The 288,358-nt window shown below is 39.6% G+C and overlaps 10 protein-coding genes and 1 pseudogene across 13 annotated transcripts in view; 3 read left to right on the top strand and 8 right to left on the bottom strand.

Moving 5' to 3' along the window:
• The window catches only part of LOC127444189 (adhesion G protein-coupled receptor E3-like), a 12,127-nt gene extending 8,834 nt beyond the window's left edge, over nucleotides 1–3,293 (top strand). The window contains exons 7-12 of the mRNA XM_051703435.1: nucleotides 196–402; nucleotides 495–727; nucleotides 844–910; nucleotides 991–1,082; nucleotides 1,177–1,339; nucleotides 2,883–3,293. Coding sequence (XP_051559395.1) covers nucleotides 196–402; nucleotides 495–727; nucleotides 844–910; nucleotides 991–1,082; nucleotides 1,177–1,339; nucleotides 2,883–2,999 — 879 coding nt within the window. The 3' untranslated portion in view covers nucleotides 3,000–3,293. The remainder of the gene's footprint in view (nucleotides 1–195; nucleotides 403–494; nucleotides 728–843; nucleotides 911–990; nucleotides 1,083–1,176; nucleotides 1,340–2,882) is intronic.
• Nucleotides 3,294–46,577: 43,284 nt separating this feature from the next.
• On the top strand, nucleotides 46,578–66,502 carry LOC127444186 (uncharacterized). Its single transcript, XM_051703431.1, has 11 exons — nucleotides 46,578–46,596; nucleotides 48,283–48,364; nucleotides 48,761–48,802; nucleotides 48,970–52,368; nucleotides 52,477–52,508; nucleotides 61,272–61,466; nucleotides 61,559–61,791; nucleotides 63,375–63,441; nucleotides 63,524–63,606; nucleotides 63,700–63,862; nucleotides 65,569–66,502. Exons 2-11 carry the CDS (start codon nucleotides 48,343–48,345, stop codon nucleotides 65,656–65,658), a joined length of 4,326 nt encoding a protein of 1,441 aa, XP_051559391.1. The 5' UTR covers nucleotides 46,578–46,596; nucleotides 48,283–48,342; the 3' UTR covers nucleotides 65,659–66,502.
• A 39,586-nt stretch (nucleotides 66,503–106,088) lies between these two features.
• On the bottom strand, nucleotides 106,089–110,639 carry LOC127443825 (dnaJ homolog subfamily B member 1-like). The gene is made up of 3 exons (XM_051702772.1): nucleotides 110,231–110,639; nucleotides 107,596–108,164; nucleotides 106,089–107,507 (listed from the first exon to the last, which is right to left on the bottom strand). The coding sequence occupies exons 1-3, from the start codon at nucleotides 110,448–110,450 to the stop codon at nucleotides 107,274–107,276; spliced, it is 1,023 nt and encodes a 340-aa protein (XP_051558732.1). The 5' UTR covers nucleotides 110,451–110,639; the 3' UTR covers nucleotides 106,089–107,273.
• A 2,279-nt stretch (nucleotides 110,640–112,918) lies between these two features.
• LOC127443824 (very-long-chain enoyl-CoA reductase-like) lies at nucleotides 112,919–136,579 on the top strand. 2 transcript variants are annotated; one of them, XM_051702771.1, is made up of 12 exons: nucleotides 112,919–113,027; nucleotides 117,419–117,469; nucleotides 120,211–120,262; nucleotides 120,492–120,536; nucleotides 121,280–121,383; nucleotides 123,622–123,737; nucleotides 124,115–124,220; nucleotides 128,856–128,928; nucleotides 129,253–129,296; nucleotides 129,391–129,448; nucleotides 132,631–132,719; nucleotides 136,330–136,579. In XM_051702771.1, exons 1-12 carry the CDS (start codon nucleotides 113,013–113,015, stop codon nucleotides 136,501–136,503), a joined length of 927 nt encoding a protein of 308 aa, XP_051558731.1. In that variant the 5' UTR covers nucleotides 112,919–113,012; the 3' UTR covers nucleotides 136,504–136,579. The 2 variants fall into 2 exon arrangements, with proteins under 2 accessions (XP_051558731.1, XP_051558730.1); XM_051702770.1 differs by lacking the exon at nucleotides 112,919–113,027 and having other exon boundaries at nucleotides 117,097–117,469.
• Nucleotides 136,580–138,967: 2,388 nt separating this feature from the next.
• On the bottom strand, nucleotides 138,968–147,575 carry LOC127443826 (NADH dehydrogenase [ubiquinone] 1 beta subcomplex subunit 7-like). Its single transcript, XM_051702773.1, has 3 exons — nucleotides 147,339–147,575; nucleotides 139,273–139,441; nucleotides 138,968–139,143 (listed from the first exon to the last, which is right to left on the bottom strand). Exons 1-3 carry the CDS (start codon nucleotides 147,448–147,450, stop codon nucleotides 139,062–139,064), a joined length of 363 nt encoding a protein of 120 aa, XP_051558733.1. The 5' UTR covers nucleotides 147,451–147,575; the 3' UTR covers nucleotides 138,968–139,061.
• Nucleotides 147,576–148,901: 1,326 nt separating this feature from the next.
• LOC127444267 (transitional endoplasmic reticulum ATPase-like) lies at nucleotides 148,902–163,122 on the bottom strand. 2 transcript variants are annotated; one of them, XM_051703546.1, is made up of 20 exons: nucleotides 159,800–163,122; nucleotides 158,451–158,562; nucleotides 157,262–157,434; nucleotides 156,215–156,357; nucleotides 155,458–155,588; nucleotides 155,211–155,342; nucleotides 154,985–155,087; nucleotides 154,535–154,668; nucleotides 154,318–154,453; nucleotides 153,476–153,588; nucleotides 153,238–153,402; nucleotides 152,333–152,455; nucleotides 152,102–152,249; nucleotides 151,941–152,005; nucleotides 150,952–151,130; nucleotides 150,739–150,868; nucleotides 149,738–149,896; nucleotides 149,393–149,544; nucleotides 149,185–149,286; nucleotides 148,907–149,051 (listed from the first exon to the last, which is right to left on the bottom strand). In XM_051703546.1, the coding sequence occupies exons 1-19, from the start codon at nucleotides 159,820–159,822 to the stop codon at nucleotides 149,190–149,192; spliced, it is 2,418 nt and encodes an 805-aa protein (XP_051559506.1). In that variant the 5' UTR covers nucleotides 159,823–163,122; the 3' UTR covers nucleotides 148,907–149,051; nucleotides 149,185–149,189. The 2 variants fall into 2 exon arrangements, with proteins under 2 accessions (XP_051559504.1, XP_051559506.1); XM_051703544.1 differs by having other exon boundaries at nucleotides 148,902–149,286.
• Nucleotides 163,123–164,644: 1,522 nt separating this feature from the next.
• On the bottom strand, nucleotides 164,645–177,077 carry LOC127443980 (sterile alpha motif domain-containing protein 1-like). 2 transcript variants are annotated; one of them, XM_051703074.1, is made up of 7 exons: nucleotides 176,150–177,077; nucleotides 172,924–173,200; nucleotides 170,908–170,990; nucleotides 169,728–169,788; nucleotides 168,769–168,862; nucleotides 168,393–168,513; nucleotides 164,645–166,428 (listed from the first exon to the last, which is right to left on the bottom strand). In XM_051703074.1, exons 1-7 carry the CDS (start codon nucleotides 177,041–177,043, stop codon nucleotides 166,279–166,281), a joined length of 1,680 nt encoding a protein of 559 aa, XP_051559034.1. In that variant the 5' UTR covers nucleotides 177,044–177,077; the 3' UTR covers nucleotides 164,645–166,278. The 2 variants fall into 2 exon arrangements, with proteins under 2 accessions (XP_051559034.1, XP_051559035.1); XM_051703075.1 differs by having other exon boundaries at nucleotides 168,769–168,859.
• A 2,797-nt stretch (nucleotides 177,078–179,874) lies between these two features.
• LOC127444193 (cAMP-dependent protein kinase catalytic subunit alpha-like) lies at nucleotides 179,875–199,542 on the bottom strand (annotated as a pseudogene).
• Nucleotides 199,543–202,097: 2,555 nt separating this feature from the next.
• Nucleotides 202,098–209,296, bottom strand: LOC127443596 (histone chaperone asf1b-B). Its single transcript, XM_051702268.1, has 4 exons — nucleotides 209,155–209,296; nucleotides 207,113–207,228; nucleotides 206,644–206,820; nucleotides 202,098–203,374 (listed from the first exon to the last, which is right to left on the bottom strand). Exons 1-4 carry the CDS (start codon nucleotides 209,261–209,263, stop codon nucleotides 203,183–203,185), a joined length of 594 nt encoding a protein of 197 aa, XP_051558228.1. The 5' UTR covers nucleotides 209,264–209,296; the 3' UTR covers nucleotides 202,098–203,182.
• Nucleotides 209,297–209,567: 271 nt separating this feature from the next.
• Nucleotides 209,568–223,869, bottom strand: LOC127444262 (CD209 antigen-like protein 2). Its single transcript, XM_051703538.1, has 10 exons — nucleotides 222,270–223,869; nucleotides 221,692–221,976; nucleotides 221,489–221,592; nucleotides 221,308–221,408; nucleotides 221,076–221,200; nucleotides 214,968–215,084; nucleotides 214,774–214,856; nucleotides 214,598–214,701; nucleotides 209,940–210,040; nucleotides 209,568–209,707 (listed from the first exon to the last, which is right to left on the bottom strand). Exons 1-10 carry the CDS (start codon nucleotides 222,406–222,408, stop codon nucleotides 209,649–209,651), a joined length of 1,218 nt encoding a protein of 405 aa, XP_051559498.1. The 5' UTR covers nucleotides 222,409–223,869; the 3' UTR covers nucleotides 209,568–209,648.
• Nucleotides 223,870–227,622: 3,753 nt separating this feature from the next.
• Nucleotides 227,623–286,359, bottom strand: LOC127443595 (complement C3-like). Its single transcript, XM_051702267.1, has 41 exons — nucleotides 286,257–286,359; nucleotides 280,029–280,227; nucleotides 279,653–279,821; nucleotides 279,463–279,533; nucleotides 278,707–278,795; nucleotides 276,442–276,524; nucleotides 276,256–276,343; nucleotides 276,044–276,146; nucleotides 275,848–275,968; nucleotides 275,016–275,131; nucleotides 274,451–274,603; nucleotides 273,365–273,571; nucleotides 272,238–272,429; nucleotides 271,118–271,273; nucleotides 270,365–270,494; nucleotides 269,828–269,899; nucleotides 269,523–269,720; nucleotides 269,199–269,310; nucleotides 267,817–267,905; nucleotides 267,609–267,748; nucleotides 263,418–263,645; nucleotides 257,868–257,928; nucleotides 257,373–257,459; nucleotides 256,023–256,226; nucleotides 254,079–254,154; nucleotides 252,762–252,891; nucleotides 249,802–249,885; nucleotides 246,541–246,697; nucleotides 245,413–245,576; nucleotides 245,050–245,208; nucleotides 244,900–244,959; nucleotides 241,523–241,613; nucleotides 241,340–241,388; nucleotides 241,004–241,094; nucleotides 238,636–238,725; nucleotides 233,972–234,077; nucleotides 233,781–233,870; nucleotides 233,024–233,101; nucleotides 231,648–231,731; nucleotides 228,197–228,329; nucleotides 227,623–227,933 (listed from the first exon to the last, which is right to left on the bottom strand). Exons 1-41 carry the CDS (start codon nucleotides 286,325–286,327, stop codon nucleotides 227,783–227,785), a joined length of 4,932 nt encoding a protein of 1,643 aa, XP_051558227.1. The 5' UTR covers nucleotides 286,328–286,359; the 3' UTR covers nucleotides 227,623–227,782.
• Between the last annotated feature and the right edge of the window lie 1,999 nt (nucleotides 286,360–288,358).

Raw genomic sequence — 288,358 nt, 5'->3', positions numbered from 1 at the left:
CGCCAATTTTCATTGGCCTTTTTTCAAAGACCAGAGGTGTTTCGGGCTCCCAAGAGTGACCCCTAGTGTCACTACATCGACACAACATCTCGTTCCCTCCATCAGGGAATGGAGGTTATGCAATTTACCAGGACGTTTTTATCTGGAGCAGAAAATTATGCTGAGTTTCCTGTTAGATGTGACATATTTTCTCAGGATGATCCACTTATGGAAATATTGAATTTGGTGGCTGTGATCGTGGGGCTGGTGTACCTCAGTTTGGCCCTGTTGACTTTTGCTTTTTGTCGGTGGAATCCTGGAGTGAACAATGTGGCTCGAATCAACATCTGCTTGAGTCTACTGTTGGCTCATCTTCTGTTCTTACTCACACAACAGTTCCTGAACTACATACACCCTAATCAGGTAAGAATTACTGCAACAACTCCAGATGAAAGCTATTGTTCTTTATAGAATTACAATAACTACAATCTCTTTCTGTCTCTCATTGTCTCCAGGTGTTGTGTGCTGTGATATCAGGTGTTCTGCACTTCTTCTTTCTCTCCTCCTTTGTGTGGATGCTCATTGAAGGTGTGCTGCTTTTCATCTGTGTGAAGAACCTATCACAGATCAGCTCCAAACAGAGGGAGGTGCTTAGCAGCGGATTCATGATTGTTATTGGATATGTGATTGCTCTGGTTGTGGTGGGCGTGTCTGCTGGGCTGGTTCCTGAAGGCTATGGCAGTGAAAAGTGAGTTTGGACATTTTTTAAATTAAAATGTAGGTGTAATATTTTTTAATAATTCATTTCACTATAATCTATTGATATTTTTCTACTATATATTTTGAGTATTTCCCCATAAACAGATGTTGGATAAGAAGGGAAAATGGCTTTATCTGGAGTTTTCTGGGACCTGTTTGTTTCATTCTAGCAGTAAGTTTTACATATTTTAACAAGAACTGTTATACCAAATGGAAAAGAAAGTGATGGTGACTTGTCTTTGTTTTCTGCAGATAAACACGATTCTCTTCATCAGCATTATTGTCAGTGTGAACTCAACTCTCAAAAGGCTGAACGCCAAAGTCTCACAGATTAAACAGATCAAGTAACAAACACTGTGTTTTAAACATTCTTAAGAGATCATTTAAAGACATCCATTCAGTGTGTTTTATTCTCTTGCTTATAATTTCTGTCTGCAGAATTATGGTATTTAAAACAGTGGCTCAGTTTGTGGTACTTGGTTGCCCCTGGATTCTGGGTTTCTTCACTAATAGCAGTAAAATTGTGGAGATTGTCTTCTTGAGCTTGAACTCTCAGCAAGGAACCTTTATCTTCCTGATCCACTGTGTGTTTAATGATGAGGTCTGTCGTCTTATACTTAACTAGTAGGATAACAGTACTGAAGGATGTTTTATATTTTTCCTTTATACTTAATTTTATACATAAATTAATTCTATATATTCAGGTTCGATAACAAAACAAAAATGTTATCCAAATGCTTCTGTATAATTTTCATTACCTGTATTTTTATATATATATATATATATATATATATATATATATATATATATATAATATACAGTGGCAATAAAAAGTATGTGAACCCTTTGGAATTTCCAGCATTTGTTTAAATTAGTCTTAATATCTGGTTTGATCTTCAGATCACCCTTGGAAAATGGTTACAAAGTTATCTCGAAGAGCTTAGATATTCATCTGTCCACAGTTAGACAAATTGTCTATAAATGGAGATGATTTAGTACTGTGGGTACTCTCACTAGAAGTGGCCGTCCAGCCAAGATGACTCAAAGGGCACACCGCAGAATGCTCAGTGAGGTAAAAAAGAACCCTATAGTGACCACTTAAAACTTGAAGGAATCATTGGAACTGGTTAACATCTCTGTTCATGAGTCAACTATATGGAAAACATTAAACAGGCATGTTGTCCATGGCAGGACACCACGAAGGAATCTGCTGCTTTCCAACAAAAACATTGCTCCGTGCCAAAGACCACCTTGGCACTTCACTACGCTACTAAGAAATTTTTTTGTGAACTGATGAAACTAAGGTTGGATTGTTTGGGAAGAACAAGCAGCACTACATGTGGTGTAAAAGGGGCACCACATACCAACTTGAAAACATCATCCCAACAGTGAAGTACAGTGGAGGCAGCATCATGATTTGGGGCTGCTTTGCTGCATGGACTGCTTGCCAACATCGAGGGAAGAATTAATTCCCAAATTTAACAAGATATCCTACAGGCAAGGGCGTAGATTTGGATTAAACGTCATATTTCTATCGAACATGGTGTAAATATTGGGGGGGGGGTTGTACTTGCTTGTCTTGATTATTGGGGGGGTCCTTCCCCCCCCCCCATAATGTCAGGGTGGCTGTTCGCCAGCTGAAGCTCAATTGAAGTTGTGTGATGCAGCAGGACAATGACCTTAAAACATTGAAGTAAATCCACTACAGAATGGCTTCAGAAAAAGAAAATCCACAGTGGCCCAGTAAGAGCCCAGACCTTAACCCAACAGAGATGCTGTGGAATGACCTCAAGAGAGCTGTTAACACCATAGATCCTAAGAATTTGTCTGAGCTGAAACAGTTCTGTAAGGAAGAATGGTCCAAAATTCCTTCTGAACATTGTGCAGGTCAAATCCGCAGCTACAAGAAACACTTGGTTGAGGTTATTGCTGCCAAAGGATGATCAACCAGTTATTAAATCCAAGGGTTCACTTAATTCTTTCCACAGCACTGTGAATCTTTAATGGGATGTGTTCAATAAAGACATGAAAGATTATAATATTTTCTTTATGCAATACCAAGTATAATTTTAAAGTTCCTGAATTTCAGAGGTTAAACTGAACACTTAAACTCACTCAGCTCCTCTCATCTCATTGACTTCCAGGTCAGGCAGCAGTATGTGAAGCTGCTGAGTGCTATTTTGCCTGGACTGCAACCCAGAACCATCAAAAATGCCCCACAAAATTCATCAAAAACTTCAGTGTCCATGTTCAGCGGATGAGAAGCACTACAGAAGTGCTGTTAAAAAGTGATTGTCATTATTTGTGTAATGTTTAGTGTGTGTTCATGTTTTTGATGTCTTTTATTTTGAAAGTTATTTCCTGTTTCATGTCATGTGTTCCCTTGTCATGTGATTTCATGTTTTCCCTCCATGTTCATGTGTCTTGTTTTCATTGGTTTATTGTTTAATTATCCTGTTTAGAGTTCTGTTGTTCATTGGTTTGTTCTCCCATGTCCATGTATTTAAACCCTCATGTTTTCCATTGTCAAGTATTGAGTGTGAATGTAACTCTGTTGCCAAGCCAAGCGTCAAGTTTATGTCATAGTCAAGTTCATGTTTATATTTTATTTACATTTGGATTTACTGTTTGGGATTTCACGTTTGGATTAAATTGCACTTGAGTTCCTAATTTCTTCGTCATTGTCTTCGTTATTGCCAGCAGCAGCGCAACATTACAATTTGGATGTTACTATTTACATGCTATAGTCTCAGATAAGTACTTGTGTATATACAAATAGTTAAGTTACAGTATACCCTGATGAGCCAAAACATTATGACCACCTGCCTAATATGATGTTGGTCCTCCGTGTGCCGCCAAAACTGCACCGACCCGCCGAGGCATGGACTCTACATGACCCCTGAATGTGTCCTGTGGTATCTTACACCAAGACATTAGCAGCAGATCCTTCAAGTCCTGTAAGTTGTGAGGTGGAGCCGCTGTGGATCAGACTTGTTGGTCCAGCACATCCCACAGATGCTCAATCGGATTGAGATCTGGGGAATTTGAAAGCCAGGGCAACACCTTGAACTCTTTATCATATTCCTCAAACCATTCCAGAACAATGTGTGCAGTGTGGCAGGGTGCATTATCCTGCTAAAAAGAGGCCACTGCCATCAGGGAATACCATTGCCTGCAACGATGTTTAGGTAGGTGGCACATGTCAAATTGACCAGGGTTTCCCAGCAGAACATTGCCCGAGCTTCACACTCCCTCCACTGGCTTGTCGTCTTCCCACAGTGTATCCTGGTGCCATCACTTCCCCAGGTAAACGGCGTATACCTACGCAGCCGTCCATGAGATGTAACGGAAAACGAGACTCATCGGACCAGGCGACCTTCTTCCACTGCTCCAAGGTCCAGTTCTGATACTTAGTGCCCATTGTAGCCACATTCGACGGTGGACATGGGTCATCATGGGCACTCTGACCAGTCTGTGGCTACGCAGTCCAATACGCAGCAGGGTGCGATGCACTGTGAGTTGTGACACATTCCTCCCATAACCATCATTAAAATTTTCAGTGACTTGTGCCACAGTAGTCCTTCTGACGGTTCAGACCAGATGGGATAGCCTTCGTTGCCCTCACGCATCGATGAGCCTTGGGCGCCCAACACCTTTTTGCCGGTTTGTGGTTTGTCCCTCCTCGGACCACTGTCTGTAGGTACTCGCCACTGCTGCCGAGAGCACCCCACAAGCCTTGCCATTTCAGAGATGCTCTGACCCAGTCGTTCGGCCATAACATTTTGGCGCTTGTCAAAGTCACTCAGGTCTTTACTCCTGCCCATTTCTTCTGCATTCAACACGTTAACTACGAGAACTGATTGTTTGCTTACCATCTAATCTACCCAGATCTTGACATGCGGCCTTGTTAGGAGATGATCATAATTATTTGCTTCACCTGTGAGTGGTCATTATGTTTTGGCACATCAGTGTATACAATGAACATGAAAGTTTTATTTGTTCGGCTGTCAATACTTTTGAAATTAACCTAATTAATATCAAATGTAATTAATTAACTTTATATTAATACTTACTGTTTTTTTTATTATTATTTAATTTTTATTAGCATTTTTTTTTTTTTTGGTGAAGGGATTGCCATAATCATTTAGACCCAAGTTTTTTTATTATTATTATATAGTAGCAACCTTTCTTATTGATGTCAATTGGTAAATTATATAGCTTAGTATTTTCTTAATTATTATACATTATTGAAATATTTCTTTATTTAACTGCTGCATGCTAATAAACATAAATAACATCCGGTATGATTTTATTACTTTATTTATTTTTAATCACCAAGACAAAAGCAGACAATTTTATTTATATAATTCCGCACCTACATTCAAATTTACATCTTGATGTAATCCTTCTCATGATCCTATGATCATCCTCAATGTTAATCAATGGAGATCTAGAGAACGTCATGCACATATGCAACGAGTGTTCAACGATGGCCTGAGGGGCTAGTTTGCCTTTGCCCCTGAGCCAATCAAAAGCTTCGATCATATTTATTTCAAGCTGTTGACATGAGCATCGGAGTTACTGGGTGCAGAGTAGACCTGCGTAGTGAACTTCATTGGTAAGTTTTAAAAGCTTTTTTTTTCCAATGTGCTGCTGGTTGGATCAGTTAAATTGCAATGTTCATAATTTCAATAAATTGTGGTGCCATTGCGTTGAGCTGTTGTGTTGTTGATGCACTGGTTTGTATTAGATCACAATAACTGATAAATATTGGAAGTCTGTCATCATTTTGATTAGTTTTGTTATGCTGTTCATTTGCGTAACAAATCCTTTTGTTATCCTTTGACGGTTTGCCTATTTGTGGTTTACTTTAATGTTTACTTGAGCTTTTTGACGTGGATGTGCACGTCTTAGTGGTGTTTTGTGCTGAGATTAAATCAGTTATAAAAAAGATGTAAATTACAACTTGTTTAGTGACCTACACCATACATGTTCTTTCTCCTTCAGTTTTTGTAAGATAACTATGACAGAAGTTTACTGCAATTTGTAGGCATTAACAATTGATGACTTGGCATTGGCCTGTCTTAGGTCTGGTTCATTAATAGGTGTTTCTGCATTTGTCTATTGTAATGAATGATAATCCAGGTTGTCAGATGTAGCATGAGGAACTCTTCTTTTTGAGGGTGAAAAGGATCACATGGTTCCCTCAACATCACAGTGTCTGCTGGATAGTGACTTCTTTGTGGTGGCAGGCCATATGATTGGGCACTCATTCCAAGTTTAAGGCCAGCAATAGTGCATGTGCTTGTTGGTGGATCCCCTGAAACTGCCAAAATAGATATTCTGGACTGTGCTGACATTGATGTCTGTCAAGTAATAAAGATGGTTAGATAATGTTTACTCTGATTTTTTTTTTTTTTGTTTGTTTTTTTTTTTAAATTATTTTGCTAGTGAACAAAAATTTATATATACTGTGTGTGTGTGTGTGTGTGTGTGTGTGTGTGTGTGTGTGTGTGTATAATATTTGTATTATTATTTTATGACCAGTTGGAAGGCACAGGTGAATTATCATTAGAAGAAATGAGTGCTATTACAGACCTTGCGGTGTCTTGGTATTTGACTGGAGTTACATCAGAAAACAGAAGATGGCTGCTTGACAAACTACTTATACATGCTGTGAGTATGCGCTATTGGTTGGATTACTCGTACAATTTATAAGACTGTTTTCATATGTTTCCCTTTCAAATGGCTTCATGAATGTCCTCGAAAGAACCTCCAAGCAGGTAAAACAGCTACAGCGGGGTTTGAAGGAGACATTGATCTGGCCTTTGCTGACTGAAAGGAAAGACACAATTCCTCTTCTCTTTCCTAGGACTAGTGATACACTGCACACACCACTTGTGAGATATGAGACCATTTATGTAATACTGTTCTGTTCTACAACTCTTCAGTAATAATAATCTTGTCAATCTGCCAGATGATCTTGGAGAGGATACACTGGCCAACACAAGATGAAGACAGCGAGGTCTCTCTTGAAGACACATGTAGGCTCAGGATTCCTTTGCACATTCATTGAGAATGGGAAGTATATGAGAATCAGCTGACTGACTTTTTTTTATGATGATGATAATGATGCTACTAATGCCTTTTTTCAAATGTAGCTTCTCCTAATATCTTGCGGTATCTGCTCAAGTTCTGGACTGGATGGGATGTGCTGCCCTTGACCCTAGATTCTTCATTGCAGGTGCACAAATCCTATTCTACGAATGACAAATTAAGAAACTCATACGCTCACATTTTTGCTACAATTGCTGCAGTGAATATGGTGCAAAACACATTTGTCACGGACAAATTTTTGCTCATCTGCAAATCAGTATGTGAATTCATCCAATGAGTTGCACACTTGTAGAATATTTTCTCACAAATAATTGTTTTTCTTGGCTATTTTTCTAGCACAAACATAAGTATATAACTACAACTGCTTGAATCTGCTGCTACGAGTCTCAAACACTGTTTTTCACTTGCAAATGACAAGTTTCGCGCGCTCTCCCTTTTGCACCATATATCTATGTAAAATATGGAGCAAAAGTGATTTGTGCATCTGTCAGAGTTTGCACTACAGTAGGCTCACATTTTTTGATGCGGGTGTGTGAATGTGTTTTGCACCATATTCACTGCAGCAATTGTAGCAAAAATGTGAGCGTATGATTTTCTTAATTTGTCATTCGTAGAATAGGATTTGTGCACCTGCAATGAAGAATCTGAGAAGGTGTAACTTGTGTTGTGTTTGTGGGAGAGAAAAAAAAATCTACAAGTTTGCAACTCTTAAAATATTTTTCTCTGTGACTTTAAATTTACTGGTACACATGTGTGGCTAATCTCTACAACTACAAACTCCACTGTCACAGGCGCACAGTTGTTTTGCTCCAAAAATACCTTCATCCATGCCCCCTCAATGTATATTGTGGTTATAGACCTGTGTCAACATCAAAATTTGTATTTCAATACATAAAGTCTATATATTCAGGTATAATGATAAAAACAAACATTTTAAGCATTTTATTGAAGTTTAGTGTTGACATGCACCTGTGTTTTTTGTTTCGTTTTGTTTTTATGAAAGAAAAAAGCCAAACAATTTTGCTGAATTTCAAACATCAGAAAATTAGGAACATACAATTCTCGAAAAATAATTGAAATGTTAACATAATTTTAAAATATATATTTTCGATTTATAAGTCACTAATTGTTTTCAAGCGTGATTAATCGCATAATTTTTCATAGTTAATCACGATTAATCACAGATTTGAAAAGTGTTTAAATTTTGCTCTATACAGTGCCGATATACTGAGCCATTTTCAGCATGTGTCCAATCTGTGTCGAACAAAATGTTACGATAACATGTTGTGGTGCCCTCCACGAAACCTATAGACTGTGTACAGAATGCCTTACCACCATATTACTCTTATTGTTTCTGTCATATTTGTGTTTGGCAAAAACAGTGAGAGTAGTATGGATAGGATGCCATTGTGAACACGGCCATAGTTCGGAGCAATACCCAATGCATAAAATCACTCGAGTCAGTTCTTCTCAATTTTTCTAATGTGTGGGCTGAATCGTCTGAAGCTCTTTGTCACGCAGTAAAACAGTAATGGGATGTTTTAGAAGACAGAGAACAAAAACAACGCTGAATGAAGTGAATATTTACTTACAATTCATTAAAACAAAACCTGCAACTGCATTTAATTATTTGCCAGTGATGAAGATGATCATGTGCATGTGCAGCCTGTGAGTGATTGTCTACAACAGGTAAAGATATTTTCTAAATAAGTGTATCAAAATATTAACATTACATGAAAGCACTTAAACGTACCAAAAATAACCAAGCCACCATGTTTATTAGACATGTTCCTTAGAGTAGCCTACCATGTAAATACCATGATATATTATAAAATTACCAAGTTTTACCATGTTGTACCATCACTAAACCATGATACCGTCACAGCAGGCTTTTGAGAAAGATAACTTTGAACTTCATCTTGTGCTGTTTAACGTGAAAAGGTGTGAATATGTGTTTGGTCCATAGTTTCATTAATGCTACATAATATAGGTAGGCTACTAAAGAAAATGTTCAAATGAAGAGTACTTGTAGATTGTGGACTTGATGGCCCCCAGACTCCCCAATAATGATGAAATGGGACTTGCCTAGAGTACCAAATTGAGTAGGACCGGCACTGGCTCTATATATAATTATTTTCCTGTCAAAAATGCATTTATTTCCTTTTTAAGAAAGAAACCAACAATCTGTAACAATTATGCTTTATTAAAGCTACACTAGGTATGATTTTTGTGTTAGAAATGAACAAAATAGGCACAAAAAGGCAACCCTTTGGGGAATCACCCATTGTAAAACTAATGAAACCTCAAACTGAGAAGAATTTGCAAGCAAAAAGGGAAAGCAACAGAGCCCGTAATAAAACACAAATCAACATCGGCTTGACTTTTCAGAGGTGGTGACAACTCAGAGAAAGGACTTAAAACAGACCCAGAGATTGCTTTTCTCTTGCTCGACAGGGAAGACATTTGCTCTGATAAGAGGATCACCTGTAACCATGGATACACCGGTACTCAAATCATCAGATTTATCTGCGCAGAAGAGCCAAAGCCCAATGCACGTAATTACCAAAATAATATTCCTCTGCAAGTAACTTTCAGTCCTATGCTTCAACCGCTAGAGGTCCAAAGTTACATAGTGTAGCTTTAACATTTTCCAAACAAAGACGTCCACAGTATAAAGACAGAAATGCACTAAAATAGCACCAACTCAAGTAACATTAAACGGGAGTGGGAGGTTGACTAATTGAAAGAACTAGTCCCATTAGGTCGTGAGCAGTGCTGTTGTGTATTCATTGCAATGCACATTCAATCTCACAAACTCTCATCCTCCAAAATATGAATCAGCTGGCAGACTGTAGCTATCCCAAGTACAAAAACTGCTTGATGCTGACTTAATTGAGCCTAGCCACAGCCCACTGTCATCCCCAATGATACTTGTGCATAAGAAGGATGGTTCTTACAGATTTTGCCTGGATTATAGGCATCTAAATTCTATCATCATCAAAGACGCTCATCCATTGCCACGTGTGGATGCTTCACGTAGTGGTTTCAACTTTGTTTGTCTTTGTGTATATAATGCCCTCATGTTTTCTGTGTCTTTGTCAGTTCTTGTCCTGGTAAGGCTGCTATGCTGGAGTGTTCTCTAGTGTGTTTTCTAGTTTCTTGTGTTTAGTTTGCCTTTCTAAAGCTGCACTTGGATTGGCATCTCGCTTCTCAAAGCTCCATTATTACAGGTGATAGTTAAGACTTGACATGCTTCTGTGGTAATTTGAGGCTGCAAAGTACTTGATTTCTGTCACAATTCCCATCTGGGCTTCTTTTGTGCAAAAAATAGCGTTAAGAAGTCCTTACCCCATCACTTGATCACTGACACAGAATCGCTATTGTGTGTGCTCTAATATTATATTCTGATTTTGATTGTTTTTGAAATATGACTGATGTCCAACCTGTTTTAATTGTCTCTTAACATACAACATATGTTCTTGCCTGTCTGGGTAAGGAAGGAGGCAGTTTCATTACAGTCCCAGGATTTTAGAGGTTAAATTGAACATAAACTCACTCATCTCCTCTCATCTCATTGTCTTTCAGATCAGGCAGCAGTATGTGGAGTGGTTGAGCACTATTTTCCCTGGAATTAAACCCAAAACCATCCAATACCAGGAACATACGAACTCATAAATTATGCTCGACTTTTCATGAGATCGGGTTGAAAGTGCCCAAAATCCATTGAAAACTTCCAAGTTCAGAGAATTAGATGCACTATAGAAGTGCCATTTATTATAAAAATGATTTAATCATAATTGGCATGTTACATTCAATCTCAGTGATTTTCTGTTAATGTTAGCAATTAACATGTAATGCAAGTCTTTTACAGTTGTCAATATATTTTTATGTAAATCTACTTTCAATTACACTTTAAAAAAAAAAAAAAATCTTAAATATTTATTATTTCATTGTTTTTGTTTTTTCTTGGTGGAGGTCCATGATGTTTAAGACCCTGTTGTATTTGATTTATGCTTTTTTTTTCTTAAATTGCTTCTATTATACGAGAATATTCAGTGTGAAGTATCATTAGTGTGAAGAATATAAGTGTGAAATATTAATCAATAAAAGATATATAACATTTCCTTAAAAGATATTTATCATTATTGATAATTACTGCATTATTGAACTACTGCATATCAAACATGAAGAACATCTGGTCAAATTTCATTACAGTTTTCTCATTAGCAAAGACAAAAATGTATGTAACAATCAACAATATTTTCCCCCAAACTATAAACACAATCTTAAAACTACAAACCAGATTAAACTTCAAACTTACATGTCAAACCCAAACGTTTCACTTACAAACATATTCTCTTCAATCAAAACAAATGATACACAGAACTAAGCAAAAAAACTGTTACTGCAGGGAATAATTTTACAGCTCAACCTGTATTTTGATTGTAAACTACATCATATCACATAAAATATGCAAGTGTGCAGGATCAGGGAAACAATAAGACAAAAACGTTTATTTGTAGAGAGTGGCCTAGTTAGTATATCATAGATCTCACTACAGTAAAGTGTGGAATGCACCAAAACATCACAATACATCTCAGTATAGACCATTAATAAAGATCACGAGAATTTGTGTGTTACATTTGAATCAAAATTTGAATATAAGCAGGAAAAGGAGAGACAGATCAAAAAATAACAAATAAAATAATAATATTTCCTTATCATCCTTAAGCACAGTTTAGTGCACAATAACACACACAAACTCTAGTGAAATGCCAATACATCACACACTGAGTACATCATTGCCTCGACACTGTAAACAATAGTGTACTGTTAATGCAGTATTACGCAAAGTTCCTCTGACTTAGTTTGTTTTGATTTATTGACTACCAATTTTGATTGAAATCATTCTAGTTTACATGTTAAATAAGTTGTCTGAATTGGTCATTTGTGTGTCTGAGAAGCAGTTGAAAATGAGGCTCTTGTCCGTTTGAGTATGCAAAAGTGTATTGATTTACTGTTATGGTGATTAGTGTTCTCTCCCAGTTCGTGCAACAGTGTTACAAAAGAACACATTTGTTTGCACATTGACAAGATAGAGAATAAACAATGGGGAGTTTGGTTAAACTGAGCCACTTTTTGATATTGAGATGGATGCCAAAAAGTGGCTGAAATTGTCAAAATGTATTATAAGTTTAATAACAGACTCTAAGACAGATCATATTCATGAGACAGATTATGCAAAGTTAGATTACAATATGGCAGAAACAATTTCATGACAATTTTGAATATTATATACTGTACAATTAAGATGTTTTGAAGGGACAGACATCAACGCTCGGCATACAAAACCCAACCATTGGTAATGATCAACAAACACAGTTCTAAACACATTCTGATTTAAACACACTATAGAAAAGAGCATGCAGGCAATAAAGACAAATGAAATATTGTTCTTTTTCTCTCTAGGATTATGGGATTTAAAACATTTCTTGGTTGCTCCTTTGGCTTTCTTCATTAGGAGCAATACGGTAGTGGAGATTCAAAGTCAGTATAAGTAAAGGCAAAGTATATATAGCTCAAAGTGGCAGCTTCCTGTTCTGTATGAAGAGGCAGATCTACACATAATCAAACAGAATTCATCAACATAATTGTTCATTTCCGTAAACGTTGAGTTTCAGCAAATCAGAGACTGAATACTTTGGCAAATACTGTATACTTCATATACATTCTGTATTTCTAATTTTTAATGTTTTTTTTTTCTTTAGCACAGTGTTGCTCTTTTCCTCCTCAGTGCTGTTTGTCATGTTGGGGCTGCCTGTTTGATGGGTTTGACTTGACTTTCTCCATAACGCTTTAAACTACAAAAGTCTCACTAGAATTGAAATGGGTCTCATCAGTTTTGAGATCTGCGCAGTGTGCACCACAATATCAAGGGAAGCCAGGTTGTTGAGCTCGTTCACCAGTGAGCAGAGCAGATAATGAGTGCGAGCTGGTTCCATTACACTCGTGTGAAAGCTTTAATCGGACCTTGAAAAATATTGCAGTGCGGCTGAGAAGCCTTTAGCTGAATACGAGATTTTCATAAAATTTGCCTCGGCAGTCCTAAATGGGCTATCACTTGGACAGTCGCCCTAAAAATCTTCAATGGAAGAACCATGGCATTGTTCTTTCCCTGCTGTCCACGACCCAGTCCGAACAGACAACCCACCAGTTGAGAAACACTGATCTAAGCCATGTCATGCAAGTGCAGTTCCATCCCCTGAACATCACTCCAATTATCATCGCAGATCACCCTCACAAGGACAAGCCAGAAGTGACCACCACCCTACATACTCTGACTATCGGTATTCCCCCACCGCTGACGAACCTTACAGCAGAGGAAGATCCCCTTGTGGCAAGGAGGAGGGCGGGGCCGGGCCGTGATGATGCACGCCCAGTCCCACCCTCCTCCTTGCAACACCCCTGTTCGCTCTACGGACAGACATCGTGGACCATACTGGAGTCCCAGTCCAAGTCACCATCGACAAAGTCATAAACGACATCTAATGTACGACTATGCAGCTCGTCACTTCAGCCCTCAGGGCTTATATGATCCATATTCTTGTAGGGCTGTCATCTTAACAGCCCTACAAGCATTGTTCAATTAAGTACAGGAGTCCAGGTGCTGAAAGAGCTAAGCAGAGAGGTGTGCAACACTATAGAAATCAGTCCTTGAGTCCACGGAGACCTGATTCCCATCATGTTAATTTTGTTTAATGTCGGCATTCGGGAAATGAATGGTAGCAGGAGATGAGGGCCAATCTGCAGCTAGCCCAGCAATGGCCCATGACCGTGCCACAGTGTCTTCAGTAGACACCATGTCATGTACGCCATACATAAAAGGTATAATTGAAGACCAGGAAGTGAGTATTTTCTTAGACACTGGCTCTGGTTTGTCACTCATCAGTGAGAAGTTGCGCCAGCACATTCCTGCCCTGAAACAACGCCCACTGCTAAAGAACTTTCAGGTTGCGCACACACTCACAGGCCAATAACTAGACATTCTAGGGTCATTGACTGTTGCATTACGTATTAGATCACACATTTTCAGTATAGACATGAATGTTGTCAGGGACTCTAGACAGGAAGCCCTTCTTGGGTGGGACTTTTTCAAGACACATGGTGCATTAATTGACACTGCTTTTGGTGTTTTCTTGCTTAAGAATGACAAAATACCTCTTCTCAGTTCCTCCCAGGCATTGCCATTTTGCTGTAATGTGTCTTTGCTCTCACCAATCTCCATTCCTCCCCTGACCGAGATCGTCGTGCCTGCTTTAGTCACATGTGCCACAGAAATGGGAAGTCAACTTCATGGATTCCAAGGTATTCTTGAACCAAACATGCTAATGGACAAAGACTTAGCGGTTGCACGTAGCTTCTCTAATGTAGAGAATGGTCTTACTGTTGTGCATTTACTCAATCCTACTCATCAAGACATTGAGTTGCCTAAACAAACCCATCTAGGTCAATTCTACTCAGTACGTAACATGCCTTCTGACTTCTATGTACTAGTGGAATGCTCTGTTGCTCAGTTCAGCTTATATGACCAGCAAGGCAACTTACCTGATGTCCACGTTGGTCAAGAGACTCTTGCTCCTGCTGAAATTGACAAAGTCACTCCTACAAGAAAACAGAGACATTTTCAGTACAAGCTCTATTGACTTAGGAAGAACCAATTAAATCAAACATACCATACACACATCTGACACTCTTCCAGTTCGTCAAAGGGCATACCGTACCTCACCTCTACTTTGAAACAAAATTCACAAACAAGTACAAAAACTGCTTGATGCTGACTTAATTGAGCCTAGCCACAACCCACTGTCATCCCCAATGATACTTGTGCATAAGAAGGATGGTTCTTACAGATTTTGCCTGGATTATAGGCATCTAAATTCTATCATCATCAAAGACGCTCATCCATTGCCACGTGTGGATGACAGTCTGAATGCACTTTCTGGTGCCACCATGTTTAGCACCTTAGACTTGTCAAGTGGCTATTGGCAAATCCAAACGTATGAAAATATTAACGAGAAAACAGCCTGGGAGGTCACGTGACGCCATGCGAGGAGCAGATGTGTAAATGGCAAGCTCTGTACACTTTGCTAGTTTTTAAATTATTTTCATGTTATAATCCGGTGAAATTCAATACACCCAGTTACACATTTACTCTTTGAGGTAAACATGGCAAAGAAGTCAAAATCTTCGGGCTCTCAACTGGGGACTCAATTTGGATGGTGCGGCCAGGGAAATTCAGCGTCAACTGTCCAACATGTCGGTGATGCTGACATCTTTTCGATTATCTGGAGTCATCGGAAAGGGAATTATCCGCTAATCCACTCGTGACCAAAATAGACCTGGAAGGCATTTTGGAAAAACTGGAAGATATCGAAAATAGGAGCCGAAGGAACAACGTACAGATTGTTGGAATTCCTGAGAATGAAGAAGGCAGAGTTATGGTGAAATTCCTGGACGAGCTCTTCCCGAGTCTGCTAGACATAACAGGCCATAAGCTGGAAATCGAGCAAGCTCACAGAGTCCCGGCTCGCAGATCTTCTGAGGGAGACAGGCCCCGATCAATTCTGGCCAAATTTCTGAGATCATCCGATGAAGAGACGACCAGACCATAATCAAGTTCAATCTTGACCTGAGTCTGACCAAAAATACCAATCAGAAACACAGTCTCCTTTTACTATCATTCCTGCTACTGTTCATGTTGTTCTGGATCTGTCACATTGTCCGTAGACATCCAACATTGTCAAAAATGCCACACTGAGGACAGTGCGAGAATGGTTAGAGGATGAAAAGGGACCTCCAGTGTGGGCTCTAAATAAATTTTCCTCAGAGCTCAAAGTGTATTGACGACAATTTGAAAGACTACAATTGCATGATGATAAAATCTATCGTCTGTCCTGCAACAAACCTAATGAGGCACCTACACTTCATGTTGTCATCCCAAGTAAAGCTGTCCCTCAAGTGTTACAGTTCTTACATGGACATTCTACAGTTTACCTCTTTGGTCACAAAAAGACTCTTTGCAGAGCAAAAGAACATCTCTATTGGCCATTCATGGCCAGAGACATTGAGAACTACTGTTGAGAATGCATTGCATGTCAATCCAGGTCAATGCCCGTTCCACAAAACTAGCTCCCCTGCAGACTATTCATCATTTTGAAAAAGTTGCAGCAGACATCACAGAGCTAAATGTAACGCCATCAGGGCATAGATATGTCTTAGTTCTGCAAGACTGCTTTACCAAATATGTGAACTTGTACCCCATGAAGGAACAAAGAGCTATCACAGTCGCACACTGTATTTTTGAACAGTACGTTACTGAGCATGGTGTCCCTGAGTATCTTCACACAGATCAAGGGCGACAGTTTGAAGAAGACTTGATCAAAGAACTGTGTTTGAAATTGGGTGTGACCAAAACAATGACTTCTCCTTACCATCCTGAAGGAGATGGTTTAATTGAAAGATTCAATCAGACTTTAAAGGATCAGTTGAGGAATGCTTGTATCAACAAACGGATCCATGGGATACAATGTTGAGGTCAATTCATCTTTCATATAACACCAGTGTACATAGTAGCACAGGGTACACTCGCTTCTTCCTTGTACATGGTCGAGAGGCCCGCTTGCCTATACACCTGCTCTTTTCCACTCCAAGTGAACCTTCATGTGCATTGCCTGGTACCCAGCAGAGTACGCCAGGTCTGTATGCAGAAAGTTACAGTTTGCATACCAATCAAGTCAAAAACAGCATCAACATGCACAGACCCAGAAAATAGCTCAGTATGACCAGAACGTTTGTACAATCCTTACAATGCAGGTGATTTAGTTTGGTTGAATGATCCTGCACATTCCAGATGTAAACTTGCTCCTCGCTGGAAAGGACCTTATGTTGTCAAGCAACCCATCCATCCTGCTGATGGTCCTGTTGTATTGTATGCTATACAAAGAAAAGACTGTCCTGAACAAACAATACAAATTGTTCACTACAACCAACTAAAGCCTTTCCTGACACCGACATTCCTGACAACCCAGACTGTTTCTGACCCCTGTTCTGTCCATCCACGCCAAGCTGTATGGGAAGTACCAAAAATTCATTAGCATCAAATGTTACAGAGGACTTACCTTCAGTTGATTTTACTGGCCGTGGACATTGTCAGAGACCAGCCGTGGACGTTGTGGAGGAACGTTGTGGAGGACAAATGCAAAATGTCACACAGCATAGTGACACGGACACAAGTTCACCTCCTGTGAACCCCACACTCAGTTCCTCTCAGAACATTGTTTCAGACTCTAAATTACCTTGTTAAATTACCTGCAAGTTTCAAAGATTTGATGGTGAAGTGAACAGTCCAAAAAAAAAAAAAAAAAAACATTAAAAAAAAGTAACTAATGCCAAAAATGTTAGTTTACTGTTAATAAGAAATGTTTGTTTTATAATTATTGTCATTAACTTGTGGTTTTTGCATTGATATGCAATGTTTTGGTTACTTAATGTTGAAAATGTTTTGTACTTATAAATATTTTGTCTTTTCCTAGTAGATGGAAACGGGGACGTTTCTTTTCCCACGGTGTGACTATTGTGAGGACTTTTATTTTGATACTCCGCAGTGGATAATTTTTGGGTAATCGTGGGTTATCGAAAGAGGGGCAGAAGAGAGGAAGAGTGGGAACCGCGTGCATCTCCTCTCTGAGTGTCCCAGTTTTATTTTATGAGACCCATTAAAGTTGTTGATCTTAAGGAATCCTGAGTCCATCGTCTTCACTCACTGATCATTTCTACCACTCTGGGTCACTACAAAACCCCACGCCTTACAGTAGTAATGATTAATTTACTTATAATATTAATGGTAAGTGATTAACATTTCCAAATGAACATTAATCACCATTCAGTCAGTATTCATCAACATTATTCAAGATATAATTTTTCATGAGACAAATGTAGAATACGCTATATAAACTTTATACAGTACTAAACTAAAAAATAAATAAATAAATAAACTCATATTGATGTTAAAATTCTCTCATCATTTACTCACCCTCATGCCATCCCAAATGTGTATGACTTTCTTTCTTCTGCTGAACACAAATGAAGATTTCCTGTCCTGTAGGGATTCACTGTACATTTTGACAGCAGTTTCCTTGATGATCAAGTGCAGGCGTCAAGATTGCATGAAAAAAGGAGTTACATTTTGGTCTGTTCTCACCCAAAACCATCTGGATCACTTCAGAAGACATTTATTAAACCACTGGAGCCTTATGAATTACCTTTATGCTGACTTTATCTCCTTTTTGGAGCTTCAAAGACCTGTTCACCATTCACTTGCATTGTATGGACCTACAGAGCTGAAATATACTTCTAAATATCTTAATTTGTGTTCAGCAGAAGAAAGAAAGTCATACACATCTGGGATTGCATGAGATTGAGTAAATGATGAGAGAATTTTCAAGTTGCTTAAAATAGTTTTATTACACACAATTAAAATTCATTGTAGGATTTGTATGCTAGTGAAATGAGAGCAATGTATATGTATTTAGAGTGTGCATATGTGCATGAATTTGAATTCAGTTTTGAACCTGAGCAAGAATTTTCATTCATTTTAAAATGTCGAAGTTTAGTCTTGGTAAAAGTAATGCAATACTTTGAAAAAAGTTGAATTTAGCAGCAGAATGACACCATTATATTGTCCAATTAGGTACATTTGTTAACTGCATTAAATAAATGTAATAGCATGAATAGAATAAAATCAACCTATTCTATGAATTTAATATAAGGATCCATAAACATTTGTGAATGTCTAAACTTATCCTTTTTTTAAACATTTTGCTAAAATAATGTTAATAATGTTATAATGGTTTCTCTTAAAAGTAAATATTATTTTCTTGTCATGATTTGCATGAAGTAGTATTCCCTTGATTTGTATTTTAAAGGGCAGAGGGTAGATAAACTTAATTTACAACATATGTAATTTACATGGTAACAGGAAATCTTGTATTATTTTCATTTGATTCTATTCTTATCTCTATCAACCTCAAAATTGCAATTATAAAAATTGATTTCAAATAATGGATTTAATAATCCATTAATATTAATCTACATTTGATATAATGAAATTAATATTCATTAAAAAAATATATGTTCTATTTATATAAATAACTTAATATAATTAATATAGGTTATTTTTATATTTAAAATATATATTTTTTTTCTATTTGTTATTCTTCATATATATGACAGGTTTTAAGGACACTTGTTGACTACTATCTCTGTTTTCCTGTTAAGTGTAAGCCAGTGATGTTTGCTTGTTTCTTGTTTATTTGTTGTAATTGAATATAACAGACTGGTACATGTATATTGACACTCACTGAACTGTTGTAGATAGTATCTGGGTTGCAAGTTAGAATTGACATCTGGCCACAGTGCAAGTGCACATGATTTTTATTATAAAACATATCATCATGTTATATAGCCTATTATCATAATCATCATATTAATTATTTTTAATTAAGTTGGCTTTAATTATGTTGGTTTTTCTACAGACTTTAAATTTTGGTTTCTCCAAAATCCCAAAATGTATCTGTCTGTCTGACAGTTTATCTGACTGTCTATATGATAGACTGTCTGACTATCCATCTATATCGATTTAGCTTGTTGTTTGTCTTACTGAAATATCTGTGTAACCATTCAATTTTAAAACTAGTTTAAACTTTCAGACAAGGCTTTTCAAGCCAACACAAAGGTTTGTTTATTTATCTATTATTATTATTATTATTATTATTATTAGAGGTTATCACAGCTTGCTTAATGTACAGTAACTATGATCAACACACACTGAAACAATATGTTGGATTTACTTAAAATATATACGTATGTAGCATTTTTGCATCACGCTTTTTAGGTGAAATTCAGCTTATAGTCATTTTATGTGAGCATAATTAAAATCTTTTTTTTACTTAAAAATAACTTTATTTACTTAAAAAGTTTTGTCACACAAGTCAGATTGAACTACTAATAGTATATTGTTTCAAATTAACTTACTAACTAACTTTACTACCTTATTCAATTGGCAAAAGAAAAAAAAGTGTGAGGTCAGTCGTTAAACAATTAATTCCCCAAAAAAAGTGCAGATAAAGCTGCACTTCAGCTACACATTTTCAAAAATTACATGGACTGAACAGGCTCAAACGTCAGCAAAGGGAACACTAATAACCCTAATGGTGACTTTATGCGAAACAACTATTTGTAGTAAAACAATATTACTAATACTAAAAAGAGCTCAAATCTATATGAATTCTTAATAATAACTATTAAATGCCCCAATAAATTCATTTTGACCAATCAAACATGCCTAAATAATTCAAGCAAGTGCTTGATTGTTTGAGTTAGTAGGACTTTAAATCTTAATTTTATGGATTTGTAAGAAATTCACAATTATTCTTTTACTTTATGTATTACTCTAAGTTCACCTTATAATTAATATTTTGTGTTGTACATATTAATGCAAATTAAGTAAAGCTAAACATTTTATAAATATGTGCATTTCTGAGCAGAAGCAATTTATGTTCTTACGTTATGATCTTTTTTTTTTCAGTGCAGTCTCATAACAATACATCATTAAACCAACTTTTTGCCTGCACTTCTAAACTGTTACTAGGTAACATAAACTTGTAAGGTTACATATAAGGAAAATAAGGAAAATAAACAATAATTCAGGGTAAAAACATAACATACTTGTAAAAGCAAATAAAAGCATGATTCTTGCATCTATCTAATCTTCTCCAACAATATATACACCGATGAGCCACAACATAATGACCACTCACAGGTGAAGCGAATAACATTGATCATCTCCTAACAAGGCCACATGTCAAAGTCTGGGTAGATTAGATGGTAAGCAAACAATCAGTTCTCGTAGTCAGTGTGTTGAATGCATGAAAAATAGACAGGAGAAAAGACCTGAGCAACTTTGACAAGCGCCAAATATTTATGGCCTGATGACTGGGTCAGAGTATCTCTGAAATGGCAAGGTTTGTGAGGTGCTCCCAGTTAGCAGTGGTAAGTATCTACCGAGAGTGGTCAGAGAAGGGACAAACCACAAACCAGTGACAGGGTGTTGGGTGCCCAAGGCTCATCAATGCGCAAGAGCAATGAAGGCTATCCCATCTGGTCTGAACTGACAGAAGGTCTACTGTCTACCATTTTTTTTTACATCACGTGGACGGCCGTGTACATGTGCACCGTTCACCTGGGGAAGTGATGGCACCAGGATGCACTGTGGGAAGACAAAAAGCCAGTGGATGGAGTGGGATGCTCTGGGCAATGTTCTGCTGGGAAACCCTGGGACTACCATTCATGTGGATGTCAATTGCAGAGGAGGTACACCCCTTCATGGCAATGGTATTCCCTGATGGCAGTGGCCTCTTTCAGCAGGATAATGTGCCCTGCCACACTGCACACATTGTTAGGTTGTAATGGTTTGAGTTCAAGGTGTTGCCCTGGCATCCAAATTCCACAGATCTCAATCCGATTGAGCATCACACCCAACAACAACTGCCTGAGTTACACCAGGATTGCACAATCCCTCCATCAGTGCTCAGACTGTCCGCAATAGGCTGAGAGAGGCTGGACTGAGGGTTTGTAGGCTTGTTGTAAGGCAGGTCCTTACCAGACATCACCGGCAACAACGTCGCCTATGGGCACAAACCCGCCTTCACTGGACCAGACAGGACTGGCAAAAAGTGCTCTTCACTGACGAGTCGCGGTTTTGTCTCACCAGGGGTGATGGTTGGACTTGCGTTTATCGTCGAAGGAATGAGCGTTACACCGAGGCCTGTACTCTGGAGCGGGATCCATTTGAAGGTGGAGGGTCTGTCATGGTCTGGGGCGGTGTGTAACAGCATCATCGGACTGAGCTTGTTGTCATTGCAGGCAATCTCAATGCTGTGCGTTACAGGGAAGACATCCTCCTCCCTCATGTGGTACCCTTTCTGCAGACTCATCCTGATATGACCCTCCAGCATGACAATGCCACCAGCCATACTGCTCGTTCTGTGCGTGATTTCCTGCAAGACAGGAATGTCAGTGTTCTGCCATGGCCAGCAAAGGGCCCCAGAAATGTCCGGGAACTTGCAAGTGCCTTGGTGGAAGAGTGGGGTAACATCTCACAGCAAGAACTGGCAAATCTGGTACAGTCCATGAGGAGGAGATGCACTGCAGTACTTAATGCAGCTGGTGGTCACACCAGATACAGACTGTTACTTTTGATTTTTCCAAAATGCAAAATGATCTAGAAATATCTATGTATTTAAAATTCTCTTTTGTTAGCCTATAATTTGCCTAGGTAGAAGCTAAATTGAAATGAGAGGGATGGTGTGACACTAGTATGATATTAAAATTAACTTATTTTTAAAACAGATGCAATAAGATCGGATGTCAGAAAGCTAAAATCAAAGTGATTTAAACTTAAATCTCAAATATCATATATGGTCTAAAGAAACTGAGAGTTCCTCTTCTGAAGCTGGCAACCCTACACATAACTGCTCAACAACGTTTACTCTCCTTTTCTGTCTGTATCTCACATTATGGAAAATAATCCTCAGGCCACACCAAAAGCAACACCAACATTGCTGCTCTCTGTGTGTAGCATCAATGTCTCTGTGTTAGTTGATATTCATGACCTTGCCATGTAAAAAGCTCTTCTGAATATACTAAGAGTTTGTTTTTTGTTGTTGTATAATTTAGCATTGCATGAGATGCATATGAGGTTATTTGAGGTGACCCAGATGAAATGTTTATATGAAATATTTAGCAAAGGTGTATATAAACTTCTGACGTCGACTGTATGTGTGTGTGTGTGTGTGTGTGTGTGTGTGTGAGTATATATATATATATATACATATATATATATACTCACACACACACACATAGTGATAGATATATAATTTAGCATTGCATGAGATGCACATGAGGTTTTCTGAGCTGAGCCAGACAAAATGCAGATTCAAAATAAATGTGATTTAGCTTTCTTTATACATAAATGTAATGCTGTTTGCTTTTTCTCTTACTATATCTGGTTTAATATTTGGGAAATATGCTGTATGTTTCACAGTACTTTAGAATTTTGTGCTTCGACTTTGCCATTCAAATTATTGTACAGTACTGAGCATTGTGGGAAATATTTGTCATTTGATGTTGTGATTATTCACATGCAAATGTGTACTTTTTCCAAATAGAAAAGTAACTTTCCTCGAGTTATAGTTATAATACAGAAACCACAAAACCAAAGCTTTGTGTAATTGTTAAAATTTTGATAGTATTCTTTTTACCAGCATTGTTACTGTAATGTATGACATTAGTGTCATTTTGCAAAGATATTTACAGGTTTGAAGTCAGGGGTCCTGATCATATTGTTTAATTATATATTAATTTGAATATGAATTTGAATTTGAGCTGGATGGGGAAAAGAGGGAATTTTTATTTCCTCATCACGTTGATAAACAGATAACTAAGTTATACATGTCCTTAACACAAATATTTATTTGTAGTTTATTTGTATTATACTAAAATTATAATAAAAAAAATTACAGTTCTTACTGACATCAGCCAATAAATCTACAAAATTCCTTAAATAATTCCTTTAAAATTCTTAAACATAATTAAATTAGCATTTCAAACTACTGCATGCTAGAATTGATTAGCTTTTTTATTAACACCTAAGACAAATCAATTACCAATTTTCTCAAAATTATAAACCCCCCAAGAAATGGTAAATGGTACAGTAAATATAAATATAAAGACATTCATTACGCTTTCAGTACATTTCTTGTGCATGCCAATGTTGCACTTTTTTCCACTGCATTTTTTGCTATATTACATTTTCTAAAAATGCAAAGCACTGAAAATTGCTTGTGAGTGTTCATCTTGAAATATTTGTGTATTTAAAATTCTCTTTTGTTAGCCTATAATTTGCCTAGGTAGAAGCTAAATTGATATGAGAGGGATGGTGTGACACTAGTATGATATTAACATTTTATTAAACTTATTTTTATAACAGATGCAATGAGATCGGATGTCAGAAAGCTAAAAATCGAAGTGATTGAAACTTAAATATCAAATACCATATATGGTATACAGAAACTGAGAGTTCCTCTTCTGAAGCTGACAACAATGTTTACTCTCCTCTCTGTCACTCACATTATGGAAAATAATCCTCAGGCCACACCAAAAGCAACATCAACATTGCTGCTCTCTGTGTGTAGCATCAATGTCTCTGTGTTAGTTGATATTCGTGACCTTGACGTGTAAAAAGCTCTTTTGAATATACTTTATTTTTTGTATTATTATTATCATTTTTTTTGTTGTTGTATAATTTAGCATTGCATGAGATGCATATAAGGTTGTTTGAGCTGACCCAGATGAAATGTTGATTCAAAATAAATGTGATTTAGCTTTCTTTATACATAAATGTAATGATATTTGCTTTTTCTCTTACTATATCTGGTTTAATATTTGGGAAATATGCTGTATGTTTCACAGTACTTTAGAATTTTGTGCTTCGACTTTGCCATTCAAATTATTGTACAGTACTGAGCATTGTGGGAAATATTTGACATTGGATGTTGTGCTTATTCACATGCAAATGTGTACTTTTTCCAAATAGAAATGACTTTTAGCATCAGTGTCTCTCTGTGTGTTGATTTTCGTGACCTTGCCATGTAAACAGTTTTTTTGAATATACTAAGAGGGTTTATATATATATATATATATATATATATATATATATATATATATGTATATGTATATGTATATATACAGAGTTGAAGTCAGAAGTTTACATACACTTAGGTTGAAGTCATTAAAACTCATTTTTTTTTTTTTTTTTAACCACTCCACAGATTTCATATTAGCAAACTATAGTTTTGGCAAGTTGTTTAGGACATCTACTTTGTGCATGACAGGAGTAATTTTTCCAACCATTGTTTACAGACAGATTGTTTCACTTTTGATTGACTATATCACAATTCCAGTGGGTCAGAAGTTTACATACACTAAGTTAATTGTGCCTTTAAGCAGCTTGGAAAATTCCAGAAAATGATGTCTAGCCTTTAGACAATTAGCCAATTAGATTGTGATTGGAGGTGTACTGAATTGGAGGTGTACCAGTGGATGACTCAGTGCCTCTTTGCTTGACATCATGGGAAAATCAAAAGAAATCTGCCAAGACCTCAGAAATAAAATTGTGGACCTCCACAAGTCTGGTTCATCCTTGGGAGCAATTTCCAAATGCCTGAAGGCAAGTATAAACACCATGGAACCACACAGCCATCATACCGCTCAGGAAGGAGACGCATTATGTCTCATAGAGATGAACGTAGTTTGGTGTGAAAAGTGCAAATCAATCCCAGAACAACAGCAAAGGACCTTGTGAAGATGCTGAAGGAAAAAGGTGGGCAAGTATCTATATCCACAGTAAAACGAGTCCTACATCAACATACCTGAAAGGTTGCTCAGCAAGGAGGACGCCACTGCTCCAGAACTGCCATAAAAAAGCAAGACTACAGTTTGCAACTGTACTGAACAAATTTAACTGTTTGACCATAATGACCATCGTTATGTTTGGAGGAAAAAGGGTGAAGCTTGCAAGCTGAAGAACACCATCCCAACCATGAAGCATAAGGGTGGCAGCATAATGTTGTGGGGGTGCTTTGCTGCAGGAGGGACTGGTGCACTTCACAAAATAGATGGCATCATAAGGAAGGAAAATTATGTGGATATATTGAAGCAACATTTCAAGACATCAGCCAGGAAGTTAAAGCTTGGTCGCAAATGGGTCTTCCAAATGGACAGTTACCCTAAGCATACCTCCAAAGTTGTGGCAAAATGGGTTAAGGACAACAAAGTCAAGGTATTGGAGTGGCCATCACAAAGCCCTGACCTCAATCCGATATAAAATGTGTGGGCAGAACTGAAAAAGCGTGTGCGAGCAAGGAGGCCTACAAACCTGACTCAGTTACACCAGAATGGGCCAAAATTCCAGCAACTTATTGTGAGAAGCTTGTGGAAGGCTATCCAAAATGTTTGACCCAAGATAAACAATTTAAAGGCAATGCTACCAAATACTAACCAATTGTATGTAAACTTCTGACCCACTGGGAATGTGATGAAAGAAATAAAAGCTGAAATAAATAATTCTCTCTACTATTATTCTGACATTTCACATTCTTAAAATAGTGATCCTAACTGACCTAAGACAGGGAATGTTTTCTATGATTAAATGTCAGAAATTGTGAAAAACTGAGTTTAAATGTATTTAGCAAAGGTGTATATAAACTTCTGACGTCGACTGTATGTGTGTGTGTGTGTGTGTGTGTATGTATATATATATATATATATATATATATATTTATATATATTCACACACACACACACACACACACACACACACATATAGTGATAGATATATAATTTAGCATTGCATGAGATGCACATGAGGTTTTCTGAGCTGAGCCAGACAAAATGCAGATTCAAAATAAATGTGATTTAGCTTTCTTTATACATAAATCTAATGATAATTGCTTTTTCTCTTACTATATATGGTTTAATATTTGGGAAATATGCTGTATGTTTCACAGTACTTTAGAATTTTGTGCTTCAACTTTGCCATTCAAATTACTGTACAGTACTTTGCATTCAGGGAAATATTTGACATTTGATGGTGTGGTTGTTTACAAAAGAGAAAATACACTTTTCCTTGAGTTACAGTTATAATACAGAAACCACAAAACCAAAGCTTTGTGTAATTGTTAAAATTTTGATAGTATTCTTTTTACCAGCATTGTTACTGTAATGTATGACATTAGTGTCATTTTGCAAAGATATTTACAGGTTTGAAGTCAGGGGTCCTGATCATATTGTTTAATTATATATTAATTTGAATATGAATTTGAATTTGAGCTGGATGGGGAAAAGAGGGAATTTTTATTTTCTCATCACGTTGATAAACAGATAACTAAGTTATACATGTCCTTAACATAAATATTTATTTGTAGTTTATTTGTATTATACCAAAATTATGCTAAAAAAATAAAAAACAGATGTTCGTATTTGGATCAAAAGGAGGACGCGGAAGATAGCTTCAGCGAACCATGTGAGTTTATTTACACACTCTGAATGCAACTCAAACAAAAATAATGCTTTTCAGTGGCCAATGTAAAACTGCTGCTTTTCAGCCAGACAGTGAAGCTTCCAAAACACACACACTTTTATCTCCCCCGACTCTCACTGTGAGCATAGAAATGGTAATTAGCCACAGTTCATCTCACGTGGATGTCCTTACTGCTTTCTCTCTCCCCAGAAGTGCGCTCGACCATGCCCTCACCTCCACATACCCAAACCGCCCAACTCAGGCCGGGGGAACCGTCCAGACTGCCCACTTCCCCCCTTTTCTGGAGAGAAAGTCCGCGACAGCCATCTGTACCCCCGGTCTGTGGACCACCTCAAATGTAAATGGCTGGAGTGTCAGATACCACGAGCATTGGCATCCTTCATGCGGTGGAGCCATTGGAGCAGAGCGTGGTCCAAACAGAGGGTGAATGCTCATCCCAGCAAATAGTAGCAGAGGGTGAGGACCAGCCACTTGCTGGCCAGACAGTCCTTCTCTAAGTTGCTGTACTTCGTCTCTCTCATAGAGCACCCAGCCCCCTGTCCAATGCGTCCGTCTGCAAAACAAAAGGGTGAGAGAAATCAGGGGAATGCAGAAGTGGCCCTCCACAAAGTGCAGCTTTTAACTGTGTGAAAGCCCGTTGGCATGGCTTCATCCACTGGACCAGGTCTGGAGCTCCCTTTTTAGTGTGCGGGCTGTTGACGTCCGAATAATTAGGCACAAACCTTCGATAATAGCCAGCCAGCCCCAAAAACTGTCTCACCTCCTTTTTGGTCTTAGGTCTTGTGCAGGTCGCAATCGCTGCGGTTTAATTAATTTGTGGTCGCACCTGCCAATGCCCCAAGTGGAACCCCAGATACCGTACCTCCACCCGTCCAATTGCACAATTCTTCGGGTTTGCTGTGAGCCCAGCTCGTCGCAGCGACCTCAGAACAGCCCCCAGATGCTGCATGTGCCGCTGCCAGTCATTACTGTAAATAATGATATCATCCAAATAAGCAGCGGCATATGCAGTGTGTGGTCTGAGGACTCTCTTCATCAGTTGAAACAAGGCCCCAAACAAACTGAACGGTAGGGTCACAAATTAGTGTAATACAAATGGTGTGGAGAAGGCCATTTTCTCTCGGGACATCGGCATTAAGGGGATCTGCCAATAACCCTTTGTTAAGTCCAGTGTCAAGTAAAAGCGAACTGTGCCCAACCAGTCAAGAAGTTCGTCAATACAAGGCATTGGATACACGTCAAATTTCAACACGCATTGACTTTTCTATAATCCACACAGAATTGGACCGAGCCATCGCTCTTAGTTACCAGAACCACCAGGCTGGACCATTCACTGTGGGATTCTTTTATTACCCCATATTGAGCATCACCTTTAATTCTTCCCATACTACCTGTTTCTTGTGTTCGGTCAAGCAGTAGGGATGACTACATACCACTACCCTGGGGGTTGTTTCAGTGAGGTGTTCTATGAGGTTAGTGTGGCAGGGGAGAGGTGAGAACATGTCAGAGAAACTTTTTTGCAATCTGGCAACCTCCGTACATTGTGACGGCGAGAGGTGGTCTCCACAAGGGACCGGAGTGAACTGATCTAACCTCCAGACCGAGCTCCTCCCTCTCCGGAACTACCGTCGCCAAGGATATGGGGACCGCCTCCCTCCATGGTTTTAGTAGGTTGAGGTGGTAAATTTGACGAGCCCCGCCCCTATCCGCATGCACTACCTCATAGTCAACTTCCCCAAATCGCCGTGTGACCTCAAAGGGCCCTTTGAGCTCAATGTGGGCAGCAATACAAGTTCTTTATCTCACTGTGCAAACTCCCATAGCAGAGCTTCCCTGTTATACAGCCACGCACTGCAAATAACAGGGGTTTGAGCCACTTATTCCAATTCCGAGCATCTTTGTGTACGAACTTACAAATTATTTTAAGGTTTTATTAAATCATTTGACCAAGCCATCCGTTTGTGGATGGTACACGTTTTTCCGTATCAACTTAATAGCTAATAATTCGTACAGCTCGCGTAGTGTACGTGACATGTAAGTAGTGCCCTGATCAGTGAGGATTTCTTTTGGAATCCCCACTTGGGAGATTATATTGTAGAGTGCCTCCGCAACACTATGTGCTGAGATGTAGCGAAGAGGCACTGCTTCCAGGTATCACGTTGCGTAGCTCCTCAGAACCAACACAAAGTGATGCCAGCATGCTGACCATTCTAATGGCCCAAAGAGGTCCATGCCAACTCTATCACAGAAAAAGAGAGAGCAGGACATGCCATTTAACAGGTACGCTGTTAAATGGTCCACCGCCAACTGCACTGCTTCATCCAATGACGTCGGGTGATGGCACTGGATCCACTCCTCCGATCCTTTCAGTAGCTGGAAGAAGAATTGCTCCAACACCATGAGATCGATGACATGCCCGACGTCGCTGGGCTCCTCAGCCAGCACCCACCGCCGGCAGGCGTCACGGAGCTGTTGAGCGAAGACAAATGGGTGGCCAACTTCGCTCAGCATCACGGAACGGGACCACTGGCGGTGCTCCTCTGGACTGCAGCCGACCCACTGCAGGATGGCTTACTTCAGCTGGGGGTACCTCAGGAGGTTGTCGACCGGGAGCTGTTGGGCTGCAAGTTTGGCCTCTCCGGTCAGCAGCAGTAAGAGGTGGACTGGCCATTGCGTCCGCGGCCATTCCAGGGCTTGGGCCGTGCACTTGAAGAGCTCCAGAGAGACCTCCAGATTGTCTTGCACCCCTATCTTCACGAGCAACACATGGGTGTTTGCTGCTGCCGGGGTCGCGGCGTATATATATATATATATATATATATATATATATATATATATATATATATATATATAATTTAGCATTGCATGAGATGCATTTGAGGCTATTTGAGCTGACCCAGATGAAATGTTGATTCAAAATAAATGTGATTTAGCTTTCTTTATACATAAATGTAATGCTGTTTGCTTTTTCTCTTACTATATCTGGTTTAATATTTGGGAAATATGCTGTATGTTTCACAGTACTTTAGAATTTTGTGCTTCAACTTTGCCATTTAAATTATTGTACAGTACTGAGCATTCTGGGAAATATTTGACATTGGATGTTGTGCTTATTCACATGCAAATGTTTATTATTCCCAAATAGAACATACACTTTTCAAAGTGATACAGTTGTAATACAGTAGCCACCAAACCAAAGCTTTATGTAATTATAAAAATTTTGATAGTGTTATTTTTACCTGCATTCTAACTGAAATTTGGTAGTGTCATGAAATTTGGTAGTATCATGTTGCAAAGATATTTACAGGTTGCTCTGAAAATTGAAGTCAGGGGTCCTGATCATATTGTTATATTATAAATTTGACTATGAATTTGAATTTGAGCTGGATGGAAAAAGAGGGGATATTTATTTCCTTACCACACAAATGAACAGATAACTAAGCTATACAAGTCACTGACACACAAATATTTATTTGTAGTCAGCTAATATCAGATGTCATTCTTGTCAAATTCATGTATTCATCCTGTAACCACAGTTGGCTGTTTTGGCGTGGTCTAATTAGTCACCTTTTCGCGGTGGGCTGGTTGATATGCTGAAGTGTTCCATCTGTGACTAGACTTGCAGAATTCACCCTCTGCCCCCCCACCCACCTACCTACCTACCTTTGGCTTTCCCACACATGGAGGACCCATTTCACTGCCCTGTTGTTTGGTACTGCCATTTTTCAGGAGCGTTTTGGGCCTGGGGTTCCCCAGCGACACTTAAGGTTTATGTTGCCACTATAGTGGCTGAATTACGCATGTGAGCGGAGTATGGGTTAACAGGTTTACTTGTCTCCTGTTTTATGCATGGGGTGTTGAGGTAGAGGCCTTTTCAACTCGTCTTTATTCCTTCATGGGATCTGCATGTTTCTATGCCCAAATGGACAGCATGTTCTTATTTCAAATTCTGAAGAACCTACTTGGGCGAAGCATACACCCCATGCAACGGCAACCAGAGACTTGAACTAGCTGAGTGGCATGTTGGGAACACTGAGGATCCTACTGGGGGAAGTATACGCCAAATGCGGCAGCAGAGACATACACTAGCTAAAAGCACAGCATGTGCCTTATTAGATGTGGGCCTAGCATGTCTTCAAAGGCTACTCATCCAAATGCTGGCCCCTTTAGCAGCATGAAACTGTAATTCAAAATTTGATCACATTGTACACAGAATAAGCGACGGACAAGTATGCGATTGCAGTGGCTAGGAATGTAGCAGGAAGGACAGCTGATCATCCTCGCAGTGGCAGACCATGTGAAATAACACCTGCACAGGATCAGTGCATCCAAATATCACACCTACAGTACAGGATGGCAACAACAACTGCCCAAGTGCAGTTTATTCATTAACATGAATGAGAAAAAAACATAAACATGAAAACGACTAGACTTTACTTGACATGACTTAACATGACTTGACATGGAATGACGTTACACCAACGTTCAATTCATTCACATTCAGTACACTGACATTCAATACCTGACCAAGACACAAAGGAAACATGAGACTTAAATACATGGACATGGGAAACATAAATCAATGAACAAACAGAACCTAAACCTGATAACAAGACAATGAGCATAAACCAATGACATGATATAACCAATAACAAGACTATGAACCAGTGGGAAACAGACACAATGAACATGAGGGAAACAGGATGATCACATGACTTGACATGGAAACATGAAATAACAAAACATGACATGGAAACATGAAGATGAACACCTCTAGACATGACATATCCCCCCCACTAGGGGCGGCTCCCGACGCCCCAAAACATAAACACCAAGTTCAATAGGAAGCTGGGGGGGGAGATGGCAATGGCGACTTGATGTGGCTACATGGCATGACATGGTAATGTGGTAAGACAGGGTCACTGACTTGGCCATGGTAGGCGTGGGTGCTGGCTCATTGGCCATGGCAGGTGTAGGTGCTGGCTCATTGGCCGTGGCATGTGTGGGTGCTGGCTCGTTAAGCAGAGGCGGGCCTGGACCGCGGAGAAGTGGCGGGCCTGGACTGTGGAGAAGAGTCTGGCCTGGACCATGGAACAAAGGCTTGCTTGTGACATGACATGGAGCAGGCTGAGGCGTTGCTGTGACATGGCGTGGAGCAGGCTGAGGCATTGCTGTGACATGGCGTGGAGCAGGCTGAGGCATTGCTGTGACATGGCATGGAGCAGGCTGAGGCATTGCTGTGACATGGCATGGAGCAGGCTCAGGATCTGGGGTAGAAGATGGCGCAAGCTTTGCGACCATGACGTGGGACCCTGGCTCGGCGACCATGACGTGGGACCCTGGCTCGGCGACCATGACGTGGCACTCTGGCTTGGCGACCATGACCTGGCACTCTGGCTTGGCGACCATGACAAGGCACTCTGGCTCGGCGACCATGAGGTGTTTGAGGGCGATATTATTAAATTTCACCTCGTATGCCAGGATGCAGAAGTCCTCTACGTAGTCTTCTATGGAATGCTTTCCTTGACGTAGCCATATTAGAAGATCTGCTGGGTTCATTTTGGGGGTTAGGCATTGCTGGCATGCAATGACAGGCAGACGATGACAATGAAGTGTAGAACCCAAGTGCAGTTTATTCATTAATGAGAACAAAACATAAACATGAACTGGACTAGACTTGACTTGACTTGACATGACATGGAACGACGTTACACCAACATTCAATACATTCAGTACATTGACATTCAATACTTGATTAAGACACAAAGGAAACATGAGACTTAAATACATGGACATGGGAAACATAAACCAATGAACAAACAGAATTCTAACCAAGATAACAAGACAATGAGCATAAACCAGTGACATGATAGAACCAATAACAAGACTATGAATCAATGGGAAACAGACACAATGAACATGAGGGAAACAGGATGATCACATGACTTGACATGGAAACAGGGAATCACATGACATGGCAAGCATTCAGGAAATAACATGGCATGGCATGGAAACATGAAATAACAAAACATGACATGGAAACATGAACATGAACACCTTTAGACGTGACACTAGTAGTACCTCAAAAGTAACTGGAATAAAAGCTATTGACCATGCCAAAAGAGTTGAAAAGTAAAGTTTTCAGTGAGGAAAAGAAGGATTTAATTCTGGCTTTACTGGCAGTGAGTGTCAGTTTGCTTACATCTTTAAAATTTCAAAGACAAAAAACAAAGATACAGACAGGCAGAGGGCGAAATCGACTCTCCACTTACCGGGATGACCGCCAACTCATTCGAATATCACTCAACAACCGTAGGATGATATCAAGTGACCTACAAAAAGAATGGCAAATGGCAGCTGGGGTGAAGTGCATGGTGAGGAAGGTACAAAACAGGCCCCTAGGGGCAGGGCTGAAGTCGTGCAAAGCAAGAAAAAAGCCCTTCATCAATGAGAAGCAAAGAAGAGCCAGGCTGAGGTTTGTGAAAGACCAGAAGGATTGGACCGTAAAGGACTGGGGTAAGGTCATCTTCTCTGATGAGTTCAATTATCAGCTTTGCCCAACACCTGATCATCTAATGGTTCGACAGAGACCTGGAAAGGCCTACAAGCCACAGTGTCTCGCACACACTGTGAAATCTGGTGGAAGATCGGTGATAATCTGGGGGAGCTTCAGCAAGGCTAGAATCAGGCAGATTAGTCTTTGTGAAGGACGCATGAATCATGATCCATGCCACACGCCGGGTCAGTCAAGGTGTGGATGGAGGAGTACTAGATCAAGACCCTGTCATGGCCAGCCCAGTCTCCAAACCTGAACCCCATTGAAAACCTCTGGAATGTGATCAATAAGAAGATGGATGGTCACAAGCCATCAAACAAATTCAAGCTTCTTGAATTTTTGCACCAGGAGTGGCATAAAGTCACCCAATAGCAATGTGAAAGACTGGTGGAGAGCATACCAAGACACATGAAAGATGTGATTGAAAATCAGGGTTATTCCACCAAAATATTGATTTCTGTTTAAACATTAATATTGTGTTGTTTTTAAATGAATATTAACTTGTTTTCTTTGCATTAGTTGAGGTCTGAAAACACTGCATCTTTTTTGTTATTTTAACCAGTTGTCATTTTCTGCAAATAAATGCTCTAAATGACAATATTTTTATTTGGAATTTGGGAGAAATTTTGTCAGTAGTTTATAGAATTAAATAAAAATGTTCATTTTACTCAAACACATACAGTACCTATAAATAGTAACTTCAAAGAAACTGATAATTTTGCAGTGGTCTCTTATTATTTTCCAGAGCTGTAAGTGACAACGCATAATAAACTGCACATAGGGCCTACTATTAAAATTACAGCGAACACAAAATGTGAAATAGAGCAAAGTGGAGCTGAGAAAATTTAAAATTTCCAAGGAGATTTAGCTAGGGTCGCTGCAATGGACCCTTTTTGCTAATCCGGATTGAATTTAGGGAGCAGCAGTAATGACAAATTAAGTGCAAAGACACAACTTGTTCATTACAAAAGGAAATGCTATATTATCCACACATGTATCAAAGTGCAGTTTGAATATGCAGCCTGAATCTGAATTTAATTTAAAATCTGTGGCTACTAAATAGAAGATAAAAAAGAAAGAAAAAAATAGATATAGCAAAGTCCAGTTAATTATCCTAAATAAGACATGGCATCTCTTATCCGAATAAATTCTGATGCCATCCACTTTACCTGCCGATGGAGCCTGAGGAAATGGCATGTGAAAAAGATGCACACAGAGAGCAGCACCAGCGTTGTGAACAGAACTGAAGCTCTAATGCCAGATCAACACAATCGACCCTTTAAATATATGAATATACATGTTGCTTTTCCAGAAACACATATAGTCATAAAGCACGCTGCTGTAGATCATGGATAACATGTACAATATAACAGGGCTCTTGAATTATTCTTTTGATCTGCTAAAGCCCATATCTGGACAGCATTAAGAAACGGACAGAAGAAACTGATTTGCTGATATTCTGTATTGTGAATGCTCACACACATCTTTATATAGAACCAAACATAGTCAAGAGATATGCATGTACGCAGGTTCAGTGGCACTGCACATTATCACTTTTTATGAGCACTTCAGACCCTAAACAGATGAGACATGCCAGTTTAACATGTGAAGCATGTAGAATAAAAGCAACTTTTCTGTGCATTTTCATTTCACTTCATCAATTTATCTTTGTTGAATAAGATGTACATATGAGCAGATACCACTTCTGTAACAACCTCTGTGATACTATTATTTAAGTCAATAGATTTGACTGCACTTCATGCCAAAGCTTAATACATTGACTGAATAAGACACTAACTGTTTTGGTTTATGTTTTGGAATGCAGTGTGACTGAGCTATGCCATAAAATGTAGACGTGCATTCTGTTCCAGATCTGTTTGCCGACTGGTGACAGCTGAATGCTGTTGCACGCATTTCTGAGTGTTGTTAAACTCACTGCTGCAGTTAATCAGATGAAGAGCCAAATAAAAATTATTAACAGGCTGGATTTGGCACAAGAGCAGCAAATTGAATAGCCTTGATGTACGTAAAATGTCCCTATAAACGGCAAAGCAAGCCATATAGAGCACAGCATTATAACGACGTTACCCAGGAAGAGATGCACCTCATTTAAATCCAGCGTGACTCGTGTGAGTGATGAAAATAATGTGCTAAAGCGGTGTTTTTTGGACTCAAGATGGCGCCGAGTATGGCTGCTGCGTTGCGAGCTCCGACACAACATAGTAGTGTTTTGTTTGTTTTGTTCACAATTCTTATGTTTTTTGTCTTGGATGTTGTCTGCCTTATTGTCTACGACAGACAAACACTTTTGGACATTGGTTCAGCAATTTCACACCGTAAACCGGACTTCAAATTCCTCAATGCCGACCCGCTGTTTACAAACATGCAAGCGGAGCCCTTTGTCTGGGCAGCACGGCCGCGGAAACGCAAAAGGAAAAGGGGAAACAGAGCCGGCGTTCTCATCAGAGTAAGACGCCACGCAAATAGACCCCCGCTACCCACTATTCTACTGGCAAATGTTCAGTCTCTGGATAACAAGCTCTGCAAGCTGAAAGCACGGATCTCTTTCCAACGAGAGACGAGGGACTGCTGCATTATCTGCCTTACGGAAACTTGGATGTCTGCGGAGATTCCAGACTCAGCCATCAAACCCACGGGGATCTCTGTGCACCGAGTGGACAGAGCGAAAGACCTCTCAGGTAAAAGCAGAGGTGGTGGAGTATGTTTTATGATCAACAAATCCTGGTGTGATCAGAGGAACGTACATTCTATCAAGTCTTTCTGCTCTCCTGATCTGGAATTTCTCATGCTTCTGTGTCGACCATTCTGGCTACCGAGGGAATTCACAGCGGTCATTATCACTGCTGTGTACATCCCGCCACAAGCCGACACAGACCGGGCACTCAAGGATCTGTATGGGATTATAAGTGAGCAGGAAACCGCGCACCCTGAGGCCGCATTCATTGTGACCGGGGACTTTAATAAAGCCAGTTTAAAATCAGTCGCACCAAAATACCACCAGCACATTAGTTTCAACACACGAGGGGACCGGGTTTTGGACCATTGCTACTCTCCCTTCCGGGATGGCTACAAAGCCCTCCCCCGCCCACCATTTGCCAAATCGGACCACTCTTCCATTCTGCTTCTGCCCGCTTACTGGCAGAAACTGAAACAGGAAGCACCCACCCTCAGAACAATCCAGTGCTGGTTGGACCAATCAGATTCTACACTACAAGACTGTTTTGATCACACAGACTGGGAGATGTTCTGGCCCGCCTCTGATGACAACATCGAGCTTTACGCTGATAGCATAATGTGTTTCATCAAAAAGTGCATGGAGGACATGGTTCCGACCAGAACAATACGGATCTATCCGAATCAGAAACCATGGATAAATAACAATGTTCACGCGGCACTTAATGTGCGGACCTCTGCTTTTAATTCCGGGAACGCGGAGGAGCATAAACAAGCCAGTTATGCCCTCCAAAAAACTATCAGAACCGCAAAACGCCAGTACAGGAGCAAGATTGAAGGACAGTTTAACACCACCAACTCTAGAAGCATGTGGCAGGGAATTAACATCATCACGGACTTTAAAGGGAATAAAAACTCTGCCATGAACACCGCTGCCTCTCTTCCGGATGAGCTAAATACTTTTTATGCTCGTTTTGAGGGAACTAACACCGCCCTCGCGGAGAGAGCTCTCATGGCTGAAGCTACAGAGGTTAGTTCACTCTCCGTCTTTGTAGCGGATGTAACCCGATCCTTCTGACGGGTGAATATCCGCAAAGCCGCGGGCCCAGACGGCATTCTGGGCCGCGTCATAAGAGCGTGCACGAACCAGCTGGCTGGTGTTTTTACAGACATTTTCGACCTTTCCCTCTCTTTGTCTGTAGTCCCCACATGCTTTAAAACATCCACCATTGTGCCTGTTCCAAAGCCATCAAAAATAACTTGCTTAAATGACTGGCATCCTGTTGCTCTGACCCCCATCATCAGCAAATGCTTTGAGAGACTAATCAGAGATTACATCTGCTCTGTGCTGCCTCTCTCTCTTGACCCGTTGCAGTTTGCTTACCACAACAACCGCTCCACTGATGATGCCATTGCATCTGCAATACACACTGCTCTCTCCCACCTGGAAAAAAAGAACACTTATGTGAGAATGCTGTTTGTAGACTACAGCTCAGCATTCAACACCATAGTGCCCTCCAAGCTAGATGAGAAACTCAGGGCTCTGGGCTTAAACAGCTCACTGTGCAGCTGGATCCTGGACTTCCTGTCAAGCAGACGCCAGGTGGTTAGAATAGGCAGCAACATCTCCTCATCACTAACCCTCAACACTGGAGCCCCACAGGGCTGTGTTCTCAGCCCACTACTGTATTCCTTGTACACACATGACTGTGTGGCAACACATAGCTCCAATGCCATCATTAAGTTTGCTGATGACACGACGGTGGTAGGTCTGATCACTGACAATGATGAAACAGCCTACAGAGAGGAGGTGCACACTCTGACACACTGATGTCAGGAGCACAACCTCTCCCTCAACGTCAGTAAGACAAAGGAGCTTGTGGTGGACTTCAGAAGAAAAGACAGAGAACACAGTCCCATCACCATCAATGGAGCACCAGTGGAAAGAGTCAGCAGCTTCAAGTTCTTGGGTGTCCACATCACTGAGGAACTCACATGGTCCATCCACACTGAAGTCGTTGTGAAGAAGGCTCATCAGCGCCTCTTCTTCCTGAGACGGCTGAGGAAGTTTGGAATGAACCGCCACATCCTCACACGGTTCTACACCTGCACTGTAGAGAGCATCCTGACTGGCTGCATCTCTGCCTGGTACGGTAATAGCACCGCCCACAACCGCAAAGCACTGCAAAGGGTAGTGCGAACTGCCAGACACATCATCGGAGGTGAGCTTCCCTCCCTCCAGAAAATATATACAAGGCGGTGTGTGAAAAAAGCTTGGAGGATCATCAGAGACTCCAGCCACCCGAGCCATGGGCTGTTCTCACTGCTACCATCAGGCAGGCGGTATCGCAGCATCAGGACCCGCACCAGCCGACTCCATGACAGCTTCTTCCCCCAAGCAATCAGACTTCTGAACTCTTGATCTCCCACGATCAAAATACATCAGCACTGCACTTTATTACTCTTATATCTCACACCGGACTGTCATAAATTATATTATTATTATATTATATTCTCTCTTAACAACTGAATATCAACTGACAGCCTGAATGTCAATACAGTACAATACTGTACATTCTATATATACACTACTATATATACTTTTTATATATTTTTATTTTTTATTTTTATTGAATAATGTGTATCTATATAGTGCGTATTATATACTGTACAGTGTATGTTATTATTTGTATATTGTTGTGTGTAATTATGTGTATAACAGATGTTTAAATTGTGTTGTGTTAATTTGATGTTATTGTAAATTGGTATATGTCTCATCACTGTCACGACTGCTATGTTGATCGGAACTGCACCCAAGAATTTCACACACCATTGCACTTGTGTATATGGCTGTGTGACAATAAAGTGATTTGATTTGATTTGATTTGATTTGATTTGATATTCTTATGCCAGTTAACATAAGTGTGGTGTTTTAAGCAGCTTTCCATATGGAAATTAGTTCACAGCCTAAGTGTAGCTTGCTTTTATTAAATGAAAAGATGGCTAAAACAATGAATAAATGGAGAACTTAAATAGAACCGCTTTGATAAGCATCGGAATGTATTGGTAGATGTCATGACCAGCTGAGCATCAGCTGTTTGCAACTTGACTAAGGTGACCTGCTTGAACTGACATTACACTTGATTTAACTAAGGTTGTTACTACTCCATTTCATTAGCAGGTCATTACTTTGCAGTCCTTCTTTCCTTCCCCTTTCGAGTGAGAGCCTACAAATGCTGTGCCTTTACACTGAACACACCAGCTGTTCATCCATTCGTTTCAGTGGCCGCAACAGAGGATTTTAGGTCACTAGCAGAGGCTGTCCCATTGGATTGTGGATGTAATTTTGCCTATGAGTACTCATGCCCATTCTACAAGGAGCATGGCGTCCTCATGGGCTTTGGCCTTGGAGGACATCTGTATGGCAGGCTGGTCCTCTCAGCATATTTTTGTCAGTTTCTTTAATATGGATGAGGAATAAGGCACGCACGTCAACAAAAACCCTATGCACACAAACAGCAACACTGCTGCCCTATTAGCTAAATTGGCAGCCACAAAAGTTGACAACTGTCCGGTTTTGTATGTGCTCTGTGTGTGTGTGAGGAATTATGTTGTATGACGTTGACACATTTCCCAGAGACCATATCTGATCACCAACAGTATTGCATTTTAATGGTCCCTCTAAACTATCACAATATTTACGGAATTATTTCTGCCACACTAAGATCTAATTTAGCATCATCTGTCTCATGATAATGATCTGTCTTAGGGTGTTGATCTGTTATTAAATGTATGTTACATTTTGACAATTTCAGCCACTTTTGGCATCTATCTCAATGGTTAATTTTGGCCAACTTGACAAACTCAGCATACTTTATTCTGTTCCTTTGTCACTGTGCAAGCAATTGTGATCTTTTGTAACACTGTTGCACTTACAGGGAGAGTCATATAGTTAAACAAGGTCCAAGTTCCCAACCAAAGAGAGCACTAATCACCATTACAGTAAATCAACACTCTTGTGCACACTCAAATGGACACAAGCCTAATTTTCAACTGTTGCTTTCTCAGGAACTCAAATGACAAAGATTAGTCAATTTATTTGAAATGCAAAGTATATTTAAATTTAATCAAAAAGGGTAATGTCAGTAGAGCAGACCAAACTAAGTCAGAGGAACTTATTACCTAACAGTGGCATGCACAGACCTCAGCAGGGGCGGAAGGAGAAATATACTCAACAAAAAAAGAAACGTCCCTTTTTTAGAACAGTTTATTTTAAAGATAATTTTGTAAAAATCCAAATAACTTTACAGATCTTTATTGTAAAGGGTATAAACAATGTTTTCCATGCTTACAGACGGTAGGCAATTAAGGTCACAGTTATAAAAACTTAGGACACTAAAGAGTCCTTTCTCCTGACTCTGAAAAACACCAAAAGAAAGATGCCCAGGGTCCCAGCTCATCTGTGTGAATGTGCCTTTGGCATGCTGCATGGAGGCATGAGGACTGCAGATGTGGCCTGGGCAATAAATTGCAATGTCAGTACTGTGAGACGCCTAAGACAGTGCTACAGGGAGATAGGAAGGACAGCTGATCATCTTCGCAGTGGCAGACCATGTGAAATAACACCTGCACAGGATTGGTACATCCAAATATCACACCTGCAGGACAGGTACAGGATGGCAACAACAACTGCCCGAGTTACACCAGGAACGCACAATCCCTCCATCAGTGCTCAGACTGTCCGCAGTAGGCTGAGAGATGCTGGACTGAGGGCTGTAGGCCTGTTGTAAGGTCCTTCCCAGACATAACTGGCAACAACATTGCCTATGGGCACAAACCACCTTCGCTGGACCAGACAGGACTGGCAAAAAGTGTTCTTCACTGACGAGTCGCGGTTTTGTCTCACCAGGGGTAATTGTTGGACTTGCGTTTATCGTCGAAGGAATGAGCGTATACACCGAGACCTGTCCTCAGGAGTGGGATTGATTTGGAGGTGGAGGGTCCATCATGGTCTGGGGCGGTGAGTCACAGCATCATCGGACTGAGCTTGTTGTCATTACAGGCAATTTCGACACTGTGTGTTACAAGGAAGACATCCTCCTCCCTCATGTGGTACCCTTCCTGCAGGCTCATTCCGACATGACCCTCCAGCTTGACAATGCCACCAGCCATACTTCTCGTTCTGTGCATGATTTCCTGCAAGACAGGTAGGTCAGTGTTCTGCCATGGCCAGCAAAGAGCCCGGATCTCAATCCCATTGAGCACATTTGGTACCTGCTGGATCGGAGGGTGAGGGCTAGGGCCATTCCCCCCAGAAATGTCCAGGAACTTGCAAGTACCTTGGTGGAAGATTGGGGTAACATCTCACAGCAAGAACTGCCAAATCTGGTACAGTCCATGTGGAGGAGTTGCACTGCAGTACTTAATGCAGCTGGTGGCCACACCAGATACTGACTGTTACTTTTGATTTTGAACCCCCCCCCCCCCCCCCCCAAATATATATATATATATATTTGTAATTTTTTAATGAGTATTACTTACACATACTTATTTCTTTACTTTTACAGTATTTAAGCATTTCCCTTTGCTATGACACTTGAAATTTTGCTCAGGTGCATACCATTTCTCTGGATCATCTTTGAGATGTTTCTACACTTTGATTGGAGTCAACCTCTGGCTGCTTCTTCTCTGCGATTCCATCTGTTTTCTGCATCGGGGAAATCATAGGGCCCTCCAAGTCCATTTTTTAAAGAACTTCAGAGTGGAAAAAAACTCCTCTCACATGACAATAAGGTAACTGGAGGAACTTGTAGGCAAGCCCAGTGACATTGCAAATTTCACCACATCTAGCTGCAATATTCCTTCAATAGGAATTCTCTGCACTGACATTTGGGGAAGTTCTAGTGTAATTGGCTATTTTTTAATGTACTTTTTTTATTTTTAGATCATAATGTGCATCAGAATAGTGGCCCACTAGCCCATCGGCCTTGCTTGCACCATGAAAACATCACTCTTGTAATATTCTCACATCAGTTAGGAGCATTTCATTAAAGGCTTTGCAATCCTTGGATATTATCATGTGTGGGTTTTATATATACAGTATACACCGATCAGCCACACCATTAAAATCACCTGCCTGATATTGTGTAGGTCCCCTCTTGCTACCTAAACAGCGCCAACAAGCATCTTAGAGTGGTTATCTGATTTACCGTAGACTTTGTAAGTTCGAACCAGTCTGGCCATTCTCTGTTGACCTCTCTCATCAATAAGGTGTGTTTGTCCACAGAACTGTATATTTTAGAGACTGTTGTGTGTGAAAATCCGAGGAGATCAGCAGTTACCGAAATACTCAAACCAACCTGTCTGGCACCAACAATCATCCATGCAATTATCTAATCAGCCAATCGTGTGGCAGCAGTGCATAAAATCATTCAGTTAATGTTCACTTCAACCATCAGAATGGGGAAAAATATGATCTCAGTGATTTGGAGCGTGACATTATTATTGGTTTCAGATGGGTTAGTTTGAGTACACAACAGTCTCTAGAATTTACTCTGAATTCCAAAAACAAAAAACATCCAGTGAGCGGCAGTTCTGTGGACAGAAATATCTTGTTGATGAGAGAGGTCAACAGAGAATAGCCAGACTGGTTTGAACTGACAAAGTCTACGGTAACTCCGATAACTGCTCTGTACAATTGTGAGAAGAATATAATCTCTGAATGTTATTCTAAGATGCGGGTTGGCGCTGTTTTGGTGGCACAAGGGGGATCTACACAATATTAGGCAGGTGGTTTTAATGTTGTGGCTGACCACTGTATATATATATATATATCGGTGTATATATACAGTATATGTTGTATTCAGAAAGTATTCAGACCCCTTCATTTTTTTCACATTTTTTTATGTTGCAGCCTTAAGCTAAAATGCTTTAAATTACTTTCTTCACATCAATCTACATTCCATACCCTATAATGACAAAGAAAAAAACAAATTTTTGATAACTGTTTTGATAAAAACAGAAAAAACTGAAATATCACAATGACATAAGTCTTCAGACCCTTTGCTATGACACTTGAAATTTAGCTCAGGTGCATCCCATTTCTCCAGATCATCTTTGAGATGTTTCTACACTTTGATTGGAGTCCTCCTGTGGCAAATTCAATTGACTGGACATGATTTGGAAAGGTCTCACAGCTGAAAATACATACCAGAGCAAAAACCAAGCCATGAGGTCAAAGAAACTGCCAGCAGATCTCAGAGACAGAATTGTGTCGAGGCAAAGATCTGCGGAAGGCTACAAAACAATTTCAGCTTCACTGAAGGTTCCCAAGAGCACAGTGGCCTCCATAATTCTTGATATGAAATGAAAGAAGTTTGGAACAACCAGGACTTGTCCTAGAGCTGGCTGCCCAGTCAAACTGAGTAATCAGGGGAGAAGAGCCTTGGTAAGAGAGGTGACCAAGAACTCGATGGTCACTCTGGTTGAGCTCCAGAGATCATGTGTGGAGATGGGAGAAACTTGCAGAAGGACAACCATCACTGCAACACTCCACCGATCTGTGCTTTATGGCAGAGTGGCCAGACAGAAGCCACTCCTCAGTGCAAAAAAGCACCTAAAGACTCTCCGACTGTGAGAAACAAGATTATCTGGTCTGATGAAACGAATATTCCAAGCGTCATGTCTGGAGGAAACCAGGTACTGCTCATCACCTGCGCAATACCATCCCAGTGATGAAGCATGGTTGTTGTAGCATCATGCTGTGGGGGTGTTTTTCAGTGACAGGAACTGGGGGACTGGTCAGGGTTGAAGGAAAGCTGAATGCAGCAAAATACAGAGATATCCTTAATGAAAACCTGGTCCAGAGTGCTCAGGACCTCAGACTGTGCCGAAGGTTCACCTTCCAACAGGTCAGTGACCCTAAGCACACAGCCAAGACAACGCAACAGTGGCTTAGGGACAACTCTGTGAATGTCCTTGAGTTGCCCAGCCAGAGCCCGGACTTGAACCCAATTGAACATCTCTGGAGAGACCTAAAAATGGCTGTCCACAAATGGTCCCCATTAAACTGACAGAGCTTGAGAGGATCTGCAAAGAAGAAAAGCAGAAAATACCCAAATCCAGGTGTGCAAAGCTTTTCACATCATACCCCAAAAGACTTGAGGATGTAATTGCTGCCAATGTTGCTTCAATTAAGTAATGAGATAAGGGTATGAATACTTATGTCAATGTGATATTTCTGTTTATTTATTTATTTGCTGTTGCTGTTGGTCCTCCGCATGCTGCCAAAACAGCGCCGACCCGCCTAGGCATGGTCTCTACAAGACCCCTGAAAGTGTCCTGTGGTTTCTGGCACCAGTACATTATCAGATTGAGATATGGGGAACTTGAAGGCCAGGGCAACACCTTGAACCATGTTCCTCAAACCATTCCCGAACAATGTGTGAAGTGAGGCGGGGCACATTATCCTGCTGAAAGAGGCACTGCCATCAGGGAATCAAATCAAATCACTTTTATTGTCACACAACCATATACACAAGTGCAATAGTGTGTGAAATTCTTGGGTGCAGTTCCGAGCAACATAGCAGTCGTGACAGTGATGAGACATATACCAATTTACAATAAACATCAGATTAACACAACACAATTTAAAATCTAATGTACACATAATTACACACAACACAATATACAAATAATAACATACAATGAACATTATACAATACACACAATATAGAATACACATTATACAATAAAAAAAATAGTATATATAGTATATATAAAGTGTACAGTATGTTGTGTTGTATTGTACTGTACCACGATACCACTGACATGAAGGAGTGTACCTGGTCTGCATTAGGTAGGTGGCACATTTCAAATTGACATCCACATGAATGTCTGGACCCAGGGTTTCCCAGCAGGACATTACCTAAAGCATCACACTCCCTCCACTGGCTTGTCGTCTTCCCACAGTGCATCCTGGTGCCCTTACTTCCCAAGGTAAATGGCGCACACATACACGGCTGTCCACATGATGTAAAAGAAAGCAGGACTCATCAGACCAGGCAACCTTCTTCCACTGCTCCAAGGTCCAATTCAGATGCTCGCATGGACAGGGGTCATCATGGGCACTCTGACCGGTCTGCGGCTAAGCAGTCAAATACACAGCAGGGTATTCCTATTACCATCATTAAAAAATGTTGTGAATTGTGCCACAGTAGACCTTCTGTCGGTTTGGACCAGACGGGATAGCCTTTGTTGCCTTCGCGCACAATGAGCCTTGGGCACCCAACACCCTGTCACCGGTTTTTGATTTATCCTTCCTTTGACCACTGTCAGTAGGTACTCACCACTGCTGACCGGGAGCACCTACAAGCCTTGCCATTTCAGAGATGCTCTGACCCAGTCACCTGGCCATAACATGTTGGCCCTTGTCAAAGTCGCTCAGGTCTTTACTCCTGCCCATTTCTCCTGCATTCAACACATTGACTACAGTAACTAATTGTTTGCTTACCATCTAATCAACCCAGACCTTGATGTGTGGCCTTGTTAGGAGAAGATCAACATTATTCGCTTCACCTGTGAGTGGTCTTAATGTTTTTGCTCACCAGTGTATAGCTTCAGAAGACTTGGAATACTGCGCACAAATATAATTGATTACTTTTATGATCATATTTAGTATGCTTTTGTCATTTTTTGCAAAAGCATTTAGCATGCTTTTGTCATCATCTCAAACATTCAAAAAAATAAAAATAAATTGTGTCCTACAGCAAAAATAAAAAATGAAATCATAAAGCAAAAGTAAATTTTGATAGAATTGTAATTTCATTAAGTTCAGCCTTTTGCGTGAAAGTGGCCATAAATCATACATTTCCTAAAAAAAATCTAACAAATGTCCTTCTAACATCTGTCAAGAATTGGTTTTAGAGGCGCACTGCCGATGAGCAAAAACTCAAAAAATGTTGCACGCATCAGATAGACATCTGGGCGACATGTGTGTGCTATCAGGGGTATGTGTGTATGAGTGCACTTTTTTTTAATACTGATTCATTTGAATTGTATTTGAACAGATTCAGGAGGGAAAATAGATGAGCCAAAACATTATGATCACCTGCCTAATTTGCTGTTGGTCCTCGGTATGCTGCCAAAACATGTGGTAAAATTTCCCCATCATGAAGATGATCAGATAACAGCTCTATAAAAACTCTTGACACAGATAAACATGAACATATAGTGATCCTGATTGAACATAAGACTACATGTAAACTCATATCAGGTAAGACTATTTGTACATACATATTTCCCATGAAAGATAAGAAAAATCATACTGTCAATCTATCAACACTTGCATTTTGCTGTTAGCTGTGTGTGATGCATGTCCTAAATTGCTATTTTAACATGTTTTGATGGAGAAATCACATATAAATCTATCATTTAACAAATTATCTAATCTCTGCAGATAATAATATTGATGAAAAACTAGCCTCTTCAAAACAAACATATTGCAGCATATCTTGACGTGTCAATGCCAGTCTTATTGTAATTTTATCCTTGTAGTGAAAGAAAGAAAATTACATTTAATTTCCAAGGAAACTTTGCTGTAAAAATTAACCATACATTAAAATGCAATAGCCAGGGTTGGGAGTGTTACTTTTGAAATGTATTCCACTACAGATTACAGAATACATGTTGTAAAATGTAATTTGTAATGTATTCCGTTAGATTACTCAAGGTCAGTAATGTAATCTAAATACTTTGGATTACTTCTTCAGCACTGGTAGATTTTTTCACTTGTTTTGACTATAAAAACTCTGCCAGTACAGTAAGACAAAATACACATGTTAAAAATACATTCTCTGAAAAACCTAAATATCTTATGCAGTGTTGTTTCTGAAACAAGATAAATCAAACTGATCTTGTTTTAAGGATTTGTAGATATTTTTACAGGAAAACAATACATAAATTATTATCAAGAATATGATTTTTGCCCTAAAATCAAAGGTCTTACTAGAAAAAAAGAAATTATGATCTAAAGTGAATTTTCTTGATAAAAAAATATGATTGTGTCTGGTAACGTGCATGTAAAATGGCTAGAAATAGCATTTTAACTTAGCGTAAAGCTGACAACTTACACAAGGTTTATTTCTATTTCTTCTGCTCCAAACTTACTTCAAACTTACTTCTCTGTCTGCTCGTATGAATGTAACCCATCATAAGAAAGTGTTTCACCAATGTTCAAATGCACTTTGGATTGCATCATTTATATGTATAATTGTTTTCCATCTGAAAGGACTAAATATTAAATGAAACAAATGACAATAAAATGCAAAGTAATCTCTTCAGTAATCCAAATACTTTTTGAATGTAACTGTATTCTAATTACCAATGATTTAAATTGTAACTGTAGTGGAATACAGTTACTTATATTATGTATTTTAAATACGTAATCCTGTTACATGTATTCCGTTACTCCCCAACCCTGGCAATAGCAATATATGACGCACAAAACAATAAATAAACGTTATTGGGACTCTGAATATAGACCATACAGACAATGATTGAACAAGTGAGCATAAATCAGCTGGTGCAATAATCTGTAACATTAAGGAGAAATGTTTAAAGTTCATGACAGTTCATATAGTATAGCAAGATAAAGATTGTTGAAGGTGCAAAATACAAGAAGTATGGTATGATATATTATGGTATTATTTATTTATTTATACATAATGATGAGCTTGCTTTGTGATGAAAAAAAAAATCAAGAACAAGTCATTCATTTCTTATTCTGAACAAATTCTGCTTTAAATTATTAACTGAATGTCTCCTTGATTTAAACTCCTGAAACATGTCAATTCATAAATGCTTTGTAAAATGTAATTATTCCAGATAAAAGCTGTTAGAAATTAAAAACTTTTGTGAAGGCATACAACAGCTAATTTGTTTTATCTCTAAATGTATTTAGGAACCTCAAAATCTGATCTGGTTTTGTGGATACAATAACAGTGAAATTTCTAATTTCACGATGGTTTCCATCATCGTTAAAGGTATTTTGAGTATTTTTCATTAAAAGTGTATATTGCAAGTTACATATATTGTGTAAAATGAATCTAGAAACAAAACATTTTAAGGAAGAAAACACTCTACATTCATGTTGTAAAAATCCCAGAAGTTCAGCAGTTTCTGAGTTTACACCTCCTTTTAACATTGCATGCTCAATGTACAAAACATCTTATACAGTACATAAATTACAGATATATATCTTAAATCATATACTACAATACATTAAAGAAAATACTTAATTGTGGAGAAATTAACCACTATATAACTCACAAACATATAAACAAAAAAATTATTCTTGATTTAGTTTAAAAATTAATATTTATTCATTTATTTTCTCATTTTAGTTTTTATATATTATTTATTTATTTATTTTATGACAGGTTTCTCACCGGAACTGTTGACATCCATCTCTGTTTTGTTTTGTAAGTGTAAGACAGTTGCACATGCTTTGAATTAGTTAACTATTTAATATTCATAAATTGCAACTTGAGAGAAGGAAACTTGTTTAAATTTGTTTGAAATGCAGAGTGTCTCTTAGTTGGAATCTGTCTGCTCTCATTCATTGATCATTATTTTTTCCAATCCTCAGGTTTAATATTCATCACTGAATCCAAAGCAGCAGTTAGTCCGGTCTATGAGTGTCAGCTTTTTAATGACACATTCATCTGCACTGGTGCTCAGTACCACATGTACTGCAACACAAGTACACACTCTTTTCATTACTCGCGATATTACCACCAGTGCACTAATTATAATGACTGTGACTGTCGTGGTAATGGGAACACCTGTAGATGTTATGGTGCCAATACTTCCTCTTCCTGCTTTTGCCAGAATTATGATAATAACTCCATTATCAGTGCTGCAGTTAGTCCAGTCTATAAATGTGGACTTTACAATGACATGTACATCTGCAACGGCGATCAGTACCGCATGTACTGCAGTGCAAATGCATCTGATGTTTATTACACAAAAGATTATCAATACTGCTGGAATTCTGACAGCTGGTGCTATGGTGATAAATACACCTGTGAATGCTCCGGTCTCACTTCCTCTTCCTGCTCATGTGATAATTACAGCAGTAACATCACTATCACTACAGCAGTTAGTCCAGTCTATGAGTGTCAGCTTTTTAATGACACGTACATCTGCACTGGTGCTCAGTATCGCATGTACTGCAACACAAGTACACATTCTTTTCATGACGAACGATTTTACCACCAGTGCATTAATTATAATGACTGTGACTGTCGTGGTAATGGGAACACCTGTAGATGTTATGGTGCCAATACTTCCTCTTCCTGCTTTTGCCAGAATAATGATAATACCAACATTATTACTACTGCAATTAATTCAGTCTATAAATGTGGACTTTATAATGACATCTACATCTGCACCGGTGCTCAGTACCGCATGTACTGCAGTGCAAATGCATATGATTTTTATTACACAAAAGATTTTCAATACTGCTGGAATTCTGACAGCTGGTGCTATGGTGATAAGTACACCTGTGCATGCTTAGGTCCCACTTCCTCTTCCTTCTCCTGTGATAATAACAGCAGTAACATCACTATCACTACAGCAGTTAGTCCGGTCTATGAGTGTCAGCTTTTTAATGACACATACATCTGCACTGGTGCTAAGTATCGCATGTACTGCAACATCAGAACACACTCTTTTCATGATGCACGATTTTACCACCAGTGCACTAATTATAATGACTGTGACTGTCGTGGTAATGGGAACACCTGTAGATGTTATGGTGTCAGTACTTCCTCTTCCTGCTTTTGCCAGAATTATTACAATAACTCCATTATCAGTGCTGCAGTTAGTCCAGTCTATAAATGTGGACTTTACAATGACATCTACATCTGCACCGGTGCTCAGTACCGCATGTACTGCAGTGCAAATTCATCTTTTTTTTACTACACAAGAGATTATCAATACTGCTGGAATTCTGGCAGCTGGTGCTATGGTGATAAGTACACCTGTGAATGCTCCGGTCTCACTTCCTCTTCCTGCTCATGTGATAATTACAGCAGTAACATCACTATCACTACAGCAGTTAGTCCGGTCTATGAGTGTCAGCATTTTAATGACACGTTCATCTGCACTGGTGCTAAGTATCGCATGTACTGCAACATAAGAACACACTCTTTTCATGATGCACGATTTTACCACCAGTGCAGTAATCATGGCTGTGACTGTCGTGGTAATGGGAACACCTGTAGATGTTATGGTGTCAGTACTTCCTCTTCTTGCTTTTGCCAGAATTATGAAAATAACTCAGTTATGACTGCTGTTGTTAGTCCAGTCTATAAATGTGGACTTTACAATGACATCTACATCTGCACCGGTGCTCAGTACCGCATGTACTGCAGTGCAAATGCGTCAGCTTTTTACTACACAAGATATTATCAATACTGCTGGAATTCTGACAGCTGGTGCTATGGTGATAAGTACACCTGTGAATGCTCCGGTCTCACTTCCTCTTCCTGCTCATGTGATAATTACAGCAATAACATCACTATCACTACAGCAGTTAGTCCAGTCTATGAGTGTCAGCTTTTTAATAACACGTTCATCTGCACTGGTGCTAAGTATCGCATGTACTGCAACAGAAGTACACACTCTTTTCATTACTCGCGATATTACCACCGGTGCACTAATTATAATGACTGTGACTGTCGTGGTAATGGGAACACCTGTAGATGTTATGGTGTCAGTACTTCCTCTTCCTGCTTTTGCCAGAATTATGACAACAACTCCATTATCAGTGCTGCAGTTAGTCCAGTCTATAAATGTGGACTTTATAACAACATCTACATCTGCACCGGTGCTCAGTACCGCATGTACTGCAGTGCAAATTCATCTGATGTTTATTACACAAAAGATTATCAATACTGCTGGAATTCTGACTGTGAGTGCTATGGTGATAAGTACACCTGTGAATGCTCCGGTCCCACTTCCTCTTCCTGCTCATGTGATAATTACAGCAATAACATCACTATCACTACAGCAGTTAGTCCGGTCTATGAGTGTCAGCTTTTTAATGACACATACATCTGCACTGGTGCTAAGTATCGCATGTACTGCAACATAAGAACACACTCTTTTCATGACACACGATTTTACCACCAGTGCATTAATTATAATGACTGTGACTGTCGTGGTAATGGGAACACCTGTAGATGTTATGGTGCCAGGACTTCATCTTCCTGCTTTTGCCAGAATTATGACAATAACAACATTATGACTGCTGCAGTTAGTCCAGTCTATAAATGTGGACTTTACAATGACATCTACATCTGCACCGGTGCTCAGTACCGCATGTACTGCAGTGCAAATGCATCTTTTTTTTATTACACAAAAGATTATCAATACTGCAGGAATTCTGACAGCTGGTGCTATGGTTATAAATACACCTGTAGATGCTCCGGTCCCACTTCCTCTTCCTGCTCATGTGATAATTACAGCAGTAACATCACTATCACTACAGCAGTTAGTCCGGTCTATGAGTGTCAGCTTTTTAATGACACGTTCATCTGCACTGGTGCTCAGTACCGCATGTACTGCAACACAAGTACACACTCTTTTCATGACGAACGATTTTACCACCAGTGCATTAATTATAATGGCTGTGACTGTCGTGGTAATGGGAACACCTGTAGATGTTATGGTGCCAATACTTCCTCTTCCTGCTTTTGCCAGAATTATGACAATACCAACATTATCACTGATGCAGTTAGTCCAGTCTATAAATGTGGACTTTACAATGACATGTACATCTGCAACGGCGATCAGTACCGCATGTACTGCAGTGCAAATGCAACATATTTTTCCTACACAAGAGATGATCAGTTCTGCTGGAACTCTGACAGCTGGTGCTATGGTGATAAATACACCTGTAGATGCTACAGTCCCACATCCCTGTGCTTCTGCACGACTGACAACAATGAAATCACAGTATATCCCAGTCCCCTTACAACAGGTGAGCATGTTATTGCACTGGAATAACAAGATTTTTTTGTTTTTTGTTTTTTGTTTTTTAATTTGACCTTTATTAATGGCATGTCTGTGATGCATTTTGTCATTCTAGGCTTAAATATGACTCTGCTGGAAGAATACAGGGTAAGTAGACATGAGTTACTAAAATTGAGAAAACCAGATCCTATCAATAACTCTCCAAACAATAGCGCAATAAATAAAGATTCATTGATGATGGACAGTTGAAATATTGAAAATTAAATTAATATTAGGTAGTGATGATGCCAAAACATGACTTGTGGAGTGCTTTCATTTTCAACATTTCAGTGGTCTAGAGTCAGTTATTTTGCCTAGTATCACTGGTAACACATGTACTGTAGACCTACACTTGCAGGAAATGTGAGGCCTTAAATTTACCATAGATTTCTACATAAATTGGTTATTGTTTATCCTGGGTTTCTGAAACTGAAATTGAAGACTGTATTAAGACCTTTTTAAGACCAACTATGAAAATGTAAGGAATCAACTGAAGGGAACACAATACGTTAATATGTTCTCTAAATGAAAATGTCTAGGGAGCACATCAAGAGACATATTTATAGCAGCATTTTTTAAATGAGGGATCATAAAAACTGCATTTTGTTTTTATTTAGTACTGCCCTGAAGAAGCTTTTTGACATAACAGATCCTCACAAATATTCCACAAGACAAAATAGTAACTGAATTTACACACATGATCCTGTTCAGAGTTTACATTTATTTGGTTTTTAATATGGTGTGTTGCTTTCTCGATGATCATTGACTGTTTGTGTAATAATTGTTCATGAGTCCCTGCTTTGTACTGAGCAGTGATGCCCACTTTAAAAATTCAGCTGGGCAGAATTATTAATATTTCTATTCTGGTATCACCATTGCCCTCTGCTGGGCTGATTTTTGTCCCACACCATCTCTGATGAATCATTTTACTCTTTAATAAACAGCACTTTTTAAGCTTTATAAGTAAAGGTAAGGAACTGTTTTGCATATGTCCTGAAAGTAATAATAATAAAAATCATACATAACTATTCAGGCGTTGTTCAGAATTTAGTGAGAGTATAGAATTGTTCAGTACAGTACACCAAACCAAATCCTTACGCCCTATATCAGTTCTGTTTCTTAAAAAATAACATTTTAATAAAATACAGGAAATTTATTAATTTATCTGAATAATCTAAGATGAATCGATTATCAAAATAATTGTTGCAGCCCTAGTGTCTAGTGCTTAAGGCACCTACATACTAGAGTTACAGGAAATTTCGTTATTTATCAGATTAATTGATTCATCAAAGAAATAATCGCCGATTAATCGATTATCAAAATAATTGTTCGTTACAGCCCTAGTGTCTAGTGCTTAAGGCACCTACACACTAGAGTTACGCGATGTCAGAGAGTGCTGAAAATGTTTTCCTTTCAGTGGGGATGGTGCGTCGGAAGAACAGAGAGGGAAAACGCAAGGGTTTGAGAAACTGACAATCCGTCATATGATCAAAAGTTGATGAGAACATTTCAACTTTTGCTGCAACATACCCTAACTTAGGCATCTGATGAACAATGAAAATTTCAGAGAAGCATTTAGTTTCATGAAATCTAATTCGCTGTATGCCCGCTTGATTACAAACTGACATGGTTCTTTCCATATCCTCCACATGAAGCTTACGCATTCCCATCCGTCAAATGCTCCTTCGGAAATTTCCCTTGTGTGAATCTCACGCCAAAAAACAACACAATTCAGACCCATATACGAGGTCCTACTTTATTTAGCCCATATGAATCACAAAGGCTAATTATGGGTTCGTCCTTGGATATTGGATTGGCACCTGCATTGATTGTATCTGAATACTGATAAGGATTTAAAGATGCATCCCACTTGGACAGAATATTTTTTCTAGTGTTTTTACAATCAATTCCAATCTAACTGTGATGATCATAGTCTGCTAAGAAGTTGTCCAAAGGCATCAGTATGTCACAGTTTTATTGCTACTAGTAAGTTTATTACTACCCCATTGCCATTACAGTGTGAATATTGATTGCCTTTAGGATAAAACATGTTAAACTTGAACTTACAACTTATGGCACAGTAAATAGAGCAATTATTAGCATTTTTAACTGACTCTTAAGATGTTATACAGGAAAGTGGGAACCTGCAATAATTACTTCAAGGATCTATTGAAATAACCCTTAAAATTGCTTTTGTTAGTTCAACCCAATTTGTCAGGTTGGTTTAGTTATACCAAATAATATTTTTGACTTGAATACAACCAGTTAATTTAGTTGTTACCACATATGATTACATAAAAAAAAAATTATAATACATTTACCGAAACTAACATTTTTGCAGGGTGCACTGTGGTAACATTTAAAATACAGTGTAACTGGTATTATTCAAGTCAAAAATTACTGTTTAACATGTCTGAATAGTCTAAACCTGAATGCATTAGGTACCAACAACGAAAAACGTTTGGTACAGGTTATCATCAGGTAGAAATAGCCTAGCCTCTTAAGGTAACAAATGGAGTTTTATAAACAAGGTTCGGTAGGAGCAAGTTCATTTAATCTGACCAATCACATCGCTAGAATAAGCGTATATAAACAGCTGCTTACCTTACATGCCACTGAGTCTTCCGGCATCCCTCCACCTCCCCTTTCTCCTCCTATATATTTATTAATAACTAATCTAAGGTCAAGCCTCGAGCCCCGAGCCCTTTGCCCAGGACAGTGAGCCACAAATGTTTACACTATCCTCTAAGCAGGATAATATTAACTTGCAAACTACTAAATTACAAGTTATCACTTTTTACAGTATAATTAAATACCAGCTGGAGATGTCAGACATTAATTTGTATGTTTAATATCTCATCATTGTTGGACTACTGTAATGGTGTAGACTTTAAACAGGCACGTTAACAGACGTTACCAATACACTGTCATGTTTTAAAGTTAGGGGGTAAAAAACTTCAAGTTGACCATTGACAAAATGTGGCAATAAATCAGAATCAGAATGAGCTTTATTGCCAAGTTTGCTTACACATACAATGAATTTGTCTTGGTGACAGAAGCTTTCAGTGCACAAACAATACAACAACAAGACAGAGATGATAATAATAATAATAATAAATAGAATAAAAATAAAAAGTGAATAGAAAATACAAGAATATATAGAAATACATGATAAGACAATATATATATATATATATATATATATATATATATATATATATATATATATACACACACACACACACACACACACACACACACACACACAAATACAAATCTGTTATATGCAAGGGAATGTATGTCAGAAGAGGTAGGGTACGTTGGATAAATATAAATAGACTAAACTGTGTATTGCACATAATTATTGCTTAATGGGGCAGTTTTAACTGTTCATGAGATGGATAGCCTGAGGAAAAAAGCTGTTCCTGTGCCTGACGGTTCTGGTTCTCAGTGCTCTGTAGCGCCGTCTAGAAGGCAATAGTTCAAAAAATTTAATGGGTGGGGTGAGTGGGGTCCAGAGTGATTTTTCCAGCCATTTTCCTCACTCTGGAACTGTACAGTTCTTGAAGGGAAGGCAGGGGGCGACCAATAATCCGCTCAGCAGTCCGTACTGTCCTTTGTAGTCTTCAGATGTCCGATTCATAGCTGAACCAAACCAGACAGTTATAGAAGTGCAGAGGACATACTCAGTGACTGCTGAGTAGAACTGTATCAGCAGCGCCTGTGGCAGGTTGAACTCAGCTGGGGAAGGAAGTACAACCCCTGCTGTGCCTTTTTCACAATATGGGTCTCCCACTTCAGGTCCTGTGAGATGGTAGAGCCCAGGAACCTGAATGACTCCACTGCTGCCAAAGTGCTGTTCAGAATGGTGAGTGGGGTTGATGCTAAGGTGTTCCTCCTAAAGTCCACTATCATCATCACTTTTGTGAGCGTGTTCAGCTCCAGGCTGTTTTGACTGCACTAGTGAGCCAGCCATTCAACCTCCCTTTTGTATGCAGGCTCATCATTATCTTGGATGTGGCAGATGACAGTAGTGTCATCTGCAAACCTCAGGAGCTTGACAGAGGGGTCCTTGGTGGTGCAGTCATTGGTATACAAGGAGAAGAGTAGTGGGGAGAGCACACATCCCTGGGGGACACCAGTGCTGATCGTACAGCTGCTGGGAGTGAATTCCCCCAGTCTCATTTGCTGCTGCCAGTCCATCAGAAAGCTGGTGATCCACTGAGAGATAGACATGGCAACAGAGAGTTAATGTAATTTAGTCCGGAGAATAGCTGGGATGATGGTGTTGAAAGCCAAACTGAAGTCCATAAAAAGGATCCTTGCATATGTTCCTGGTCTGTCCAGATGTTGCAGGATATGATGCAATCCCATGTTGACTGCATCATCCACAGACCTGTTTGCTCGATAAGCTGATTGATAAGGATCTAGAAAGGGTCCAGTATTGTCTTTCAGGTGGGCCAACACCAGTCTCTCAAATGACTTTATGACCACAGTTGTCAGAGCGATGGGTCTGTTGTTATTAAGGCCTGTGATTTTGGGTTACTAAATGAATGATGGTGGAGTATTTGAAGCAGCAGGGAACTTCACACTGCTCCAGTGATCTGTTGAAGATCTGTCTGAAGATGGGGAACAGCTGGTCAGCACAGGATTTAAGACAAGTGGGTGAAACACCATCTGGGCCCTGTGATTTCCTTGTCTTTTGTTTCTGGAAGACACGGCACACCTCCTCTTCACAGATGTTAAGTGCAGATTGAGTAGCAGGAGGGGGAGGAGGGGGGTTGCAGGAGGTGTTGATGTTTGTGTGAAGTGAAGGTCAGAGCGGGTGTGGGGTGTGAGTCTGGGCCTTTCAAATCTACAGTAAAACACATTCATGTCGTCAGCCAGTTGTTGGTTCCATACAATGTTGGGGGATGGTGTCTTGTAGTTAGTAATATCTTTCAGGCCACTGCACACTAATTCAGGGTCATTAGCTGAAAACTGTTTTTTTCAGCTAATCAGAATAGCTTCTTTTAGCCACTCTGATTTCCTTATTCAGTGTGTTCCTGGGCTGATTGTTCAATATTTTATCCCCACTTCTGTAAGCATCCTCTTTGGCCTGACGAAGCTCCTTAATTTCTGCTGTAAACCATGGTTTGTGGGTTGCATGTTAAATACAGTAAGTCCTAGTAGGAATGCACATATCCTCACAGAAACTGATATATGATGTCACTGTATCTGTGAGCTCATCCAGATTGGTGTCTGCAGCCTCACAAACACACTCCAATCAGTGCAGTCAATGCAGGCTTGTAGTTCCAGCTCTGCTTCATTGGTCCATCCCTTTACAGTCTTTAATACAGGTTTAGCTGTTTTTAATTTCTGCCTGTAGGTTGGAAGAAGATGAACCAGACAGTTATCAGAGAGTCCCAAAGCTGCTCTAGGGACAGAGCGATATGCATCCTTTGTTGTGTAGCAATGATCCAGTGTATTTCTGTCTCTGGTGGGGCATGTAACATGCTGTCTGTATTATGTATCAGTTCATGGGTGAGATTGGCTCTGTTAAAATCACAGAGAATAATAATAAGTGAGTCCGGGTATTATTGTTTCATATCTGTGATCTGATCAGCCAGCTGTTGCAGCGCTGCATTCATGAATGCATGTGGAGGAATATAAACACTCACCAGAACAAACTAGGAAAACTCCCATCGTGAGTAGAAAGGCTTGCAGTTGATAAAGAGTGCTTCCAAATTAGGATAGCACATCTTCTTTAACGTTGTTACATCTGTACACCAGCTTTCATTGATGTAAAAGCATGTTCCACCGCCTCTCGTTTTCTCCGTTAACTCCGCGATGCGATCCGCTCCGAACAGCTGAAAGCCCGGCAGATGTAACGCGCTGTCCGGAATGGATTCACTCAGCCAGGTTTCTATGAAGCACAAGGCAGCAGAGTTTGAAAAGTCCATGTTTGTATGGGTGAGGAGATGTAATTTGTCTGTTTTGTTAGGGAGAGAGCGGAGATTCGCTGATGAATACTCTGCTGTGCTGTTCGAAAGCAACGCTGTCGGAGTTTGAACAGCACGCCGGCTCACTTCCCTCGCCTGCGTCTCATAGTGTGCTTAAACAACATAGCTGCACCTGACTAAAATGTCCAGCAAAACGTTCAAATAGTCCAAATACAAATACAAAACAATAATGACATGTGCATGTGTACAATTGTATTTTTTACTCTGTGCTTGTGCATTGTGGGATTTAAATGTATCCAAGTGGCTTGAGTGTTCAAATCCATTTAATGATTCAGTGACCATTTCTGGTGATGCCAGAAGGTGGTGACAAATACAAATCTGTCATTTCCCTACAGTTTGTGAGCTGCTGAGCATGACTTTTATCAAAAGTCAACAATAATAGTCTTATAATAATTATGAGTTTCAATAACGCCCATAAGTTTTCATGTATAAAATGCGTGTCTACATATCACTTCACTTCAGTAAAATGCACAAGTGTTCTAAGAACAAAGCAGATCTATCTTTTTTCCTACAGTTTGTCAACTGCACACTAATATAGAGGTAAAAAACAGGAGCTGATATTAAAAAAAATTAACACATATTTTATACAGATCTAGTAATCTGCTTAAATTGAAAAAAGAACCGATCAAACTTTTACCTCACAGTCGTAAAAAGCATAACTTATTGAAGACTCTATATGCGCTGATATAAACTTCACTTACAATATGTGCTTAAAAGAAGGATTGTCCTTTGTTTGTTTTCTGCAGTGCATTTCGCATGATGCTGCCAATCAAGAATGATATGCCGATAAATAACTCTCATTTGTGTGTTCCTCATCTCTAGATTATTCATTTAGATCAACATCAATGCCAATAAAACACATGGATAAATGAGCATTGTTAAAAGCAACTTTAGAAATTAACGGAGCCATGTTGATTAGACTGTCTGATAAAACTCACCTGTGATTGGCTGGATGGTCGCTCAGTCAGCCCAAAGTAACACAACTTAAAGAACACTGTTTACAAATCCACCATTATGCAAGATGCTATATTGGGGATTAAAATGATACAAAGTTTGCCTCGTTTTAAATAAAAAATGGCGTTCCTCATATGTGCAAGGTGGAGTTTCTGGTGCCATCATAGGGTAAGATGCATATAGGGAGCGGCAATACTGGTCAGTAATACTACATTGAAGATGAATTATACCAATAAATATATTCAGATGGCCCCTTACCACATCCTTCAATGTTTTAGCAATAAATACTTTTTCAGTTATTAATAATAAAAAGTGTATTTCCTGACCCATGACTTATAAAAAATATCTAATTATTTTTATTTTTTCTATTTTTTTACTTATTTATCTTATTTATGTATACATCTGTGTTGGTTTAAATGTATTTTAAAGTTTTTTTATTTACTTTATGTATTTTTCCCTTCACCTGTATTTCTTGCTTTTATGACTCAGTGATTGTGTTCATAAATTATTGGATCTGTGTAATTTTGTACATCTTATTGAACCTACTGTTTTTAGTATTGTAAAAAATTCATACGGTCCCTTACCAACCGTATGAAAAATTTCCAGAACTATCTGGAACAATTTCGCCGTGACGTCATCTGACCAATTTACGGAACAAATCGTGTCCCGTATTGATTAGATACGGGACACATAATTTCATATTTAAATATGGGAGGATCCCGTATTTTACGGGACGGGTGGTAGGTCTATACATTCTCATAAGCAAAGTGTGGATGCAGAAATCATGAGTTTATCAGGAGAAATTGAAAATGTGAGTACAGCAAGAGAAGGGGTGGAAAAATGGGAGAAACCCGGTAAAATCGGGAGGTTTGGCAGGTATGGTTTAAACCATGTGTTACACCTTGCCTTGCGTTAGTTTGTGCCCCACTCTCCCCTACATAAAATGACAACTATGTCCAGTAGATGCTTCAGTGCTCCATACATTAGCTGATCTCTGTAAGCCAATGCTGAAACAACCTTAATTTCTAGATATTATCACAAGTTATGCATTGCATATCTACACTGCCTGGCCAAAAAATAAAAAAAATAAAAATGCCATTTGGATATAAATAAGCAGATACTTAAGAGCCTATGATTGGATCATTATTGCAGTGATTAATATGTTTCAGCTGGCAACAATTCTTTTAACTGATGCAGTGTGTAGCTTCTCATTTCTTAATCATGTTGTTAGACGCGTCACGTGGTCGTGGAAAAGATGTTACTGTGTTTCAGAAGGAGAAATTATTGGCCTGCATCAAGCAAAGTCAGACAGTGAAAGCAGATAATAGGAATCAATGGAGCGAAAGGGGGAATCGATTTTTACAGATAATTATTAATATTTAAAGACAGACCTACCATGAGCTCTGAAGCTGTTAATCGATGATAAATAGTTCTGTTGAAGCCACCAGTCTTTGTTTTTTCAGTATCATAAAAAAAAGAAAAAACTGCACCTCTATCAGAAAGACTCACAGACTTAAGTGAAATCGACATGACATGTATTTGATGAAATAATGATGAAACACATGTATTTAATGTCTCTTTGGCATAAGGCTTGTCTGATGGTTCATACTCGAACCCTCAGATCCTGCCAGAGATAGGAGGCAGGGGGTGAGGAGCCTGCCCCCGAGCAGGATGGGACTCAACTTGTGGTGGTGGGGAGGTGGCGGCTGCTGCGTTGGCACACTGAAACAGCGAAGTGATAGCTTGTTTGCAGACTTTTAAATCGAGGGCTAGTATATGATTGGTTAAGGAGCAAGCTAGACAATGGTGTGATAATGTACAGCTGCGAGTCTTCCTGCTAGAACTATGCTTACATTCCCTATGAATCCTGAAGAGAAATATCCACCCATTTATATTTTCTCATTATAATCTGCAGATGGAAATACTGAATTTGGTGGCTGTGATCGTGGGGCTGGTGTTTCTCACTTTGGCCCTGTTGACTTTTGCTTTTTGTCGGTGGAGTCCTGGAGTGAACAATGTGGCTCGAATCAACATCTGCTTGAGTCTGCTGTTGGCTCATCTTCTGTTCTTACTCACACAACAGTCCCTGAACTACATACACCCTAACCAGGTGAGAATTACTGCAACAACTCCAGATGAAAGCTATTGTTCTTTATAGAATTACAATAACTACAATCTCTTTCTGTCTCTCATTGTCTCCAGGTGTTGTGTGCATTGATATCATGGATTCTGCACTTCTTCTTTCTCTCCTCCTTTTTGTGGATGCTCATTGAAGCTGTGCTGCTTTTCATCTGTGTGAAGAACCTATCACAGATCAGCTCCAAACAGAGGGAGGTGCTTAGCAGCAGATTAATGATTGTGATTGGATATGTGATTGCTCTGGTTGTGGTGGTCATGTCTGTTGGGCTGGTTCCTGAAGGCTATGGCAGTGAAAAGTGAGTTTGTACAAATATTTAATGTGTAATATCATCAAGAATCGAATTGCTCTTGATTATTTGAAATCAAAGAGCTCAGCATACTAGAGTTCAGAACTCACGACTTCCTCCCCACCTCACTCACTGATGTCAAAAAAGAACTTCGATTCTCAAACTCTCAAATGCTTTTTGAGACACCTGCGTTCTGTTCTGTTCGTTGCACTGCTTCTAGCTTCTTCTTTCTTTTTTCTTTTTTTTTTTTTTGCACAAGAACGTGTTTGAATGGCCGTTAGCAGCTTATTTTGAAAATCATACTGGTTTGGAACAGAGTGTACTGTCCCTTTAACTGTTTAAACTGCTATACATTGCAGTGTGGATTTTTCTGATCCTGCCACCATGAGCCCATGTATGCCAAACCAAAACCCCTTGGACTCAACAGCAAACTGAAGTCGCTGTGTGAGCAAATGCAGAGTTATGAGGCACTTTCATGAACAATTGTGTCCCCCCACAGAATCCAATCTCCCTTGAACACTAATTTGCATAGCTGTTTTTAATGCCTGCCCAAAAACCTATTACTATATTGTGATTTCTTGTCCTATGTAATCAAAATGGCCTTATCCATTTGCAGTAGTGATACAAAGTATACAAATATATAATGAAAGTGTATTCACTTGCATAGATTATACAATAATCTAAAAGGATAATCAATCAGTAAGCAGTATACTAAGCTGGTTGGCTAACCTCTTAGCTTTTGAGCTAACTGAAAAAGCGAACGTGTAATTTGACCATTTATAGCTTAAGTTATGTATTATGTTACATAACACATTTAAAAGATGTGAATTGTCATATTAGATGACATACATCAGTAGTCGCTCTGAGGTCCAAGGAGGAAAGGATCTTGCATGACACGGGAGCAAAGTGCTGTTTCTCAATACACATGTGAAGAGGGAATTTAGAAACAAAGTCTTAAAGGTATAGCACCAAAAATAAAAAACTATTTTGTTAGACTATAATGGTCATAGAGAAGGTGAGAAGCAGTCATGACAACTCTCAGATTAAAATTAAGGTGTTATAATGATTATAACAAGCTGGTAGGTTTGGTCTTGGCATAATAAATCTGCTTACATTGCTGCTGTTGCACAATTAGACATTAATACAATCCCTTTGAAGCAGATCTAGACAATTGGTGCTGGGGAGGAGGAGGGGTTCAGAGAGAAAACTCTCACAGTGTGCTGCTGTGAAACCAGTTTACCTGCAAACAACTGAGGCAATTTAAATGATAGACAGAGAATGCAATTTAATTGGCTAACAGATTACATGTTCAAAGGACCTATCAGCTTGTGCCATATAGAAATTAACTATGAAAATGTATGAAAACCCCTTTGAAAAATATTTTATGAAGAAAAATGACTTAAGTTCATGGCTGACAGCTCATAGTGCTTTTATCACAATGCTGCCATCTGATAAATATGTTATTTCTGTATCGTTGTAAATGTAATCAAGTCAAAATCAGCCATAAGATTAAAATACTGGTATAATTGTTAATCACACATTTTATAGTATTCTATTGATTAGTTATATTTTGAGTATTTCCTCATGAACAGATGTTGGATTAAAAGAGAAAAAGGATTTATCTGGAGTTTTCTGGGACCCGTTTGCATCATTATAGCAGTAAGTTATAAATATATTCACATGAACTGTTGTACCAACGGGAAATTAAAGTGATATTGACTTGCCTGTTTTTTTTCTGCAGTTAAACACGATTCTCTTCATCATCATCATTGTCTGTCTGAACAAAAACCTGATTGCTGAAGTTTCACAGAGGAAACAAATCAAGTAACAAAGACTGACATTAATCATTCTTAAGAGATCCTCAAGAGACATCAATTGAATGTTTTATTCTGTTCTTCACAATCTCTTTCTCCTCAGGATTATGGTATTTAAAACAGTGGCCCAATTTTTGGTACTTGCTTGCCCCTGGATTCTGGGTTTCTTCACTAATACCAGTACAGTGCTGGAGATTTTCTTCCTGATCTTGAACTCTCAGCAAGGAACCTTCATCTTCCTGATCCACTGTGTCCTCAATAATGAGGTCAGCCACAAAGTTCATATTGGCCATTGCTAGCAAGGCCCAAAGAGAACAAAAAAATTATGAAAATACCATAAAATAGTCCATACAAGCTGCAGTCTTGCCCCAGAAAATTTGAAAAATAGTGCACAAGTTACATGGACTACTTTTATTTTAGTTTTATTATATTTTATCTCTAAGGGGGTTGCACACTGGCCATGGAGAGTAACTTTCATACTTTTCCATTAAATTCAACCCAAAGCAATATCAAAGAACATAGATTTAATCTCACCATCACTGGATGATATATTGTGTATATGTGTCTTTCATATAACCTGCTAAATGTATTTTCAGTTATAAGTATGTCTTTAGTGGTTTGACAGATTGAAAGAAGCCCATTCAATTCTACAGATAGTGAAATTGCATAATTAACGTAGCCATTTCTAATCATTCAGTTTGTGCAGTTACACCAGTTTCATACACTAACCTGCAAACTCATCAACGTCACTTAATTCTTCTTGAAGAGGGAACAAATGTTGGTATTTTGTGTGTACTGTCTGCCACTTGGACTGCATTGCCATGCACGGTTTTTGATACCTGTGCCATGTCCTACACGCGACACAGCGTGCCGCTTCTCATCCGGAGTGTGACCGCCTTTATACTTCACCTTTACCGGTGCTTTATATTTGTCCTTTTTGAAGCTTTACAGCTTTATAGTATTTATGGAATATAGTTAATATAGTTAACACCTTATAGTTATTCTTTGGAATAGAGCATGCCTAACTCTTGCAAAAACCTAAAAACACAATGGAAGCCACACATCTTAACATGTTTAAGTTCTAACAGTGGCGGTTCTGGCTTACTTGGTGCCCTAGGCTAGATCCAACATGGCGTCCCCCTTAACTTCCCAGTTTTCACTGATGCAAAATAATCAATGTCTTTGCCAAATCTGCTCAGCAATCACATGGTTGATACTTATTTTCTCAAGACCACTGAGTCGATCCTGTGTCACGGTGTACCTGTACTGTTGATCGTGGTGTCTTATGTTTGTTCAGAATGTAAGAATGCATTATGAACATCTATAATCCTAACCATTTAGAGCCTTTTGGGCTGAGTAGCCTCTCAGGAAAAACTCTGGGAACCTTTCCCCCATCGCGATCTTGCAAGCTCGGGGCGGGGTGGCACGATTTGGGGCACCTTTCACACATCGCGAGACAGGGCGGGATGGCACAATTCAGAGCACCTTTCATCCATCGCGATCTTGCGAGCTCTGTGCAGGGGCGATCGATCAGGTACCCTGTCGTGCCACCCCACAGAACGTTGCCTCCCTAGGCACCTGCCTATATCGCCTATGCCAGGCTCTGCTACTGAGTTCTAATATGAATATAATAAGAATATAGTAGATGATAACGCTCATACTTTGTGTTTTATGGAATCTAAACATTTTTTTACTTCAATACATAAATGAAATCTATATATTCAGGTATGATAATAGAAACAAACATTTTAAGCAAGTTTAGTGTTGACATGCACCTGTTTATTTTTTCATTGTTTTGTTTTTTTATTTATTTTTTTTATTTTATGATCATTTGTTTACCCTGTTTTAAACATCTCCTATATTTTCTTGTCTGTCTTGGTAAGGAAGGAGGCAGTTCCATACCAGTTTCTGGATTTTAGAGGTTAAATTGAACATAAACTCACTCATCTCCTCTCATCTCATTGTCTTTCAGATCAGGCAGCAGTATGTGGAGTTGTTGAGCACTATTTTCCCTGGAATTAAACCCAAAATCATCCAATACCAGGAACATGCGAACTCGTAAATTATGTTCGACTTTTCATGAGATTGGGTTGAAAGTGCCCAAAATCCATTGAAAACTTCAGTGTCCATGTTCAGAGAATGAGAATGCGTTATTATCATTATTGGCATATTACAGTTCATTTCAGTCTCAGTGATTTTCTGTTAAAGTTAGCAATTAACATGCAATACAAGACTTATTTTCTTTTGATGTATATCTGCTTTCTTTTCTTCTTTTTTTTTTTTTTTACTTTTATTGTTAAATACTTTAATGTTTATTATTATTTCATTGTTTTAGTTTTTTCTTGGTGGAGGTCCATGATGTTTAAGACCGTGTTGTATTTGATTTATGCTTTTTCTTAAATTGCTTCTATTATACGAGAATATTTAGTGTAAAATAGACTGTAGACTTGTCTTTCAGATCAGGCAGCAGTATGTGGAGTGGTTGAGCACTATTTTCCTTGGAATTGAACCAGAAACCATCAAAAGTGACTGAAATCCATTGAAAACTTCAGTGTCCAAGTTCAGAGAATTAGATGCACTATAGAAGTGCCATTATTATAAAAATGATTTAATCATAATTGGCATGTTACATTCATTCTCAGTGATTTTCTGTTAATGTTAGCAATTAACATGTAATGCAAGTCTTCTTTTACAGTTGTCAATATATTTTTATGTAAATCTACTTTCAATTACACTTTAAAAAAAAGAAAATCTTAAATATTTATTATTTCATTGTTTTTGTTTTTTCTTGGTGGAGGTCCATGATGTTTAAGACCCTGTTGTATTTGATTTATGCTTTTTTCTTAAATTGCTTCTATTATACGAGAATATTCAGTGTGAAGTATCATTAGTGTGAAGAATATAAGTGTGAAATATTAATCAATAAAAGATATATAACATTTCCTTAAAAGATATTTATCATTATTGATAATTACTGCATTATTGAACTACTGCATATGAAGAACATCTGGTCAAATTTCATTACAGTTTTCTCATTAGCAAAGACAAAAATGTATGTAACAATCAACAATATTTTCCCCTAAACTATAAACACAATCTTAAAACTACAAACCAGATTAAACTTCAAACTTACATGTCAAACCCAAACGTTTCACTTACAAACATATTCTCTTCAATCAAAACAAATGATACACAGAACTAAGCAAAAAAACTGTTACTGCAGGGAATAATTTTACAGCTCAACCTGTATTTTGATTGTAAACTACATCATATCACATAAAATATGCAAGTGTGCAGGATCAGGGAAACAATAAGACAAAAACATTTATTTGTAGAGAGTGGCCTAGTTAGTATATCGTAGATCTCACTACAGTAAAGTGTGGAATGCACCAAAACATCACAATACATCACAGTATAGACCATTAATAAAGATCACGAGAATTTGTGTGTTACATTTGAATCAAAATTTGAATATAAGCAGGAAAAGTAGAGACAGATCAAAAAATAACAAATAAAATAAAAATTATTAATTTTCAACAAAGACATGGTCATTTGATACTGTTTAAATCATTAAGGTGAAATATATCAAATTTTAAGAGGAAAAAATATAATTTGCTGATAAAAGAGTCATTTAACCGTTACAGTGACTGTTTAAATCATATAAGTGATATGTATGTCCATTATTATCTAGTGGACTACTTATTCCTGTTGCTGCTGGCACATAGCTCGAGTCTGTGGTTGCATCTAAATCAGCTCCCTAGTTCAGTAGTCAGGGCACTGATCAGTGAGTTTTACATTTTTAGGGCTGTCTCATTCGCAAAATTGTTCCAGTGCACTGAAACGTTCGCTCCCTAAAAAAATCCCACAATACACCATTAAAACCAGGGAGCATCGATGCTCACTATGTTCCCTTACTGGAAACATTGTCATGTCTTCTGAAGTCTATCAAGTCATTAGAAGATGAGCACAAGTGTAAAACTATGAAGTCCAAGCCTTATTTTCTCTTTAAAAGAGATGTTATTTGTAATGTCTTTCATTCATAAATACTATGACAACTCAATATTTGAGTTGTTAAAAGAAGGTTTAAAATACACACCACTATATTTTTATTTCTTTATTTATGTCATTTATCTGTTATAATAACACTGTCCTTTGAATATCTTAACAAAAAAGGAATGATAGTGTCATTTATACAGAGTTGTTTATTAATAACAGCTGCACTTGAATGTGCAAGCTCGTTAATGTGTCGCAGGTGATTGAGTCATAAGTGTCTCAATGTTCAGTGGATCAGTACCCTTACCAGTGCCTGAATTTGTGTTCACGATATACTGATTCAAGACAAAGTGAGCCAGGGAGCTGATTGAGACACAGGTTATTTTTGTAGCCTGCTAGCCTGCTTAGCATTACCCATTACCTACAAACACCACATTGCCTATTTTTCTATTTTCAGTGTTTATTCATTCATTTTTACAATTTTCCCACTTGCATAATTTTTTCTGCTTTTCTACTTTTTCAACTCTGTGCATTTTGCCATGCACACCTGTTCTTCTCTGTGTTTTACACAGATTATTGCATCAGTCTCAAACCCCTGCTGATCAGGAATCACCACAACAACAGACAATTACGTGAGAGATTAACATCGATCTCAAACGCCTCCTGCCCTGGAATCACCACAAGAACAAACAAACAATTGCGGTAAGTCATGGCATCAGCACGTTATCAGTACTTGTACTGCACGCCACTTGTTTATGGTAGATTCATCTGTCAACTGTGAGGGATTTATATATGTGATGAATGTAAGGAATTAGTCAGGTTGATGGAGAAGATAAATTAGTTAGATACATGCATCCGAACACTAGTAGAGGTCAGTAAAAAAGAGAAGCCAGTAGATATTGTTTCAGATGCAGATAGTACAGTGAGCAACACACACACTTCGGTTCTGGCAGTAGAGCCCCCGCAGCAGGGCATTTGTGTGATGTCTCGGCGGCATACTCGTAGGGCAATGCGACACCACTCTTCTTTTCCTGTTAGGATTTCCAATAGATTCTACCCATTCAGTGATGTACCCACTGAGAAGCCTGTTATAGGTGATTCTGTTGTAAGCAATGTGTGAATAGAGACTCAAGCCACCGTTGTTAATTGCATTTCTGGGGCCAGAGCATCTGACATCAGATAACATTTACTAAAGTGCTGGCTAATGCTAAACATCGATTTTCTAAGATTGTTATTCTTGTTGACACTAACAATGTCCGGCTTCGCCAGTCGGAGATCACTAAAGATAATGTTAAAGAGGTGTGTAAACTTGCAAACATTATGTCAGACACTGTAATATGCTCTGGTCCCCTCCCTGCTCATCATAGTGACAAATTTTACAGTAGATTAGTGTTACAGAATGGCTGGATGTCTGAGTGTTGTCCAAAGAATAACATAGGATTTAAAAACAATTGGAAGAGTTTTTGGGGTAGACCTGAACTGCTAAAGAGAGACAGACTCTTTCCCTCAAGGGAAGGTGCAACTCTCTTGTCTAGTAATTTGGCTCATAGTCTTAATAGTGATAGTGTTTGACTAACTGGTTCCTCAAGTCAGTAAGCAGACAAACTGGCAAAACCGAATGTCTGCTAGCTGCCTTGAGACATCGCACAGGTCACATAAACTACATCAGTGTGTCTGTATCACCTAGATATCATACAAAGACTGTGTCTGTTCTAGAAGTCTGCAGGGGCCTTAATATGAAACACGATACATACCCGAGACAGTGTGGCCCGACCCTACCTGGCCCAAACCCAAAATCTCTCACTATCTTTATCATTTCTTCTCCTAGCAAGGACTGTTGCAATAGGCTATATTTTATGTAAGTATATAGGCAACATTCATAACAGCAGGGCCAGCCCATCCTACAGGCGAAACAGAAAGCCGCCTTGAGCCCTGACGTGCCTGGGGGGCCCCGTGAACACGTGCAATGTAAATGAACAAGTCATAAGATTAATACATTTTGATTACTTTTATTTGAAATTCTCCGCAGTCCAGTGGTTTCTATCGCGCACACACTCAGGAGGGGTTTGATCAACATGCGTGGACCTGATCATTTATCATACAATCACAATGATGGTGAAAACTAAAAACAACATATTAAGTATAACATGAGCTCTGAATAATCACATAAATATAAAATAAAATAACAGCAGTGTATCAATTGGCAAGAAGCTAAGCAGTACACATTAATCTGCATAATTTATTCTTAAAGCAAAGCATTGCTGGGTACTTGAGTGCCACTTCTTATAACAGTATTTTTAGACACAGATCGCACATTTTGCAGACTAATGCGCATGCACGCCTGATAGAAATGCAGGAAATAAGTTATGAAATATATTGCTTTGTGGCTATTTGAGTCTCTGAGGCTTATTTGTGTAAAGGATAGCAGAAACAGCACTTGACAAATCATTAGGGCTTTTCTCGTTTCTCAAGAATAATCTGCTGGGGAAGAAATTTAGACACTGCTGATATAAAGACACACACGCACACACACACACACACACACACACACACACACACACACACAAAAAATAACTAATATAGAGTGAAAATATGAGCAATTATTCTGGAAAATAACCACACTATCTGCAAAGATCTCTGCTCTCTAGGTATGTGTTTATTCTTAACATTTGTTTTACAAATAAATATTTAGAGGTGTTGTGTTTATAGGCCCTATTTAAAATATGTAATGTTATTTTTACATAATACTGTTACCCAGTAATGATCATACTTGCTGTTTCCATGACCTCATATTAATTGAGACACTGGTTTATTTGAACTTCTAGAAAAAAAGTTGAAAGGTGATCAACATAAGGCAATAAAATTGTGACTTGTCGCAGCACCTAAAACACACATATTCCCTATGCATACATGTAAATTTTAACCCAGCATCTTCATTTTGGAAAAAAAAAAAAAAGCTTTTGGACACATTATTTGCCATCTACTGAGCTATACAGTATAGTGCAACTTTTTAGTGCTTTCTATTAAAAAAAAATCTGCTCATCATGTTTTCAGTGGTTCTAGGATGTTTTAAAGTTATGACAATTTGGGGGGCCCATTTTTATGATCTCACCTTGGGCCCCACAAACCCATGAGCCGGCCCTGCATAACAGTATTGAAACAGTAAACATACAGTTTTAACATGGCATGGCAGCCCCTTAGTACACTGGAGCAGAACAGAAAAAAGAATTGACTTACCATTTATATGCTGAAACTTTGCTTGGTGCAGAACAATCTGGAATAATATGGAACAATGCCCTTCCGTTTGTGTGTTATTCCTGGTTTCGGTCGTTATCTCTTGCCTTCTGACGGTCACGATCGCTGTCTTTCATGTCTGGGCACTACCCATGCGGAGACAGCGTTCGTGGATGGGTCATGTACTCATTGCGAGAACATGACCATGGCAACATTGCGGTCACGGCTTGCCTTCGTAAGAAAGCAAGCCACCCCAGCGGCTCTCCGCCTCAGTCCTTCTACCTACAGCTAGCACTGGAGGCGATTTGGGGACCTCAATGGGACCACCTCCACTGGGTATCCCCCCACGGACCTCCCATTCCCCAGCACGCTCGTCTGCCCCGATCGGGCTTCCGGATGAGTCTGTCGGCTCGTCTCACGGTGAGTTCGACCTCTTGTTCAGCGCAGCATCAAGGCCCCACCCGCCAGTACGTCCGACGAGATTGTCCCCTTGGTCCCCCTCACCCAGAGCTTGGATGCGTGGCTTGCGCTTTCCAACCCGTCGCGATGGCTGGTCCAGACCATCTGACTCGGTTACGCGATTCAGTTCGCCAGGTGTCTGCCCATGTTCAGCAGAGTCCACTTCACCTCGGTGAAGGGCGAGAACACCGGTACCTTGCGCGCGGAAATCGCTACCCTCCTACAGAAGGGTGCGATAGATCCTATCCCTCCAGCCGAGATGAAGAAGGGGTTCTACAGCCCCTACTTCATTGTATCGAAGAAAGGCGGTGGGTTGCGGCCAATCTTGGACCTGCGAGTACTGAACTGGGCTTTATACAGACTCCCATTCAAGATGCTGATGCAAAAACGCATTCTAGCGAGTGTCCGCCATCAAGACTGGTTCGCGGCAGTAGACCTGAAGGACGTGTACTTCCACGTCTCGATTCTACCTCGACACAGACCCTTCCTGCGGTTTGCATTTGAGGGTCGGGCGTATCAGTACAAGGTCCTCCCTTTCGGCATGTCCTTGTCCCCTCGCATCTTCACGAAGGTCACAGAGGCAGCCCTTGCACCGTTAAGGGAAGTGGGCATTCGCATCCTCAACTATCTCGATGACTGGCTAATCCTAGCTCACTCTCGGGATGCGGTGTGTACGCACAGGGACCTGGTGCTCTCGCATCTCAGCCAACTAGGGCTTCGGGTCAACTGGGAAAAGAGCAAGCTCCTCCCGGTTCAGCGCATCTCTTTTCTCAGCTTGGAGTTGGACTCAGTCTCGATGATGGTGCGCCTCACGAACGAGCGAGCGCAGTCAGTGCTGATCTGTTTGAAGGCATTCAGACAGAAGACAGTGGTTCCACTGAAACTGTTTCAGAGGCTCCTGGGGCATATGGCATCTTCAGCGGTGGCCACTCCGCTCAGGTTGATGCATATGAGACCACTTCAGCACTGGCTCCAGACTCGAGTTCCGAGATGGGCAGGGCGCCGCGGGACACATCGCGTGGCCATCACGCCAGTCTGTCGCCGCCTCTTTAGCCCTTGGACCAACCTCACATTTCTACAGGCAGGCGTTTCCCTAGAGCAGTTCTCCAGGTGCGTCATGGTTACGACAGACGCCTCCAAAACGGGCTGGGGCGCTGTATGCAATGGGCACGCAGCCGCCGGCTCCAGGAGGGGCCCGCGGTTACTTTGGCACATCAGCTGCCTCGAGTTGTTGGCAATTCTGCTCACCCTGCGGAGGTTTCGGCCATTGATCCAGGGCAAGCATGTGTTAGTTCAGACAGACAACACAGCAATGGTGGCATACATCAACCATCAAGGTGGTTTACTCTCCCATTGTATGTCACAACTAGCCCGCCGTCTCCTCCTCTGGAGTCAGCAGCACCTCAAGTCACTGCGAGCCACTCACATCCCAGGCGACTTCAACACTGCAGCGGACACGCTGTCACGACAGGTTACCCTCAGGGGAGAGTGGAGACTCCACCCTCAGGTGGTCCAGCTGATTTGGAGTTGATTCGGGCAGGCACAGGTAGACCTGTTCACTTCCCGAGAATCCTCCCACTGCCCGCTCTGGTACGCGCTGACCGAGGCACCTCTCAGTATAGACGCACTGGCACACAGCTGGCCCCCTGGACTACGCAAATATAAGCCTACTTGCACAGACCCTGCGCAAGGTCAGGGAGGACGAGGAGCAGGTTGTCCTAGTAGCACCCTACTGGCCCACCCAGATGTGGTTCTCAGACCTCACGCTCCTCGTGTCACTACATCGACACTACGTCCAGTGAGTGACAGATAGGGAACGTCCTGGTTACTTTCGTAACCTCCGTTCCCTGATGGAGGGAACGAGACGTTGTGTCCCTCCTGCCACAATACTGGACTACCTGCTGAAATGGCCGGGACCTTGTCTCGGCTCCTCAGCACAAAACCTGAATGAGTGGTTGCATACCAGCTCCTTTTATACCCATATGTTTGGGGGAGTATGCAAATACCTCTCGAAAAATTCCCATTGGCCTTTTTTCAAAGACCAGAGGTGTTTCGGGCTCCCAAGAGTGACCCCTAGTGTCACTACATCGACACAATGTCTCGTTCCCTCCATCAGGGAATGGAGGTTACGAAAGTAACCAGGACGATCTTAGTGCTGCCTTCAACACCATAGATCACAACATTCCCTTGAATAGGCTGGAGAATTATGTTGGCATTTGTAGACTTGCATTAGCATGGTTTAGGTCCTAATTATTTGAATGCTACCACTTTGTCTGTGTAAACAAGGAATTGTCAGATCAAACTAAATTTAAGTATTGAGTGCCACAGGGATCAGTTTAGGGCCTCTGCTTTTCTCCTTACATATGCTTCCCCTGGGAGACATTATCAGGAATCATGGAATTAGTTTTTACTTTTATGCCGATGGTATCCAACTTTATCTTCGAAACCGAATGAAATTTCACAATTCTCCAAGTTAGCAGAGTGTATTAATGAAATCAAAGTTTGGATGGCAAGAAATGTCCTTCTGCTCAATTCAGACAAAACAGAGGTACTAATTATTGGACCAAAAACCTCTAAAAATAAGCCGCTTAAATATAATTTGACTCTCGATGGATGTACTGTTACGTTGTCTTCTACAGTGAAGAATTTAGGTGTTATATTTGATACCAATCTGTCCTTTGAAAATCACATTTCCAGTGTTTGTAAAACAGCATTCTTCCACCTCAGAAATATTGCTAAAATATGACACATGCTCTCTGTTCTGCAGAAAAACTAATTCGTTCATGACCTCAAGACTGGATTATTGTAATGCATTACTGGGAGGATGGCCAGCAAGATCAATAAATAAACTTCAATTGGTTCAAAATGCAGCAGCTAGATTGCTGTCTAGAACCAATAAAAATGATCATATCAGCCCAATTTTATTGTCGCTACCTGTTAAATTTAATATTAATTTTAGACTACTTTCAATGCTTTGAATGGACTAGCTCCACAGTACTTAAGTAACCTTCTTTCATGCTATATTCCATCATGTTCGCTACAATCGCAAATATCTGGCCTGTTAATAATGCCTCGAATATCAAAATCCACAAAAGGAGGTTGATAATTTTCCTATTTGGCTCCTAAATTATGAAATAGTCTTCCTAACTGTTACAGAAACCCAGACTCATTGATGGTGTTGAACTCAAAGGCAGGTATTTATTGACACACAACATAAACAGTGAAAACAGGTGAGTGGTGAATAAGCAGATCTGTGCAGATGTGATGATCTGAAACCTGATGATGGTTCGTGTTGATGCAGGTAGTGATAATCCTTGGGGTGACAAACACACAGTGGAAGGTAGACATAGGAGTGGAGGCTTGGCGAGATCGTTGGAGTTATGGTGGAGAGAAATCGAGGAGAGATCGCAGGTAAGTTGCAGGTAAGTGAGTCTGTATTCTGAGTTGAGACCAGACAATGAGTGAAGGGAGAATGGGGTTTAAGTAGAGGAGCTGATTGACGCGGTGATGAGAGGCAGGTGCAGGTGATCAGTATTCAGGAGAGAGGGAGGGTTGTATGAGGCAGGAGGGACAGGTGGATCCGTGACATTACCCCCCCTCCATGTACCGCTCCAGAGCGATGTGCTTCCCGATGCCATGGCCGACCCTGTCCACGTGGTGCTTGACAGTATGGGTGAGTGTCGTGGAAGTTGGAGAGTAGGGTGGGGTCCAGGATGTCATCTCGAGGTATCAATGATCTTTCCTCGGGACTGTAGCCTTCCCAATCTACGAGGTACTCGAGACGACCCATGCGGTGCCGGGAGTCCAGGATGTCTCGGACTGCATAGACCGGTCCATCTTCCAGGATTAGTGGCTGGGGGGGTTTGTTGGCCGGATCAGGTACTGAGGAGTAAGGAGAGAGAGACGGGTGGTAAGGTTTCAAAAGGGAGACATGGAAGGTAGGGTGAATGTGATATACAGGGGGGAGTTGGAGTTGGTATGTGACAGGGTTAATTTGTCTGGTGATAGTGAAGGGACCAATGTAACAGGGACTTAGCTTTTTGCAAGGGAGGCACAACCTGATGTCCCTCGTGGAGAGCCACACCTTCTGCCCGGGCTGGTAAATAGGAGTTGAAGATCTCCGGGCATCGGCATGGCTCTTCTGGCAGCGCACTGCCAGTTGCAGGTGGTGGTGAGCCAAGTCCCAGACCCTCTCGCTCTCTCTAAACCAATGGTTGACCACTGGGATGTCTGATGGTTCTCTGGACCAGGGGAAAAGAGGAGGTTGGTAGCTGAGTACGTGCTGGAAGGGTGTGAGGTTGGTGTAAGGCTGACGTAGGGAGTTCTGTGCGTACTCGGCCCAGGACAGGAAACGACTCCAACGGTTCTGGCGGCAATGACAGAAGGTTCTGAGGAAATGACTTATCTCCTGAATCTCCCTTTCTGTCTTCCCGTTACTCTGCGGATAGTTGATGGTCATTCCCATAATAGTAAAGAAGGCCCTCCAGACTCTAGAGATGAACTGGGGGCCTCTGTTGGAGACAATGTCCTCAGGGATCCCATAATTTCAGAACACGTGGTTAAAGAGGGTTTCTGCGGTTTCTAAGGCGCTGGGAAGACCCTTGAGGGGAATCAACTTGCAGGCTTTGGAGAAACGGTCCACGGCCACCAATATGCAGGTGAATCCCTCAGAGGATGGCAGATCCATGATAAAATCGATCCCAGGGTCAACGCCGGACAGGCAGCGGTAAGAGTTTGCCCGCTGGTAGTTGTTGCGGGGTTCGAGATATAGCACAATCCGGACATCCCTTGATGAACCTTCTGACATCTCTGTCCATGTGTGGCCACCAGAACCGGTCCTGGATGAGCGAGAGGGTCCTATTGGTCCTGGGGTGGCCAGTGCCCAAGGAGGAGTGTACGGAGTCAATGAGTGTCGGATGTTGGGAAGAGAGTACAGATTCCTCAGGGTTTTCCTCGGGAGCGTAGAGATGGGAAAGGGCATCCGCCTTGATGTTCTTGTCACCTGGACAATAGGAGATGGTGAAGCTGAAGTGTGTGAAGAAGAGGGCCCATCGTGCCTGGCAAGGATTGAGACAATGAGCTTCCCGAAGTTACTCGAGATTTTTGTGGTCCGTCAGCACCAGGAAGGGATGTTGGGCCCCCTCTAGCCAATGCTGCCACTCCAATTTGATAGTCCAATTTGATAGTCAAAAGCTCCCGGTTTCCGATGTCATAATTTTGCTCTGCCGGGGAGAGCTTTCTGGAGAAAAAGGCGCATGGATGGAGTCTAGATGGTTTCCCCTGCTGCTGAGAAAGGACGGCTCCTACGCAGTTAGTGGAGGCATCTACCTCCACCACAAAAGGTCTGCTTGGGTCAGGATGGACGAGGAGTGGAGCAATGGTGAAAGTGTCCTTGAGATGTTGGAAGGCATAGGAGGTCTCGGGGGTCCAGGGCAGAGACTTGGGCTTGGACTTGAGGAGGGAGGTTAACGGTGCAGTTAGGGAGCTGTAGTTCCTGATGATACGACGGTAGAAGTTGGTGAATCCCAAGAAGTGCTGGAGTTCCTTGATGGTGGTAAGAGTGGGCCAGGATCGCACAGTTTCTATCTTCCCCTCGTCCACCTGAATGCTTTCAGGGCTGGTGTTGTAACCTAGGAACTGGAGGGACATCTGATGAAAAGAACATTTCTCAGCCTTGAGGTACAGGTGGTATTCCCTCAGCTTTTCCAACACAAGCTCGACATGCTGACGATGGTCGGTCTCGTTCCAGGAGTACACCAGAATGTCGTAGATGTAGACGAGGACGAATCGATGGAGGTACTCTCGGAACGCCTCATTCATGAAGCCCTGGAACACGGAAGGGGTGTTGACCAGGCCATATGGCATCACCCGGTACTCGTAGTGGCCAGTAGGAGTCAAGATGGTGGTCTTCCATTCATCTCCTTTCTAGATCTGAATGAGGTTGTACGTGCTGCAAAGGTCCAGCTTGGTGAAAATTGTAGCTCCTCTGTCAACAGTTCCAAAGCTGCCAGGATGAGGGGAAGCGGATATTGGAACTTGACGGTGATCTTGTTGAGGGAGTAGTAATCAATGTAGGGCCACAGGCCTCCGTCCTTCTTCACCACAAAGAAACATTTTTGAAGCAGCAGGGGATGTGGATGGCCGGATGTAGCCCTGACTAAGGGCCTCCTCGATATACTCCTCCTTGGCCCTTTGCTCAGGGATGGAAAGAGGGTATATATCTTGCTGTGGGGCACTGGCTCACCGGGGAGAAGGTCTATTGCACAGTCCCATGGTCGATGAGGAGGTAGTTGTGAGGCGCATAGGGGGCAGAAGATGTCCTGAAATTGGGAGTAGCAGGAAAGGATCTCCACAGAGGTGGAACTAGTAGGGCTCTCGATGGGGGTAGTGTTGAGATGGAGCAGAGGAGATTTCTTGACTGATGCTGAGGGTTTTGGAGTGGGACGATTGGGGAAACAGGAAGGAAAGCACTGAGGTCCCCACCTCAGGATGTCACCGGTGGAGCAGGAGATGTCATATAAGCCATGGACATCCCAATATAATGTCTACAGTGGAGCTGTGCAAACATCCAACTTGAAGTTTCACTGGGCCCACACAGTGACGAATAATACCTCTGCCAAGGGGCTTGCCAATTATGGAGTGTATCTTGAGGTTGAGGTCACATGGTTATCTTTGGAACTGGAGCTGGTGGCAGAGTGCATCAGTGATGAAGTTGCCAGCTGACACAGAGTCAAGGATTGCGGGTGCTGTGAGAGATAAACCAGAAGCAGTAAGCATCACACTGGTTAACAATGGAGAGGAACAGACATTTGGAGTGTTGACGTGACTCACCAGTGGGCGTGGAGGACAAATGGGACATGCAGAGATGACGTGTCCCTTTCCCCCTCTGCACCTCCGATCTCGACCAGCACTTCCGCAATTTCTTCTTCACCGGTCTATTCTGCCAGTCCCGTGGTCAATCCAGCATCATACTCTGGATCGGCAGAGAACTGCGGTGGCTTCTTGCTCCAGTGTTCACTCGCCTTAGAGATGTAGCCGTATCGATTCCCACAGAGCGGGTAAAATCATCTCCCTGCTTGCTGGAAGAGCGCTGCAGTGGGCCCAATCACTCTGGGAGCAAAACAGCCCTGTAACTCAGTCACTAGAGAGCTTCACCCAACACTTCAGGGAAGTATTCGGATGCCCAGTGGGAGATTCATCCATTTGTGAACAACTCTATAATCTCTGTCAAGGCAAAAGTTTACACGATTACACTCTCAAGTTCCGCACTCTAGCTGGCTCCAGTGGATGGAATGAGCCCGCTCTCCTCACCACCTACCGTCTGAGGCTCAAACCGAGGCTGCGGCTGCATCTCTCTTCCTTCGACAACACCATGGGGCTACAGCGTTTCATTCAACTTTCCATCCACGTCGCTAACCAAATGAAGGCTTATAAAATGGCCATTTTTGAAGTCTGTTCCACTTTAATAAGTGGGCAAGGGAAGTTTCTGTTGACAGACCCTCAACACCTTGATTTTGTCAGAGGGAGCGAGCCTACTCAGATGTATGCTATGTATGCTATCTATGATGGCACCAGGATGCAATGTGGGAAGACGACAAGCCGGTGGAAGGAGTGTGATGCTCTGCGCAATGTTCTGCTGAGAAACCCTGGGTCCTGCCATTCATGTGGACGTCAATTTGACATGTGTCACCTATCTATACATCATTGTAGACCAGATACACCTCTTCATGGCACTGGGATTCCCTGATGGCAGTGGCCTCTTTCAGCAGGATAATGCGCCTTGCCACACTGCACACATTGTTCGGGAATGGTTTGAGGAACATGAAGAGTTCAAGGTGTTGCCTTGGCCTCCAAATTACCCAGACCTCAATCCAACTGAGCATCTGTGGGATGTGCTGGACCAACAAGTCCAATCCATGGTGGCTTCACCTTGCAACTTATAGTACTTGACAGGATCTGCTGCTAATGTCTTAGTGCCAGATACCTTATTTTTCTGACACACCCAATTCAGTCTTGAAGTCTCCACTAACAAGCTGATGAGTTGTATCAGGTGTGTTTGATTAGGGGTACCAAAATATGTAGTGTTTGGGGGCTTCCAGGAACAGGGATGAGAACCACTGGCATATTAGGCAGGTGGTCATAATGTTTTGGCTCATCAGTTTACATACACATACTTAAGATGAAAAGAGATTTGAGGAAAACAATCTACCATATCTACCACTGGAGAGTTATAAATTATGATTGTAATGGCAATTTAGAGCTCTTTCTAACTCTTTTCTTCCTATTTCCACAGGGAACATCATAAATAGACATGTGAAGCCATATATTTTCAGTGTAACATTTACAGACTTTACTTTCCATTTGTTAAAAATGCAATCTTCAAGAATTGTTTACATGTTAAAAGCTTCCAAAATAAATAAATAAATAAAATGATCAATCACAGCCAAAAGACTATAGATCTTACCTATTTTTCCCTGTTCAAAACAGATATGCAACATGATATTGTACATAATTTTATATGACGAATGCTTTATTGTACTAATTCACCATTGAAGAGCATCTCCTAACAGTTGCTGAATAATTTAATTGCAAACAAAAACAGTTCACAGATATCAAAGCATGGAGCCTGGAACTGATTGGACAATGGTGATCGACCTCATCAGCAGCTGAAGTTTTCTTCTGAAGTCACATTACCTCCTTGAGGGAGGAGGTAGTTTTATGATTGACATCAGCTTGAAAAATCATGATGATTGAGCTTACATCCCATGGGAAGAGGAACTGGAGACAGCCAATGAGAGGAATAAGTTAAAATATGCTGATCAAAGTGCAGGGGAAATAGATGGAGGACTGCCACCTACCCTGTGGAGGTCAGGTGTTGAGGATTCATGGGAACATCAGTGCAGCGCCTTTGGAAAGACATTGGTATCGGTGGATCAGTGTTAGAGAAATCTGTGAAGGAATAGCAGAGGAAGCTGAAAAAGGGAGCCTCTGGCTATGGTTAAGAAGGATAGAAAGGACAAAAAGTGGGTGTGCAGAAGTGAGAGAAGCAGTAGGGAAAGGGAACAGGTTGAATGTCATATGGAACAGGGGGGTACTGAATATGCATAAACGGTTTCAGTGGGGCTAGTAAAGTCTCAGCCATGGGTTGGTGCTGTAAGGCAGTGGGTTTTTCACTACAGTGGTTTGAGCTGTAGGATTGCCAAGAAGACTGAGAAATGTTAACAGCAAGATAATACAAAACCACGCATTTCTTGTCTATTACCACCTTCTGCTACTTATACAAATGACGGAAATAAGCACAGTTAAAATAGCTAATAATGTGGGAGAGCATTGTTTAGAACTGTACTATGACCTTATTGTAATGCAATATGTAGCACTTAAAAGTATATAGTTTACACAGTGAGAGAAGCTAGACGTGGATTAAAAAGAAATGTTTAATTACAGTTTAGCCTTACAATGGTACAGTAGATGGTTACAGTTTAGATATAATAGCTACAAGTTGGATGTATGAATTATGGATAAGAAACCAGTATGTATATGTAAGGGGGTTTAGTGGAAAGGAGGAGGCGAGAACCGGCTTGACAACTTAAATAATAATTTATTAACCAAAAACACACAACTAAAAACACAGCACAGCTGTCTGTAATTCTCTCTCTCTCGAACTGTCGTCCCCGGCCGCCTTTATCCCTCGCGCGCCCCATCAGGCTGATTGGGGACCGGGTGTGTCTCATTCCAGCCCGGCCCCGCCCTCCTCGGCTCTACACTCCTCCCGGCGTTGCCTCAGGCCGGGGAGCCCCCGGCATGACGTACATCCCCCCCACCCTTCCTCTCCGGGGGGGGGGCGTGCCTTATGCCCCGACTGCCGGCGGGTCCTCCCCGCCTTCCTCGACCTGGGAGGAGACAGGAGGGGAAAAACAACAACAACACAAAATGGCGAGGGAAAGGCCAACACGGAGCGACAGAGAGAGAGAGAGGAGAGAGAGAAAAAAAAACTCGCCAGTTCTCTGATGCGCTGTCGCGTGGTCCTCGATCACTACTCCACCCTCTCAGGCGGACTGCAGCCACTCCTCCCCGGGCAGACCGGAGTCAGACCTCCGACCCCCAGCAGACAGAACGCCCCTCCGCGTTCCCGGCGTCCCGTGGGGACTCTCCTCCGCCCCTGGCAGCGGCCCTACCACTCCAGGTGGTCGGGGAGTCGCTTCCCTCCTCCCCCCCACGGACGGCAGTCTTCTCTCGACCCCTCCGCGTTCCCGGGGGACGGCAGGGCACTCCTCCGCCCCCGGCAGCGGCTCCCTCGCTCCAGGCGGTCGGGGAGTCCCGTCCCCACTTGCCTCGTGGACGGCGGCCGTTCCCCGCGTCCGGGTGGTCGGGCTACTCCGTCCCCCGTCGGACGGCAGCGGCGCACCCCTGGGTGGACGGCAGTGTCGAGGATCCGGCGACGGGAATCCCTCCTCCTTCCCGGGTTTCGGCACCAGTGTAAGGGAGTTTCGAGGAAAGGAGGAGGCGAGAACCGGCTTGACAACTTAAATAATAATTTATTAACCAAAAACACACAACTAAAAACACAGCACAGCTGTCTGTAATTCTCTCTCCCTCTAACTGTCGTCCCCGGCCGCCTTTATCCCTCGCGCGCCCCATCAGGCTGATTGGGGACCGGGTGTGTCTCATTCCAGCCCGGCCCCGCCCTCCTCGGCTCTACAGTATACTAACTGAAAGAAAATGGAGGATAGAAAGAGTGAGAGAGGGAATCTGATTGTGACACACCCAATTAGAATTTGAATTCTAATTTGAATTTGACCAAGAGGGAAAAAGAGGGAATTTGTGGACTTTTTTTCCTCATCAGAATGTTGATCAAATAACAGCTCCATAAACACTGTTGACACAAATATTTATTTGTCAGTCCTGTCGGGTGTGGATCACTGTATGTAAACTCATAACAGGTAAGATTCTATGTACATATTTTAACTTGTGTAGTTTCTGTTGCATTAATCACTAAACGTTTTTTTGAGATGCATGTCAAAAGATGTTATTTAAACACATGTTTTGCTGTGTTGTTTCAAAATGTGACAGTTGTTAATCGTTTAAGCTTCATGTGTTTCTGTGCCTTGAGAACTTGATTATTGTAATGAACTGAATATTGTTGTAGCAAATACTGCTGATCTAAACTTCACAAGTTAAGGCAATCAAGCTAGCGAGCAAGATTTTGTTTAAATTGTGTACCCCAAAACATTACTAACTCATAGAAACTAACTCACTCTCGATATATTAAATATAGTAGTTGTTATTTTAATGCGTATTGATGCTTGATTCATGAGTACTGTGATATGATAGATGTCATTTATGTTGAGTTATTATTACAGGTTGTGAGAGATTGTTATCGGTTATAAGTATATATAAACCTTATTCTTTTATTCTGATTATACATTGACTACAAATTATTTAAAATAAATGTTCCTAATTTATAACTCTTGTAACATGTGCATTCTATGAACATTCCCATGTATCTTTACCAGTGCTAAGATGTTTTGTCTATAAATTATAAAGATCAATTTCTCAGACCTATGGCAAAAATAATTTCCACAGTGGACAGTCAAATTCTGTAATGGCTCCTCTTAAAGGTAAGTATTATTTTTTATTATTATTTGTATTGTCATGATTGGCTTCTAAGAGCATTCCCTTGGTTTGAATTCTAAAGGGCAGAGGGTAGATACACTTGTTAAATTGAGTGATGATGTGTTAGTAATTTATAATGGCAACAGGAAGTACTGTATTCATATTTTCATTTGATTCTATTCCTATTATTTCTATCAACCTGAATTTATTTCAGATTATACTCAATATATTTATTCAATTAATTCATTAATCATAAAATATTTGTATAGTTACAATATATGAAATGTATTAATTTATTTGTATTAATTTAGTATTCAATTCTTTACAGATTTTTTGAGGGGTCTGTTGAATACCATCTCTGTTATGCTGTGTAAGTGTAAGCCAGTGACGTTGGCTCGTTGTTTGTTTTTTGTTTGCTTGTTTTTATTCATTTATAACCAATTTGTTGACTGTAAATGAATATAACACACAGGTCTATTGACACTCAAACTGTACAAAGTGAATGGTACCTGGGTTGCATGTTTGGTTTGGCATTTGACCAAAGGACAAGTGCATATGATTTTTGCTATAAAATATATTCAGTCAGTCAGTCACTTTTATTTATAATAGCACATGTAAAAACAACAACAGTTGGCCAAAGTGCTGTACAAAATCAATATCAGCATATTATGTTATTATCATCATCACATTATTATTTTTATTATTATTATTAGGGGCCAAGCACCAAAGTGCTGTGGCACCTATTGTATCCGTTATTGTTATTATTATTATTATTATTATTATTCCTCCCCAGTGGGAGTTTATGAAAGCCCATAGAACCGTACATAGGAAAATGATGAAATTTGGCACACTGATATGGATGGGCATGAATAGCCCAATAGCCCATGAAATTTGGGGTCTCTAGGACACACTCTATAGCACCAACACCAGTTAAAAAAATGCACTTTTCTTTTGCACATATCTTTTGAGCCATTTGTCCTAGAATCTTTTTTTTTGTTTTGTTTTTTTTTTTTTTGCATCTGATTACTCTCCTCCTGATGATTCCAATCGACCCCTTACATTAAAACGCTGCCTATTACAGTGGCCGCCATCTTGGATTATGATGTTTACAGTTTAAAAGTTTCACATCCTTCAAACTTTGTCTGATTTGTTCAAACAATGTCTTGAAATATTGTCCAGACAGAGCCGCACAGAAATGATTTTATGAGGTCAATGTGAAAATGAATTTGAGCCTGTATCTTTGCAACACTTTGTCTTATCATAACTTTGTATGCTTCATGAGGACCATGGTCTGAGGTCACATACAGAGTTTAGAGACAGCGCAACATATGGGTCAAGAATTGTGAAAAATGTAATTTTTTTGACCGTAACTACTAACCATATCTTGTAAAATCATGGGGTTGATGTCTGTGGATTCCTTAGGTTATGCAGATTTCAGCAATATCAGATTTTCACATATCGGCCATTCTGCCTTTACACAATATTACATTTTATTAAAAAGTGATATATATTTTAAATGCATTGTTGGATTTAAAAGAAAATGTGTATGCATCATCGACAGTGGGACAGTCTGTAGGGTATTGGACTATAGTTTCAAGGGTTGTGGATTTGATCCCCACATTGACCAGTTGTATTGATACTTTTGAGGTTTTTGTATTGTACTTACTGAATAGTTGCAGGGCTTATCCCTAACAATTTCGGCTTGCAGGTATTGTTATTGTTCTATTTTTCTCCCCAATGGAAGTTAAAGGCACCACAATGAAGCATAACTTTTGAACCGGATGTCTTAAAATCATGACCTGTTTTGAAATCATATGCAGTCATATGTCTTTTGAACCCTCTGTTGAACTGGAATTAAAATGTGTATGGTTCATCCAGATCTTTTCCTGAAGGTGCATGAGTAGTTTGGAGCAAGCATCGCCTGTAGTTCAATAGAAAATCGTCTCTTTAGCATGGTTGTCATGCTGCAAGCTATGATAGCATAGCATTTTGATCAGTTAGCATGCTAACTGTAGGGTATCCTATCTTTATAGCTATTTGATCACTATGCTATCCGTAGGAAAATTAGCTTAGCATGCTAATTGGTTTGCATGTTATCCAATGCTCCTGTGTGTTCACTCTAAACTTATCATGTCTCTTTGGCAATGTTGGGATGTATCAACAGAGTAGCCCAGTGGTTAAAGCATTAGATTATGGTTCAAGCATTGAGAGTTTGAATCCAGCTAAGGATAATTGTAAACTTTGTACTTATGTTGACCTCTGAGTCATCATGTTGTGCATACTACTATATAGGATGTATTACATTGCACATTTCCTGCTAGAATTCAAAACCACATAGCTCTAACAATGAAATTTTCTCCGCGATTGTTTTGTATTCTCAGCTTGGAATGTCTCCTTGGCAGTGTTAAAAAGTCAACTGCATGGCCTAGTGGTTAATGTGTCAGGATATGGTTCAAAAGGCTGTGAGTTCATGTCCAGCTAAAAATTGTTGTTTTCGTTGGTTCTTGAGATTTTTGTAATGTGCTCACTGAACAGTTGGTGGGCTTTTCCCCAATTCAATATAGAATTAGATTTTTGTTGAAAAGTCACATGAATACGAAGTTTATAATGGTTACTGCTGTGCAAATTCTTAGCTTAGTATGTTCCTTTTGGTGGGTGTTAGCCGTGTAGCTGTGTGGAGCAGTGGTTACAGAAATATAAAATGGAGAGTTCCCAGTTCGATTCTTCCTTGAGACCACTTGCGATTTGGTGTTAGTTTGGTGTGCATGTCATATTCAATCAATGTGCACTTTGGCCCTGATTTACTAAGATGTCAAATAACTGGTGCTAATTTTCTTGTGCAATCTTTGAAATTGTGTGTGCACGTCATGGGACCCTCTAAACTTGTCATGAGAAAGAAAAGTTGCAAAAAAATTTATTGGATCAAGGTGGACCAACACAAACAAATGCAAAGCAGTCATCAGGTAAAGCTACTCGGACAACTGCAAGACAACACATACGGGGCAGGAAGGGAGACCCCGAATCCACCTCCACAATGAAGGGACTGCTCATTGGTCCATTGATGGTTTCTTGCCACCAAAATCCTTTAGCACATCCTAAATCCCATCCTAAGGTTTAAGCTAAGGTGGCCATATAAATTCCTGAGGACCTCCGGATGCAGCATGTTAATTAACTGCCCATGTGGCGGCAGTGGCTGAAACAAAGAAAGACAAAAACAAAGAAAGACAAATTCATCCATATAGACTCCTTAAAATGGACACCAATTGCAAAACATGCACCCACCTTATCAGAAAGGGATAAAAGTATCCCCCGGATGGACACACCTTGTATTGAGTGTCTGACCTGATGAGGAAAGAGACAGCAGCACAACTGAGGTTAAGCTCTTGTGAGTAAAACCTCACTTATACTTCTCCATCAGCTGCTAGTTTGCAAAGGACGCCAGCATAGACAGACATTGTCTGAACCTTCCGGCCCTTTCAGCAACAGCCATCCGCAAATGACCCCATCATTAGCAGGCATTGCCTGATCCTCACAGCCTGCAAAATAACCTGTGACAACTTCATGACCTGACCAGCTTCATGCCCAGATTCCATGGACCCTCTTGGTGCAACAGAAATTCAGTATCCTCCAGCACTTTGTGGTTACGACAGTTGGAGTACAAACATGCACCCTTCCCACTGCACGCAGTCTGCATAACCAGTAGAAGAGGTCTCTGCCGCCGGACTTATCACCTGAGTGTGAAATGTAAATATAACTTATACAAGCCTCTTCTAGAGACTTTGTCATTAGTTTATAAGTGCAGCTTATGATTTCTTAACACTTTATTAGGAACACTATGGTTCTAATAATGTGCCCGACATGGTCTACTGCTGTTGTAGCCCATCGGCCTCAAGGTTAGACGTGCATTCTGAGATCCTATTCTGCTCACTACAATTGTTAAGGGTGGGTAGCTGTGTTACCATAGCCTTTCTGTCAGCACGAACCAGTCTGGCCATTCTCCGTTGACCTCTGTCATCAACAAGGCGTTTCTGTCTGCAGAACTGCCGCTCACTGCATGTTTTTTGCACCATTCTGAGTAAACTCTAGAGACCCAGATTCCCAGGAGATCAGCAGTTACAGAAATACTCAAACCAGCCCATCTGGTGCCCTGAGATAAACAGAGGGAGGGGTCATTTGAGACTGACACACATACCTAAGTGACGTGTGATAAAAAAATCATCACATAATTGGGTGGCCGTGTGAAGATCACTACAATTCACACAGCGTGGAGTGAATTGTAGTGCCTCCCCAAATGTTACAGGCATTAATTTCCCCTCAACAACAGTCACACTAGTGTTAGCCACAGCTGGTAATGTATTGTGATGTGTCTTGTGCTGTAGGTTTAATGTTTGGGCTGAATATGAGTAGGCCTGTTACTGTAGCTTTGTGTTGGTGTGTGAGAGGATTTGTATGGAGGGGAAAAAAACATGGATAAAACAATGCAATTGCAGACATAATAAACACCAACAAACCTATACATTATAACTAAGCGAATCTGCACAGCTGTTTTCTGATTTAATTTATCCTCTGCTATTACTGCTGCTACTATTAATACTACTACTACTACTGCATTCATTACTTCATGGGGAAATTATTTACTTTACTAATCACATTATTGATTAGTTTATTTTTATGAAACTTTCTAAAACCCCTGCAGACATAAAAAAATTCAAATGTTCAATGCACTCTCATAAGGAAACGTGACTTTTATCCTGCACCAGCAAAATGTTATTCTCATGCTATATTCAAACAACATTCAAATGTCACTGTGGTCACATTCATATTTGGTTCAATATAAGCTTAGATCTGTGCTGTGTTTCCCAAAAGCATCGCAAGCTTAAATTGATCGTAGGGACCATTGGCACTAATGGTTTCTACAATCTACTTAGACTTACGATGCTTTTGGGAAATGCAGCCCTGAACCATTGAAGACTGTAAATGCGATTGCGTCTTTTAACAATGTTACAACAATGTTGTTCACCGAGTCCTTTCTTTTTTAGTTGTAACTGTGTAGCTGAAGGGAAAAATTAGGCTTTGAATTTCTGAAAAGTACTCGTAGAAAGTATATAATTTCCAAAATAAAGCCTAAACATAATAAAGTACAATTAATGAAGTACTGTACACCCCTGATTGTATGATGCGATTTCCATGAGTGCTTAAATAACTGATTCTGTTGTGGTAATGGACCCTTTTTTACATAACCAGGTTTGAAACACAGATGTAATCTACAGTGTGGTAAACATATATAGCAGTAAATAGGAGAACACAGCAAATAATATTCTTGGCACAAACATGTTCACAAAAGTGAACAGGTATCCAGCTAAGCCGTCTCTGTTGCGCTTCGCTACTCACAGATGGCCAGTGAAGTGCGAAAATATGCATTACCCCTATTAGTTTACTATATGAAGTATTGTGCAAGATACGGAAGACACGAAAACAGTGATACGAAAAGTGTCGACTTTTTGCTGTAAGGAGGAGGACCCAAAGCATTGCAGTGTGCAGACGATAACATATTATATACAAGAGTGGTTGGATAAAGGACTCTCTTCATCCATGCTTAAAGTATATGTTGCTGCCATACATATACCACTCATGACCTCTGCGGGCTTGTCTACAAGCAAGACTTCTGCGGGCTTGTCTATAAGCAAGACTTCTGCATGGTATGAATAGCTATGAGCCTTTCTCACCCCACTACCTTCCAAATCTGGGACTTAGCAATGTTGATATACATGCTTAAAGGTTCCATGTTTGAGCCACAAGAGGCAATAAGCTTACACATAATCTCTTTGGGGACTGTGCTGCTACTCACTGATATCTCCTGCTGTAGGTTGGGCTTCCTTTAACTTGCCTTACCTGGCATGAGTGATTGGTTAGTATTGGTGTTAGCAATTTGGTCTCTCGATTCACAGTGGTGTGAATAAGAGCATAGGTGCCAATGTTTCACAACCCTGTCAACTAGTCTCATTGTGTCAAAAGCCATTGGTTCATGTAAAGGGGTTAGAGGGAAAGGAGGAGGCGAGAACCAGCTTGACAATATAAATAATAGTTTAATAATAAACTTAAACAAAAACACACACATAAACACATACAGGGCAGCTGCCTCTAATTCTCTCTCTCTCTCTCTGGAACTGCCGTCTCCGGTCACCTTTATCCCTCGCTTGCCTCATCGGGGTGATTGGGGTCCTGGCGTGCGTCATTCCGGCCTGGCCCCGCCCTCCTCCATGCTATACTCCTCCCTGCGTTGCCTCAGCCCGGGGAGCCCCCGGCATGACGTACATCCCCCCTCCTCTCCAGGGGGGGGGCGTGCCTTGCGTGCCTCCCTCCCGGGTTTCGGCACCAGTGTAAAGGGGTTAGAGGGAAAGGAAGAAGCAAGAACCAGCTTGACAATATAAACAATAGTTTAATAATAAACTTAAACATAAACACACAAACATAAACACATACAGGGCAGCTGCCTGTACTTTTCTCTCTCTCTAGAACTGCTGTCTCTGGTCGCCTTTATCCCTCGCTCGCCTCATCAGGGCGATTGGGGTCTGGGCATGAGTCATTCCGGCCCGGCCCGGCCCGGCCCGACCCCGCCCTCCTCTGTGCTACAGTTCACTACCCTGTTGGCCAGTGTCATGGTAACAAACCCCATGGCCAGGCGTTGGCTCAGCTTCCCTCATTTACGCTGACCTAGAATAGGTGTTGAGACATTGACCCACTACCCAGAATGGCTAGTGCCTCTTGTCTTGACATCGAGCCATTGGTTTATTGTTTCCATCACCCTTCCTATTTTTCAATACGAAGGTGGGGCTCCAGCAATGCTTTTGACTACCCTGTAATGGCTAGTAGACATTGCAAATCAGCACTACAGTGTGATTGAATACGGCTTCCTTAGCATCAGCTTCTGATGCAATGTCGAAGTTACATTATTGAAAGGGCATGTAACCCTGGTTCCCTGTAAGAAACGAATGATACAGTCTGTAGCTCTGATATAGCTACTGATTTTTTGCTGTTAAGTGACTGAGAGATGTCTTCTTTCCTTCCTTCAGTCGGAAAATCCTGATGATGTGAAGCTGACTCTGGCTTTACACCAATCAGCCACAACATTAAAACCACCTGCCTAATATTGTGTAGGTCCCCCTCGTGCCGCCAAAACAGCACCAACCCGCATCTTAGAACTGAGATGATATTCTTCTCACCACAATTGTGCAGAGCGGTTATCTGAGTTACTGTAGACTTTGTTAGTTCAAACCAGTCTGGTCATTCTCTGTTGACCTCTCTCATCAACAAGACGTTTCCGTCCACAGAACTGCAGCTCACTGGATATTTTTTGTTTTTGGCACCATTCGGAGTAAACTCTAGCAAACAGCCTTGCAAACACTAGTAGTCCATTTGCAAACTCACACCATTAGCAGCCAGCTCCAAGTGTTCTGATTGGCAAACGTGTGTGAGACCATTCGAAATTCTCAAAATGCCCATTTTAAGGATATTAGGTAGATGGGAGATTTTATGTATGGTTGGTAATCCAAAATATTGGCATAGAAAGATTCTACCAACAGGACCAATTGGCTTTTGTCCAAACTGCAGAGCTATTTAATTTTCTTATTATTATTGTGCTTAAGAAAACTGTAAAATAGCTACACATTTGAATCTTTGAATCAGTGGCATCTACAGTAGTCCAGTTATTGTGTCTATGAGTTGGTCAGGCAAATTTTCTATTATTTTACATACTGTTCTGATAAATATATAAACATGTGCCCTTTATATACTTCAGTAATATTTATATCTTTGTTGATCAGTTATTGTTAATCAATCTTGTTTTTTCAGATATTACAAGCATTAAATTTGTCACAGCAGAGACGACTTTAGCTGGTAATGTATGACTGCTGTGTTATCTATCAGCTAGTGATTTGTGTGAGCAGATCTGTAGCACTGATCAATTATAATTTGTCAATCTTTTTTTAAGATACAAGAAACATTGACTCCACCTCTACAACAGTTACACCAGAGACAACTTTAGCTGGTAATGTAGTGTGATGTGTTCTCTGTCAACTTATGTTTTGTGTGAGATGATCTGACGCATTGATCAGTTATTATTCATCAATCTTTTTTATTTATTTTAGATAACAGAAACATTGACTGCTTTTTCTGTTAAAAAGTTAACGTAAGAGTTTTGATTCATTTAACTGTTTCACTTATATAAGTCGGTGAACATTTCAGGCATTGCCCATTATGACTAACTGACCCAGGGTGGCCCATTATCTTCTTAATGGAAAATTCAAACTGAATAAATCTCGGTACAAATGACATTTACAGGACATTTTCAAAAATTATTCAAATCTATATGCTTTCAGTGCTTTGGAGCACTATAACTAAAAAATCCAACTGCCACAACCATTCATTTGAAAAAAGTTTATAAATATATTTTTGATAAAACCATCAACATTCAGATTACAGCAATTAGTCATTTTGGTTGTAAATGGCTTATCACTAGGAAATGTTGAATAAAGAGTTGGCATTCACAAATTTTGCAGTGGTGGCAATTTCTCTACTTTTGTCATGTACATCCACCCTGATTATTTTTCACGTGCAGCTATATTTTATCATTGTCTTCATGATGAATTCTGTCATTCCAGATATAAACAGCACACTGCTGGAAGTATGCATGGTAAGATGATGAGAGTTTTTGAAGTTGAGGTTTTAGACTCAAAGATCTGATAAGCAGCTCCTATCATTTAAAATATCATGTTCACTGTATTTCGTATTTACTGTGCGTGTATACAGTTTATTGATTATATCTGTCTATGTATTGTGGATGTTGAATTTGCTGTTGTAAATACTGTTGACTCTCAAACTCAACAAATGCTGCCTACATAGTGCACACTGTTTCCTCTGTACATCTCAAATCTAATTTCAGAGTCAGACCACCGGGGGATGTGTGCAGAATATTCTTGAGCAGATAGAGAACATTACAGCTCAAGTGCTTCCTTTGTCTGTAAGTCTTTAAGACTGACATGATACAAATATTAAATCTTTGTTGCTTACATAGATGATAGATGATTTGCATAGTAATGGCATTAAGTAAAGTAATTTAAGTGTACTGTATGTGTGATTAATAAATTAGGTTGTGACCAAGATTTTGGATGTGGCCCTGAATACTTCTGAGAAGATTGTAGAGTCATTCAGCAACCCAAATCAACTAGTCTCTGATGGAAACTGTGTGTTAAAAGCCAGCGAGAAACTCATTTCTACACTACTGAAGCCAACAGACACAAGTGACTCCGTCAATTTCACTCTTGATACTGTAGGTAAGTAGGGATGAAAATCATAAGGAATTTAACGATTCCAATTACTCTTAATGATTCTGGTTTCATTAACATTTTTTAAATACTTTTTAGCAAGAATTATAAGGAAATACATTTTTTTATTCTTATTGCATTTACAGCCCTTAGAAGTGTGTTGCCAAATGATGAGATAATTTCAGTTTTTAAAAGAGCACATATAACAAATCAGACATAAATGTAATATATTTCTCGTAAAAGGCATGTTAACACATACTTTTAAGAGGCATAAATGCAATACAGTAATTGATCCTAACTATAAAATTCTAAACAAACAAAAAATGTGATTGCATATTTCATTCATTCATTTATACTGATGGACTAAAAATGGTACAAAGAACGAAAACTGAAAATAAAGTACTTTTTTTCATAATGTAACTGAAAATGGCAACAAAGTCCCTTTCAATTGTTCCAGAGTGAAAATTTTATTTTTAAATCCTGGTAACCAGTTAATAACTGGTCAATTTTGTTCAAAAATTATTTTTTAATTTATGAAACCAAAGACAAACTCTCTCTCTCTCTCTCTCTCTCTCTCTCTCTCTCTCTCTCTGTCACTCCCACCCCATTTTCCTCTTTATAACTTTATAAACCATTTTTTTATTTAGATCAAAATGGTTACCTTTCTGCTAAGAATGAACCAAAATGAAAAACAATTCATTTATAATCTCTGTTTATTCTTATATAAAATTCAACTAATCACAAAAAAACTAATGTGCATCTTTAACTACACTTTGTCATATGAACAAGTCTCAAGTACAACATTACATAACCAGGGTTTGAACTTTTTTGCCTGCCAGCCACAGTGGCTGGTGAATGCCCAATTTCACCAGCTGCTTTGATTTTTTACCAATTTGTTTTTGTAATAGAGCATAATTTCATAATTTTGCAACATACAAGTGGAGGCTAAAGATTAGACAATCACAGAAGTGAAACTTCTTGTTCAAGCACAGTGTATGAAGTCATATAGGAGTACATTTAGGTAGGGATGATAGGGACATGTCTGACAAATTTGGAAGCAGCATATAAACGACATTTTCACGTCACCTTTTCTCAGCGCTGTTCAGGATGCACCAATCTCAGTCGTTACTTTTTACTTTTTTTTCATCATTTTCTGGAAATTGCAAGGGCGGATTTTCATTTGTATCTTAGGTCTAACCCTTAAAAATAATAAATATAAAATATTTAATTCAGCATACATTTTGTGTACAAATGTTTTCTGTCTGAGTAAAACTAAGTCAGTCCGAAGCTTTCCCCGGCCTGAATCGAGTGATGGGGGTATGTGACGAGGAGGAGGGCATGGCCGGGCTGCGAGTGTGCACGTCTGGTGCTGAGCGGCCCAGTCAGCGGGAGAGAGATAAGAGGAGTTGTCGGGAGTGTTGGAGAGAGAGACACATACGGTGTGTGTGTTGTCATGTTATTATGTCTAGTTCAGTGTTTTAAGTTGTAATTAAAGTCTTGTTGAGTGTCAATCTGGTTCCTGCTTCTTCCTTTACCGACGAACGAGAGGCTTGTCTTCCACATTCACATATTACAAATAAAAAAAAATCCTCATATCGTGCAGCCCTACAGTGGTCAGTTCTAAATCTATTTAAAAAAACACTCTTTGGCAGCACTTTAGGAATATAACCCTCTTTGGGTTTAAGAAAGAAAAGGACTGATGATTCCCAACATGACTGACTTAAGCCAAGAAGATCAAGCAGCACAGTATTTAAAGAGTAGCCATAAGCTTAACACCTCTAGTGGCTCAAACGGGAAACCCGTAAGCGCATTTAATACTGGTACTAAGGGTACTTTCACACTTGGTTGGATTGCTTGGAACAAACCCGAGTTCGTTTATTCCCCCTCCTGCTGCCCCCACTGGTCTCATATAATTTTATGCTGTAAGGATGATCATATCATTTGGGTCCGAACCGCAGTCCGATTATGTCATCAATGTGAGTACAAGCGGCAGCTGTTTACCACAGTAACCAAGTAACAACTTGAGAAGACTTAATTATGTTAAGGTTTAAAGTTTATCTTAAAGCTTGTCTCTTTGGATTTACCATGAAAGTGTGAATTATACGTAATCACAAGCGGTTCACTTGATTTGATTTGTTACAATTGCATTCATATCAGCAGTGAAACGTACCAGAGTTCAAATAAACCACATTCAAGACCACCTTTTCACGCAAACTTGGGTGCGGGTGTGCACCCGAGTTCCCGAAAATGGAGTTCACATTATCCAAACAAATCGAACTTTACATCATTCGACTCTGGGTCCACACCAAATGTGCTAGAGTAAAAGCACCATAATTCCCAGACCAGCTGAGAGGGTCTTAGCCATCTTATACCACATAAAAATTAACTGGCCAGAGGGTTTTTGCCCATAGACAGACCACCCAAGGGGTTATGGTGGGTTGCTATGGCAGCATTGTACGTAGATGGAGTAAACCCTGCATACAAACACTCTTGCAAGTAGCAGAGTATTGTCTGCACAGGGCAACATGCTAGATCCTCACCAAGGGAGGCAAAGCATACAGATGCCTCACTGAGGGGGCCCAGAACTACTACTGCTACCTGTAGTATGTCCAGTAGTGTCCAGCACCAGACATGAATTCTACACAGCTCCAGCTGGGGATGCTAGATTGTGCCTCGGCTTGCGAGAGCAGATCCCTTCTCACAGGAATTTTCCATGGGAGAGCATCCAACAGCTCTACCAGCCCTGGGAACCAAATGCTATTGAGCCAGTGCAGCACAACCACAGTTTCCCTCTCTTTCCGAACCTTGCACAGCACTTGGTATAGCAAGCAGAAGGGAGTGAATGCATATTTGCATTTTGCTGGCTGTTTGTGAGCTAGGGTGTCCAAGCCCGGTGGAGCCTTGGTCATGGAATACCAGAGGCGACAGTTTGTAGTCTCCGGGGCCCCAACTGCAGTGTTGTCTGTGCAGATTGGACCTTGAACCTGCACGTCTGTCTGAAAAGCTCTCAGAACCAGGAGGACTGCAAGCAGTTCTAGGCAATTTATGCGCCATGTAGTTAACGTACCTGTCCAGGTGCCAAAGACCGGATAACTGTTGCACAGGGCTTCCCGGAGTCTGTGGTCAAAATATCTACTGAGTCATTCCAAGAAGGCTGCCCAAAGACCTGACAATTTCCTGGGCAAAGACCTTGGTGGCCGGAGTGCCAATTTCTGGCGTGGTGATTTAGCCAAGGTGGTAGCACCAGAGACAGTTTCCCTACCATTTTCCTGCCTGTGGGAGGGAAATCACCTGGTCATGTTCATGTCTTACTAATGAAAATCACAGTGACAAAATATCCCTGACATCATCATCATCAGCAAATGTGAACCATAGCAGAGCACAGAAGCAAGCCACAAATCGTGCACTAAACAAGCAAAGCCGTTTGAAATGGAGAAGAGGAAAGATGCACTGCTCAAGTCGGTGAAAAGTTATCTTCAAGTCACCTCTCTGTGCTCTGTATCTCATCCTCGCTAGACACAGGGAGAAGCATCCCTCTCATCATAATATCAGCCAAACATGATCATATCATGTGCGCCAACTAGGGCACAGATCGCCATGGCTATACTGAACAAGCGAAGCTGCTTGAAATGGAGAAGAGAAGAGAGGCAAGGCTCAAGGCAGTGGTAAATCATTCTCAAACTCTCTGTACTCTATACCCCATCCTCGCTTGCCTCCCTTGTGCAGTTCCTCAGGAGCCACAGAAGGAGTATGGAAGAAGAAAAGGGAAGCGGCTTCTGCTTTCAGAACAAAAGCGAGCCCAGAGCAAATCGTCTTGAGGTTCATGTGCTAACGTTAAACACAATCAATCTGAGTGAGCACTGTGTCAGTGTGGGCTCAGCACAGGCAATAAACAGCACTCGCACTGAACATGCAAAGACAATTGATATGGAAGAGAGGAGGCTCATACGGCTTGGGCCTGTGACAAATCCGCCTAAAATCTCCATGCTGTATATCCTGTCCTCACACACCTCCCTAGTTTGGTCCCTCGGGAACTGCAGAACGAATACGCCTGGAGGAATGGGAAGCGGCTTTGGCTTTCAGAATTAAAGCAAGCCAAGAGCAAAGCTTCTTAAGCTTCATACACTCTCAGTAAAAGTAATCAGTCTCTCCGAGCACCACTTATAAAACAGCACTCGTACCCATCAGACAGAGGTATATCTCACTCATTTTCATGTGCTTGTGGAAACATTTGCAAAATACTGTGTTGGAAAGACGTTGTTAAACAAATGACTCTTCATTTCTTTTCACTAAAAGAAAAAACACACAAAGCAACAAAATGCAATCAATATCAGACACCGTTTAAAGGGCACGCTGTACATCGGAGCACACAAGGAGAAGATATAAGAAACACTAACTGATAGGGTGCAGATCTAAATGATGATTAGGGTTGATTTGGGTTCCAGAGCAGGAGATGTTCCCACAACCCTGAAGAGGAAAATTCTGGTGATGTGGTGTTGTGCCCCATCTTATATGCACACAATATTTGCACATAAGGGCAGAGTAGCAAGCGGCACCTGCCAATATGTAAATGCTATGATTAAATAGGGTTTCAGAGATCGGTTCTCCCACTGTGTCAGCTACTTGTACAGTGTCAAAGTGACCGACTTGAAAGGTGACTGTACAACAAATGTAACTTAATCAAGGAGGCAATATCTTTCATAATGTACATTGTAATGTGTTGTCCCATTAATGTACTGAATGTAACATTCAGTAGTGAATACAGCAGTAATATTTTTTGTTTGTTGCAGTAATAAAAATAGAAAGAGCATTTGTGCAAAGTGTGTCTTTTATGCATTGGCCTGTTTAGTCAACTTTTATAAAAAAAAATAAATAAAAAAAAAAAAAAAAATATATATATATATATATATATATATATATATATATATATATATATATATATATACACAGTACTATGCAAAAGCACATAAGATGTTTCACAAAAGCATTTGTCTTAAGATGGTTATTTATATCTTCAGCTTTAGTGTGTCAATAGGAAATATAAATGTTAGACTCCCAAACATTACTTTTGCAAATAGAAAAGATTAGAATAGAAGAACAGAGAGCCCTGCAACAGATGCCATGGCCCCCACAAAGCCCCCCACCGAACATTGTATCTGTCTGAGATTACATAAAGAGACAGAAGCAATTGAGACAGATTAAATAGACAGAAGAACTGTGGTGAATTCTCCAAGAAGCTTGAACATCCTATCTGCCAACAACCAAGAAAAACTGTGTCCAAGTGTATCTAGGAGAATTGGGGCTGTTTTAAAGGCAAAGGTGGTCACACCAAATATTGATTTAGCTTTTTTATGTTTACTGGACTTAGCATGACATTAAGTGATAAATGAAAACTATTTATGTCATTATTTTTGAAGACATCCTCACTATGCAACATTTTTCACAAGTGCATAAAACTTTTGCACAGTACTAATATATATATATATATATATATATATATATATATATATATATATATAAAGAAAACATGTCAAATCAATTTTAAAAATGACAAAAAAGCATATAACATTTTTATTTATTTATTTTATTAGAAGTACAAGTTTTCATGGTTGGACCAAATGTCACCTTAGATGAAATCCAAAGGCTTCACAACACAGCAAAGGCTTCTGTGGACATTGATCTCATTGTAATTGTCAAGAACTACAATAAAACAGGTATGTGAAAAATATTGGTGTAATTTAATTAAAGGGATAGTTCACCCTACAATGAAAATTCACTCATCATTTACTCACCTTCATGCCGTGCCTGATGTGTATGACTTTTTTTCTTCTGCTGAACCCATACAAAGATTTTATAACATTGTAGGTCTACACAATGCAAGTGAATGGTGACCAGAACTCCAATAACTCCAAAAACAAATGGATTAAGTCAGTATAAAAGTAATCCATAAGACACCAATGGTTTAATCTATGTCTTCTGAAGGGATCCAGTTGGTTTTGGTGAGAACAAAGCAAAATATAACTTATATTTCTTGTCATTGCAGTCTCTAGGCACAATCATTATTTCAAGCTCGATTACACTTCCTAGTGTTTGATGGATGTGCAGAGTGCTAGATGGCGCTATAGGAAGTGTAATCAAGCCTGAAATCATGATTGCCAAGGAGACTGCTGTCAAGATGTACTGTGAAAAAGGAGTTACATTTTGGTCTGTTCTCACCCAAAACCAAATGGATCCCTTCAGAAGACATTGATTAAACCACTGGAGCCTTATTAATTATTTTTATACTGACTTAATCCATTTGTTTTTGGAGTTATTGGAGTTCTGTTCACCATTCACTTGAATTATATGGACCTTCAGATCTGAGAAATTTTTCTAAAAATCTTTGTTTGTGTTCAGCAGACGAAAGAAAGACATACATATCTGGGATGGCATGAGGGTAAGTAAATGATGAGAGATTTGTAATTTTTGGGTGAACTGTCCCTTTAAAAAACATCAGACATACACCACCAGTAATTACAGACATTGCAAGTGTGTCAATGATAGCAAAATTAAAGAAAAAGGCCTACCACTAAACCACATTTTCTATCTACTTTACACTTTATAATGTCATGTTTCTATTCCCATCTCTGTTACAAAAGCAGCCGCTGTGGCTTTCATGAGCTGCACCACAATGAGACCTGAATTATTCAACACATCAGGTGACACAGTTAAAATCATGATGTTTACTGTGATCTCAGCTACTCTTCTCAAATCCACTGACAGAAAGCACTCCAAACCAGTCTACTGCACCCTGAAACACATCAGAGTGAGTTAACTTCATCTCAGATGATGCAGCATACCTAGACACAATACATCTGAACAAATGTTGATAAACCAGAGTTATGCTTATGAGACTTTGAAGGTTGACTGGGTTGTATAAACAGTACATTTGTTTCTCCAATTTTGTCAAAGTCTTTGTCCAATTTGAGCTATGATGAATGACAGTAAACACTGAGACTGAACGTTCTGGATGTCCATTGTTCATTTAAAGGAGTTTGGCTCTGGAGGCAATTTGTCCTGTGTCTCCTGGAATATCAGAGAGTGTACTGTAGATGGATGTTCTGTTGTAAAGACCAATAATTGCCACACTTTGTGTTCCTGTAATCATCTGTCAGCATTCGTTCTCATCATGCAAACCAGCAGCAGCACACCAGAGGTAAGAAAACAAGTGAGACAGGTGACATTTATACCGTGGGGTGGTGTAGTTGCTACATGCTCAAAGTTGGTAACTTAGAAGTTGCTGGTGGTATTTCCTCAACATGCTGAGCTGTCATGATCACGCCAGGCTCTCCCTCACTCACTCAGCCGTAACACTCACCGGAATACTAATCATGCACATCTGACACTCATCAGCCCTCATCAATAGCACTATAAGAAGAGCACACACCCCCTCAGTCATTGTCTTGCCTCGTCTGATGCTACAGACTACTTACCTTGATGCCTACCTGCTACATGCTTCTATTGTATCCTACCAGCATTGTTACCTCGATCCTGTTGTCATCCAGTCTTCCTTTGTCTCCTCGTCTTCTCCCTTGTGTTTGAATGTGTGCTCTGGAAACCTGTAAGACAAACCCATAGTTACTATCAGACCAACCTACATTTCAAGAACCTCTCCATTAATCATCTTACCTGTTAAATACTGAGTTCCAGCCGATTCATTAATAAACTTGCGTGTATTATATGATCCATCTCTCTATCGTTATTGTGTCTAAATTGGTACGTGACCGAAGCGCAGTTTAGTGCTATGTAACACACTCAAAAACTAGTGAAATGCCAATACGTCAAACACTGAGCGCATCATTGCCTCTGTACACTGTAAATTGGGTGACTTTTTGATATTGAGATAAATGCCAAAAAGTGGCTGAAACTGTCAATTTACTATGTTTAATAACATACTGTAGGACAGATCACAATATGGCAGAAGCAATTTCAGGACAATTATAATATTTGTAGAGGGACATGCACATACATCAATACTCGGCTGTGACGATGAGGAGGGCATGGCCAGGCTGTGAGGGTCCTCAGCCAGCAAAGAATCATCTGAACAGCGGAAGAGCGAGATAAAGGGGAGCTGGAGATGCCAGTTCGAGAGAGAGACGCATGCTGCTGCATTGTGTGTGTGTGTGTGTCCTTGTGTTTTATGTTGGTTTAAGTTTATGTTTCTCATTAAACTTTATGTTGACTGTTCAGCCGGTCCCTGCCTCCTCCTTGCCTGCTGTTACAGTGGTGCCGAAAAGGAGGCAGAGACCGGCTGAATAGTCAACATAAAGTTTAATGAGAAACATAAACCAACATAAAACATAAAGACACACACAGCGCGGCCGCTTGCGTCTCTCTCGAACTGGCGTCTCTGGCTCCCCTTTATCTCGATCTCCCGCTGATTCAGCGCCGGCTGTGCACCCTCACGGTCACGCCCTCCTCATCATCACACCGGCATACAACCATGATGATGATCAACAAACACATAGTTTTTAAATAAAAATATGAACATTACAAAACAATTTAAAGTGACAATAAAAGCAACAACACATATAACCAGGCCATAGACAATTTACAGTAAGTGCATAAGATAGTCATGCCGCAATGCATGCATGCTGTCTACGTAAAGTAATAATTCACCCCAAAATGATGGTGCTTTAATCCTTGTCTTTATGAAACAATATGATCAGTTTTGGGTTAGAAACAGAGCAAAATATAAATCCTTTTTCCCTCTAAATCTTGCCATTTGCAGTTTCCCTGGCACCAGGGGGGTCGGATGGGCCTGAGTAACAGGGGTCCTCACTGGAGGGGGGCCTACAGAAAGGCTACATTGATATTCCATTATATTATCATTTGTTATATACACACAGTAATAACATGCTATTGTTTGGAATAAAAGGTGGCAAGAGTCTGTTTTCCACCTATAAAAATTACCCCTATACTCTGCCTTGTCTCCTCCCATGTTTGCAACCCCCACCCCCCTCATCAAAAGCGAAAGTGGTCTGGTCCATCAGCCAGTGCTCGGTCCAAACTGAGTACACGTCATGATGTACATTGCTTCAGTCTGTTAATGTATCTACAGACATTAATCCAAAATCGAACATTTCAAAAGAAAAAGGAGCGGCGAAAGATCAGGAAGTAGCAGACCATCTTTTGAGAAGCCAGAGGTCTGGATCCTTGTTGCTGGCCGTCTCCGCTGTTTGCCAGTCCTGATATCTTAGTTTACGACCTCATACATGCTCACTCTGTCACATCGGAGCTGCGACGACAGCAGCAACTGCTGTTACAATGCCTTCAAGCTCTTATCCGATATTCTTCTGTTGTATACCAACAATGTTTTGTCACCCTGGAATTAAGGGCATTTAGTTGCTCAAGCAGTGGATTAAGCTGAGGCTTGGCTATCCTCCCTTAGGATATCAGTTGTTTGAGTGCTCTGTTTTCATTATGGAAATTCTGTGGACATTCACTTGGCTTTAATCAACACATGAGTAAGCTAATCCAGTTCTTCAAGATTACTTTAATTGTATTCTGAGAAGCTCTGAACTCTGGACCTAGAAATTCTGGATTCCAAGACAATCTGGACTCTGCAGGGTGGTGATCCTTCAAGAGCAGATTGGATGGCTTTAAACTAAATGCTCTTCTACAGTATACCAATATTTATATTCATGCTTCTCTGATCAGATTTATCTTATCAGTGCTCTTTAGCTACATGCTTGTTGCTTACACATACTGCTGCTTTTACTTGTACTGCTCAGGTTGTATGCCTTACCAATTAGGTCTCAGTTTACTGTTACAGTTTACTTGCCCCTATAATATTCAAGGTTTTGTGCTAAGCTAAATTGGTAACTTTATATGCAGGGCTTGACATTAACTTTTTGACTCACCGGCCACTGTGGCAAGTCACTGACCACTCAGAATTTTCAATAGCCAAAATCCCCCACCCCTCAAAAAGTTATAAAGGTAACTGAAAAATGTAACTGCATGCATTTGTTTGAACATATTATTTGAATAAGAATGATATGAGTTTTACAGGACACAAGCCTAATGATTTAAGTCACCTTTAGAATATTTGAAGGCAAACATGGCCAGTTGGAGCAAGGGTAGGATAAAACAGGAGGAAACTCTGTCAATAATTTGTCCATAACTCATGGAAGTTCAGATTTGAATCCTTTCATTCTAAATTGTACTTGTCTTTAAGAAAGTTTACTATTGTTATTCCATTGTTTAACAGGGCTACACCATTAATCAAACTAAGACCAACAGATTCCTCTCTTGTCTATAAGTGAATAAAGTATTTAAGTTATCAAGTCAAGTCAAGAGTGGCACGGTGGCTCAGTGGGTAGCACTGTCGCCTCACAGCAAGTAGGTCCTAGCTTACCCAATCTGTGTGGAGTATGCATGTTCTCCCTGTGTTCGCGTGGGTTTTCTCCAGGTGCTCCAGTTGCCCGTAGGTGAGAGTGAGAGGGTGAATGTGTCTATGTGTGTTAGCCCTGTGATGGTTTTCCTGCCTTCAGCCCAAGACAGCTGGGATAGTCTCCAGCACTACCCACAACCCTACATAGGACAAGTGGCTATAGAGGATGGATGGATGGATGGAAGTCAAGTATTCATTAAATGGAAGTGGTCCTGACTGAAATGTAGTTTGACAAGCAACTAGCTACTCATAATTTAAAGTCGTTAAGCGACAGTCAAGCTACCCTTTTGAAAAAGTAGTTAGCTACACTACAAGTTACTACAAGCATTACTCACCTGTATGTGTGTCCCTAAATTTGTGCTTGAAGAATTTGACGCAGACAACATTTTAATCTTTGGTTTGCTTAGATTACATACAAAGATGTAAACTTTACTGTTTGATTTTTTAAGAGAAATGAACATGGACAAATAAAGCCATGGGTAATTGGTTTCTCCATCTTCTGCGCCATCTCTTGCTCCATCATGGTTAATATGGATGGGTGTGTTGAACTTGAAATACTGATACTCCCGATCATGACTTTTCTTTGAGGACAGTCGCATTATAATACATGCCAAAATAAAAGAATTAATTGCCTCGCTGCTCCCAATAACGCACAGATGAAAAATGAAATAAACATATTCACAACAGAAAATAAATCCTTCAAAATACATTATATAACATATTTAATTATTTTATTTAAAAAACTAAAGGTAAATATGCTGTCACGTTGTCTTTTAACAAAAAAGTATCTGAAACATTCTTTGTTTTATAGAATAGAATGGTGCTCTTTTAGCATTTTCAAAGTTACCTGCCCCTGTATGTTTTGTAAAAGTAAACAAACTGTGGCTGGTCGATTTACATAACCATCAGACAGTCTCTTCTTTTCCAAGTGAGCCGTATAAGCCCAAGTAGGTATAGCTGCAGGCCGGGGGCAGAATCTTATTTAAATATATGTTTTGGCCTTCTCTAGGATTATATTACAATAGAGCATTCATTACATAAGATTATACACACTACAGTATCATGTTGCATGACTGTGGATAGGGAAAAATAAGAAGGGGCTATTCCAAAAGGGGGTTCAACCAACTCCAAAAGGGGGTTGAGCCAACTCCTAAAGGGGGTGTCACTTCCGCACTTTGTTAGGGTTAGGGAAAGGGTTAGGTTAAGTCTCCCTATCTCTTTTCTGGTGGTTTAGAGCTCCCGCCCCTTTTTGGAGCCCTGCCTGCTGCCTCATTTAACAATAGAAATAAGTTTTTAGCAAAGATTTAAAACTCAGTAATATCAGAGCTGATCTTATGTGTACTGGTAAACTGCTCCAAAGCTTGGGACCAGCTAGGCAAAGGCACGTTCGCCAGTTTGCTTCAGTCTAGACCTAGGTACAACAAGCAGTCTTTGAGCCCCGATCTAAGGGGTCTAGAGGGATTGTGAATACGAAGCAGTTCAGAAAGGTACGTGCCATGTTGCCACATCTGTCTTGCCGTGCTGTGGTGTCTGCCTCACCGTGCCATGCCACCTTGACCACTGTGGCTCTGCCCCGAGTCTCCAGCATGCTACACTCTAAGCCCTGCCTCGCCAGGCCCACTCTGGTCTCCTGGCTGTTCGCCAGGCTCACTCTAGTCTCCTGGCCATTTTCCAGGCCCACCCAGGTCTCCTGGCCGTCCTTTAGTCCCACCCAGGTCTCCTGGCCGTCCTTTAGTCCCACCCTGGTCTCCTGGCCGTCCACCTGGTCTTCCTTTGCCTCCTGGCCATCCTCTTGATCCCCCGTTGTCTCCTGCTGCCTCGCCTGGTCCCATGTGGTCTCCTGCTGCCTTGCCTGGTCTCCCAAGGTCTCCAGTGCCCTCTGGTCCTATTTCTTGATTTCCTGTTACCCTCATGTGATCCAACCTTGTCATGTTCCATGTTTATTTATCTTGTCTTTTCATCGGTTCATGCGTTTATTGTTTATTAAAAGTCAGATTCCATCTTTTGTGCTCATTTAAACATTTAAAATTGCTGCCTCAAGAAGAGTTACGACAGCTTTGACGTCAGGTATGTCACATGCCATTCAATCATGTGTGTCTTGTGAACAATAGCGACATTCTATGTTTGGATGTTTTTCAACGAGCTGTGACGGCCTTTACGGAGAGGAAGAATTTCACAGATTAAAACCTTCAGTTTCACTCTGTTCCTCACACAGAGCTATCGTGTGACTTTGGAATACTTTTGTGCTGCTTTTTCATCTTTTTGTTTTTTATATACAGTAAATGACTGTAATTGTATTTTTATCTGCTTGTTATGTCTCTAATATTGTTGATAATTGGTTAGGCTTAGGCGTAGGAGTGATGCTAGGTGCTTAAAATATAATAGTGTAATGTACCTAACTAAAACTATTGTGACAAAACTGACATGATTGTTTCATGTTTTATATTGTTAATAATTGGCTATAGTTTGGAATGGGGCTGGGTTATGGTATATAAAATATTGTTATAAGTAATAAGTATAACAAAACAGGTTGCAGTTAAACATGCAATTATATCTGACGATTGCCGAGCCTGTGACAGAACCTTTTATTTCTCTTTCGTTTCTGTATATATATAGGCCTTGTGTTCTCCATGCCTTTCTTACATTGCGTTTGGTTCTTGTGGTGAGTCCGGCCTTGTTTCTTTTTGTGTCTTTGCTCTTGTTTATTTAATCAAATCTATGTTTGATTTCTAAACTTACACTTGCCTGCGAGTCAGTGTTACAATAAGAAAAGCGTTTTCCTGCTGGTCAAATTCTTGAATCTTCTGTTGTCGCACCTGTTCTTACTTACATACATCCTAAATAGGTGAGAATTATTGACACAACTCCAGATTAAATCTATTGCTCATTATAGAATTTTCTGAACATTTCTGTCTTTCATTGTCTCCAGGCGTTGTGTGCAGTTATATCAGGCATTCTGCACTTCTTTCTCTGCTACTTTGTGTTGATGTTTGTTTAAAGGGATAGTTCAACCAAAAGTGAAAATTCTCAATTATTCACTTACCCTGATGCCATCCCAGATGTGTATGACTGTCTTTCTTCAGCAGAACACAAATTAAGATTTTTAGAAGATAGAGCTCTGTCAGGTCCTTACAATAGAAGTACACAGGTGCCAGAACTTTGATGGTCCAAAAGTCACAATTAGACAGCATTAAAGTGATCCACTCCAATCGATCAATGAATGTCTCCTGAAGCAAATCGATACGTTTGTGCCCCAACCCATTAGCGCTTTGCGTGCCCAATTCCGCCAAACCCACTTAGACTTAGCTCATGCTCACGCCAAAATACCAAAACTTAATGGCCATGGCCGCTGATTTTGCGCATTTGTAATATCGCGTAGTGCTGCACTTGGCGCTCTTAAAATAAGGCCCAATGGGTCACAGAAAAATGAACTATTACTTCTTTTGCCCCAAAAACTTTACTAAGAATATAAGTGGTCCTCAGGTGAGAAATACAAGTATATACACTTTGTTCAAATTGTATAACTAATTAAAGCAACATGATAATTGTAACATTTTAAAATAAAACCATTTCCCTTTGAACAATCTTCTCTCATAGCTCTTACTAAAAACATTTACACCTCAAAACACAGGATCACATGCTCCCAAGTTTAGCAAATGCATTTCTGCAAAAGATAAAAGTATAGTGTTTCAATTAAAAGTTCATGTTGGAGTATTCTTAGTGTATAATATTCATAAATTATTTACTACACAGCTAAACACAGGGTATTCTAGTTCACTGTGGCAAGATATTGATTCAAGAACAAAATTATGTTCCTATACTTTTAAATTAATTGCTTAGGATAATAAAACACATCTCAGACACATATTCAGGTATAATCAGATACACAGCTATGCTATTGTCCCACTTTAGATATATCACAGCCTGTTTAAAATTAACATTTTGTGAATCAATACCATTCAACTTTAACAGAGTAATGATTTTAAAATCAGTTAAATGTAAAGAAAATAGAAAAAAGTCTGGTCTTTATTTGATTTCCAACCTCCCACATTTTTTTTTTACCACATAGCATCTGAATAAAATGCTTTTTCACACATAAATCAGACTCAGCAGTGTATGCACACACCATAAAATACCTTTCCTTTAAGGCCACCATTATGTTTGTTAATCACTTTTAATGAAGTCACAAAACAGTTCCATTAGACAGCATTGGCGAAATGAAGAAAAGAAAACCTCTCCACTTTCGATCTTTGTTTCAAGACATTCAAGCAGAACATACACTTCTTACTCAAACTCAAATGTGTAGTGCACAACAAAACACTGGCCAAAAGGCCGAAGCTGGAATGAACAGGACTTTCTGTTGGTCCAGACCCAAAACAAACATGGGTTCAAAATGTACATAACACAGATGCAGAAAGCTAGTCTAATCCAGCTTTGTTTTTGTTCAGATAGTCTCTCTTTGGCAGTGCATTCCAGAATAATTGAAATGTCCTTTACGCAGTGCTCCAAAAGTTGAGCAGCTCAGGTATACCTTGTTTAGAACACCTTAGCTACTTTGAAAGCATAGAAACAAAAACAAAAAAATCCCATTGGTAACAGCTCCGATATAGTTTGATACACAGCTCATGAAGCTGGCAAAATGTTTCCAATTGTGTCTTTGGCACTCTGACTTAGCCTTTCAGGGAATTTAACCTCATATTCCACAATTAAGTCCCCACGACGGTCTGGGGATTTTGGAAGAGGAAGACCCTCCCCAGTGACACGCCGTTTCATTCCAGGCCTAACAATGTCCCGAGACGTTACAGTGACCGTGCGACCGTCCAATGTTGGAACAATAACCGTGCAACCGCAGAGCGCCTAAAGAAAAAAAAAAGACCAGTTAATAAAAAGAAACCCAGAGGTCAAAAATAAGAGAAACTTTTAAAATAACAGTAAACTCTCTTACCTCTTTGAGTGTAATTTTAGCTGGATAAATTATGTCCGATCCGTCTCGTCTGTACACAGGATGTGGCTTATCCTTCACTACAAACACCACATCTGCTGGGATATTTGTCAGCGTCTCATCACCTTCTTTGGGGAAAGTAACCTTGGTTCCCTCCTTCCAACCTTTCTTCACTTCCACTGTAAGGATCTTGTCTTCCGTACGTGTCGTTCTTCCATCAGGATTCAGGCGCTTGCGTGAGATCTTCATCTTCTTCGTGAAGCCAGTAAACACTTCTTCTAGACTAACCCTGAGGTCATGGGTCACCGGAGGGTCCTGCTTTTTCTCCAGTCTCCCGCCGTGCCCGCGTGTGTTAAAGGACCGGGAGAAACCACCCATGCCACCCATCCCAAAACTAGCGAAAGGGTCATCAGTTTCCATGTCCTCGTCCATGCCACCATTGAAGCGGTAAAAATTTTCGAAAGGGTTCCGTTCGCCGAAAAATTCTGTAAACATTGCATGAGGGTCGCCTTGGAATGTGTAGGTGAAATTACTGCCACCGCCTCCCCCGCCAGGGATGCCTCCCTTCAGCCCTAGATAGAGTAAACAGTCATATTTTAGCTTATTTTGATGTCTCAAAGCAACATTTTTGACCAATGAATTTCCACAAATTTGTTCATTTACTAAATAACGATTTTTCAAAATTCATGTCATATGATTGCAAGGGTGAATTATCATTTGTATGTCAATACAAATGATTAAACAATTAAGCCAAAAGAATACATCTGTCAGATGTGAACACAAGGTGTCTGCATACAGAAGTGCTCGAGCACTGAACGTGCGTAGCCCAATTTTTTTCTAACCGCGCGTACACTGAAAGCCCTGAACACACATGAGCCTGGAATTATTCGCACTGATTAGTTGGTCCACAAGGTGGCAACACTCGCAATTGAGCCACTGCTTTCTCGAAGAAGTGCTAGAAGACGCTAAACAACAGGAGACGAAGGTAGAAACAACAGGAGTGGATGTGCACGTCAAGAACACATGTGAGGAGGTCACGAGATAACTGCATTTGTATAACTCGAGTCTGAAGGACTTAAATATATCTTTGTGTCTGAACTCCAGAAGAAATATAGTCTAGAATCTCAGCAGCCGTAGCGCCTTGCGTGAACCACCGTTGTATGCGCGTACCGTCAAATGGAGTATACTTTGAAAGGCTAGCGTTCGATAGGGATGGGCGGATCGATCCTAAAGTCTTGATACTTCTGAAACTGACATTGTAACAAAAATACATATTCTAACATTATTTTTTTTGAGAGAAAATCAGAGAAACAGCTTTTGGAGTAAATTCACACTAAAATAAACATATCTAAAAGGTGACATTTCTTATGAGTTTGTGTGTAATTGTTGCTAATAAGTCATTTAAAAAATAGTTAACCATGGTTTTACTAAAGTAATATTGTAGTAGTAACCATGGTTAATCGTGTGATAACTAGTGTTGGGTATAATGCATTACTAAGTAATTACTGTAATTACTTTTTCACTGAAAAAAGTAAGGGATTACTCTTAATTTTTCAGTAATTTAATTACAGTTACTCCTGATGTAATTGCGCTAAATACTGTATAGACTACAGAATAATTCTTATAAACAATAGTGAATTTAAAATCAAAATTTAACATCTTATGTTAACATGAATGTTTTCTAGTTTAACGCATAAAATGTAACAGTTTCATGTCTATCCTTATATTCTTCATCTGGTCGAGGTTGATACGGGTTTTAGAAAGTAATTAGTAATAAGCCATGCAATTACTTTTCAGAAAGAGTATTTATTACAGTAATCTAATTACACTGTATATGATGCAATTAGTTCGTAATTGATTACTTTTTAGAGTAACTTAACCAACACTGGTGGTAACTATAATTTAACTAAATCCCATGGCTCACAAATGTAAAAAAATAAAAAATGACTACAAATAATATTTTAAATTACCAATTTATCCCTAGAAATATAAAAAAAAAAAAATTTAATAGAAGTATCGGTATTGTTATTGCCGATATTGGACTTGAAATTACTGGTATCGGATCGAAAAGAAAATAAGTGGTATCGCCCATCCTTAGCGTTCCACTGTATTCAGACATTAAGCGTTCGCGTCAAAACCGAATTCTACTTTCGGCTTTACCCCTATTAGTGTATAAACTTCCCCAAAATGACCCTCAACGCACAGAGTTTTGTTCAGGATGGCTTTATACAAACATGGTAACACTATACAGTTTGGTTCTATTGTTTATATGAAGTTTGTAAATGCATTAGCTGTGCTGTTTAGTGTTTAGTTCAAATGTACGGTACTTTTCCTCGTTCGTTTTGAACGCCAGAACACCAGGTGACCGAATTGTTCCAGAACGCTCCGCCTCTTTCTATGACGTGGCGTAAGAATCTTCCAGAGTAGCCAATCAGGAAGCAGCACCATGTCGCGAGCACACCAAATCAACCCGTGCATACTTTTCCCTTATGAACTTGATAAAGATTTGAGTATATTCTCCCACTATACGACACCACACTTATATATGGTCAGCATTTATATTTAATATAATAGTCTAATAATTAAGCGTCATTACCATTAACAGAACAGCAGTTTAAATCTAGCATCATTTACTCACCTTCCTCGCCAAATTTGTCGTATATGTCTTTCTTTTTCGGGTCACTCAACACGTCATAAGCTTCAGCGATCTTCTTGAACTTCTCCTCGGAACCCGGTGACTTGTTCTTGTCCGGATGGTATTTGAGCGCTTGTTTGCGATATGCTTTCTTGATTTCATCATCAGATGCGCCCTTCTGAATCCCCAAAACACTGTAATAATCCTTACCCATTTTCACCATCAGGCACTTGTATTTTAAACAGCAGCTTCAGGACGTCCTGCTTGTTGAGTTCAGTTCTCCTTACAGAAGTGTTGAAGGACACTTGTTAACGGGGTGTTGTCCCGATCCCTTCTGGTTCTGCCCTTTTTAAAGTCGTAGAGAAAGTTCGAGAAATTTCTCAAAGTCTCTGGGATTCACTGGAACCACGTGATGTTTAGCCCCGCCCATAGACCTACTGACACCGATATGAAAATTACTCAAAAATAAAATAAAAACATCTATTTATGTTTAATGCACATTGGATTTACATTTCTATTGCATCTCACATTTCTATTACTTAGATATATAATTATAAAATAAAAACGGGATCGAAATCAATTTAATAAATTAAAAAGTAATATAATTATTGTTATATTTTAACATATATGTACATATAAAAATTCCACAAGTATTCGGCTATATATATATATATATATATATATATATATATATATATATATATATATATATATATATATATATATCACACACTTGTACTTGTATTCTGACACTCGGGTCACAAATCTACGGAAGCACGGTGGAAAAAAAATAATAATAGTGGAAAAAAAAAAAAAAAAAAAAAAAAAATAGTGTCTCAGTTATTTCCTAAACCTAAGTCTTAAAAATGTTTCTCTCTTCAAAAAGATGCATGCGCTACCAACCTTGGCCACCAGGTGCCACTATCAGTAAACATGTAATCTTATGCTTTTAATGCTTTCTCTGTTGCTATATAGCTGAATAATACATTTATTATTTATTTAAGGGTTTGCAAACCTTAATCGAGACAAAATCAGGTTACATATGTTTGATATGGCATTCGTTGTCGTGTAACAACTGGAGTTATTATTTTGTTTGAAATTGTTGGTCTTTCTAAACCATCTATGCCGTTTGCTCAGTGTTACTCAGTCCTGTAATGTAATTGATGACGGCTATGTATTTAGCTTGAGTGGTATTAATGGCATGTATTGACTAATCATTGATGGTGTGTATTTATGATGTGTGGTATTTAATTATGTATTCTGTGGATATTTATGTGTTTTAGAGATTTGCTGTGTAAGGAGTTTGTGTATACCGGGTGGTCATATGAATTAATTTGGTGTATTGTACAATCATATTTAAATGAATTTATAGACTCGTTTGTTGATGCTCTAAATGTCCCAAAGTCAATCTACTGTGGATTGTTAGCAATATCAAATGTTTGCCAGGATAATTGTACTTGTATTAATGGGATCAACCTGCAGCTCCCCCCTACTTAAATTTTTTAATACTTAAAATACTTTTTATTTGTATTTCTGTACAGCACTTTGGTTAGCCCACTCACTGTTTTTAAATGTGCTCTATAAAACGAATAAACTTAAACTTAAATTATTGAATACAAATAAAACTTATAAGTATATTGAGTTGTGTACTTGAGTGTTTTCCTTGGTTATTTGATGCCCAAATAAATATTATTGTCCAGTGCGGTTCAGAGCTATATATATATAACATGTATACACATATACACATGAAAAACACAAGGATAGACATGAAACTGTTCTTTTAATTCTTTCAAATAAATCATATACAATCAAATTAATTATTCATGAACTAGCCAAAGAATTTAAAGGGGCAGCGTTAAATTAGAAAACATATATTTTAACATTAGACGTTAAATTTCGATTTTAAATTATATATTGTTTTATATAGAATTGTTCTATAGTCTATAAAGTATTTTACGCAATTACATCAGAAGTAACTGTAATTAAATGACTGAAAAATTCAGAGTAATCCCTTACTTTTTTCACTGAAAAAGTAATTTAGTTACAGTAATTAATTACTTAGTAATGCATTACACCCAACACCCAACACTGAATAACATGTATGTACTATACTATATACTATACATAATGATAAATATATATGAACATATATTAGATGTGTTTTGCATATATTGCCATACCATTCTCTATGGTGTCAATAAATCAAAAGACATAAAACAAATACTAAGTTAATTCTTCCACTTCAGCTTTTCCTTCAAATTGTTATGCTGATAATATACTGTAATTTGTAATGAAAATTATTATTATTATTTTGTATACCTCTTTTTGCTATTGATAAAAATAAAAGAAAACAAGGTCATATTAATTTAGAATGTGTGAATTTTGACATTATGAGTTTAGGAGATTATTTAAAATGAGACATTTTAATCTGGGTAAAGAATCAAGACACTTTTTCGTATGAATAAATTATTTACACTGCAAAACATTAAAATGCAACATGTTCAACAGCGTGATTATTACTTGAAATATTTAAAATATTATTACATTAACTCGTTTCGCCTGACTTCACCAATAGGCGGCGCTCGCGCATCATGTTTCTAGCAGTTGGACTCCGATTGGTTATACTGCAAAAAGGGGCGTGTCTGATGCGGTTCACCAATGACAAGCTCGAGCGCAAGTCGCTCCCCACTCTGTTCCCATTGGATGTGCGGCATCTTCCGTTCTCACAGGTTGGACTTCGTGCTCGTCTCTCATCTGCTCGAGTTCAGCAATTTAAACTGCAAATATGAAGCATTACGAGGTAAGACGTTATTACTCATTCCCAGAGCTCCTATCAGTATTATAGGCTTCGGGATGTATTATGCGGATGCCGTTAAGGACATAAAATGACCTGACTGTGAAAAATGAATGAAGTGCATTAGTGGAGTTCACGCGACAGTGTCAGTGTGTGACATGCACATCGGCCTACTCGCAGATAATGAAGTCTTATGCATCAAACAAGAGCACACATGCATTCTGTCATGCATTATACCAAGATCTGGAGCAGGAATGACAGCTTTTCCACTAATGGCGCATCTCGACGGACTGGGTATATTAAAACACAATCATTGTTTGTTACATTATTGCAACATGAGTATAAACTCTCAATGGCCTTTTAAAAGCGAGATGCAATTTGATGTTGCAACCTCGTGTGCACTGTTTGAGTCCTACAATACAATATCTGTTCTAGTGCCCCTCTTTTGCATTTACAATATTAGATCGGTACCATTGAGTCGGTGTTTATGGAGGACTTTGATCGTACAGAAACCAGTTTCTACCACAGACACCCGGAAGTCTGGATTTCTCTGCATGAATCCACCGAAAAAAATGAATGAAGAATAAAAAGAGGGCCAAATGAGGAAACGAACGGGGGCGTAGATCCGGGGGGTGGATGGGGGGAGGTAACCCCAGTAATCAAAACAAGCAGGTACAAAAACACATTATTTACACCATGATCAATGGAAACATGGGTAAATGCTTCACAACCCCAATGTTCAAGGCAAATCTACGCCCTTGATGACATATATGGGTAATAATGGGCCTAAAGCCATTGCGTTTATGGGGATTTGATCAAACATTTAATATCTTTTAAAATGTTGCAGAAGTAGCTAATGAGAATCACTGAAATTGTTGGATTAATTTTGAGACAAAATACTTATTTGTCAATTTCAGTTTTCTTTAAGGTGTTCTCAGACTACGTCCACATTGATCTGGATACATTTAAAAACGGATAAAAGTTATAAAATTATATGTAGAAATCCCCAATTTGGAATGCCCAATTCCCAATGCGCTCTAAGTCCTCGTGGTGGCGTAGTGACTCGCCCCGGGTGGCGGAGGACGAATCCCAGTTGCCTCCGCGTCTGAGACCATCAATCCGTGCATCTTATCACATGGCTTGTTGAGTGCGTTACCGCGGAGACGTAGCGCGTGTGGAGGCTTCACGCTATTTTCCACGGCATCCACGCACAACTCACCACGTGCCCCACCGAGAGCGAGAACCACATTATAGCGACCACGAGGAGGTTACCCCATGTGACTCAACCCTCCCTAGCAACCAGACCAATTTGGTTGCTTAGGAGACCTGGCTGGAGTCACTCAGCACACCCTGGATTCGAACTCGCAACTCCAGTTAAAAGTTTTTGTTTTTGAGCACGAGCGTAACCACAGTTTTTTGGAACCCAGTTTTAATATAATTCTCAATGGATTTACTAGAGTAATATTCCAGTAACCCTGACTGTAGGGACAATGGTTGATTTTGTGGTTAAACTGATCTATCATATAGATATAAACATCAGTGGTTAGTGTAGTAAAACTATGGTTAATTGTCATAAGGTTAAACAAAACAGAAGTTTTTAAACGCTCTCCGTCCACACTGCCATTTTCAAAAGTTGTTTGTCCACGGTGAAACGTCTAAAAGTGCTTAAATCCCCTTAAAAAAACGTAAGTAGCATGGCCTCTGTGTAAGTTCAATGTATGGTCTGAAACGCAGTTGTACTCGTGTTCCGCCACCGGACATCAAATCTGAGGAAACTTCCCATCGCCTTTGAAGGAATAGAATGTGAAAGTTGTACAAAGTAACATTTAGCCTATCTTTAACAACGCCTCTACAAGATGGGCCGCCATCTTGATTGTTTTGGGTTGAATAGATCACATGACTGCGTTTTTATATATACATTTCTCCACTCAGGAACGTGTTTGCAAAAAGCTCTGTTTTTGCTCGTCAAAAACGCCGTCTCAGTGTGGACGGAAGGCCAAATTGTAGCGAAGTTGATGCGTTTTCAAACTAAAACATATTAGTGTGGACGTGCCCTAAATCAAACCTCTTTGAATTGCTGTCCAATAGGTGAACCCCCCCCATAAAAATAATACCTTTTGTTATGAACAGTGTTGGGTCTAATTGGATTACAAAGTAATTAGTTACTGTAATCTAATTACTTTTAGGCACATTACTTGGGTTACAAATATTTCTAAAATAATATTATTTTAATGTAGGTCTGGGCGATATGGCCAAAAATATGATCATGATATTCTTTTTCATATCGTTCGATATCGATGTTTATCACGATATTCTTTCTCATTTGCACATTTATTAGAATTTCCAAGTTGGTAGAAGCAATGGTGTCTGAGGGAGCTTCTACCAAAATATTACAATATTTTATAGAGTTTGTCAATCGAGTGCAGTTGGATCTTATGCGCCGCCTCATGTCTACTCGCATGCGGGGAAAAGAGGCAACGTGTGCAGAGCGGGACAGGGCATAAATGAAGCGTGTTCGGTGCTAAAGATAAATAATCAAGAATACAGCGCAGAAAGATCAGATATGATGTAACCAGCACTGTTGTTTTGTCGCGCTGCTCACTAGAGATGACGAGAGGGTGCAACCGTCATCATGATGTCTTGCGGTCCGGATGGAATCAATCCGGGGTCCGGACCCGGGCCGCGGTGACTGGCGTAGCCTAATCGTTACTTCATACAGTCTGAGAAAGCCGAACTGCTTGGGTTTTTAGTGACACGCACCTGATTGTCTAGATGTAGAACGCAGGCTAAATATCGAAAATTACTCAAAAGCTTATCATCGATAGTCTGGAATTTTTTTATCACGATAAATATCGATATCGTTTTATCGCTCAGCCCTATTTAAATGTGAATTAATTTGTTCATATGTGTGTCTGTTTGTGTTTCAGTGACAGCTGAAGGGTGTGTGACAAGGAACATGGAGTTGTGCGATAAAACATATGACAAGTGTTTTAGAAAATAACTTAAAAGTAAAGTAATTAGTAATGTGACCCAACACTGGTTATAAAGAATGTATACAGTGGGCTCAACTTGACTGATCCATCAATATTCAATCAAAATAAATGCATTTTTTTCAAACTTGATGCCCTTGCAAAAAAATAAATAAAAATAAAGCAAAGTTTTCATAAGGGGTGCCTTTAGCCCCAGTTGTATCCCATTAAAAAAATACACGACAGTTGCGTTAGGGTCTGTTCACACCACACGCGTTCTTGCGCTCAAATACTAGAAGTGACGCAATGGATGGAAACGAAAGCAGGTGTCACAAGATGCCCTCCTGTGCCAGACGCTGAAAACACGCCGAGACATGGCGCAACGCTCAAAGACGTCAATCAAGGGCGTTTACATACAGTGAAAAAAATATTTTAAACGTATTTTTATGATTCACGCATTTTTAATTTCATAATAAAATATAATTAAACTGTGTAATTTCTAACAAAATTAATGAACCTTAAAATATTTGGTTAAAAACATTTTTTGAGTGTAAAAAAACTATTCTAAGCTGCACAGATAGCTGAAAAAACACGTTTGGTGTGAATAGCCCCTTACATTGTTAACGCACGGAAGCAGCTCACCCGCTCTTCTTCTGAAACGGTGCAAAATGAAAGGTTGACCACCGCAGTCCTGTCTCCTGTCAGTAGTTCTGTATTTCACCAACCTTAAACTTTACATTTCCCCCATAAAGCTGGATGTTGGTTCTGTCGGTGGTGACCTCTTTATATGTCAGTGGGATTCCTTCAGTGTCATTTGCTCATGCCTTTCCAAGTTATTTTCTCTCTCTCTCCCCCCAAGTTAAAATTAGCTCAGTTTGGGATGACTGGGGAGGGGTGCAGCCTTGGAGGAGCACAAGATAAGTTTTCTGTTTCTGTATTTCTTTTTAATGTGAGAGAGAAAGAACAAGGCCATTAGTATATTCAAGGTGTTTGAGTGAAATAAAAAGATGCAAGTTTTGATTATTTGTTTGTTCATGTTTTTTTTTAAGGGGGTGGGGGGGCTAGTGACCAAATGTAGCCCTAAACAAGGGGGTGAGAACATAGTCAGAGAAAGGAAAGGGTTAAGTTAAAGAGAAAGAGGGAGATAGAGATAGAGGGGTGTGGACACAGAGAGATTTATTTCCACAGCTGGCAGTAAAGCTTCTGCCCCGCACTCACTTTAGTGCTGTGGTTTTGAAGGGGGCAAGAGAGGGACTATAAAGAGAGAAACAAAACGAGAAAGTGGAGGAATAAAGAGATAAAATGGATACCTTGGCTTTAGAGGCCACGCAGCCCAAAAAGGCTCCGAACGGAGCAGTGCCCACAACACACACCCCTGCCAAACGCAAACCTGCTAAAAAAACTAAGAAAGCTGTGGTCTTTTTTGAGGTGGAGATTCTGGACGCCAAGACGAAGGACAAGCTCTGCTTCCTGGACAAGGTAAGAAATTAGTCTTCATTTGGGCAGTTCACAAGGCATGTTTGTTATTCTTTGTCTAAAACTACTAAACACTATACATGTAGATTTATTACCTGATGTTATACATAGAATATTATTATCATTAAATCATTTGTCCCAATTTGTCCCCCATTTCACCCAATTTGGAATGCCCAATTCCCAAAGCGCTTTTATGTCCTCATGGTCGCGTAGTGATTCACCTCAATCCGGGTGGCAGAGGACGAATCCCAGTTGCCTCCACGTCTGAGACATCAATCCATGCATCTTATCACGTGGCTTGTTGAGCGCGTTGCCACGGAGACATAGTGCGTGTGGAGGCTTCATGCTATCCACCGCGGCATCCGCGCTCAACTCACCACACGCCCCACCGAGAACGAACTACATTATAGTGACCATGAGGAGGTTACCCCATGTGACTCTACCCTCCCTAGCAACCGGCCAATTTGGTTGCTTAGGAGATCTGGCTGGAGTCACTCAGCACGCCCTGGGATTCAAACTAGCAAACCATCGAACTCCAGGGGTGGTAGCCAGCGTCTTTTACCACTGAGCTACCCAGGCCCCCCACTATGTACTAACATTAAAATACATAACACTATCACGAAAATCACATTTGCTGCTATTGAGGTTGAGGTACTGTATAGGAGGTTTAGGAGTAAGGTTAGGGTTTAGGGTAAGGGTTGGTGTAGGGTTAGATTAAGTGTTAGTGGTAAACCAGATTTATGAGATAACAAGGCAAAGATACGAGATACTAAATTATTATTACATTAATAATCAGAGTTGAGATAGTCGCTATTATAATTATTACTAATCCAATAATTTAGATGTTTTGTCTCATAATTATGACTTACTATCTCATAAATGACCTTTTGTCTCATAATTATGACTTGCCATCTCATAATGACTTACTTTCTAAAAATTGACCTTTTATCTAATAATTTTGAATTTTTATCTCAATTATGACGTATTATCTCATAATTATGACTTTATGACACAGAAAATGATCATTATTACCAAAGCACTTTTTTCATGTGTCGGACATTTTAACCTATATTCTTGATGCTGGAAAAAAAGAAATAATATTCACATAATTTGTCAACTACCCCTTTATAGATAACTGTTAACTTTAGTTTGTTTACCCTTAGTTTATTAACTAATGATTTTAAATTATTTCAAAAGGAAACACAAACTTTTTTTCCGTGGAACATGTTATATTCTCAACTGTACAGTGGTGCTATCTATAGAAAATGCCATATCCTTACACACAGGACTCAGGGTTGCAGTGTACTCTTGCATGTGTGTGTCTGACCATATAGTCGCTAAAGGTCTTGCTGTTGTCTTAGTAAGATGGTTCCTGTCATGAGGGCTCTAGAGTGTCAGGAGCCACTCTGCAGGATTATCTGGGATTGCGCTTGCATGTCTTCGGATTAACTGTGGCACTTCCCAGTGATTTCACTGCCAACTGGTGTTGTGACTTAACCGTGGAATGGTTGTTTTTTATGATGTCATCCAGAGAAGGAATATTTCATAGTGAGCAGACCTAAATCACTGAAGAATTGAAGTGGTCCAAGAACTATTTGGACAGTTAAGTAATTTCAAATTGTCTGAATTCCATTGCATTCAATAACAAAACGTCAATCCAAGTGGGGCCATTTCAACTCAACCAGAGGTCCTGGCTAGAACTTTTGTTTTGGATAAAAAACAAAAACATAAATGACTGGGGATAGAAATAAAAGCCAAAATATTAAATGCAATGGACCAATAATTCCTGAGTAATCCATTATTTTGAAGAGGGGGGTCAAAATGACAATTTTCACCATTTTGGAGCAAAAATACAGGTCAAAAAAATAACCGTAGAAAGTTGGCAGTGTCATCATTTTATTTAAACGCAGAGATAGGGAGGTCTGTTATAAAATCAGTTGACTTCAACACTCCTTGTTGCATTATATGACAATGGTGTGAGTCCAAATGTTGGGGGAAATAACTTTTTTCCAAAGTTGGAGTGCCTATAACTCCAGAAGTATTAAAGATATCTTAATATTTTTTGTAGATTCTGGTGCAGAACAAACTTTTCTTTTGGTTTCTCCATTTATATGGCCCTTAATGGATGAATCCCAGAGATATGGGGCTCTTAGTGTGGCTCTATGCGTAAATTGTTTCATTTTACAGATTTGCAATGGTCAAAAACCAAATGTTGCTTTCTCTTTCTTCAGAAAAATTGGAAACAAACTCAAAAATTGCAGTCGGGAAAGTTTTGGAAATTTTGTTGATTTGTCTTTATTTTGAACTATATTGTTTTATCATTTTAAACCTAACAAACTTGGTGAAATGTTTTGATTTAAAAGTGTGCTTTCCTTCAATGGTGTAATGGAATCTGAAAGAAGACACTCACACACACATCACACACACACACACACACACACACACACACACACACACACACACACACCAGTGTCTGACTTTAGCATCTTACATCATATACAAGCATGTATTTACTGTTTGTTTCTAGCTGAATTAAAATGAAAAATCCAGACGTGTTAAACCTCAAGCGAGACTGTTTGGTCTTTGGGATATCTGGTCAGTTGGCTGTGTTTGTGTTTGTGTTTTGTGTCGCTCAGAATGACAGCTATACTAAAGCCACGTCGCCTGGGGACTGTTGCCATAGCGGCTAAATTTACCCTTCATTTCACACACACTGAGAGTGTTTCTGTTTGTTTGTTTGGCAGGTTGAGCCCAATGCCACTATCGGGGAAATCAAATCCATGTTCCACAAGAATCGTGAGTATAAATTAATCTTATTTGCATTACTTGTCTCATGACACTTTATTATTAAAGAAAATATTGAATGACCTAATTAATCAGAAACCTTTATTCTCTTGGTCAGAATCATTTATTGCATTGACATAAAATGACGTTATTAATTGTGAAGGGGCTTCCAGCTTTTGTGATGTATAGGTTTTTTATACTGTTCTTTAGTACTTTATTATCTCTTATGTGTTTGTTTCAGATCCACAGTGGTATCCGGCCAGACAGTCCATTCGCTTGGATCCCAGTATGTACTGAACTTTCTCATCATGAAAGCACTTTAGTTGATGTTTTCAGAAATGTTGTGATTGAACCAGGGTTTTATTGTTAATATGATAAGAGATTCGAAAGTTCTTGCAGACTGTTGCTTAAGATTATATAAGTTCTCTGTGGTGTAAGCGTCTCCTCCTACTACTACACTTCAAATCGAAATCTAAGAGTAACACTTAGATCAAAAGATTTGTTTATTTTTTTGAAGATATGGTATGGTTTTCAGTAGAAATGCACCGATGTGTTGGACATCGGACGATTGTTTAAAAACAGCTAATGATCAGGGACGATTATTTCCTGTCAGAAGTGGTCGTAAAAATGCATTGGACAATTAACCTAAAATTAACAACTCCTGCTATGTGTGAAAGAAAATGTCTCTTGTGTGGAATTACATTGAAATGGGTGACAATGAGAGCAGAGTTGCACTTCACAAATATGATGTGTTTGTTAAAGCAGAGGCTGATTCAGGTGTGTAATAAATTATCAGTAATTTGAAACAGGGTAACATTAAAAAAGCAGAACCAAACTATCGGTATCGGCAGTTGTTGTTAATAATCTGATATTGCATCGGTGAACAAATCTTGTATCGGTGCATTGCTATGCACTTGCTAGTATACACTGGGTGGTTGCTAGGGCATTTTCTGGGTGGTTGATGGGGCATACTTTTGTTTAAATGAGGGTTTAAATTAGTTGACATTTGGTTGTGGGCTTGTGCTGCAGAGGGGAAATCATTGAAGGATGAAGACGTGCTGCAGCACCTGCCTGTGGGAACAACAGCAACCTTCTACTTCAGAGACCTGGGAGCCCAGATCAGCTGGGTCACGGTAAGAGACCACACAAACACAACACACACACACACACACACACACACACACATCTCATACACACATATAAATGCATCACTGACATATTGTACCAGTCAAACATTTGGAGACGTCTATTCATTCGTTATTATTAGGGTTGTCGATTTAACACGTTAATTCAGTACAACTAATTATATAAAAAATGATGTGTAAAAAAACTAATAAATAATGCAATTAATCATGTCCCCTGAGTGTAATCAATATTCCTACCATCGGTGCAGTTCAAGCTTGAATTAACACCTGTTTTCAGCAGGGGGCAGTAAGTGAAACTCCAGCTGTTTAGTCAAATCGCAGAGAACAACCAAACTCAGGTTTGTTTGACTCTAGCAGCTGCACAAAATCAGAACGTATTCTTGTGTTCAAACACAGCTGGATGGAGCACAATTACAAATGCAGGGATCTCAAGTCGTGTTTTTCTAGTTTTAAACTGTTTAAAGCTGTATGTAGTTTAAAGTATGTAGTTTCTGCAACACTGGCGCCATCGAATGGAATTGCAAAAATAAATAATGTTTTCAAAAAAGCTTTCTGAATATGGCCCTCATCTGGCATTGATCGAACTAACAAGTATTCCTGCCCCCAACTAATGCCATTGGTTGAGTAATGTTTTTGGGGCAGGTCTAAACGGGGTGCTCAAAACAAACACAGGAATTTTTATAGTGCCACAGAGACACAGTGCTTACAGTTTTTGAGAAAATAAACCTACACTGGTGAGCCAAAACATTATGACCACTCACAGGTGCAGCGAATAATGTTGATCATCTCCTAACAAGGCCACATGTCAAGGTCTGGGTAGATTAGATGGTAAGCGAACTGTCAGTTCTCATGGTCACCATGTTGAATGCAGGAGAAATGGGCTGGAGTAAAGACCTGAGTGACTTTGACACGGGCCAAATTGTTATGGCCAGATGACTGGGTCAAAGCATCTCTGAAACGGCAAGGCTTGTGGGGTGCTCCCAGCAGTAGTGGTCAGTACCTACCAACAGTGGTCCAAGGTGAGACAACCCACAAACCAGCGACAGGTTGTTGGGCGCCCAAGGTTCATCGATGCATAAGGGCAGCATCTGGTCCGAACCGACAGAAGGTCTACTGTGGCACAAGTCATGGAACATTTGAATGATGGTTACGGGAGTAATATGTCACAACACACAGTGCATCGCACCCATGCTGCGTATGGGGCTGCGTAGCTGCAGACCGGTCAGAGTGCCCATGATGACCCCTGTCCACCGTCGAAAATGCCTACAATGGGCACGCGAGCGTTGGAACTGGACTTTGGAGCAGTGGAAGAAGGTCGCCTGATCCAATGAGTCCCGTTTTCTTTTACATCACGTGGATGGCCGTGTATATGTGTGCCGTTTACCTGGGGAAGCGATGGCACCAGGATGCATTGTGGGAAGACATCAAGCCAGTAGAGGGAGTGTGATTCTCTTGGCAATGTTCTGCTGGGTAACCCTGGATCCGGCCATTCATGTAGATGTCAATTTGGCATGAGCCACCTACCTAAACATCATTGCAGACCAGGTACACCCCTTAATGGCAATGGTATTCCCTGATGGCAGTGGCCTTATTCAGTAGGATAATGCGCCCTGCCACACTGCACACATTGTTCAAGAATGCAATTCGGGAATTAGGGAGATATCTAAAACGTGTAGTGTTGGGGGGCCTCCAGGAGCAGAGTTGGGAACCACTGCTTTAGATAATAAGAAATATAAATTTAGACAAGTACATCTGAACCAGTGGGCAAAACTCCTTATTATGCCAATCTTTGCACAGGTTTTTATGAGACCTTTCAGTAAAGAGATTTGTGCCCAATGCTTGCTATAGTTGCATTTTTACTTGTAAAATATATATGTATTTTAAATGGCAAAAGAACTGCAAAGTATATTAAAAATTGCGCAAATTATTCTATGTAAGACATCTCTGTGAAAAAACTGGCCTTTAATGAGTTAATCCTGTCAATATAGTGTTTTTTATGTGCATTTGTAGGTGCACGTGTCTCTGTTAGCTTTGCTGTGTGTTAATTTGTGTCTCTTAACTCTGGTCCATTTAGTGTCTGACATATAATCTCTGAGAGAGACTGAGATATTTATATAACCTCTGTGGAAACGTGTGAACATGCTTCCTACAGCAGAGGAAATGAACACATGGGTGTTTATACACATGTTATAAAATGCTCATGTGTTGTTGCTCTTTCTGTTTCAGGTGTTTCTGACGGAGTATGCCGGACCTCTGCTGATTTATCTGATGTTTTACTTCCGAGTTCCGTTTATTTATGCTTCTAAATATGACTTCACCACCAGCAAACACTGGGTCGTACAGTAAGTCTCTACTGAACCCTACAGCAACAAACACAGGGACATAAATTAAAATGCATCACTGTATTGATATTTTTCTGCAATTAATTTAGCTTGAACTGATTACATTCCAACTATAGTCACACTTTGTTTTATCTTGGTTTTGTTGACAAATTCAGCCTTTGGTGTTTTATTTGGGTTTTGTTGTAAACTTTATTCATTTTTAAATAAACATATGAAAATCTTCCATTAATAATCTAGATTGACGTAATTGTACTTGCGATTGGTCTTCATTTTCACATTTAATTGTACACTGAAATGCAATTCGCCTTTTCAGGAATACATGCCATGATGTCAGAAGTATGATATTAAAATCTACTGATTGTTTTTGATATTTGTAGTTTGGCATGTATGTGTCACTCCTTCCACTACGTTAAGAGACTTCTAGAAACACTGTTCGTCCATCGCTTCTCCCATGGGACAATGCCGCTCCGCAACATCTTCAAGGTGAGCGCAATGACTCCTATGACAAAACACTGACAGACAAACATGTTTACTCCTGTAGTTTTATGTGCTGCATTCATCAGCCATTTAGGAGTTTCACATTAGTTAAGGCTCCAGGATACTTCCGGAGAAGTTCTTCTTTGTTCTTCATTCAGGGGTAAAAAGAAGATCTAAACAGCTGAGCAGCAGTATACCGTTTGCAAACATTCAGACACCCGTCACACCGCTGTGGGAGGCGTTTGGAAGTACATTTAAATATGAGGATGCAACATGTAAAACCTAAACTAATGTGACATAAAAATGTGTTATCAATGACGTTATGCCTCATTCTAGGAGTAGAATTCACAGGAGGTCAGTAAAAGAAGCTGTTTTAACTACCTGATGGTGATTTAAAGGGGACATCTTATGCACAATCCACTTTTTATTTTATTTTTAACATAGTTATATGTCCCCAGTGTGTGTAGACCAGTGGTTCTCAACCAGGAGGTCGGGACCCACTAGGGGGCCTCAGCACAGTTCCGGGGGGGCCTCAAGATCTCTTAAAATTATTTAGATAAAATATGATAGATTATTATCATTTTAATATAATTATTATAATTCAGCTTACTGAAAATGCTAAAAATGTAATAACTCCCTTCAGCAGCTTGCTTTTTATGAAGATATACAGTTCTAGAATTTCTGGAATCACACGTTTTAAGGAAATATCTTCTAATATAAATCTCTAATAGCCTACACGGTGGGCCTTCGAATATTTTCTCAGACAATGGGGGGCCTTGGAGTCAAAAAGGTTGGGAACCACTGGTGTAGACAACCACAAAATACAGTAAAAGACCTTCCTCTTGTTACTTTCCTTTCCCCATCAATAAAAAACAGTTTCTCCGAACAAGCCATTCAGGTTTGCAGCCCCTTATGATGCCAAAAAGGGAAAGGTACCGCCCACGGCTGGTGAAGAGTAGCTTAGATCCGCCCTCATTAAAACCTGAGCGAGTAGCGCACAGTCTGCCATATTTATCTCCTCGCTAGAGCCGCTTGTGCTAATTCCATAACAATGAAGCTGTGGCTTTGTTTCAGTTACGATATAAATTGATTGACGTCCTCCACAGTCCAGCTTGAGTGGTCATGCAATGAAGATTTTCCGTGTAATAAAACCAGTCGTTATTTCAAAATCGATTATGAAATGATAGTGGTATTTTCAACAACTATAGCTGATTTTCATGGGACCAGCAGGAAAGGCACAGCCCACTTCCAGAAAGGGGTGTGGGGAGCAGCAGCTCCTTTGCATTTATAGCTACAGACACTAAAACAGCCCGTTTGGAACAGGGCTACATAACAGGGGTATAAAGGCATGGTTGAATAAACGATCTGTGAGGTATTTTGACCTGAAACTTGACAGACACATTCTGGGGACACCTGAGACTTAGGGTGTGTTCACACTTGGCAGGTTTGGTTAGATTAAAACGAACTCTGGTGCGATTGCTCTGTTAGTGCGGTTCATTTGAACAAGTGTGAACGCTGCCACCCGAACCTTGGTGCGCACCAAACAAGTGGACCGTGACCCCCTGAATAGTGGGTCTTGGTTCGCTTCCAAACGAACTCTGATACGGTTCAATTGATATATGAATGCAACATGGACCAAAAACAGTTAGTAATTTGCCTAATACTGACCTCAAGCATACCTGGTTCTTCTCATCATAGGAGCTATGTTGCCCATTACTGTTCAGTACAGGCGTCGGAACCACCGTCTCCTTGCAGCATATCTTCGTTTGTGTGTGCAACGGAGGAATTCCTGGCGCTGTTTTGACTCCTTTACACATTTTATTAGCTCTTCGTTTGTTCTCAGCTGGTAAAAATACCACCATATATACATAAATCCAACGAGCGCATTTAGCCCGGCAGCCAGCATTGTTTTGGATGTTCGGCAAGTTCCATCAAAAAATATCCGTCATAACAGCTGTCCAATCAGGTTGTGACCTTATCCTTATGCCTTTTGTTTTGTATCTTTAGGTTCGGTGTTAAAAATGCCAGTGTGAACGCTAAGCGAACCAGGACTAAATGTATCATTTTCTTTTTTGGTCCGGACCAAGAGAACCAAACTACAAGTGTAAACACACCCTTAAATTACATTATGTAAAAAGGGGCATAATATGTCCCCTTTAGAGTAATATATACAGTATATACAGTACAGTAGAAAATGTTTAATTTGTCTTCATAATATAATAAGCGCCGATTATACTCTGTTATTGTAATTTATGATGATACCGTTACTACTGCAAAGATGGGTGTATAAAAGTGTTAATGTTCAGAATAAAGACAAAGGAATGATAATAGAGGCATATCTTACTTTTGGCAGATGTGTGACTGGCTTTCACTGCAGATGGCACATGAGTGAATGGGCATTTGAGAGCATTTGAGTAGATTTGATTCCTTTTGTAGACTACTTAAACAAAATAAAAAATCATATGACATGGTCTTGGAAAATTTCTCAATGCGAACGATCGCACCAGCTCGCTAATAACTCTACACACAGGTGCGTTCATGTTGAATACTGACTGAAAAACTTAAAGTAGTAGGTGGAGCTCCAGGTTGCACCTACCGATGACATGGACCAATGACAGTAAGAAGGTATTTAGCAGCCGGTTAGAAGTTTTCCTAAAAGTTCACCCAGGCGAGCTGTTACGAACCACCGAAACTAACTCAAAAACACAGTCTTTTTGGCCAGATTTTGTTCTAAATGACGTCACACCCGTTCGTCCTTCGATTTTGTAGGAAGTATATCTGGGCCTTTAAAATGTGCATTAAGGGGGGGGCCTGGATAGCTCAGTGGCAAAAGACGCTGACTACCACCCCTGGAGTTCGCTAGTTCGAATCCCAGGGCGTGCTGAGTGACTCCAGCCAGATCTCCTAAGCAACCAAATTGGTCCAGTTGCTAGGGAGGGTAGTCACATGGGGTAACCTCTACGCGGTCGTGATTAGTGGTTCTCGCTCTCAATGGGGCGTGTGGTAAGTTGTGTGTGGATCGCGGAGAGTAGCATGAGTCTCCACGGTGTCATGCACAGCGAGTCACATGATAAGATGCACGGATTGACGGTCTCAGAAGTGGAGGCAACTGATACTTGTCCTCCGCCACCCGGATTGAGGTGAGTAACCGCACCACCACGAGGACCTACTAAGTAGTGGGAATTGGGCATTCCAAATTGGGAGAAAAGGGGATAAAAATAATAATAATAATTCTAATAATATTCAAAGTTAAAAAAGATGATATCTTATAAATGTAACAGAATGTACAAAACTTGAACTTTATCAGTTCAAAACTTTGTCAGTATGGTATCTGGTTGTTTCTTGAACTTCGCACTTTTAGCACTGTGGATTTCTTGAAAGTTTAACATTTTCACACAATGAATATTGAAATTAGTGATGGACCGATCTATCGGCCAGGCCGATTAATCGGACGATATTTGGTCATTTTGCGATTATCGGCATTAGCTGATAAGTGTTCGCTCGGCCGATTAACAAGAATGTTAACTTTTTACTTGGGTCAGTTTTAAAATCTACTAATAGATTAAAAGAAGTGTTTGTTTCACTTTAGACATTTTGTGTACATCTAATTTGCTGTTGTTAAAGTGTATTATGTTTATTATGAACATAATCTCTAGATATCGATATCAGCCATTGAAAAACCCATATTGGTCGACCTTTAAATGAAATGGTTTGTGTTTATTTCACTCTTTGTTTAGACGATCATAGTTTTAAACATGTAATAATTTGTATTTATATAATGTATTTTCATAGTTTAATATGAAAGTCTGGGTCTGGGGCTAAGGCTAAAACAGTACAAATCTATCCATAAAAGCATTTGTAAAGGACCAGAAATAAATGATAAAGTCCTGGTAAAAAGTTTCCAAGTTTTAACGTGACCTTCATATAACACAAAGAACAAATGAACACCTGCATGATCATTACATGATATCATAAAACATTTTAACTTAATGTAACTCATTTGCATTTGTGCTTAAAATGGATTATTAGAATTCCAGACATTGGTAAACAAAAATAGTGATGTTCCTCTGTATATACTGAGAAAATTCCTATTCTGAATGAGAATGTTTGGCTTGTTTTCCAGAAAATATATCTAAAAACTTATTTAGAACACATTTTCTCCAGTGTAGCTACAGTACAGGATGTTAAGCATAAGATTAATATTAAGAATAGTTGGACCTTTCGAAGAAATATCTGTTGAGGCTGAAAACAACTCTGCAACCAGACACTGCTAGCAAGCTCAAATGTGTAAGGTCAGAGCACGATCGTGTCGGGTCATGACTTTTGAAAGGGAGAGAAAAACCGATGTAACTGAATATTAAACCTAATGTTACACTTTCAATGGAAATATAATTATTAATCATTATTATTGTCATGATATCATAGTTTACATTTTGCTTTAACCACCCATGATTGGCATTATAATAAATGGAAAAAATTAACAAACACCACACAACATTTATTGGGGCATGTTTATATTCTTAATCAGATATGTCACAAATATTCCAAATATGCATTTTCAGTTCATTTGAGTTTTTGTATTATAATTACTATAGTGGCCAGTTACTAATGGGAGGGTGTGTGTATATGTGTGTGTTGCAGAACTGCACATACTACTGGGGATTTGCTGCTTGGATGGCGTACTACATCAACAACCCGCTCTACACACCACCAAGTGAGTCCTTATTCTGCACATATTTGCAGCTTATTCTGGATAAGAACTGCCCATTTACAAAGGAAGAGACCATCTGAGAGACATGGGAAGCAACCAACCAGAGATTGTTACATGTCGTTTAGGGACGAGTCAATCTGAAATCCATGATACAAAATTAATGTAAATCAGCCTTTAACGTGTAAACACAACTTGGAGACTTTTGAGACTAGTATCTATCAGATGGAGGTGTTATGGTATTATTAACGTGCTCAGCAGTTCACTGTAATTGAATGTCTCTTTGAAATGTGTGCTGAGTTTTCCAGTCATGTTTTGTTTGTGTTTCAGTCTATGGAGAACAGCAGATCAGACTCGCCCTTATTGTATTCCTGGTAAGCGTAAACTTATTCAGGATCAGTGTTAATATAACTGCTAAAGCTGATCTCAGGTCTGAGCTCAGGACTAATGTTTTCATTATGGATACAGTTCTGTCAGATTGGAAACTTCTCCATCCATATTGCCTTGAGAAATCTCCGACCACCAGGTAAAGTTTTTCATAGCATACTACCATTAATATTCTATCTATTTCTGTTGTATGTAGTATGTATATTTTCTGTATGTATGGAATGCATATTGTAAAAATGTGCAGTATACAACCAGAGCACACTGACGTTTAAACCAGAAATCAACCATAAAGCTGTTTGAAACATTTATCATTGCATACTGTTTCACATACTATTACAAAAAAAAGTAGTATGCAGTATACAGAGGTGGGTAGTAACGTGCTACATTTACTCAGTTACATTTACTTGAGTAACTTTTTGGGGGAAATTTTACTTTTAGAGTAGGTTTAAAAGTGGGTACTTTTTACTCTCACAGGTACATTTCTAATGAAAAAATGTTTTACAGTGGGTGGTGTTACTGTCGTTACATTACTGGGTTTAATTTTAATTAATGCGTAATTTATTGAGAGATTATTGAAAGGGACGTTTACGATAGCAGAAGTTCACACTGCTGCAGCGTCAAGCTCTTCAAAAGTGAAACACTTTCTTCGCTCTGCACAGCAAATAATAATAGTTTTGTCATGCAATGCCTTCACCAAGACAAGCGGATATTTCAAGATTAAAATTCAGCTTAAGGGGGCCTGGGTATCTCGGCGAGTATTGACGTTGACTACCACCCCTGGAGTCGCCAGTTCGAATCCAGGGTGTGCTGAGTGACTCCAGCCAGGTCTCCTATGCAACCAAATTGGCCTGGTTGCTAGGGAGGGTAGAGTCACATGGGGTAACCTCCTTGTGGTTGCTATAATGTGGTTCTCGCTCTCAATGGGGCGTGTGGTAAGTTGTGAGTGGATCGTGGAGAGTAGCATGAGCCTCCACATGCGGAGTCTCCGCAGTGTCATGCACAACGAGTCACGTGATAAAATGCACGGATTGACGTCTCAGAAGCGGAGGCAACTGAGACTTGTCCTCCGCCACCCGGATTGAAGTGAGTAACCACGCCACCACGAGGACCTGCTAATTAGTGGGAATTGGGCATTCCAAATTGGGAGAATAGGGGATAAAAAAATAAAAAAATTAATTGCAGCTTCAATTTAAGGCAGCATGTCGAGATAAGTTGTGGCTCTAATGCTAACGCGGGCTTTTCTGTGCCATGGTGATGGTCATTTTCAGGGTGATTCTGTAAATATGGGCACTTATGACATCAGTTTTTAAGTGTACATTTTTAAATCAGTGCTGCAATATATCAGTGCGCTTTGTCCTGCGTCCCGCATGTCATGAGCAGTATTTATGCATTTATTGCGTGCCCTTGCGGGGGTACTAGAAACTATTGCAGCTACTTCGGGATTAACTGTATAAATCCATATAAACATCCAAGTTAATATACATGCCTTTTGCTCTGCCGATCGCGTTATTGACAACCGAAGCGTGAACAGACAGCATTTCTGCGCATGCACAGAGAGGCACACGGGTGGGAGATGTGCGGGCGCGAGGTGATCGTATGGTGAAGAGAGTGTTCCGCGACCGGGGTTGGTGCCCTAGACAGACTGTGTACTCTGCGTTTAGGGAGCGGCGGTACTGTGTACAGAACTAATGATCTAAAGTCTTTTGACACTGAAAACTGTAACTACACTGTACTAATAACTAAAAGTTATGAAATAGCGAAAGTAGGCATTAATAAAACATGATCTTGCTTTGGTTTATATTTCAGCATTATATATAATGTCCCTGTGGGACATTTTCAGATTTTCACCATAATAAATACTAGAAAGGTTTCAAAACCTCTCTTCTCAATGACAAATTCATCCAGATCAGACAAGAAACCTTAAAGGGATAATTCACCCAAAAATGAAAATTCTCTCATCATTTACTCGCACTTATGCCAGATGTGTATGACTTTTTCTTCTGCGGAACACAAATTAAGATTTTTAGAAGAATTTCTCAGCTCTTTTGGTCCGTACAATGCAAGTGAATGGGTGCCAACATTTTAAAGCTAAAAAAAATCACAAAAAGGCAGCATAAAATTAATCTGTAAGACTCCAGTGGTTAAATCAATATCTTCAGAAGCGATGTGATGGGTGTGGATGAGAAACAGATCACTTTCACATTCTCCTTGTTGTGTTTTTGGTGATTCACATTCTTCTCTGGATATCGCCCCCTACTGGGCAGGGAGAAGAACTTCTAGCAAAAATTTACTTAAATATTGATCTGTTTCTCAACCACACCTATCATATCACTCCTGAAGACATGGATTTAACTACTGGAGTCTTATGGATTACTTTTATGATTCCTTTATGTGCTTTTTGGAGCGTCAAAATTTTGGCACCCATTCACTTGCATTGTATGGACCTACAGAGCTGAAATATTCTTCTAAAAATATTCATTTATGTTCTGCAGAAGAAAGGAAGTCATACACATCTGGGATGGCATGAGGGTGAGTAAATGATGAGAGAATTTTACATTTTGGGTGAACTATTCCTTTAAAGTGATAGCTCAGTCATAATTTAATATTCTGTTATCATTTCCCTACCCTCATGTTGTTCCAAACCCGTGTGACCTTCTGTATTCTGTGGAATACAAAAGATGTTAGACAGAATGTTAGAGACTGATAGTCTCGGGTACCATTCACTTTCAAAATATGGAGAAAAAAAAAAAAACACATTCACTGAAAGTAAATAGTGACTCAGGCAAACATTCTTTCTAAAATCTCCTTATTGTGTTACATGGAAGAAAGAAAGACATACAGGTTTGGAACAACATGATGGTGAATGATGACAGAATTTCCATTAATAATAATAATAATAATTCTGGAATACATTTTAAATGTGTATTATGTAATGGAATATAGGGGAGTTAACGTCCGTTATGTCATTTGTGAAAGTAACGAGTTACTACTTCAGTACTCTTTTAATTGGATACTTTCTTACTCAAGTAATTATTTATGTTAGTACTTTTACATCTACTTGAGTAATTATTTTTTTAAAGTAATTGTAATTTTACTTGAGTGCAGTTTTTGGCTCTCTACCCACCTCTGGCAGTATATAGTATACTATCTACATTGCATCATGCACATATGCATTTCCAGCATCTAAAAAAGCATTATCACTGTTTTGGTTATTTGTGTAATTTCCATTGAATGTCAAATCGAGTTGATTTCCCGCATTTCACTGTTGCTGTTTTCAGTCCATCATGAGCACTAAAGTTTGTGTTTATCTCTCCTGTGCAGGATCTAAAACCAGGAAGATCCCGTACCCGACTAAAAACCCCTTTACCTGGATCTTTCTGCTTGTCTCGTGCCCCAACTACACTTATGAGGTCAGGAAGATCTCCATGGTCCATACAGTGCATTTAGAAAGTATTCAGACCCCTTCATTTTTTCACATTTTGTTATGTTGCAGCCTTATGCTAAAATGCTTTAAATTATTTTTTATACACTCCATACCCCATAATGACAAAGCAAAAAACAGATTTTTGGTAACTTTGCAAATTTATTAAAAATAAAAAAACTGAAATATCACATTGACATAAGTATTCAAACCCTTAAATCAGTACTTATTTGACGTACCTTTGGCAACGATTACATCCTCAAGTGTTTTTGGGTATGATGCGAAAAGCTTTGCACACCTGGATTTGGGGATTTTCTGCCATTCTTCTCTGCAGATCCTCTCAAGCTCTGTCAGGTTGGATGGGGACCATCAGTGGACAGTCATTTTCAGGTCTCTCCAGAGATGTTCAATTGGGTTCAACTCTGGGCTCTGGCTGGGCCACTCAAGGACATTCACAGAGTTGTCCCGTAGCCACTCTTGCGTTGTCTTGGCTGTGTGCTTAGGGTCATTGTCCTGTTGGAAGGTGAACCTTCGGCCCAGTCTGAGGTCCTGAGTGCTCTGGACCAGGTTTTCATTAAGGATATCTCTGTATTTTGCTGCGTTCAGCTTTCCTTCAACCCTGACCAGTCCCCCAGTCCCTGCTGCTGAAAAACACCCCCACAGCATGATGCAACCACCACCATGCTTCACTGTAGGGATGGTAATGCACAGGTCATGAGTGGTGCCTGATTTACTCCAGACATGACACTTGGAATATTTGTTTCATCAGACCAGAGAATCTTGTTTCTCACAGTCTGAGAGTCCTTTAGGTGCTTTTTTTGTGTGTCTTGCACTGAGGAGAGGCTTCCGTCTGGCCACTCTGCCATAAAGCCCAGATCGGTGGAGTGTTGCAGTCATGGTTGTCCTTCTGCAAGTTTCTCCCATCTCCACACATGATCTCTGGAGCTCAACCAGAGTGACCATTGAGTTCTTGGTCACCTCTCTTACCAAAGCCCTTCTCCCCCGATTGCTCAGTTTGGCCGGCCGGCCAGCTCTAGGAAGAGTCCTGGTTGTTCCAAACTTCTTTCATTTCATATCAAGAATTATGGAGGCCACTGTGCTCTTGGGAACCTTCAATGCAGCCGAAATGTTTTTGTAGCCTTCACCAGATCTGTGCCTCGACACAATCCTGTCTCTGAGCTCTGCAGGCAGTTCCTTTGACCTCATGGCTTGGTTTTTGCTCTGATATGCATTTTCAGCTGTGGGACCTTATATAGACAGGTGTGTGCCTTTCCAAATCATGTCCAATCAATGGAATTGGAGGTGGACTCCAATCAAAGTGTAAAAACATCGCAAAGATGATCCAGAGAAATGGGATGCACCTGAGCTAAATTTCATATGCTAAAGGGTTCCGAATACTTCCTGAATGCACTGTATTTATGCATAACTGTGTTGTATCTTTGTCCAGGATTATGTAGAACTAAAGAATACTTATTAATGGCCTATTCACATAAGACAGAATTTTCAAAATAGGAACAATGAAATCCCATGGTGCTTTTCACACCGAGTCCGACAAATCGTCTGCCGACTATCCATTTTTTTTTTTATACGGAGAGCAGTCAATTTTTTTTTTGTTCGGACTTCGTCTAGAATGCCAATGTCTAGAAACAGCCCTGTGTTTAGCCAAACGAACTGTCGAACCTCACTGCTATATTAATTGCAAGGATAATATAACACAAAGTATTCCTCTAACGAACTCTTTTTCTCACTACGTACAAGAAACCCTGAATTCAATACAAATATGGAACAAATAAAGAAAATACAGTGATGCTGAATTTCTCTTGTACTGACGGACCCCCCCATCGTGAGTTCTTTAATGTGCACTGTAATTTTAATAATAATCTTACCTTACACGTCACAGCAGAGGTACTGAAGGACAACCGCTTCAGTCCCTCTTTTGCTGGTAAACAGCAGCATGAATGGAGATTGCACTGGTTTGATCATACGCCTCTGTGCCCTGTCTAGTGTAATCACACCGGTTTGATCGGATGTGTGAAAGGGTTACTGGACATTATTTGACATGTCACATATCACTGTACCTTGTGTTTTAATAAAAAAAAATGTATCCAGGCATAATAAAAGAGAAACTGCGTTTGGGTGTTTGTAGCAAAATACATGCATAAATAAAAAGACAGAAAACACAGGACGTATGCAACAGTGCTCTTATCTCACTCGCACAAAAAACACATTCTCCATTCCTCTAAATGCATAAAAAACATGGCACGAACTTAATGAAACAGTTATGCCAAACTGGGTCAATAAATGCCTTAACTGCATTAAATATAATTCACAGCTGAATGCTTAAAGATCCATGCACCAGAATAAATATGTTTGTAGAACAGCACCGCCTACTGTACAGGGGTGAAATTGTTTTTTATAATTTATTTGTTTCAATCTCGGTGTGAATAGGCCTTTAGGATCAGTATAGGCAAAGCTGATCCTAAATCAGATGCTTTACGCTGAATCATGTTATTGTAATATGCATTGATGTATTCTTAGGACCAGGTTAAACATAAATGTTTATTAAGTTTCAGTCATTACATGAAATTGAAATCCAATTTCAGTACCAAGCTCAATGATTGGCTTATAACAGACTCTGTAGTGTTAAGTTAGTGATGTTTATCCTTAGTCAGAGAGCCAGCTTTATAAATAAGTAAAGGCTAGTGTGTACTTCATACACATGCTCTAGCTTTTCAAAGTATACTCTTTTGACCGCAGTCAACACTAGGGGCAAGTGCTGAATATTCACCCAAACACGGACAGATTGCGCATATTGTGCTAATGACGAACTTGTGGCACACGTGTGACGCAGACGCAGTGTTGGGTAAATTACAACAAATGTTTAACTACTATTCGAAATTGTAATCATATTACTGACTGTTCCTGATTACTTTATTGGAACCGTATTCACATTACTAATTACTTTTTAGTTACTTCCTAAAATACTTTCACAGAAACGCTTTTGTTTTTCCGCTCAACGAAATGTCAATATCTCCTCGTTATTTGACTAGTTAGGGGGCACATGGCGTTCGGTTGCACAAAATGCAAACCAATGTACATTTAAATGCAATTCATGTTTACATGTATTCTGCATATACGATAGTATTTTATAATATGAGCAGCTCTAGAAATTAGTTGAAAGTCAGTAACTAATCTGATTACAAGTATTTGAAATGTAATGCGCTACACTACTTTTTGTATTTCAAAATTAGTTCGATCACAGAAATAAGTTACTTTGTAATAAGATAACACACCCAACACTGACGAGACGTACCGGCACGCAGAATCCTGAAGTACACTTGGCAATAATATGGAAGTCTAAAAGGGTCAATCTCATAAAACTGTCAAGAAATGTTCAGGTCATATTTCACCCCAAAATCAAAAGAGATGTTTTTTATTTCGCATAAAGTTAGGGGTGAATTGACCCATATTTCTTCGTGAAATTCACCCAAAAGTAACTTTCAACATTTCAGTCTAGTCTATGAGGATTTCTGTTCCATGTGCATAACTGAACATGGATTATGTTAACTGAATATTCTCCTGTCTGTGTGTAAACACAGTTGGGCTCATGGCTGGGCTTCACTCTGATGACCCAGTGTCTGCCCGTGGCGTTCTTCACCCTGGTGGGCTTCATCCAGATGACTGTTTGGGCGAAAGGAAAGCACCGCAGCTACCTGAAGGAGTTCCGTGACTATCCCAAACTCCGCTCACCAATTCTGCCCTTTGTCCTGTAGGACAGTCATGCAGTATTCCTCATCTTTTAACCCTTTCTTTTACCTTTCTCTCTATCATCCCTCTTTTATACTGTATCACTGACCGCCTCCCTCTTTTTCAAACATCTTTCCTAAAGTCTCCAAGCACTGAATAAAGTCTCATATCTGCCTGATCCCCTGGAACGGACTGATTATGAATCGCTCCTTTGAAACCCCCTATTGGTCGGATCTCATGAAAACAGTCAAGTAATATTGGGGTCATATTTCAGCCCAACATAAAATTATATTTTACATTTTAGATTTTTTCTTTTATGAATAATAACAAAATAATGTCTGGATAGGTAATTGCCGTACAATTACAGTAAGGAGATCTTAGCGAGAAGAAGTGCTTGCTTATGGAAATGTCATAAAAATATGAATTGCTCTAAAAGAGGTGAAAAATTATCCAGATTTTTTTTTTTTTAGATTCGACCATGTAGTCTACAGGGTTTGGGGTTAAAACTTGTCAAACATGTATTTAGTGCCCCATTGTAGGTTATTTGCACTCAGCTACTGAGAATCATTCTGTATTCTGAGTCCACTACAATATAACTTACCTGTTTTTAATGACTCTGATATGATATGCATTGATTACTTTGTTGCCTGTAATGTTTTGCTCATTGGGAAACTGTTCAGTAACCAATCAAAAGCTCAGTTAACAAGAGGACCTGCAGTAACAGGTCAAAGACCACTGATAGTATTCAGTACTAATACATACTGTATGTGATTATTACTGTACATGTGAAGATAAAGATCACTTGGCACAAACTGCAGATGTGAAAACTCTTGCTGATATTTTGTTGACCTAACAGAAATAATTTATATAAAACAAGAAAAATAAATCAGTGTCTTGTGCTTTGTCCAAATATTATTTACAGAGGATAGTTTACATTCAGAATATTGGTGTTTCTTCAGCTTCTGGCACTTTTTGCACTAGATTTCTAGAAATTAAAGTCTCGTTAAAACATTTTTCACAATCTCACTATTTTTTTGTATTTGTCTACTAATAATGTTGAATAGTGTACAGTATGTACATGCATCACAGGAGATTTGTATTTTTTTCTTTCTTCTAAAGATCATGAATATTACCACCAGTGTCATATTCACCACATCTTTGATGGAAATGACGCTGATAGAAAAAGACAGTTTTGAAATAAAATGGGAAATTCCTTGGACCATTTTCAAATAGAATATTTTATGCATTCTATGCATGCAATTAAATATTTTCCACCAAAATAAAAAAAAAAATATATATATATATATATATATATTAGTACTGTGCAAAAGTTTTATGCACTGGTGAAAAATGTTGCATAGTGAGGATGTCTTCAAAAATAATGACATAAATAGTTTTCATTTATCACTTAATGTCATGCTAAGTCCAGTAAACATAAAAAAGCTAAATCAATATTTGGTGTGACCACCTTTGCCTTTAAAACAGCATCAATTCTCCTAGATACACTTGGACACAGTTTGTCTTGGTTGTTGGCAGATAGGATGTTCAAGCTTCTTGGAGAATTCACCACAGTTCTTCTATCTATTTAGTCTGTCTCAATTGCTTCTGTCTCTTCATGTAATCTCAGACTGACTCGATGTTCAGTGGGGGCCATGACATCTGTTGCAGGGCTCCCTGTTCTTCTGTTCTAATCTTTTCTATTTGCCAAAGTAATGTTTGAGAGTCTAAAATTTATAATTTCTATTGACACACTAAAGCTGAAGATATAAATAACCATCTTCAGACAAATGTTTTTGTGAAACATCTTATGTGCCTAAGACTTTTGCACAATACTGTATATTTACAAAACACTTTGCATAATTGGGCAAAATTAGTGCCAATTTTTGTGGGGGAAAATTATGAAGAAAAAAAAAACATCCCTTGATTTTCTTTTTCTTCAAACATCACTTGTCTCACATTTCATCTCAAGCACGCTCTTCATTGACACTTTTGTCCACTTGGTTAACAAATACCCTAACTTGAAGAAAAAAATATAAAAAATACAAAATTGGTGTGGAAAAAGTTCGCCAAAGCTGTGGGATTGTAGTAATTTTTTTAATTTATAGAAAGAATTTTCACACAAAATATTTAAAAGTTTGTTTCACTCTTTTTCTCGATCATCGTTGTAAGCGTAATAATTTGTATTTTTAAATGGATTTTCATAGTTTAATAATGAAAGTCTAACCGTACATAAAATGCATTAAAAAAGTTCCCATTCAGTTTTAATGAGACCTTCATATAATAAAAACATTTATCGGTTCATTTGAATAAAAATCAACCCCGAAAAACCCTGAAGTTGAAGAAACACCCATATATGACATTTTTATATTAATTCTCATATTCTGCTAAATGAGACATTGATTTAACAGAATTCGATCTGTGGGATACTAGATGATTGCCTTGTATTTGCACATATTTATCCATGTGTTCATTTAAGAAACTCAGATGAGATTAGATGAGACGCTCTTTATTGTTTAGAGAGCTATTTATATACACTGCAAAAACAGAAGGAAGTGACTGAGAAACGAAGAGGAAAGTGGGGTCTTTATGCTGCCTGTGTCTCAATCCTCTTCTTCCTCAGGTTGAGTCTCCTCTCTCTCTCATACTCTTTCATCCTCATCACATAACTGCAGAGAAACAATCACATATTAACAATCAAATATATCATGTTCAGAGTCACAACCAGCAGCACTGTCTGTACCTACCAGCACAGCTGAAATGATTTGTTTAAACTGATACAGAAGATAATTTCTTACTCCTGATGCTGACAGTAGTCCCAGTCATGTCTCTCGTGTTTGCAGGCTAGGAAATTGGGGAAATTGTCCCTCTTGCACTTCATCAGTTTGAGCAGGTGATGTGCGCAGTAATCTCGCTGCTCCACCGGCAACATCGCCATATTCATCTGCTCCTGCGTGGCCACCATTACTAATAACAAAGCAGTTGAACATCGTTGTAAGACAAAATAAAAGTCTGGTTGTAATAGGTCTTGCACACAACACAACCTATTAGAGGTCGGCTCATAGTGGATTTTGCCAATATGATTAATTGGCCAATAGTTTTTTTTTATCGATTTATAGAATGATGAAAGATATCTTATTGTTTCTTTACTATGACGAGCCCAGACATTGAGGCTGCAAGAGTCCCGAATGAATAAAATCCCAAAAGCAGTTTATTGTGCAATCAAAATTCCAATAATAACCAGAAAAATTAAGATTTGGTGCATAGTGTGGGATTAAAAAAAAACAAAAAAAACAATGACAGAGACTCCGTTATAATGCTCTATATGTAAGTACAGAGGTCAAACGATCGTGGATTTTGCCGCTTCCGATAACACGTTATATGGAAAAGACCAATAACTGATTAATCGGCCGATTAGGCTTATCATGATTATTAAATTTGCCTGACGATTAATTCTCAAACAAATAATTGCGATAATGACGATTAATTGTCTCATTAAGGGCTTTCACGATTACTTGTCATATTTCTTAAGGTGTGTTTTTTCCTGCATGTGTGCTTCATACACCTTAAGAAGTCATTTTTACATATTTAAATTCAAATATATAAATCAAATAATAAAATAGGCATATGTGATTTCCTTTTAAGGCTTTAAAAACTTATGACATAAAAATAATGTTTTAAATATACAAATATTTCTAAATACTTAAAATATGTCTCTAGTTGGTCAATTTTACATTTAAACTTGTTTGTTTTTATAAAAAATAAAATATAATTTATACATATATATATATACACACACACATTATATTTATAGTATATTTCTATGATATTATGCAATAGTAAAACATTTCTTTCCTAATTTCTTCACTATCAGTTTATACTTGTTCGTTTATATTTTCATGGCCATTTTGGCACAAGCCTCTGTTGACAGCGCGCGCATGACATCTGTGGTGCGGCGGCTAAGTGGCGCTCGGATTCAGAATTGACAATCTGAGATTAATGCAGTATATCCACTTAAAATTCCCTCATTTGGGCATTAAAATATGATTGGAATTTGATTGCCCAATAATCACAGTTGTCTCAAATAATTGCATTTAGATTAAATAACTGCGATCAGATGGTTATTTAATAATCGCGACAGACCTACAGCCGATAGTTTTTAAAATCCGTTTATAGAATGTTACAAAGTTTCCTTACTCTGAAGGGCACAGACATAAAGGCTACAGGAGTCCAAAATTAATACAATTCCATATGCAGTTTATTGTGCAACCAAAATCCCAATAATAACTAGAAAATAATTCAGATTTGATGCATGACATGGAACTTTTAATTGTAAAGAAGCTCGAAACACACCAGGGACTCTTATTTTGAAATGATGACGACTGGGCTTCATTACAATGCTCGATTTTTAAATATTTACCAAATATATAGCCATTTTTTAGCCGATATATTTACCAGATGAAGGGTTTTGTATGTAAATTTTAACCAGATGAGGTTTAATGAGGAATAAGTTTTATTAATATTCACAAGATATGAAATATGAGACACGATGTATGTGCTGATGTGGCACGTTTCCATTTATTCACATTTTTCTATGCATGCCCTCGCTTCAATTTTAAACACTTAACTATCTAATTAGAATGACAAAATATGCATTGAAGTGATGATAAAAATATAGATGAATATTGTCAGTGATAAAGATTTAGATACAGCAAATGCCCACGTGGTTGTTTTAATTTCACTTTTATAGGCTGCTGTTATATTGTAGGACTGAGCCGGCCACAGAGGAATGATAAAAAAATAAAACTAACGGCATAGATTTTTGTGATAGTTAATAACCGATTAATCGGTAAAACCGATATACTGGTCTATCTCTATGGAAGTTAGATACAATAATTAAGCTTTTTATAGCTATATATTCACCAGATGATTTTTTTTTTGTGTGTGCTTATATATATTTTTTTCACCTTCTTTTTCCACCATATGAGGTTTATTGATGAGGAACTTTTTTTTTTTCATAATTTTCCCCCACAAAAATTGGCATAGATTTTTGCCGATAAACGATTGCTCCAAAAAAGCAATAATTATCATATTAAATGTGATAGACAGATGTTATGTTAGATGTATGTTGAGCAGGATATATCATATTAAATGTGATAGACAGATGTTATGTTAGATGAATGTTGAGCGGGATATATCATATTAAATGTGATAGACAGATGTTATGTTAGATGAATGTTGAGTGGGGATATATCATATTAAAAGTGATGGACAGATGTTATGTTAGATAAATGTTGAGCGGGATATATCATTAAATGTGACAGACAGATGTTATGTTAGATGTATGTTGAGTGGGGATATATCATATTAAAAGTGATGGACAGATGTTATGTTAGATGAATGTTGAGTGGGGATATATCATATTAAAAGTGATGGACAGATGTTATGTTAGATGAATGTTGAGCGGGATATATCATTAAATGTGATAGACAGATGTTATGTTAGATGAATGTTGAGTGGGGATATATCATATTAAAAGTGATGGACAGATGTTATGTTAGATAAATGTTGAGCAGGATATATCATATTAAATGTGATAGACAGATGTTATGTTAGATGAATGTTGAGCGGGGATATATCATATTAAAAGTGATGGACAGATGTTATGTTAGATAAATGTTGAGCGGGATATATCATATTAAATGTGATAGACAGATGTTATGTTAGATGAATGTTGAGTGGGGATATATCATATTAAAAGTGATGGACAGATGTTATGTTAGATGAATGTTGAGCGGGATATATCATTAATGTGATAGACAGATGTTATGTTAGATGAATGTTGAGTGGGGATATATCATATTAAAAGTGATGGACAGATGTTATGTTAGATAAATGTTGAGCAGGATATATCATATTAAATGTGATAGACAGATGTTATGTTAGATGAATGTTGAGTGGGGATATATCATATTAAAAGTGATGGACAGATGTTATGTTAGATGAATGTTGAGCGGGATATATCATTAAATGTGATAGACAGATGTTATGTTAGATGTATGTTGAGCAGGATATATCATATTAAATGTGATAGACAGATGTTATGTTAGATGTATGTTGAGCGGGATATATCATATTAAATGTGATAGACAGATGTTATGTTAGATGTATGTTGAGCGGGATATATCATATTAAATGTGATAGACATGTTATGTTAGATGAATGTTGAGCGGGACATATTAAATGTGATAGACAGATGTTATGTTAGATGAATGTTGAGCGGGATATATCATTAAATGTGATAGACAGATGTTATGTTAGATGTATGTTGAGCAGGATATATCATATTAAATGTGATAGACAGATGTTATGTTAGATGAATGTTGAGTGGGATATATCATATTAAATGTGATGGACAGATGTTATGTTAGATGAATGTTGAGCGGAATACATCATATTAAATGTGATGGACAGATGTTATGTTAGATGAATGTTGAGCGGGATATATCATATTAAATGTGATGACAGATGTTATGTTAGATGAATGTTGAGCGGGATATATCATATTAAATGTGATAGACAGATGTTATGTTAGATAAATGTTGAGCGGGGATATATCATATTAAATGTGATAGACAGATGTTATGTTAGATGAATGTTGAGCGGGATATATCATATTAAATGTGATAGACAGATGTTATGTTAGATGAATGTTGAGCAGGATATATCATATTAAATGTGATAGACAGATGTTATGTTAGATGAATGTTGAGTGGGGATATATCATATTAAAAGTGATGGACAGATGTTATGTTAGATGAATGTTGAGCGGGATATATCATTAAATGTGATAGACAGATGTTATGTTAGATGTATGTTGAGCAGGATATATCATATTAAATGTGATAGACAGATGTTATGTTAGATGTATGTTGAGCGGGATATATCATATTAAATGTGATAGACAGATGTTATGTTAGATGTATGTTGAGCGGGATATATCATATTAAATGTGATAGACATGTTATGTTAGATGAATGTTGAGCGGGACATATTAAATGTGATAGACAGATGTTATGTTAGATGAATGTTGAGCGGGATATATCATTAAATGTGATAGACAGATGTTATGTTAGATGTATGTTGAGCAGGATATATCATATTAAATGTGATAGACAGATGTTATGTTAGATGAATGTTGAGTGGGATATATCATATTAAATGTGATGGACAGATGTTATGTTAGATGAATGTTGAGCGGAATACATCATATTAAATGTGATGGACAGATGTTATGTTAGATGAATGTTGAGCGGGATATATCATATTAAATGTGATGACAGATGTTATGTTAGATGAATGTTGAGAGGGATATATCATATTAAATGTGATAGACAGATGTTATGTTAGATAAATGTTGAGCGGGGATATATCATATTAAATGTGATAGACAGATGTTATGTTAGATGAATGTTGAGCGGGATATATCATATTAAATGTGATAGACAGATGTTATGTTAGATGAATGTTGAGCGGGGATATATCATATTAAATGTGATAGACAGATGTTATGTTAGATGAATGTTGAGCGGGATATATCATATTAAATGTGATAGACAGATGTTATGTTAGATAAATGTTGAGCGGGGATATATCATATTAAATGTGATAGACAGATGTTATGTTAGATAAATGTTGAGTGGGGATATATCATATTAAATGTGATAGACAGATGTTATGTTAGATGAATGTTGAGCGGGATATATCATTAAATGTGATAGACAGATGTTATGTTAGATGAATGTTGAGCAGGATATATCATTAAATGTGATAGACAGATGTTATGTTAGATAAATGTTGAGCGGGATATATCATATTAAATGTGATAGACAGATGTTATGTTAGATGAATGTTGAGTGGGATATATCATATTAAATGTGATGGACAGATGTTATGTTAGATAAATGTTGAGCAGGATATATCATATTAAATGTGATAGACAGATGTTATGTTAGATGAATGTTGAGTGGGGATATATCATATTAAAAGTGATGGACAGATGTTATGTTAGATGAATGTTGAGCGGGATATATCATTAAATGTGATAGACAGATGTTATGTTAGATGTATGTTGAGCAGGATATATCATATTAAATGTGATAGACAGATGTTATGTTAGATGTATGTTGAGCGGGATATATCATATTAAATGTGATAGATATGTTATGTTAGATGAATGTTGAGCGGGATATATCATTAAATGTGATAGACAGATGTTATGTTAGATGAATGTTGAGCGGGATATATCATATTAAATGTGATAGACAGATGTTATGTTAGATGAATGTTGAGTGGGATATATCATATTAAATGTGATAGACATGTTATGTTAGATGAATGTTGAGCGGGACATATTAAATGTGATAGACAGATGTTATGTTAGATGAATGTTGAGCGGGATATATCATTAAATGTGATAGACAGATGTTATGTTAGATGTATGTTGAGCAGGATATATCATATTAAATGTGATAGACAGATGTTATGTTAGATGAATGTTGAGTGGGATATATCATATTAAATGTGATGGACAGATGTTATGTTAGATGAATGTTGAGCGGAATACATCATATTAAATGTGATGGACAGATGTTATGTTAGATGAATGTTGAGCGGGATATATCATATTAAATGTGATGACAGATGTTATGTTAGATGAATGTTGAGCGGGATATATCATATTAAATGTGATAGACAGATGTTATGTTAGATAAATGTTGAGCGGGGATATATCATATTAAATGTGATAGACAGATGTTATGTTAGATGAATGTTGAGCGGGATATATCATATTAAATGTGATAGACAGATGTTATGTTAGATGAATGTTGAGCGGGGATATATCATATTAAATGTGATAGACAGATGTTATGTTAGATGAATGTTGAGCGGGATATATCATATTAAATGTGATAGACAGATGTTATGTTAGATAAATGTTGAGCGGGGATATATCATATTAAATGTGATAGACAGATGTTATGTTAGATAAATGTTGAGTGGGGATATATCATATTAAATGTGATAGACAGATGTTATGTTAGATGAATGTTGAGCGGGATATATCATTAAATGTGATAGACAGATGTTATGTTAGATGAATGTTGAGCAGGATATATCATTAAATGTGATAGACAGATGTTATGTTAGATAAATGTTGAGCGGGATATATCATATTAAATGTGATAGACAGATGTTATGTTAGATGAATGTTGAGTGGGATATATCATATTAAATGTGATAGACATGTTATGTTAGATGAATGTTGAGCGGGACATATTAAATGTGATAGACAGATGTTATGTTAGATGAATGTTGAGCGGGATATATCATTAAATGTGATAGACAGATGTTATGTTAGATGTATGTTGAGCAGGATATATCATATTAAATGTGATAGACAGATGTTATGTTAGATGAATGTTGAGTGGGATATATCATATTAAATGTGATGGACAGATGTTATGTTAGATGAATGTTGAGCGGAATACATCATATTAAATGTGATGGACAGATGTTATGTTAGATGAATGTTGAGCGGGATATATCATATTAAATGTGATGACAGATGTTATGTTAGATGAATGTTGAGCGGGATATATCATATTAAATGTGATAGACAGATGTTATGTTAGATAAATGTTGAGCGGGGATATATCATATTAAATGTGATAGACAGATGTTATGTTAGATGAATGTTGAGCGGGATATATCATATTAAATGTGATAGACAGATGTTATGTTAGATGAATGTTGAGCGGGATATATCATATTAAATGTGATAGACAGATGTTATGTTAGATGAATGTTGAGCGGGATATATCATATTAAATGTGATAGACAGATGTTATGTTAGATAAATGTTGAGCAGGATATATTAAATGTGATAGACAGATGTTATGTTAGATGAATGTTGAGCGGGGATATATCATATTAAATGTGATAGACAGATGTTATGTTAGATAAATGTTGAGCGGGGATATATCATATTAAATGTGATAGACAGATGTTATGTTAGATAAATGTTGAGTGGGGATATATCATATTAAATGTGATAGACAGATGTTATGTTAGATGAATGTTGAGTGGGATATATCATTAAATGTGATAGACAGATGTTATGTTAGATGAATGTTGAGCAGGATATATCATTAAATGTGATAGACAGATGTTATGTTAGATAAATGTTGAGCGGGATACATCATATTAAATGTGATAGACAGATGTTATGTTAGATGAATGTTGAGCGGGATATATCATTAAATGTGATAGACAGATGTTATGTTAGATAAATGTTGAGCAGGATATATCATATTAAATGTGATAGACAGATGTTATGTTAGATGAATGTTGAGCGGGATATATCATTAAATGTGATAGACAGATGTTATGTTAGATAAATGTTGAGCAGGATATATCATTAAATGTGATAGACAGATGTTATGTTAGATAAATGTTGAGCGGGATACATCATATTAAATGTGATAGATGTTATGTTAGATGAATGTTGAGCGGGGATATATCATATTAAATGTGATAGACAGATGTTATGTTAGATGAATGTTGAGCGGGATATATCATATTAAATGTGATAGACAGATGTTATGTTAGATGAATGTTGAGCGGGGATATATCATATTAAATGTGATAGACAGATGTTATGTTAGATGAATGTTGAGCGGGGATATATCATATTAAATGTGATAGACAGATGTTATGTTAGATAAATGTTGAGCGGGGATTTATCATATTAAATGTGATAGACAGATGTTATGTTAGATGAATGTTGAGCGGGATATATCACCTCTCTCATGTCGCTCCGTGAAGCCCAGTTTTGGGTCATAATCAGACGTTTTCTTCGGGTCTGGTGTCGTGTCCGGCTCCGTGATATAACTCCGTGCAAGATGAGCACCCATTGTGTACACGGAAAATCAATGCCGACTACTGTACCACTACAAAGAAGAAATCCGGTTAATAGCCAGAAAACGAATTTCTGCACTCCGCCATTGGGTCACCTCCAGACAGCTCCTTCTGTTTCCGGTATTTCCCGGAAGTAAACATGTTTGTTCAGCACTACTGATTTCGTTCCGCCTCGAAATCTTTCTAAAAGCGCTTCAAGAGAAAAACGTAGGAATCAACTAAATCAATAGTCAATTGTAAGACATAGACATACATTATACTTTTCTTTTGCAACACACGGTATAAAATGAGTCAGACCTTTATCAAATACATATCAACATCCAATCACTTCATTTTCATCCTTACAGAAATTAAATGAAGTAAAAGCGCAATTATACGCATTATTATATTTATAAACTGAACATTATATTTAAAAACAATAATATCGAAATATGTGCGTTCAGGTTCTCTAGCAAACTTTCCCTCACTGATGTTATTCAAATCCGCGAATTAATTTCTCAGGACAAGAATCAATCAATCTGTCTGTCTGTCTGTCTATCATCTGTCTATCTGTGTGTCTATTTATCTGTCTGTCTATCTATCGTCTGTCTATCTATCTGTCTGTCTATCATCTGTCTGTGTGTCATCTGTCTATCTGTCTATCTTTATTTTCTATCTGTCTATATCGATATGTCTGTATGTCTACCTGTTTGTCTGTCTATCGTCTGTCTATCTGTCTATCGATCTTTATTTTCTGTCTATCTCGCCACAGACATTCAAAAAGTAACGCTCAACCGACATGCTCGTTAATTTATTTAATGAGTAACTGCTTATATGTGACTTTTTTTTAGAGAGATTCATGAACTCGAAATACCCAATTTTTACAGAACATGAAATCCTGGTGGAAAAACCAGCTTAAGCTGGTAGCCATTGGAACATGGTAGCTGGTTTAAGCTGGTCACAAGCTGGTCCAAGCTGGTTTTTGGAAGATGGTAGCTGGTCGACCAGCTTAAACCAGCTACCATGTTCCAATGGCTACCAGCTTAAGCTGGTTTTTCTTATCTGCACAATTTTGCCAGTGCATATGCATTTTAGTCTGCCGATAAACTAAAATTATTCTCAGTTTCATTTTATAATATGCCCGAGGATAACTTTAGTTTATCGGTAGACTAAAATGGAGATGCGCCGGCAAAATTGTGCAGTTTTATGCTAAAATGTTAGCAAGCTATTGTTAACTTAGCCAAGTTAAAGTTTTAATGTAATGTTCAAACCTAAAGTAGTGAATGTGCCTTGGTATAAACTTAAGTTAACAGAGTTCCTACACATTTTGACCAGTGATTCTCCATGACTGAAAAATAAAATAAAAACATCATAGAGGTTATTGCATTATATTTTATTTTAACGTCAGATAAGAATCTCTGGAATAATTAGATGTAAACACTTACAATAAGGAAAGAAAACAAGCTCAATTAAATGTTATACATTTTCTTTATTAATGTACGACACACATTCACATCATCACATATATTTAACAACATCATCTTAGTGTGAACAATAGGCATTAAATTGAATGTTTCTGTCAAAATGAGTAAGAGCAAAGCGTGTGAGAGCGAACAACCTGTCAGAACAGAAATGAACATACATTATTTGATCTTTACTGTAAATAATCGTAATATGCACATTCCTATTGCAGGTCAATTTAATCTTTTCTCTCGCTATCTCACACCACAGGTGTTGACCCGGTAGCTGACCTTGATTACTGATAAAGGTCATCATCTCCATCATTTCTGAACTGACCTCCAGAGCCTTGGCCTGACCCCTGACCTCCACCTGACTGAGCTCCAGTGGGAAACCTGTGGATTCAAAGATAAACGCAGGAAAATATAAACTTTACCTCATAGAACGAAGTACACTATAAGGTAAATTAGGATGGATCTGTGTGTTTAGGTGTTTCAGTACCTAAAGTTGCCAAATCCACGGCTCTGTTGTAGAGTCTGAGCAAACATCTCATACTTCCGTATGTCGTTATCACTAACAGACCGACGAGCAAATCTCATGGCTTCCTCAAAATGATCCTTCCTGATCTCAGGCACTGGGTCGTAATCATCATCCTTACAGGGGGAGAGAAAGAGATGTACAAGTATGGTGTCATGTACATGTGATGCTCAGGTAAGATCTATTATAAATGTGAGGAAAAGCTTGGTGTGGTCTGCATTACTGAAACTGAAATATGGAACTTTACCACTCTCTCTCGCTGGACACCACAGAGCAGTGGGTTTCTCAAGCGCACAAACGTGTACTGACCATAGCAGTCTCCTTCTTGGCTTGCCGTTGTCTCTCAGCACGGATCTCTGCCTCTATGGCTTCTCTGATAGCAAGCTTACAGGCTCTCTGGCAGATCTCAGTCAGGTCTGCTCCTGAGAAACCCTCTGTTATCCGGGACAAATATGCTAGGTCTACGTCCTGAAAACCACACGCACACACAAATACAAACCGTTATTATGCATGCGTTTGCCTATATGTACCAGGCAGTCTGCATGTTCCTAACTACAAACTAAGCAAAACTCTTTTGCATCACTGCAGCGGTCGTTTGGCACATTTTGTTGGCCACGATTCACTAATGGAGCACAACAGTACCCGCCCACTTATTCAGCCGCCTGGGTTCCAGAAGTCTTTTTCCCATTAAATTTTTAAACAATGAAGTTGAAATAATGCACTCGGATGGCTTCACTGGAAGCATATACCACCGTTGAACAACCTCGAAGCTCAAGGTAAGTCTGTCTTTAAAGGTTTATAAGTTATTGTTGAAAATCAATTAGTCTATGGGAAAAAATAAATAAATAATGGGATTTTTACTTCCAGAACCAGAATGTTGCACTCTATTGGTGGACCTTTCCCTTCGGGATCATTGGTAGTGTAGTTCTTCACCAGAAATTCTGCTAGTTAACATATCTTTTGTAATAACATGGATCGATGGCTTCAACAGAAGCATATACCATCAATAAACAACCTCTGAGCACACAGTAGGTCTATCTTTTAAGGTTTATTAGTTATCGCTTATAATCAATTCGCCCATGGAGAAAATGAATGGGATTTTTACTTCCGGAACCAGACTGTTGCGCTCCATAGAAAGATATGTTGTCTATGTATTGTCTTTGTATTATTTTATGGTACCCAGTCTTTTTTCTGATTGCATCCTATTCAGACTGCTACCTCACAACTCAGCCATGGTGCTATAAATTCAGCTATGTTAAATAGTAGTGGAGAAAATACAGTGTTAGTAAATCCACATGTGTGTGAATGACCTTAGCGATAGGAGACTTGCGGAGGTTGGCCCTTAGGATGGCAGAGCGGGAGAGTGTGTCAGGTAGAGGGATATAAATCAACTGATCCAAACGACCAGGCCTCAGGATTGCAGCATCAATAATATCAGGTCTGAGAGAGAGACAATTAGTACTGCACTACCCTCGTCCTCATTTTACCAAATGGCAACACACTCACACAGTTTTTTTTTTTACCTGTTGGTGGCACCAATGATAAAGACGTTCTTCTTGTTGGTCATCCCGTCCATTTCTGTTAAGATCTGGTTGATGACCCTGTCAGCTGCACCCCCTGCATCCCCAGCCCCGCCTCCTCGAGCTTTGGCAATGGAGTCCAGCTCATCAAAGAATAAAATGCATGGAGCGGCCTGCCGTGCCTGTTAACACAACAACAACAGCAACAATTTAGAAGGGGATCTGGACAACATATTCTCATACTAATTCATACAAGATGGAAAAATTGTAAGATATCTTACGATTTGGCTTGGACGAAAAGGTACAACTTTTATTCCCATAGAGACCAACCAATCAACAAACAGAATTTCAAATCGATACAATACAGGCATCACATTTTAGCTAGCCTCCATTCCAACACTTTATTTTAAGTTAGGGTTTGATTAAGGATTACATTTAGGTTAGGGTTAGCATTCAAACCCCGATGTTTCTCTTCCATGTACACAGAAGTCATTTTCCTATTAAAAATCGTGGTTATGTTTAGGGTTTGGGTTAGTTAGGGGTTAAACTTGGGTAAAATTTGTCATAACAATGTTCGTTTTGTATGAGCCAACTATATATAAATATGATTTTTTACGATTTTGCCATATAGTACTCGACTTAATAAGACTAGAAAGAATACACACTTTTGGCCTCAAAACGGTTTGTGATCAGATCACTCAAACCACATTTGGTGGTAGTCAGAAACATTTATGGTATAAATGCCAATGTGTCCTGATGCATGAATGACTGCTTGCTTTCATAACACATATTGTGCCAAAAACGAGTTCAAATCTAAAAGAAATCTGATCGTCTGATTGAGAAATTGAAAGTGGTTTTAGGAGATTCATTTGAGACGTTATTTGACATATCAATGCCAGGTGTAAACAGCAATTTGTCTTGGCTGAACACTTGTGATTGGATCACGCAAGGAGGATGTCAATACCAGGTGTAAAAGACAACTGTTTACTCACCTTATCAAACACGTCTCTGACGTTTGCCTCTGATTCACCAAACCACATTGTGAGCAGCTCTGGGCCTGCAATCCAAACAAGACATAGAACGGATTAAACGCTCACAAACGACTCCTGCACAGTCTTTCCTTTTTAACTCACTCTCTTGCATACATGCATACCTTTAATGGACACAAAGTTAGCCTGGCACTCATTGGCAATGGCTTTAGCTAGTAGAGTTTTGCCACACCCTGGTGGGCCATAGAACAGAACACCTCGAGATGGAGTCATTCCAAACTTCAGAAACTTTTCAGGATACTCCACGGGATACTGACCGGAGACAGCGGGGTGAAGGGCGAGTGAATGAATGACCATTTCATGTCTGTTTGTGTGCATATGTTTGTGAGTGTTACCTGCACCAGCTCCTGTAACTCTCTCTTCACCTCATCTAGTCCTCCGATGTCCTCCCAGTTTACCTGAGGAACCTCGGCTGTTGTCTCCCTCAGAGCAGATGGGTTACTTTGACCCAGAGACCACTGAAAGAGACAGAGACGGGTGGATACAACAGATGAAATCTCTTTAATATCTCAGCTGGTTCTCCAGCAAAGATATTAAATTGAAAAGTTTGCTTAAGGATCTTGCTTCCCTGAGAGAAATACCTCTGTAATCTCACATGTCTACTGTAGAGTTTCAGAAGAGATCTCAACAATGTCTCAAACTGTGCTTGGATTTGCCAAAATACAAACATCAGGGGTCTCAATATGAACCCAAACATTTATCATAAAATCTCCCAAGACCAAGCAATCTGAGCTGTGCTATCCACATTAATTTTATAGCTCTTACTCTTACTGTATGTCAACAATTGTCTCTATCCATCCATTCTCTATAGCCACTTATCCTATATGCAGGGTCGCAGGTAGTGCTGGAGCCTATCCCAGCTGTCTTGGGCTGAAGGCAGGGACACAAACTGGACAGATGGCCAGTCCATCACAGGGCTAACACACACAGAAAAACACATTCACACTCTCACTCACACCTATGGGCAATTTAGAGTCTCCAATTCACTTGACCTGCATGTCTTTGGACTGTGGGGAAACCAGAGCACTGGGAGAACATGCAAACTCCACACAGAAAGGCCCAGGTTGAGCCAGGACTCAAACTGGTGACCTTCTTGCTGTAAGGCGACAGTGCTTCCCACTGAGCCACTGTGCCGCCAACAATTGTCTCATTTGTGTCTATTTTTATATCTCCCAAGGAATTTGAAGAGAATCAAGATCTACATTAAGTCTCTGTAGCAATGGAAGATGTTGAAGCAGACCTTGAAGTCATCCATGGTGACAGCAAGTGAGTTGAGAATGTCTGCGTCGATGCTGTCATCCTCCAGATCAATAAGAATCATCTTTTTGCGGATGGCCTGCAGCGCTGCTTCTGAACACAGAGCAGCCAAATCTGCTCCCACATGCCCGTGTGTTTCAGCGGAGATCTACCATACACAGAGAGATTTTATAAAACATTTGACATGGATTAGACCCTATCTCCATCACTGTCTCTCTAACCTTTTCCAGGTCCACATCATCCGAGAGTTTCATGTTCTTGGTGTGAATCTGTAAAATCTCCAGCCTGCCGATTTTATCAGGGATACCAATGTCAATCTCACGATCGAACCGACCTGCAATAAGGAGCCACCACAACACTTACAACTGACCTTACTCAAAAGTATATGTTTTGAGGAGTTCATACTGACAGCAATTCAATTACTGAACGTCACCAAGTCGTTGGACTGTGGAAAGGAAATCCTGTCTTACAGGTAAAAGAGTGTTTAGATACAGACATGGCCTGCCAGTCAACTTGAGAACGAGCATGCACATTAGCTGTACAACCCGGGAAGATTTTGTTTTTTAGCTTAATCTGAGGTAATGAAGCACATTTTATGATTCCAGAGTTGTCAGATTTTATTGCTGATTTGAAATATGTTCTTTGATTGTAATCTTGACCAACCATTTTGGAGATTTCCGTCTTTCCCCATTCAAGTAGATAGGAGCTGCACTTGTATGCCGCTTGTTTACATAGAAAAATAGCTACGAGAGAGCGTTCCAAAGATTGCCGCCAGTGGACTGACTTGCTAGAAAGACTTTGGGTTAGCTAACCGTGCTGAGAATTCCAGGCTTGCAATGGTTTGTAATCGAACCATATCAAAACATGCTCAAGTGGAAATGCAACTGGAACCATTACTTACTGTGTTCAGAACCATTCCATTTTTGTTATACCGCCACCGGTCGCTGTCTTTCGTGCTGCCTCATATTACCAATTCTCATTAAAAATGAATGACTGTTGGTTACCGTGTCGCTGCAGTGTGAACGGCCCTTTTTGGTGCGTGTAAGTATTTTTATACTCATACCAAAGCGACGAAGAGCAGGATCCACACTGTTGGGTCTGTTTGTCGCCGCCATGACGACAACATGAACGCGTTGTTTCAAGCCATCCATGAGGGTGAGCAACTGAGAGACGATCCTCCGCTCAACCTCACCATGAGTCTACATGAGATAACCATCAAACTAATACCACATTCTTCTCTACAAACATCAAACTGTAGACTTTTTCTTTCTTCTCATTACCTTCTCTCGTTTTGGAGCAATTGCATCCAGCTCATCGATGAAGATGATAGCAGGGGCATTTTTTTCAGCCTCCTCGAAAGCTTTTCTCAGGTTACTCTCAGACTCTCCTGCCAGCTTACTCATGATCTCAGGGCCTGGGAATCAAATTAAAGAGCACAGAGCACAAGAATTAGATAATGAAAGAGTTATGATACAATATCCATTTGTAATCCGGTCACAAGGATGATGTGTTTGACTGTTAATGCGTGTGGAATCTGTGATATGAAAATCAGAAGTTGATAATTACCCATCTGAAGCTCTACATTTCTAACAAGCGGCATATGGCCTTCTGTAGAATGAGCTCTAATGTAGATATGTAGTATTTAAAAGCCTCTAGTACTGCAGGACAACAAACAGTTGGACGCAAAAGTTTCAGATTGTGGCTTTATAGTTGTTTGAGTTCTGACGTACCATTGATGAGAAAGAAGAAAGCTCCTGTCTCATTAGCAACAGCACGTGCCACCAGAGTCTTGCCTGTACCGGGTGGACCGTACAGCAGAATCCCCCTCGGAGGCTACAGACGGACAGTGAATTTTGTGTTAATGAATATGCATGAGTGATTTCATTATTTTTAGAATGGATAGATGGATGTATGAGGAAATGGACAGAGATACTATATGTGTATGGTGATTCTTGCCTTCACTCCGATGGCTTTGAAAAGGCCTGGGTGCCTGAGAGGCAGCTCCACCATCTCTTTAATCTGAGCCAGCTGTTTACGACAACCACCGATGTCATCATACCCAATGTCATTCAGACTCTCCTCTTCATCCTGACATCATTAAAGCATAACATGACATTGTCAACAGCTGCCGCAAATGTTGAAATGGAGAAACTTTAGAGGTATGATGAAAATGCCAGAAGCCAGCACACACAAAAACACACACCTCTCGTTTGATAGGCTCTCCCTCACAGTGGACAATGGTATCTGGGGCAACAATGCAGTGTGGTATGGGGTCTGTTTCTACTACTTTAAACTCCACTGCTCTCATACCTCCTCTCACTAGAAAAATATCATCTAGAGAGAGAGAGAGAGAGAGAGAGAGCATAATCAATTTCTGTTGCAGTTGTATACTGTATTACATTGATAGCAAGATATATTTGACAGGCGGATTAATTAGCCGATATTTGACCATTTAGACATTATCGGCATTGATTGTACTCTTTTTTTCAAATCTATTAATTTATTCAAAAATACATAAAAAATGCTACACACACAAAGCAATTACTTGAATACACCTCTACTATGATGAACATATTTTTCAATGAGGTGTTCATGTGGTGTACCACATGAACAAACAATAACAAAACAAAAGAATACTATCATTAAAGAAATGTTGGCATTACTAGTTTGCAATAATGTTTTATTGTTATTTATTAAAAAATAAGCATCTGTTTTATTAATTTCCCCAAAACCTAACTTTAAAAACCCTCAATTATTTTCTAATTCTTTCCTAAACCTAATCCTAACCTTAACCTTAACCTAACCCCCGTTTCTTCCTAAATATTAACCCTAACCCCATTATATACCAAATACCAATTCCCAAAGCCATGCTCAATACCAAAACTAACCCAACCGCAACACCCATCTTTCGCCTCTACCCAGCTCTAATCTTAAAGCACACACGAACTGATCACATGTACCTTTGTGAACAGGCCGGTAAGCCTCCAGGAAATATGGCTTTAGGAAAACCTCAAACAGGTTGCCAGTCAGCCCCTCAATTGTGTCGTCAATGGGTAAAACATGGATGCGCTTCCCGTATTTCACATCTGGACAGGCGTTGATACTATACATACACATACATACACACAGGTATTTCACAGCTTAGATTTGAGACCCCTCTTGTTTCTGTTTTTGTAGATGTGCTTTACCAATAACAGCAGCTGAGCCCTCTACTGTAGTTTTAAATGAGCCTGATCTCATTAAAAAAAAAAAAAATTTGGTGACTCATATTGCAGCAGCTTCAAGGTGAAATGTCCTCTGTGTCGCACTAAAAGTGAGTGAAATTGTTATATATTCGGTTTTTTTTTTTTTTTTTAAGGATAATCGAGTTTTAGGGGGGCCTGGGTAGATCAGCAAGTAAAGACGCTGACTATCACACCTGGAGTCGCAAATTAGAATCCAGGGCTCCAGTCAGGCTTCCTAAGCAACCAGTTGGCCCGGTTGCTAGGGTGGGTAGAGTCATGTTGGGTTAACCTCCTCGTGGTCGCTATAATGTGGTTCTCGCTCTCGGTGGGGCACGTGGTGAGTTGTGCGTGGATGCCTCAGAGAATAGAGTGAGCCTCCACATGCACTAGGTCTCCGCGGTAATGTGCTCAACAAGCCACGTGATAAGATGCACGGATTGACGGTCTCAGACGCGGAGGCAACTGAGATTCGTCCTCCGCCACCCGGATCGAGGCGAGTCACTACGCCACCATGAGGTGCATTGGGAATTGGGCATTCCAAATTGGGGAGAAAATCCCCCCCAAAAAAAAGAAAAGAAAAAAAGGATAATCGAGTTTTAAATTAACAAAACAATTCATTCTTATTGAATTTCCCCCATATGCTATAAATCTCACTACCCATGCAAAAATAATTTTGCAAAAATGTAGGTATAGTAACGTGATTCTGTGAGACCAGGTATAGTTTCAAATTCTATTTAATGACATTATGGGCTGGACAAAGAGCTGCGAAATGAGACTTTGTACCTGATGACATCACCAAGGCGGACCCGCAAGTTGTTACGGGTGACCCGGTTCATGCGCACACGCTCATTGCTACACGTGTCATCTGTGAGAACGATGCAGACTGTCTGTCTCCGCTTCCGACCGCGCAACACCACAGTATCTCCACGGAACAACTGCAGCTCCTCCATTTTAACCTTTAACACAAATAGGCACATATTTACACATAACATATATAAACTCATGTGTGTTTAAGGGCTGTCCATCTAACGCATTAATTAAGTGCGATTAACTTTATATAGTTTTATATAACGCATTAAAAAATGTATGCAATTAATCATGTCCCCAGGACTGTAATATAGAATATTCCTACCATCAGAGCAATTCAAGTTTGAAGTACCACCTGTTTTCAGCAGGGGGCAGCAAGCAAAACTCCAGCTGTTTAGGCAACATGCAAATCTCTGACAGATTGATAAATTAATTTGCTAAATGGATTGCTGTGGACTTCAGGACAATGATAGGCTTTTGTTTAACAATATGGAAATAACCAAAATATTGCCTTCTATTTGGTATTGCCATATAAATGCTTTACACAACTGCCACAATAATGTAATGCATTTAAATTATCTTAATTTTATAACATATATTTCTAATTATTTAATCATAAATTGGTGCATAGCACGGAGGTGGGGGGTGTTAGAGGTAATGTGCGAGGCCGGAAGGAGTGAGGGGTGTCGGTGAGGACAGGTAAGTATGTGAGGGTGAAGGTCCCCCGGAGGTGGGGGGGTACTAATAAAGTGTGTATTATTGTTTTTTTGAGGGGCTTTCTCAGCAAATATTTATATGTGCAATTAAATGTGATTAATTAGATTAATTCATCAGCATCTCATGTAATTAATTTGATTCAATTTTTCAATTGATAGCCCTAGTTTAAACATACGTATATTGAACATACACTTAATATAAATTAATCACTCTCATTCATTTGTTCGTTATCACATTTAGTCAACTTTCTCAGATGTTTATAGCCCTAAAGTTTACTGCTAAACTTTCAAGAAATCATATTTTCCCAGCTCAGGCCAAATATACCAGGTTAACCATCTTAGAAAATGAGAGGCCACCATAGGGGGGTATTTTTGTGTACTTTGGTGCCGCAGAAATTACATTTCACCTTTAAATCAACCATTCGTCCATCTGCTGGTCACACACACACCTGTGACAGGCACACAATACTGTTGTCCTCATTGGTAGCTTCATCCACTATGAGTCGATTCGGTCGAATCTTCTGTTTCAGAATAGCAGTGGAGAAATCCTCCAACTTTGGACTGTTCAGAACACACAGAGAGGCATAATTGTGTAGAGTCCCATTCTTGAATCCATACAACTTAAAGGTCCTGCAAGCGATTTTGTCATGGAAAGGTGTGAACAAAATATTCCTGCTCCCTGAAAGATATTACTGAAATAAGTGTTGTAAGATATCTCACCCTTCTCTGTGACAGCTCTAACTCTGTAAACAGCAAACAAAAATGTGTCCACGGGCCGCGGTCTCTGACACTTTCGGCCTGTGAATCATTTTACGCATTAGCATTACAATGTAGTTTCAGAGAATTACTGAGGCTTAATGCTATTTTTATGCCATGTTGTTCATAACAGTTGTCAGTTGAGGGCGCTATTTTGCTGCTGTTGTTTTTAACAACCGTTTCTGCATGATGTCAGCATCAATAAAGCGCATTTGGTATCTTTGGAGTGCATGGTTTTGGAAAGATGGGACTTGACTAATCCAGCGGTTCAGTCTCGTACAAGTAGAATGGCTAAAATCGCTTACAGCACCTTTAATGTCCATGGACTAGCTCAGTTGTGTGACTAGTATGTGCTGCCAGACAACTGATGCATGTATATCAGGAATATTAGAAAACACTGCATATAAATTGTAATATAGTGCACAGTATAATTACTGTATAATAAACTGCATATAATGTTACCCTTTACTGCACAGCCAGAGGTACTAGGCGAAATCCAGAAGTGTGGACATTAAGTTTTTAAAAACAATTCAATGTAAATATTCAATGACCTTGTTGTGAACTGTTCCAAAACCAGTAGAAATAAACATTTAAATGCAAAAGTGAAAGTTTTAAAGAATTAATTGTTAGTTTTTAAAAATTATTAGCTTGATGGTGTATGTTTGTGGAGTCAACCCAATTCTTACTGCACTGATCACACGAATGTGGACACAAACAGACATACAGTACATAAACACACTTTGCTGTCTGGTCTCCTGTTTCTGCATGTGACACTGGTCTGTTTTTAGAGCAAAGCTACGGTATGTCTACTGCTAAGATCAAACTACCCCAACAAACACACATACACACTTGCGTATCAGAGTATTCAGGTTATTGATTATAAATCTATGAACATTTACACACAAACACTTTAACTCAATGTAATGATCTGCCACTGAAATGTACAACTTTTTGCAAACCAAAAAAATGGATTTATATGAAGAAGCTTGCATATGCCAAGTAAACAAACACACTAAACCCAATGTCCAGCAGTTACACTCACTCTGAGGCTCCAGAAGTGGGCATGGCAGGGTAGGCTGGTAGAGGTGTTAGGCTGAGAAAAGGTGCCTGTTTGGGGGCTGAGACAATCAGAAGTCAGCCGTTTGTATCCTGGAGGTCAGAGGTTTGTAGTCCTGGTCTAGTTCGTAGTCCTTATTTTCAGTTCAGTATAGTGCGGTACAAAGTTTGACGCTCCCCCTGACTGCAGGCTCCATGCCTAGAAAATGTGTGTTTATGTGTGTGTGGCGCCCTCTGGTACCCACTAGACATCTGAAATCCATCCCCTCTAATATAAAAATAATTCTGACACAATAAACCACATAATGCACGAACACAAATTCAGCATTTCTTTTTCTTTTCTTTTTTTTTAAGAAATTCAAATCGTTTGTCTATCCTCTAATTGTATCTGATTTTTCTTTGATATATGAAAACGTTTGTCCTCTTTCCCACTCGGTCATCGACTTTGTGTCCCTTTTCCCACTCGACTCATTCCAGGCAATCCTTTCTTTCATTGAAACACACAAATATAAAAACACACAATATAAAAACTAGAAAACTTACATCACGCATACAGTTATCTGGAATGTCATTTTTAATGCATGTAATCAAAGCATTTTTTTATTTTTATAAAAACAACAGAGATAAACGTGACATACAGAGACAATTTCACTCAAATTTAATTGAGTGCAACAGTGCCCGTCCACTTTTCCAGGCATCTTGGTTCCAGAAGTATATTTCCCATTCATAGGGATTTCATAAAATCCTTCATAAAAGAGTTGTAAGTTATGAACCAAACCAACCAGCTCCGAAGTGAATCACAACATTACAAACTTGGAATTGCAACAAAAACGTATTTGAAAATCAGACAAAAAGACAAAGACACAAGACTGTGTACTTACCGTCTTTCATGAGGGAATCAAATTCAATCCCATTAAACACTGCGAATGACGATATCAAATCAAAAACGATGGAAATACATCAAACCATTGATTTTAGGTTTAGGCTGCATTAACAACCTCGGAGCTCACGTTAGGTCTATCTTTAAAAGGTTTGTAAGTTATTTTGAGAAAACGGATGGGATTTTTACTTTCCGAACCAGACTGTTCCGCATTTTGAGAGTTCCTCAAAATGAAACTAACGTTAAATGTAAGTGCTGGAAAGGACACAATGAAGAAACAGTTGACAATTCAAAGACTAGTGCAATATTCATGATATGACAATTGTAGGGCAATGCATTTTTCTTCTAAAAACTCCCAGCATTTACATCCAACAAGGTAGATTCTGGTCTAATGTTCACAAATGTTGTAACTTATCTTGACTGATGTAGATATTTTCAAACATTGCATTAACAATTGGATTCTAGATTGAATGTTTTGGTATCTATGCCGACTCCCCATCATATCTCTGCAATAACAATCCTTGTAGCTGGGGGGGGGGGCCTGGGTAGCTCAGTGAGTATTGACGCTGACTATCACCCCTGGAGTCACGAGTTTGAATCCAGGGCGTGCTGAGTGACTCCAGCCAGGTCTCCTAAGCAACCAAATTGGCCCGGTTGCTAGGGAGGGTAGAGTCACATGGGGTAACCTCCTCGTGGTTGCAATTAGTGGTTCTCACTCTCAATGGGGCGTGTGGTAAGTTGTGCATGGATCGTGGAGAGTATCATGAGCCTCCACATGCTGTGAGTCTCCGCGGTGTCATGCACAACGAGTCACGTGATAAGATGCACGGATTGACGGTCTCGGAAGCGGAGGCAACTGAGACTTGTCCTCCACCACCCGGATTGAGGCGAGTAACCGCGCCACCACGAGGACCTGCTAAGTAGTGGGGAATTGGGCATTCCAAATTGGGGAGAAAAGGGGATAAAAAAATTAAAATAATAATCCTTTTAGTTTCATGTCTGACATTAGTTCTCACTTTTATTAAATGTTTTTCATAAAAGTGGCACTGTGTAATTTCTGCACCACTTGCAGCACCAAATGGAAAAAGTCTGGTTTCCCTAAAAACTCCCCTTCTTCCATTGCATTTGAAACAGATCTGACCATTAGTTGAGCAAATGTTGCTATGTCTGGCTGCTAAAATAAACACTATTCCCGTGCAACGTCACAACTCAACTAACACCTTAGTGCGATACATCATTGTAAAAACCAAATAGCTACTCACGACTGTTTCCCGAAACCATAATAACTATGTCGCAAATCAGCACATCCGTTGGTCGAAACCCCATTGGTTCAACAATGTCATTAATGATGTTAAGCAGGGGGTGGAGTAATAACTTCTGCATCATAAAGAACAGCTATTGTCAGTTTAAATATACTATCACGAATGCTGACAAGCAAAAGTCTGGCATAATAGGCCTATCACTTAGCAACTAACAAAAAACTATGCTTTTAACACAGGTGGAGAGCTGTAGTTCCAATAGCTGCAGTTCCAGCTGAATGTTCGTTGGAACAACGGTTTAGGGAAACACCAAATCGTTGAACTATGTTGGTAACGATGGAACTTGTGACCATAGTTTGGCTAACGATGCTTGAAATGCAACCCAGAGCATTGCTGAAAGTTTGGCTGTGCCACTGTGTTTACACTTTTCGGGAATATAACCTATGAATGATTTACTTATAGTTAAGATGGTATAGAAGACAATAATTCAACAGCTAATACACAGCAGCTTTAACTTTCAGCCAGAGGACATTGGAAATTTCCCGTTAATAAGAGTAGCAATGATGAAACTGCAGGCATGATAAACATTGCAATGGCCACTGACTTAAGTTGTTTGTGGCGTCAGGAGAAAACAAATCAACCAAAGTACCTTTGCATATTTTAGACAGGGAATCAATATTAACAGACTACATAAAAAACAACAAACAAATAAATAAATCAGGTCTGTTAGGATTTTATGGTGTTGTCAGTCAATATAAATGGTTCTTTAATCTGAAATCAGATTGACCTATTGCACAGAGCAATTGAAACTCATCCAGGGTTTCTTCACGATGGAAATGAACTTGCCTTTTACTTACACAATAAATGCCCTCTTAAAACAGTGACAGTCCCATTAACGAGTCTGATGGATGCATCCATATGTGGAGTCCACATAGTGCTGTTTCATGATTGACAATGTAGAAGACACTGGAGTTTAAGGGCATAAGACACAACCTTTTAATGTTTTAAACATGTTAGAAATGTGTTGCCCTTTAAATAAAATCTCTTCTCTCCATGGAGTCAGTTCTTGTTATTTATTAAATGGAAACGTCCATTGTTATTTGATATATACAGGTACCTGTATATATATATACAGTGCATCCGGAAAGTATTCACAGCGCTTCACTTTTTCCACATTTTGTTGTTACAGCCTTATTCCAAAATGGATTAAATTCATTATTTTCCTCAAAATTCTACAAACAATACCCCATAATGACAACGTGAAAGAAGTTTGTTTGAAATCTTTGCAAATTTATTAAAAATAAAACCGAAAAAAATCACATGTACATAAGTATTCACAGCCTTTGCCATGACACTCAAAATTGAGCTCAGGTGCATCCTGTTTCCACTGATCATCCTTGACATGTTTCTACAACTTGATTGGAGTCCACCTGTGGTAAATTCAGTTGATTGGACATGATTTGGAAAGGCACACACCTGTCTATATAAGGTCCCACAGTTAACAGTGCATGTCAGAGCACAAACCAAGCCATGAAGTCCAAGGAACTGTCTGTAGACCTCCGAGACAGGATTGTATCGAGGCACAGATCTGGGGAAGGGTACAGAAAAATTTCTGCAGCATTGAAGGTCCCAGTGAGCACAGTGGCCTCCATCATCCGTAAATGGAAGAAGTTTGGAACCACCAGGACTCTTCCTACAGCTGGCCGCCCGGCCAAACTGAGCGATCGGTGGAGAAGGGCCTTAGTCAGGGAGGTGAACAAGAACCCGATGGTCACTCTGACAGAGCTCCAGCGTTTCTCTGTGGAGAGAGGAGAACCTTCCAGAAGAACAACCATCTCTGCAGCACTCCACCAATCAGGCCTGTATGGTGGAGTGGCCAGACGGAAGCCACTCCTCAGTAAAAGGCACATGACAGCCCGCCTGGAGTTTGCCAAAAGGCACCTGAAGGACTCTCAGACCATGAGAAACAAAGACTGAACTCTTTGGCCTGAATGGCAAGCGTCATGCCTGGAGGAAACCAGGCACCGCTCATCACCTGGCCAATACCATCCCTACAGTGAAGCATGGTGGTGGCAGCATCATGCTGTGGGGATGTTTTTCAGCGGCAGGAACTGGGAGACTAGCCAGGATCGAGGGAAAGATGAATGCAGCAATGTACAGAGACATCCTTGATGAAAACCTGCTCCAGAGCGCTCTGGACCTCAGACTGGGGCGAAGGTTCATCTTCCAACAGGACAACGACCCTAAGCACACAGCCAAGATAACAAAGAAGTGGCTCCAGGACAACTCTGTGAATGTCCTTGAGTGGCCCAGCCAGAGCCCAGACTTGAACCCAACTGAACATCTCTGGAGAGATCTGAAAATGGCTGTGCACCGACGCTCCCCATCCAACCTGATGGAGCTTGAGAGGTCCTGCAAAGAAGAATGGGAGAAACTGCCCAAAAATAGGTGTGCCAAACTTGTAGCATCATACTCAAAAAGACTTGAGGCTGTAACTGGTGCCAAAGGTGCTTCAACAAAGTATTGAGCAAAGGCTGTGAATACTTATGTACATGTGATTTTTTTCGTTTTTTATTTTTAATTAATTTGCAAAGATTTCAAACAAACTTCTTTCACGTTGTCATTATGGGGTATTGTTTGTAGAATTTTGAGGAAAATAATGAATATAATCCATTTTGGAATAAGGCTGTAACATAACAAAATGTGGAAGAAGTGAAGCGCTGTGAATACTTTCCGGATGCAATGTGTATATAAGCGGCAATGGCTTCTGGGTGTTCTCTGTGCAATTGTGGACATTCATACTGTGCAAATATATGTCCATTGCTTTGCAACTTGGACTCAAATTGATATTTACAAATGCTATGCACAGTTATCAATGGTGACATTCCATGTGCCCGAATAATATGGCTGGTGAATCCGAGATGAAATAAAATCAAACATAGTCAGTTGTTATGTTGCAGGCTTTAAAGGGTAAGTCCTTAGTGAGTTAAACCCACTTGATTGCATGAAAAAAATCTGCCACGTACACAGTGCAGATAAATCTGGCTATCACTTCCCCTTTGAGTGCTTAATCCCATTTTGTACACACACAGCTCAGTCATTTAAAGGAGTGACAACCGTATTCTAAAACTGAAGTTACGCCCGAAATTTTCAGGTAGCGGCAACCGTGTTTTCATAAATTGCACGTAGAACTGAACTGAACAACAATGTGAAGAACTGCGACGTGGCCACAAGAACACTGGATGGAATGTCGGAATGTTCAAGAATTCTTTTGAATTATTATTTTTTAGTTCTAGAACATCTTTCTAGATTGTCAGCAAAAAATCCCGTCTTAAGGAAGACAAGGGTCGGTGTCACTGCAACAAGAGTTGACCAGTAGGTTGACCCTTTAAGGATGTTCACGCAGAATTGGTGCAGGCCTCTAAGCTGCAGTACTGTTGGTATCAAGTAGGCGTGTTGACTTGACTGCAATATCCAACTGTATCAAGCGACGGATCACGTGAGCTTCACAGTCATCACTTTCTATTGGTAGATGCTGCATTACGTCTCATCACATCGCCAACAGTGTCCGTCAGCTCAAACTGCCGACTCTCTTTGAAAATGAATGACTTCAGGTCGCATTTGTTATGCAAATTGCTGTCGGTGCAGTTTCAAGTTCATGCTGAACCTCATTTGATGCTCTAAGAATTAAATATCTATTATTCAGGTTTTCTCAAAATGTCTTCCCTCAACATTGGGGAAAAAGATAACAAAATGCTGAAATTCTGTGCAATATCGAAACCATCTAGTATTCACTTGGTTTCATTGGAAAAAATGTAACCAGTGAGGTTAAAAAAAAAAAAAGATCATATTCTGCCCTCTACTGGACTGAAGAGATTCTGCAAATAAAATCCAGTTGATGAAATCTATTTAGGGTCAAAGGTCAAGCAGCAGTATCCATGTCAAAGCAGCATGAAGTCTTTCCCCACAAAAATAATGGGTGCTGTTCGAGAAATGCTTCTCTATTCCAAACTCCATCTTTCGGTTTTCCCATTCAGTTTTTGTTCATTTCAGTCATGTTTTGTTTTTCAAGTAAATGTTTTTTATCCCAGTGTCCTTTGGGGTGCTGATTGAAACAAATATGTACATGTTTGTGTGAGGGAAGCAAGAACTCTGGAATGTTTTTCTTTGAAGAAAGAGCAAAATCCTCAACATTAGTTCTGAATATCGGTGTTTTAGAACGCCTGTATACACGCGTCTTGGTTCTGTAATGACTGAATATTGTTTGGTACTGTATATGTACATATGAGTGCATCTGTAATGTACAATAGCAAATATGTGCCTGTATCAGCAGAGAGCTTCGTCGTCTTGGAAGTGGGTCTTCTGCAGAACCTTCACATGACGTTCATAGATCTTTAGGGCGGGACCAAGCCTGATTGACAGGCCTGTCAGCACATCATTCCTCTGCATTAGGAGGAGGGACTTCCCATCGATTTCCTGTCAGGAACAAAGATTCTGTCAGGCCTAGTGAGGTACATCAGCCCCCCACAACTTCAAAAAACACAAGGGCGATTTCACAAACAGTTGCGCCACTTTTGCACGTTGTATTTCAGCACAAAAACCTGCCTCTTAATCACCCGCAATACAATTTAGCAGGTGCAATCAGCGCTGCAATTGCACTGCATCATGAGTGTTTCAATGAAGTCATTATCATTCCTTTCTGCACAAACACAGCTCCTTTCTATGTAAATTAGGCTCATTGTAGATTGCGCTTCATTCACAAAAAACGGTGCAGTTTGCACTGCGCAATTTACATTGTGCTATCACCGGCAAAGATGTTTTTTTACATTTTCTGTTGATCATGTCAGCAGTAATATCATCAAATAATGACCAAATGATGGAGAAGAGTGTTATAACCTGGGATATATTTAGATGGGCAGTGTAGTCAAGTGCATTATCGGCATGTTAAAGAGATGATTCAGATGGCTGAATCTCAATAGTGCGGTGATGCTGTACAGGTCAGGCAGAGTGTATCAGATCACGGTGGTCTTCTGCATCCTCCACTATATAGCGCTCAGAAGCGTCCTTCTGGATCGGGGATTGTGCGTGCAAATTGCGTTCAGCACAGTTCTACAAACCAGCGCAGAAGTGCGTGCAAATACGTGTTTTTGATGGTCATGTTTCTAGAACTAGCATTCAGAGATGTACGTCAAGCTATCCTATTATTAGAACTACTGTCATATAACAGTGGGCCACTATTGTTATTATCATTACACCGTGATGTAGAGTCTAGAGTACGCTTACAGAACTACTCCATTGTTCCAGTCAAGGAGTGTGACAACATCAGATACATTTTAGTGATGGGCAAGTCCAGGCAGAATCTTTTTTGTTCATTTTCTGTGGGGATTTTAGAGGAAGATCTGCAGAATTATAAGCACATTTCAGCTCTGTTTGTCCATACAATGCAAGTAAACAGGTGCCATTAGACTGCTGGCTGTTTGACGGTCCAAAAGTCATATTTAGGCAGCATAAAAGTAATCCACACGACTCCAGTCGATCAATTAATGTCTTCTGAAGCAAATCAATAGGCTGGTGTAAAAAATACCAGTTGCCTCCACGTCTGATACCGTCAATCCGCACATCTTATCACGTGGCTTGTTGAGCGCGTTGCCACGGAGACATAGCGCATGTGGAGGCTTCACGCTATTCTAAGCGGCATCCATGCACAACTCGCCACACGCCCCACCGAGAACGAAACACATTACCCCATGTGACTCTACCCTCCCTAGCAACCGAGCCAATTTGGTTGCTTAGGAGACCTGGCTGGAGTCACTCAGCACACCCTGGATTCAAACTAGCGAACTAGCGAACTCCAGGGGTGGTAGCCAGCGTCTTTTACCACTGAGCTACCCAGGCCCCCCAATTTTAGCTTTTTTAAATAAACGAGGGATGAGTTTAAATTATTTTGCGGTAAACTTTTTGCCACAGATGCTGTCGATTGAGCATATTCAGGGTTCAGTATAAATAAGGCTCATTCGACAGCAATTGTGGCATGTTCATTACCTCAAAAAAGACATTTATGAATAAATTTATATATACATTTTTAACATTTTCTTTAAAAATTAATCCTTGTGGTAATCAACATTATGCCACAAATGCTGTTGATTGAGCTTAACTTGTATTGGACCCGGAATATTCCTTTAACCTTTAAGTTAAAGGACTCTTTCAGACTCCTTGTGATTTTTGCTACTCTTTTACATTTAAATACATGTGTTTGGGAACGCTGGTCTTTATACATATTAGTTCAAACGATCAAGTTCACTGATTCAGATCTGAACTCTTTCAGTCCATCAATGTCCTGAGGCGCCTAATATAGAGTAACAGTATCCTTCTGTCTTTAAGTCCAGTAAGTAACCTCTTAAGTCCTCAAGTCGGATATAAGATGTAGTTCAGCTGTGTACCTGTGTCCTGAAGGCGAGGGCTTGCTCCGGGAATCCAGCTGTGGTGAAATAGCTGGCCACATCTGCTACAGTCCAGTCAACCGGGTTCAAACCATTTGACTCCAACTTCACAAAACCACCTCTGAAACAGCACAGAACACTGAATTAATACTATCCATCTCTGTTTTCTACACAAAAAACTCAAAGGCTGCAAGTCTGTCTCTTATTATGTCACAGTTCTTTGCAAATGCATGTTGAAAAAGCAGAATATCACGACTCGTCTCACGGTTTTGAATTTCTCGCACTACGATGAAAGAAATAGTGAAACCAAACAAAGCCCTTTCTCTCTGCTCTACCCTCTTTCTCACTCACTCTTTGTTGTTTGTATTGTACTCACATTCCTTCATTCATCCCTCGTTCCTCAGCTGCTCCTGGAGAGGCAGAGGGAGTCAGCAGACATGATGACACTTCCATCTTACAGCCTGAACCTGCTGAAAACACCACACACACAGAATAACACAACAAAAACTATATCAAGAAAACAGCACACAGCTGTATAGAAGAATCACAAACTGATGCTTCCCAAGTTACCAGCTACTCACAACCTAAACGACTGTAAACGACTCTTTTTAACAAGTAGTTAGCTAAACTACAAGTTACTAACAAAAAGTATATTTTAAACGATAAAACAATTAGAAGATATTTTTTAAAGCTGAAGTGTGTCATTTCTGCGACACTAGCACCACCGAATGGAATAGCAAAAATAAACGTTTTCAAAACGGCTTTCCAAATACGCCCCTCGTTTGCTGTTGCTCAAACCGTAAGATAGTCCCAGCTCACGTCATTGGTTGAGTAACGTTGTTGGGGGCTGGTCTAAGCGGGTCGCTCAGAACAAACATTTTATAGTGCCACAGAGAGACAGTGTTTATAGTTTTCCTTTGAATGGCTTAATTATAGTTGTCTCTGAATATTAAGCTGAAAAAGTTTACTTCAGCTTTAATTACATAAAACAAACGTGAATGTTGCAGATGGGAGCGGGACAAAATATGACATACTTTTTGCGGGAGCGGGCAGGGAGCCAAGTAGTTATAGCTGCAGGCCAGAGACCTCCAAATGGGGGTGCAATCTCCAAAAGAGGGCTGGGTTACTCCAAAAGGGGGCGTCACTTTCACTCACGGTTAAGGTTAGGAAAAAGGGATTATGCAGCTATATCCTTCTCGTGGGCGCGGGAACTACTCTCACACTACTTAAAAAGTAGCTAAGTTAGTAGCGGCGCTAGTTTTAGTTACTCCCCAACAGTTATTTATATACACAGAAGGTTACACACAGAGACATGCAATTGTGATAAGAACTTACAGTTTCTTATAGGTATTGACAGTGGAGCCTTTACAGTCTCTGACATCACAATCACCTGATCCTTAATGGAAAAATAAAAGAGAGATGTAGTCAGTTAGAGAGATGTACTCATTACTCAAAAACAGTTCAAAGGAAATGACAACCCATTAAAATTATTTTAAAGGTAAAGTGTGTAATTTCTGTGCCACTAGCGGCACCAAACGGATTTGCATGAATACTGATTCCTTCTGAACAGGTTGCACAGATACAAACCACCCTGCCGCTCATGGTTCTCTGTCTCGACCTAAAGACCCCGTTTCCACCTGGTATTAAGATGCGTTTCAGGTGATCCGATCACATGTGGTCAGCCCTAAATTCAGGTCTAAACAGGGGTCTAAATCGTTTTGTGATCGGATCACATTTGAGGTGTAAACGCTAATCCATCCTGTATGCGTCCTGGCAGCAGTGAAGCACCACCCCTCACCTGTCAATCAACCACTGTGCTAAAACAAGAGTTTAAACTTTGCCAGTTACGAGCGGCTTTAAAAGAAATAATCGTCCGATCAGAAAACTTAAAGCGGATACATATACAATCACGAGAGCTTCACGGATCTTCTTTAGTGTGCCTGATATCAACACAGATGACAACCAAGAACACCTGAAGCTCCAGGTAATCCACTAAATAAATAATGGATAATTCTGCTTGACATGTTGCATTTGTGGTTAGATTAAATATCAACCACATTTAGGAGAAACAGCGTGCCATTTTTTTCGCGATTTCTTTGTCTTTTCTTACTTTGTTGCATTTTAATATCATGCAGTAACACAGTGACATAGTGATTGATGTATGTCGTCATGAAACAGAGACCCTCCCCTCCAAATCCAAACACTAGTGGTCACAGGAGACGCATTTAAGTGACCAGCGATGTGTCTCACCTGACCACATGTGATCACCCGAGATGCATCGTAATACCAGGTGTAAACGTCACGCCATTGGTTTAGCCAGAAGTTGACTTGTCAGACAATGTTAAAAGCACCATAGAGCCACAGTGTTTACACTCTTCAGGAAGTAAACCTAGGAATTTCTTACCAATAGTTGTCTCTACACATTACACTGAAACAGGAGAACGCATTTTTATCTGCAAAAAATACACACTTCAACTTTAAGGTTCAAAGTAAACTTTCAACTGGCTGTCATTACCTCTATGCTGGGATTTAGCTGATCAGGTGTAACTGCACTGTTCTCAGTGCCAGTATCCTCAGACTCTACAGACATTGTCTGCTCTGAAAGAGAGCGATAAAGAGAGAGAGGCTTTAATGCTATCATTTTCATAACATTTCTGGGATGTAGATAATTGCCACACATCTAGAGTATGTATTCCAGCACACACACATAAAGATTCCTAAAAGATCTGGTCGGTTTGGATATATGATAAACTTTGTTTTTCCACATTCAGGGTGCTCTTGCACTCGGTCGAGCGTCCAGTATACTCTTGACCGCGAGCGATTACAAATGCGTAAGACACGTATGCGCACTACGGCTGCTTTGTGAGACTCTTTTAGTACAGTCAATGGTAGGCGTATACGCAATAATGCGCACAGATGAGGACTGTCCGCATGTCGAGAAAATCTGCAGATGATAAAAAAGTTCTTAACATTAAAAACAGTTAGTGCACGGGGCCTGGGTAGCTCAATGAGTATTGCCACTGACTATCACCCCTGGAGTCGTGAGTTTGAATCCAGGGCGTGCTGAGTGACTCCAGCCGGGTCTCCTAAGCAACCAAATTGGCCCGGTTGCTAGGGAGGGTAGAGTCACATGGGGTAACCTCCTTGTGGTCACAATTAGTGGTTCTCGCTCTCAATGGGGCATGTGGTAAGTTGTGCGTGGATCATGGAGAGTAGCATGAGCCTCCACATGCTGTGAGTCTCCACGGTGTCATGCACAATGAGCCACGTGATAAGATGCACGGATTGATGGTCTCAGATGCGGAGGCAACTGAGACTTGTCCTCCACCACCTGGATTGAGGTGAGTAACTGCACCACCACGAGGACCTGCTAAGTAGTGGGAATTGGGCATTCCGAATTGGGAGAAAAGGGGATAAAAAAATTTAAATATTTTTTGGGGGGGGGGATTATTAAGGCCAATTCACACTGCCCACCAAACGCCAACAAACACCAACATCCAACAGTTGTTGAGTTTTGTCGTATCAGTGTGTTCACCCTGTTAGTGTTTGTTAGAGTTCGTTGGCGACTGTTTTCACCAATTCAACATGTTCAGTCAGCTTTTGTCGGGTCTTGGAATGTTTGAGCAATCTGGTATGATTTTCCAACAGACTCAGACGTAATCTGACCTCAGCATGAACCGTTGCCATGACAGTGAGGCAAGTGTCCCTTTCAACTCATAGAACGCACAAGGCCACAACTGTATTGGCAGATCAGGAAAAACGAAGTCAATCCCCATTAATAAAATGTTTTGTAGCAAACTTGTTAAAGCTTTCCGTTCCTTTCTAAATAAAAGAGAAAAAAAAAAGATATGTTAGCGTTGGGTTCAGCAGTTTATGTGGATGACACTCACAAATAGGCAAAGATCGCTAGGACAGACATTTGTGCCGAAGCGCTCTTCTCACTCGCATTAAATTTCTTTATTCCTGAAACGCCGTCAAATCACATAGAAAATGCAAACGCCGAACTTCCAACTATCCCCAGATTTTATGGACATAATCACATGTGTAAAAAAAGTTTCCTACGTTTCCTGCATCATTTTACATATATATTAAATCATGCATGTTTGGCTTCCTCCGCAACCTTTTCCTTGTCAGACATCTTCTTCAAAGGCGAACAACGACACGCAAGTTTGTTGGACCAGTGTGAACTGGCCTTTACGTAAAGAGACATTAAGATATATTAAACATAGTCAAAATGTTATAGCAGTAATGATATGTAAAATAGGATCATTATATGTAAGATGTGACACTACATTGCCTTCATTTGACACTGCCATTGTGTTTGTGACCTGGAGATCTTCAATACATTCACATGTGCTGTTTTCTGCTACAGTCGATTTTTGGCTACATCTATATAAGCACATGCTTTTCTTTATTTTCATTCGTACTTATTCCCTGCATAATTGTTACTGTCTCATGTTTCGACTGAGTTCTGATCTGGAGATTGATCCGTAACTGCTTCTATTACGAAACAACCAGACACTGCAAGTACCTTCATTTCCACCCACGTCAACTTCCTGCAGTAAGGTGCATTGGTTTGACAACTCCAGCGATGACTGGGATTTCCCCTCAGACGTCATTGGTGAGTCGATGCCATTTTCATTCTCAACCTCCATGTCAGTTGAGATGGGGTCAGTGCATGCTTTGACAACTGTGGGACCCCCATCAGTGATGTTCCTGGGAGCATCCTCATCTAAGCCCGTTAAATTGTCCTCTGTTCCATCCTCCTCACTCCCTGTCTCCATTCGTTCTTCCTCCTTCACCTCGTCCTGCAAACAGGAATGGAGACGCTCTTGGCAATCCATTTTTAAAACAATGGGGACAATCTGCAAATGTTAAAATACTCACTGTTTACATGCACATTCTTACACCGATTATTCTTAACAAGCTGACAACGTGTGTGGTCATGTAAACACAATAAACAGCGTTCCTTTATCATAAACAGCGTAAGAATAAAATGGTCGACACGGGTAGATTTTTGCCCATTACGCCAATTTCGCGTGGCATGTAAACACCTTTACCTGTGTTTTCACCGGCTTATCCAATGTGCGCACGTGTTGAGCGCATGTCTCTTCATGGTTTGACTTCAAAATAAGCTGATTTTTGGAAGTAATAAGCATATTGGTGTGCATGTACAAGATGTAAACAATATGCGTGTTAACATGATTTTAGAGTGATAAAATCACTTACTAACCACATCTGTGTGAAGTTATATCTGAATATGAAGGGATATCTTCGGATCATATCTTCAGAGTGGGCTTGTTTAACTTGGGTGAGCAATCAGTCTTCAAGTATCATCATGGAAACTACTTAGCTACACCCTAGCAACAATTTAAAGCACCCTAGCAACCAAACCCCATTGACTTCCATTCCAAACCTCTTAGATGGGTATCTCAGGATCAGAATGTTGTAGAGACTTCATTGTTGGCTTGTATGACTCAGGACAGAAAGCAGCATTCTTAGTATCACCCTGGCAACTGCCTAGCAACCACATGGGCTAACCTTAGCAACCAAGTAGCAAAACACATATCTCTGCACCAGAATATTGTAGAAACTTCCTGTTTGGCTCGTTTGACTCAGTCTCATGCTAGCAACACTTAGCGAAGTGCTAAAACATGCTACAAACATGCTAACATCATGCTAACACATGTAACAACACCTAGCGAAGGGTTAAAACATACTAGCAACATGCTATCTTCATGCTAACACATGATAGAAACACCTAATGAAGTGATAAAAGATAACAGCATAATGCTAAAATCATGCAAACGCATGTTAGCAACATCTAGCGAAGTATTAAAACATGATAAAAACATATTAGCATCATGCTAACACATGCTAGCAACACCTAGTGAAGTGCTAAAACATACTAGCAACATGCAATCATCATGCTAACACATGCTAGAAACACCTAGCGAAATGCTAAAACATACTAGCAACATGCTAGCATCATGCTAACTTATGCTAGCAACACCTAGTGAAGTGCTAAAACATGCTAAAAACATGCTAGCATCATATTAACACATGCTACCAACACCTAACGAAACGCTAAAACATACTAACAACTTGTTAGCATCATACTAACATTAATTGAATAATTAATCTAAGTGCTTTTATAAAATGATAAGCTTCACATTTCTGCCTTTTAAACCCACAAAAAATTGGCCCCATTCACTTCCATCATAAGGGCTTCAATGCAACATCGATTTTTGCTAGATTTTAAAAGTATATGCATGATCAGAGTAGTCAATCGTGACAGAAGTTAAAGAACATCAAATAAAAGGAATATTCCGGGTTCAGTACAAGTTAAGCTCAATCGATGGCAAATTATCACATAATATTGATTACCACAAAAATAAATTTTGTCTTGCCCCTCTTTTTCTTAAAAAAGTCAAGATTTTAGTTACAGTGTGGCACTTACAATGGAAGTGAATGGGGCCAATCTGTAAATGTTAAAATACTCACTGTTTCAAAAGTATAGACACAAGACGTAAACAATATGTGTGTTAACATGATTTTACTGTGATGAAATCACTTACTAACTGCATCTGTATAAAATTATAGATAATTTTACAACTTTGTTGCCATGATGATGTAACGCCGTAAAACCTAAAACGACGATTTAAACAACTTAACAGCTCAAATAATACACAAGTTTTAACGGAAGAACGAATGTAAATTATTTAAAAAAATTATAAGCTTCACATTTCTGCCTTTAAACCCTCCAAAAATTGGTCCCATTGACTTCCATTGTAAGTGCCTCGATTTTTGCTATTTTTATAAAAGGAGGAACGAGTCAAAATTATGTTTAATGGTAATCAACATTATGCCACAATTGCTGAACCCAATAGCTTGAACCCAGAATATTCCTTCAAAGGGCTTTAACTAACACCAGTAATAAAACATTACTGCTTTATTTTTAGAGTGATTTGAAAAGTATATTCACGATCACAATCGTTTCAAACATGACAGAGGTTAAGGTACATCACTGTAGGGAAAACAAAACAAAACTAATGAATCATGATGCCGCACCGCGTGAAAAAAAGACAGCGGTTACTTTTCGCGCCTTTCAAAACGACCGTTAATTCGACCTCCAACGTCTGCAGGATTTTTTCAGCTTGTGATGGAAAAACAAATCTGAAACGTATTGCCAGAGATTTCCATTAGATAACGATTTGTCCATGTACCAGGTCTGTGAGTGTGGGAGAGAGGGTAAAACACGACGATGAACGCACATCGCTCTGGAACGGAACTAAGAAGCTTATGAGCTGCGAATTTCGCCATCGCAACTGCTTTTAACTTGTATGACCGAAGTATTGCACAGGGAGTCTAGCCTCCCCTCCCTTTCACATTTTCCATGCTTCTAAAGTACAGACAGCCTAGTTTAACATAAAATAGATGCATTGCACTAACAACGTATTCGCGCGCTTGTGTGCATGGAGCAACAGAACGCACGAGTGCGAATTCGCACCTGTAGTGTGGCTGAAGTGAACCGGCGCGCAGACAGTTAAGTGTCTAGCGCAACAACAATTGAGGTGTTGATTCTCCCAGCGTTTGCACGCACAAACACAGATTAAAAACACAGTTTGGATGTTTTGGCGCTTTTCTTTTTTTTTTCTTCTTTTTTTTTTCGCACGATCATTTATTTACATAAAGACGGGGCGTAACGCCGCGCGCTTTGCCGCGCCGCGCAGGACGTGTCGGAAATATTAAGTTACCTTTCCCGAGAGATGTCTGTCCTGCAGTGCGCTCTTCAGGAGTCGCACGGACGGCTTGGACGCCCTCGCGGGAAGACTGATGTGGCCGAGGCGGCTCCTGCGGAGACGACCCACCTCAATCTCGCGCTCCAGCACCACTTTGACGCGATTGCGGGTCAGCTTTTCCCCGGGCGTCCCGCTCTGCGTGCTGAGGGAACCGAGGATCTCCTTCAGTCCCAGTGGTGCGTGGCCCCGTCGGTGACTCTCGGACAGACTTCGGACCGCAACAACCAGCCGATCGCCTAGATCAGCGCTGTTCTCCCCCGGAGACCCCCCCTCCGCACCCACCTTGAGTTTGGGTTTTCTCTGAGGCGGACTGTTGTCATCACCGCGCGTCTTTTCTCCTTCGGGCCGTCTGTTCGCACGTGAAGCATCGTGAGTGATTAATCTCTTGTCTTTCGATGCACTTGTTTTCACGGAGCTGCCCGTTGCGCCACAACCATGTGTCGGTAAAACCATTTCTCCCTTTTCAAGAGTGGAAAGAGAGGTTTGTGGCAGAGGGGCAGGACACGGGCTCACCCCTCTGTCCTCGGACTCCTTATACTCGCGGTCGCCGTTAATATTGGCGTGTTTAGTTTGCTCGCGCACCGACTCGCCGCCGTTTGGCTCCGTTCTCTTGCGGCATTTTCTTTGCACCTTTGCGGCATTTCTGTAAGAAATGGAGCCTTTGTAGCTAACTTTGAGCACAGTTTGCTCCTGGATCAGTTTTTCTAGTTCAGCCCTGGTTTGGTCCGGGTCTGACCCGTGCCTCCTGCGGACCATTCGGCAGATCCTCTCCAGGTCCGGTCGGGCTTTTCTCGAGCGCAGCGAGTCGATGGTTTCCAGGATCCACTGTCGGTATTTTGGCTCCGACATATTGCGGGTTCCGTTGTCTTTGGCCGAGCGCTTCTCTCTCTTGTCTGCGGAAGCCTCGCTCTACGCCTGCGTTTACCCACTATGTGCGCTTAAGGTGGAATCCTCCTCCGCTGCTCTGCGCTGATGCATTGGGCTTATTTAAGGTGGTATTGCGGAGATACATTTTGCGCACCTTTTCAACGGGCTTTTGTTCACGCTCGCGCTGCAATCCATTACAACAAATGCAACATATGCGATGTCTGTATTAATTGAAACCATATTTTTTAGACGTCTTTATATTGAATGGGGTTAAATGACAGGTGGCTCGTAACAAATTGAACTTGAGTAATCTTTAACTAAATAAAATTGCTATTTTTAAGTTTTATTAATTTAAGTTTGTAAAAAAAAAAAAAATACACAATTCTATTATGGAATTTTGTTATGCTATTGAAATACGTGGATCTTAATAATTGGCTAATATATAAAATATAATATATGTCTATATGTATATATAAATAAAAAATAATTTTAAGATTTACGCATTTCAGTTTCATAACAAAATTCTGTCAAATTGAATGGAGTAATCTTTAACAAAACAAACAAAAAAGTTTTTTACGTTTTAATTTAGTTGAAAATGTATTCAGTTTCGATTCATTTTTTATGAAATTGAAATGCGTAAATCTTAACATTATTATTATTATTATTATTTTGAGTGTAGAATGAGTCCAATCTTAATTAAAAACTCTCTCTGCCAGCTGCTAACACATTATTGTGGTAAGAAATGTAAGCTTAAAACATTTAGTGCAACGTAATTGTAATATGCAATGTCTATATAATTTTAATAACATTTTTAGACGCCTCTATATTCAGTGGGGTTAAATGACAGGTGGCTCGTTGGTTAATTATAATTTTAAGATTTATGCATTTCAATTTCACAACATTATATCAAATTGAATTGAGTAATATTTAACAACATAAAATATCTATTTTTAAGTTTTATTCATTTTAGTTAAAATCGACAATTCAATTTGATGGAATTTTGTGATGAAATTGAAATGCGTAAACATAAAAAAAGGTGTAGAATGAGTCCAGTCTTAAAGTCTTAATATTTTAATTTTGTTAAAATGTAACATATTTGTAATATGCGATGTCTTTATTAATTTAAACAACATTTTAGATGCCTCTATATGGGGTTAAATGACATGGGTCAATGTAAAATAATTTTAAGATTTATGCATTTTAAGTTCATAACAAAATTCTATCAAATTGAATCGAGTAGTCTTTAAAAAACATAAATATCTATTTTTAAGTTTTATTAATTACATTTTGTAAAAAATAAATAAATAAATACACAACTCAATTTGATATTCTTTTTTTCAATAAAAAAAATTTCAGGCCCGAAGCAGCAAAGCAGCCCCAAATCATGATGCTGCCTCCACCGTACTTCACCGTTGGGATGATGTTTTCATGTTGGTATGCGGTGCCCCTTTTACACCATATGTAGTGCTGCATGTTCTTCCCAAACAATTCAACCTTAGTTTCATCAGTCCACAAAACATTTTCCCAGTAGTGTTGTGGAGTGTCAAGGTGGTCTTTGGCAAACTTCAGGAGCGCAGCAATGTTTTTATTGGAAAGCAGCAGCTTCCTTCGTGATGTCCTGCCATGGACACCATACCTGTTTAATGTTTTCCATATAGTAGACTCATGAACAGAGACGTTAACCAGTTCCAGTGATTCCTTCAAGTCTTTATCTGTCACTCTAGAGTTCTGTTTTACCTCATTGAGCCTTCTTGAGTCATCTTGACTGGACAGCCACTTCTAGTGAGAGTACCTATAGTACTAAATCATCTCCATTTATAGACAGTTTGTCTAACTGTGGACAGATGAATATCTAATCTCTTCGAGATAACTTTGAAACCTTTTCCGGCTTTATGAAAAGCAACAATTCTTGATCGTAGGTCTTCTGAAATCTCTTTTTTTGCGAGGCATGGTCCACGTCAGCAGATGCTTCTTGTGAATAGCAAACTCAAAATGTTTGAGTGCTTTTTATAAGTCAAAGTAGTTCTAACCCACACCTCCAATCTTGTTTCATTCATTGGATGCCAGGTTTGCCAACTCGTGACACTTATTTGCATTTGTTGACATCATTACCCTAGGGGTTCACATACTTTTTCCAACTTAGACTGAGAATGTTTGAATGATGTATTCAATATGTACAAGAACAATACAATAAGTTGTGTAATTAGTTTTATAAGCACATTAAGGAATTTACAGTGTTTGGATATATATATATATATATATATATATATAAGAGCAACAGTCTCATAAATAAAAACAGCACATTCTAAGCACGGATAAACTGCAGAAAGAGCAACCACAATAAAATCAAAGCAAACATATATAGACCGAATATAAAATATAAAGTTCGTTTTACAAGATGCTAAACCACATTTCTGGCAGTGCTACCCTTCAGAAACCACTCCTGTCCAAGGCTAATGCTCAAAAACGCATAACCTGGTATCATGAGCATGTAAACAGGAGGCTTGGTTTTACTAAACATGGTGGAGGATCTATAATGACAGCCATCTCATTACAGTCCTTTGATCCAGTGATTTCTCTGCTGTTTTATATGCTCAAGAAATACCATCATGGTAATAAACAATGCAAGAGTGTTTCTTCTTGAATTTGATGGTTGAAACATACATACATAGTTCTGGAGCAGTGGGTGTGGAATAGTGCCCCCTCATCCCTCATTCTTCTTCAGGAAAAATGGTGTAATATCCCACTACACACTTCAGGACTTGAAGGCAAATGTTTCCACTATTACACACATAAAAAGGACATAAGGCCTGTTTGGTATTTTGAGTAATACTTTATTGGAATGATTCTTGTGGTGCAAAATATCACAATTAACTTGAACCATGTCCTCAGGAGTAAGCACTGGAATCCACTGAGTTGACCTCCAGCTTCGGAAATATCTGTAGCCTAGAGAGTTAAAGACTTGCGTGTGAGAAATTCTCACCCAAAAAGGAGCCAGATGCACTGCACCCATTCAGAGAGAAGACTCTGCCTATTTAAAAATGCAGAAATGGAAGAAAAAAGGGGGAAGAAATGGCGAAAAACTGAGGGCGATGCAGCGACTCGCTGGAGAGTGTCGACCGCACGGCTTCCCCGTGTGAATTACGCACAAAGTGTGTGCAGTTTTGTCAGGTATTATAAATGCAACCCAATGTGAACCGTATTGATTAGAGTAATAACAATAGTAAACAAACACAACAAAAACATTCATTCCCTCTTCTGCACGAAGGCGTGACACAGTAAAGGCTGTCAGTCGGTTGTGTACTCATCAGCTAATGCCTACCTGTCAGCTAATCAATGTAACAACTGATGATGAGTCAAAATATTGACACTTGTAGGATTTCATGGCACATTTCATTGGTGTAAGTTCAAAGTTCATCAGTCAACATTTTACAGAGAGTGGTGGACCTATAGCTGAAATAAGAAAAAATGAAATATATGTAAAGAGGTGCTCATATGATGAAACCATGGCTTCTTTTCACTATGTCATCCCTCCACTGCATTTTTAAGAATAAAGAAACACATGACAGTATACAGGACCAAAATATTTCGGTTATTACACAGGAATACATATTTTTTCTGCATGGTTGTTAAGGTGGCCTAGTGAAGATCTTGCACCACTTGTTGAAGATTATAACTAACCCCGTCTCTCTTTGTGCGGTAACAGCAATCCCAGTCCACTGGCCGACAATTACACCCTCTCCAATCCATCATGATTAATCTCACAAAAAAAAAAGACGAGAAAATTACAAACATGATTAAAACAGAGGAGATGAAAAAGGCCTCACTGTTTATCCCTGGAGGTCTTCTCTGCATTCTTCCGCTGGTTTCTCTGCTGATTAACAGGAGGAAGGATCGGTTTTAAGATTCATGCACTTTTCCTTTCTCTCTCTCTCTCTCTCTCTTTCCTTTCTCTTTCTCTATTTCTATCACCTCTTCCTTCAGAACTCGGAAAATTCTTTTCCACACTTCTCCGTGAACGACACGCGGATCTCTTCTTCCTCATAGTCATCAAAGTTGCTGGTGTCACCAGGACCTCTGCATTTAGGCACAAATGGGGCCTCCACCTGTTAAAACACACACATTATTATTGTTTCGTATTATGTTTAGTTTTTAGTATAAAAATCTCAATAAAGCATGAAAAAACCCTTTCCAAACCAGGTGTGACGTGATGAAACCAAGCGATGAAATCTCTCCTATATAAGGCACAACAGTCTGGTTCCGGAAGTATTATCATCTCTACTTCATCGTTTAAAAATCGTGTTTGATAGTGGAATACATGTTAAACAATGGTACAGCAGAGAAAGATCCACCAATCAGAGAACCGCGTCCAACGAAACCCACGAAACGTGCCTCGGAGTGACCGGATGCACTATGAGTGACATAATCGAGTCGGTCTCCCTTCACCCTTAAACTACTTACTGTATATATTTTCACATATCGGAATATTTTGCATAAACGTAAAATATATTGTTTCTATACTTATAACTAACAACCTAAAATCAATAGTTTTATATATTCCCATCGTTTTTTATTCAATGACATCATTCGCAATGCTTCATGGGATTGTAGTCCGTGCCCTCATGAAAGACGGTAAGTACACAGTCTTGTACCGTTGTCTTTATGTCTGATTTTCAAATACTTTTTTGCCTCAAAACAAAGTTGGAGTTGTTGTGATTCTCCTCGGAGCTGGTTGGTTTGGTTCATGGCTCACAACTCTTTCATGAAGGATTTTATTAAAAGTTTATGGAAGAAATGAATGGGGAAAATACTTCCGGAACCAGACGGCTGAAAAATTGGGCGGTAACTGTTGCGCTCTATTAATTCGAGTTTTTGCCCCAATTACATTTTCTTGGTCACTTGGTTTCTGTTTTATGGCGTCACACTGATTAGCCCCTCCCAGTGAAATCAACTGTCCTGCAATTCAGCCAAAATTGATATAATAAAATGCTATTTTCGGTTTTCGTCCGAAAGCAAATAAAGGGCTGAAAATTTGGACAGAAACCGTTACTTTAAAATCTGGTAGCAGCAACACTTAAATGGTTGTAAAGCAGCATTCATGTGAAAAGATCCTGGTTTAATTATATTTAAATGTAAACAGCAGCTGATGATTGATGAAATATTGACGGTAACAAGGTCGTCCTTGCAGAGACTGGTGGTATTCAAATGAATGGGAGAAATTGGAGCATCCACCGGATGTAGAAAGGAAGTCCCGCCTTACAATTAAAAGAGCCAATCACCTTTTAGGTACAGACATCGCCTGTCAATCAACTCGAGAACGCGCATGCGCTATACAAATTGCGTTTTTGTAGTGTAATCTGAGTTAAAGAAGCACAATAATGATACCAGCGTTGTCAGACTTTACTGCTGATTTGAAATATGCACTTTGATCTAATCTTGACCGACTGTTTTTGAGATTTCTGTGTTCCCCCATTCAAGAAGTTAGGAGCTGCACTATCATGACTGAAAATAACTTCCCAAGAGTGTGTCCAAAGATGCCCAACAGTGGACTGACTTGCAAGAAAGACTCTGGACATGCACACTTCTGTATACGTGTTTGTGTGATGCAACTCTCGAGGAGAAATCCGCACAAACGATCGCAACAGCAGTTTATGGTAGCACACTGTGGTAAAAATTCTGTTATTGCGTTACCTAGCTGCAGGGCCGTTTCTAGGCTTAGGCGAACTAGGCGGTCGCCTAGGGCGCCACCTGCTGTGGGGGGGGTTTGAGGGCGCCAAAGATGAGGCCGCTGCCAGGCTCCCCAAACACCCCCTCACCCCCCCAGAATAGGGGCGCCAATAGGGATTTCGCCTAGGGCGCCAGAATGCTCTGAAACGGCCCTGTCTAGTTGCACATTAAAGTACACATCCCTAGACGTAATGATGCAATCATTGTATTCTATTTTTATTAATGCATTTTAATAAAGAGCAGTTTCCCGTTCTTGTGCAGAGGCTGGGAGACTGCTTAAGGCTCTGGTGTACTTCGTTTTTTCGCATGCCGAATCGTCTCGCACACGGTTGAGCGGTTTGTAAGGCTGTCAAATTAAAATTTTACATTTGAATATTCATCGATTTAAGATTCGAATTTTGGATGTGTGCCGAGCACTGATGATGACTTACATTCTCTAAAACAGGTGCAGTGCAACTCATAAAACAGAACGCGAGGGTCTCGAGATGCGTTTTAAAGGTTGAATTAACTTTTAAATTGACAGAGCATCTAAAGAAAGGCATCGTTACTGCATGAGACCCTGCAAAAAACAGCGATACACAACGCAACAGTCAAAGACGTCCATCTAGCACATGCTTACACTGAAAAAGACGCCCGCGTCCCCAGAGGTGGATGTTTTTGCCGGTTGTGTCTTGACTATGCCTTGCTCTCTTACGAGCGTCTCGCTGCATACGAATTAGTTCCGTACATACAAATGTATTTAATGACAAAAACTGTGTACTGGTGGTTTTATGAAGCTTGAGTCCATGGTAGTAGGCGACTGAACATATTTACTGAATAAACATTTACCACTCAGTGTCGACCTCAACTATGGTCAATATGAACTGAAGCAAAGCAAATGAGTTTAAGTGACATTGAGTGAATGAATGGAAATGTGTGTTTCTCACCCTCCGCTGGTAAATGGCTATCCAGTCAGTAGTGGAGAACCACTTGTGTCCTTTGATGTCGTTCACTCCATTTTTAAGATTGCCAAAGCGCTTGGTCAGGTCCACCTGCAGCAGGTTTCTCAACAGGTCCTTCAAGTCAGAACTGAAGTGAGAGGGGAATCGTACCTGTGGAAATACAGAAATGAAATAGTTGTATTTTAAAATACTTTTAAGTACTTGAGTACTATTTTTAACACAGATGGACCCACCCGTTAATTCTGACTTTAGACATTTGTATCCGAAAGAGAGAGATTCTGAAAAAGTCATGTTGTTTGGTATGATTGAAGAATAGTTCATTAATGATTAAAGGGTTAGTTCTCCCAAAAATTAAACGCCTCTCATGATTTACTCTCCTTTAAGTCATCTCAGATGTGCATGACTTTCCTTCTTCAGCAGAACTGAAGTGAAGATTTTTATAAGCACATTTCAGCTCTGTTTGTCCATACAATGCAAGTAAACAGGTGCCATTAGACTGCTGGCTGTTTGACAGTCCAAAAGTCATATTTAGGCAGCATAAAAGTTATCCACACGACCCCAGTCGATCAATTAATGTCTTCTGAAGTAGGGCTGCAACTAATGATTATTTTGATAATCGATTAATCTAACTATTATTAGAACGATTATTCGACTATTCAGCGATTATTGCAACGATTAATCATGAGCTCTTAACCGATTATTCAGCTTGTGCCCTGACATAATAGGTTGAATTAAACGTGCTTACTAACAATAAAGAGGACAAAATCATCTTTTACAAATACCTCTAAATGACATTCACTGAATTAAAGGGATTTTTTTCTTCTGCAGTATAGCTGCTAAAGTTAATGTACGTTGTTTTAAAGGAGTTTTAGATATTTATATTAGAAATCAAGCCAAAACAAAAACAAATCAAAAGCGTATTTTGTTTCAGTGTGTAATGGGGCGAAGACTACCCTCTCTCACTTTTCTGTTCACGTCAATCCATCTTTAACTCTCAAAAAAACAAACTCTCTCTTATTAATAAAGCTGCTTATTGACAATGTTCTTCACGATAAGAAACACACAGTGACACATATATTATGATTCAATAAGTCACGAGTCATCACGTTATAATCTAACTGCATTAAGCGTGTGCGCTCGAGGGATGAGCGTCCCGTGACAGAGTGTGCAGTTTCAATCTCTCCCCCTTAGATCGGGACATTATAATTCCCTCATACTTTGTGATCCACATCAGCTGAAGCTGTTTGGAAAGTTTAGAGTGTGTCTGTGATCTGTGTAATTCTTCCTCAATCAGTCGTGAACTGCAGTGCTGCTCTCACACATCATCATTAATAATTAATAATAATTTTCTTTATTCATCACACATTTGCACATATACAGTGAAATTCTTCTTTTTCACATATCCCAGCTAGGCTGGGGTCAGAGTGCAGGGTCAGCCATGATACGGCGCCCCTGGAGCAGATAGGGTCAAGGGCCTTGCTCAAGGGCCCAACAGTGGCATCTTGGCAGTGCTGGGGCTTGAACCCCCGACCTTCTGATCAGTAACCCAGAGCCTTAACCGCTGAGCTACCACTGCCCCAGAGTTTAATGTGATCTCATGTTACGTTAAAAGAGATCAAACGACTATTCGACATGAACATTTCTGTCGACAATTTTTTATTGTCGACAACGTCGACTAATCATTTCAGCCCTATTCTGAAGCAAACCGATAGGTTTGTGTAAGAAACAAATCGATAATTAAAACTTTATTAACTTTAAATAGTTACTTCCGGCCAGCGCTGTATTGCTGTAATAAATGACTTAACTCTCGCGTGACGTTTGTTCCTCTGTTGTAAACAAAGTGCGCGCTTCCGACTTTTCGCGTGGCCGCGCCATTGCGCTTATATCACTGATGCGTCGCTGGCAGGAAGCGATTTTTTTAAGTTAAAGTTTTAATTATCGATTTATTTTTCCACAAACCTATTGATTTGCTTCAGAAGACATTTATTGATCATCGTCAACTGAGTCGTGTGGATTACTTTTATGCTGCCCAGAGGTGGGACCAAGTCATTGTTTACAAGTCTCAAGTCCTCAACAAGTCATTAGTGCTCTTTGCCCAAATTAGTGTCTGAGTATTAATTACTATATTAAATGTATATACATTTATATCAGGAAGGCTTTTAAAGTATGTTCATCACTTCCCAGTTCAATGTCATGTGAGATATACTGTATATTTTCACTAAGAGCACCGAACTGTCTCAGTTCAATTAGTTTGCCTTGGGATGTGCTTGAAAGTTACAAGTGTGTCTTAAAGGAATATTCCGGGTTCATTACAAGTTAAGCTCAATCAACAGTATTTGTGGCATAAAGTTGATTACCACAAAAATAAATTTTGACTCCCTCCATTTCTTAAAAAAAGCAAAAATGGAGGTTAAACTGAGCCACTTACACTTACAGTCAATGGGGCAATTTTTGAAGGGGTCAGAAGGCAGAAATGTGAAGCTTATAATTTTATAAAAGCACTTAAATTAATTATTCTGTTCAAACTCATGCAGGTGCCCTGGTTTATTAATGAGAGAGAAGTCTCACTTTTATTTAGCTCATCCATGCAATTTGCCATTAAAATTAATATGTAGTTTTATCTGACTGTAAAGAACAGGAAGGATATTAAAAGACACATTATTCAATGAAAGTGGAGTGCGGGATCTCATCTTTGATGGACACACATTACACGGAAGAAATGTTCTGTTTTAATCTCAAGCACTATTCAACAAAAAAGGTGGTTTTCCAGGTATTCAAGTACTTACATTTCTAAAAGCTAACTTTAAGCACTTCGAGGACCTTGTGCAAACAAGTAAACAGTGTAGAAAAAAGCGCAGTAGGGGTCAAATCAAGCAATAGAAAGATGATGGTGTTTGCTGCAAATTTCGAAATATCTCAGTGGACAGGAAGTTCTGTTATTTAAAGAGCCTCAAGGTTTTTCTGTGGTTTCCCTTTTCATTAATGCCTCACAAAATTGGACGTTGTTGATAAAGCATCTGTAATTTTTGAACCACAGGTTCTACATGTTGCAATCCTTTTGTTGCCTTTGATATTATATTTTTATATTCAAATGAAATGACCTTTGCTATCATTTTGTCTGTCACCTTGAATGCGCAATCTTCAAACTTGGTCCTACTCTCGTGGAAGTGGATTGGTTGGATTTCTGATTGGCTGAATGTGGAGCGTGGAATGAAAATGAATTGTTTATTGGGTAAAATGAATCGTTGATTTGCTGCACATTTTTAAATGTACATTTCTGATATTTGTTTGTAGAAGGTATCAAGTCTTTTCAAGTCGGAGGGCTCGAATCCAAGTCAAGTCACAAGTCATCTTTAATTATGTTGAGTCGAGAGTCATCAAATTTGTGACTCCAGTCCAAGTCAAGTCCAAGTCATGCGACTCGAGTCCACAACCCTGATGCTGCCTAAATATGACTTTTGGACTGTCAAACAGCCAGCAGTCTAATGGCACCTGTTTACTTGCATTCTATGTACAAACAGAGCTGAAATGTGCTTATAAAAATCTTCACTTCAGTTCTGCTGAAGAAGGAAAGTCATGCACATCTGAGATTAATTAGAGGTGAGTAAATCATGAGAGACGTTTCATTTTTGGGTGAGCTATTCCTTTAAGAGATTGTAGGCTGGTTGGAGTTAAAATGACTTTGCATTATTGTGTTTAATCTATTTTAAGATGGTTGACATGGGAAATAAATGAGATTAGAAAGCTTTGGTGCTTTGAATCTAATATTAAGCTAAATTAAATGTTATGTCAGACTAAAATGGGTGTAAAATACATCCTGTTTTTGAACACTCACAGCTGCAATGAGCTCCAACTAACATTCAGAGCAATGTTAACTAAATCTTACATTGCATTTTTTTTTTTTTTTACAGAAATATTCATGTGATTTCCTGAGATATTTTTGTAAGTAAAGTGTGGCTTCTGCTTTATGATGCAATGGTCTGGATTGTAGTGGGAAACTACTTGGTCACATGTTGAGTATATTTACACACTCTAGAACAAAAGTAAAAACCTGAAATGGTTTTGGCTTAGTCCGCTGGGAATTCAGGCTGTACCAAAGGTTGTATTAGGTTTGAGAACATTTATTGGTTGGATTTTTTAGATGATTAATTCAAATATATGGGTGTTTCTTCTGGCCATTGTAGCACTGTGGACTTCTAGAATCTCATTAAAACATTCTTCACACTCTCACTAGTTTATTTAATTTCGCTACTAACAATGTCCTACAATGTTTGTACATGCATCAAAGGATATTTATGTCATTTTTTTCTGAAAATCGTGAAAATTCCCACCACAGTGTAATTTCCAGCACATCTCAAATACTATATTGTGTTTAATAGAATTTTGTGCTGGAAATGATACTGATGTTTTTGGCTGCCTCCTTTGTCTTGCTAAGGCTAATTTCATAGCTAAAATGTTATTATTCCTAAATACACACAAATAATATTTTCACACTTTTTGCATAATTTGGGAAAATGACAGCTTGATTGAAAATGACGCCCAATAAAAATATTCTGCACACAATTGATATTTCCCTTGATTTTTCTTAGTCTCAAGCATGTTCTTCACAGACATTTTTGTCCACTTGGTTATCAAGTACACTAACTTAAATAAAAAAAAACATTATTAGGGTTAAAATTATTTGGTGTGGCACCACAACTGTGAGAAAGTCGTAATTTCAGAAAAATGTATAGATTTTTTTTTTTTTCACAATAAATATTGCAATGGTTGTTTTATTTCACTCTGTTAAGATTATCATAGTTTTAAACATGCAATAATTTTTCTTTTTAGAATTTTGAAAATCTATACATTGACTCCAGCCACGTCTCCTAAGCAACCAAACTGGCCCGGTTGCTAGGGAGGGTAGAGTCACATGGGGTAACCTCCTCGTGGTCGCTATAATGTGGTTCGTTCTCGGTGGGGCTTGTGGTGAGTTGAGCGTGGTTGACGCGGTGGATGGCGTGAAGCCTCCACACACGCTATGTCTCCGTGGCAACGCGCTCAACAAGCCACGTGATAAGATGCGTGGGTTGACGGTCGCAGACACGGAGGCAACTGGGATTCATCCTCCGCCACCCGGATTGAGGCGAGTCACTACACCACCGCGAGGACTTAAAAGAGCATTGGGAATTGGGCATTCCAAATTGAAAAAAAAAACATATATATATATATATATATATATATATATATATATATATATATATATATATATATTCTATACATAAAAGGCATTTAAAAAGTACCAAGATAAAAAATCAGTTTTAATGTGACTTTCATATAACAAAAAGAAAAAAGTTGAAATCTGTTTGTTTTAAAGGGGTCATGTCATGAGGAATAAAATTTCCCTTGATATTTTGACAAATAAGAGGTCATTGTACTATAAAAACATGTCTCAGAGCTCAAAACTTAATCCATAACGCAATAAAAGCATTTATTGAAACCAAGCTGCAAAAACGCCTCGTTCTCTACCTATGCGACTTCACTGCCACACAAGGGGTACTCATTAATTCATGACCGCCTCTACAGCGATAAAACATCAACACCTAATTTACATCATCATATCCTTGGCCCCACCCACTGGCGCTTCTGTTCATAAACAGAGAGAGCAGGACAGACAGGACTGGTGTGGCATACTAACTATTCCTGAACACCAAAGGGGACCAATCTGGACTATATTTTGAATTATTTTTGTATATAAACATGCACTACACAGACGTCTTTGACCATTGTCATGTATCTCGCGCCACTTTTTAAAGATGCAATGTCAAGTTACAACTCTGAAAAGGAGACCCTGTTTTATTCAGCTGCTCTGCCTCTTGTTGTTTGGAGCACAAACGCGTCCTGGACGCCTTCTCGCACCCATCTGCGCTATTTTTAATTGTTGGTGTATGTAAACACGAACTAGATGGACGTCTTTGACAGTTTTGATGAGTTTCCAGCAATGTGTGCTTCATTGTACGATGATATTGTACAGTATGTGTGTGCGCATCTTGTTCACCCTGCTTTGGACTATATATGTGCGTTTTTTTGGCTCATGTCAGCGTGGATTGCTTGTGAACCATTATAATATGATTCAAGCTTTGCAAAGGAACTGTTACTGAAGGATGGGGCAGATAAAAACACTTGGACCCGATCTCAAAACGATAAGTAAACAGTTTCATTCATGAATATATCTAATGTCATGACTGTTTAAAAGTTTATGGTGCTGAGTGTTTACTGTTGTGCTTGAGATGAACAGTTTATTTCACTCATATGTGCTATTTTTAAATGTAAACATGCACTAGATGGACGTCTTTGACCGTATTGATGCATTTCCGACGATTAGCATTTCAGTGCAGGATGATACTGGAAACTGGACATGTGTGCATCTAGTTCACACCGTGTTTGGACTGTGTGTGTGCGTCACGTGGATGGATCTTCAGCGTATTTTAGCGTGGATTGTATGTTTTATCAGCTCATATCGGCGTGGATTGTGAACTAGTCATAATATGATTCAAGCTTTGCAAAGGAACTGTTATTGAAGGATGAGGCAGATAAAAACACTTGGACCCGATCTCAAAACGGTAAATAAACAGTTTCATTCATGAATATTTCTAATGTCATGACTGTTTGATAGTTTATGGTGCTGACTAAAAATTTAGTTTTATAATGTTGTGGAGCTTGTACATTCTCTTCCAATAGAGTTTCAAATATGGCTGTATTTGAGGGGCAAAGGGGCAACAGTGGGTGTTTATGTTGAAGTTTAAAGAAGAAGCTTAAGCCAAAACCGAGTGTTTCAGACAGAGGGTCAGAGACAGGGTGGAAAATGATCATATATTACTAAATTATGACTATTTTGGTGAAAAAAACAACAAAAAATAACTTTACTAACATTATCAGTGGACCTGAAGGAAGATAATAAAACTATAAAAAAGAGCATTTCATGACCCCTTTTATAAAAGTCAACCCCTGGGACATGAAATTGCCCGAAGTTGAAGAAACACCCACATATTGCTATTTCCACGATGTGCAGCGGCATGAACAAATTATATAGTCGCATTATTTGTATTACATGTTGTTGTCAATTTTGGTAACTTGCTTTGTGATGTTCAGTGCTAATATGTTGGCCTTAATTGATTTGCGTGTTGTGTTGATTGTCACCCTTGTCGAGTGCTGTTGTCGGTCAGCGTCTGGATGAAAACTCAACATGGTTACTAGTCATGATTGCGCCTCTCCAAAATAATACAAAACAGCTCCAAACAAGTCAGGGCAACACTGAATGTAACAACTCAAAAACACTTGCTAAATTGAGTTGTTGGAACTCAATTTCAGATCATTTCTCCCCAGTTTAAGCAGTCTTGGCAAGCTCACCTTTCCTGAGACAATCTTTTCGTAGATCTGAATGGGTTGATCAGCGAAAAATGGGGGGTAACCAGCAGCCATCTCGTACATCAACACGCCCAGAGCCCACCAGTCCACAGCCTTATTATAACCCTATGAGAAAGTACAATTTCTTGTAAAGAGTGTAAAATGTCAGTACTCCATCTTGGCTCCAGGAAGGCATGGCAGACCAGTCTCTTTAGAGAAACCGGGACAACGTGGCTTACCTTACTGAGGATAATCTCTGGGGCCAGATACTCAGGTGTGCCGCACAATGTCCACGTGCGACCCTTGACCCGCTTCGCGAAACCAAAATCTGTCACCTGAAACAAAGGTGGCACAGACATACAGTATGATCCATGTGATATATCTGTACTACAAATGTTTCTTTGAAAGCCATGATAGGGCAGTGCTGGTAATATTATGAGCAGTGTGAGATTGAAAGCATTGTTAGTTACCTGGATATAGCCCTGCTGATCGATGAGGAGGTTCTCTGGTTTAAGGTCTCTGTAGATCAGGTCAAGGGCATGCAGATATTCGAATGTCAAAACTATTTGTGAAGCATAAAACCGTGCATGGGGTTCACTACATAAGAGAAAGGGCCAAGAAAACAGAGCAAATACACATTTACATGAGCATGTTCAAGTTCTTTCACAAACCTCAGTTAATAGTTGCACTCTTGTTTGTATTTGTTCACTTTACGTTTAACGTTGCTGCTGTTCTGCAAGGAATTTCCCTTCAGTAAAATGTAAATAAGTTTACCTGAACCTGCCGATTCTACGCAGGTGTGAAAACATCTCCCCTCCCTGAACATACTGCATCACCATGTACAGATTAGTATTATCCTAAAACAACACACACAAACATGTTCATTGCATGTGGTGGCCTGTATTAACCAGTTGTTCTGCTGAAACTGAACGCACCTTGAAGGAGTACTCCAGTCGCACTAAGAAAGGGAAGCTGACGGCCTGCAGTATTCGCTTCTCATTTAGAGTGTGTTCGATCTGCTTCAGCTTCACAACCTAAGAAACAATAAATGAGTGAATGTCATGAAACCTGTAACGAACCTGTTCAGGTCATATTTCACCCCTAAATCAAATAAAATAAGAAAAAACAAGCTTAAAGACAATCAAGCTTATTTTTAGGGCCATTAAGATTTTCGCCTTTTGACATTTTCATGACAATTATGCATATTTTACCCACAAATTTGTATTTCTGTAATGAAAAAAACAAATAAATTAAAATATTTGAGAAATCAGGTTTGTCTGAACTGATAAAAATGAGAAATCTTTTAAAAATCTGGATTAAAAAATATGCATCAAGTTCATAGAAATGTAATATTTGGTTTCACCATAAAAAAATTTATAAAAAATAAATAAAAAAACCTTTATGGTATTTTCTTCAAAAAAAAATATATTTAATGACATTAAAAATGTCAGGTGGTCTAACAATCAAGTAAAATGTATTAAAATACTTTCCATGCAGCTTGAGAATAAGAATGTCCGAAATGTAAAGATACATTTGAAAAAAGGTGAATATTTTATTAATTTTTTTAAAAATATCAAACAGTTTTCTCAGTGTTACACCAAATGACCTGAACTAAACGACCCTTTTCATAAAAATGTCAAAATAATTTCTTTTGGGTCTGTTTTATGTTTTATTTATTTATTTAATTTATTTATTTATTTTTTTGTCAAACGAGAACAGCATTACTTAGAATAAAAATGTTTCACTGCTTATTTTTTAAGAAAAAACATAACATTTTTTTTTTCTTCTAGATTTTCAGCTTTTAATGAGACTTTTTTTTACGGTCTCCAGACGGTTACACCACTTGACATTTTTTTACTTTAAGCCCCAGAAAAAGTATCAAAAAGGCTTTGAACTCAGTAGCTGAAAACATGTCCATCATAAAAGATGTGTATTCAATCAAATAAAATCAAAATATTTTATTACAGTCAATTTATACAGTAATAAATGACTGTGTTACAGTAATGAGAATTGCCAAAATAAAATGTTTATGTAACCATTTTATGTAAACCGCATCCTCTCATTGTGATGTCATCCACATTAGCTCCGCCTACCTTCTGTTTGTTAAGTATCTTCATGGCGTAGTGCTGCCCGGTCTCTCTGTGTCTGACCAACATCACACGGCCAAACGACCCCGTGCCCAGAGTTTTCAACCGGTCAAAGTCCTCCAGACATGCCGTGTTCTGAGGAGCACAATCAAAATTGTCACTAACCCAAAGTATGAGCAACAGTAATGGTAATAATTGTCTAAGCAAGTACCAATAATCATGTAACATTACTGTGCATTTCACGGAGGTGGTAGAACCATCTAATATTTAACGCCGTTCCCTCCAATCCACTCACCTGTGCAGGATTCTCCCATTTCCTGAGGAAATCTTCTTTGGCAAAGGCCAGGAACTCTTTGACTGTAAGGAGAGACAGACAGTTGACTAAGCACTACAGTCAGGAGACAGGACTTATGGCAGAAATGTTTGCTTGGCTATCAAGGTTATAAGCAGGACCAGAAGGAATGTGCAGACATTTCCCCCCTAAAATCAGAGCAAAATATGGGGCAAAAAGGTTGGCAGATTCGGTCTGGGCTGTAGCTGAAAGCAATATAAATGTAGTTGTGCTGTCAGTCGATAATTTTTTTTTAATCGCGATTAATCGCATAATTTTTTGTAGTTAATCGTGATTAATCGCAGATTTTGAAAGTGCTGAAATTTGACACTATAAATACTTATTTTCTTGTCAAAATGCATTTATTTCCATCTTAGGAAACAAAACAATATGTAACAATGTAATGCTTTTTTTTTTATTATTATTTTTATTTTATTTTTTTCTTCCCTTTTTCTCCCCAATTTGGAATGCCCAATTCCCAATGCGCTCTAAGTCCTCGTGGTGGCATATTGACTCAATCCGGGTGGTGGAGGACGAATCTCAGTTGCCTCCGTGTCTGAGACCGTCAGTCCGCGCATCTTATCATGTGACTTGTTGAGCGTGTTGCCACGGAGACAGCTCATGTGGAGGCTTTACACCATCCACCACGGCATCCACGCACAACTCACCACTCGCCCCACTGAGAACGAACCACATTATAGCGACCACGAGGAGGTTACCCCATGTGACTCTACCCTCCCTAGCAACCAGCCAATTTGGTTGCTTAGGAGACCTGGCTGGAGTCACTCAGCACGCCCTGGATTCGAACTAGTGAGCTAGCGAACTCCAGCGGTGGTAGCCAGCATCTTTTACCACTGAGCTATCTAATCCCCCCCATGAACATTTTCCAAACAAAGATTTTCTTCCACAATATCAAGATAGAAATGCTCTAAAATATCACCAATTCAAGTAACATTAAATGTTTCCCAAAGTCTAAGCGGGAGGTTGACTAATTGAAAGAATTACTCCCCATAGGTTGCATATTTATTGCAATGGGCATTAAATCTTTTAAACTCTCAATCTACACAATATGAATCTGCAGGTAGTCTGTGACTATCTGCTTTGTTACAGCAATCGTGAAGCTGCGTTCATGATTCGCGTCACAGCGTCAACGCCTGAGCTTTGAACTCCACATGAAAAGCGCTTCCAGACAAAAATGTCTCTTTCTACATTTTGGTGATAGTTAAGACTTGACTTGCTTCTGTGGAAATTAAAATGCACCTTACAAGTCCCATCTGGGCTTGTTTTGTACATCAAATAGCGTTACGAGCTCTTTTCTCCATCATTTTATCACTGACAGGAAAGCGCTGTCAGAGATTGTTTTATTTACTGAGATAACCTCCGCGGCTCTATCATAGGAGAGTATTACAACAGTACCACCCATAGAATGTCAACGGGACCACTGCGTTATGCTATGTTTATGCTAAGCTTGTAGGCTCATCTAGGTAGAAGGGCTCTGGCGCTGTGGTGTGTGCATCAGTGTAATGACTCCGGGTGGACACATTACAAAGGTTCCCTTCACACAAGTGCTTATGCTGTATTAACGGTAAATGCATTAATCGCGATTAAGAAAAATTAACGCGTTAAAACTTTTTTAATTAATCGCATGCACGTAATCTGATAGCTCTAAAATTTAGCCAAAATATTGAATAATGAAAACATAAGGGCTTGAGGATGTGTAGAACTTTGTAAATGACGGGTGTTCCATTTCAACAGGCCCAGATGGAACCTGTGGACTCTTGTACCATTTTCTACACAGATTTTGGCAAGAAATTCTGCAGAATGGATTTAAACATGGTAATATATGTTAAACAAAGCTGAGTGTACACTATACTCTTATTGGTAGCTTTAAATATCTAATAAATGAATACGCAAGGTGCACGGAAGGTGTTAACTTTGTGAATGACGGCCGTTCTAATTCTGCGGAAACTGTCCAAATAACATTATTAACGAGTTAAAAATGCAAATATGTTTTTATGTTTTGTTTTTACACATACACAGTGTGAAATCTCGAAACGTGACAACCTAATCACTAATGCAGGGTCAAATATGAAGAAACATGTATGAAAAATGGAACAAGATTATCTTAACCCATGGTTACAAATGACCCTGGGTTAACAGGTTAAACAGGGGTCCCACCCTTGTTGGCCAATGATTTTCCATGATTTGTGAAATTTGTTAGATTTACTTAAAATATATGTGAAGCATTTTTGCATCATATTTGTGAGGTAAATTCCATTTTACGGTAATTTTATGTCAGCATAATTAGAAAACCTTTGTTAGAAATGCACAAATGTGTCAATTCATTCAACTTTATGTACTTATAAAGGTATGCCACACTTATTTGATTGGCTCAAAATATACATAGCTACACTTCAGCTACAGAAATTCACATTTGCATGAAAAAATTACATGTATTGAACTGAATCCAACTTCACCAAAGGCAACATTAATCACCCTAATGTTGACTTTACACAATAAAACTAATTTAAGTAAACAACATCAATAATACTAAAAAGAGCTAAAATCTCTGTATTCTTTTTTTTTTAATCCCCTTTTTCTCCCAGTTTGGAATGCCCAATTCCCACTACTTAGTAGGTCCTCGTGGTGGCGCGGTTACTCACCTCAATCCGGGTGGCGGAGGACAAGTCTCAGTTGTCTCCGCTTCTGAGACCGTCAATCCGTGCATCTCATCACGTGACTCGTTGTGCACGACACCGCGGAGACTCACAGCATGTGGAGGCTCATGCTACTCTCCGCGATCCACGCACAACTTACCACACGCCCCATTGAGAGCGAGAACCACTAATCGTGACCACGAGGAGGTTACCCCATGTGACTTTACCCTCCCTAGCAACCGGGCCAATTTGGTTGCTTAGGAGACCTGGCTGGAGCCCTGGATTCGAGCTCACGACTCCAGGGGTGATAGTCAGCGTCAATACTCGCTGAGCTACCCAGACCCCAAAATCTCTGTATTCTTAATAACAACTAATTAAATGCCCCAGTAAGTTCCTTTTGACCAAACCCAATACCAATTATGGGTATTCCCCACAATCTCAGTTCTGTACTTGATTATTTGAGTTAGTAGTACTTAAAATCTTAATTTTATGGATTTTTAAGCCAAAAAGGTTCAAGGAACTCAATTATTAATTTACGCTATGTATCACTCTAAGTTCACCTTATAATTTACATTTTGTGTTAGACACATTCATGCAAACTAAGTAAAGCTAAAAATGTTATAAATATGTGCGTTTCTGAATAGAAGGGATTTATTTTCATACGTTATGGTTGTTGAGTCAACAAATCAGTTTTTTCAGTGATGAATCAGACTGAATTGTGAACCATTTAGACAAAATAACTGCAAAGAACCTATTCGAAAGAAGGATTCAATCACACATCGGACATCACTTTGGCTTGTCAGCAAGTTGTTCTCTACACAAGCTCTGATCATGAACAATATTTAGGTGATGATGAGTGTAACTAATAAATAACATATTCACTATAGAAGATATCCATGATTTAAGGAATAGATTGGCCAAAAAATGATTGAAATCGCAATATGGTCTTGCGTGATTACAAAAGCTTGAAAGGCTGCATTTAAAAATAGACTGCAATCAGCTCTTCAGTCAGCGCTGTGTAAGCAAGCGGCGCCCTCTAGCGGTCTGGACAGCATTTCCCATTATCCATTACACCACTATAGAATTTAAAAGAACGTTTTGTTCCTTTGGTAACTTTTTATTTCCATGATGTGGTTGACATTTCTGTGGAATTGCCCAACATAATACGTTTGCATAATATAATTTGTAATGTTCTATTATATACAGTACAAACATGTAAAATGTGAGTTTTACTGTTTTGAACTGAAAAAACACATTTTATTTTTTATTGCGTATCTCTTTAAAATGTTGGTCTGTCATGTGTTCAACAGATCTAATGTTCAAAGTAAATTATTTATTGTTAGAACAAAAGCTTTTGTACCTCTTTGTACATTTATAAAACATAAGTCCTGAGCAAAACAGTGATCTGGTGACAAAATAAGATAAGTGGAAAAATATCGGTATCGGGCAGTAGTTGTTTTGTTAAAATCGCTATAGACCAAAAAATTGGTGCATCCCTAAAAATAACTGCAAAGAACCTAATGTTCTCTACACAAGAGCAATATATAGGTGATGAAATATTTCAGGGCCGAGTGTAAATAAAAAATAATAATATTCACTATTGAAGATATTCATGACTTAAAGGGACAGTTCACCCCAAAATGAAATTCTCTCATCATTTGCTCATCCTCATGCTATCCCAGATGTGTGACTTTCTTTCTTCTGATGAACACAAATGAAGATTTTTAGAAGAATATCTCAGCTCTGTAGATCCATATAATGCAAGTGAATGGTGATCAGAACTTTGAAGCTCCAAAAAGCACATAAAAGCAGCATAAAAGTAATCCATATGGTTCCAGTGGTTAAATCCATGTCTTCAGAAGTAATATGACAGGTGTGGGTGAGAAACAGATCAATATTAAAGTCCTTTTATACTGTCAATCTCCACTTTCATTTTCACGTTCACATTCTTCTTTTGTTTTTGGCAATTCACATTCTACATGCATATCGCCACCTACTGGGCAGGGAGGAGAATTAATATATTAAAAAAAAAGTATATTGATCTGTTTCTCAAACAGTCCTATCATATCTCTTCTGAAGACATTGATTAAACCACAGGAGTCTTATGGATTACTTTTATGCTGCCTTTATGTGCTTTTTGGAGCTTCAAAATTTCGGTCACCATTCACTTGCATTGTATGGACTTACAGAGCTGAAATATTCTTCTAAAAATCTCCATTTGTGTTCAGCCGAATAAAGAAAGTCACAAACATCTGGGATGGCATGAGGATGAGTAAATGATGAGAGAATTTTACATTTTGAGGTGAACTATCCCTTTAAACATGTCAGTCGAAAGATCTCTTCCTGTCTATGTAGGCGGTTCTTAGCCAGTTTAATCTGCAATGTGGACCAGACTTTATGTTGTGTAGTCAAAGTTCTGGTTATGCGAGGCAAAAAAATTATAAAATAAAATAAATAAATAAAACTAGCAGATTTAACGATTTTAAGTGTTAAAAGTCCAATAATACACAGATACCAGAATGCAGTTTTTTTAATTCCTTCTGCAGCTTTAAGACACATCTGTCCTTCTGTAGACCCATCAAACACACACACATATACACAAACCTCCCTATATCTAATAAACACCCTTGACATACTATACACCGGGTCCAACTCAAACAAACGCGCTGCTCACTCTTATTAAAGCATCAACACATTGTTTGAGGCTGTAATCGCCATGGCAGCAGCAGCAGCAGCATCATCTCTGCTGAAACCTCGCACATGCACGACGATGTTCTCGAGGCTTAACGAGCATCTTATGATGTCGATCGCCTTGTCGATGAGTAGAATGATGATGATGATGATGATGATGATGACTCAACAGAATGACATTAAAGCGTTAAAAAGAAAAGAAAAAACACCCACCGCTTTCCATCTCGTTGCCCCGTTTGGCGGCCGGCGTGTTGCCCATGACTCTGGGCCTGTCAGGCGCTGGAGAGCCGCAGGTACGGAAGGATGCTGCCGTGTCTGCAGGGGCTCTCGCGAATGCCGTTAGCCGATCGGCTTTGAACGTGAGAATAGGGAAGCTGACGCGTCCGATCGCTTCTAGGATAAACAGCGGTCCCTTATGAACGCAGCAGCGGCAGCATCCGGACGGGCCGCCAGCATCAAACCGGACTCGAGCGTCCTTTCCTGGCCTGCCTGGCTCTCCGCCGCACCTCCGCGGCCCCGCAGTCCTCTCTCTCGCCTCCTGCCCTCGGGGGTGCTCCGTGAGCGGCGCTCGCAGGAACCGCGGCCGAAAAACACGGAGCGAATATGCAGGTTCAACGAGAGATCGTTCATGCAGCTGCGCTTCCCGTGGCCATCGACACTGACTCCGCCTCCGTGCTGAGCCCGCCCACCTCCTCACCTCATTGGCCAGACGGACAGATGTGTAGCGTGATTGACAGCAACGAAGCTGTTGAGCCGTTAAAACAGCCGTTGAAATATTTTCTTGTCATGTCGAAACGTACAAAACTTTTTGATTATTGAGAGGATAAAAACGTATCATAGTCCCTATGTAGAAAGTAAACACGAGAGTAAAAAGTATTTTGTACATAAAGCTAAATTAATCCAGACCAGGCCTGTTTTTGAGATATTTAAAATGTAAAAATGTTAAATGTATCGAGGTTGAGGCACTTACAAAGTTAGGGTTTAAAGGCAGAAATGTAACGCTTATAATTTTGTAAAAGCACTAATTCTTCCATTAAAACTTGTGTATTGTTTGAGCTGTAAAGTTGTTTAAATCGTTGTTTCTGCGGGATTACAGGGTTTACGCCGTTACAATGTCATAGCAACGAGGTTATTGGATATAACTCTACACAGAAATGGTTGATAAGTGATTTTATCACACTAAAATTATGTTTACACGCATATTGTGTATGTCTTTTGGCTGTGAGTAAACGTGTGTATTTTAACGTTTACGGATTGACCCCACACTTCCATTGTAAGTTCCTCACTGTAGTGATAGACCGATATATCGGGTCATTTTGCAATTATCGGCATCGGGCGATAAACGTGTTCACTTGGCCGATTAACAGAAGTGTTAACTTTCCAAAACCTTCCAGTAGATTTATCAATGGATAGCCAACATTTTGTGTACATCTGATTTGCTGTTGTTAAATTGTATTATGTTTATCGCCATTTATATCGGCCACTAGGGTTGCAACTTTTGAAGTTTTAAAATAAGGGACACTGAAAAGTGGGGGGGATCACGGCCCCTAATCACATCCTCCACAGTTTTAGCAATAAATGCGTTGAGTTAATATGCGTTATTAATCCAATTTTTATATACTTTCTTATATGCTGAAATGAGAACTTTCCTGACCCATGACTTATAAAAAAAAATAAAAAAAAATACATCATTTATATGTTAAAAAATATATTTTAATTTTTTCGATTATTTGTCTTCTTTATCTTATGTATACATTTTGGATGGTTTATAATTATTTATTTCTTTTTTTAATAATTTGTATTTATTTTATACATTTTTATCCTTCACCTGTACTTGTCTTTATGATTGTATTCATACATTGCATCTTATTGAACATTTATATAGAAAAAACTCCACAGTTTTACCACCATTTGTGGACTTTTCAGACGGTCCTTTACAACCCTCCACAGTATTAGCACATTTAAGCACAATGTGTGGACCTTTCAGACGGTCCCTTACCCACCATAGGCAAATTTTCCAACTTATATCAATGTTAAATTGCCGATCTGGAACGATTTCACCGTGACACCATCTGACCATCTTAAATACGGGACAAATCGCAAATCAAAAAGTCCTGTATTTAAAGATAAAATGATGCGTCCCGTATTTAATCAATACGGGACGCATCATTTTATCTTTAAATACAGGACGATCCCATATTAACAGGACGGGTGGCAACCCTATCGGCTACCGACCATCCAGCTCTCTAGATAAGTTCCTCACTGTAGTGATAGACCGATATATCGGCCAAGCCATTTAATCGGCCGATATTACGCCATTTTTCAATTATCGGCATCGGCCCATAACCGTGTTTGCTTGGCAGATTAACAGAAGTCTTAACTTTCCAAAATCTACCAGTATTTGTCAAAGGATTGCCAACATTTTCTGTTTTCAAGTTTTTTTTTAAGTTTATGCAAATGTGAGTAAATATTGTATAAAATAAGCATTTGTTTCACTTTCGAAATTTTGTGTACATCTGATTTGCTGCTGTTATATTGTATTATGTTTATCAGCATTTATATCGACCATCCTCTCTAGATATCGGTATCGGCCATTGAAAAAGCCATATCAGTTGGGTTGGCACATTGGTGGATTTTTTGTGCTAATCAACATTGTGTATCAAATGCTGTCGATTGAGCTTAACCTGGAATATTCCTTTAAACGACTATACTTTTTAGTGTACAAACACCGAGCTATATCTAGCAAATTAAACATTCTAAATGTAGAAATGTATATAAAATTTCAATGTATTATCTAGGCCTGGAAATCAAAATGTAAAAATTCCCTGATACTTCCAGGTTTTCCATGACAGTAGGAACGCTGATGTTTTGGGTGTGTAAATGCAAGTCATTCATGTTCTGACATCCATAACCTAGATCTCTGCTTTCACAGCACATTAGATGCCAGTGTGTGTCCACTCGGTGCGGACCGTCGCCCTCTGACCCACAGTGTGCATATTTCCAGAACCAGATCAGAGGATAGAGAAGAGAGGAATGGAAAATAAAACTCAGAGATGATGGAGGGATGAAAGGATGAGAAGTTGTCTGATGTGATGTGTGGATCAAAGTGCCATTTCTAATAGCTGTTGCTTAGCAACATCATAAAAAGACAAACCTAGGGCGTGTGTCGTTTAGAAGAGCGGGAAAATGGAGAAACCCAAAGATAGTTTTACAAAAACAAAAGTTATTATTTATTAAATCCAAGACGACTTAAACATCACATCAAAAGAAAAAAGGCAACTTAGACACCAACCAGACACACAGGTTAAAACAAAAATGACCCTTTAATCGGAAAAAAAAGAAAACTTCTCTAAATAAGGTCACATCACAATAAGCCCTGGTGTTTCCTACTTGGACAGAAACACAGTTGGAATTTTGACGATTCCCAACATATCCGAGTTATACAGTATACACCCAGAAAAGGTGCTTGATGGTGTCTGACTGTAATGCATCATTGAGTGAATCTCACAAAAACAAGTCTAGGAAAGATTTCACCCCTAATATATTACATTGGTGTCATGACAATTAACCACATTTCCCCCTCAAATACTCATTGCTATAAGGTAACCTTTTATCATTTCTATACGGAATAATGGTAATTCCCATTATTCTTGATAACATTTCAGGATTACTAGATTATTATTAGTAAAAATAACAATAATGTAATTATTTAAATCAGCATGAGCTAAAGGCACAACAAGCAATCCTGCCATGATGCATAAATACTTTACGATTTAACATCTAACGTCTTCTCAGTAATGATAATGAGATTTTTGCATTACGCTAATAACAACTGAAGAGGAAAATGTGCTTTATTGTAATGAAAATAAAGTCACAATGTCCTAAAAATAGACTAAACCGAATTTCTTTTTTAGTTTTATTTTGGGGTTAAATGTGACGTTTTCTTGACAAGGTTTCGTGAGATCCAACCCCACTAGTCATGGATCCTCCATTAGGAAAAGGACATGTCCATGTTTGCTGGTGCTGCAGATGCGGTTCCCTGGTGTCCAGGATGGAAAGTGCGACAAGACGCCTGTAAAGTCCTACAACTTGACCTGTTCAGGTATGGTCTCAGACCAATAAGTGCCAGATTGCGGTGAATGTATATGAACGTGCGTGTATGTGTTGAATTACACCCTTACACACAGCTGTATTGGCAAATATGATTTTGAAGTCCAACTGTATGCACGTTTAGATGAATAAATACTAAATAATGTTTATTTATAACCAAATGTGTGTATGGAAGTATGTATGTGTGCACTCTATAAGCAGTCCATGGAGTTGTCAGGCATGAGTCCGAGGGGCGGGGCTTTGCCAGGCATGGAGGTTGGCGGGAGCATGGTGTTGGGGGCGGGATCAACATTCTCAGAATCTTCCATCTTGTCCACCGTTGCTTCCCAGTTAATGTGGAAACGAGTCACTCGAGGGTTTGATGCCAAGATGTTCCTCTGCAACTGCAAAACATAAAAAAAAAAAATTCATGTTCAACAAAATGAATACCGTTTAAAAAACAAAATAATAACAACACACTGTTCACTTTAATCAAGAACTTATTTTATACAAATAATTGCGATTAACACTTTAATTGTCAGTTTTGTTCATGAAGCTTGTAGTATAAATGTAAAGGAATATTCCGGACATTGCTCGCGTCTGGTGTAGACAGGGTGTAAGCCACAAGATGTAAACGTTATACGTGTAAACATAATTTTAGTGCGATCAAATCGTTATTAATCTTATCTGTGTGAAGTTATGTACAATACCGGGATAACAAGGTCCCATTGTCATGGCAATGAAGTTGTAATATTGGATATAACTTTACACAGATAAGGTTAGGAAGCATTTTTATCACACTAAAATACTGTTAAAATAATGGCTTTACTTTTTAAACTTGCGTATTTTAGTGTTTATGGACTGGTCCCATTCATTACCAAGTAAGTGCCTTACTGTAACCGCACAAAGTTTTTTTTTTTTTTTTTTTAACATAAATGAGGGACGAGTTGAATTTTTTTTGTGTGTGTGTAAATCAATATTATGCTATAAATGCGGTTAATTAATCTCAATTTGTATTGAACCCAGAATATTACTTTAATCCACATACACATTAAGTAGGGTTGTTTTGATACCGTAAAAAAAGAAAAAGTGTACGAGTACCGATACTTCCTTTTCGGAACTCACCGATACCAATACCTGTTTTTTATTTTTTATTTTATTCCACATCAACAGTTTATTTAAACTATATCATCAAAACGGTGTTTAAATAAATGAACTCATTAAAACTTTAATCAAATGAAATTAATAAAATAATATTTGACAAAATTAGAATATTAACACACACTTCTTAAAAATGGATGGTTTTGGTCCACTTTATACAAAAAGCCTTGTTTATATTTTCATGCTAGTGTGGTGCGAACCATTGCAGAGGTGTTAATACTTTGCGGGTCCTTCAGGAGGAGCTCTGAGTGCGGTACCATTAAAATAAAGTTTGCAGTTTAGTTCACAAGCCGTGTTTCCACTATCGGGCCAAATGAGGGCGTGCTAGTGCCAGTTGTGTTCCCACCGTCACTTCCGGGGCTTCATCGTGCCTCCTCGGGGCTTTCTCGGGGCCAACAGCCTTTGGCCCGCCGATTACCCTTAGGCCAAACAAGGCCAACCAGGGATTAAGGTGGGTTCAACGTCAAAGGCGGAGTTTCGCCGAACTTCCCTGTTTGTGTATCCAGCGCACAACGGTACAGGTTCGGGAAAAAATCCATTGGGCACAGTGCAAATCCGTTAAAATGCCCAATGGACACAGCGGTGCCCAAAGAAATGACTTTCCATGGTTCGGTGAACTTTAATAGATGGTGTGCTGGAACATCGTCCCGCTGTTAATGGAGAGACCACTCGGGACACTATGGCAGATACAGTTGCGAGTTGTCTACGCAAACTTATCTTGCGGTTTACATTTGATATAAACTCGATATTCTAGATAGCATGAAACCTCAGCTTGAGCTTCCCTCTTGCTTGTGAAATGGACGGGGTGTGTGACGTTGGCACCGCAACGGTGTATTAAGGGTGGGTTTTTGGACAGCGGTACGGAGTTATTGGCCCGATGGTGGGAACGCAGATTGATTTTGGTCTTACGGCTCGAGGTCTGAGGCTATTGGCCCCGTCTAGCCAGTTGATAGCCCTGGCCCGATTGTGGAAAAGTGGCTACTGAGACGGTCTGAGTTCATTTGGAGTGCTCACAAAACATCCTACGGCACCGGGAAGAGAGTCCAAAGAAATGTGCATTTCTTGCAATTCTATATTCACTTAAAGTGCACTTCTTTGGATGGAAATTTTAATTGTAATTTTAAATGCAACATGACTGTGGTTATCTTAAATGATGAATGCTGTTAGATCAAATAAGCAGATATTATCATATTGATAATAAACATATCATCAATATGGCTCACTCACAGCTGTTTTACGTTTTGTTTGCAGGCATCTCCAGGACAACGCAGTCTCACTCAGATTAAATTGTAACACACAGGTGCGCCATTACCATGTTAATTACAGACACCAACAATAGGACGCTATGACTATCCAGTCTGGCTCAACACTCTAAAACAGTCCTAACACCCGATCTACACTGGACGCGAGCAGGACATCACGATAAATCTACATCAGTCAAGTTAAAAATCAATGAAGCAGAAATAACAACTTGTTTTGATCTTCCTCAACAGATATCACTGATGATGTTTCCCAGACTGCAAATGATTTTGTAGCATCTCTATACTTGAAAGCAAACCGTCTCAAATGTGAACTGCATCTTATTGTACAAATACATCAAGCTGTACAAATATCTTGATGTCTTAACAGAATTAATTCATGAAAATATGGAATTCTGTAACAACATGCATGATGGCAGCGGCCCAGAATTGCATAGCAGAATTAATTAATTACAAACGATACTGGACAATAAACGGCAGCCACCTGCCTCTTTGATCAGGCCCGCATCAAGATATTTAAAATGCAGCAGATCTGCGTTTCCCAAAATACATTTTCAGTATATAACATGAACAATGTGTATTGAGTGTTCATTTCAATTTGTATTCCAGTATATATAAATAACCCATATTAGGTATGTGCATGAGTAATTGGCTAATCAAGTAATTATTCTTTAACTAACTACTTGACTAGTAAAATACCATTTTTAACTACACACATTTTTTGTTGGCTCTGTGTGTGTAACACATGACCTCAAGTTTGTAACTCTTTGCTAAAAGATACCAATGTTCAATAAATAGTTATTCATTCATATTAATAATAATCTGAAATATTGCCGCAAGCAGCTATTTTGGGGCTAAGCACCAAAATGGCATGCACAATGTACTATGCATGACCCAAACAATGTACACAGGGGATATGATGAGTTTGCAAAACAGGGATGGTTCATGAGTGTGGAGTTCAGACCAACAACCTTTCGATTACAAGTTTAGAGATTCAGCCACTGCATCACCCTGCCACAACTTTGATATTCGCCAAAGAGACATATATACCCATATAAACCATATCTGTAACTCCCGGAATGTCGCATTCTCACATTTTGTTTTCAACATAATCTGTTTGGACTTTCATTAGATTTGCCTGCAATCCACAGGGACGACTCAAACAGACACGAACACGCTAAAACAGGCTTAACTAGAGTCTGGTATAACTGATACCCAACAAGAAAGGGTCTTTTATGCCATTTGTCTCTTACCTGTGTGTAGTTTGGCTTGACTGGTGGATTTTCCCGCAGCTCAGGGTCTGTATACTCATTGTTCACATAGTAGCCAATGCGAATGAATTCTTGTCCGCGATAGGTGCATGTGATCAGCACTACGGTTACGCCCACTGCATCACTCTCAGGGATCAGTCCTGTATTTGGAGCATCCGCCTGTCAATCAGGTAAACAGAGAAAAAAAAATGCTGTATATTTTGTTCCTTTATTAAACATTCTAGTGTTATCCATGCACTTCACTGTTCAAAAACAAATATACATTTAAAGATGTACTTTCTCAATGTATCTCTAGGTGGCAGTGCTTGGCAATGTATTTGCTCAGAGGGTAAAAATGAAATGCATATAAAAACCTCTTGAGCTCTAATAAAAAAAATTATATATATTTCATATACTGTTCACTTTAGAGCTGAGATTTGGATTAAGGAAGAAACACAGAAACATTTCACACCTGAAATACAAACATGTGTCTGCCTGCAGGAACCGGGCCGACCAGAACCGAGTCTAGAACCTGGTCGTACTCCTCACTCTCTGCAGATCCCACATAGATGATCTTCCACTCTAGATCTGTGAGAAAGTCATTGAGAGATGAGCAACTGCAGTTTGTAACAACATACATGGAAGACGTTTGATATCTCACATTTGATGTTAAACACACAAGCTCATTCTTATACAATACAAGATGTGATGTTTGCGAGTAAAGTATAGAGTTGGAGAGCACACCGTGTAAGTACCAATTTCAGCAATTTACAACATGGCCGAGTCTAAGGGGCGTTAGGGGGGCAAGATTTTCAATGTGCCCCTCCAAGTTCCGGTTGGATGGCGAAACGATCAAGAGGGCTCCCCTTCCCCAATCCTACGAAGAGACGAGCACTTTCCCCACCAAAAGATCAAAATACCCCCCAAACATTGCATCCTAGTACCGATGTTGTGCCAAATCTGACTCCCTGCCAGATTCTTACTCCCCGCTACCTAGTTGGTCCCTATCCCTAAAGCCCAACCCTAACCCTAACCATAGTAGGGAATCATTGGTCTCTATCCCTAAAGGCCACACCTACACCTACCCCTAACCATAACTTTACCAGGGAGTCAAAAATCGGCATGACACCAGTGCTTATTAACAGCTGTGCACATACTTAGATTAAGAGCCATCTTCAAATAGGGCAGCAAAACTTGCCAAAACCTTTTCCTGTCTGCCCCCTACTACACACAATTTTAACAATTTAATTCGGATATAGGGTAGGGTACAAAAGGGGCTAAAGGCCGCCCTAAAGAATATACAGTATATATTTTTGGAACACTATGGTCCTAAAGTGCCCGACGTGGTTTTCTGTTGTTGTAGCCCATCAGCCTCAAGGTTCGACATGTTGTTGTGCATTCAGAGATTATATTCTTCTCAGCACAATTGTACAGAGCTGTTATCTGAGTTACCGTAGCCTTTCTGTCAGTTCAAACCAGTCTGGCCATTCTCTGTTGACCTCTCTCATCAACAAGGCGTTTCCGTCCGCAGAACTGCCGCTCACTGGATGTTTTTTGTTTCTGGCACCATTCTGAGTAAATTCTAGAGACTGTTGTGCGTGAAAATCCCAGAAGATCAGCAGTTACAGAAATACTCAAACCAGCCCATCTGGCACCAACAATCATGCCACGGACCAAATCACTGAGATCACATTTTTCCCCATTCTGATGGTTGATGTGAACATTAACTGAAGCTCCTGACCCCTATCTGCATGATATTATGCACTGCAGCCACACGATTGGCTGATTAGATAATCGCATGAATAGATAGGTGTACAGGTGTACCTAATAAAGTGTTAGGTGACTGTATATATCGTTCCAAAGTGTACTAAGAAAATATATTATAAATATTTATTTAAAAATATACTCAGTACTTGGGGTAAAAGTCAAGGTCCCCAGCATGGGGCAAAATGCAGCATAGATATAGGGGCAACAAGAGGTCTTATAACACCAAATACTGACAGTTATTGAAACACTGTTGAATTAACCACATTGAACAAAACAGAAAATCATTAAGTCATTAAGTATTCTCAAAATATATGTGAACAAATATTTTTTTTGTCACCATGCATTGAAATCACAGATCAGCATAGATCACTTAGTTTTTGGTAGGAAAAATTAAAGAAATAAATAAAATCAAAAAAACTTTTACCACAGTTGTATCCAACAGAAATTATAACTGGAGAATATTCTACACTTTATAAATGTCCTCACAATGGCTTTCGCTGTTTATTACATCACGTACGATTTGACCAATCGGGGCAGCCATAATCATATCAGCCACGCCCTTATGTACTATCCGACCAATCAGGGAAGGAGGCGTGGCATTGCGTTGTCACGGAACTCCCCGCCGGCGCCAAAATATGGAGCGGCCCGCGTCAACTTCAATAACACCGACAAAAACCGTTTCCCGCTTAAATCAAAGTTAATATTCCTAAAATGTACACCGTTTAAACTGGCGATAATGTGTCTCACCTTCAGGTAGATCTTCCATGCACTCAAATGTGATCTCGAACTGGAAGGGGTTTCCAAAAGGACTCGGATTGTCCAGAACAGCCACATTCAGCACCTGCACTTTGGCCATGATGGTAAATAGTGTGTAAATCTGAAGTGTGAAAGGCTTCAGAAGGTGATCTTTTAGGTTATTGAAGAGTTTCACACTGGTCAGAGCATCTTGAAGAACCCGTCACGTATTTCAGGTGATGCACAAACAGGTTTCAATAGCCCAGATGAAACGGTGAATGTAAAATCCGTCTCTTCCGCAGGATCTTGAAGAGAAATGTCTCTTAATCAGCAAAGAGACTGAACTGTAGCAAGTGCTCTGGATGTAATGTGTCCCCTTCTTCTTTGGTCACTTTAGTCGGTGAAACTGGTCCTATGCTGCACTCTGCTGGGCTGGAAGAAATATCCTTGTTTCTGCATTATTAGGTCAAAGCAAAGTCACTCTAGCGAGTCAGTTCACTCGGCGGCTATCTTTGGAACGCTCTCGAGACGCTATATTCAGTCATGATAGTGCAGCTCCTATCTACTTGAATGGGGGAACACAGAAATCTCAAAACCGGTTGGTCAAGATTACTATCAAAGAACATATATCAAATCAGCAATAAAATCTGACAACACTGGTATCATAAATTTTGTTTATTTACCTTAGATTACGCTAAAAAGCGCAGTTTTCACGGCTTGTATAGCTAATGCGCATGCGCGTTCCGGAGATGATTGACATACGATGTCTGCATCTAAAAGGTGATTGGCTCATATACCTGTAAGGCGGGACTTCCTTTCTTCATCCGTTGACCGTTGGGCGTTCCAATCTCTCCCATTCATTTGAATACCACTAGTGGTCCGTCTCGCACTTATGGCTCTGATTAGGTGGGGAAAAAAATGAAAAGATAAGAAATAGCAAAAAGTAAATAAGTGTTATTCTTCATTTCATATTAACCTGAGTTTATTTTTTTAAATGTAATTTTACGCAGCATTGACTGGTTTCTAAAATCACTAGGCTATGATAGTCTCTTCTGGTTTCCTCTATCTCTTCTTTAACCACTGATCTTCACTTCATACTTTATTTGATAATCTCAGAGGTGGGTTTGTGTTAGAAAGGAAACATGAAATAGAAACACATTTTTTAATGCATTTATTACTTCGGTAATGGTGACAATTTACCATTTTTATTAAAAGAAAAAGCACATAAATTCTTCCCCTATTTTTCAAAATACAGATAGTGGTCCGAGGAGGATATCACTTATGAGGGCAACCAGTGTTGTCATCTGCAAATTTTAGTAGCTTTACTGAGGGGTCAGTCGAGGTGCAGTCATTTGTATAGAGAGAGTAGAGAATCTATTTTAGTTATGCACAACTGCTGTACTTTTTTATAACTATGATCTAGGGATGATTATAATTAACTGGTAAACTGTTAACCGACAGTAAGAATTGTGTCCGATTAATACTAACAGTTAAAAAAAGTAATTTAAATAAGTTTGCTGCATGGTAAAAAAAAAATAGGCTATACATATCAATCAACTCATGGGGGCGTCGACACGTGCAACAACCACAAGTGCCTACAGCCGTATTTCGCTGAGTGAGCTAAAAGAAGTACTGCGCGGGACCATTTCGACCGAAAGGACGACGAGGTTATTTGTAAGATGTGCAATGCGGTATTGAAATTTAGCAGTAGTACAAGCACAATGCAATACCACTTGCGAAGAAAAAATCCACAAGCATCAGGTGATGGAGGCGACACACTTTGCTCTCTATATTAGCTTGATGCGATGTGCGGCAGTCTGAGGAGATAACGCAGAGAATCTGTTCAGTGGTGGTTAAAGACATTTTGCCCATCAGCGTGGTCTGTGGTGAGGGTTTTCAGGAGCTACTGGGCTATATCGAGCCTAATTACCAAATCCCATCAAAACCGACTATTACCCATTCGAATTGAAGCCTGTTTTGCAGAGAAAAACGTAGTGCTAGCACTAAGTTCGTGGCTCTTATGAACGACTGCTGGACGGCGCTCACAACGAAGAGCTGTGTGAGTCACAAACACAGGTTATGACGAGGAGGAGGGCGTGGCCGGGCCGTGATGGAGCACGGCCGGCGCTGAATCAGATGATAAGCGGGAGAGCGAGAGAAGGGCAGCCGAGACACCGGTTTGGGAGAGAGAGTGACGCACGTGGCCGTGTTGCATATGTGTCTGTGTTTGTTTAACGTTTGTTTTGAGTTTCTCATTAAAGTTTATGTTTCTGTTCAGCCGGTTCCCACCTCCTCCTTGCCCGTCCTTTTAACTGTTACAGTAGTGCCGAAACCCGGGAGGGAGGAGCTGTCGCGGAGTCCTCGCCGCTGCCATTCGCCAGAGGAGCAGCCGCAGCCATCCACCAAGGGCCGGAGGACTCGCTGCCGTCCGCCTGGGGATGAGTGAGCTGCCGTCCGCCAGAGGGTGGAGGAGCGGTTGAGGGTCAGACCGGTGGCGCCCCGGCCTGAGTCAGGCAGGGGAGGATTGTGACGACTAGGAGTGCCTGGCCGGGCCGTGATGGAGCACGGCCGGCGCTGAATCAGCTGATCAGCGGGAGAGCGAGATAAGGGGGCAGCCAGATATGCCGGTTCGGGAGAGAGAGAGACGCATGCGGCCACGTTGCATATGTGTCTGTGTTTGTTTACGTTTGTTTTAAGTTGAGTTTCTCATTAAAGTTTACGTTTCTGTTCAGCCGGGTCCCACCTCCTCCTTGCCCGTCATTTTAACTGTTACAGTATTGCCGAAACCCGGGAGGGAGGAGGGATGCGCTGTCGCGGAGTCCTCGCTGCTGCAATTCGCCAGAGGAGCAGCCGCACCCGTCTGCCTAGGGACGGAGGGGTCGTTGCCGGCCGCCGAGAAGGGGAGGAGCGGTTCCATCCACCAAGGGCCGGAGGACTCGCTGCCGTCCACCGGGGGAGGAGCGAGCTGCCGTCCGCCAGAGGGCGGAGGAGCAGTTGAGGACCAGGCAAAAGCGTGTCCGGGAGCCGGCGAGCAAGTTCTTCTCTCTCTCTCTCCTCTCTGTCTCTCTCTCTCTCTCTCTGTGTCTCCGCTCGCCCTTTCCCTCTCCCCACGCCTCCCCTCCTCTCTCCCCCAGGTTCACAGGAGGCGGGGTGGACCACCGGCTGACAGAACGGCCGGAAGGGCAGCATCTCCCCTCCAGAGATGGGGAGGTGGGGGGCAGGGGAGGAGTGTGACGACGAGGAGGGCCTGGCCGGGCCGTGATGGAGCACGGCCGGCACTGAATCAGCTGATCAGCGGGAGAGCGAGATAAGGGGCAGCCAGAGACGCCGGTTCGGGAGAGAGAGAGACGTATGCGGCCGCGTTGCATATGTGTCTGTGTTTGTTTACGTTTGTTTTAAGTTGAGTTTCTCATTAAAGTTTACGTTTCTGTTCAGCCGGTTCTCGCCTCCTCCTTGCCCGTACTTTTACTGTTACAGATAATGGTCGGTTAACAAGCGTCGGCTATCAGTCAGGAAAAAAATTCAAAATGAGCACCCCTACTATGATTTATGTTATCATAACTAGAAAAGTCTTTTTACTGTTTCTTGGAGCTTTTGATTCAGTCTGGTCGTGACTCAGCATTCAACGTCCAAGTGTATCCTTACTAGCATGAACATCCTCATCCTCATCCCAATGTTCAATAATTTCATAAATGGCCTCTGATTCCTGTATTTGCTCAGTGTCTTCAAAGATGAGCTGCTGTCTTTTAAAAAGCTAATGTGTTTTAAAAAGAGTCTGAACAGGATGTGACCTCATTGATACAAACTCTAAGATCTAGACTTTTAGCACATCTTTATATTGGTATGTTTGTATTCTGGATATTAATGTATTTATGTATCCGGACAACTTTTCTTTCTTGGATGTACTCAGGGCTGATGTGCTCAGTTTTTCTTGCATACCACCACTTCTCAGAGTGTCCCGGTACGATATAATGTCTTTTATTAAATGTAAGTCAGTGATTTGATGAGAACCACCAATCACTTAGTTTTATCTGACCTTCCAAATGATACTGCGGTAAACATCCGAGCGCTTTCTGCTCATTGTACAAAGGGGCCTCAGTTTGTTCCTGTGAGGCAGCAGATGCCCTATCCCCGCCCCACCCTAATCCTAACCATATGAAGCCTGTAAGGAGCCTTTTATTCTCCATTCTTTTCTTTAGTGCTCGTAGAAAGATTATGTGAAGCTGAACCGGCATACATGCATATATCCTGAGTGTGTGTGGTTCTGAATACAGATGTGTGTCTGCGTTCACAACATCATCAGATCAGTTTGTTAATCATTTCTAATGATTATTATCTGCACACAAGTATCTGGCCCCTGTGTGCACATTAATCATACTGTATGTGCAGGACAAGGAATGGCTAGTTTTCCCCTCACTGAATGAGGGGAAGATCTCAGAGTATCATTTATTAAAAAAAAAAAAAAAAAAGTTTAATTCTAACCAGGAGATTACCTGCACTTTTTTTCTTCCACTTCAAGCACTGATTAAAATAAAATATTTGCGATTTATGTGTTGCTTGCAAAAAATTAGATTCAGTTTTAATTGGCCATCAATGGAGAAAGATGCTTTGTTGTGCCCTCATAATGGTGTAGTTACAGCCAAACCTGGAACATCATTAAGCTTCATATAGAAAGTTAGGAAATATGAAATGAAAACAAAAATCCTGTGAGTTTATTATTATGGTAATAATGGCATTTTACCATTGTTTTATTCAAAGAGAAATCACATCAACTCTTTGCCCATTTTTGAAAATCTCAAAAGCAGTAAATTCAAAGACACACAATATAAGAATAATAGGTTTAATTATGGTAATCTGGGACTATATTGCACTTTGGACTTCTGCAATTCTCTTATTGTCTCCTCAACACTTCAGATCAACAAATGAGAGACTTCATAACTAGAACATGTTCATGATAATATACACCCGCATGTGATTGAGTAAGAAAATAACACATCAGAGGTCACGTGTGTCACATTACTCAATGTCCCAGATTACCTGAATGAGAAGCAGGATGCTGTGAGTTTATTATAGCGATTATTATAGAATTTTCATTATAAAACAAAGAGTTTATCTATGATGAAATTAGCTCTGTTGAAGAATTTTGCTGACAGTGTTTTAAAAGAAAGGAACCTCAATCAGAAATGATGTGATCACAATAACAAAGTTAACTCTCTTGACAGGGAGAGATGAATCCTAGTTCTCACAAATCCATTTACTCTTCTTTGAGCATGGAAGATCATTCCAGTTCATGATGGGTTTTGAAGGAAGCACTTCAACACAATCCTCATTCCCATGTTTGTCATCAAAATCTGAATGTCATCAGATTGTCAATTATTCTGATCAGTGATTCACTCATTCAGGGAACTAAGAAGTTAAAAAAAGTTTTTTTTTGTTTTTTTTGTTGGTGGCTTACCCTTTATTCAGTGGTGTATTGTCCACCCATTTTATGTTGCCCTCTTTCTCGATGTCAGACAAACCGATCCACGCTCTCTGCTTGATCAATGAAGTGATGTACCTCTGTGTGAATATAACAACAGCAAACAAGTTTGATTCACTTGTTTCTTCTCTTTAAAAACACCCAAACTCTACCTGTTCCTCTTCACTGTTGATAATGAGCAGATCTCCACCATGATCCCTGCAGAACTGTCTGCTGTCTGACCAGCTCTTCATATCTGTAGATAAATAGTACCAATGCCACCCGTTCACTTTCACTAAACACAAACAGATACAAAAACTATTATGTGAACAGTAAAGTGAAACTAAAGCAAATGATTTCAACAAACCTCGTTCAGAATCTTTTTTCTTTAATTCATCACTGGAAGACTTGACTTTGGTCTCCAGTTTGTTCTGATGCGAATAGCTGTTGTGTATGTGCTCTAGTTCAATAGTTATATCACTGACTTATTGCGAATAGTTTCATTGAACTCATCGGCCATGTTCTTGAAGCTCAACTTCATTTCTCTCTCTGCCGTGATCTTGACATGCTGCACTACAATGACGGCCACCATAATAACACAAATGAGCCCAAGACACACTGTGCTCACCACAAAACATCTACTTCCTCCTGTCAAACAGAAAAACACACACACACACAAAATTACTGCATAGCTTTAGAAGCAAAGTTTCAAATGAACTATGAAGTGTACAAATGAAGTGCCGGACCGCCACTTATTTTAACACATGGAAACTCCTGCCCAAGAACTGGAGATATTTCTTCTGCATAAGACACTTAACCTGGCAAAAGCTATTGCAAAAAGTGGTGGGTACAAAATTGGCAGAGGCATAAATTGGTAGGGACATGTCCCACTCGTAAATGCCGCCTATAGCTCCAAGGTAAGTTAAAGCTAATAACCCGATATAATGTTGAATTTGTAATAATGGACACATCATGATTTTGTTCCTCATATTTTATGATTTTCTACATATGTGTTGCCACATGAGTTCTGAAAATACTTTGTGCATCTGCTTATCATTTTTCCAGCAGTAAATCGCGTTCAGTTGATAACGTATGGTCAATGCTAATGCTGTTAAACCCATAAATAAACACATTGCGGACAGGTATGTACACCAGTGGTTCTCAGCCTGTTCCTGGAGGCCCTCCAACACTTCACATTTTGTATATCTCCCTTATCTGACACACCCAATTCAGGTCTTAGAGTCTCCACTAACAAGCTGATGAGTTGAATTAGGTGTGTTTGATTAGGGAGATATCCAAAATGTGTAGTTCGCAGTCATGCGAACTGAACCAGAGAAGATTAATGCTTGTAAAAATCCTCCTCCTGGTGTGAACTGAACATATTTTACACTCATGTCAAACCATTTTTATTGACTTCTTGAACTGTTTGATTCACAAAAGAGCCTCCGATCCCTTACGAAAATCGAGAGTTCATGGCATGTTTGCTGCAAACTTGCTGCAAATTCAGCACTGATCATTTTCACATGTTGCGGCAAATTGTCCATTGTTGCCAAAGGTTTGCTGGAGGTTTACCAGTACTGGGGAAGAGCTTCAGACTTCTGGCAAACACTTGTGGCAAACCAAAAGATCATTTGCATGTGAAAATAAAGAGCGGCAAATTTGCAGCTTTTTTGTGAGGGATGACAGCAAAAACATGTAATGACAGTAAGTCCTCATTTTTTGGAGATGCTATTATGCTTGCTACATCAAAATTGTACAATGTGAATGCACTTCATTTATAAAACGGTTTCATTACTGTTCCACATAGATGTTAACAGCATTTACTAGCAAGCCTGGTGACTACCGTGTATGCCGTTTTCTTGGGTGTGGATTATGATAATTGTGAATGAATGTGCACACACTTCTTATTTACGAATGTTTGGAATTCACTAACATACACAAGTTTTACTAACAAATCTGGGGGCGTTCGTGAATACAGTGGAAAGATTTCAGGAAGGTCCATTTCACACTCAAATTAATATGAATTTACTCATATTTGTACGAAAGATTCATGAATGAGACCAATATCTGCAAAGCTTGTCAAGCGGGAGGAGCTTAGCGAAGGGTCAATTTCAACTTTGACTTTGCATTTAAATGGTTCGGAATGGCATACTACCAAACTACGCTTACTATTTCTGCCAAAAACAGATATGTAAGCAGTAAAAGTAGTATGGGTAGTATGCCATTTTGAACTCGGACATACTGTTGAGCACTTTTCATGTCGAGTTTAAACTTCAAGTACTTCTTGAGGGAGAAAACAATAAATGTTCTTAGTCTACCATCGTAGTGCCTCTTCAAATGGGTTCTTGCGATCCCATGCATCCACGATATTAGGCCTGATCAAGAACGCATCCAGGTAGTTTTATGCATTCTCGGTACTTGTGTTCTTGAGTATTGGAATTGAACTATTGCAGTGCATGGATGATGACGTCGGACTAGTCCACAAGAACGAAAGAACGCACACTGAGAAACATCCTTAATGTGCATTGAATGAATACACAACATATGGGGACTAGAACTTTCAATTAGTCAACCTCCCGCTAAGACTTTGATACGTTTAATATTATTAAATTTGTGCCATGGTGCATGTTATTCTCTGTGGAAGGCATTATATGGAAAATGTTCATAAAACATTGTAACATATTGTTTCTTTTTATTTCCTAAGGAACAAAATGCATTTCAACAGGAAAATAAGTAAATATAGTCAAATTTCATCAGTTTCATAATCAGCGATTAATCACAAATAAATATTTTAATTGACTGAGATCACTAATATTAATCCATAAACACAATTGTTTAACAAAACAATGACATATTGCTTGTAGAAAAGAACTTATCAAAATAATAAAGTATTCAACAGTTCCTCAAACATTTGTTGCATCATGCATCACTAACTGCTTTACACTAAACTTTCAGCTTACTGTGGTTTTGGGTTTTTGATTCGGTCTGTCCAGGTGTATCCTCATTAGCATAAATATCTTCATTTTATTGTTTGCTCTTGTTTGCCTTTTTGTAGTTTATGCATTCAGAATTTTCATAGATGGGCCGTGGTTCCATTATTTGCTTTGCCTTCACATATGAGCAAATGAATTTAGGATGTTGAGTACTGTATTTCAACCCCTAAAGAGGATGTGGTTTCTTCTCTTAAGAAACAGTCCTATGCCTACAACTTCTCGGCAGCTTGTGCAAAACTCCGCAACACATATTGGCAGCTTTTCCAGTATTTTCTATGCAGTTTCTAAGGTGTTCTGGGTTGTTGCTAGGGCAATGTTAAGCTGTTGACAAAAGCCCACCCCCAAGTCTACAATATTCTGGTCCCTAGATATATCTCGAGTCCCTCCTTCAATTACTGATTTATTGTCCAATGAGTATCTGGCAGTGGAATGCTTTATGGTCCAAGACTGGAGATTTCAAGTAGGAATATCCCGCATCTCACTTTGAATGGAAAGCAACATAAGTCTATGAGATATTTTCAGATGTTTCTGCTGCTGAAATCGGTCTGTGCTTACAGAAATTAGAACTACTGCCCCCAGTGGAAGTACTTATATTTTTAGTTGTAAATGACGTTGATTATTGTAAACTCCGCTCCAAACCCAAACCCCAACCCTAAACCTAACCATCAATGGAGTAAAACTTTAATTTTAGAACAAAAATATAAAACATAAAACATATGAGCAATAGTAATAGTGAAGCTTGCCTATTACTAATAACTGATTCCAAACAGGTTTCCTAAACACTTGTTAGTTGAGTCAATATCGCTAAGTCAGTGCAATTAGTCAGTCTCAAACCCCTCACATATTATCATTCACTGTTTCTCTCTGCTATCTGCTCACATGACCCCAACATAACCCCTCATCCTATTTTCAGACTGTGAATTGAGTCATACCTCATTTGCAGGTCTTTCAAGATCTCCTGGAGAGGAGAGATGTCCAAGCAACACCTGCTGACGACATGTGTTCCTCAAGCACTACACTAACACCAACCAGAACAGCTTGGAACCTGGGAGTGGTGGAAGATGACCAGCTTAATTTTACCACCCACATCTCATCTTGTAGATTTGCACTTTATAACATCAGGAAAATTAGACCTTTTTTGGCTGAATATGCTGCACAGCTCCTGGTCCAAGCTCTGGTCATTTCAAGACTGGACTACTGCAATGCTCTGTTGGCTGGCCTCCTAGCTAACACAATTAAGCCTCTGCAGATGGTCCAGAATGCATCAGCGCATCTGGTCTTCAATCAGCCGGAAATGTCACTCCACTCTTGATTTCACTCCACTGGCTACCTGTAGATGCCCGCATCAAATTAAAAGCTTTGACTCTGTCATTCAGGACAGCCAATGGATCCGCACCCACTTACTTCAGTTCACTTATACAGGTCGATGTTCCAACTACGAGCGGCGCCTAGTGGTCCCATCACAAAGAGGCTATTTCACTTTCTCTGTTCTTCTGTGGTGGAATGAGCTTCCAACCTTCCCACAATCAGCTGCTACCATCTCAACATTCAAGAACCTGCTGAAAACATGTGTTCCACGAGCAATCCACACTAATTGCACTTACTATTGAACTTAACTTGAACTTACTGTACGAGTACTTTCTTCTGCGCTAGTGCCTATACTTCTCCAGCCAGTATTTAATGTACTTAAAAGTAATCAACTTAAAGCTGCAGTATATCATTTCTGCGTCACTTGTACCACCAAAGGGAATTGATAAAATAAACATTGTTTTCAAATCAATGAAAATGCCCCTGTTTTCCATTGATCAAACGAACAGATATTCCCGCCCCCAACTGACGCCATTGGTCGACGCCAATGTTATCTTCTATCAGGAGACGAGGTGGTTTAAAACAAACAGGAATAGTTTTAGGGCCACAGAGACACAGTGTTTACAGTTTTCAAGAAAATTTACCAATGAATAGCTTACTTAGTTGTCTTTGCATATTAAAACCCCTTAAATTCTGGTGCATTTTTGGGCTGCCTCCTGCAATTTTTCACACACAAATTTAAAAACTCACCATTCACATACACTGTGGACTAAACTGTCAGGAAAAACCCCCCAAATTACAAATACAAAGACTCATGAAAGATTTATGGAATTATTCATGATAAACAGAAAGTTGCCCGTGCCATCAGGGAAGAAAAACTCCATTGATGGGATAACGTGGTCATTCAGTACATTCAGCTGACTTCATTTTGTTGGCGCATAATGTTGCTGAGACTAAATCTGACCAACTGAAGCAACCCCAGATCATAACACTGCCTGCAGAGGCTTGTACAGTTGGCACTATGCATGACGCGCCCATCGCTTTGGGATAGGGTAAATCTGGACTCATCAGACCACATGACCACTTTCCATTGCTCCACAGTCCAATCTTTATGCTCTCTAGCAAACTGAAGTCGTTTATTCCAATTAGTCTCACTAACAAGTGGGTTTCTTGTGTCCACACAGCTGTTTAGTCCCAATCCTGTAAGTTCTCGTCACATTGTACGTGTGGAAATGCTCTTACTTTTACTCTCACCACTGATGACCGGGAGCACCCCACAATCCTTGCCATTTCAGAGATGCTCTGACCCAGTCGTTCGGCCATAACATTTTGGCCCATGTCAAAGTCGCTCAGGTCTTTACTCCTGCCCATTTCTCCTGCATTCAACATGTTGACTACGAGAACTGATTGTTTGCTTACCATCTAATCTACCCAGACCTTAAAATGTGGCCTTGTTAGGAGATGATCAACATTATTCGCTTCACCTGTGAGTGGTCATAATGTTTTTGCTCATCAGTGTATAAAGTTTTTGGCTACTTATTTTTAACTCGTTGAGCGGAAAAAACAACTTCTCTGTGAAACGTGTTTTCAAAAGTAACAAAAGTAAAGCAATAAGTAATGTGATTATGTTTTTGATGAAGTGATTAGTAAAGTAATCTGATAACAGTGTTAGAGAAGTAATTAATAATTTGTAGGAGATTAAGTTACACAACACTGATGACTAGATGTTAGAAGGAAAGGGGCTCTTCGTGCATTTTATAAATGTTTACATTGATCATAGTCCCATACTGCCAGATTTATTCCATTTGTTTAGTAGCGACAAGTGCTGGTCTGATGACTGGAAAGATTAAAGTGCTGAAAAACTGACTTTACAGGCAATACATATTTAGGCATGATGTTAAAAATGCAGTTAAGTGCAAACACTAGGGTTGCAGTTAAAAACAGAAACTATTCATTGGCTTTTTATTGGTAAGTGAATTCACGCATTAATATTGTTCAACAAATTAATAACTATTTACATTTGAGCTACATTTATTTCAAAATTCTCCATAATTTTGGAAATGATTGAAGACAAAAAAATAAAATGACCAAAAAGTCATTTTTATTCATTTTTCAGTTTCACTTTCTCAAATAACAAAACAGAACGTTTTCACCATGACACAGCTAATTCTCACAAATCCATTTTCTCTTCTGTGAGCACAGAAGATCATTCCAGTTCTTCAGGACCGGTAATGCTGGATCCAGAACAACACAGTCCTCATTTCCACCCAAGTTATTCGGTTCATTTTCTTTCCAAAACCTGAATAACATGTAATCAGATTCTCAGTTACTCTGATCGTAAACATGCTGAAATCGAGTTACAAATACACAGTTGCACACTACATCTGCCAGTGGTTCAACACTTACCCTTCATTCAGCGGTGAATTATTCACCCATTTCATGTCACCCTCTTGCTTGATGTCTGACAAACCAATCCACACATTCTGCTTGAATGAAGATATGAGCCTCTGTGGATAAAAACAGGCTATAGTGTAATTAATCTCTTTCTCTCCTTTAACAAACAAATACACAAGCTCACAAACTCTACCTGTTCCTCTTCACTGTTGATAATGAGCAGATCTCCACCATGATCCCTGCAGAACTGTCTGCTGTCCGACCAGCTCTTCTCCTCACTGGATATGAAATACCAGCCTGACCGTTTCCACACACAGAATGGGATGCACTTATTCATTTAAATAAATTAACCAATAAAATAATGAAACTATGTGTAGTGACTGAATTTACACAAACCCTTTTGAGAATTCTTCTTCTTTATTTCAGTCTCCAGCTGCAGTTTCTTCTTATTCAAAGAGTTGAATCTGCTCTGTAACTGGTCTTTTTCAATAGTTTGATCACTGTAATTGACCTGCAGCCTGTTTATAGTTTGGTTGTACTCTTTAACTATGTTTGTATAACTCAGATTCAACAGCTCTCGCTCTTTCGTGAGTTTGTTATGTTGCACTATGATGCCGACCACCAATAAAACACAAATGAGCCCAAAAAACACAGTGCTCAGCATAAAACGTCCACTTCCTCCTGTAAAACATGGGAAAAACCACACAAAATAGCAATAAACTCCATATGATTAGAACAATGTTTTAAATCAACTATACAGTTTTAAATAGATAGAGCTTTTAAGAAGTATGGTCATATTATAACTACAAAGAACTGGTAAAGTCAAGATGGAAGCTGAAATAAACTGAAATTCAGTATAAAGCAATAAATGCACAAGTGAACAGAAACTATAACTGACAAATTACCATTAAGTAACTATTAGATCTTTCTAATATGTGACACCAGTTCTGTTTAACACTCAATTCCCTGCTTACCATGATTTTGAGCTTTTGCTTCAGTCTGGATGAAAGTGTCCTCATTGGCATACAGATCTTCTGTTTTCGGGTCTCTCTCACTGGACTTGATGCAGTTTATGGCTTCAGCATTTTGATAAATGTTCTCCGATTCCATCATGCCATCAGTGTCAGCAGACAACCAACAAGAGGCAATGAACCTCTTGCTAATGTGTGCTGTGATTAGTAGAACTGCTGTCTTCCCTCTATCAAAAGACAGGAACTATTCTGCTACTTTCATTAATTTCATAACTCTGGATCAGTTACTTTCATAAATGTGGAATGTTTTGAAAATCACATGACTTTTTTGAGGAACTCATTTAATGGGCTTGTAGTGAAAATATGATGTCTTTCTTAAGCAGTATGACATTTTTTTTTAATCTGTGGAAAACAAGGATGAGGGGGTTGTGACTGCTTTGAGAACCGGGCACAATATGATCATACGGGGAGTTCCAGTACCCTAGGATCGGCCACATTATGCAGACTCTCCGACAAGTTCCATCTCCTATTAGACATTTATGCACAGGCTCCAGCGTGTTTACCTTCTGCTGTGAGGCCACCATAAGTGTTAGAACAGGTCTCAAATATGATATTTTTAGGAGTGTGGTTGGATACGAAATTGACATTTGCTGAACATATACAGAAGTTAATTGATAAGTATAAGAAAGAAAGAAATGTAATGAGGTGCTTAGCAGGAGTGGAATGGGGTGCTAGACGCTATGCATTAAGGAACATAGATTGTGCACTTATAAGATCAACAATTGATTATGGGAGTATAGTATACAGATATGCATCAGCAAATTTATTAAAAAAGGTGGATGTTATTCATGCAAAAGCCTTGCGTGTATGTTGTGGTGCTTTTAGAACCTCTCCTATATCAGCTATACAGGTAGAGATGGGAGAGATGCCAATGGGAATCCATAGACTCAAGTGGGCTACAGCATATTGGACATCTTTAAAAGGACATTATGAAATCCATCCAGCTTAAAAGATATTAGAAGAGTGCTGGGAACAAAAACAAGATAACACAAGTTTTAGATGGTATGTGCAAAAAGAGGCCCAGGACATGAGACTGACAAGAATTGATGTCAGTACTACAGTGGCAATTCCAATAACTCCTCTTTGGTTATTTCCTATGCCAATAGTTGACTTGCAGCTACTGGAAAAAATGAAAGATAATGAGGGATTGGTACCTAAGGACGAGATGACGCAACAGTATCTGGATCAGCAATATTGTCAGGAGATTACCATTTTTACGGATGGATCTAAAGACCCTGAATCCGGTTGTACAGCGGCTTCGGTATTCATTCCCCATTTTAAGACCAGAATTGCTAAAAGGACAAGTGACCATTTATCTGTTTATACAACAGAAATGATAGCAATTATGATGGCTTTTCAATGGGTGGAGGAAATTCAGCCATTAATACAGTAATATGTACGGACTCATATTCTGTATTAGTAAGTTTGTTAAGTGGTAAATCAACATCATGGCAAGATGTATTGTATGAGATTCTAAAGAGTATGTTTAGAATTAGACAATATAGATTAATCGTTTCATTCTTATGGGTACCGGCACATGTAGGTGTAGAGGACAATGAGGAAGCAGATCATCTGGCCAAGAATATATTAGGTCATATAAATATAGATATAAATGTAGAAAGGAATAATTAGAGGGGCAGTGATTAAGAAATGGCAGAAGATTTGGGATGAGGAGTTAAGGGGTCGTCTCCTATATAGAATTCAAAAACTGGTTGGAATTGGAAGGAAAAATCTTCGGAAACAGGAAGAAAGACTCAATAATATCTCGACTCCGCATTGGACACATTGCTCTTAATGATAAGCTTTTTATTACTGGTAAGCACAAATCTAGTAATTGCATTAAATGTGGTTTACCAGAGACTGTAGAACATGTGATATTATACTGTGAAGCACACGAAAGAGAAAGATCACAATTGGTAGAAGAGCTCAGCTTATTGGAAATAGGGAATGTGTCACTTAAAACTATATTGAATGATGCCCAAAACAGTTTAAAGTTTATAATGAACTGATAAATTATTTAAAAATAACTGGTCTGATTAATAGGATTTATTTATTTTTAGTTTTTCCTCTTCATGCACAATGCTCCACACTCCAGTCCAGTAGGTGGCGGAAATGCACCTTTAAGCTGGTTGCCAGCCACCAATAAATGTAAAAGAAGAAGAAGAAGTTTCCCTCCATTGTCTCTGTCTTCAGTTCCTTTGCCCTAATTGTATCACAGGTGTTGTTCGTCGTCGTCGTCTTGTTAAGATCAAACCCTGACAGAAGAACCGACCACACAAAATGGATCCAGCCGAACTTATTGAGAGACTTTCCCAAGGGTCCACTCCTGCGGCGGAGGACTGCCTCAAATTCTGGAATCTGGCAGCCAAATTGAACTGGAATGAGAGATCCCTCAGAGCTATGTTCTGGTTTGGACTTGATGGCCCTGTGAGGAAGTTGGTCCCTTTCGATTGTGATCGACTGTCTCTTCAGGATTTCATCACTAACATCATAGGGGCTGACTTCCTGCTCTCTACTCCAGTGGTCCCTTCCTCAGTGGCCCCACACTGCTCCTAGCTCCGGTGGTTCTGGAGACTCAAAAGCACACTTTACAAATAAAATCTTTGAAATCCACAAAATCAACTCTTCATGATAAATTATTTATTTGAGAATCTAAATGTACATTTTCAGCAGATAGAGTGTTGAATTTGATTTAAAATTTAATTGCTTTTCATTTACCCTCTTTAGCCATAGCAAAAATAACTTCTGTTTTACTTGAAGTTATAATAATATAAGCTGTTCACAAAATACATCTGATTATTGCATACCAATTATTTGCATAAAGTATTCCAAGTGCTCACTTTTTAATTTATCAATAGTAACCTTGTTTATGTTTTTATTTTTGCATGTTTTTTTTTATAATTTTTTTACTAAAGACAATGTATAAATTGTACATCAAGAAAGAGAAATGCAAAAAACATGATGTTATTTTAAATAAAGTGGAAAGTTAAGGCATCACCTCCTTTTTTTAAATATGAAATGTGATAGGGCATCATACTTCGTATTATATCTAATTTTGTTAAAAAAAATCAAGAATCTTAAGGAAATAATCTATCTAAATTAATTTATAATATTTTTAAGCAAATCCCATTTATGTTCACATCCCAGACTTTAATTATTAATTTTAAATGTTACTTTCTCCGTTTGGTATATTTCTGAAATCGTTTCTCTCCATCTTTGTAATTGTGGGGTTCTGGTTTAAGTCATTTTTTTGTAATCTGTTTCAGAGCTGCTATTCTGAATACCCTAAATATATTGTTTAAGGACAATGGCATTTTACCCAAAATAAAGTTTTATGGATGCATTTCTGTTGTGCAGTTAAATATTAAATTAACCTGTTTAATCACTTCCAGTTAGTCACCAATTTAGAGCACTCGTATAGAATTTGACTGTAATGAGCCTTTTTGTCCTCCAGCAATCCCCTTTTACCAGCTACTGTATTAACTCTGAATAACAGGTGTTATAAAACATCTCATTTGTATCTTCCAAGCAGATTGAGTAGTATGTTTGTGTAGTGTTATATGATATGTATTAATTCATCCCCCCCTACATATAATTTTATTCAGAGTGTCCTGTATATCTCTTTCAAGTGCATGCTTTAAAAATCACAACATGTTTATTGGATTAGTTGTATTGTATGTATCAGTTATATCATTTATTAATGGATGCATTTCCTTTTTTATTTCTTTTACATTAACTTCTGTTAATATATATCTTCTTACCTGTAAATAATTCAATAATGTGAATTTAGACGCTTTTGTGCTAGGTATCAGTGAACAGTTGCTCTTTTCAGACCTCTTATCTGCCCAAAACTTCAATGTATTATCTAATCTATTGGGCATGAAATCAGGATCCTTAGCAATTTCTCATAATTTAAATATATCTTTCTTAATTTGACTATTTTTCTTTTTTTCTAAAAGTACTATTAATACAAATATGATCTATTGATTTCAATGTTTTGCTTTGTTTGAGTAGGAACAGGGATAAACTAATAGATTCCCCCATTTGATACATTTCCATCTTCCTTTATTTCACTTTCGATTCTTCAATATAAGTTGAATGTGGGCAGCTTTATAATAATGTATTAAATTTGGGAATTCTAGTCCTCCAAGCCTTCTTGACAGCTTAAGAATTTTAAGACTTATTCTAGGTTTCCTGTTATCCCATATATATTTACAAACTAGTTTATTTCATTGTGTAAAAACACTTTTTGATATACTAACTGGTAGAGTTAAAAATAAACTCAGGGAGAATATTCATCTTTATAATCTCTAATAGTTTTGTAATCAATAGTAGCCTATATTTATTAGTAATAGTTTTGAGTGATAAAGTTTTCAATTCAAATAAATATAAAAGCTTTTATATTTGAAATAAATGTAATCTTTTGTGTTCTTCTTGTGGGCATATATACATTCACATTTATCACATGAAGAATTCGTTTGCAGCAGTCCTCTTGAGCTCTCGTAGAGCCGCTGTTTCTTCTTGTTGTGTAAATGTCTTTAATTGCTTCATAATTTTACAGTTATCCCTTGTACTGTGTAAATCATGTGTTTAAAGTCTACATGATTTCATGCTGAACTCTTGAGCAGTTTAAATGAATTTACATTTTTATTTTCATAATCATCAGCTTTCAGCAGAGAGGTAAATCCTCTGGCGAGAAGTGAATCGTGTTCTCTCACACGATTGGTTGTGCGCTCATTCATCACTCATGTGCACGAGCGTGTAATCTAATCTTAAAGTCAGGATGGAAGCCTGAGTTAACAGAGTTGATGAGCTGCATTATGGTACCAATTAAACCTGATTGGATTGGTTTGAATTTGTCAACGGGAAGCCAATCCTGATACCCCGAGTTCAGCAACCTTCATGGTACAGGCCTCATGTCAAGTTAAGAAAATGCATCTTGAGACACCTGTATTGTGTTCTATTCATTGTGCTATGTCTAATTAATATTATTTATTTTGTGCTCAAGAAGCCGTTTGCATGAACAGACGCTTAAGTTGAATATTTGAGTTATTAAGAGAGACTTTGTGTTCATATGTCACTACTCTTTTCATTAATGTAATCTTGATTGTATTTACATTTATTCATTTGGCAGACACAGCAACTTACAAAAGAGGAATAACACATCATAAGCGATTCATCTTAAGGAGACAAAGTTTCACGAGCATCAGAATAGAAGTTTCCAAGACAGATTAGAGTGCGGTAGAGTGATTGCAGGAGGTTTTCTTTACAAATGAAAAACAAAAACAAATGAACGTGCTATTTTACTGGGAACTGCTTTATTTTGTATGATTGTCTGTTCGGCGAGTCCTGCAGCATTGTAACTCACCAAAGGGTCATTACATCAAGAGCATCACGTTAATTATACGTTTATTCTAAGGCCTGAAGCATTGTCACCAACAGACATTCTGAAATGTTTATGTTTGGCAACCCCCCTTCTCTTCAAATTTATTCTTGAGGTCTAACATGCCACTGTATCTCTCTCTCATGTTTTTATCTCTTCCCTTGCCCTCTTCATCAGTAGGCCAGTATTCCAACCACGTCTGTGCTGTAAGTGTATACCAGTAACTGCAGGAGACAAGGCAAACAACACCATTCAGAAAGCATATATGGGTGAACTTTCTGTCCCCTGGGATGATTTATAAAGGAAACATACTGCTGTCATTACTAGTAGGTTAATTAGTTAAAGTGAGAAGATTGCCTATATACACACATATATACTGTATATATATAAACATGATTAAAGTATAAATGAAATCCTTGATAAAGAAAATATTTAGAAATAAAATAATCCTAAATCATTTCTTTAAATGAATGATAAAGTGCCTCACCTCTGTTGTATGGTTCTGGTGGGCGTGGGGCCCATGATGAGGTAACTCTTGCCCTGTTTGAGGTTCATCTTTGAACTGCACCGAGAATGGGCTGAGAAATCTCTCTTCTGGCCCTCTACAGAATCTTCTGTACCTGATAAAACACAGACAGAAAAATCAGTTGAACTTCAAAATAGTTTCACTCTCTTTCTCTGTCTGTCTCATACCCCCTAGAGGTGTTCGACCCGACCCCGGCCCGATGGGACCCGAGAACCCGCAGAGTTTTAGGTCAGGTTCAGGTCAGTTTTTCAAGTATGACTTCGAGTTCAGGTTTGTAATAAAAAATACAAATAAACAGGCCTACTGAACTTGTTTTGCACTCACAGACACGCACGAACTGACAAATTAGGGGCCGTTCACACAGAACGTGTTTTTGCGTGCATCTGCTGTGCTTTTCCATTGTTTTCCCATGTAAATGTGCTGGACAAACGTCTTTGACTGTTGCACAGCATCTTGCTGTTTCTTCAGCATCTCGCACAGGACCGTCGTATTTTTTAGTCAAGTTAAAAGGCTCTTCAAGTTTCAAAAACTCATTTCAAGAAACCTGCGTTCTGTTTCATTTGTTAATTTGCTTGTTTCTAGCACAGGTGTTACAAAGATTTGCTGTTACATTTTTACACATGATTCCAGATTTTTTTTTTGCACCAAGCAAAGATTCGGTGCTTGATAAACGGTAAGCCAATGTTTTTTCCCCTTCTGAATGAATGAATGTTACATTTATATAGTGCTTTCTGATACTACGCTCAAAGTGCTCTGGTGTGCTGAGGGGCCGCCATACCTTGTTAAAACCATCTATGTTTTCTGTTACAAAACTGTTATGATTGTAGTCTATGATGCTCACTTAAAATACAGCCTTTTGCAACAATACGTGCTTGGAGAAGAAATTATAAAGAGAATGAGTGATTTCGGGCTCAGGCTTAAAATCTGACCCGGATAAGGTTGGGTAACGTGGTCTCTGGTACGGTTTGGGTTCGGGTTCCATTTTAAGGCCAGTGCAGACCTCTAATACATACATACATACGCACAAACACACACACACACGTTTACTATATCTAAATGAGGTCAAACCATAGACTTCCATTGTTTTTACATAAAGCAAATTATACTTAAAGACTTACACTAACCTCACACCCTAACCCTACCCCTAAATGAAACTTTTTGTGTTTTTAGAATTTAAAAATCATCAACAAAACATTATTTGCTTTATTAGTGGCCATGCACCGAAAGTGCAGTGGTACCTATGGTATCTGTTAGTATTCCTTCTTATTTTATCTCAGGAACCACACAGTTAAAGTTTTCAAGGCATGTAGAGTATGCACTGATGAGCCAAAACTATGACCACCTGCCTAATATGCTGTTGGTCCTCCGCGTGCCGCCAAAACAGCACAGACCTGCTGATGCATGGACTCTACAACACCCCTGAGGGTGTCCTGTGGAATCTGGCATCAAGACATTAGCAGCAGATCCTTCAAGTCCTGCAAGTTGCGAGGTGGAGCCGCTGTGGATCGGACTTGTTGGTCCAGCACATCCCACAGATGATCAATCGGATTGAGATCTGGGGAATTTGGAGGCAAGGGAAACACCTTGAACTCTTCAACATGTTCCTCAAACCATTCCCGAACAATGTGAGCTGTGTGACAGGACGCAATATCCTGTTGAAAGAAGCCACTGCCTTCGGAGAATACCATTGCCATGAAGAGGTGTATCTGTCTGCAACGATGTTTAGGTAGGTGGCATGTGTCAAATTGATGTCCACATGAATGGCTGGACCCAGGATTTCTCAGCAGAACATTTCCCAGAGCATCACACTCCCTTCACCGGCTTGTTGTCTTCCCACAGTACATCCTGGTGCCATCACTTCCCCAGGTAAACAGCGCACATGTACGCAGCTCTCCATGTGACGTAAAAGAAAACGGGACTAATCGGACCAGGCTACCTTCTTCCACTGCACCAAGGTCCAGTTCCGATGCTCGCGTGCCCATTGTAGGCACTTTTGATGGTGGACAGGGGTCATCATTGGCAGTCTGACCGGTCTGTGGCTACACAGCCCCATACGCAGCAGGATGAGATGCACTGTGTGTTGTGACACATTCTTCCTTTAACCATCAATAAAATTATCTGTGACTTGTGCGACAGTAGACTTTCTGTCGGTTCAGACCAAAAGAGATAGCCTTCGTTGCCCTCGCACATTGATGAGCCTTGGGCGCCCAACACTCTGTCACCTACCCATTTCTCCTGCATTTAACACGTTGACTATGAGAACTGATTGTTCGCTTACCATCTAATCTACCCAGACCTTGACATGTGGCCTTGTTAGGAGTTGATCAATGTTATTTGCTTTGCCTGCGAGTGGTCATAATGTTTTGGCTCATCAGTGTAGTCATACAAAACCATGCCAAATTCTCTATCTCAAACCTTCAAAGTCTCCAACTTTATGCTAATAACTTTTTAACCAAATGGTCTTAACAAAATAATTTTTTTCCACCGATCACTTGGCTCATGACAATTCAAATGCATGCTATGGTTTCCGCCGGACCAGATTTTCTGCCATTTCGAAATTTTCACGACTACTACAAATTTAGCACGAAATTGTACTCATAGGATCTTTAGACAGAGTCACGCAAAATGTATCAAATGGATTTTTTGATATTTTAAACTGTTCATAAAAGTGGCCTTATGAAGATGACCGTGATGATGGTAAATAGAAAGTGAGGTTCTATCTTGGCAGCGCTTTGGCACATTGAATTTGTTTTGCAATGTCTGATCATGAGGCCCTAAGGGTACACAAGCAGTTTTACGAAAGCACCACCTAGTCGTCGTGAAATGTATAAAAAGAGTTTTACTTAAAATGTATTAATACTTTGCTTATAACGGTTGAATCCTTTTTACCTAAATTTATAAGCTTGGTCTTTTTTAATTCTTTGGACCATATGGAGTTGAACGGTATCCAGTGTACATGGTTCGGCCATAATGTTTGTCCTCCGCTTTGAATTATAATAAAAACTTTTTTGCACTTCTTCAAATCTTGTCCAATCTTCACCAAATTTAAATCATATGATTTTCAGGGCAAGCCGCACAAAATAATAAAATTTGAATTTTTTTAAATTCCAAACCGTTGGCGAGAAATGGTATCACGATTATGACCGTGAGAACGCCAAACTGGAAGTGAGGCTGTAAAGCTTTGAGCTATTGAAACGAAACTTGCAAGTTATCACCACCATGCCCTGAGGCTACATGAGCAGTGTGGAGACAGCACCACTTACTAACCCAGGTTTTCTAGCATTTGCTATTTTTGCGGGGACATTTGGTGCCATAAATATAGCAAAACTGGTTACACTGCAAACACACGTATCTAAAAAAAAAAATAAAAAAAAACACACTAAAAGTGTCTAGAAAAAATGCAAACACTTACCCTCCTTTATGACATGTGTGATGTTAAACGTGTATAAATCGCTCTTGCCGGATCTTTTAACTTGGTCCAATGCTGCTACATAAACTAAGAAATGGAAATATAAGATAATAATAAATGCATAGATAAAATAAGTGAAAGAAAGCTCTTTGTGTACCCATCAGCATCTCTCTGGCTTCCCCATTTCACAAACACTTCAGCACCATGGACAGCAGCACACACATGGAAAGACAATTAAACTCAAAGGCATGGCTGGTTGGGGGGGGGGGGGGGGTGGTATTGCCCCCTAAATTTTCCTTGTGCCCTCACCAGAAACTTCTGACCTTTACAACTAAAAATAACTGGCTTTTGGTGGCCATCTTACTGACATTTCACTCATAAACTAGAGCTCAAATGTGCCAATACGATCAACTCACATTTCGGTGAGTACATACCGATTTCAGCAGCTTAACTTTCAGTCTACAGTTACATTTATGCATTTGGCAGACGCTTTTATCCAAAGCGACTTACAGTGTACTTATTACAGGGACAATACCCCCGGAGCAACCTGGAGTTAAGTGCCTTGCTCAAGGACACAATGGTGGTGGCTGTGGGGATTGAACCAGCAACCTGCCGATTACCAGTTATGTGCTTTAGCCCACTACGCCACCACATCTACTGGTGCCGAATTCACAGTGTGATCAGTCTGGTTTGAAGGGTGCCAATCAGGTAGAGCTTTCACCATAAATATCAATGAGTCATTGAATGAGTTCAGTGTAAATAAGAATTGGTCACCTTAAAGGGATAGTTATTCACTCTTAAGTTGCTCAAAACCTGTATGACTTTCTTCCATGGAAATAGTTAGGGAAATATTACATATTTATTTAATTATTTAAATAATATATGTGGGAAATAATCTTATTTTAAGAGCTTAGCCACGGTGCAAAGAACAAAACTGTGGCCGAACACAAAAAGTGGCAGTTTGGAGATATAGCAAGTGCCCACTTACTTACCTACATTTACATTTATGCATTTGGCAGATGCTTTTATCCAAAGTGACTTACAGTGTCCTTATTACAGGGACAGTCCCCCTGAAGCAACCTGGAGTTAAGTGCCTTGCTCAAGGACACAATGGTGGTAGCTGTGGGGATTGAACCAGCAACCTTCCACTTACCAGTTCAGTGTTTTAGTCCACTACCTCTAAGTAAATCAGTTATGATGTCCAACTACTTGGCAAATGTTACAGGTACATCTCTTAACTAATTCAAGAGCCATGCTGATGAGGCAAATGCATTGGAAGTATATCTAAAATTTATTATACACCTTTTTGGCGGGTTACAGGTAAAAGTACCAATCATTATCCACACATGACATCCAACAGACTCTGAAGAAATACTGACTGTAATCTGTGTTTGTACAGGCAGTCTTCTTGCGCTGATCCATGGAGGGCACATCGACTTTCAGTTCAGCACAGTTCTCTAAAGAAGAACACATTGAGCGATGTGAGGTTACATAACCAAACCTCTTGCTAACCATAGCTAACCACAAACGTACTGGTAAATTGTCGATAGCACAATTATCACAATAATCTGGAAGGTTTACTGTATGTAAATAGTTCGAAATACATGCTAAGTGTTCTCGAGGTGAACATTCATGAGGTGCATTGGTTGATGCACCAGCAAATTAGGGTTTAAGTGAATTAATTACATGATATGTTTATTTTTACATTGTTGGCGCAGAAACTATCACTGGCCCTCAGTCCATAACAATCCATTTTGCAATTAAGTTTGTTAGTCTCTCTGTCGTACACTTAGGTTATCGTTTAATGTTTGGCCTTTGTAAAATTACAAACAGACTTCTTTGAACATTGCATCACGCCTCACTGTTTTTTCAGCATCCCGTGCCATAAGCGTCGGAGTTGTATTGTATTAAGGTGCTGTATTAAGTTAAATGAAGTTAAACTTTTAAAAACATTTTCCTAGAGCTCTGCGTTCTGTTCAGGCGAGGTGTGTTGCCTGTTATAGCAGCTGAGATTGGGCTTTTATTCAAAGACCAACGTTTTGACTTGCAAAAACATGAAGGTAGTATTTTAAGTTTGAATTGTTCCATTCCTCGAACCCTTTCCTTTTCACAGCACACACACATTCTGTAACTCACCATCAGCACAAATGCAGACGTTGCTTTGACAAACAGTGCCTAGCAAACCCTCTTCTCTCTCTGCATCATAGAACTTCACACAACGTTTCTCTAAAACAAAACAAATAAAGTTTAAAGTCTGTCAGACTGAAAAATATCCTCAACTCTGTGTGAATGTGAGTGAGAGAGCTGGATTGTGTGTCTTTATGCACCATCTGAGTAATATTCATATACAGAGACTCCGGCTGGATGAGGTGAATCAACTTCCATCATCTTGTGCACTTTAAATACAATTCTTTCTTTTATTGTATTTGAGACCTGAAAAGAAATGAAAGTGAATAAGCAACAGATATTCACTCATAGAGTCAGATTATTAATTACATAACATTTAGCTCTGTCAAATGATTACATTTTTTTATCGAACTGATTACATGATATGCCGATTAATCGCATTAATCACATACACAGATGAGCCAAAACATTATGACCACCTGCCTAATATGCTGTTGGTCTTCCATGTGCCGCCAAAATAGCGCAGACCTGCTGAGGCATGGACTCTACAAGACCCCTGAAGATGTCCTGTGGTATCTGGCACCAAGACATTAGGAGCAGATCCTTCAAGTCCTGTAAGCTGTGAGGTGGAGCCGCTGTGGATCGGACTTGTTGGTCCAGGACATCTCACAGATTCTCAATTGGATTGAGATCTGGGGAATTTTGAGGCCAGGGCAACACCTTGAACTCTTCATTATGTTCCTCAAACCATTCCCGAACAATGTGTGCAGTGTGGCAGGGTGCATTACCCTGCTGAAGGAGGCCACTGCCATCAGGGAATACCATTGCCATGAAGGGGTGTATCTGGTCTGCAACGATGTTTAGGTAGGTGGCACGTGTCAAACTGATGTCCACATGAATGGCCGGACCCAGAGTTTCCCAGCAGAACGGCCATTCACGTGATGTCAAAGAAAATGGGACTAATTGGACCAGGAAACCTTCTTCCACTGCTCCAATGTTCAGTTCCGACGCTCAGTGCCCATTGTAGGCGCTTTCGACAGTGGACAGGGTTCATCATGGGCACTCTGACTGGTCTGCGTCTACGCAGCCCCAAACGAAGCAGGGTGTGATGCACTGTGTGCTGTGACACATTCCTCCCGTAACCATCATTAAACTTTTCTGTGACTTGTGCCACAGTAGACCTTCTGTCAGTTCGGACCAGATGGGATAGCCTTTGTTAACCTTGCGCATTGATGAGCCTTGGGCACCCAACACCCTGTCGCCGGTTTGTGGTTTGTCCCTCCTCGGACCACTGTCAGTAGATACTCACCACTGATGACCGGGAGCACCCCACAATCCTTGCCATTTCAGAGATGCTCTGACCCAGTCATTCGGCCATAACATTTTGGCCCATGTCAAAGTCGCTCAGGTCTTTACTCCTGCACATTTCTCCTGCATTCAACACGTTAACTATGAGAACTGATTGTTTGCTTACCATCTAATCAACCCAGACCTTAAAATGTGGCCTTGTTAGGAGATGATCAACATTATTCGCTTCACCTGTGAGTGGTCATAAGTTTTTGGCTACTTATTTTTAACTCGTTGAGCGGAAAAAACAACTTCTCTGTCATAATCTTTTGGCTCATCAGTGTAGATTGATATTGGCTGAAAAAGACAGCCAAATTGAATATATGTATACTAATCAAAATAATCATAAATTATATATATATATATATATATATATATATATATATATATATATATATATATATATATATATATATATTCTGTCTCTCTCTCTCTCTCTCTCTCTCTCTCTCTCTCTATATTATAATTTATAATAATTTATTTTATATATATATATATATATATATATATATATATACATTTTACAAAAGTGGCTTTAGAAGTCATTGTTTTATATTTATATCATTGAACATAAGCCTATTATTGGCCTACAGTACACAGCAATCCATTTTTCAATTGAGTTCATCAATCTGAAGACTTCTCACAGGACGTGTTCTAACATAGGTCTATGGTATTTTTGTTGGTTTATGTACACATGCGTCAGACGGACACTTTTGGAGTGTCTCACTGGTTGTGTTGTGTTTCAATGGTCCTCAGTGTCTCTAGTCATAAACGCTGCTTTTTCAGTACGTTGTGTCAAATTAAACTTTAAAAAACATTTCTCGAGACCCCTCCATCCCGCTGTCTTTTTGAACAGCTGTTGATTTGTTGCTTGTCTAGCTGGAGTTGCACTGACTGTCCCCTGCTGACTGCCACACACAAAAACATGATCTTGAATGATACTTCAAGCTTGCATTGCTTCGTTGGTAGGTAATTAATTACAGAACTGACGTACAGTCAGGGAGCATTATTAATTAATTTGTAATTTTTTTTACATGTTATTTTTATATACATAATCACACTAAATTAGCATGTTAGGGACCCCATGAAATCAAAATGAAAGTTTTGCTACTTTTAGTCCATATCTATTAGCTTAAAGGTCATCAATATGCTAGTATACCAAAATTCGTTTTCAGAAGATTTCAGCATTTTAAAAAAAATGCATCTGTTCAGCGACATGTGTTCTAACTGATGAGATGATACCTACTTAGAGCACTTTGTAGAGAGCATGATTCATGTTGTAGGGTCGTTCCAAACAGAACTTCCAATAAGAATCACTTAAAACGTAAGTTCCAAATAACCATTATCACCTTTCAGCCATCTCACAGTGGAGGGTAATTGTCTCCGAAGAGAATAGGACATATGGATGATCACTTCTGAATGGGACACCGGAGTTGGATGCTGAAGTGTTTTTCTGGGGTTTTATTTTTAGTGTATTGTGAATGATTAGAAATTATTGAAATATTGTGATCTTTTACTGGCTTGTTTCTTACCGCATTTGACATGCACAACTGCTCCAGCCTTGTAAGCAAAGACCATGATGCGCTGTGTTTGTTTGGGCTGGTTATGTAATACTGTGGTCAGTTAGATCATAGTTCATTTCTCAAGTAGGAAAGCGATAAGACTCTGTATTGACATCGTTTTTCCGTTTCCTTGTCTGAACACCCGCTCTGGCATGAGAAGCACCGCGGTGGAATGGGGTTGTGTGTGCAATCTGATGTTGATTCTATATCACCCTGCGTTAATGTTGAAACGACATTAAAATATCAATTCAAAATCAAATGTTAAGTCGTCGAGAATCTGATGTTGATTCTACATCACTTTTGTTGAAACAAAATTAAAATACCAACAAAGATTCAAGAAATTTGGTGAAAAACAATTATATAAACAAAAACAATTGCAATTAACCGGCTTTAAGCATTCGGGGCCTTTAAGTGCATGCGTTTAAAGACATTAAGTAGTAAGAAGACAGTCTGCTAGTACCTTAAACAGAAATAAATTGCCATCATTTTCAGAACCATCAGTTTGAGAGCCACAGAGATGTGGCCTTTTTAATACTCCTGACTGTTATAGTGCCTCCTATTGTCCAGTCTCTATGATATTTTGCATGTTTCTTCAGAATCACATTGCGTATGTGTACTAAATTTGATGAAAACTGGAGTAATTGTTTAAGAGTATGCTTTTGGGTAAACTAGGCCATGCACACATTTTTAAATTAGCCAATTATAGCCAAGCCAAACAAAAAGTTCAACATTTTTTTTTAATTACTGTTGATCTAAGCCAGGCCTATTTAACTGGCGGCCCATTTGAAATTTTCAGTGGCCCACATGAGGTTATCAATTGTCTTGGGGGCTGTTTACAACAAAACACGTTTTGTGTCTGTTTTTCAATTGTTCTCCGACGCAGACTGGCACTAGATGCTTTTAGACGCTTTTAGAGGTTGCACTACACATAATCATTATCTACCATTTTGACAGAAGGGGAAGATTAAAGAACTAAAATCATGGATTCATTAATTTTGTCACGAAATGTGAAAAGTCAGAAGTGTAAATTGTTGCATCTGTAATAAACATCACTGTTATTGTTCAACGAAATGTTTAGTATCAGTCTGATTAACTCTCTCATCTCCAATTTTGAAAGCACTTTTTAGATGTTTTCTTTTATTTTTTAGTCTCAAGTTAGCTGTATATTTTTTCCCCAGAATTTCCTGCTAGGTGGAAATATTTCTCATGAGAGTAAATAAACAAATAAAGCTATTAAAACACAGATGTTTTATTTATATAGTGAACAAATATTATAGGCCTACTATAACAAAATATCTGTATATAGAAGCTTAATATCCTGGCTTGGCCCACGTGCCCTGAAGATTTTTTCCATCTGGCTCACTTGTCGATGAAGTTGAATAGTTCTGATCTAGGCAATACACATATTCTTCCTGTACTGATTATTTCTGATGTCGAATGAAAACCTGGGAATAGCTGCTATAATTTGATTGGTTGATGGCGGCCATGTTTTTCAAGATACGTGACTGTCCCCATAGACCTTCATGGGACATTGGACAAAGACACTGCAAGCAAAAATTCAAGTTGATCCTACAAAGGTTTCCATAGTTAGAGCTATTTTTAGGTTTGTCATTGGTATAGCGCCACCAGGTGGCCAAGGCACGCATTTTTTTTTCATGTGTCCTCATTATGTTTCCCAAAATAATCATTAGTTGCAGACATACATGAATGTCTGGTGGTTGAAAATTCTGAGGATAAAAATGTATTTATTTATTATCATTAGCAGAATCCAACACCCAACTAGGACCAGAGAAATAAAAAGGAACATGAACATAATTGTTTGAAAATGTGATTTCAGATTTCAAATCACCTACTTTTGCGACGGCATGCGCCAGCTGAGCAACTGCCTTTGAGATGAAGGGAATGCTAATGGATGCTCTCTTCTGGTATCATAGACTTTCTGTGTAGTACTTTACCTTATTCAGGTAGATGATGAGGGATCCTCGTTCAGTCAGGTCTTTGTCCTCCTCATATTTGTGAATGTATCTGTCCTTTCCCTTCACTAGCTGAGAATGTGAAGAGAACATGTATTTCCAAAATTGATTCCAAACTAATAATCACAGTAATTTATGTTACTGCTACAGTAGACAATGTGTGTATTGAAATAATTACCTCTTAAAAATACATAATTTTACTATTTCACATGAAAAACAGTCTATTACTATTAGTATCTAAAATATATAAAATATACTATTTTTGTGTGAAATAGTAAAATTCACGAAAACAAATCTTACACTTTACTGACAGTGTGTGTTTAATTCTTAACCAGTATCATTGAGAAACATATGAATATTTATCATTTTTGTTCAAAAGTTACCAAGGATGCAACATTCACAGAGGCCAGATCTGATCTACCACTAAGCATCTACTTATTCCTAATTCACAAAAATTAGCCAAAAATAAAAAATGTATTTATTCACCCCCACGTCATTCCAAACATGTATAGCTTTCTCAATCTCATGGAACCCAAAAGAGAAACAATGAAGAATGCACTTGTTGCTCTTTTACATGCAATTACAATGAATGGGGACAAGATTCAAGCTTTAAAAAGGATGCGTGTTATATTTCAAGTCCTCTGAAGTCATTCGATAGCTTTTGTTTTTTTTGTAAATGAATAATTCAGATCCGTGGTACACCAGATCAACAGATTCATTGAAAAAATCTGACTCAAGAAAACGATTAGTTCATGAACAGGACATCTCTGTTTCTATAATTAAAATCTCACGAACGTGCCAAGGAGTGGGTGTCAAGATTTTCAAAGAATAACAACTTCATTTTGGTCTGAAAAATATAGCGCAATCGAGCGCAAGCGTTAGTTCAGTCAGGCCATGAGAGGCAAGCTCAGCATCAGCTGACACCAAGCTCACCTACTTCCTCCAATCACAGTAGTCTATCTATCAAGCACAGCCTATTTATATATATATATTCAACACAGCATTCTTGCCAGCCTAGCCAAGCACCTGACAACAACCCACCTCCTCCCCAGCTACCTTGCATATGCATTAGTCTCCATTGTTTATGGTTTATAGCTTTAGCCAGCCTAGTTTCTGTGCACTCTTCTGTTTGTTGCTTTATGTTCCAGGTGACAGCCGTTATGACCAGATCTTCTAAGCAGCCCAGATGTATCACCTTCCGAGCTATCCCTCTTCATATCAGGAGTCTCCTTTCCTTAGATATTTTGCCAAATGTAATGCATTCCTTGCTGATGGTTCCAGAATGGGGGGTTCTTGTAGAGCCTCCATCTACATACTATAACTGCAGGAGAAGAACCCCCCCCCCCCCACACACACACACATAATGGAACCATACCGCCAAAATTATTAACATACAATAAATTGTTTATTGCCAAAGTGGTCCTGACTGAACTAGTTATTTGTGACTTTTTTGATACTTTTGGTGGTGCTTCTGCATTCTTTTTGAAGCTCCCCTTTTACAGCCATTGCATTGTTAAGAGTAGGGCTGCAACTAACGATTATTTTGATAATCGATTAATCTAACAATTATTAGAACGATTATTCGACTATTCTGCGATTATTGCAACGATTAATCATGAGCTCTTAACCGATTATTCAGCTTGTGCCCCGTCATAATAGGTTGAATTAAACGTGCTTACTAACAATAAAGAGGACAAAATCATCTTTTAAAAATACCTCTAAATGACATTTACCTGAGAAATGTCAGTTTCGGAGTTTGTAGTTATTTACATGATCTGCTTCTGTATTATTTGAACTTTAATAAAACTATAACACATTAAATATAACTGCATTAAAGATGTAATGCCGGGGTGTTTCCTTTAAAGAGCTCCAGCTCCACTTATTCCACAACGAGAGTGCTTCTGTAATTACTTATTTGGTATTTTTGTATAATTCTTTGTGATCTACATCAGCTGAAGCTGTTTGGAAAGTTTAGAGTGCGTCTGTGATCTGTGTAATTCTTCCTCAATCAGTCGTGAACTGCAGTGCTGCTCTCACACGTCATCATTAGAGTTTAATGTGATCTCATGTTACGTTAAATGACATCAAACGACTATTTGATAACGTCGACTAATCATTTCAGCCCTAGTTAAGAGCACCAGTACATTTTTCAAAATGTCTCCTTTTGTGTTCCAGGGCTTGGAACGACATGATGGTGATTTAAATAGTGACATTGATTTAATAAAGTATTTTCATTTTGGGTGAACTATTATTTTATGCCATCAGAATATTTCATTAAATTGTGATCAGGAACATCTGATACACATGGACTCTTTGCTCCTCTGTCACATCTTCCTGGTTCATGTCTTACTTTTTCCAGGTCTTCCAAGTCTGGTTTAAACCCTGTCATCATGCTGACGTCCACAATTGTCATGCCGGCATTGTGATCAGTTGACAGGAACCTTTGGAGAGATGATACACAAATAACACAAGACACAGATTCACTTTCTCTTGCCATCTCCATATTATCAAATAAACACCCTTTACTGCACCTTTGTGTGACAAACTAATGTGCATTAAAAATTATAAGCATTGTAGAGCCATGATTGTGATAACATCATCTCAGCAACTGCAAGAGCAAGTCGGTATGTCCGTTATCAGTATCAAAGGAAATGGCATTGTGATACTGTATTTGTTTTCATTTGACCTGATTTCAATGGTGAGCTTGTAACTTTCTTGAGCGTCTTCATAGGAACCTGCAAGAATTGATGGAAATAAATGATTTACAGTGTATTGATGCTAATGAATCAATGATAAAACTATGATTCTAAACCTGTGCACATACTAAGGGATAACAGTTAATAGTTAAGTAAATGTTAAGGTGAAGTACACTTGAGTTCTTTTTTAAAAGTCACGTTGAGCTCAAAGTTTTTGCAGTCAGAGGTTTTCTTCATAGGTCTTGTGTAGTAAAAGGTCACAACCTGTGAGAGATATAAAAGCAACAATAACAACAATTTAATCTGAAAGGACTTGCAATCTGATTCTAATCAGTACTTTTATTGTCCAGTGTAAGAATTTAACATTTCCATACACAGTATATTTGAAGCTGTGTTTCACTGAGAGTTTATTGCAGATACCTGTACCATTAATTTCAGTGGAGCAAATATTAATTTTCCATGGACAAAACACTTCATTTCGCCTCCCACCTGAGCTCCTTGCTTTACTGCTTTACCAAAAAATCCGGAACTGAGTATATATCATAATCTGTGCCCTCACTACACAATTTCTGCTCGTATTTCTTAAGCCGTATTTCTTTTTGCGGTCGGACATTCCATTGGGACAAGTGTTTCGCCGCAAAGTGATAACGACAGATGCCTCCTCCATGGGTTGGGGTCCTGTGTATAAACTTTGTCCAACTTATGGAGTGTGGACGGGCCAGCGACTGATTTGCCACATAAATTGTCTTGAGATGTTATCGTTGCTGTTGGCATTGAGGTTTTTCCTTCCGTAGATTTGGGACAGTCATGTCCTCATCCAGGTGGACAACAGAATGATGGTGGCTTAAATCAACCATCAGGGATGATGGTCATGCTAAGGCTGGCACATCACATTCTTCTGTGGGCACAGAACAATGTACTGCCTCTACGAGCCGTACATGTTCTGGGCAGATTAAATTTGGGAGCGGATCTCCTGCCCAGACAGGGTCTGATTCCCGGAGAATGGACATTACATCCTCAGATTGTGGAACAAATCTGGAGGAGGTTTGGAGAGTGGAAGTGGACCTGTTCGCGTTGAGCGAGATGTTGCATTGTCCCCTCTGTCTCTGTCCCCTTTTTTCTCTCTCCATGGCACCGCTTGGCATCGATGCACTGGCACATCAGTGGCCGATAGCGTGTCTTTACACATTTCCTCCGACCAGCCTGCTACACGCAGTTCTGCAGAGGGTTTGAGAGGATCAGATTTGGCTTCTGTTTGTGGCGCCGTATTGGCCATCTCACGTATGGTTTTTGACTTTGGTCTCTCTCCTGGAGGAGATGCATTGAGTGATTCCATTTATAATGGATATGTTGTGTTTTGCGACAATTTCCTCAGAACTAGGTAATGCTTCTTTATTCGCAAATTGTTTGAGTGATATTGCAGTTTTTCACATAAATTCAATTTACAGCTTGGAAACATGGCTAGTAAAAAACACACTAAAACATGAATATTACAACTACATGTGTCATGAGACTTTTTATCGTATACAAGCTCTCTCTTCATGAAAGCAGGAAATCTTGATAGTAACATTGCAGATAGGAGAAGATGCTCTTTTGCTTCGATTGTGCTTAAAAAGAACGTTTTTAACTGTTCTTTTATTCGTTCAGACTGGTTACCATTTGGAAAGGAGTCTGTGGAATGCCAGGATCAGTATGAAAAAATACAGTTTCTGCTTAGAACGAACTGAAATGAAAAATTAATTTTTTAGTCCCTGCTCATTTCTGTTAACATCCCATGAAAAATGGAACAAATTGGTTGGGCTTGGAGGTTACCTCTTGGTCAGAGATACTGTAATTTGAGCACCTTGTCTGTGCTTTGTCATTTATTATGTACATGGCTGAATTGCCAGATAATAAAGGCCCAGACATACTCTATGCAAGCACGTGATAGCAGACGCACCTTGCTATGCAAGCTTGATTTCACGTGTCGTTGCGTTGTGAAATGTGTCAGCGCTCAATTCATAACCTAACGCACGTATGTGTTGCATTCTCTGCGTTGCCACAAGGGACGCTAGAGCGGATTTTCTTCTTTCAATCAACAACTGTCATGGCAGACTCGAGCAGCAATTTGAGTTGAATCTTTTCGAAATATATATACAACTTTTTGTCCCCAGTCCATTCAAATAAAATTGTTTTTTCTCAGTGTCTCTCCCCACTCCTCAACTGTCGACTCATCTACCACATTCGGTTTTGTGGTCATGCATAAAAAATCTATTGCCCCCTTGTGGTCTGAGGTTTGTAATCGCCAGAGCAACACAAGAGTGGACATAATGTATGTACAACAGGACCATGCGTTGGCCAAGCGCTCACGTCTGCGTGAAGTATGTTTCGGCCTTAAAACACCTTTAGTCGCTAATATTAAACACCTTAAGGAAGTGTATTTGATGGCCCCGTGCCACTACGTCTCACGCATAGCATGCTTGATGTAAATTTAATTATTGGCAAAGTCCGTGCAGACTATGTGCGTGCAGCCCAATTTTCTGACTGTAATAAAACTTTTGACTGAACAAGAGTCATCAAGAACCAAATGCAGTGTGTATGCAGCTAATGCATCCATACAAGCTCGCAGTCAAAACAGTGTACTGTACTTTAAGAGGCGAAACATTACGGCACATGAAAAACAATGTATACCCCTACCTTCAGACTGGTGGCATTCATGTTTATTTGTTTGCAGCCACAAGATACCAACACAATGCTAGAGTACAGTTATCACTGTCAATTCTTGCAATTTTAGAAGTGACTTATGAATTCTCTACACGCAGAATGATAATTGAGGGATTCATTACTGCATTTAAATGCAGTTGTCACTCCTAAATCTTTGTTCATGTGGCTTAAAGGAATAGTTTGCCCAAAAATGAAAATTCTCTCATCATTTACTCACCCTCATGCCATCCCAGATGTGAATGACTTTCTTTCTTCTGATGAACACAAATGAAGATTTTTAGAAGAATATTTCAGCTCTATAGGTCAATACAACGCAAGTGAATGATGGCCAAAACTTTGAAGCACATAAAGACAGCAGAAAAGTAATCCATAAGACTCCAGTGGTTTAATCTTCAAAAGCAATATAGGTGTGGGTGAGAAACAGATCAATATTTTAGTATTTTTACTATGAATACTTCTCCCTGCCCAGTAGGTGGTGTCAATAAGCACAAAGAATGTGAATCACCAAAAACAAAAGAAGAATGATTGATAGTAATAAAAGGACTTAAATATTGTTCTGTTTCTCACCCACACCTATCATATCACTTTTGAAGACATGGATTTAACCACTGGAGTCTTATGGATTACTTTTATGCTGCCTTAAGGATCTACAGAGCTGAGAAATTCTTCTAAAAATCTTTATTTGTGTTCAGCAGAAAAAAAAAAAGAAATTCATTCACATCTGGGATGGCACAAGGGTGAGTAAATGATGAGAGAATTTTTTTTTGGGTGACCTATTTTAACTGACATCGTGCTTTCCCACTCTCGAAAAGCACCAGCCTTGAGTGGAAGAAGACCAGTAACTTACAGAGATAGATCCCTCTCCGCTGCCAGATGCTTTCACAGTTAAGTTCTCTTTGGTATTAAACTGCAGAAGAAAAAGACAAATATATTAATGTTTAGAAATAGGGCTGTGTCTACTTCTGCTTCACATCTATCTTCTTCAACCATTCCTTACTCTGTCTGAGCGCTGAAGATCTTTGCTCCCTTTGGTAAATGTTAATGTAATAGGATTTCGTCTTGCAGTAGATGTGAGAACAACTTGTAGAGCAGAGTCTTTAGGTTGCTCCACTGTCTCTAAATATTTTGCCAAAGCCTGGAAGACCACAACTGTTGCCTGAGATTAGGAGAGAACAGACAATAGCAAAAAACAAGTTAGAGGAACATGAAAATCAAAAACATGTATCTCCTTCCACTTCAAGAAACCAATTTTGTGCTTTTATATGGATATTGTGTTAATATGTCGTTTTGTGTAGTAGTCAAGCTCCAACAAAGCATAAAGTGTGTAGCCTAGTAGGGTAAAGAACCAAAAGAATTTCACCTGTGAGCTTTCATAGTGTCCCATGTACCCCTGCTGTTCTGTCAACCATCTCATGACTGGTCTTGCAGCTGTAAAGTTCTTAATCTTCACAAGCGTGAGCAGAGCGTAACCAGTGGCCTCCAGAGTGAAAATTGTATTTGAAGGAACCGGCCAGTGACTACCATCTATGACAGCACACACACATACATACATTATACTGTAATTCAACTACTACCTTCAAGTGTCCGTGAAATCTTTTCTGGGTTTTAGGTACAGTATGTAATTAAATCTAATGCTTTGTGATACTTTAAAGGATAGGTTTAGTTCATTTTTAAAGTGATAGTTCACCCAAAAATGTAAATTCTCTCATCATTTCCTCACCCTCATGCCATCCCAGATGTGTATGACTTTCTGTCTTCTACAGAACACAAATGAAGATTTTTAGAAGAATATTTCAGCTCTGTAGGTCCATACAATACAAGTGAATGGTGACCAGAACTTTAAAGCACATAAAGGCAGCATAAAAGTAATCCATATGTCTCTGGTGGTTCAATCCATATATTCAGAAGTCATATGATAGGTGTGGGGGAGAAGTCCTTTTACTATCAATCTCTACTTTCACTTTCACATTCTTCTTTTGTTTTTTGGCTATTTGCATTTTTTGTGCATATCGCCACCTGTTGGGCAGGACAGAGATTTTATAGTAAAACAGTAAAAAAAATTACCTATAATATCACTTCTGAAGACATGGATTAAACCACTGGAGTCATATGGATTACTTTTATGCTGCCTTTATGTGCTTTATGGACCTTCAAAGTTCTGACCACCATTCACTTGCATTGTATGGACCTACAGAGCTGAAATATTCTTCTAAAAATTTTCATTTGTGTTCATCAGAAGAAATAAAGGCATACACATCTGGGATGGCATGAGGGTGAGTAAATGATGAGAGAATTTTCATTTTTGGGTGAACCATCCCTTTAAAGGTGCACCAGTTTATTTTATTTTGATTATTGTTAGACAGCTTTACCTATGAAGAAATAAATAGCATCTTTGACAAATGTGTTTAAAACAATGTACACAAAACAGTTAAGAATTTCAAATGTTATGCATACATGTGCATATAGATTTCTAAGTTTGTTTTCTCACCTGAAGAGTGTTGAAAAAACTTCTCAAAAATGTCTTTTTTTAGTTTGCCAGCATTTGCCAGAGTGTAAGACGCCATGGCAACAACATAGGGATCTGCTGCAGATGAGATGTGATTCTCAATATATTCAATTGCTTTCTTTTTGCTACTTTCAAGATTCTGGAAAAGAGAATAGCATTTCTGGTATTAAAATATTTAAAGTGCTTTATTTTGTAAAACAAATTAATTCATGAATAATTCTTATTTTAATGATTATTATACAACATATTTGCTTTTACATCTTAAAGGAAGTAAAATGCTTTAGTATACAATTGATTTCAGAAGTTTATATACACCTTAGCCAAATACATTTAAACTCAGTTTTTCACAATTCCTGACATTTAATCATAGAAAACATTCCCTGTCTTAGGTCAGTTAGGATCACTATTTTAAGAATGTGAAATGTCAGAATAATAGTAGAGAGAATTATTTATTTCAGCTTTTATTTCTTTCATCACATTCCTAGTGGGTCAGAAGTTTACATACACTTTGTTAGTATTTGGTAGCATTGCCTTTAAATTGTTTAACTTGGGTCAAATGTTTTGTGTATCCTTCCACAAGCTTCTCACAATAAGTTGCTGGAATTTTGGCCCATTCCTCCAGACAGAACTGGTGTAACTGAGTCAGGTTTGTAGACCTCCTTGCTCACACATGCCTTTTCAGTTCTGCCCACAAAATTTCTATCGGATTGAGGTCAGGGCTTTGTGATGGCCACTCCAATACCTTGACTTTGTTGTCCTTAAGCCATTTTGCCACAACTTTGGAGGTATGCTTGGGGTCATTGTCTATTTGGAAGACCCATTTGAACCTGAGCTTTAACTTCCTGGCTGATGTCTTGAGATGTTGCTTCAATATATCCACATAATTTCCCTTCCTCATGATGCCATCTATTTTGTGAAGTGCACCAGTCCCTCCTGCAGCAAAGCACCCCCACAACATGATGCTGCCACCCCCATGCTTCACGGTTGGGATGGTGTTCTTCGGCTTGCAAGCCTCACCCTTTTTCCTCCAAACATAACGATGGTCATTATGGCCATACAGTTCCATATTTGTTTCATCAGACCAGAGGACATTTCTACAAAAAGTAAGATCTTTGTCCCCATGTGCACTTGCAAACTGTAGTCTGGCTTTTTTATGGTGGTTTTGGAGCAGTGGCTTCTTCCTTGCTGAGCAGCCTTTCAAGTTATGTCAATATAAGACTCGTTTTACTGTGGATATAGATACTTGTCTACCAGTTTCCTCCAGCATCTTCACAAGGTCCTTTGCTGTTGTTCTGGGATTGATTTGCACTTTTCACACCAAACTACGTTCATCTCTTGGAGACAGAATGCGTCTCCTTCTGAGCGGTATGATGGCCGTGTGGTCCCATGGTGTTTATACTTGCGTACTATTGCTTGTACAGATGAACGTGGTACCTTCAGGTGCTTGGAAATTGCTCCCTAGGATGAACCAGACTTGTGGAGGTCCACAATTTTTTTTCTGAGGTCTTGGCAGATTTCTTTAGAGTTTCCCATGATGTCAAGCAAAGAGGCACTGAGTTTGAAGGTAGGCCTTAAAATACATCCACAGGTACACCTCCAATTCAGTACACCTCCCATCACCTCCTAAAGAAGCTAATTGGCTAATTGTCTAAAGACATGACATCATTTTCTGGAATTTTCCAAGCTGCTTAAAGGCACAGTTAACTTGTGTATGTAAACTTCTGAGCCACTGGAATTGTGATATAGTCAATCAAAAGTGAAACAATCTGTCTGTAAACAATTGTTGGAAAAATTACTCATGTCATGCACAAAGTAGATGTCCTAAACGACTTGCCAAAACTATAGTTTGCTAATATGAAATCTGTGGAGTGGTTAAAAAATGAGTTTTAATGACTTCAACCTAAGTGTATGTAAACTTCTGACTTCAAATGTAAATAGAAAATCATAAAAATGTTTAGCCTTTTGCCTTTCCATAGTCTGATGCGCATTGTACGCAATGTGATGTGAGTTTTATGTTATTTGCCATGCCAAAATCATGTTAAAATGCATTTCTTTTTTAAGGAAAGAAAGAAAGTAACAATATAATGCTTTATTAACATTTTCCAAACAAAGCCTTCCACAATATACAGACAGAAATGCACTAAAATATCACCTATTCAAGTAACATTAAACTTTTCCCAAAGTCTAAGTGGGAGTTTGACAAATTGAAAGAACTAGTCTCCACATTGGTTGCATATTCATCGCAATGGGCATTAAATCTCTGCCGGTGGGCATTAATCTGCCGGTCGACTGTGGCTTTCCACTTTGTTACAGCAATCGTGAAGCCGCGTTCATGATTCGTGTCAACGTCAACATCAAGCGCCGCTTTGATCTCCACATGAAAAGCGATGCAGACAAACACATCTCATTCTGCATTTTCCTGATAGTTAAGTCTTGACGTGCTTCTGTGGTAATTAAAATGCGCCTTACAGAAGCTGCAAAGTACTTGATGATTTCTGTCACAAGTCTTGCTTTGTACATACAAATAGCGTTAAGAGGTTTCACATCGCTGTTGTGTGTGTGTGTGTGTGTGTGTGTGTGTTGTGAAGTGTGCGTGGGTGTAATGATTCCGGGCAGACACATTTACATACCGCAAAGGTTCCACCCTGGTCCCACCAGTGTTTTTGCTGGTTTATGCTTTATTAACAGTAAATGCGCTAATTACAATTTAGAAAAATGTATGCATTAAACTTATTTTAATTAATCGCATGCGTTAATGCATTAATTTTGACAGGTCTAATATTAATACAATAAATCTGCATTCTGTTTTTCATGTTCAGGTTGCATTATGGGTGAGTGAACATACTGTATGTAGGAGATGAGTTGTGTATTTATGATACCATTGCTGTCAGATTTTACTGCTGATTTGAAATGTTATTTGAATGTAATCTTGACCGAGCGTTTTGGAGACTTCAGTCTTTCCCCATTCAAGCAGATAAGAGCTGCTCTTTTCTGCTGTTTTTATTCATAGAAAATAACTGCCCGTAGCATTTTCAATATAATTAAAATATGATACAGTAATTTGTGCCAATAGTCTGGTTGGTGAGAAAATGTCTGAAATGAAAGAACATAACTGCAGCCCTAAATTGATTTAAATAAGTAAATAAATTAACTTATTAAGTTGGAAGTTCATCCCTAGCACTTCCTAGGTACTGTATATGTTCAGAAATTTGCTGATTATTTCTAAGATTTTCTAATACTTACTGTTACAGAATCAGAACAAACTGTAGTGCCTTCCTGAAGTGCCATAAGAACAAATGCTGTATGATGGAGAGCGTTTACTCCCATCTGTTTATACACATACAAAAAAACAAAAAACAACATTATGTCATGTGAAAAAAAAAAATCAACAAAAAACTGAGAATCTGGAGTCTTTGAAATCTTTTTTTTTTTCTTCTTCTTTTTTCTTCTCAGTTTTAGTGTGGATGTAGTTACTGCATTAATGCTTTGGTGGACAGCATAGTGTTATTGCAAAGATTATCCAGTCTAAAATTAAACCACAGTCTACTAATTGATGGCCACTGAGTTTTTTTGGGTGCTTTCAGGGGGCATTCACACTGGGCACGTTTACTGCGGTCCGATTCCGAGTGCGATTGTTCCCAGTGTCCCCCGCAGCTTTGGTCTGGTTTCACACTCACTTGATTCTATCGAACCCGTTTGCGTTCATCTTACATCATCACAAACACGCATGGAGAACACAACGTGACTCATTTTCTTTTTTTGGTTCCATTATGCACAGCAGAGTGAACCACAACTGCGTGTATGTGCGCTTCATGGTGTAACTCATCAGATGTCCAGGGGAAGGCGGCTTGCTGCTGCTCGCAAACGGCGTTTTTGAGGAGACAGCTGATTGCAAGGAATTCATTTGCATCTTTGTTTGCACTGCACGCTTACTCACGCTCGTGTCCAAGGTGAAGTTATCGCCACTGTCATCTCCTATTATACCCTATATTTATTAGACGAAACTTATGATGTCACCATCGGCTAAAATGCATGCACAGGTTACTTTACTTCCTGAACGAGTGCGCACCCGAGTCCAGTTGCTTTCACATTCACGTGAATCGTGCTTCAGTTCCATTGCAGCCAAACTCAGACCACCTCCTACAGGTAGTCTCGGGTTAGGTACTGCGGTGCGCTCCCCTGTCCGCATGACAGCTTTCACATTACCAATTTTTCATGCGACCCGTGCTCTGTTTCGAACTAAACTGCCTTAAGTGAACCGCTTGTAATGACGTATAATTTGCGTCTTTGCAGACGTATAATGACATATAATTTGCGTCTAATGGTATAATCCATTTCTCATACCTGTGTGTCCAAATAAATCCCCTTCAGAGAGCAGCTCAAAATGCATCCACGGGATCAGAATAGGCAGACGCTAATATTCATCAGATCATTGCACATTCAATGCATCCGTGGGAGAAAAACACAAGTGTTGCTCCGTGCATGTAAAGTTTTGATGGTAAATCCAAAGAAATTAATACTTTAATAACACAGTGAATCTGATCTCTTATTTATAGATGACTAGAGGGTCAGATATACAGCTGTGGCCAAAAATATTGGCACCCTTGGTAAATATGAGTAAAGAAGGCTGTGAAAAATATGTATTTATTTATTTTCCTTTTGATCTTTAATTCAAAATAAACATGCTAATCTATCAAACAATTACAAACACAACACAAGTTTTTACAAAACAACTAATATTTTTGTCAAATATATGTGTGGCACAATTATTGGCACCCTTTTATTCAATACTTTGTGTAACCTCCCTTTGCCAAGATAACAGCTCTGAGTCTTCTCTTATAATGCCTAATGAGGTTGGAGAACACATGACAAGGGATCTGAGACCATTCCTCCATACAGAATCTCTCCAGATCCTTCAAATTCAGAGGTCCAACTCTCCTCTTCAGTTCACCCCACAGGTTTTCTATGGGGTTCAGGTCAGGGGACTGGAATGACCATTGCAGAACCTTGATTTTGTGGTCAGTGAACCATTTTTGTGTTGATTTTGATGTGTGTTTTGGATCATTGTCCTGCTCGAAGATCGAACCAGGGCCCATTTTAATCTTTCCAGTAGAGACAATCAGGTTTTGATGTTTTATCTGTTGGTATATGATAGAGTCCATGATGCCATGTATCTGAACATGATGTCCAAGTCCTCTGGCAGAAAAACAGCCCCACAATGTTAAAGATCCAGCACCATATTAAACCGTGGGCATGAGGTACTTTTCCATATGGCTACCTCTCTGTGTGCGCCAAACCCATCTCTGGTGTTTGCTGCCAAAAAGCTTTATTTTTGTTTCATCTGACCAAAGAACCCGGTCTCATTTGAAGTTTCAGTAGTGTCTGGCAAACTGAAGATGCTTGAGTTTGTTGTTGGATGAGAGCAGAGGCTTTTTTTTCTTGAAACCCTCCCAAACAACTTGTGATGTCTGATTGTAGTTTTGGAGACTTTCCATCCCCAGGACCGAACTAATTTATGCAATTCTCCAGCTGTGATCCTTGGAGAATTTTTGGCCACTCGAACCATCCTCCTCACTGTGTGTGGAGACAATACAGACACATATCTTCTTCCAGGCCGATTCTTAAGATCTCCAGTTGATTGGAACTTGTTAATTATTGCGCTGATGGTGGAAATGGGCATTTTCAATGCTTTAGCTATTTTCTTATAGTCACTTCCCATTTTGTGAAGCTCAACAACCTTTTGCCACACATCAGAACTATATTCTTTAGTCTAACCCACTGTGATTGATGATTAAGGGAATTTGGCCTGTGTGTTTCCTCATATTTATACCCCTGTGAAACAGGAAGTCATGGCTGAACAATTTCATGTTCCTAGTCACCCAGGTGCCCTAAAAAAATGTAAAATATGAATGGGAATATACTTCAAATATATTGTACTCATAAGAATTTCTAGGGGTGCCAATAATTGTGGCAAACGTGTTTTGGAGAAAAATATGTATTTAATAATAAGATTTTTCCCCTCTTTCAGTTAGATTACTTCAAATAAAGGTTAGATATTTGTGAATATTTTGAATGACAAATCAAAAGGATAAACAATAAAAAAATATTTTTCACAGCCTTCTTTGCTCATATTTACCAAAGGTGCCAATATTTTTGGCCACAACTGTACCTCACATGCCACTAATAAACAAGCACTTGTGTACCTGCTGGAATGATCCATTCCATTGTTGTGTATTTGAGATTAACCACTTGATGGTATCACAGATCACATTAGGGTTTATGGAAATCAGTTTGTGCGCCATTGAGAATATTTTGACAACATATGCAGTTAACCTGAAGAGAAAATAACAGTGTTAAGGAGGACAAACACTGTCAGACTAAAATGTAAAATGAGAGAGGAGAAAATGCATGTAAAAAAAACAACAACAACAGAGCAACTAGTCTATTTAGGTGAGTTGAGAGCTCGAAGACCGATGGCAAATGGCAAGTAGATTGTAGAGTTACAGCTTGTCGAATTTGCCAAACAAAGGTGTCATGTCCCGGTGCTACAGTACATTAAACATGTCATTTTATTTACACTGACATCAATGCGATTTGTGAGGCAGAAACAGCAGCAGCAAATTGCAATTAACAGTCAGCCTCTCCCAGTCGACACTGTACGTGATCACATGCACAGCAAGACACTCATAACTATCAAAACCCAGCTTATTAAAAATAAAACGACAATGTAAAAAACCCACAATTACATGAGACTTATTATTCTCTGCTTTTGACGTTGAAATGAAAACGGCTATGAGCACAACTCTTGCGTGCATCGGATAAGCCGGTAAGACTGCTGGGAAAGTTTACATGCAAAGTGAAACCCGGGGGAAGAGGGCAAAAAAAGGTATGTGTGCTAATCGTTTTTGCTCAGACTGCTAACTCTCAAGGTATTTTCACCCCCACAAACTATTTAAAGGAGTTTTTTTTCTTTGCCATGGTCACCTTTATCTTTCTCACTCGGGGCTTTAAGACTTTAAGGCTTGATTTTCTACAAAGCTGCTTTGAAACGATGTGCATTGTGAAAAGTGCTATTCAAATTAAAATGACTTGAATGAAGACAAACTCATTTTTCTCAAGAAAAACATAAAAATTGTGAGTTTTTCACATAACAATCTGCTGATAAATGCAATGCTGTTATTTAAGTTACTTTATTATAGAGCTCTGCTTTATGTTGCCAATGTCAGACACTGTTTTGCCAGTTAAGATATAAAATACATTTATGTAGAATCCTTGAATATTTTTGAAATCGTGAAATTTGTGTATCGTTACATGCCTATTTGACAGCTAAGACAAAGGGCAAAATTTTGAAAAAAAGAAATTAATAAGGTTTGGAATGACACGAGGGTGAATTTTCCTTTTTTGGTGAACTGTTGCTTTATTTCTGAACAGCAGACAAAGAAAATGTCCACATTACAAGTCAATTGTTCCAACTCTTACATCAAAAATAAATTCCATATACCAGAGGAATAAAAACTCACCACATATTGCCTCTTAATCTGTGAAACATTCCATATGAATGATCACTGTTGCGAAAGGACTGCTGCGTGCTAAATCCTTAAACCAAAAAAAAAAAAAAAGAAAATTATAGCAGATTTCATTTGTTTCAGGGTCGGTCAAAATTCACAATTTAAGAACTGTCTTGGTGGCTCCTTTGCAACTCTGGGATTGGAATTTGATTTGAATTGGCCACGCCCCACATATGTTAAATTGGAATGACAGGAAGAGGAATTTACTGAAATGCAATTCCAAGATTTTTTTTGCTTATAAGCTGTGTGACATCATTAAAGGTGACGTATGCAACTTTTTCAGTGTTAAAAAACTTTCTCCTATCCCAACTTAAAATGCAGAGACAACTTTATTCTAAATTCATAAGTAAATTTTCTCAAAAACTGTTAACACACTTTGAAAATTAACCCCTTCCTCTCCTTTTCTTCATTTGTACTTTTTATTTATTTTTTCATTTATTTATTTATTGGGATTTTTTCCCCTTTTTCTCCTCAATTTGGAATGCCCAATTCCCAATGCGCTCTAAGACCTCGTGGTCGCATAGTGATTTGCCTCAATCTGGGTGGTGGAGGATGAATCCCAGCTGCCTCCGCATCTGAGACCGTCAACCTGCGCATCTTATCACATAGTGCACGTGGAGGATTCACGCCATCCACCGCGGCATCCACGCTCAACTCACCACGCGCCCCAATGAGAACGAACCACATTATAGCGACCATGAGGAGGTTACCCCATGTGACTCTACCCTCCCTAGCAACCGGGCCAGTTTGGTAGCTTAGGAGACCTGGCTGGAGTCACTCAGCACACCCTGGATCCGAACTAGCGAACTCCAGGGGTGGTAGCCAGCATCTTTACCACTGAGCTACCCAGGCCCCCCATCCTTTGTACTTTTTTCTAAGTTTTATATAAAAACTTAATTCTAACCAATTTTCCATTTTTGTGTCTGTACAGTGAGGCAGGAGTCAGTCCATCTGCCACTTCAACTATGATTTTTCTCCAAGTCTATATACAAAGCATATTAACAATAAACGATGGTGGTCTCTCCTCAGTTGCTATCCTTTATAAATTCAAAGTTATTCATCTGTTCTTATGGAAATACGGAGCTTGCTTGCAATTTACCTGGTCCATTTCTTCTTGTCTGATACTCATCCCTAACTTGAGACAGAATATCAGAAAATGGCAATTCTAGAATTCTTAAAGGTGCACTCAGTAATTTTTTCCTCATTAAAAAAAGCTGTACTCCTTAAGAAATGAACAGTAATTTTGAAACATACTGTGTGTATGAAATCATGACCACTTACATGAGATGAAGACTCCAGTCACATCAGTATCCTAATAAAAAGCTGTTTTACTGTACATAGAGAGGGTCCGCACATGGGGGCGGCCATGTTAGAATCACATGACCAACTGAATACTACTCACTTAATCTCAGTAACTGCCCTGTTATTGGACACTTTAACTCTTGGATTAAATTAATAATAACTGACTGTGAATTGTAAATGTTTACACTGGCATCAGTAACTGAAAACTCTTGCGTTTGAATGATGCTGCATCCAGGCCACTAGGTGTCAGTGTAACTCTAAGACGACATGAACAAGAACTTACTGAGTACACCTTTAATGTACACTTACTGCAGTTACATAAATTCTTTGAATTGCATTCCATTTCAATTCTACCTCCATAAATTCAAATATGAATTGCATCCTGTTTGCTACCTTAATTCAAATTCAGGAACAGAATTGTAATTTAAAAGGCATTCTAAATTCTAAAAGGTGCACAACCCTGATCTGTATAAATTATTTTTGCACTTGTTTTATGGAATTCATTTTGTGTTAAATGAGACATAACTCCATCAATGTGTTGTGCTAAAAATATGAAACCTGTAAATAAGAAATAAAAAAATAACAAAATTAAACCTGTAGATATGTGATTGAGAGCTTCAGCACGTCTGTCCACCCCTATTTCATTCCACTGGTTGGTTTTGTCCAGGTAGTGTGTGGCGATGACTGGCAGTGCCATTCTCATCATGTTCTGCTCAGCACATCCATACGGTTTCTCAATGAAGCGGCCCAAGTGTTCCCCACTGATGGCCTGTTCAGTCAGCTGCACTAATGGCTGGCCTGTACACGCACACGTGCGCACACACACACACACACACACACACACACACACACACACACACACACACACGGTTGCTTTTATGCCATGCTGAGAACCTTCCATTGACTTCTACGTCATTCGCTACACAAATTCATTTTCTTAATCAGTGATTTGTCTTAAAACACTAAACATCCTTAACACAAGTTCTATTTACTAGAGTAGCAAAACTGCAAAAGAAAACTAGAAGAAAAAAAAAGCATTTAGCAGAAAGTGTAAGAAAAATAAACTTAATTTTAGTTTTATTAATAAGATTTGTTTTCAGCCACACTGATCTCACAGTAGTTAGAAAGTTCTTCAGCTGAAAAGGGCCTGTGCTCACCAAAATTCGAACCACTGCTCCCAGTGGCCAAAACTAGAAGTGTTGTTGAACATAGAGTATGAGCACGTGTGAGCTCCAGTTTCTGGGTGAAATGCCCACAGAGGGGGTGCCAAAAGTGCTTTGTTTTTAAGTTGTAGAAGATGTAATGCAATGAGTAGGAATGCATATTTTATTAACTCTACCCCTGTAACCCAAACCCGAACCCTAAACCTAACTGTCAGTGGAGTAAAATGTAAATTTAGAGCAAAAAAGCAACCTCGGAATCACACACCATTGTTTATATGAATACGATTACTTCCTGTGTCCCACGGGACACGGATCCGTGTATCAGAGGTTGCTCAGTTGTGACTAAAGGAAATGTATTCCCACATGAATCAATGCAAGAATATGTGACAGGGGATGGCATGGGGTTGATTTAGGGGTATATGAACCTTCGGAAGCAACATGTTGATTTCCAATGTGATCATGTTGTTTAAGAGGATATCTCTAAAACAGGGTTGCCACCATCCCGAAAAATACAGGATTGTCCCATATTTAAGATGGCCCCATGGTGTCACCGTGAAATCATTCAAGATCATTGATATTTAACCTTGATATTCGTTGGAAATAATAATGTGCCTACTGTGGTTAAGGGACCGTCTGAAAAGACCTCACGTTGTGAAAAAACAAGTTAAAACTGTGGAGGGTGTGGTAAGGGACCGTCTGATAGTCCTGTGCCTGGGGCCCAGCATTTGGTACTTCACACTAAACTACTTTTTGCTTCTTTGTGATTCTTCTGATGTGATACCTCTTGCAATGATGTATGTCTTGGCATCTGTGCCTGGCATTTGATCTTTCAGTATAGGCTTCGAAATCAGCAAATTTTGAGATCCACCTGATAATGAGGAGAAAATGAATAATGAAAACAGCATTGTAAATCTTGAATGGTTCACCTAAAACTTTTAATTCTGTCGTAATTTACTTGCCCTTATGTTATTCTGAACCTGTATGAATCACCCCCATTAATGGAACACAAACGCAAAATTGTAGTAACTGACAGCCTCAGTCACTATTCACTTTCCTTTCATCTTTTGAATGAATGGTGACTGAGGCTGTCAGTCCCTAACATTCTGCCTTTTGTGGTCCACGAAAGAGAGAAAGTCCTACAGATATGGAACGACAGGAGGGTGACTAATGATGACAACAGAGTTTTCACTTTTATCCCTTTTAAGTTCAAATTCAGCTACAGGTTGCCACAGCAAACTGAATTGATGCAAGAAGCGAACAAATTCAGGTAACTCACCATGACGGGCTGGATCTAGAACAAGGGTGGTTTCACCAGCTTTGGTCAACACACCATTTGTCTGTCTCAGCCACCAGAAAAACACAGAACCAGGAAGCACAGAAAAAAATTATGTAAAGGATTAAAAAGACTATACTGTTGTTGACTGACATGATTAACATCCGACTTTCTTTATTTCCAGAAGGTGAATTCCATAAGGTCCCAGGTAGGACAGAAAATCGATTCTGTATTGCAAAGTTTAACAAACAAATCGTCATGGTTACTGGTGTAACCTCCGTTCCCTGATGGAGGGAACGAGACATTGTGTCAATGTAGTGACACTAGGGGTCACTCTTGGGAGCCCGAGACACCTCTGGTCTTTGATAAAAGGCCAATGAAAATTGGCGAGTGGTATTTGCATGCCACTCCCCCGGACATAAGGGTATAAAAGGAGCTGGTATGCAAGCACTCATTCAGGTTTTATGCTGAGGAGCCAATATAAAGTCCGGCCATTTCAGCGGGTAGTTCAGCATTGTGGCAGGAGGGACACAACGTCTCATTCCCTCCATCAGGGAACGGAGGTTACACCAGTAACCATGACGTTCCCTATCTGTCACTCACTCGACGTTGTGTTGATGTAGTGACACTAGGGGTCCTTACACGAAACGCCACAACTGGCTGAACTGTGTTACGTGAACTGGCGGTGTATGGTGGGCAGACTGCTGTGTGCCTCAAAGCCAGCGCACCAGGTCGACACGTAACCTCTCCCAACATAGTTATGAGTGTCGAACGGCCCTTTTTTGGGGACAAGTCGACTACCCAAAGATAGAGACAGGCTTAACCCAGTCGTGGCCTCTTTTCCCCTTCTCTTTTTCTACTCCCTAAAAAAGAAGGGGGATTATCCAACTGGGCCGCCAGGTCTAGTCGGGGGGTGTCCCTCCCAAGGGGAAGACACTGCGGAGACCACACCTCGCCCAAAGAGAAGGGGGATATTTAAGTGGAAGAATACGTCACATGGTCTTTCCAACCATGTGGAGAGCCTTCAAGGTAGATCCTGCCCAATGGGGGAGGAGTTACTACAAACATGGAGACTGGGGCAGAGGGGCTCTGCCCAAGGAAGACGCAGTTTGCCAGCAGGGAAACGAACTAGCGGAAGATATATATCGCATGAGGTTAGTCTTACAGGGAACCACCACATGCGGAGCACATACCCCAGAACAGGGCTCTTATTTAGCGCGTGTACTGGGCCGGCAGCGAGTCTCTCCGAAAACTCGACTGTTAAAGGGCTCGGAGGAAGTCAACCAGGGAACAAAGTTTGTGAACACTACTGGGAATTAACAGCACACATCTTCAGCTCCAAGGGAGGTGAAAGGCACTATGTGCAAGTGATACACCTGGCCGGCTATCCTGGGCTTATCCGCTTGTGTTGCGTGCCACTACCTGGGATGAAACCGGTTCCACCCAGAGGTTGTAGAACCTTGCAAAGGTGTTGGGTGTTGCCCAGCCTGCTGCTCTGCAGATGTCTGTTAGAGAGGCACCTCTGGCCAGGGCCCAGGAAGCCGCTACACCTCGGGTAGAATGGTCTCGTAGCCCTACCAGGGGCGGCATGTTCTAGGCGAGATATGCCATAGTTATGGCGTCAACGAGCCAGTAGGCGATCCTCTGCTTGGAGACAGCGCTTCCTTTCCGCTGTGCACCAAAGCAGACAAAGAGCTGCTCAGATATTCTAAAGCTCTGCGTGCAATCCAAATAGATGCGTAAAGCGTGCACCGGACACAGCAACGACAGGGCTGGGTCAGCCTCCTCCTGGGGCAGCACTTGCAGGTTCACCACCTGGTCCCTAAAAGGGGTGGTAGGAACCTTGGGCACATAGCCCAGTCGGGGTCTCAGGATCACGTGAGAGTAACCCGGTCCGAACTCCAGGCACGTTTCGCTGACAGAGAACGCTTGCAGGTCACCTACCCTCTTGATGGAAGTGAGCGCAGTCAGGAGGGCAGTCTTCAAGGAGAGTGCCTTAAGCTCGGCTGACTGAAAAGGCTCAAAGGGGGCTCTCTGTAGCCCCTGAAGAACTACGGAGAGATCCCATGAGGGAACGAGGCGTGGTCTGGAGGGATTCAGCCTCCTGGCGCCTCTTAGGAACCTGATGATCAGGTCATGCTTCCCTAAGGACTTACCGTCGGCTGCATCATGGTGTACTGCTATGGCGGCAACGTACACCTTCAAGGTGGAAGGGGACAGCCTCCCTTCCAACCTCTCCTGCAGGAAGGAAAGCACTGATCTGACTGCGCATCTCTGGGGGTCTTTGCATCAGGAAGAGCACCACTTAGCGAATAGATGCCACTTAAAGGCATACAGGCACCTCGTAGAGGGGGCCCTAGCCTAAGTGATCGTGTCTACCACCGGTGGTAGACACGATCACTTGTGGTGGGTGGGTGAGAGCACCAGGTCCCTGTGTGCGCACAACACGTCTCGAGAGTGAGCTAGGATTAGCCAGTCGTCGAGATAGTTGAGAATGCGAATGCCCACTTCCCTTAGCGGGGCAAGGGCAGCTTCTGCGATCTTCGTAAAGACACAAGGAGACAGGGACAGGCCGAAAGGGAGGACTTTGTACTGATACGCCTGACCCTCAAACGTGAACCACAGGAAGGGTCTGTGTCGAGGAAGGATCGAGACGTGGAAGTACGCATCATTCAGGTCTACCGCTGCGAACCAATCTTGATGCCGGACGCTCACCAGAATGCGTCTTTGTGTCAGCATCTTGAACGGGAGTCTGTGTAAAGCCCGGTTCAGTACTCGCAGGTCCAAGATCGGCTGCAACACACCGCCTTTTTTCGGTACGATGAAGTAGTGGCTGTAAAACCCTTTCTTCATCTCGGCTGGAGGGACAGGTTCTATCGCGTCCTTCCGTACGAGGGTAGCGATCTCCGCGTGCAGGGTGGCGGCGTTTTTGCCCTTGACCAATGTGAAGTGAATACCGCTGAACCTGGGCGGGCGCCTGGCGAACTGAATCACGTAGCCGAGTCGGACGGTCCAGATCAACCACTGCGACGGATTGGAAAGCGCGAGCCACGTGTCCAAATTCCGCGTGTGGGGGACCAAGGGGACAATGTCGTCGGACATACCGGCAGGTGGGGCCTCGCGGCGGGGTGGAGCGTGAGGTGCCACAGCACGTCGTGGCTGTGCTGAGGCTAGGGACATCGAAGCACTTACTTGGCTCCTTGTGACCACCCCCGGAACAGCCTGGGACCGGGGAGGAAGAGGCCTGTCCTCGTAACCCGTGGAGGCTGCCACATCGGGGGTGGCTGTGTGCCACAGCTGGGCACTCAGGGGTGGAGAGGGCACCGCTGGAGTGCCAATCCTGCAAGAAAAAGCCCAGGGACGGTAGTCGTGGTGACGACCGTATGCACCGGGTATGTGACCCAGGGAGGAAGGAAGCCGCTCTTTTGCTGAACTGTTGGGTACCGCAGCCACTTGGGCATGCGGCAAAATCAAACAAACAGGCAACAAAAGATTTTCCACCCGGCCCTCCACCGGGGGATGGAGTGGTCTTCCTACCAGCTCCACGTGAGTGGGTTCCCTCCTGGGTTGCCCATCTCAGGGGCGCTTCGAGGACCTCTGTGGGTTCTTCGGTGCCGGCTGTGAGACGGGTGGCGTCGGCTTCCTGCGGTGGGCTCCACGCCGGGGCCGGGCCAAAGGGGCGGGCTGCGGCACAGCCGGTGCAGTCACCGCAGGGGGACGCTCTTGGCGACAAGCAGGCGGGGTGCAGGATGTGCCGGATTGCCTCCATCTGCTGCTTCACCGTCGAGAACTGCTGGGCAAAGTCCTCGACGGTGTCGCCGAATAATCCCGCCTGGGAAATGGGGGCAGCAAGGAACTGTGTCTTGTCGGCCTTGCCCATCTCGACCAGGTTGAGCCAAAGGTGGCGCTCCTGGACCACAAGTGTGGCCATCGTCCGCCCAAGAGACCGCGCCGTGACCTTCGTCGCCCGGAGGGCGAGGTCGGTCGCCAAGCGCAGTTCCTGCATCAAATCTGGGGCGGAACTACCCTCGTGCAGTTCTTTCAGCGCCTTGGCTTGGTGGACCTGCAGGAGAGCCATGGCGTGCAGGGCAGAGGCGGCTTGTCCAGCAGCAATGTAGGCTTTAGCCGTCAGGGACGACGTGAGCCTACAGGGCTTGGACGGGAGCTTAGGGCGTCCACGCCAGGTGGCGGCGCTCTGCGGGCATAGGTGCACCGCGAGCGCCTTATCCACCAGGGGAATTGCAATATAGCCCTTGGCTGCCCCGCCATCGAGGGTAGTGAGAGCGGGGGAACTGCGGAGTCGGTTCCGAGCAGTGAAAGGTGCCTCCCATGACTTCATCAGCTCCTCATGCACTTTTGGGAAGAATGGCACTGGAGCGGGGCGCGGCTGCTTTGAGCGGAAACCAATCATCAAGCCGCTATTGTTCAGGGGAGAGCGGAGGGTTCCACTCTAACCCGATGCTCGCGGCCGCCCGGGAAAGCATGTCCGTCATTTCGGCATCGGCCTGTGACTGGGTGATCGTCCCCGAAGAGGGAAGCCCAGCTGAGGCTTCTGCATCCGACAGGACAAGCCCGCTCTCCGATGCTGCACTCGAGAGCTCATCATCTTCGCGAGCTCTGAACAAGAAGCCAGACTCGCTGTGAAACGAGCCGGCGAACTCATCCAGAAGCCCGATTGGGGCAGACGAGCGTGCTGGGGAATGGGAGGTCTGCAGGGGGATACCTGGTGGAGACGATCCCATTGGGGTCCCCAAATCGCCCCCAGTGCTAGCCTCGCTGGCCTCATACCCGTAGGTAGAAGGACCGAGGCGGGGAACCGCTGGGGTGGTATCCCCCCGCGACCACAACGTTGCCATTCACAAACGCTGCTTCCGTGTGGGTCGTGCCCAGACACGAAAGACAGCGATCATGACCATCCGAAGTTGAGAGATAACAACCGCAACCAGGAATAACACACAATCGGAAAGGCATCTTTAAAAAGACGCGTCTTTAAAAAGACGTTCCGTGTGTGCACTCTTTTAGAAAAATATATACTCTTTTAGAGGGGAAAAATGCTCTTTCAGAAAATATACTCTCTAGTTTTTCTACTGAAGCGCCCAGGGGCGTTCTCTGCAGTGCACCAGTGCAGAGGAGGGAGAAGCCGCTGAAATGCACCGTCAGATCCAACAGAGGTGAATGAACAGTGATATTCAGCTCAACGAGCATGACCGTTCGGCTCCGAAGAGAAAATCTGAACGAGTGGTTGCATACCAGCTCCTTTTATACCCGTATGTCCGGGGGAGTGGCATGCAAATACCACTCGCCAATTTTCATTGGCCTTTTATCAAAGACCAGAGGTGTCTTGGGCTCCCAAGAGTGACCCCTAGTGTAACTACATCGACACAATGTCGAGTGAGTGACAGATAGGGAAAAATAAATACAACTCAATTGCTGCTAGCCTGCCACATTTCCAATTATACTTTGCACACTGGCAGTTAGACAGCTTTATTATTTACTCTGGGTTCTACCTAAATGTGCAACAGTTACATTGTGGAACAAATAAAAACAGCTCACCACCACTTTCAGTTTCTTCTTCACTTTGTCCACCTTTTCCCAGGAGAAATGTGCAGCCCTCACCTCGATGTCAAATTCTCCAACAGCCAGAGGAATGATTGGAAAAGTCACAGTATGGGAGGACATAGCTGCCATCTTGAATGTCTTTCTGTGTTTCTTATTACTGGCCTCACTGCAAATAGTAGTACCAGTGTTGAGCAGCTCCACAAACACTCTTTCTTGCTCATTCTATAAGTAGAGGCAGAAACACCACAAGACTCAAAACAATCTCAAGCAAATTTCACATTAGCCTTATACAGTACCCTGCTGAAAGGCCAGCATATGTTGTGTTTTGAATGCTGGTCTTCAGTATGGGATTGTTAGAGTATTTACCAGTATCATCAGAAAAAAACACACTGGTTGAACAGCTTTGCCAGCTAAGTTTTGCTGATGTTGGTCAACCAGCTAGACCGCCACCAAAGCAACACTAACCAGCCTGGAACATACATTTTTGCAGCGTATTAAGGTAAACATATTTGAGGTGTTGTCCAAAGTGGAAGGGCTTGAGCGCGAAACTGGGTATGAGCTCCAAGATCCCCCCTGGACTATCAGACTAAAGCGAGAAATGGAAAGACAATTTGAAATAATTGGTATAGGCAGTATGAAATATAAAGTTGGAGATGGGGAGGTGGAAGGATGCCAGAAGAATCATTGCCAGAGCAAGGGAAGCAGGTGTTTATATATCCTTGGGAAATTATTGGCAGGTCTAGATGAACAAGCTCCTCCCAAACGTACATTTGGAACTTAATTTCACAAGTTTGCAGGTACATATAGTCCTGCAGCGTATTAAGATAAACATATTTGGCATACTGTCAAATATGCACAGGACTGGGTTTGAGCTCCGAGATCTCCCCAAAAAGGTGTCAAATAACTTATGGACAGTGCGCAGCATGTTGCTTCGATTAAACTGAGGCTGTGATTGTGGCAAGGTTGTAATTGATTAATCGTAAATGTATCCCCCAAAGAGAGCAGCTACTGTATGTGATGACTAGCCGTGTGAGCTCAGAAACACCACAGAAAAAAAGGCTGGCTCTGGGACCACCGTTAAAATGGCAAGAGGCTGAAGATAACTGTAGAAGGGTCTACCCTCACATAGGGTCTGCCCAGGGGAACCCCATCATGCAATCTGAGTTACAAGCCGAGTACAGCGTCACCACGGTGATGGTAGAAGACAGCAGACAGAATGTATGATAGGCCTCCTGCAGGTTGGTCTCAGCGGGACGGAAGAACACCCCATGACACCAAATGCGAGGCTGGAGCGGCATTAAGAACACAAAGGCCATCACACAGCAATGGGTTGGGGGGAGAACCCACGTTGTGCAATCTGAGTTATGAGCAGAGTACTGCACCACCGTGGGAATAGTTGATGCCACACTGCGGTTGCAGCGTTTGATAATCATGTATGATAGACCTCCCGTGGGTTGTTCTCAGCGGAACAGAAGAATCCCCCACACCCCAAGGTGCCGAGTGTGAGGCTGGCACAGCATAAAAACGCGAAGGCCCCCCCAAGAGCCCACACGGCAGGTGCCCTCATGAAGACGCACCCTTTACTGAAATATACGAGCTTGGAGGTTTATTGTTGTGAGACGGGTTAATTCCTATTCAAGATTGCCATGGAAAGGGAGTAAAGATGTACTAGTAGGCCAAAACTGAGAAGGATAGATATAGCTGTTCGAAGCTGATCGGCTGACTAATATTATCCATGAGGGTGGGTTAAGTGCAGGTTTAATTGTTGCTCTTTTATAAACCGAAGAAGGGATAAATGTCATATTTGGAGGCAAATGAGTATGGCTGCCATGACTCTGTTGTTTTGGGCTAGCGCTGATAGGCGAATGAAAAGCCCAGAAGTTTGAACAGGAGAGCCCAGGCTGTCTTCAAAAGGGGAGACAGTGTGACTTTTAACATGCTCTGCTATGGTTTTAGGGGTTCAGAGTGAGAGTTTGTTTGGGGCTGCCCACTTGAGAGGGGAAAGCTGACCAACTATACTGACATGCTTCGATTAGAGATTAAAGTAGTCTGGTATGGCTCGACTATTTGAATATAGACTATCCATTGTAAGGGTAATTGCATTGTTCCACTGTTGTATTGGCTACAGTGCAGGAATAGATGGGGTGAAGTTTACATGCTTAAAGGTGTCATGTCATGAGGAATCAAATTTGCCTTGATATTTTGACATATACGATGTCTTACTACTATAAAAAACATACTGTAAATAAAAAAAACTCAAAACTTAATCCCCAATGCAATAAAAACATTTATTGAAACCAAGCTGCAAAAACGCCTTGTTCTTTACTTCTGCAACCACCCTATGTCACTAGGGATACATTAATTCATGACTGCCTCTACAGCTCAAAAACATCAATGCCTACTTTACATCAAGGCACCCTTGATACTGCCCACTGGTGCTTTAGTTACCTGAACACCAAAGGGGACCCATCTGGACTATTTTGGATTATTTTTGCATATGTTCATGCTCTAGACAGACATATTTTACCGCTTAATACATATCTCAGGCTGCTTTAAAAAGACGTGATGCCAAGTTACAACTCTGAAGAGGAGATGCACATTATCTTTCATTCTGCTGCTCTGCCTCTTTTTTTTTTTTAAGCACAAACACATCATGGACTCGTTCTTTCGCCCATCTGCACAATTTCTAATTGCTGGTGTATGAAAACGTGCTAGATGGACATCTTTGACCGTTTTGATACGTTTCTGCCGATGTGATGCTTTATGTGTGCGTCTAGTTCACACTGTGCTTTGGACTATGTGTGCACGTCATGTGGATGTGTCTTCATCGTATTTCAGTGTTGACTGCATGTTTTTTTGGCTTATATCAGTGTGGATTGCTTGTAATCCAGTCATAATACGATTCAAGCTTTGCAAAGCAACTATTATTAAAGGATGGGGCAGTTAAAAACACTTGGACCTGATGAAAATCAGTAAGTAAACAGTTTCAATCATGAATATTTCAAATGTCATGACTGTTTAAAAGTTGATGGTGCTGAGTGTTAACTGTTGTGCTTAAGATGAACAGTTTAATATATTCAGATGCAAAGTGTTGGATGTGCATTATGTGTAAACCCTGAAATGAAGTTTTAAAATATTGTGGGGTTGTTGTTCATTCTCTTCCGATTGAGTTTCAAATATGGCTGATTTCGAGGGGCTGCACAATGTTAACCAATCATAAAAGTGGGCATTTATATAGAAGTTTTAAGGAGGTGCTTAGACCAAAACTGAGTGTTTTGGACAGAGGGCCAGAGGCAGGGTGTAAAATGATCATATATTACTAAATTATCTCTGTTTTAGTGCAAAACCCCCCCAAAAACGTAACATGATCAGTGGACCTAAGGAAAGGAGCATTTTACGACCCCTTTAAGTAAAAAAACAAAACAAACAAAAACAAAAAAACAGAGTTTGCAATAAGACACCTGTTGAGGAGGTAGTAGAAAAATTTGCAGAGACACTTCATTTCATTTGAACTGTGTAAGGAAAATGTGTATGGAATGGAGGAATAACAGCTGTGACTTTCTTTTAATTGTAAGAAACATTTCTGTGAATGAAATGCCAGCTTGAGGCCGAGCCACTTGGAGGCAGATATTAGACTGTAATTAGAGAGAATGGTTATGTCCGTATTAGATATCACTTACAGCTGGGGAGCACAGTACGTAATAAGCCAATATTATGTAGCTATGTACAAGCACAGGAAGAATTGTTGTGGGCAGAATTGAAATGGATTCACCTGCGTGTGCTTGAAGGGTTTGTTCAGAGCTGCGAAAGGAGAGGTAAATCCTTATCGTTAGAGGAAATTAAGTAGTTGGGAGGAAGCATGCCAGACGTAAGGTTGAATGAGCTGCATAGCGAGATCTCTGTGGCATTTGAGCGGGACCAGATCAGACTTGAGAACGTGAGGATTAAGAATTATTAGAAATTAGAATTTCACAATTATTGATGTTCTTGTGTTACAATAAGGTTTGCGTGGCGTCAACCGGAGCAGATACCTTTGTGGAGACAGCCTCAATGCTCAAGTATGCATGTCATGAATGCCCATTCACTTAACAGGAATAGAGCGAAGATGAGCTCTTACTGTCATTTGTGGTATATTCAGCAAATGGCTATGCCAAAAAACTGGTGGGGGGGTGGGGGGGAACAAACCTGCTCTGAAGATGGAAGGAAGTTGTGGAGAACTGCTTTGATTTCTATTTGCTCTTTGACGACAGCTGAGTACGGCAACTTCAGATCGATGAAGAATTTCTTCTGAACTACAATCTCCTTGGGATTGGCCACACAAATGCCTTTGAGAAAATAAACATCTTTAGCACTCATTCGCAACAAATGTCAGTATCTGTGAGTAATGTCTCACCTTTATCTTTCGACAGACTTATCGCCGTGATCACCCATGTTGTAATGGAATCTTTAAGGTATCTCTTTTCAGTAACAGAAGTTGTCTTACTGTAGACAAATGGTAGGCTATATTATTCTTTTTTTTTTAATGTAAGAACAACACAAGTGACAAGACAAAGTAAAAAATGTTCAAGGTACTGAATGACAAAACAAGCTTTTTCATATGTATTTATGTATGGTATTGATACAGATTTTATGATTCTGATCAAACACTGTTTAGCCCTAGATGGACCACTTGTATTAAAATGAATGGGAGAAAATGGAATGCCCAATATGTCGGATTTAGAAAAGGAAGTCCCCCCTTTAAGAGCTGTCACCTTTTAGATCAGACATTATCTGTCAGTCAACTCGAAAATGTGCATTGTTTAGCATGATCTGAGCTAAAGAAGCACAATTTCTGATCCCATTGTTGTCAGATTTTACTGCTGATTTAAAATATGTTCTTTGATCGTAATCTTGACCAGCCGTTTTAGGGATTCCACTCATTCCCCATTCAAGTAGATAGGAGCTGTACTTTTATTCCACTTGTATCAATAGAAAATAACTGCCCAGGAGTGTTCCAAATATGGCTGTCAAGTGGACTGACTTGCCTCGAAAGGGACTTTGTTCCAAATCATTTTAGCTTTTCAAACATTAAAAAATTCCATGTGTACCATGAATAAATATGACGTTGAGTGCACATTAACGAATTGGTTCTGAATGTATTTTTTGTGATGCCCGCCTTAACTAGAAAACTAGAAATAATTTTGAACAGGGCAGTCTTTCACAGCCCCCTTACAGTACCTCCGCACCCCTACACTTTTAAGAACCACTACACAGTTGAGAGTGGAGTTGAATGGCTTCTTTACTGCATCCATTCTAGTGATTGGAATTAATGTTGCAATTGTGTTGTTTTTGACCAACAACTGACTGTAAAGAACAGAAAGGGTATCAGGGGTGTGTTACTATTTCCATGGCCCCCGCAACCATCCGATGGGGGCCCCCTGAGCATATCGTGATCAGGCCCCATGCAATTGTGTGGTGCTTAACACCGCTACTGAGAGAGACATTATTCAATGACAAATGGATTGCATCTTTGGACACGCATTGAAGGTAACAAGTCAAGCCAAACTTTTACTCTCAACAAACAGTGAAAGGATCTCAGTGCTGAACTTCTTTGCCAATATACTACTCAATCCTTCAAATGAAGATGACGATTAATCAGAAAATAGATAATTTTGTCCAACCATTGTACAGCACATTGTATCTTTCTTCATTAATAATATTGTTGTTTTAAGACAGAACCAAATGACACAATTCCAACAAGCACACAGTGTATTTTGTTGTGATTATGCTACTGACCATGATGTGTTGCTGTCACAATTAGGAAGCATTATTGTATCCCACATCCAGCTTTCAGGGAACGATGTGCGTGTACTAAAATCATTAAAGATGTCTTCTATGTCTTCTTCACCTTACCAACAAATAAAAGTAAAATATTTAAAATAAAAAAATAAAATAGTTTTTTATTACATTAAATAAAAACCTTTTGCTTTTTAGTCAAAGGTCTTGCTATGTGAGACTAGCCATACCCTTGTATATGATTCATTAATTTGAAACAAAAAGGTGGAAATCTTATATTTAACATGTCCATAACATAATAAACCACGGCTTTCTGTTTCTTACTACTCTTTGCAAGAATCAGCTCTGTCTCGATGGCTTCCTCCTTCATTGAGGTCACATTATGGCAGCAGTACAGAAAGGCTTTCTTGCATTCATCTCCATCCTCAATGTACTCTGAACGCCGCTCACAGGAGTACTCCAGCAAATTCTTCACCATTCCATCCAAACAGCACTGCTTCAGAGTGCCATGAAACTGTCCCACTATGGCAAAATGTGTCAAAATACCAACAACGATCAAAGTCTCAAGAACGACTGGTTAAAGACAAAGTCAGCTTAAAAAAATGTGAATCTGTCTTATCCTTACTGACCAAGTGTGTTTCTGAGCTGCAGCATACTGACATCACGACGTCTTCGCTTCGACGCAGATGGGCAAGAGAATTCTTTGCACATGTAAGTAAAGGAAAGACGAATTTTCAAAGATGAATCCGCTTCAATATGCAGCAAAAACCATACAGGGAATATTGTTAAAGCTGATGGGTGTAATGTTTTAATGTTAAAACACCTCCGCCTATCCCAGCTTAATATGAACTATAAGTAAGCCGTTGATTTCCCCAGTGAAAAGTGTAAATGCTGTGGCTCTACACATTGCATGTTTGAGCATCTTGACAAGCCTGATACAGCAACATTAGCTCAACCATTGGCATGCGTTTGAGGCGGTACTATCTGTTTCACCACCTGACCAATGGCAGACAGGGGGAGTGTTCGGGAACCCACTTTGAACAGTCATTAAGTTTGCCATTCTGTTGGTGCCAGAGGTGCAGAAATTACACACTTCATCTTTAACAATGACGTCAACCTCAGTATTGGTAACAAGCAAACAGTACTAGCCTCAATATTAAACAAACCTCTTCTGTTTACAGTGCCCCCTGCATTATCAGACTCAAACAGAAGACCCGCATCATAAAAGACCCCCATAGCGTCTATCCCACTTCCTGCTGTGCAGGCAATGTCCTGTCTCTCAATGTAGTCCCAGATCTAAAACAGAAAAAAAAAAAGAAAAAAGATTTTAAAAAATTGTCGTTATTGTTCCAAACCTAAAAATTACACACTTCAGCTTTAAGGGAATTAATTATTTAAGGTGAGGATCATACCTGACGCGGCTTCTACAGTGGTTGTCAGAATATTTCTGATTTCATTTTCTTTTCATGTTGTACGTATTCCAGCAGTACTTAAACTATCAACTATTACTTTACCCATAAAGTTTGCAAATAAACTCAAATCCATATGATCACAATATGATGATGTTTTCATTATTTCCTTTGTTGTGGTAGTCAGCAAAGGCCAAAATAAATGAGAAAAAGCATTGCAATACCACAGTCACAGCCATTCCTGTTTGAATGGATTAAATTACTCAGAAGACCCAGAGTTTGCTGAAAAACAGTAAGTAATTTGCTCTAAAAAACATCTATACCAAGGTTGTGTGAGAAAACCACTGATACGTTTGATTCGGACGGGATTATTGTCACAAAGTACATCTGTGAAACAGGATTTTTCCTAACATCCCCATCCAGGCTGAACAGAGCTTTACAAGATAAAACTTGTATTCCCCAAAGAAAACGTGCTTTGAAATCACTTTGAAGAAGACAAACTGTTGTTACCTTTGCTTGAGTGAGTCTGCTCCTGTTGTTGAGCACGTAAATGGCTTTATCCACAGCCACCAGTCCGACCTTTGCTCCAGGGTCTCCGGTGATTTTCAGATTAATGAGAGATGATGGAAGATTTTCTGATAGTTTATCCTCTTGCTGTACTTCAAGCTTTTGATGTTTTTGTGTGATACAGAAAGAGTGAGAAATAAAGATGACAACAAATGTTGTAAAGTGATTTTCTTCTTGAGCAGATTCAGCATTCAAATATGCCCCATTATGTGCTATATACACAGCAGAGTTTGCACAACTACTCATTTTAACTAGTCACAACATAGCTGCACACAAACCAGAGAATGAACTGTATTCGAATGAACCAGAGCACTAGGAAATCGAACTGAGAGATGGAGTTCTGTTATGTTCTATTCCGTTGTGCTCTGTCCAGCTGTTTTTGAAAGTTAAAATATATAATATAAAATAAAATATATCCAGTATATACTTCCCTGAAGAACACATTTTTATGACAAACTCCCTTTGCTGATGTTTTGTTCTTGTCACATAATATTTACTAGGGATACTATGTGAATAGAGATGCAGGGCTTGTATCTCCCCTCACATGGCCTAACCTGTGTTCTTGTTCATTGTATTTTCTGAATTTTCTTGACATGCAAGTGCCAGCTTTACAAGTCACAAACAGAGGATTGCTTGACAAATATGTAATGGACTAAGTTGTAAAATTTCCATCATGGTCAATTTTTATTTGTCAGATTAATGATACGTAGTATATTTGATGTTGTCTCAGTAAAGTCAACATTTTCAGTTAAAATTACAATGCGTAGTAAGCACGAGTCTGATACAAACAGGTGTTCTATGTGGAATGTATTTTTGTATTTTTTACTTACGATATTGATTTTTCTAGCTAAGAGCGGCCGAGCATTTCAATTTTTCAAATCCTGGAACGTCCGAAAAATAGGACGTATGTTCACCCTACACTAAATCCTCATTCTGTCATCATGTATAAAGCAAGTAAAACTGAAGTCGTGATCCACAACTAGTTGACACACACCCAATGTGGTGGGTACAACTACTAATACATAGTCGTTATACAAAACATATAGTGCACTCACTGACTCACCGTTCCCATGCATGTGTCCTTCACATCAACCCAGACTGAGTCAGATACCACCTCAGATGAGTCTACATGGTAATAAGCCACTATCCGGAAAGAGGGCACCATGTCTTTGGTCACAGTCATAGGCAGCGCTATCAAAACATTACCTGACCCCTTGAATCGGTGGAAACTGACAATCCGTCCTTTGCTAATGACCTGATTCAAAATAAACCAAACAGTGATGTATCAGTGCCTGGCACAGGGGCTTAGCAACCATTAAGGTCCCCTTGTTGACTTAATTTACATTTACATTTATTAATTTAGCAGATGCTTTTATCCAAAGCGACTTACAAAATGAGGAAGGATACAACATAAGCAATTCATCTTATAGAAACAGTAACACTAAAAGTGCTGCATTACAAAGTTTCAATTGCATTAGTAAAGTACTGGCTAGAACAGAGATTAGACTGCAACAACCTAATTGAAATGCAAGTGGTGAGTGTTTTTTTTATTATGGTTAACACCCACTTTCCAGACTTTCAACAAATCAGTTAAGGATCAGTCACATTTTCCTTCATAATGCACAGTGAAATTCTTTGGCCGAAATACAGTCATCTTAATGGAAATCAGTGCTATCAGGAATTTCGACTGATGGTGTTCCAGTGGTGAAGAAATTTCCCAATGCAAATTTTGCATGGGTTCAAAATTGGTGACCTTTGACACACATATTTGCAGTGTTGACCAGTAGGAAGTTGCTTGGTTTGTCAGTGACCTCTGAACTTCACCATCCCAGGGTATAAAGTGATGCATAAAAAAACAGGCTGCTTAACAAATCGTTTTTTGCTGGTTTCACATTCGCTTCACCTCAGCCCATGCCTTCTTCGCCATGGAATTTCACTGTGATAACGTAAATGTGAATGAGCCTCTCGGACTCATCTAATTTGTTTCCTGTCCAGACACCAACAATTAGCAGGCCATTTACTCTAACCTGTTTTTATAAACTTGCTCCTTTTAATCTTCTTTTTACATTTGTACTTTTTACATTGTTGTAGTCATGGAAAGGGCCAGCAGACTGCATGGCATGTTGTACATATGAATTTCAAGTGCATCTTGTACATATTGAGAACTCCAAGAGTGTATACTGTACACACCAGGTAAGTGAAGTCTTGATTCATTTGAATGCCAGTACTATCCCCAAGATTCAGTTTGACTGTGAACAGATCTCCCACTTTTAGCTCACTTGCAGTTACGTCAATGTGCAGGTAGTTTTTGGAGTTCTGTTTGGGTGTGTAGGAATGCACCTCAATCTCGTTCTCTGCCTGCCTGTCCATTCTGATCCAAGGATCCCGTGTTTTTACCTTCATGGGAAGACACATTTTATAACCATCAGTTATTGAACTCACACTAAAACAACCAAACAACCTCAGACTTTGGTCCATGGGCTACATCCCTTAGTTCTGGCATGGCAACCCTGTCACAGACTTCCTGGACCTGCAAGTATACCACCTGTGAGGTATCCACAGGCAAGTCACTGTCCTCTTGAGTTGTATGTGGTGACAAGGCACCATTGGCTTCAGATGCACTTCATCACACACTGCCAACAGTGGACCATTGAAGTGCCCCTCCTCTCATACCTAACCCCTCATGATTTACAGTACATCGACTAAACATATTTTGATCTCCAAATCCTGGATATACAGTAACAATATTTGGTATTATATCACCTGCTGAAAAGACTAGCTTAGAAGAGCATGAATTTCCAGATGGTGGACCAACATAGCCATGCTGGTCACTGGAAAACTTTTTCTGGGCTTTTGGGTGATACTGGTTGACCAAGAAAGTCTTGGTTAAGATAGTTTAGAAGCCTGCTGGGAACACCAGCATCCCATTCTGGTCCTTTCAGCGAGCAGATTATTTAAAAATAAAATAAAAACCTGGTTAGATTGTTCACTTTCATTCAGAAACTTCAGATACAAACCAATTATTAATTCAACCATTTATAATGCCTAAGAGCAGCTTCCACATCTATGAACGTACAAATATGTACACAGGTCTCTCAGAAGACTAGAGGTTACCACCTCCATGGAGAAACTCTGAAACCAATTCTAATGTAGACATCCCTCCATTACAGACTCTGTTATTGATCATGAATGTGAACTTGTAAATGGTGGATTATGGTGCTCCTACCAGCATTGTCCTGTATCTGTGTTCAGCTTTATGTGTGATGAGACTCTTACAATGATTTTTAGGCTGCTGGATTGTTTATCCGTATTTACGGTCAGCTTGACCATCCCGTTACTGGAGGTCTTCCCCGACATATTCTCTTTTATTTTATCCACAAACAACTCAACTCCCTCTGCTGGTGTTTGGTCAGGATTTGTCAAATACACCTTTAAAAAGAGAAGTAAAGTCAGTATTCTATCTGGTAAAATTAAGACAGAGTATTTGAAGGTAAAATCTATTTATGCTTTAAATTCTAGCATTAATGTTTATATTGGATATAAATTGGTCACATCCCTAACAGAACAATGCCCCCAATAGGGACATTCTTGTTTAAGAAAAGCATATTAATGGAAAAATATTTGGATACACCCATGAGCGCAAGCCGATGCTATCAATATTTTTGGGATATGTTTCTGGAAGACTTAGACTGTAACTTTTAAATACATAAAAGTTTATTTTGTCAAGTATTCTAGCGTACATATAACCCCAAATCTAATGTACAGACCAAAAGCCACAAATCCAGTTTTTATTTTAACACTTGTATCATTGGTAATGGTATGAGGCCACAACTTGCCGTACAGTTAAATAAAAGGGCATTCCTGGTTTGAAGTACTTTGGGGTCCTTGTGAAGTGAATGGTATATGGGGATTTAACTATATGAATTCTTCCCCTTTGAGCCTCCACAATCTCGTTACCTGAAACACACACACACACACACACACACACACACACTCTGGGTGGAAAGTAGTTTTCGACCAATATGTGTTTAATAAAAATCGATGTTGACATCAATAGATCAGGCTGGCCGATGGGCAATATACGCCAACATTACGATGACAGAAAATGAAACATTGACAAAATTAAGGAAATTAATTGAACATTTATTTTACACAATATGTACTTAGTATTAACTAAAAATGGGGGGAATTTACTAAGAATGAATTAAAAATATTGAGAGAAGTGATATTGTGAGAAGCATTTTTACATTTTCTCGAGGATGTTTAGCATTCATTAAACTTGTCCACAAAGCAAAAAAAGACTTTTTCACATGACACAGCACTATTTGAAGTTTTTCTAAGTTACCTCTCAAAAAAGTAGCCTTTTGTTTTAATTGATTGTAGTATCCAATCAATTGTAAATATCTACTTTATCTAGCTTTGTTTGTTCTCTTATTCAAAAGTATCCCAACACTGTTTTACTGAGTGAGAAACCACTTCAAATGATTAAGTGCGTGAGTTGTCCAAACAAATCCAACTGAATCGTGAATCGATTCAGACAGTTTTTCTAACCCATTTGGCCAATTTACTAACCGGACACCTAACTTTGTTTTTTGCAAGTTTAGCGTTTTAGTCACAATCCAGGCAAAATCTTACCCACCCACACAAACACACTCCCCCAAAAGAGTACTTACCAGATTCAGACATAACACTAACAGATATGAATATGGTTCTTTCAACAAGGTCTTCACTGTTTTTTAAAACTGTATGGATGTGTTCCCTTTTCAGCTCTACAAATCCTTTTCCTCGTTTGATCTACAGAGCCACAGAGACAGTCATGTTATGTAGTAATCATAGGTGTGAGTGTGAATTTCTTTGATGAATACTCACAGGTACTCTCTGGAGGGATTCTGGGAAATTTATTTGTTTGTTGTCTACTATTATGCCAAACACTGCAAGAGCACTCCCTTCAACTGGCTGACCGAACAAATACCTTCAAGAGGAACAACACAGTGACATCTTCAGGCATGTGGTACAAGTTTAGATTGTAGCTACTCATAATGCAAAAGAAAATGAAGAGTATTTCAGAATTCAGCTGTTACTCTGCCTCGATGTTGACCAACAGCTTTTGATCATCAATATAGAAAAACGGTCTATCTGGCTTCAACTTGACTTGATATCTGGGCAGCACTGTCAGTTGGAATACATAACATCATGTTAAGCATTGTGCACCAAAAACACTGTAAAATGAACCTTTTCAGCAGATGTGTAAAGTGCATTTCTCTTACCGTATTCTTTGACTTCAAACTCTGCAGTGTAATTCAAATGAGGGTCATTTTTAAACTTTGCTGATATTTGCCAGATCCCATTGCTTAAAATGACAGATTTGATATGAATGGAGGGAAGTAAAGAGAATATGTTAAAATCTGTTCCATTTTGAATTTTTTAATAGAATTGTACAAATGAGTTTACAAGTAAAACATCATTCTAAATGCATTGTTCGGAAAACACTTATTGATATTGTGCCTTTCTAAAGCTCAGTGTTGCTTCACAATTAAAGACCAATATATGCACTGCCTGGCCAAAAAAATAAATAAAAAGACTGCCATTTGGATTTCAATAAGCAGATACTTAAGAGTCTATGATTGGATCATTATTGCAGTGATTAATACGTTTCAGCTGGCAACAATTCTTTTAACCCTAACTGATGCAGTGTGTAGCTTCTCATTTCTTAACCGTGGTCACGGAAAAGAACGACAATGCCAAGATTCATCGGCTCAGATTGTGAAAGGGTGGTTCAGGGAGCATGAGGAATCATTTTCATACATGAATTGGCCACCACAGAGTCCTGACCTTAACCCCACTGAAAGTCTTTGGGATGTGCTGGAGAAGACTTTACGGAGTGGTTTGACTCTCCCGTCATAAATGCAAGCTCTCTGGATGGAAATAAATGTTGTGACGTTGCATAAGGTTGACGAAACAATGCATGCTGTCATTAAAGCTAAAGGAGGTCCAACTCAATATTCGAGTATGCAACTTTTTTTTTTGGCCAGGCAGTGTATTTTGTATAACTTTTTTTTGGACATTGCACCACCACTGGGGATTTTTTGGAGTGCGGTGACGACCATTCAATATCAATTCAGTTGGTTTAAATTTAATTTAATTAGACTGAATATGATCTGAGCCAATTTGGGCAAACATTGAAGCAGCAGATTTCAAATTTATTCAAAATGGTACACAACCAGGTACGCAAATCTGTTTAAGATTGCAGAAAGTCACATGGTGGACTTTGAAAACTGACGCTAGGAATATATGGGGAAAAGAAGCATGACTATTTGAAATGCTCACATATTCACATTGTTTTACACATTGTTTTGACTGGGATACGTAAAGAAACCTGACTGGGGTATGCAAAGAAACCTTTACCAAGTAAAAAGTGTACCCTTATTGTCTAAAAGGGACAAGGGCACACTCCACCAAGATACATTTTTTGCAAAAACAAAACCCAAGCGTTCAATTCTAGTGACTTTGAGAGAAGCATTTTTAAGCAGAAAAGACTTGTTCACATGACACAGCACTATTCAAAGTTTCTCGAAGTTACCTCTCAGACACCTTTTATTTCAATTTATTGTAGGTAAATATCCACTTCATCCAGCGCTCTGTTTGTTCTCTGTGTTCTTAATGAGCACAATACTGTTTTATGGAGTGAGAAACTGCTCCACATGATTCAATGCAAGAGTGAGTTGTCTAAATGAAGCCGACTGAATTGTGAATCAATTCAGACAGCTTTATTAACCCATTTTGCCAATTCACTTAAAAGAACCGACTCAAAAAATGAGTCAGATGCGAATCGTACATCGCTAGTTCATGATTTCAATAAGCCGACAGAAATATGGGACAGGTCATGATTGCTGAAGTTTTCACATGGAAAATGTTTCTCCGGTCAGTTGAGCGCTCATGGTACAGTACACACAGTGCGCACAGCTGCAGGCCCCACAGGCGGAGGATGCTGCAAAGCTCCGTGATCTGGCTCACTCTGCCAGGACTGTACAACGTAACTCCACGACTGAGATCCAGACACCTGAATCATCTCTTTAACATGCCGAAAGTGCGCTTGTCTGGGGATAGGCCAGGTTATGGCATTGCTCCATGATTTGGTCATTATTTGATGAATTACTGCTTGCATGATCGATAGAAATTGTACAAGCATTTGTTTTGAATACATTTTCAGTTTGTCACAAACTTACCGCAAGTAAAAAGTGGTTCAGCTTACCCCACCCTCCCCACTGAGGTCATTGATCCTGCCCTATCTGAGTGTGCTTTACAGAAAAATTCTGATTGTTCTGTCACACTGCTTTTGTGTTGTTCCCATACTGTAACCACTTATTTTCTTTTCTGTAATTCTTTGCTCTTCATGATATTTTCTGATTTGATTTGTGCTGTAATGCAACTTTGGGTTCTAGAAAGGCACTATAAAAATAAAACTATTATTATTATTATTGATGTATGAATTGTATTATTGATGAATGGACTGACGGAGTATAAACACATACATGACTGGACTTGCTAATCCAAAGTCTCCAGTCATCATTCCATTATCTGGAGCAGATGTCTGAGTCTTAACAATGATTCCATCAGGTGTCTGGAAATACACACAGTGATTTTGATCATCTCCTTGAAATTTTAAAGGAGCAATATGTAACACTGACATCAAGCGTTTAAAATTGGTACTGCAGTCCAAATTCAAAATATTGGAGAGAGTTGTCTCCCCACACCCCCTCCTCCACAGACACTCACACGGGTTGCCAGGTTGAGGACACGCAACAGGAATGAACAAACTGACAACGGCAAGCGACAAGCTTTACACTGTAAGTTGATCAGCTAATGTATACGTTTGCAATTTTTTTATTGTTTGCAAATTATAAACCAGCTCATGTGGATTTTTTATAACTCTTGTCAATGTTAGCTAGATGTATTGCTGGCTTCCATGGCTGCAGCGCGCTGTGTTTGCCTGCTAACTTGTTTCAAATTTGGCAACCCGGGTTGTCGAAATACTATTGGGAAATGGGCAGTGGGTGGGATCACAAAGGCCAAAACACAAACAGAAATTCTGGCCCGGAATGGACATATACTGGCTGTATTTCAACTTAGCATGTTTTCTAAATCTCTGATAACATATGCTTTAGTACAGTAAATATATTACATATTGCACCTTTAATTGGTGTCTGCTTTTCTATTAAAGGGGACTATCTGTTGTCCTCTCTCTCATTTTGCTTTACCACAAACACACCCAACACACCCACACTTACCACGGTTTCTATGATGACTTGATTGTCAACAGGCTTTATGTTGGTGTCCATGACAAATATCCTGTATTTGACTGAAAGTTTAACACTGTTATCAGACTGACTGTGTAATCACAGCTTAAATGTAAAACTCAAATGACCAATCAGACCGTCTGATCTGACTGCAGGATAATTGCATATTTATCTGTCTCACCAATACTATCTGGAGTATAAATTGTTTTGTCCGTCTGCACAAATATGTATCCAGACTGGAAGCTGACCAAGACAACTTTCTCCAGAGTTCGATCAGGGAAATTTGCTTGAAGATAAACATATTGTTTTTTATCAGAATCAGCATTAAAAACAGTCTCCCTGTAAGGTATCTACAACGAGAAATAAAAACAAATGGCTTGGTTAGAAACAACTGTCTGATGCTAACAATGATAACAGCAACAAAAATATGTGATTAATTTGTTTTTGTTTTTTAAAGCATCAGTTGCAAGTACAATTATATGAAACATTCTTCAATTACCTAAATGTATGAAAACCACAGACAACAACCACAGTAATAATAAATATATTAATCTGACCTTTACTTGGGCAATGGACTGGTAGTTGTTTTGGCCTGTAAGCTCCACGGTTGTATTGTGTAGCTGTGAGTCTTTGGTAGGGAAGTTCAGTACTCGTATAGTGACATGCATTCTAGAAGATTCAGGGTAATCTTGCACTTCAACAAACACGTTTGTCACTGTGTCCACTTTCAGAATCTGGGGTGCGATCATGACATAGCTGAGGTGGGAAAAAAATAATTATATCTCAAAGTTGCTGTAAGTTATGTTAGCCTTTCTGGAACTTCTGGCAGACGTAGGACACACCCACACTAATAAGGAGACATTAGGAAACTGAAAGCGGAGGATGCATCTCAATCAGCTCCATATAGTTCAGTAATCCCAAAATGCACCATAAAAACTTGTGGTCATCGTTGTTTACTATGATCCCCTACCAAAAATTTGTCATGTCCCCCTACAGTCTGTCAAGTCGTTAGAGGATGAGTATGTAATGATACTCAAATTTCATTATATGTACAATATTATTTAGCAGTTTCAGCAAAAACCGACCGGCACGCTTTTTTGCCCTCTTCTCCAGGTTTCACTTTGCATGTAAACTTTAGCAGTCTTAACAGCTTATCCAATGCGCTCAAGAGTTGTGCTCATAGCCGTTTACATTTCAACATCAAAAGAAAAGAATAATAAGTCTCATGTAATCGAGGGTTTCCTACATTGTCGTTTCTTTGAATAAGCTGGTTTTTGATAGTTATGAGCATCTTGCTGTGCGTTTAATCACACTCCCTGTCGGCAGGGAGAGGCTGACTGTTAATTGCAACTTGCTGCTGCTGTTTCTGCCTCGCAAATCCACCAGTTTGCGCAGTAATATCGGTGTAAATAAAACAGCATGTTTGATGTACTGTAGCATGACACCTTTGTTTGGCAAATTCGACAAGCTGTAATGCTACAATCTACTTGCCGTTTGCCATCGGACTTCGAGCTCTCAACTTGCATATGTAGACTAGTTGCTCTGTTTTCCTGTGAGCACTCAGTGCCACCTCTCCGGGGAGGAGACGTTCCGCAACTCCCAATGTTGCATTGCTTGGTTTTAATCACACTTTTTTATCACGCTTATGTATTTAGAATCAGAATCAGAATGAGCTTTATTGCCAAGTATGCTTCCACATACAAGGAATTTTTCTTGGTGACAGAAGCTTCCAGTGCACCAACAATACAACAATAAGACAGAGATGATAATAATAATAAAAAAGAATTTAAAAAAGCGAATAGAAATATAAGTATATATAGATATACACAATAAGACAAAATATATATATATACATATGTACAAATACAAATTTGTTATATACAGAGCAAGGGAATGTAATGCAGAAGAGGTAGTATATGTTTAATAATATAATTAACTAGGCTGTGTATTGCACATAATTATAGTATAGTTTTTAACCGTTCATGAGATGGATAGCCTGAGGGAAAAAGCTGTTTCCTGTGCCTGATGGTTCTGGTGCTCAGAGCTCTGTAGCGTCGGCCAGAAGGCAACAGTTCAAAAAGGTAATGGGCAGGGTGAGTCAAATCAAATCAAATCAAATCACTTTTAAAGTCACGCAACCATATACACAAGTGCAATAGTGTGTGAAATTCTTGGGTGCATTTCCTAGCAACATAGTAGTCGTGACAGTGATGAGACATATACCAATTTACAATAAACATCAGATTTACACAACACAATTTAAAATATAATATACACATAAATACACACAACACAATATACAAATAATAACACACAATAATATATACAGTAGGTTGTATTGTACTGTATTGACAATCAGGCTGTTGGTTGATAGTCAGTTGCCAGTGTGTTGTTAAGAGAGAATATAATTTATGACAGCCCAGTGTGGGATAATAAGATTAATAAAGTGCAGTACTGATGTATTTGATCGTGGGAGATCAAGAGTTCAAAAGTCTGATTGCTTGGGGAAGAAGCTCTCATGAAGTCAGCTGGTGCAGGTCCTGATGCTGCGATACCGCCTGCCTGATGGTAGCAGTGAGAACAGCCCATGGCTCGGGTGGCTGTAGTATCTGAGCTTTTTTCACACACCGCCTGGTATATATGTCCTGGAGGGAAGGAAGCTCACCTCCGATGATGTGTCTGGCAGTTCTCACCACTTTGCAGTGCTTTGCGGTTGTGGGCGGTGCTATTGCCATATCAGGCGGAGATGCAGCCAGTCAGGATGCTTGCTACAGTGCTGGTGTAGAACTGTGTGAGGATGTGGCAGTTCATTCCAAATGTCCTCAGCCGTCTCAGGAAGAAGAGGCGCTGATGAGCCTTCTTCACAACGGCCTCAGTGTGGATGGACCATGTGAGTTCCTCAGTGATGTGGACACCCAGGAACTTGAAGCTGCTGACTCCCTCCACTGGTGCTCCATTGATGGTGATGGGACTGTGTTCTCTGTCTTTTCTTCTGAAGTCCACCACAAACTCCGTTCTCTTACTGACATTGAGGGAGAGGTTGTGCTCCTGACACCAGTGTGTCAGAGTGTGCACCTCCTCTCTGTAGGCTGTTTCATCATTGTCAGTGATCAGACCTGCCACTGTCATGTCATCAGAAAACTTAATGATGGCATTGGAGCTATGTGTTGCCACACAGTCATGTGTGTACAGAGAATACAGGAGTGGGCTGAGAACACAGCCCTGTGGGGCTCCAGTGTTGAGGGTCACTGATGAGGAGATGTTGCTGCCCATTCTAACCACCTGGTGTCTGCTTGACAAGTCCAGGATCCAGCTGCACAGCGAGCTGTTTAAGCCCAGAGCCCGGAGTTTCTCATCAAGCTTGGAGGGCACTATGGTGTTGAATGCTCAGCTGTAGTCTACAAATAACATTCTCACATAAGTGTTCTTTTTTCCAGGTGGGAGAGAGCAGTGTGTATTTTAGATGCAATGGTATCATCAGTTGAGCGATTGTTGCGATATGCAAACTGCAGTGAGTCCAGTGATGTGGGCAGCACAGAGCAGATGTAATCTCTGATTAGTCTCTCAAAGCATTTGCTGATGATGGGGGTCAGAGCAACAGGACGCCAGTCATTTAAGCAAGTGATTTTGGATTGCTTTGGAACAGGCACAATGGTGGATGTTTTAAAGCATGTGGGGACTACAGACAAAGAGAGGGAAAGGTTGAAAATGTCCGTAAAAACACCAGCCAGTTGGTTCACACACGCTCTGATGACGTGGCCCGGAATGCCGTCTGGACCCGCGGCTTTGAGGATATGGTTACATCCGCTACAGAGACGGAGAGTGAACTAACCTCTGTAGCTTCGGCCGCGAGAGCTCTCTCTGCGAGGGCGGTGTTATTTCCCTTGAAATGAGCATAAAAAATATTTAGCTCATCCGGGAGAGAGGCAGCGGTGTTCATAGCGGAGTTTTTATTTTATAATCTGATGTCTGATATCGTAACTGAACCAATCCAGACAGTTATTGAAGTGCAGAGGACAGGCTCAGTGACTGCTGAGTAAAACTGTATCAGCAGCGCCTGTGGCAGGTTGAACTTCCTCAACTGGCGAAGGAAGTACAACCTCTGCTGGGCCTTTTTCACAGTGGAGTCAATGTGGGTCTCCCACTTAAGGTCCTGTGAGATGGTAATGCCCAGGAACCTGAATGACTCCACTGCTGCCACAGTGCTGTTTAGAATGGTGAGGGGGGTCAGTGTTGGGGTGTTCCTCCTAAAGTCCACTATCATCTCCACCTTTTTGAGCGGGTTGATCATCATCAGTTACCAACATTGTTATTACCGTTATTAACATGAACTAACATTTAAAACTACTTCTACAGCATTTATTAATCTTGGTTAATGTTAATTCCAACATATATATATATATATATATATATATATATATATATTTCTTTTTTTTTTTAATCAAATTTTGTATATGTTAACATTAGTTAATGCAGGAACTAACGTGAACTAACAATGAAAATTTGTATATTTCTTAACCATTATTAACAAAGATTAACAAATGCTGTAAAGAAGATATTGTTAATTGTTATTTCATGATACCTAATGCATTAACTAATGTTAACAAATAGAACCTTACTGTAAAGTGTTACCAATAATTTTTAACAAACACATAGCTATTGTTGATCAGCACAAAACCACCCAAACAGTCTGCAGAAATTATGAAATCTATAGCCAACATTTGGGAAGGGATCATTTTGACAAGCTTTATGATTTGAATTGTAATATGATAAACATTATATAATCTCATATGATGCGCTGCTCAGTGCTTTCCGGTACACAGCCACTAGATGGCTCTTGTATTGCTGACTGAAGCAGTCAATGCAGACTGTTTTAAACGTGGTAGTTATTATTTATTACTTATGCAAGGCCATATCGCAATTTCAATCTTAGTTTAATCCATAATGCTCCATTAATGGATATCATACCAATGTCTCATAGGTCAAAGTTTGCAGATTTTAAAGAGATTTCCGAAAACAAATTGTGTTCTCAAAGCCTAGTGTGACCTCCCCTCTTTTCAGTCACTTTTCAGTTTCCCAACAAGGCGCAGTGTAATCTATGCTGTAATGTGTTGACTTATATTTATTGTTGTTCTTTGCAGATACTTTATTATACATTTCATTCATTTTTCCATGTTATTAATGTTGTATTCACATTTTAAATGCATTAATTTTATAAAATACATTACAATATAACTTCTTTATAACATAGCTAGTATGTGCCTCACCTCGAAGCTGATAACAATGATGATGTTTCTTTTCAATTGCGCTTGCTCTCTGGTCCAGTATAATGCCAAACTGGCGTGAACAAGTAATCAGTAAAGGAAAACGGAAATTAAGGCTGCTATAGCGAGCAGCTCCCTCTGTTGGTCAAAATAAACAGCACACGATTAACCTTGTGGCCATGCATTTTCTTGCCATAAATTTTCAGTTAGCGGACTGTTTTGAATGTGAAATAAAAACAGGGACATTTCCGGGAAATGGGGACGTCTGGTCACCCTAACTTACACACACACACAAATTAACTGGTAAGACTATAACACAGAGCTTTTTTTTTTTTTTTTTTTTAAACTAACAAATCAGTCACAATACTAAACACAAACTCAGAAATTAAGGGGTGAGAGGATAACACACTCACAATGCAGAACACACACACACACATACACACACACACACAGACACACAAAGAACCAGGGCATCAGTAAGTGGAGCTCTACAGCCATCTTTTGGTCATTGCTGGCATTTCAAGTCATCTGTTGTTTTTCAGCTCATGACAGCAATCTGACCCCCCCCCACCCCCATTTGTAACACCATGGTCAGGTTTGATTGCAAGCATGATAACTACAGCTATCTACTGGCTGTTACTGTTTTCAAGTCAAGTTATTTATATTTTGTTCACCAGATGGCAGCAATCTGCCTGCAATTGATGTCACATTCTCATATTTTCTTCATGTTTAAACTTATAAAAATGACTGCGAATACCAAAGGGAGGTGCCATTTTTAATACCATAGGAGGGTTAATAAACTGACAACATGTGTGGACATGTAAATGAAGATCAAAAACGGTTTAAGCAAAAACCGACCTGCACACATAAATTTTTGCCATTTACCCCGATTTTGCATTGTACATAAACACCTTTACCAGCATTCTTACCGACTTTTTACGTTGTAACAGCAAAGCTGAAAAAAGAATAATCCAATGATTTTCAGTCTCATGTAAAATAAATTTTCTTGCATTGTCTGTGTGGAGTGTTCGAATAGGAAGGACACAGGAGCCGGTTTCACAGTCCACGTGAGTCAACTTTTAATTCAATGCTTTTCAGCTTCACAACAAAGTTTTGGCTTTTCAGCTTCACAACAATGTATTTTACAGAACATAGCGTCACTGGTCTCTCCCCGTATGTCACTTAGGTGGCCTTTTAAAGCCCGTCTCCATCGTCCCTCAAACGAGACACAGGTGTTTAATATCAGTAATCACCAAGTGATGGCCCTTATCGCTTCCTCTCTCTCCAGTGACAGACGCACGACCATGTCCCGCTCCACAGTCTGTTTTTTTGAATAAGCTGATTTTTGGTAGTTATCGGCATTTTGGAGTTAATGTAAAGGCACTCAATGTATTTTCAAAGGTATTAAAGCACATGTTGTAAAACAATCAGAACCAAAAGTTACACTGAGACTCTTTCTTCACTTGCCTTCATTAATTTCAGTTAATAACATTAGGGAAGGTGTAAGAGCTGTACACTTACAGAGGTTTGCATTGTGCGATCGGTGGGAAGGAGAGAAGAGCAGTAATCACCCAAAATACATCCACATGCATTGTTACTCTTTTTATGTGACTGTTTAACTAAACTCAACACCAGAGGTTTTATATTCTATTCCAATAACAGCCCGCCCTCCCAGATTTCCTGCAAATCACGTGATACATTTGAACTCTGTCAGCTCTGTCATTTGTCTGTCAACAAATGCTACTATATACACATGACAATAATTGTTATTATGCATATCTCAAATCTAATGCGTCAGTTACAGGACTGAAACCTTAATTTCCAAAGGAATGATATCCTGAAGGGGAGTTGTCTTCTTGATGCAAGCATTAATTCATTCTTCTGCAATACTGGACAGTAATGACCCAAGCAGTCATTGGGAGGTAAAAGTGAATAATTACAAAAGGTTTGTGATTTTTGTGGCAGTGTGAGTCTCTCAGACATTGATTAGTTTATTTGATTAGTTTAGGTAAATTGGGGAAATTGGGGATCAAGAATAGAAACTAAACATGATTTCAGGTAAATGAAGAGGAGATCGAACTACAGGACAGCAACTGCCATTGAAACTAATTGGAAACTTTGCCTAATCTTTACCTTCCTGTAAATCATTCAACATGTCTGCATTAAGTGTCAATAACAAGGCCAATGACTCCAAGTCCATTATTGACTTTTTTTTATGTTTTGCTGAGGCTGCAGTGAGCCTACCATCTGTGTACCTCAGCAGAAATTGAGATTCATCAGACCAGGCTATGTTTTTCCAGTCTTTAACTGTCCAGTTTTGGTAAGCCTGTGCCCACTGCAGCCTCAGCTTTCTGTTCTTGTCTGACAGAAGTGGAACCCGACATGGTCTTCTGCTGTTGTAGCCCATCCGCCTCAAGATTCGACATGTTGTGAATTCTGAGATGCTATTCTGCTCACTTCAATTGTACAGAGTGGTTATCTGAGTTACTGTAGACTTTCTCAGTTCAAACCAGTCTGGCCATTCTCTGTTGACCTCTCTCATCAACAAGGTGTTTCCGTCTGCAGAACTACCGCTCACTGGATGTTTTTTGTTTTTGCACAGTTCGGAGTAAATCCTAGATACTGTTGTGTGTGAAAATCCCAGGAGATCAGCAGTTACAGAAATACTCAAACCAGCCCGCCTGGCACCAACAATCATGCCGCGGTTGAAATCACTGAGATCACATTTTTTCCCCATTCTGATGGTTGATGTGAACATTAACTGAAGCTCCTGACCCATATCTGCATGATTTCATGCATCGCTTACTAATCTTTTCAGTGTAAAGTTACATCCAATTTTACTACTTGGTTGCCATGACGACATAATACTGTAAACCCTAAAATGACTGAAAAAATCTACGATTTAAACAACTTTACAGCTCAAATAATACACAAGTTTTAACAGAAAATGAATGTAAGTGCTTTATAAAATTATAAGCATCACATTTCTGCCTTCAAAGCCTTAAAAAAACTGGTCCCATTCACTTCCATTTTAAGTGCCTCACTGTAACCTCAACTTTTGCTTTTTTTAAAAAAAAGGAGCGGTCAGAATTATTTTTTGTGGTAATCAACATTATGCCACAAATGCTGTCGGTTGAGCTAAACTTGTATTGAACCTGGAATATTCCTTTAAGATTAGTTGTGTATTTGCCTAATTTGAAATGCATGTTCCTCCTTTGATTAGTTTATCCTAGACAAATCAAGTCATATTTAAACTCAGCTTAAAAAGAAATGTCCCTTTTTCAGGACACTGTATTTTAAAGATAATTTTGTAAAAATCCAAATAACTTTACAGATCTTTATTGTAAAGGGTTTAAACAATGTTTTCCATGCTTACAGACGGTAGGCAATTAAGGTCACAGTTATAAAAACTTAGGACACTAAAGAGACTTTTATACTGACTCTGAAAAACACCAAAAGAAAGATGCCCAGGGTCCCAGCTCATCTGTGTGAATGTGCCTTAGTCATGCTGCATGGAGGCATGAGGACTGCAGATGTGGCCAGGGCAATAAATTGCAATGTTAGTACTGTGAGATGCCTAAGACAGTGCTACAGGGAGACAGGAAGGACTGCTGATCGTCCTC

Source organism: Myxocyprinus asiaticus, chromosome 7, assembly GCF_019703515.2.
Source record: "Myxocyprinus asiaticus isolate MX2 ecotype Aquarium Trade chromosome 7, UBuf_Myxa_2, whole genome shotgun sequence".
In the NCBI taxonomy this organism is placed as follows: Eukaryota; Metazoa; Chordata; class Actinopteri; order Cypriniformes; family Catostomidae; genus Myxocyprinus; species Myxocyprinus asiaticus.
The sequence above is the reverse complement of the archived record's forward strand: the minus strand, read 5'-3'. Positions and strand labels throughout refer to the sequence as shown.

Bases quoted from the DNA above. Each gene is read 5' to 3' on its own strand.
- LOC127443596 (XM_051702268.1), bottom strand. From the start codon at position 209,263: ATGGCCAAAGTGCAGGTGCTGAATGTGGCTGTTCTGGACAATCCGAGT. The intron at 206,821-207,112 runs GTGTGAAATGTT...CCTGATTGACAG, and splicing joins GACACATGTTTGTATTTCAG to GCGGATGCTCCAAATACAGG. The intron at 203,375-206,643 runs GTAAGAGACAAA...TATGTTTTGCAG, and splicing joins TCAAGCCAAACTACACACAG to TTGCAGAGGAACATCTTGGC.
- LOC127443826 (XM_051702773.1), bottom strand. From the start codon at position 147,450: ATGGGTGCTCATCTTGCACGGAGTTATATCACGGAGCCGGACACGACA. The intron at 139,442-147,338 runs GTGATATATCCC...CTTTGTTATTAG, and splicing joins CACGGAGCGACATGAGAGAG to TAATGGTGGCCACGCAGGAG. The intron at 139,144-139,272 runs GTAAGAAATTAT...GTTTCTCTGCAG, and splicing joins GACTACTGTCAGCATCAGGA to TTATGTGATGAGGATGAAAG.
- LOC127444186 (XM_051703431.1), top strand. From the start codon at position 48,343: ATGGTTTCCATCATCGTTAAAG. The intron at 48,803-48,969 runs GTAAGTGTAAGA...TCCAATCCTCAG, and splicing joins ATCCATCTCTGTTTTGTTTT to GTTTAATATTCATCACTGAA. The intron at 61,467-61,558 runs GTGAGAATTACT...CATTGTCTCCAG, and splicing joins ACTACATACACCCTAACCAG to GTGTTGTGTGCATTGATATC.
- LOC127443825 (XM_051702772.1), bottom strand. From the start codon at position 110,450: ATGGTGAAAATGGGTAAGGATTATTACAGTGTTTTGGGGATTCAGAAG. The intron at 108,165-110,230 runs GTGAGTAAATGA...TACTCTATCTAG, and splicing joins CGACAAATTTGGCGAGGAAG to GGCTGAAGGGAGGCATCCCT. The intron at 107,508-107,595 runs GTAAGAGAGTTT...TTTTTTCTTTAG, and splicing joins CTAAAATTACACTCAAAGAG to GCGCTCTGCGGTTGCACGGT.
- LOC127443824 (XM_051702770.1), top strand. From the start codon at position 117,293: ATGGATACCTTGGCTTTAGAGGCCACGCAGCCCAAAAAGGCTCCGAAC. The intron at 123,738-124,114 runs GTAAGTCTCTAC...TGATATTTGTAG, and splicing joins AGCAAACACTGGGTCGTACA to TTTGGCATGTATGTGTCACT. The intron at 129,449-132,630 runs GTAAAGTTTTTC...TCTCCTGTGCAG, and splicing joins GAGAAATCTCCGACCACCAG to GATCTAAAACCAGGAAGATC.
- LOC127444267 (XM_051703544.1), bottom strand. From the start codon at position 159,822: ATGCCCACTTCTGGAGCCTCAGA. The intron at 155,589-156,214 runs GTACATGTGATC...CTCTCTCTCTAG, and splicing joins TTACCGGCCTGTTCACAAAG to ATGATATTTTTCTAGTGAGA. The intron at 152,250-152,332 runs GTAACACTCACA...GTCTCCGGTCAG, and splicing joins AGTTACAGGAGCTGGTGCAG to TATCCCGTGGAGTATCCTGA.
- LOC127444262 (XM_051703538.1), bottom strand. From the start codon at position 222,408: ATGATGGAATCGGAGAACATTTATCAAAATGCTGAAGCCATAAACTGC. The intron at 221,409-221,488 runs GTAGAGTTTGTG...TTTTATCCACAG, and splicing joins TCAACAGTGAAGAGGAACAG to AGGCTCATATCTTCATTCAA. The intron at 214,857-214,967 runs GTTTGTTGAAAT...ATTTATCTACAG, and splicing joins GAAAAAAGATTCTGAACGAG to ATATGAAGAGCTGGTCAGAC.
- LOC127443980 (XM_051703074.1), bottom strand. From the start codon at position 177,043: ATGTCGGAGCCAAAATACCGACAGTGGATCCTGGAAACCATCGACTCG. The intron at 173,201-176,149 runs GTAACTTAATAT...TCCTGTTTGCAG, and splicing joins ACAGACATCTCTCGGGAAAG to GACGAGGTGAAGGAGGAAGA. The intron at 168,514-168,768 runs GTGAGTACAATA...GTGCTGTTTCAG, and splicing joins CGAGGGATGAATGAAGGAAT to AGGTGGTTTTGTGAAGTTGG.
- LOC127443595 (XM_051702267.1), bottom strand. From the start codon at position 286,327: ATGCATGTGGATGTATTTTGGGTGATTACTGCTCTTCTCTCCTTCCCA. The intron at 267,749-267,816 runs GTGAGACATTAC...ATTTTCTCAAAG, and splicing joins AAGTCTGTCGAAAGATAAAG to GCATTTGTGTGGCCAATCCC. The intron at 238,726-241,003 runs GTAAGACATGAA...TCACATTCTCAG, and splicing joins ACTTGGAAGACCTGGAAAAA to CTAGTGAAGGGAAAGGACAG.